Source organism: Peromyscus eremicus, chromosome 7, assembly GCF_949786415.1.
Source record: "Peromyscus eremicus chromosome 7, PerEre_H2_v1, whole genome shotgun sequence".
Taxonomy (NCBI): domain Eukaryota; kingdom Metazoa; phylum Chordata; class Mammalia; order Rodentia; family Cricetidae; genus Peromyscus; species Peromyscus eremicus.
In genome coordinates, this window is record NC_081422.1 from 27,727,820 (window position 1) to 28,016,177 (window position 288,358).

General features: G+C 41.4%; 2 protein-coding genes across 4 annotated transcripts; one reads left to right on the forward strand and one right to left on the reverse strand.

Moving 5' to 3' along the window:
• Nucleotides 1–73,557: 73,557 nt before the first annotated feature.
• Arhgap32 (Rho GTPase activating protein 32) lies at nucleotides 73,558–226,478 on the forward strand. Of its 3 annotated transcripts, XM_059267578.1 has the most exons (23): nucleotides 73,558–73,690; nucleotides 85,786–85,894; nucleotides 105,683–105,774; nucleotides 106,263–106,304; nucleotides 106,639–106,723; nucleotides 126,386–126,472; nucleotides 138,860–138,997; nucleotides 143,706–143,798; nucleotides 145,045–145,167; nucleotides 148,334–148,411; nucleotides 165,918–165,999; nucleotides 199,509–199,658; nucleotides 208,194–208,296; nucleotides 208,992–209,136; nucleotides 209,577–209,659; nucleotides 210,379–210,486; nucleotides 210,763–210,908; nucleotides 211,641–211,836; nucleotides 213,356–213,501; nucleotides 215,647–215,718; nucleotides 216,795–217,673; nucleotides 218,349–219,337; nucleotides 220,623–226,478. In XM_059267578.1, the coding sequence occupies exons 1-23, from the start codon at nucleotides 73,575–73,577 to the stop codon at nucleotides 222,870–222,872; spliced, it is 6,312 nt and encodes a 2,103-aa protein (XP_059123561.1). In that variant the 5' UTR covers nucleotides 73,558–73,574; the 3' UTR covers nucleotides 222,873–226,478. The 3 variants fall into 3 exon arrangements, with proteins under 3 accessions (XP_059123561.1, XP_059123560.1, XP_059123559.1); XM_059267577.1 differs by lacking the exons at nucleotides 73,558–73,690; nucleotides 85,786–85,894; nucleotides 105,683–105,774; ... (3 more) ...; nucleotides 138,860–138,997; nucleotides 143,706–143,798 and having other exon boundaries at nucleotides 145,053–145,167; nucleotides 220,620–226,478; XM_059267576.1 differs by lacking the exons at nucleotides 73,558–73,690; nucleotides 85,786–85,894; nucleotides 105,683–105,774; ... (6 more) ...; nucleotides 148,334–148,411; nucleotides 165,918–165,999 and adding an exon at nucleotides 183,727–184,038 and having other exon boundaries at nucleotides 220,620–226,478.
• Nucleotides 226,479–276,641: 50,163 nt separating this feature from the next.
• Kcnj5 (potassium inwardly rectifying channel subfamily J member 5) lies at nucleotides 276,642–284,079 on the reverse strand. The gene is made up of 2 exons (XM_059266738.1): nucleotides 283,143–284,079; nucleotides 276,642–278,680 (listed from the first exon to the last, which is right to left on the reverse strand). The coding sequence occupies exons 1-2, from the start codon at nucleotides 284,077–284,079 to the stop codon at nucleotides 278,358–278,360; spliced, it is 1,260 nt and encodes a 419-aa protein (XP_059122721.1). The 3' UTR covers nucleotides 276,642–278,357.
• Nucleotides 284,080–288,358: the final 4,279 nt, after the last annotated feature.

Consider the following 288,358-nt stretch of genomic DNA (forward strand, 5'->3'; position numbering starts at 1 on the left):
CCATTTTCATTCAAACCACCACACCCCTTAAGTGCTCGATTCATCTTAGTTTATGTCTCTTTCTGGGTTTCTGGTGCATACCTCTGAGGACAGACAGCATGGATAGAACAAGACTGTCTTCCTTTGCTTTACTTCTTCCTCTCCCTTCATGTCTTCCCTGTCTCAGTAAATGGCATTATCATCCATGTACTATGAAGACCAAAAACCTCTGGGGTCACCTTTGACCTTTTCTCTTTATCTCACATTAAGGCTCACGAAGCTCAACTGTCACAGTACAGTCTGGTCCTGACTCCATCTTAATTTCTTTCACTCTTTACAATATAGGCTAAGCTACTTTCTCTGCTGAAAACCTGCTCACAGTTTCTCTGCCTCTGCTCTGGGCTCTGTCCTTCTCCTTACATTCCTCACACAGGGGCCAAAGTAATAGTAAATGTTAGTCTGATCTTAACATTCTCCTATTGAGTAGTTCCAGTACACTATGGCAAATCATAAAACTTTAACATAGAAGCAAAACCTTTAGCGTGACCTGTGTCAGTGGTTATCTATCCAGGAATCCATAGGAGACATTAAGTAGTGTTTAGGGATAGATTGGGAATTGTGACTGGCATCTAGCGTATTGAGATCTGGATCTGCTAAGCATCCTATAGTATACAAAACAGTTTCAACAGTAATCTCTAGTCTAGCATGTCTGTGCACATCCTCTGATCCGCAACTTCTTCCTCAATTGTCTCTTGGTCATTATATTGAAGTCACAGTGGTTTTCCTCCTTCTTTTAAAAAGACTTTATTTAATTTGTCAATCCATCAATCAGTCTATTTAGTGAAGCTGGGCATAGGATCTAAGGATTATATTTGCCAGGCAAGCACTCTACCCCTGAGCCATGTAGACAGATTTTTAGGTTCATAGCAAAGCAGAGTAAATGGTTACAAATGTCCCATACAAATTTTCCGATTCCCCCATCTCCCAGTCCTATTATTAAAAGCTCCAGTGGGGTACATTTATTACAATTGGTGAACTTATACCAACACATCATCCAAAAGTCCAGGGGTTATTGGTATACAAATAGTAATGAATGATGTATTCACCATTGTACCATACAGAATAGTATCATGACTGTAAAAGTCCTCTGTGTCTGCATGTTTATCTGCATATTTATCTTTCCCTAATAGCTGCATGTCTTTTTACTGTTCTCATAGTTTTGACTTTTTCACAATGTCAAATAGTTAAAATCATGTACTGTGTAACCTCACCCCCTTTTCTTTCAGTGGGAGAGTATTTGTATGTGTGCTCACATGGTTATATCTGTTGTATGCTCATGTGTATGTGCATGGGTGTGTGTACCTGTGCACATGTGTAGATGGCAGAGGAGAGTATTGGGTATCTTCTATTATTTTCCACCTTATTCCTTTGAGACAGGGTCTCACTGAATCTGGAGCTGAGTTGGCAGCCAAGAAACTTCAACAATACTCAATACTCCTGTCTATGCCTCCCAGAGCACTGAGGTTGTTGGCCTGTGTGTGGCCGTCCGTGCCCAACATCCATCCATCCACCCACCCACCCACCCACTTACCCACCCACACACTCACCCATCCATCCATCCATCTATCTATCTATTGAAAAATGTGCAAAAAAAAAAAAAAAAAAAAAAAAAAGCCGGGCGGTGGTGGCGCACGCCTTTAATCCCAGCACTCTGGAGGAAGAGGCAGGCGGATCTCTGTGAGTTCGAGGCCAGCCTGGGCTACCAAGTGAGTCCCAGGAAAGGCGCAAAGCTACACAGAGAAACCTTGTCTCGAAAAACCAAAAAAAAAAAAAAAAAAAAAAAAAAAAAAAATGTGGAGCCTGGGATACAAACTCAGATCCTTACACTTGTGTAGTAAATGCTCTTAACCATTGAGCCATCTCTCCAGCTCTAAGGTAGCCTTTTCTTTCTTTCTTTTTTAAAAAATTTATTTTATGTGCGTTGGTGTTTTGTCTGCATGTAAGTCTGTGTGAGGGTGTTGCATCCTGGAGTTACAGACAAATGTGAGCTGCCATGTGAGTGCTGGAAATTGAACCTGGGTCCTCTGAAAGAGCAGCCAGTACACTTAACCACAGAGCCATCTCTCCAGCCTAATGTAGCCTTTTCATATTGGTTTCTTTTACTTAGTAATGTATTTAAGGTTCTTACATGTATTTTTGTGGCTTGATAACTCATTTCTTTTTAGCAATGAATAATACTCTATTGTTTGGATGCACCACAATTCATTTATGCATTCCTTTGCTAAAGGATAATTTGGTTGTTTCCAAGATTTAGCAATTGTGAATAAAGCTGCTATAAACACTCATGTGCAGGTTTTATGTAGATCTATTTTCAACTCTTTTTGAGCAGTGCCACAGAGCACAGTTGTTAAGATCGTCTGGTAAGAGGTTTAGTTCATGTTTAGTTCTGTAAGACACTGTCTAACTCCCTTCACAAGTGGCCATACTAGTTTACATTTCCACTAGCAGTGAATGAGGATCCTTATTATATACCTGTGTCATCATTTGGTGGTGTCACCCTCATTGAATTTTGCTGTTATAATAGGTGGATGATACTCATTTTTCCTACCCCAGTAAAGTAAACACACATACTTTCTTTGGTATGCTTGCTTGCTGTTCCCTTTGATTAAAATGTGCTGTTTTTAAGAGCTAGGGTCATGGGCCCCTAGGTTCAATCTATAGAACAAAAACCAAACCAAACCAAACCAAAACAAAACAAAAAACAACAACAAAACCCCCACCAGATCTATGTATGTCTGCCTTTTTTTCCATCAGAGAGGCCATTGTAATATATAGCAACCACCTCCATTTCATATTCTTCCATCTCATCTCATTTTATCTTTTTCATATTATTTTTATTTGATTATGGATTTAGTTTATAATCATATTCTCCATAAGCTCAAAGAGCAAGGGCTTGTTTTCTGTTGAGGGAGAGTAGAATTTAAAACAGGCTTTCACTTTGTAGTCCAGGCTAGCCTTACATAGCCCAGGCTAATCTTGTGATCCTCCAGTGTCCTCCTCTAAAGTGCAGGGAGATGACAGGTACGAACCATTGTGCCTGGTTTAGGGTTTCCTCAGATCAGTGTGTGTGTGTGTGTGTGTGTGTGTGTGTGTGTGTGCGCACATGGAGGTCAGAGGTCCAGGATTAGTGTCTTTTCTACCACTCCCCACCATATTTTTTGAGACAGGGTTTTTCACTGAACTTGGAGCTCAGATAGGCACACACTGTCATGTTTAGCTTTTTTATTGTGTGTTGAGGCTCCAATCTTAGGTCCTTGAGTCTGCATAGCAGATACTTTATTTGCTAAGCAATTTTTCCAGTCCACCAGACCAGATTTTTTTATTTTTATTTGTAAAAAAGAATTTATTTTTATTTATGTGTGTGTTGTCTGCATGTATGTGTATCCACCACTTTCATGCCTGGTGCATGCAGAGGTCAGAAGAGGGCAGGAGATCCCCTGGAACTGTAGTTAAGAATGCTTGTGAGCCACCATGTGGGTTCTGGGAATCCAATCTGGGTCCTCTGGAAGAGCAACAAGTGTTCTTAACTGGTGAGCCATCCCCCCAGTCTCCCTCCCCCACAGTTTTTTAAAAAAGTTAAAACCAAACCAACCAAACCAACCCTCATTCTATTACGTTAGAGCACAGCTCCCTGCATTTCCACTATTACACAGGTCTGTAGTTTTCATGGGATAGCTCTTTAGCTGCCCTGTGGAAGATGGCTGTTCTAGTCTGTCGTCTTAGTAGTCTTTCCCTTTACAGGCTAAATGTATTTTTTCTTCAGTCATTCCTCATATAACAATGTTTTTAGACGTGTTTCTAAGTCCATACCTAACATTTCGGGGGAAGTCGTCTTGCTGAATGTCTAAAATCCGAAGTAATAAATCAAGCTAACAGAGAGTGGAGCCCCATTGCCTGCCTTAGAGTGACTTGGATCAGGGTTAGAGATTCAGATTGCCAAGTTCCGCTTGAGAGCATGATGAAGTGCAGGGAACTCACCTCTGAGCTGACATGCCTCTTCTCTGGCCTTCTGGGCCAGGACATGGGTACAGTGTGAGCACTGCAGCCCAGACTCACGTAGCAGCACTTTTGTCAGCCCTTGGTCTAGGGCCGCACATATTGGTGCCCCGAGAACCAGCTCATGAAGAGGCCTGGGCAAACATGGGCTGTAGGAGTGGAGTTCTGAGGTCTTAATCAAGGGGAAGGCATGTAGGTTGCATATGGACACATTCTGTAGGTCCTAAGAACTGCTGGCCCCATAGCAGTGTAGCCAGAGGAAGGGCTGGTACATTTTTGCTGTTGTTTTTTCAAGACAGGATTTCTCTGTGTAGCCCTGACTGTTCTGGAACTCACTCTGTAGACCAGGCTGGCCTTGAACTCAGAGATCTGCGTGCCTCTCCCTCCCAAGTGCTGGCATTAAGGGGTATGCTACCACTCTCAGCATGGTACAGGGCATTTTAAAGCCTGGGGTCCAGGACAGGAGTCCCAGTCGATTAAGTCCAAGGTGGTGCTGATCTGTCCTACTCAGACTGTGGACTTCATCTTGTTTGCAAGAGTCATTTACTAGGGACTGCCCCCAGATGGACCTGGTGCTTTACTTAAGGGTGTTCTAACGGTGGGCCAAGCAATGTGCTGAGTGTACACAGATGGGTCAGAAATGATGACTCCCCAGTCTTCAGTGAGGACTGGCAGGGGCAGACTAGCAAGAACTAGGTTGATCATATTTGGACTCCAGTGGCATGACCTATTTACCCCAGGGTGCCTGCACCAGTACTGTCGTTTCTGTTATGTTTCATAAGGTGTTAAAAGCTAGGAAACCTCCCTTCGGGCTGATATGTGACTGTACAAGTCTCATAGTACCAGGTATCTTATGTACAACCTTAAAGGCATTCTAAATGAATCTTTTTTTTGTGTGTGTGTGTGACACTTGACAATGTTAGAGCTGTCAAAGTGGTTTTTTTCTCCCTTCTTCTCCTTATTAATGAGGAAATAAATCCAGGTTAAGTACTTGTCTAGCAACACATTCTCACTCAAGTAGGCCAGCTGAAACTAGAACTCCATTCCTTCGACTCTTTTTTTGGTATATTCTCTCTACTAACCCAAATTGTGTTCCTTACACTATTTCCCCCCACAAATCACCTCCAGATTTAGGGCATTCTGCCAGTTCTTTTCCTCTTGCTTCTCCTCCTCCTCCTCCTCCTTTTTTTTTCCTTTTTTCTTTTTTCTTTTTTTTTTAGAACATTGCTATCCTAATTTTCATTATATAGTCTCTTTATTTTTGACTCGAATATAAAGCATATTTAATATACAATAAATGATTGTTTAATGAGATTTGACAGTTGATCTAACATCTTGAAACTTGATTCTATATGTTAGCTCTATATTGATTGCTCTCCTCCTTAGGTTGGTTTTATATATCGTTATTACAATCATATTTGCCTGAAATAGTCATTTTTTAAAAACTTTTTATTGATTCTTTGTGGATTTCACATTATGCATCCTGATCCCGTTCATCTCCCTGTCCCTTCGTATCTACCCTCTGCCCCTGCAACCCGTTCCCCCCACCCAATACAGTAAAATAAAATTTCAAAGAAAAATCTTGTTGTGGAAGCTGTAGTGTGACAGACACAGTGACTCACACAGAATATCCTTTAGTCCCTGCATCTTTACTTGGAAGTGTTCATTGCAATGAGTCATTGGTCTGGTTCAAGACCTCTGGCTTCTGCTATACTCTTGATACTAGGCCCTTACTGGGACTCCTCTTGGATATACTGTTGTTATCCTGTGTCATGGAGACCTGCAGCTTTGGGTCTGCAGGACGGGCCCCTTCACATGCTCCAGCTAATCATAGATGGGGTGAATGTTGGCGTGGGCCACTCGGACCCTGGTTCTGGGTCCAAGTGGTAGCTGGGTTGGTCAGCCCTCCAGATCTCCTGCATCCTCAACATCAGAGTGAGCTCTCCAGCACTGCCCTGGTTAACTCACCCAGTGCAGTAGGCAGCAAGGGGCAGGGCCAGTTCTCCAGCTCTCACACCCTTGGGGCCAGCTCACCCACACCCACACCACCAGGGTCAGCTCTATTGTGTTGCCCAGGTGAGATTCAGGGCCTGCTCTCTCGAGTGCTGCAGCTGGTGAGGGACACATCCAGCTCTCCCACTCTCATGACCCCAGGGCTAGCTGGCCTGCTGCAGGTGGCGAGGGGCAAGAGGTGGGGGGCATCTCTCCTTGGTCATTATAAAGTATTTGTAAGAGATTAAAATATATTAAGGTGGAAAAACATGCAATATATTTTCATAAAACTAGTTAGAAAGTGCTGACCCTGAAAGGTGAATTTATTTTTCCTTTTTACTGAGTGTATACTTTAATTAATCCTTACAGATGTCCTTTTATTCAGACCTTACAACAATCTTGGTGGCAGTGTCATTTAAAGAAACATGGTAATTTATTTTGGCTTGTTCTGCTAGGGAGAGGGTAGATTCAGAATATAGGTCTGGGGCCAGCCGCTTGAAGTGTCAGTTTTCCTCAGCACTACTTTGCAAACTATGTGATTTGTAAATACTGAATTTGGCCTGGGAAAGCAATGTTTTCCAGATCTGTTATATTTGGAGTAATTAGTTCTCTAATATGCTCACGAGCAGAAGAACCTCCCTGCTTACCTGTCAGAACTATCTGGAAGGAAATGTCAGTCGTGCCAAGGTTCAGAAACTCTGCTGAGAGTTTTGAGCAGCCAGCACGTCTCTGCCTCTGCCCACCTCCCCTTTCATTGCTTGGACAAGGTGATAGGCAGTGGGATGTTAGTAGCTTCAGCCTTCTTAGGGTGCTAGGGTTAAAACCAAGAGTCTTCCATGTATGTTAGGCAGGTACTCTACCACTGAACTACATCTTTAGTAGTGAAAGACCAGAGACAGTGTTAAAGCTTTGTAAGCAGTGAATGTTAGGCCTTTTGTGTGTTTTAATGCTGACTTTTTTATAATTTTAGTAGGAGAAGTTGACTTGAAGTGTGTAGCTGAGCTGGTCTTTGTAGATTGACTTGGTAATCTTCTATGAGAAGAGATTTAACTGGAGCACAGGCAGCTTACCCAAAAAACCTCCTTCCCCCGCCAGCATCTATTAACTGCCAGTAGCTCCTCATTAGGGATGGGGCCCACGAGCCCCTTCCACACCCATGTTAGAATGTGGATTGGCTGGATCTTGTGTCTTGTGATTGCAAAGTAACCACAGCTGCTGTGAGTTCATGAGCACAGTAGCTGTGCGTGTGCACAGCACAACGTTACATAACACTCTTTCCCATCCTTTGCCCCTCTTCAGCGATGTTCCTAGAGCCTTGGAGAGCGGGCGAGGGGACGGTGATATAGATGGGTTTAGGACTGAGCACTCAAGTGTCACTTAGCACTTTGACTAGTTAAGAGTCTCTGCGATAGCTGCCGCCCTATGAGAAGAAAAGCTTCTCTGACCAAGACTGAGAACAGCAGGAATCTATGAATGTATGAACGTAAATATTTAGGAGACAATTGACTACATGTCCATTTAGCAAAACAACCGTAATAGTTCCCTTTAGGTCTTACAACCTCCCCAGCTTCTGACCAGGTTTACAGTAACAGGCATGATTTCCCTCCTATGGAGCCAGCCTCGAATCCAATTAGAAATTGATTGGCTATCTCCATAACAACCATGCCACTACTTTCCTAGTGGGGGTCATGCCTGGCAGGTTGGTATCGTGGCACACAGGGTCCACAGCTGGGTACAACCGTTGATGATCTCCCCCCGCCCCAGTCCTGCATAACAGCTTCTAGCACATGAGAGCTAGCTAGCAAGAACCTTACAGATCATTTCCAGCTGGATTTCTCTGTATCTTGGAACTCAAGTGTGTAGTGGTTTCACAATAGGCTTTTACCATCTGGTTTAGTGAATAACCCAGAGCAGAGGCAACAGCCTATGTTATTTTCGGGTTTCTAGGGGCTTCCCTGACCAGCAGCTCATAAGGAGGTACCCTGCAGCTGATAGTGGTTCAACATTGAATTTTTTAAAGAATTATTTTATGTGTATGGGTGTTTTGCCTGTATGTTTGTCTGTATACCATGAGCATGCCTGGTCCCTGCAGAGGGGGCATTGGATCCCTTGGAACTGGAGTTACACTTGAGAGCTACCATGTGGGTGCTGGGAATGTAATCAAGGTCCTCGAAAGAACAGCTGTTGAGCCATCTTTCTAGCCCCCTAGTTCAAATTTTGTTTTTGTTTTGTTTTCGAGACAGGGTTTCTATACATACCGCCCTGACTGTCCTGGAACACTCTCTGTAGACCATGCTGCCTTCAAACTCAGACATCTGCCTGCCTCTGCCTTCTGAGCTGGGATTAAAGGCATGGACCACCACTGCCCAGCAATATTTTTAATAGGAGTTTTCTCTTTTAGACTGTTTCTGAGTTGAAGGCATGACCAGAGCGTCCCATTTGTTTTCAGTACTTTCTCCAGGCTTAATATTGATCAGATAACCACATCTACCTCCTTAAACTTGAGTTTTATTATTATTATTATTATTATTATTATTATTATTATTATTATTTTGAAACAGTGTTTCTCCATGTAGTTTTGGTGCCTGTCCTAGATCTCGCTCTGTAGTCCAGGCTGGCCTGGAACTCACAGAGATCCGCCTGACTCTGCCTCCCGAGTGCTGGGTTTAAAGGTGTACGCCACCACCACCCAGCATTATTGATAATTATTATTGAGAGACTAGGAACCCTTCCAGGGCCCTCTTAGGTGTTACTTGGTTTATTCCTCACAAGGACTCTGTGAAGTAGTTCCCTACCATGTGTTTTTGTGTTAGATGTCCACAGTCTAACATTTCCTGTCCAGCATGTTGAGGTGCACTGTGGTAGTGTTGTGTGTCTTCACAGTATAGCACAATTTAGCTGAGGTGTTTCCTCCCTTTTTCCTTGACTTTACTTACAGACATGGGAACTAGGAGATGCCTGTGTAACTGTGAAAAAGACTTCTGTAGCATATTAATTGCCTGCTAAATAATCCAGAATATTTAAGATTGTATTATTAATATTCTGGAAGTCATTTAGTGAGACATTTAAATTGAAAAATCGCCTTGATTAAGAGAACCAGTTCTTACTTCAGCTGTTTGCTCTGAGGAGGAAGCAATTTTCACGTATTTATTTGCTCAACGGTATTTCCTGAAAATTATCTGATAACTTTTTCCTAGTTGCTGAGCCTGGGAGAGAGTTGGAGGGGAAAGAAAACTCTTCTTTTTTTATTGGCTTTCTTCTTTCAGCGTTTCTGTGTAAGCAAATGAGGACCAGGCTTCTTCTGTGGAGAAGCAGTGTCTTGTAACTGGAGCTTTGCTTTTGCAGGGCTGCCTCCTCAGAGATGGGAAGGGAAGTCTGAACTGGAGCAGAATTTCAGGAAATCCTTCTTATTACTTTTAGCTGCTTCAGTGACACAAAAGCATTAGGATGTTCCTGTTGCTCTGGGACTGTGGACTTTAGTAGAAGCAGAAAACACCCTGAGAGGTGGCTTTATGAAGGGACGGTAGTTGCAAATACTTCTTGGTTACTGATTGTCCTGTCTCCCCTCCCAGGGGGTCTTGTAGCCTTAGATGTCTTGGAAATCTCTCTGTACACCAGGCTGGTTGGGCTTGAACTCAGATATCTGCCTGCCTCTGCCTCCTGAGTGTTGAGATTAAAGAAGTGTGCCAACATGGCTGGCTCTTGGTTACTAAATTTTATGCCGTAAAATCTTGGATAACTTTCCCTTTTTACTTTTAGTTTTTTTTTTTTTTTAAAAACCTAAAAACTTTTCCAGACAGGATTTCTCTGTGTAGTTCTGGCTGTCCTGGATCTCACTCTGTAGACCAGGCTGGCCTCGAACTCACAGAGATACACCTGGCTCTGCCTCCCGAGCGCTGGGATTAAAAGCGTGCTACCCGGCTAAAAAACTCCTGAAAAAATATTGAACATGATTCAATTTCAGCAGTATTTCTGTGGCCTTTGCTGTTGTGACCTTTGTGTCCTCCTTCTGGAGCTTCCCGCTGTCCTTCTCTTCACCTTACTCTCATTAAAATACAAAATACAGAAGAGTGGGCTCATTTTCTCAGCGGACTGCAGTGTTTCCCTCATTGCCAATGTCTCAGTAAGTTTTGAATACTATTTTCATCCTTGGAGCCTGTGTGCTGTGCTTAGGAGCTGGGGAGAGTTTTCTGTGGCTGAGCGGTCCTAACTTGGTGCTTGCAAAGCCTTTTCCCCCTTCAGTGCCATGGTTCAGTCCTGTGGTGTTCCTGCAGAAGTTTGCAGTGTGGCTGCTAAAAAAAAAAAGGTGCTTCAAAGATGCTCAGGTAACCTTTTCTTTGATTAATCACTGCCTAATTTTTGGGAGTAATTTTTAGATTAATTATCCAGCTATAATAAAGTAAAGTAGATTTTGGAGTTCCTATTAGCATGTGAAAGTAATAGGAATTTACTTTAAAAAAAGCAGTGCTTAAAAATATGCAGCTTAGTCATTTAAGCATTTCTTATTAAAATATATAAAGAAAGCCAACATTACTTTTATCCTAAATAATATACTTATCAGTTATAAAAGTTGATTTTCTTGACTTTTATTTATTGCAAAATAAACTTACTAACTTTAAGATTTCCCCTCTCTCTCCCTCTCCCTCCCTCCCTCCTTCCTTCCTTTCCTCCTCTTCTTCCTGCTCCTCCTCCCTTTTTTTTTTTTTTTTTGAATTTTTTTCTGTCAGAGTCTCACTGTATCGCTCTGGCTATCCTGGAACTCACTATGTATACCAGGCTGGCTTCGAACTCACAGAGATCCGCCTGCCTCTGCCTCTGCCTCACTAGTGCTGGGATTAAAGGCATGGTCTACTTTAATTTAAGATTGAAACTTGAACTTTAAAATTTCTTATGTAGCTACATTCATTACTACATTTTAAGAAATAACTTTTAAGATTTATATATCATAGTATAAAGGTCTATAACACATTTCTTTACTTTTTGTCATGTATAATTTAAATGAAGATAAAATGGATAGGAAAAACTCACAGAAATGAAGCTAATAAAAGCTGTCAAAACAATGCTATATGAAGCATGATAATTATCAGAAGAAATCATAAAGCCGTTTGTGCCAATGATTGTATTTGACTGGAATTATTATTACTTTATACCCAGGTAAATAAAAGACTTCCTATCACAGCAGAGCTTGATAACTGAGAGTTGAAGTGTCCACGCGTACACAGGTTTCAGATGTAGCTCCGGCTGCAGTTGCTGTAACCCATTTCACTGAAGGGATGGGGACAACAGTTGGTTTGTAACGACCGCAGAACCGAGTACAAAGAAGCCAGTGACCTCTGGACTTCTGTGGCAGTGCATGTGAAGGAGGAATTGTTTGAGGCTGAGAAAAACTGCCAGTAGACTTGGGATATTCTCCCTTCTTGTTTGCTGCAGAATTGTTGAATGATCCTACTCCAGAAAAACAGAAAAGCCAAGAAAATCTCATTGGAAGAAATTACTGCTGGTCTCAGAAAAATCTTGGGTCTGGACAGCAAAATATAATCAAAAATTCATATTGCCCCCAAAAAAAAAAATTCATATTGCAAAGTGATAGTCATTAAAAACAGCATCTCTCCCTGCAAAACTGGCAACATTAATAGTGCTGTTTTACATACTCAAAAGAGTGGTGCATGCCTGTGGCTTCTTCCTCAGCAGCTCTTGGTATGCTCCTGTTTCAAGCTCTCTCCCAGCTTCAGCGGTTGAGAAGTCCTGAATCTGGGTCACACTAATTCCTTGGCTTGCTGTTACATTGTTTAGACGTTGGGCATTATTCTGAGAGTAAAACCTATGAATATTTTTCAGATGAGCGAGTTGTTCACAGTGGTTGCAGTACTTAGTTTGTTCTCCTTTTTTCCTTCCAAGGTGGTTAATAAAAATCTAGTAACATTTCTCTATGCAAGGATAGTGTAAATGCAGTAATATGTCTTTTGTGGATATTATATCAAAAAATGTCTGCAAGTGATGGGGCAACTCAGCCTCTGGTATACTGCTCTTGGTTGTATTAGTTATGTGCTAGTATATACTATATGTACTAGTGATAAAGTTTAGGCCATTATTACAAGCCTTTGTTTAAAATCTGTTGTCCTTGGAAACAATTTAGGGAAGATTTCTGTTTTGATTCATGCCATCTTGTAGCTGCCTTTCCCATGATTAGTGAAAAGAGATGTTTGTATTTGAAATTAATGTCCTCATTTATCATTAGATGTTATATCTTCTTTGATGTGGTTCCTCTCCTATTAATGATGCATCTGTGCATGTATTTTTATATATTTTTTTACGTAATTTTCTTCCTTTTTTCTTTATTTTATGTCTGAGTGCTCTATCTGTATGTACGCCTTTATGCCAGAAGAGGGCATCAGACTCTAGTAGAGATGGTTGTGAGTCACCATGTAGTTGCTGGGAATTGAACTCAGGACCTCTGGAAGAGCAGCCAGTGCTCTTAACCGCTGAGCCATCTCTCCAGCCCCTAGGTAGTTTTCTTTATAACCAGTAGTGAGTATCAGACCTTAATGTACTGATTAGGATATGGTTCAGACATCTGGGATCATATTGCATAACTGGAATCATGTGATTGAGTCTGTGACATCATTGGCAGCTTTGTCTTAGATAAGGAGTTAAGAGGGGTAAGGAGGGAAAAATTAGTATGGTGGTTATGGGAAGAGAGGGATCAATGTTTCAATAATGTTTTGAAATATACTGTTACATACTTCTTTTTTTGGGGGGTTTTGGGTTTTTTTTTTGGTTTTTTTTGAGACAGGGGTTCTCTGTGTAATAGTCCTGGCTTTCCTGGAACTCACTTTATAGACCAGGCTGGCCTTGAGCTCACAAAGATCTGCCTGCCTCTGCCTCCCAAGTGTTGGGATTAAAGGCCTGTGCCGTCATCGCCTGATCTGTTATTTGTTTCTGTCAATCAAAAGTTTAACATAAAATTTAAACTAGTTGATAGAGAGTTTTATTCATTACATTCATGAAAAATCATTTGGCAACTTAGCCTCAAATATTGATTTATTAGCTATTCTTATGAAATGTAACAATTTATTATAAAAAAAAATCTTAAGACTTTTTATGCCTGTTTTAAAGACCGAAGATAAGATGATATTCAGGAGTCAGTTATCTCAGACCCCTTCCTCAGGAGTTAGATATGAGTGATGGGAACTATGGAGGAAAGAGTGGGAATAGGGGGCTGATTAGGATAACAAGTGTGTAAGATACACAGTCCTGCTGACAGCAGCCTTTCAAACTCATTCTAAAGGTGATGGATGAGAGATTGGATTTAGGGGTAGGATCTTCAGACATCACATTTTTTTTTTTTTTTTTTTTTAAAATCTGGTGAAAGGGACCATTCTTAAATGGCTCTAGATTTAAAAAAAAAAAAAAAAGCTAAACTCAAAAGATTTGGGTTAATTTGTGTATCTTTACTTCAGTATTATTTTTGATTTATTTAAATTAGAAGTAGTCCTATGATATTCTTAAGTCTGGGTTTTGATGTTGTAAAGGGATGTTTCTTGTTCTGACCGCCTGGTCCCAAATAACCAACACAGAGACTTAATATTACTTATAAATGCTTGGTCAATGGCTCAGGCTTGTTACTAGCTAACTCTTACACTTAACCCACATTTCTAGTTATGTTTTGCCACGTGGCTCATGACTTGTTACCTCATTTTTTACATGTCCTGCTTGCCAGGCAGCTGGCTGGCTGGCTGGCTGGTTGGGTGGCATCTTCCCCCGCCCCCCACTCTCTTGACTCTGCCCTCCTTCTTCCCATCATTCTCAGTTTGGCTTTCCCACCTGACTTCTTGTCCAGCTACTGGCCTGTCAGTTTTTTATTAACCAATGAGAGTAATACATATTTATAGTGTAGAAAAGGATTGTTTCACAGCGTGATATGATAACTGTTTAAAAGACAACAAGTAAACTGTAGTACAGAATAGAAAATACATTTGACAGAATGCCAAAAAAAATGAATAATATTGCATGAGTTGAACATTCTACTCTCCCCTATTCATTGGGGATGAATCTGTGGTTTGGCAAATTCTGTACATTGAGCTACATCCCAGCCTTTGAATATTCCCTGGGATCTGGGTGTGATTCAGTAGTAGAATGCTTGCTCAGCATGTGCAAAGCCCTGGATTTGAAAGAAAATGAACATAAAGTATATCAAATTACAATTGTAGACAAAAATACTGATTTTTGAGTTGTCCATTTAATTAAAATGGATGGATTATGCAAGGGGAAGTAAAGAAGAGTACTGAAGACTGTGGGAAACACTGGCTGGTTGTAGAGTTATTTGCACATGCTACGCTTGTTTGTGTTCTTATATCTACATATCAGCAGACAGTGCCACAGTATAGCAGGTCCTCTGAAGTACAGTTCAGCATTCATTGATTCAGTCAACTGTGGGGGTCAGAGTTTTCAACGAAAACCATTGCATCTGAGCTGAACAAGTTTGAACTTTTTCTTGTCAGTATTCCCTAAACAATACAGTCTGATAACTATTCACATAGTTTATTTTATTTTATTTTTTGAGTCAGGGTCTCTTTATGTAGCCCTGGCTGTTCTGGAACTCTCTATGTAGACCAGGCTAGCCTTGAACTCACAGAGATCTACCTGCCTCTGCTTCCCAAGTGCTGGGATTAAAGGTGTGTGCAGCTATGCCTAGCAGCTAATTGCGTATTATTATTTATATTGTTTTGGGACATCTAAAATAGAAGATTTAAGTATATAGAGAGTTGAGCAAAATATTCCCATTTTACATAAGGATTTGTGCACACATGTATTTTGGAATTTATGAGAGTCCTCAAACCAATCACTTGTGTCTACTGAGAGGCAGCTATATTGGATTTTACAAAAATGGACAATGATAAATTAATGTGAGTAACATAAATTTTGGGTCAGAAAAGCTCAGACTGAAAACTTAGTGTTTATATTGAAATATATTGTCACAAATTAATATTCTCTTCAGTATTAAGAATTTCTGTTTTTTTTCTTTTTAGATTTATTTTATTTGTATGAGTGTTTTGCCTCTATCTATGGGTGTGCATTACTGGGGCCTGAAGAAGTCAGAAGAGGTTATCAGGTCTTCTAGAACTATACTTATAGATGGTTTTGAACTACCATATGGGTGCTGGGAACCAAACTTGGCTCCTCTACAAGAGAAACAAGTGCTCTCAGTTGCTGAGCCATCTCTCCAGCTCCCCCCCCCCCCAAATTATTTATTTTGTGTACTATTTTTGCCACAATGTGTGTCTCTGTGTCATGTATGTGCCTGATGCCCTTGGAGATCAGAAGAGGGCATTGGAATTCCTGGAACTGGAGTTATAGATGACTGAAACACCACATGGATGCTGGGAATTGCACCCTGGTCCTCTGGAAGAGCAGCTAGTGTTCTTAACCGCTGAGTTGTTTCTCCAGTGCTTAGTTACATTATTTTGTGGTCCACCTTTGTCTTATTGCATTAAGAAATACTGTAGAAAATGTATTCAACTCTTTGGTAAGTATTTGGTTAAAAGATCTGAAATCTGACATTTTGGACACTGGTCTGTCTGCCTTAGCCCTTCAGTTATGGGGCTGGTGCTGTTACAGTTTACTCTTGTTGGAAGTAGTACCAAAAAAAAAAAAAAGGCTTTGGAAAAAAAAGTTGCCAGAATTATTTCACAGAAAACTTGTAGGGCTGTGAGTCAGGACTTGTCAGTTGTTAGAGAAATATGCTCAGTTGGCAAACACGTTAAGCTCACATCTCAGCAGTGGCAGTCATCCCTGGGTGCCTTTCTTACCCCACGCCTCCTCCCGTTGTCACCCTATGTATTCGTGAGCTTTGTTTCCAGTTGGGATAGCCACGTGGCAGTCCTTGGTCAGTGAGATGGAGGTGGGAATTGTGAATGAAGCCACATTTTTTTTTTTTCTGGGAAAGGCCCACTCCCACCCCCCTCTTTTTGAGACAGGGTTTCTTTTCCCTTTAGTCCAAGCTAGCCTGTAAACATTACAGTCATCTTGCTGCTGCCCCGCTGTACTGGGATTACAGATATGTACTGCCACACTTGGTGGGAATGACCCTACCCCGGCCCCCCTCCCCCAAGCCCATTTCTTGTTCCTTCTGCCTAGATATCACATATGATGCCAAGCTATAACAGTATTCTGCAAACACCAGGGAAAGGCCAAGCAATTTAGCCTTTCTACAGGCTAAGAATGAATGTGTGTATATGGTTATTTTTCATGGTGTAGGAGCTGAACTTGGGGTTGAATGTATACATGACAGCTCTATGCTATTGAGGCCCGTCCCTTTTTGACATAGTATTCTTGAACTGCAAGGCCAAGTGTCAGCAAGTGCCTCCCTCCGAACGTGCATTTCGTGGGAATAATAAACCTTTACAATTATAAAAAGATTTTTAAATTAGTGTGTGGATGTTGGTATGGGTACATTTGTGCACACTCACACACACGTTGTGTCTGTATGTGTGCACTTGTGCCACTGTGCTTGTGTGGAGGCCAGAGAACAACTTGATGTCACCAGTTCTCATTTTACCTTCACGTGGGTTCAGGAGATAAAATTCTCCAGGCTAGGGAGGTAAGCTCCTTTATCTTCTGTAAGAAGTAGATTGTTCTGATCCATTCTCAGTATGATGTACGCTTAGAGTTCATCCAAGTTACAGGTAAGTGGGAGGCTCTAGGGTGGTCTCTCCCCTAGCTGGTGACTGTAACTGCTTGTCTCAAAACTCTGAAAGTTGGAAAGTTATAGGCAGTCTGCTGTGTGACTGAGCTCACCATCAGAAAAGGGGGCATGCCAAGCCCGTATTACTCTTCAGGTAAGGCTTTGTGTTCTAAACCAATGAAATGAGGAACTTAAGAAGGGGTCTATGCTAGATTGTGAATTTCTATAAAAGTCCTGGCCTATGAGAAAAAGAGAGCAGGAATTTCTTGTAGTCAGAGACTTAAAACCACTGTCTTGTACCAATGAACACATCGGCCATTTTTTGCCTTTTCTCTATCCTGGTGTCCATTTCTGCAGAATGGTGTATTAAAAATGTTTTGTTTTCATTATGTTGAGCTGATTATTACACAGAGAGGATCAGTTTTATTTCCCACACCTCTGAGCCATCTTGCCTGCCTGGCCCTAAGGGAAGAGTACCCTTTACCTTGTGAAGCCATTGTAATTTGGACTTCCTCTTACATGTTTCTGCTCGTTGTCTCTAACAGAGAAATTAGTTTCTGTGCCCCTGGTGACATATTTCAGGAGATTTGGAGACTTCTGATTTTAATTTGCAAGGGATTTTTATTCTGGAATTTTTGGAATTGCTTCTTTTAGACTTGATTGACTGAGCTGGATATTTAGCCAGATGGATGCTGGCTACTTGTTGGAGAGTTGAGAAATGCAAGGGACATTCAAAAATAGTCTGTGGTATTTCCCACTATCATTTCATCTTTAAGTCTCTGGCTTCATCTGCTTACATAACCTATAGAAACTACAGCACTCCCTTCAAACTGGATAGAATTTCGGTAACTACAGCACAATTAGGGTCAGTCTGGACTGGTAGATAGGAGCTTGTGATCTAGATCCTCTTTTATGCCCATGTTCACTGTTCATTTTCCTAAGTGTTAGTGGATTCTAAGTCCATCCATGATAAATGCATAGCTCCATGGCTGCAGCCTGAGCATGTATGTGCATTAGCATCTGATGAGGATCACAGTAAACACCCCTGCTGTCTTGGTAGGTTTCAGGTTTCAATTTTAAACAGTAGGGATTTGTTCTTGTCTGTATCAGAACTGTAGACTGGAGTTGTACAGAGCATACATTTGTGTGTGTGTGTCTGCCTCCTTTGGTTCAGCATCCATATTATTATGTGTAATTATACACTATCCTCACTGCTGTATAGCATTCCATTATGTAAATATACCCTAACTGTTGGTGGGCACTTTGGTTGTTTCCTGCTTTAATTATTGTGAATACTGCTGTTAAGAATATTCTAGTACACATGTGTTGGTAATCGTATGGTTGGTTAATATATGTAAGCATTGCCTTGTGTATGCTTGAGAATAGAATAGCAAGATGAGAGGGTGTCAGCAACACACGGGTTCTCAATTCTTATTCTGTTCTTACTAGCACTTGTTTTGAAGCTAGTCATTCTGTTTTGTGAAGTGCCTCCTGTTCTTTTTTTTTTTTTTTTTGAGACAGGGTTTCTCTGTGTAGCTTTGGAGCCTTTCCTGGAACTCATGCTGTAGCCCAGGCTGGCCTCGAACTCACAGAGATCTGCCTGCCTCTGCCTCCCGAGTGCTGGGATTAAAGGTGTGTGCCACAACCACCCGGCTGCCTGTTCATGTATTTTGCTTACCCTTCTGTTGGGTTGTCTTTTCTCATTGTTGGTTTTTTTTTTTTTTTAATACAGCAGGTTATAATTCTTGTCAGATATTTATATTGTAAATTATCTTTTCTTACTCTGGGTTACAGGCATACATTACCACGTCTGGTTTATGTAGTACCACAGATAGAACCCAGGGCTTCCTGCATGCTAGGCAACCTCTCCACTAAATGAGCTATATCCTCAGCCTATTTTAAGTATTCTTTGCAGAGTAGGTCCAATGTATGTGTAGTCTGATGGCCACGTTTTCCTTCCTAGTGACTGCTTCTTGCATACTTCCTTACTGTCTGGCTACTCCGCTGTCACACAAATGACCTGCCCGTTCTCTCCCAGAGGACTGCTTCACCTTTGCATTTCACCTGCATCCTTCTGTAACCTCTTTCATTGTAGGATGTGAGGTGTTACAGGGCATTTTTTCCACATGGATGCTTAGCTGAGTCATCACCATTTATTAGAAAGATGATTTGTTTTTGTTGTAAATCAGGTAACCACATATTTGTGGGATGCTTGTCAACTCTGTTTTATTGTGATCTATCTATTGGCCAGATTTTTCTCCATTTGCAAAAACCACACTGTTCAATTATTATAGCTTTATGGCAGCTTTCCTCACTCTTACTATCCAGTTCTCTAGTTTTGTTCTTTTTAAAAATGGTCTCAACTAATCTTGGGAATTGCTGCCTGGCCAGGTAGAGGTATATTTATTTTACTTGCCTTTAAATTGCACTATATATGTATATATCCCTCAGCCAGCTATTTGGCATACTGGCATTAATCTACTTAGCCTAGAAGAACCTAGTCAGCATATCTAACCTTTTAATGGATTTACAAGTTTTTTGAGTGAAGTGGAAATATTTTGTGGTTCATAGATTATACACACATTTAAAAATCAGTGCTCACTTTTGGCATCAATCACTGTAGTATTCAGTAATCATTCTTAGTTCAAATGTGTATATTTAATTGCACTGATACTTGATTTTCTCATTTGTAAGTAATCAGCTGTTTTATATAACATTATGACCAGCTCTGTAGATGTGGTGTTTGGGAGTTAGTTTGTTTCAGAAACATGAAATGGGAATAGTGACTGAGTCCATCTGCAAGTGTGAGTCATCTTAACATGACATTTAAAGGCAACAATCTTTGTTAGTAACAGTCTGGTTTTGCCAATCTGAAGACGTTTCTTTTCAATAACCTGCCTTCTTTTCCCTTCCATTTCATGTTAATTCATCTGGCAGAAATTGCAAGGTTTTAAAGTAGAATAACCAATTATACTTTACTTACAAAATTGATCATTTGTAGCTTTTGTTATTTTATTTTAAAATAAAAGATAATTTCATAAAGTTTTTAAATAGAAAAGCTTGCAAATAACCAGACCTAAAATATATACATCTCAGTAAACTTTTCTACATTATGAAGCTGTGGAGTTTCATATTGGATTTTGCATTTTTCACTGTCCAATACATTTTATTCACCATCAAGAATAAAAAATCCATGACAGAATTAGAAGTAGAAAAACCAATTTGTGTTTGTCTTAGTTAGGGTTGCTCTTGCTGTGTTGAAATACATGACCAAAAGTAACTTGGGGAGGAAATGGTTTACTTGGCTTGGATCCTGAGTTACAGTTCACTAAGGGAAGCCAAAGCATAAACTCAAATTGGTGGGAACCTGGAAGCAGGAGCTGATGCAGAGGCCTTGGAGGAGTACTGTTTACTGGTTTGCTCCCCATGACTTACTCAGCCTGCTTTCTTATAGAACCTAGGACCACCAGCCCAGAGGTGACACCACCCACAATGGACTGGGCCTCTTTTGTTAATAACTAATTAAGAAAATGCCCTATAGTCTTGCCTACAGCCTGACCTCATTTTTTCAATTGACATTTTTTCAGTTGAGGTTCTCTTCTCGCAAATGATTCTAGCCTGTGTCAAGTTGACATAAAACTAGCCAGCACATGTCATATCCTCTTTCATAACTCATGTCTATTATGTGCATTCAGCCCTTTTCCATCCTCTAATATTTCTTGTTTTCTTTGGCGAATGGTGAATACCTCCTATAGGTAGGAGGAAGACATGTAGATCCCTGGGTAAAGGGAGTGTGTGCTCTACAGTTCTGTGAAATGAGACAGTCTTGGGAAATTGACATATATGGCTGCTATAAAATAGGTGAACCAATAAATAGAGATCTGTATGCATAGGAGCTACATGAGTGATTTTCGTTCCTCCCCATTTGGTTACCGAATGCAGAGTTCTAAAAGCAAAGTGCATGCTTGGTTCAGAAATTGGAATTAATCTTGAACAGATACAATGTAACATAATTGTGTTCTACGTCAGTTAGATGAAAACTCAGAGTTGCTGTGATACTTGGCAGTCTATTTACACAACTGTAGGGTGGGCAGGGTTTCTTTTGTATTCACAGATCAGGTATATGTTTTGCCTAAAGAGTTCAATGACATCATTTGCTGTGTAGGTATTTACTGAGTACATGCTAATTTTCAAACACTGTGTAAACACTAGAATAGAAAAGTGAGTAAAATGGATATGATTCAGATAGACCTTTCCAGTTATAGTTGGGCACAGGAGGATCATCGCATGTCTTGTATTTGGTGACTTTGCTTGCTGGTAACAATATAATTTGTTATTTGTCTTTGTGTAAGGGAAACACATTCTGGGACCCACAGTGCATGCTTGAGACATTGAACTATATCTATACTGTTTTTTTTCTCTGAGCTTACATACCTATAATAAGGTTTAATTTATAAGTATTTAGTGAGACATTAATAACAATAATAGACAGAACAATTAATATACTATATAAAAGCTACAAGAAAATGGATCTCTTCCCCTCTCAATGCAACTTGTTGTACTGTATTCTCCCTTTTTGTGGTGATATGAGAGAATACAGTATGCTATGTGCTCATAAGCCTCTTAGTCATCATATGGTTACCAGATCAACTATCACAGGTTACTGTGTAAGTAATTCTTACGTAGTAGCCTGTCATTACAGCACAGCTCCTGCATCATTCTCATCACTTCATCTCGTCATATCTCCTTAAATCATGGACCAAAACAAACCCTTCCTCCTTCTGTCAGGGGATTTGTCATAGCATGTGAAAGGAAGTAATACAATTCTGTTTGTATTCTTGTATATCGTTATTGTAGGAGGGGGAATGGATACTTACTTGGCAGTCCAGTCCTCCAGAGCACACCTGGGCTTATTTTATTTATATAGTTCTATGTTTACATCTTATAAACCACTGTCAATTTGTCAACTTCTCTCCATTTCTATTGCCTCTGCTTTATTTTTAATTAAAATAAAAAATTAGATGCGTGGTGGTGGTGCACACCTTTAATCCCAGCACTCAGGAGGTAGAGGCAGGCAGATATCTGAGTTCCAGGCCAGCCTGGTCTGCAGAGTGAGTTGCAGGACAGCCAGGACTACACAGAGAAATACTCAAACAAAAATGCCTATGGGTGTTTTACCTGCATGTATGTCTGTGCACTACGGGTGTATTTGGTTCCTATGGAGGTCAGAAAAGGGCGTTGGATTCCTTGGAACTGGATTTAGAGACTGTCATGAACCACCGTGGGTGCTGAGGTTGAACCTGGTCCTCTGAAGATCAGCAAGTTCTCTTAACCACTGAGCCGTTCTCTAGCTCCACTGCCTTAGTCCTGGAGGGTAGGTAGTCTCTCTCCTCTAGTGATTGTAGCAGCTTCTTGCTGTTCTTTGCTCAAACCTCAACTGTAGTGTATTCTAATTCCTGTGTTTTGTTTGGAATCACCCAGGAGATCCTCTTTGCCTTAGTTTTCTCAGAAGATGGGAGTTCAGATATACTTCATGCTGCCAGCTTCCTGCTTTGAAGCCAGATAATTTTACTCAGGCGCATGTGTAGGAATTCTGGGAGCTCCCTAAGTGATATTCCTTGGTTGTGTTTACAGCTTGGCTAGAAAGGGGCTGGAAAGTGCTGGCTGGGGAGAGGGATTAGCATTTTGGAAGGCTTTCATGTTTTTAACCACAACTGGAGTTCTTTTAGGCTTAATGATTATTTACCTCAGTATACGCTCAAAAATCAGTCATACTGCTTTGTGATAATATATAGTTTTGTTTCAGTGTATTGAAACAATGATTGTATGCAAATACAGTTGAACCTGTTCTTATACAGTTGGATTTCAGATACTGGTTCTGCACTTTGTCGCTGATAGTTTTGTAAGCTGTTGGCTTGTTCCTCTGACATCCCTGCATTGGCTGGCTTACTTTATGTGTTTAGTTAGTTAGCGGACAGAGTTGATGTCTTTCCTTCTCTCCTTTCTGCCTCTTCCCTACTCCTTCTCTTCCTTTTGCTGTGTTTCAGGCTTGCTCTGAACTGCTGTGCTCAGGTGACCTTGCCAGACTCTGAGTGACTAACACTATGACTAGTGTTGTACTGGGGAGAAATTCCTAATTTCTAATGGTGATCAGTAGTTTTCTCAATGTGGTTGGTACCCCATGTCAAGGAAAGAAGTTGACAGTTAAATTATTGAGTGAAAACAGTATGTTTACTACTATGGGGGCTCTTGTGATATAGGTGTAGTTAGAAAAGACACTGTCTGCCTAACTCTTCTTACTGTAGTAGCCAGATACCTGACAGAAACAACTCAAGGGAGGAGATTTACTTTGGGTTCAGCCCGTTGTGGTGGGAAGGTTTGGCAGAGTAGCTCACAACGTGGAAGACAGCAAGAAGCAGACAGAACACGGGACTGGCCAGAGCAAGGTAGAGTCACAGGGTTGTCTCCACTGACCACTTTCCTCTCACTAGGCCCTAATCTTCACTGTCTCTCAATAATGTCTGTCACATTAGGAAGCCATTGATGGCTTGACCCATTACCAGAGCCTTTAGAATCTAGTCACTTCCCCAAAGCCCATCAGCTGGCAATCAAGTGTTCACCAGAGGAACTCATGGAAGACATTTTGTGTTTGAACCACAAGACTTTTGCAACTAGTTAAGAGGCAGCTAGCTAACTATTGTTGCCTCCTAAGACAGTTAAAAACAACAACAACAACAACAGCAACCCCCCCAAAACAACAACAACAAAAGCCTTGCTTGGAAACCCTGCCTGATTTGAGCTAGTGATCCTCCTAAACCACCTTTTTGAGACTAGGTCTCAGTGGACTGTTTTGGTATTTTTCTGTTTCTATATTTCAAGGTGATAAAACATACTGTGGATATAAAGTAAACATTAGTTTAGAATTGATGTTTCCTTTTGTTTGATGGTGATAACACAGATTTGAGACCCTTCATGGAGGTTCATTTTAGTAATGACACTTTGCTGTTGTTTTTGACCTTCACTATTTTCTGTCTTATTTCTTTGCTAATGCTTTGATATAAATATAATCCAACTTTTATTGATGCCTTTTTGTATGATCATTAGGCAGATTTCAGTTAAAGTTGTCATTTAAAAGTAGTTTCACTTGGGCTGGAGAGATGGCTCAGAGGTTAAGAGCACTGCTTGTTCTTCCAAAGGTCCTGAGTTCAATTCCCAGCAACCACATGGTGGCTCACAACCATCTGTAATGAGATCTGGTGCCCTCTTCTGGCTTGCAGGGATATGTGCAGACAGAACACTGTAGACATAATAAATAAATAAATCTTTAAAAAAAAAAGTAGTTTCACTTAAATATTATTTATAAGCACATTAGATGTTATTTTCTGTGTTTTCATTAAAATATTTTTGTATTATTTGTGTAGGCTGCTGTGATGGCTAATCTTGATTTCCACTTGACACCTGGGAAGAGGGAACCTCAGTTGAAGAATTGATTCCATGGATTGATTGGTATATCTGTGGAGAATTTGTTTGATTGCTAATTGATGTGGTGAGCTCAGCCCATTTGCCTGTGCTGTGATCCTAGACCACGGGCCCCAGCCACATCAGAAAGGTAGCTGACTTGTGAGCCTGGGAGGAAGCCAGCCACCATCTTTTCTATATGGTTTCTGCTTTGAGTTGCTTGCCCTGTCTCTTTCAATAAAGCATTATGACCTAGAAGTGAAATAAACCCTTTCTCCTTCATGTTGTTTTTGGTCACGGTGCTTGTCACAGCAACAGAAAGCAAACAAGGACAGTGCTGCCTTTCTGCTGTTGTTGATCTGTGTGTCAGTACACAGAGACCAGAGAAGTGTCCTGTTCTGTCACTGTCCACCTTATTCCCTTGAGAGAGGATCTCTTACTGACCCTGGAGCTATGCTTGTGGCCAGTGAGCTCCAGTGATCCTCCTTTTTCTATGCTTCACAGTTCTGGGGTTACAGATACAGGTATACATGGCCTCATGTGGCCGCAGCTGCTCCCCCCCCCCCCCAACAAACAAACGTACATACATAGTTGGTGCTTGGGGTTTAAACTCAGGTCCTCATGCTTGCTGGGTCCTTCTCCTCATGTTTAAGTACTTCACGTGCTGAGCCTTCTTCTGTAGCCCTTCCTGTGCTTTTTACATTCAGATGTACATGTCCTTCTTAGTAAAACCATCCAAAGAGTTTGTGATGTCGTTGGTGGAAATGAGTCACTTAGCGGAGTTGTAGAGTTGTACTCTGAAGACCAGGTTGTTGGAGCACATTTCACTGGGCGACAGATTGCTGAGAAAAGTAGTCTACACCTTGGCCAACTTTGTTATCTTATCACCATCATCTTTGGAGTTACTTAGTGCTGCTTCCTCAAGATAGGATCACTTTACTTTGTTGTCTTCTGTTTTAGAATTACTTTAACCAATACATAAGAAATCACAACTCACTAATTTAAATTATTGGATATTCTCTGATCTAAGCAAAGTTCAAAGTTGAGTTTTTGCATTCATTATAATATTTTAACATCTACTACTTTGTATAAGTAATTCTACGTTACTTATATATTTATATATATTTTTTAAAAAGCAAAAATAAGCTGGATGTGCTGGTGCTAGCCTTAATCCCAGCACTTGGGAGGCAGAGCAGTGGCAGGCAGATCTCTGTGAGTTCTAGGCCAACCTATTCATGTAGTGAGTTCAGGACAGCCAGAGCTATATAGTTAGACCCTGTCTCAAAAAACAAAACAAATCAACCAAACAAAGACAAAAATAATGCAGTAGTAAAATTTATACCTGTAGTTGGTTGTTTTTTACTTTTTGGTTCTTTGCTCTTTTGGGGGTCTGCCACCCAGCTCCCAAATAAATCACACACAGAGGCTTATTCATTCTTATGAATGCCGGGCCATATCTTGGCTTATTTCTAGCCGGCTTTTCTTAACTTAAATTATCCCATCTACCTTTGCCTCTGGGCTTTTATCTTTAACCTATATACCTTTCTTTACTTTTTACTCCGTGGCTTGCTGTGTAGCTGGGTGGCTGGCCCCTCGAGTCCTCCTCTTTCTCTTATTCCTAGATCTTTTCTTCACAGATTTCTCCTTCTGTTTATTCTGTCTGCTTGCCAGCCCCACCTATCATTTATCCTGCCTTGCTATTGGCCCTTCAGCTCTTTATTAGACCAATTAGGTGTTTTAGACAGGCACAATAACACAACTTCACAGAGTTAAACAAATGCAATATAAAAGAATGCAACACATCTTTGCATCATTAAAACAAATGTTTCACAGTATAAACATGTAACACATCTTAAAATAATATTCTACAACATATACCTGCTTGTTAAAAAGAATGTTTTTTTTTAGAAATATGTATCAAGAACTATGAAATGTTACTTTTGACCTAGTAGTTAGATTTTTAAGATCTTTTTCTCTTATTATCGTTTTGTGTGTCTGCCCGATATGTGTATGTATATGTGCCATGACACATATGTATAGGCCAGAGGACATATGTAGAGTCAGTTCTTTCCACCTTTGTGTGGGGTCTGGAGATTGAACTTGTATCCTCAGACTTGCAGGATAGGCATCTTTGCTTGCTGCACCATTTCCCCAGCACCCTAGGATCCCATCTTAACAGTGTTATATGAAAGACACAGAAAGATTTAACCAAAATACTCAAGGTAGTCTTGGATTCAGTGGGGAATATTTGGCAAATCAAAATTTCTGACAGAAATAATTATAGCTTATTCATATTAACAAATTTTATATGGTCATTATAAAGTTAATTCATAAAGATTAATAACAAGGAAATCTGATGCTTAAAACTGAAACATGAAGAACTCCACAAAAAGATGAATTTTCTAAGTAATCAGCAGTTGATAACAAAGTCATGGAGCTGGATTTGCAGCTTGGGTGAAGAGAACTTACCTAGTACACACAAGGCTCTGGGGTCATTCCAGTTCTGCACTGCCATCCAAAACCAAAACAGAAGTCACACTTGCAAGTACAGACCTGTAATGATTAAAATGAAAAAGAATAATATATACATGTACCCAAATTATATGCACATACACGTGTTCACACACATATACCAACACACATGTACACAAATGAAAAAAAATTAACTCTAAGAGAAAGCAACATTAAGTGAATATAAAACATTAAGTGAATTGTATTTATAGTCAGAATTAGGGATGTACGTGTATAGAAAAAGTAACTGTCACACTGTTAATACCAGTGAGTTTAGAGAGGAAGGGAAAGTATACTTTTAAGTTTTAATTAAATTTTGAACAGGTGCATTTATAAATCATTTATAATTAAAGATAAAGAATAGAACTAGTAGCACTTGGGAAGGGATGCAGGAGGGTCTGAGTTTAGCTATCCTTGACTACATAAGCCTGGGCTACATAATCCTTTGTGTCTTAGAAAGTGGGGAGAGCTAGGAGATGGCTCAGCCAGTAAGGATGCTTTCCATGCAAGCCTGGCCTGGAACCCATGGAAGGACGGAAGGAGAGAACCAACTTCATGAAGCTGTTCTCTGATCCCTCTACATGTGTGCTGTGGCATAGCCATCCCAGTCATGCATACTCAGAGTAAAAAGAAAAAGGGGAAGATGATAGAAGTGGGGATATAGAAGAGCAGGTCAAAGAACAGGCCTGGGAGACCTCGGTGCAAGGTGAGTGTTCCTGTAGTCTTAGCTACTTGGGATGCTTAGGGAGATCAGAAGCTTGACGCCAGTGTGGGCAATTTAGGGAGACCCTGATATCCCTAAGAGAAAGGTTTGGTATGCATTCCTTGCCTAGCATGTTAAGTGTTCAGCACTGTGTTTAAAAAGGTAAAGAATAAAACTATTCCCAGCAACTTGAGATTCCATTTTCTAAAGATAAATCCTGAGATATAAGCAGTGGTTATACCTAGAAGTCAGAAGAATGGGCAGTTGTAGTTTTTTTTTTGTACATTTCATGTGATTTTTGACAATGAAGAAACATTAATTTTGTAACCTGAAATGTTAGTAAGATATATGCTGGGACTGGATAGCAGGTTCTCACCCATGCAAGCGTGTGCTTTACTGCTGACTGCTACACTCCATCCTGGGTAAGGTAAGGGCACTTTCTGGAGTTAAAGATGGCTTCATTCAGACTCTGGCTGAGACTGTCATGAGCTGCATGATTCTAGAGAGATGGCTTTGCTTTTCTTCCAGGGTTTTCTTTGATGGCTAAGTAAGATGTGACATAGGTAACTAGTTAACTTTCTTCCTTCTCACCTCTGTATTTAATGCTATAATAGTTAATATAACTCGCTCTGTAGACCAGGCTGGCCTCGACCTCACAGAGATCCGCCTGACTCTGCCTCCTGAGTGCTGGGATTAAAGGCGTGTGCCACTGGCACCCGGCACCACAGAGCTTTTAAGATTTATTTATTAATTATTTTATGTGTATGGACGTTTGCCTACATGAATGTCTGAACACCACATGTTTGCCCACTGCCTGTGGAGGCCAGAATAGGGTGTAATCCCTTAGAACTGGAGTTACTGGTGTGGATGCTGGGAACAAAACCTTATCCACTGTAAGAGTTAGTAAGAGCTCCCACCTGCTGAGCCATCTCTCCAACCTCCAAACATCAGGAATATTTTAACAGAAACTCAAAGGTAGTAAAAACCTGGCCAGCTGAGGTATAAATCAGTTTCAGAAATACATCTGCTATAGAATAGGAATGAGGATGTTCATCAGAGCAAAGCAAAATGGTTTGTGGAAAGAGGAGGAGGTATCAGAATATGTTATTAGTAACAATGTGCCTATTCTAAACTACATTCTCTCCTGGCTCAATGTGATGAATTTTTGTGTGCTGTGATTTTGGTAAAGTGCTGTCTTTACTCATCAAGCCTGCTAGTACTAAGACAAAAGTATTCAGGGTTTGAAGCTAGTAATCTTGTAGTAGTCACTCAACATCTAAACTGAGATGCCTTTGTTAATTCCAGAGGTTGTATTTCTGTGGCATAATTAGAGAAAATAGCAGCATAAAGTTCTCCAGCACTGAGTGATCCCATCATCTTACTGTGTCTAGTTGAAGTGCAATCGCGATAGAGAAGTTTATCTTCTTCCGCCGCTTTGCAGAGTTGTTGCCACAGGTTTAATGAAGAACACTGACACCAAACAGCCTGTTAAGTGCAAAGCAGGGATCTAGCTCTGGCTGTCTTGGATTTCAAAGTGCTGGTGTTGCTGCCTCTAGGTGTTTTCATAAAAGAGTTTTAAAATAAAGGGCCCAGAGTCTTAGTGGGTATCAGATGTTTCTTCTATTCCATTTGCTTCCTTATTTAGTCATGTTTCTTGAATGAGTATATTGGCTCCCGTTTATTGCTATCTTTTTTGGTAGTCATTCTCTTGAGTTGTAGCCCTCCAAGAATGCACATATTGAAAATGGTTTGGATAGGTTTTCATGTGGTAGAGAATGTGGCTACGTTGGGAGGCGACTTCCTGGTGACTGAGTCAGCAGCCGTGTTCCAGCTCATCGTTGCAGTTGTGATTCTGCAGCAGCAACTCTGCTTTTTAGTATCAGTTATGGGTGGAGATGGTGATTTTAACACCAGTTCAGTGCCTTTCAAAACTGTAAGCTATCTTGAGATCGACCCTTCTGAGTTCATTTCTGTTCTCATATATGTGTTTATCTTCATGTGGTGATTTTTCCCTCTCTTCAAGCCTTAAAAAAAGTCTGTCTGTATACTGTCTTTTTGGTGACACTTACCTTTGTAGCCTGCTGTAGGTTTTCTTTGTCTCAGCATTGCCTTTTAGGATGGCACAAAAGCTACACGTGCAATAGAAACCGGGTTTTTTACAATTATTTATTTATTTATGAGATGGGACTCAGGCTGGCTTGACCTGGCAGTTCTCCTGCCTTAGTCTGTGAGTACAGGGATTACAGGAAAGCAGTATAAACTTGACTTTGAATTTGGATCTTTCCCCAAGCTAGGTATCCCCATGGAACTGTCTCCCGTCAGTCATTCCATCTGAGTGGGCTCCCCAGAGTGCTGTGGTGCCAGTGCTGTGGAGGTTTGGGGGGGTGTTTTCAGTACCTGCTGTCTGTGCAGTGCCCATCCGGGTGTGTGCTTGATATACTCAATACTTGAATATGAGTTTGCCCAACTGTAAGCTACTGTATGTGCTCTGAGAATGTTTATAGTAGACAAGCATAAGCCATAATCTTCTGTGTATTAAGTGTGTTAGGAGCATTTTTGATTGATGATATTTTCTATTTATTGTGGGTTTATCAGAATATAATCCTATCCTAAGTCAAAACTGTTGTGTTGTTGCTGGACTCATAGCTTATCTACAAAATTAGTGATATTTTTGAAGACTTCTAGAGTGGTTCTGTTTTGAATGCATCCTTACATCTAATAAAAACTTATCCTTCCTATCTAATTAAGTGCATTACTGTCATCCTTGCACAACATCATTTGTTATAAGAACTAATTTAAGTGGCATTGTATTTGCTAAATAACCAAGTCAAAGAGGAAGTGGACTCTAAGCTCCAGGAAGGCCGAGATCATGTCTGTTTTATTCAGTAGATACTTTTTTTTTTCTTTTTTTTTTGTGCAGTATCTGGTATACAGTATGCTCACATTGAAGCCGAGTTGTAGCTAGAGTTTTCCTGCCTGGCCCACAGTCAGGACAAATCTCTCTCACCTGCCAGTCCCACAGCCGCTCAGACCCAACCAAGTAAACACAGAGACTTATATTGGTTACAAACTGTATGGCCGTGGCAGGCTTCTTGCCAACTGTTCTAACAACTTAAATTAATCCATTTCCATTAATCTATACCTTGCCACATGGCTCGTGGCTTACCGGGATCTTCCCATGCGGCTTGTCATGGTGGCGGCTGGCAGTGTCTCTCTGACTCAGCCTTCCACTTCCCAGCTTTATTCTCCTCCTTGTCCCGCCTACACTTCCTGCCTAGCCAATGGCCAATCAGTGTTTTATTTATTGACTAATTAGCAACACATTTGCCATACAGAACTCCCACAGCACCGAGTACTCAGGAATATAGCCACGCACAATTATAGTAGGAAAAACCAGGTTTCATTTAATGAGAGCCTGAGTCCCTGACAGTACTGATAGGAGTAGTGCTAGGTGTTTGTGGAGGTTGGATACAAGGAAGGAGAGGGAAGATTCAACTAGATCTTGGAAAGTATCTAAGAAGCTAATAATAACTGTATTTTCAAATACCTACTCTATGCATGTTATAAGCATGTATTTAACCTGTTAACAAGTACCAACAATACCACCAAAAAAATAAGTAATTGTAATGACAGTGTTCTTGTTACAAAGTCTTGCTTAGAAAGGTATCAGTAGTCGGTCAGATGTTAGAATGGCTTTCACTATGATTTTGGTGAAAAGTAAGTTTAAAATACTCAGAAATACTGTAGTCAAATTAATGAGAGCCAAGTCATGAATTAAAACACTGGGGGTTTCATCCCTTGGACGTCATTGTTGTGAAACTGCTGTGTGGTAGATATTATGAGATGATAAGTGATCATATAATGCAGGTCTAACCTAACTAGATAGACCACAACAGGTAAGCCTTCAGATCTTACTTTTCATGGACTCCTGAGGCTTGATCACTGGTCCCTAAGTGTCCTAAGACACTGAAGATGAAGACTGTGATGGAAGGATGAAAGTCCATTGATCCAGGTTCCTTTTAGGACCTTTAGAGTTTGGGATGTTATTACCTTTAGTCCACTCCACCCAGTTTTGCTATTAGGGGGTTTTGTTTTTCTTCAGAAAATATGTTGATTAGAATACAAAGGTTATAAATTTGTATTATATTAAAAATGACTTTCTAGGAGTTGGGGATTTAGCTCAGTGGTAGAGCGCTGGCAGACCCTGGGTTTGGTCCTCAGCTGTGGGAAAAAAAAAAAAAAGACTTCTAAAAGATGGATAGAAAATCGCTTTTTTTTTCCTGTTTGTCTTCTCTCTCTCTTTTTTTTTCTTTCTTGAGGCAAGGTCTCATGTTATCTAGTGTGGTCTCAAAGTGGCTATGTTGCCAAGGATTACCTTGAACTTCTGATTCTCCATCTCCACCACACCTAATGTATGCCATGCTAGGGATCCAACCTAGGTTTCTGTGCATACTAGGCCAGCACTCTACCAGCTGAGCCACGTCTCCCAGGTCCCTCCTCCAGTGTTTGTAGTTTATAAACTACAGTCTTTTTCTTCTACAATTCTTTTTCTACAATCTTCATTAAATTTGTAAGGGAAATAAACTGATTTTTAGAGAGATAAACTTCTTTGAAGGCAGGTGAATAGAATCTGGTATGCTTTTCGAAAGGAAATATTGCCAGAATAGTTGTGTCTTCTCCTTTGATGTATACATGTTACTTATGATGTCCCTTTAAAATTCTGAAAAAAAGTCTTATAGGCTACTTTGAAGTCATAAAGCAGGAAGTATGAATATTTGAAAAGATAAACTTGTGAATGAACTTAATCAGTTTAAATTCTTATGACTGTTGGCAGCTTGCCTTGAATGATGAATTTAACTGGATCTGCACATCATTTCTATGTTTTAATGGTCAAACGCTTGGTATTTAACCAAGGTACATTTATATGGGAGTGCAGTATTTTTCTACTCAGTTCCGAGAATCATGGGATAGTTTTTTCTTAATTGGTCTCTTTAATCATTTAACATTCACTGTTAATCATTTGCTAGATGCAAAGCCCCTTGGGCCTGTAGGAGAATCATGAATAAGACTCAGCCCTCCAGCTGTGGTAAACAAGATCCTACTGGGTGAAAACGGGGTGCTCCATGTAGGAGATGCTGCCTTTGAGCTGGAAGTGGCTTCAGTTTACCTTTAGCCCTCACAGAACACCGAAGTTTGGATGTACTTCTCTTACAGGACTCACTTTGGGGGCTTTGTTCAAGGTAGAGATAAGATAGAGAGGAGGCCAATAGGCAGGAAGATAAGTGTCTTAAAGTCAAATACAGTAGTAAGATAGATTCCTTGAAACACTGGTTTGAATGCTTATAGAGCATTTGTAATGCCTGCAGATGGTTGGGTGAGAAATTGTGTGAGCAGGTTACACGTCAAAAGTGTAATCTCAATATCAGTCGTTTCTAGTGATCTAAGGGAGAACGTGAGTTTGGTGAGCTGTGAATACCAGGTTTTGACTTAATGAGAGGCATAGTGTCAGAAGTTAATGAATATCTGAGTGTAGATTGTGTTGATTTCCTTTTATCTGTACCTATTACAAAAATAACTTCCAATAAATTCATTAGGTCTATTGTTTTTTACAACATTATAATAATATCCAAACAGGCCATGAGGTGATGAGTTGAGCAGTTTAGGGTCAGGAATGAAGCCTGTTCTTCTTGGTCTGGTTGACCCAGGAGAGTGCTAAGTAATGGCACTTTAGCTCTGGGCAGGAAAACCTTTCCTCGTGCACTTTGTTGCTGAGTTCTTTAAGACTCCTTCTAGACAACACAAAAATAAGTATGAAGAACTATCAAAGCGTCTGTACTATTGGAATGTCACAATTTTTAGAAGAGAATGAAATAGCCTAAGGAACTAACAGTATCTACAAAGATGCTACTTATAGAATCATTTACAAATGGGCTATTGTCAACCTTGACTAATTACCTCTCTGCTCTAGTTTTCTTATTTATAAAATGGAGGTTTTATAGATTGATCATCTCTACTCTAAAATGTTCCAAAACCTGAAACTTTCTGAGTGTTACAATAATGTTCCAAGTGGAAAATTCCGCACCTGACGTCATGTGATGGGCTGTAATCAAAATGCAGGTTCATCAAGAGTATTGTATAAAATTACCTTTATGATATGTGTAAAAATATTTATGAAACATGAATACATTTTTAAAAATTAAGACTTGTATCCTATTCCTAAGAAACACTTTATCATGCATTTGAAAATATAAGTAAGAATAAAATGTGAAATCTGAGATGTTTTTGGTAATTTCAAATAAATATTTAATTGGCTGTACCTTCTTCATACAGCTGCTCTGAGGAACAAATGGAATATTATATATATGGTGCCTAGGATAGTGCCTGGAATATGTAAAGTGTTCAGATTTGGCTGTTACTGCAGGCATATTTCATTATTTTTGGTGCATATAACCCTTTTCTAGATATTTAATTCTGATCTTGTACTAGACACTCTATTAGGGACAATAAGAGATAAGTTAAGATGTACAGATGCTGTTGTCCCCTGTAGCCAGTACCGACAGCCATCGTCAGCCCCTCCTTTTCTTTTTCTTTTAAGATTTAGTTTTAAATTTTCAATTATGTGAATGTGTACGTCTGTATGTGTCTGTGCACACATGTGTGGGTGTTCATGGAGGCCTTGGATCCCCTGGAATAGGAGTTACAGGAGGTTGTGACCCACTTGACATGGGTACTAGGAACTGAAGTCCATCCTCTGCAAAAGTAGTATGCACTGAGCTGTCCCTCTAGCTCCTCCACCATGTTCTTTGGCATTACAATTATAGTGAGCTCTGTTTTCCAAGCTGTTTGCAGACAGAATTCAAAAAGATAGCAGAAAACATCTGTTCTGAGCCCCAGAGAGAAAAGACTTGGTTGTAAGGGTTCCTCCGGTCTCAGAGTTATTCCAGGGTTCATGTGTTGACTTCACATGCCGTAGTGGCTCTGGTGGCACGTTTGTCCATAGTGAAAGGCTTGATGGTTGAAAACACAACTTATTTAATCCAGTATTTAATGATTGATTGTGGTCGTTATCTGCAGCAAGTGTGCTGTCACTTGACTAGGTATCTTACACTTCTCTGCTCCAGCTGTGATGAGATCTGTGCGGACATGGGCAGTTAATAGAGCTAGTAGGTGAGACAATGGAATTAAGTATTTATAAGAATGAAAGGACACTGTCTTAATTTGGATTTCTATTTCTATTTCTATGATTTAAAAAAGAACACAATCAAAAGCAACTTGGAGAGGAAAGAGTTTATTTCACTTACACTTCATGTCACAGTTTATCATCAAGGAAGTCTTGGAAGGAACTCAAGGCAGAAACCTGGAGGCAGGAGCTGATGCAGAGACTACCAAGGAATACTGCTGCTGTCTCACTCCTTGTGTCTTGTTCAGTTTGTTTTCTTATACACCCCAGGACCACTTGCCCAAGGGTAGCATCACCCCTAATGTTCTGGGCCTTTCCACATCGGCCATTAATCAAGAAAATAATAGGCTTGCCTACAGGTCAGACTTATAGAGGCGTTTTCTCAGTTGAGGTTCCCTCATTGCAGATGATTCTAGATTGTGTCAAGTTGACAAAAACTAGCCAGCACAGACAGTTAGCCAGCACATTGCTTTACAGTGAACTGCGGGAATTTTGCACATCATCATTGGGATTTGTTCAAGCTTAAATGCAAATATTGGAACTTTCTGATAGTTTGCTTTTTCAGCAGCACACTGATGAAGGCTCTTGCAACAGAAAAACTGTTAACAGGGAGGACTGTACGGAGACACCATTGTTTGTTTAGAGGAAGAGGTGATGAGAATTGACCAAAAGGGAGCTGGAGATATAGCAGTAGTAGAACATGTGCCTAGCTTGCAGGATATCCTGACAGGGTTCTTCAACTCTACAAGCAAACGGAAACACAAAACAACTCATAAAAACAACCACAATCCCCAAAGAACTAATAGTACTTATCTGTGTGTGTTATTTGTGTGAAAATGATTTATTGTTTTGTTTATAGCTAGGGATATAAATATGGTTAATCTTGAGTGTCGTCTGTAAAGGCATTGAGACTGAGCCTTTGTAAGTAGAATCATTTTCTCATTTATATATATAAATATAAATAAATAAATATCTGTATTTTACACCTGGAAAAACACTAGCTGATGATAGGTTGGAAAGTTGCAAATGTCCACTGAGGTATTCCTTTTTTTTTCTCTTTTTAATTCTTTAACCTTTGTTTTTCTTCTATATGTATGTCCATGCACCATTTACATATAGTGACCACAGAGGCCAGAGAAGGTGTCAGATCCCCTGGGACTGGAGTTACAGTCTGGAGGACAGTCTTGAGCTGCCGTGCGGGTGCTGGGAATCACATCTGGGTGGGTCCTCTGCAAGAGCAGCCAGTGCTTTTTCACTGCTGAACCGTTTCTCCAGCTCCACTGAGACATTCCTAGTGCCAAATGTGGTTATGTGGATCTAAATTTCTTTGAAAGTCCTTATTCATCATCAAAATCTCCATAAAGTTGATACTGTATATGCCTTATTATATTAAATATTGTGGAGTTATAGCAAGTGATTAAAATTGACCTTCCAGGGAGACATTCCATTTTGTGTTCCTTTGCATACTTACCAAGTTCCTCCGTTTGACTAGTAGTATCCATATGGCCAGTTTTGTTGTTTGGTTTTTTTTTTTTTTTTTTTTTTTTTTTTTTTGTGGTTTTCCGAGATAGGGTTTCTCTGTGTAGCTTTGCGCCTTTCCTGGGACTCACTTGGTAGCCCAGGCTGGCCTTGAACTCACAGAGATCCGCCTGCCTCTGCCTCCCGAGTGCTGGGATTAAAGGCGTGTGCCACCACCGCCCGGCTTCGTTTTGGTTTTGAAGACAGGGTTTCTCTATGTAGCCCTGGCTGTCCTAGAACTCGCTCTATAGACCAGGCTGGCCTTGAACTCACAGAGATTCACCTATGTCTGCCTCATGAGTGCTAGGATTAAAGGTGTGTACCACCATAGTCCGGCAAGATGGTCAGTTTTTAATTGAAATATCATACTTTGAAATGGAACCACAAACATCATTTCAGTTAAAAATTATTTGTCTCTCTGTGTGTGAATGTGGTTGGCAGTGGTGATGGTTGTTCTCTCTCTCTCTCTCTCTCTCTCTCTCTCTCTCTCTCTCTCTCTGTGTGTGTGTGTGTGTGTGTGTGTGTGTGTGTGTGTGTGTGTGTGTGTACATGCATATGCCATGATGTGTGGAGGTTAGGGGCCAGCTTTCAGGAGTTGGTTCTTACCTCCAGCTTGTGGAAACATGACCTCTCGTTTCTGCTGTATTGGTTACTCTACGCTAGCTGTATTGTGTACTCTACAATAGCTGGATGGCAGGCTTCTAGCTGATTCTTGCTTCCATCTCATTGTAGGAGTGCTGGCATTACAGATGCACGCCACCACACTCAAGTCTTTTACACGAGCTTTGGAGTTTGGTGTTAGGCTGTCAGGCTTGGGTGGCAAGCACCTTTATTCCCTGTCATCTTCCCTACACCCCATTTTATTTTGAACACGTTATTGTAGTATGTGGTTAGATGTACACAGGAAATTATAGATGATCTGAGAGGTAAATACTATCTGATGGTTATCTAACACTGAGGGAAAACCCCTTACAGTTTCTTATCAACGAGCAAGGAAAAGCCAGTAACTCAGTGCTGGAAGGCATAGGCAGGTGGAATTCCATGAGTTTAAGGCCAGCCTGGTCTATATGACAAATTCCAGGACAGCCAGGACTACCCGGCAAGATATGGTCTCCCAACCAACCAAACAAACAAAAAAGGAAGGCCAACTTTTTTCCAGTTAAAAAAGTATGAGCTGTCTTACTTGTGATTTAAGAGGTGGAAATGGAATGTTACAGGTTGGTTGTACAGTTTTGATGAGAGTGAAATAAATAAAATTTTTATATTGGTAAGAAATGTATCATCCAAGATATGACGAATCATTACTCATTTGATAAACTCTAATTTACAGTTCTTAAAAAGCCCAGATGCAATCTGTTGGATGATTAGCGTACATTTCTTCTGTGCTGACAGAGTTTTTTTCCATCCAGGTTTTAAGTGGATAAAATGAAGATGATAAGAATAACTACTCTTAATAGTTACTTTTTGGGAAAAAAATACCACATTGAGTCATTAACACAAGCCAGGCGGAGGTAGTGTACACCTTTAATCCCAACACTGGGGAGGCAGAAGCAGGGCTACAGAATGAGTTCTAGGACAGCCAGGGCTACACAGAGAAACCCTGTCTTGAAAAACAAACAAAAAACAAAAATAAAAACAAAACAAATCAAAAGTCATTAACACTCTTCAGAATGCATGATTTTCATTATAATCCTTTATTCTTTTAAAATTATTTGTGAATAGTAATAAGCATATAGTCCAGAATTCATGAGGAATTGCAGTGTTTCTAGTATCCACCCCATATATCCTCTGGAGTTACTTGTCAGCATTTGCAAGTGTATCTCTAGTTATTATACATGCTTCTTTTAAATAGGAGCAGTAGAATATTTTATAGACTTTGGAAGAGAAATGTGCTTTGAATTTTTAATTTTTGTTCTGTGCCTTGAAATTTTTTTATGATCCATAATTCACTCTCAGAATGTAAAAGTGCTTCTGTCATCTTTCTCTAGGATTGCTTGAGAGTCTGTTGAATGGAGATGTCCCACCCAGGCTGTCTCTGTTCCCCACCTCCCCCCATTTCTCTCCTGGCAATGCTTGAGTAGGTTGTTGCAGTACAGTCTTGACTCTGTATGATACTTTAGTGTTGAAAATACATTGTCTCTTTCGCTCAGAATGACCTGTAGAGCTATTGAAAGGAATGAAGGCAAGTATTGGGAGCTAAATGAAGAAGGTATTCTTTGGTCTTTCCTAGTAGTTAGAGATAAGAGGGATGGCAAGTGGCTGGAGTGGGGATGCTTTCCTTAGGGCGGCTGTTCAAGTCCTCAGGTAGAGAGGGGCACTCAAACTCACCTGGCAGGAAAGGTGGCTGGGTTGAAAAACTGGAGCAGGAGTGCAGAGGTCCTTCAGGCGTGATCAAGGGTTGCCGCATGACTGGAGAGCCTTTCAGACTGCAGGCCTGTGGTCCAGGCAAAAGAGAGAAAGGTAGGTCGATGGAGCACCATACTGCCACGGGGAGATTTAAATAGGTGGATTCAGAAAGAAACTCTTCATGACTGGAGGGAGAGTCTAAGCTGAAGCTGTTGCTGCTCAGATGGAGGGTGCTGGAAGTTGGGGCTGTAGGAATAGCTGTGGAGAGGAGACACATTGAGAATGCATTGTAGGTAGAGCTTCAGGATGTACTGATGAGATAGTTGGGGATTTGAGGAAGAGGTGAGAGTTTCATTTTCGAAACATGGCTCTGTAAATGTAAAAAGCAGACCTTGATTTATGACCAATTTGTGCAGTAATTTCAGAAGTGTTGGCCAATGGTCACTTGCCTATGTGAGGTAGTGTTCTGCAGTGCTGTGCCAAATATGAGAGCTGGCCCTGGGTTACATGTTGTAAACTCTCCACTACTGAACCTTAATTTATGCCCAGAAACCCTGGTTCTCCCACTGTCTTTTTTTTTTTTTTTTTTAAAAAAAAACAACGTAAGTTTTATTTTATGTGTATGAGCATTTTGTCTGTGGATCATGTGCATGCAGTACCTGTGGAGGCCAGAAGAGGGCGTCATTCCTCTGGAACTGGGGTTACAGCTGCCTGTGAGCTTCCCTGGGGTTCTGGGTTCTTAGTAAGATCAGTCAGTGCCCTAAGCTCTGAGCCACCTCTCCAACCCCAGTTTGTCTACTTGTTGTCTGTCCCTGGCTCCCAGCTGGGAACATCTGCCCTTGTCTCACAAACTGGTTTTTGTTCTTTGTTTTGCCTTCTCTTTCCTCTGCCGCTCTCAGGGATGCACAGGTGCTGCTGCCTCAGCAGGGCCAGGGCCAGGCCAGAGATCCTGAACTGGACACCAACTAAGATGGACCCTGGAGAGAAGTAAACCCCGAGTTATTCTTTGTCAGCCACTCGGAAGCCATGGCATATTCACGTGTATGTACACACACACACACACACTCATGCTGTGGTATGTGTGCACATATGCACACAGTACATAAATAAATACATAAATAAATAAATAAGTAAATGTTATGAAAATTTTAATGCAATGACTGCATTTTACCAGATTAGTTTTCATAGATCACATCATGCTATACTAACTCCCCCAAGTCTGATTTCCTTTGCCCAAACTCTGCTTCAGTACCACCATCAGTTCCCATGTGTCCTTGTTGTATCATACCCAGGACAGAATGTGCTTTTCTCTTAGGGAAGAGCTGCTCCATTGTGCTGTCTCTCACTCATGTATTGTGAAACTATGCATGTTATCCTGTTATTTTGGCTGCTCCTAAAGTCCATCAGATAACAGCCAAAAAAAAAAAAAAAAAAAAATGATACAAACTTGCTTTTGCTTCCAGAGATTAAAGTTTCAGAATAGATGACTCATAGCATCTAAGGGTGGGCCCTCAGGTGGTACTTCAGTGAATGTGGGAGGAAATTCTAGGGCAGGTGATGTCCATGACAGATGCTGTGTTAAGTACCTACTTGAATTGCTGCAGGAAATGTTTGAGAAAGTGAGACAACAAATGTTTAGAAGGTGGGTTGTTTTCATATTGTTTGTCTTGCAGGACAGAGGTCTGAAATCAAGATGTCAGGTGTGCCACACTCCCTCCAAAGAGTAGAGGGCTTTTTGAGTCTACCAGCACCTGCTGGTTACAGATGTTTGTTGGCTTGTGTATGTGACTCTAATTGTTGGCTTTAAGTTCTCATGGCCTTTGTCTGTGACTTCTCCAATATTTTTTATAAAGGACACTTGTCTTTGGATTTAGAGTCTGCTGAATCCAAGATAATTTCATTTTAAGATTCTTACATTTATAAAAGATCCTTTTTTTCCAAATATAAAAGATTCACTGGGACTGGGAATTCAGACTTGGGCATGATTTAGAGGCTGGCATTTAGCTCATTAAACTGATCAAAACTTGTGAAGTCCTCATTGGAAAAACAAGGAAATGGTAGAATGGGAGTTCAAAGACAGGGACAGTTATGTACTACATGTGCTTGGTTTCTAAAACCCAGTTATCCTGGCAGGGACTCTGCTGTGGCATGTCTCTCTGTATGCTGTGAATAGGTATTGCTCTGATTGGCTGATAAATAAAGCTGCATTGGCCTATGGCAAGGCAGCTTAGAGGCAGGTGGGAAATCCAAGCAGATATATGGAGAGAAGAAAGGAGAGGAGAGAGAGACGCCAGCCACTGCTGAAAGAGCAGCAAGATGCCAGCAGAGTGGTACTGCCACGGCCACTTGGCAGTACTTAGATTAATAGAAATGGGCCGAGTTAAGTTGTAAGAGTTAGCTAGCAAGAATCCTGCCACTGGCCATACAATTGGTAATTGATATTAAGTCTCTGAATGATTATTTTATAAGTGGCTGAGGGACCACAGTTCCTGGTGGGACAGGAGGAACATGGGACCTCAGGCCGGGTGGGACCTGAGATAGCTTACGGCTACAGTACTCCTTTTGATAGAGTTCATATTCCGAATAGTTTTCCTCAGCCCAAATTGGAGGTCTTAGAAAACACTCTTAATACTTTTGTTAAAAATCAGTTGCCTATAGGTATATAGGTCATGTTTTGTATTCTGCACATCAATACATGAAGCTATAATTCAACATATTTTTGTAGTTTTTTTTATTTTTTTTTAAACTCTTTGGAGGCCCACCACCCAGCTCCCAAATAAATACACAGAGACTTATTCTTATTGAATGCCCAGACTTAAGCTTGGCTTGTTTCTAGCTAGCCTTTCTAACTTAAATTAATCCATTTCTTTGGTGTTTTGCCTCTGGGCTTTTTACTTTTCTCTGTCTATATATCTTTCTTCCTTTCTTACTCTGTGGCTGGTTGTGTGGCTGGGTGCCTGGCCCCTGGCATCCTCTTCTCCTCTTTTTCTTGCTTCTAGCTCTTCTCTTTCCTTTCAAGCCTAGGTTTCTCCTCCTATTTATACTCTCTGCCTGGCAGTCCTGCCTGTCCCTCTCCTGCCTACCTATTGGCTGTTCAGCTCTTTATTAAACCAATCAGATGTTTTAGACAGGCAAAGTAACACAGCTTTATAGAGTTAAACAAATGCAACATAAAAAATGCAACACATCTTTACATCATCAAACAAATATTCCACAGCACAAACAAGTGCAACACATCTTTGCATCATTAAACTAATATTCCACAGCATAAACAAGTGCAATACAACGTATTTTCATGGTTTGAATATTCTGTACTCACTTGGCATCCCATTTTAAAGACATGTAGGTGGTTTCACTTTTGCTGTAGACTGTTGTTTGGAGGCCTCTTGCGTATGTTTCCTTGTGCATGTATGCTTGCCTTCTCTGAGACATCCTAAAATTGAATTGCTGAGTTGAAGGGTGTGTGTGTACAATCACTGTTAGTAAATTTTAGACAGTTATTCTTTTTTTTTTTTTTTTTTTTTTTTTTTTTGGTTTTTCGAGACAGGGTTTCTCTGTGTAGCTTTGCGCCTTTCCTGGAACTTGCTTTGGAGACCAGGATGGCCTCGAACTCACAGAGATCCACCTGCCTCTGCCTCCCGAGTGCTGGGATCAAAGGCGTGTGCCACCACCGCCCGGCCAGTTATTCTTAATAATCTAGTTGTATCAATTTGTAGTCAAACTAGTACATATTAGAAAGTTTGTCATGTATACTTATTCCTGGTTGGTTATACCAGGAATCTTCTTATTATAAAAAATTTCAAATATATACAAAAGAAAAGACAATACAATGAACTCCACTTTGCCTGTTCCCTACTTTCACTATATAACCAATTTTATTTTAACCAAAGCTAGACCACAGTGCTGGGTGTGGTGGCAAGCACATGTGATTCCAGCTGCCATACTGTTGGTGTCTCATACATTTTTTTTCTGAGAGTAACTTTCTTTTCTTTTGGTTTGGAGTGCGGGGGATTGAACCTGCAGAGTTGTGTCACGTTAGGCAAGTCTTTGTGTCGGGCCACAGAAAGGCACTCCACCAGCTCTCCACAGTGTGACTTTTAATGAAGGCTCAACTTTTATCATTTATAACAATTGCTTTCCTTGAAATGACAAATTCGATTCATTTAATTTTAAGAAACTACTAAATATTGTTTGAGTGATCGTAATTTGTTTTGGTTTCTCAAGTGAAAGTGGTATTCCATGAAAATGGAGCTAGTTCATCTTCTGCCTTAGTCAGAGCTGTTCTTTGAGACAACCCTCTGCTGTATACTCAGGTGTAAAGTGCTTTGTACATACTCTCATTCATCCCACAGAGACATACATATATCTAACGGGAGAATAAGGCAGATACTTTTTCAGCTGCCTTTAGAGTAGTAGCGGAAAGTACATTCTTTGTTGTGGGAAACTGTAGGTACGTGCTCCTGGAGAAGATAGTGGAGCAGCACTCTGGGTTGGTACCTGCCTTTGTTAATTTCCACCTGTTTGCATTTGTATTATGAGTACAGATGGCAACACAGTGACCAAGGCAGCAACTTAGTAGGAAAGTAGAAGACTGCTGAGAATGTCTGAGACCTCAACTCCAGTAACGGATGTGCTGTGTCTGTACTGGCATGTCTCTGCTCAGTTCCTCGGCCATTATAGCAGGTTTACAGTTGTAGCCCATTGTGACTGACTAATGAGAGTCAAGCGCTTTTTTTTTTTTTTTTTTTAAATAATGAATGGTCTTACTAACATTTGGATAGCCTCTTTGAAAATGACATCACTGTTGGAAATGTTGGAAATGTTCAGCTCCATCCTGGGACCCTTGTCATTCGTGTGGGTTAGATGGCTGAAGAGTAGTTTTGTGGCACATAGTGTACTACTTCTGTAGCTGTTTTATGTTTTATTTACAGTTGATAGTTTTTGAGTTGGTGGAGATAGAAAACATATTGGAGAAATGTGAGTTGTTCACCTTGATCAGGACCCAGACTAACCCAAGTTTAAAATGTGTAGTTATATACACGTGGTTTACTAGTAACACCGTACACGAGAATTTGACTATGCAGAGGTGTCCAAGTGCTTTCCATTTACTTTTAACTACTTGCTTGTTGGTGTATTTAACATAAGTACATTTTAGTAGTGCGGTTTTATCTGTAGTCAGAAAACAATTGTAAGTCACACAATTAATAGTTATAAAGAATCAGTCAAGGTTCTGAGGACAAAACAATAGCAACATCACAATGGGAAGTATTTGAAGAAGAGCCAGTAATGTCCTATGCGAGCATGAAAATTACTGTTTTTTTTTTTTTTTTTTTTTTTTAAAGATTTATTTATTTATGTATACAGTGTTCTATCTGCATGCATGCCTGCACGCCAGAAGAGGGCACCAGATCACATTATAGATGGTTGTGAGCCACCATGTGGTTGCTGGGAATTGAACTCAGGACCTCTGGAAGAACAGGCAGTGCTCTTAACCTCTGAGCCATCTCTCCAGCCCCTACTGTTATTTTTTTAATACTGGATTGTGTGCTATATTTTAGGCTCATTTTCAGTAGATTTTTATATTTTGTGACTCAATTGAACTGATTTGAAAAATGGTATTTGATAAAGATCCCAATGAAATCCTTTAGCTCAAAGTTATTTTAACCTTATTTTTATTTATTTATTTATTAAATCTTTTTTATTTTATAATTTAATTTAATTTTACATATCAGCCACGGATTTCCTTGTTCTCCCCACTTCCGACCCCCAACCTTGTTTTTAACATGTTTTACCATCAGAAAGCACACACTATGAATTGTTCCCCTATTATATACTTTTTGAGAAGTAATGCTGTGGAAAGATCTATTTAAATTTACAGACAAAATGTGTACAATGAACTGTTAATTGCTGTCATGCCATATTTTAACAAAAACGCCTTGCAAGGTATTTTGTAACAAAAAGGAAGTAAATCAAGTAAATTTATTCATACAGTTTTATACATTGTATGGTTTTGCTTGTTATTAGAAGCCACAATGAGAGAGAGTAGGAGAGAGTTAAAGGTTCCTGTCTCATTCAGACGTAGCTGCAACTGCTCTTTTAGTAGTAACATTTGAATCATTTCCTCAGATTATATAGGCTGTTAATTTGGGAAAATTAACTTATTTTTGTATGTTTTATAAATTAACTTGGATTGGATATGCAATATCATGTTAAATTTTCTTAGCTCTGTTGAAATAATTTGTTTACTAAAGTACTACTTATGTCCCCATTCTTTCACAGCAGCTAGCTATATAGTTCATTTAGCATCTTAAAAGCATTTTTGTTGGGGCTGGAAAGGTGGCTCAGCAGTTAAGAGCACTGACTGCTCTCCCAAAGGACCCAAGTTCAATTCCTAGCACCCACAGGCTGCTAACAACTGTCTGTAATTCAAGATCTGACACTCTCACACAGACTTAACCTGCAGGCAGAACACTAATGCATGTAAAATAAAATAAAAACAACAACAATATTCAACAAAGAAACAAACAAATACAAAACCAGACCATGAAAGTAGCATGGCGGCCATAGGGAAGAGGGAACGGGAGGGCAATGGGGGATGAAGTGAGAAAAATATGTACATGTATGAAATTGACAAAGAATAAGAGATATTTTTGGCCGGGCGGTGGTGGTGCACGCCTTTAATCCCAGCACTCGGGAGGCAGAGCCAGGCGGATCTCTGTGAGTTCGAGGCCAGCCTGGACTACCAAGTAAGTTCCAGGATAGGCGCAAAGCTACACAGAGAAACCCTGTCTCGAAAAACCAAAAAAAATTAAAAAAAAAAAAAGAGGTATTTTTGATGTTTGGTATGTGGCTAGATTACCGAAGGGCATCTGTTAATATTCACAGTGTCTATCCTAGCAAAGCAGATACAGATCAAATCTTCAAGTAACCTAAATTTTAAAGAGTTGACAATTTTAGAGAGTTCAGATACACAGTTTATTTTCTGGTGTCCGAGTATGCCGTCTTCAGCCTCCCTGCCTTGCTGCCTTTATGTACTACTAGTTCTCTACAAACTCCAACCTTAGCACGATAGCAGAACTGTTTTCTGTTGGTAGTGGGGTACTTTACAATACTGCAAATGTAAACATTGTATTCATTAGTTTATTGGTATTTTGAAGTAGTTGAGTCAACTATACATTATATGGAAACTTTCCTTTCAAGGTTTAATAATTAAATTACTGTAAGCATGATTTAGGAGAATAATTTAAAAGTAACATTTTATATATATCTGTTTTCTAGTCATTTACGTATGATTAATGCTTTAATTATACATAGTTTGCATTTTATTTATAGCAAGGGTTTCCTCAGGTTTCCAGATACTGTAAGTACACCCTTTAAATAAGTATGTAAAGTTAGTAAGGTACTGAAACCTGAAGTTGTGGGTAATGCAAATAAGATTTAAGCTAGAAAAACCCGGTATGAATAAATAACAAAATTTAGCAAAACCAAATTTATTAGTGTGATTGTAGTCTTTAAAAATATGCTTTAGAGGGGCCAGGTGATGGTGGTGCATGCCTTTAATCCCAGCACTCAGGAGGCAGAGGCAGGCAGATCTCTGTGAATTCAAGGCTAGCCTGGTCTACAGAGTGAGTTCCAGGACAGCCAAGGTTCCACAGAGAAACCCTGTCTTGAGACACACACTGTCTTGAGACCAGGGAAATGGCTTAGGAAAGTGCTTGTAGACAAGCTCTGAGACTTGAATTCAGACCTCCAGCACCCATGTAAAAAGCTGGTAGGGTGGCATATAGTTGTTATTACTGGGGAAGCAGATACAAGAGGATCCCTGAGGGCTCACTGGCCAGCCAGTATAGCCTAATCATTGAGCTCTAGGTTTGATAAGGGAACCTGTCTAAAAAATATGATAGAGATGGCAGCCATTGAGGAAGAGTGGTCTGGTTTCCCCCACCCCCAATCTCTCTCTTTTATGTACCGCTTTCACATAGGAAAAAAATAGTTTAGATTTTCATGAATCCTGAAACTAGTCTAGACAATGAAGCTTCATATAAAGAATATGGTATTAAATGTAAACTTCTCTGTTTCCTGGTTCTTTGTCCTAAGGTAAATGATCTCTCTTTACTTTTGTGTGAACGGGCATGGCCAAATGTTCCTGTATGGGTAGCAGTGGCAATTAAGTAAATTACATGTCTTGTTTAATAGTTTAAAGCCAGTATTAAAGACTTGTCAATAGTGTTAATCTTTTTGTTGTGTGGCTTTCTTCTTCTTTTCTTTTTTTTTTTTTTTTGGTTTTTCGAGACAGGGTTTCTCTATGTAGCTTTGCGCCTTTCCTGGGACTCACTTGGTAGTCCAGGCTGGCCTCGAACTCACAGAGATCCACCTGGCTCTGCCTCCCGAGTGCTGGGATTAAAGGCGTGCGCCACCACCGCCCGGCTCTTCTTCTTTTCTTAAAGATAAGGCCACACTATGAATCCTAGATTGCAAGCCTCCTTCCTTCATCAGTGCTGGGATTACAATTATGTGCCACTACACCTGGCACTGTTAAAAGCACACACACACACACACACACACACACAGAGAGAGAGAGAGAGAGAGAGAGAGAGAGAGAGAGAGAGAGAGAGAGAGAGAGAGAGATAAGTTTGTGTGTGTTTGTGTTTGAGATAGCATCCTGGTTTTTTAATTTTTTTTATTTAATTTTTTTAAAATTTTACATATCAACTACTTTTCCCCCTCCCTCCCTTTCTCCCATTTCTCTCTCCCACATCCCACCCCCTATTCACTTCTCATAGAGGGTAAAGCCTCCTTTGGCTAGTCAACACAGGCTGGCATGCCAAGTTGGGGCAGGATTAAGCCCCTCCCCCTGCATCAAGGCTGAGTAGGGCATTGCATCATAGGGAATGGGCTCTAAGAAGCCAGTTCCTGTACCCGGGATAGGTCCTGGTCCCATTGCCAGGGGCTCCACAAACATCAAGCTATACAACTGCCAACCCCGTTCAGAGGTCCTAGTTCGTTCCCATGCAGGCTCCCCATCTGTCAGTCCAGAGTCTGTGAGCTCCCACTAGCTTGGGTCAGCTGTCTCTTTTTCCCATCTTGATCTCAGCATCCTGTTTTATACCCAGATGACTTGGAGCTCACTGTGTGTAACTTTGTCTTTTAAAGTTTTACTATGTTCTGTGTTGAGATAGTCATTCCAGCTGTCTTTTTTGTGCTAGAATGTCTTTTCTGTCTTTCACTTAGAACTTGTTTGTATCTTTATATAGTCATGTGTTGCTTAATGGTTGGAACGGGTTCAGAGAAATGTTTTGTTAGACACTAGGTCACTATATAATGTCCTGTGGGACCACTGTGATAAATATGATTTGTTCTTGACAGAGTAACCTTACACAGTACTTGACTATATTTAAAATATCTCTTGTAAATGACATGTATGTTGCCAATGGAATGCTAATTGGAAAATTTAATCCATGTATGTTGAATGTAATTACTGATAAGATAGGATGTATACTTGCCATTTGTGTTCTGTGTTTCATATCTTTTTTATATCTTTATTTCTCCATCTAGTTATCTTTCCTACATTTAGTCTTAGCCTAAAGGCCCAGGTACAAATTTCTGCTCAATATTTTCTGGTATATACCATTTAAAATTTTCTTTTCTCATTAAAAAAATCTTAGTGCTTGAGAATTTTATAAATTCATATAATATATTTTTGTCCATATCCATCTCTTACTCCATCCCTTCCAATTCCTCCCATGCCCCACCCCCACGTTGCCCCCCCAGCTCCATGTGTTCTTTTTAAACCCTCTGAGCCTATACAGCGCTGCCAGTACATTCATGGATGTAGTGCCACCCCCTGGAGCGTGGGCAGCCATCTGGGGCGTGGCCATCAGGAGGCCACATCCTTGAAGAAAACTGACTCCCCCAGCAGCCATCCACTGCCAACAACTCCTCAGCTGGGGACTCTGGGGGACCCTCCCCATCCATGTCAGGACTTTGGATTGATCTTGTGCAGGTCTTGTGAATGCAGCTATAGCCACTGTGGTGTGTGTGTGTGTGTGTGTGTGTGTGTGTGTGTGTGTGTGTGCAACAGCCCTAGCACGTCTTGACAAACACCGTTTATTTTTATTTATTTAATTTTTAGTTATTTTGTGGCTACCCTAGTGTCTTTGTTAGTGCTTCTATTTCTTTCTTTCTTTTTTTTTAAGTGCTTCTATTTCTATGATAAAACATCTTAATCAAAATTAGCTTGGGGAGGAAAGGGTTTATTTCATCTCACAGGTTGTAGTCCATTATCCAGAGAAGTCCGGGCAGAAACCTGGAGGCAGGAACTGACTGATATAGAGGCCATGCAGGAATTCGGCTTACTGGCTTGCACAGCCTGGTTTCTCATACCATCCAGGACCATGGGCCCAGGGTAGTACCACTCACTGAGTGGGGCCTTCCCACATCAATCATTAATTAAGAAAAAGCCTTGCAGGCTTGCTTATAGGCCAGTATGGTGGGGACATTTTCTCAGTTTAGAGTCTTTCTTTCCAAATGACTCTAGCCTGTGTCAAGTTGACAGAAAAACTAGCCAGCACACCTAGGGAGTATAATTGTTAATGAATGGATTAATACTAACTTAATTTCAACGACATGCAAAGTCTTTGTTCCTATGTGGCATCTTTTCTATCTCTTTCTCTGTATTATTATTTAATACAAATTATTTAATACAAAGTACTCTTTATATAATATGTGCTGTTAAGACAGTTTCAAAATTATTGCTTTATTCAGTTGATTTTTAAATGAGAAGAAACAAAAGAAAAAACAGATGTAAACAATTTGTTTGTGCTCTCTTATCTGTTTCCGTAGTTACTTTACTGGTATGCATTCTGTTTATAATTTAATGTCCTTTCATTCAGTCTAAAGGGCTTAGTGGTTCTCATGGTGTAGGTTGCGAACTACAAATTCTGTCATCTAGTTTTTGGTAATTTTCAGCTGTTAATCTTATGTCAAGGGTTCTTTGTATATGGTAAGTTGCTCCTTTTACAGTTAAAATGTTGTGAAACATAAGGTGTATTTGTACTTTAAGTTGGAGGAAGTTTCCTATGTCTTGTAGTGCAGCAGGGCATATCACTTGGAATTAAATAATCAAAAGTTAACATCTGGCCTTTTCTCTTAGTAATAGCCTGCTCCTGGGAAGATTGTTTCATCTGTCTCACTTGCATGCTGAAGAAAAGATTAAGATATCAACTTTCATGTAGTTACTTGTTGGTAGAACTTGACCAAGTGTAGACAAATTTCTAAATGGTCTTATTAAATAAAAAACATGGAGCCAAATATAGGGGTGAAAGCCTTAGAGAGATTAGGGAAATAGGGAGAGCCACCAGCCAACCTTACCTCACCAACTCTGCAGCTTCCAAATGCGAGTTACTTCCTGTCTATCCATGCCTTTATATGCCTTGCTTTTCTGCCCTCTCATTGGCTCTTAGCCCAGCTACCGCACTTCCTTGTCACTGTCTGTCTGTACAGACCTCCAGGTCTCTATGGTTAGTACTAGGATTAAAGACGCATGTCACCACGCTTAGCTCTGTTTCCTAGTATGGCCTTGAACACACAGAGATCCTGCCTGCTAAGTAATTGGATTAAGGGCGTGCGCTGCCTGACTTTGTTTACTTAAAATGGCTGGCCTTTTCCCCTTGATCTCCAGGCAAGCTTTATTTATCAAAGCACAAATAAAATATCACCACAACCAAGTAAATTGTCCAGTTATATAAAGTGCCATTTGAGGATTCTACTACTCTTGTTTTACTTTACATGTCATATTTTCTTTTGATAGTAGCAAGGGAGAATATGCTGGTGATTAACTGAAGTCCATAAGAAAGACTTCAACTACTTAAAGTAATTGGTTGGTGCTAAGGGTAGCTGTGTGCTCCACACAGGATCCTTTCCTTACCCCCTGCCACTCAATAAACCCTAGAAGTAGCCATCATTGTCAGTATTCCAGAAGTCATTGGATCTGCATTGCCCATCAATAGGATTCTTTCATACTGAGCTCAGCATACAGAGGTCAGTGATGCTATGGAGATAAGGAAAGGAATAGGAGACATCAGTGTCTGCCTCACAGTAGGAAACATGTCTAGAAGAAACAGGAAGAGTCATGATCCCTCTGTGCACTCACAGTTGGCATCAGCTGTAGGCTGAGACACTCCTGTATGTACGCCCCTTGTTCTTAGCCTTCCAGAGTCACCACTGCAGGATGAGTGTTGGAGAACCATGCACGTGAACACAGAAGCAACAATTTCAAAGCCATTGGTTTAAATAGGGTTTTAGGAGGGGGCAAATCCCTTCTTCATGTAGAGTTCTCATTCACTGTCTGACCACCTCTCCCCTTGGAAAGTGTCTCATTGTAGCTCAAGCTGGCCTCCTGACTCAGCCTCCTGAGCCCAGGGAATAGAGGAACACACCACCAAGCTCAGCTTCTTATGTCTGATATTCAAGTTTGGGATTCATTTTTGACACTGAAGGTCATGCTGTTCTTAGTTAAAAGTTTCTGTGATGGTTCTATTAGAAAAAATTCAGTCTCTGAAATAAGAATTCGTGGTTTTACACAGCTTTTTTCCCCTTGATGTGTGTGTGTGTGTGTGTGTGTGTGTGTGTGTGTACACACAGTGTGAACTTTCACTTTTCTTTATATCATGTTAAAGAAATTATGCAGTTTCTAGATCTTATACTTTTTATTTTTGTTTGTTGTATGCCTTCTCTCCATGATAATCAGGATGCATAGAATCTTCTGACTGCCTGGTCTTGTCCCCATGGTCTCATGTTAAGCACCAGCTAGGGCATGTAGCTGCCCTCTACTTGCCTTTGGAGAACCCAATTTATGTGATGAGTCTCAGTGTCTAAGAACCACCCTGGGTGATTCTCCTGTGTTCTTCAGCCTCGAGAACCATCACAGTAGCAGCTCAGTTTTACTTGTGAGGTAATTACCTTCGCAGATTCTCCACAGAGCCAGGCTTAGACTTCAACCTGTAAAGTCACCATTCAGCTGGAAGTTGTCAGCCTGCAGATTTCCGAGTCAAGAGCCCTGCTATTTCAGTGGTCCTGTGGGAGCAGGGAAGTCTGGCATTAAGCCAGACTGGAGTCTAGAATCTGGGGAACTCTTGTTGAGAAAAATCTGACTAAGGCAGGTAAAATTTAAATCAGTCTCCCCTAGTTTCCTAGTTACCGATTGGCGCTTTTTTTTTTTAATCTATGTTATTGATCATTTTCAAAACAGAGTTGCTGGAGAAACAGATACAATTTTGCCATTTCTATTGAAAGCAAAGTGGTTGGGTAGGAAAGATTGGGGGTGGGTATAATTATAGTTCTCTTAGAATTCAGTTTTTATTTGGTATCTGTAGTAGGCTTATTTGGGGCCAGAGAGTAACTTTACATCTTCTTAATTGGTGCTTTTACCATATACCTACTTCTGTCTTCTTGTGCTTGCCTTTGAAAACGACACACTCTGTCTGAGCTCTCTGACCTTACTCTGACCTTTACTCGGATGGCTCATGAGGTGAAATTCTCTGACCTTAAAAGGTATTGGGAGGAAATTTTGGACTTCCCTGTTCAGAAAGCCATGCCATTTTCAGCAGTAAACCCATGCTAAAAGTGAGGGCTCTGTTTTGTCCAGAAGTGAAAGTGACCCATTGGTTTTTGTTGTACTGTTTTGAGACTAATGTACCCTGCCTTCTCTTTTGCTCACCAAGCTTATTCATGTGTTTTATTGTCCATATCAATCATGCTCCTCTCAACTCCTGATCCCATGCCACACACAGTCCCTTTCTTTTGCCTTAAAACTCAATCCCAGTGTTATCTGTTTTGCTTTGTCTATTCTGTGTTCTCCTGGGCAGAGCAGATGGTGAGTAAACATTCTAGAGGGTTAGCTTAAGCTGCATTATCTCAGGTAATAATACTCGAGTTTTCAAGGTTCATACAATTCCAGAGCTGTTCCAAATACAGGAAGAACATATTCATTGTTACATGATCTGGTCTGGCAAGTCCAGTTTTCTTAGGCAGCTTATGCAAATACTTTATCTGTGGAACCTTCCCTTTCCTAGTATCTAATTCCTTGGGATTGTTTTCCCATGAGCTTGAGGGTGAATAGATTTGACTGAACACAGGATTGTCAGGATTTATTTTTTCTTTGGCAGAGAGTTATCGAGATAGCCTAAAAGACTAAGTTATGCAGAATGAAGGTGAACATTGTATGTGTTAATGGTTAATACAAATGTTAATAATTTTTGGGTTTTAGGTTTTTATTTGTACACAGATTCTGTTTATATCATTCTTCACTTCAGGAGTCTGAATATTAATTATTATGTGGTCAAAAGGAGAGCTGTGGCTTGATTTGTTAAAGCTTGAGGCTAGGAGTCTTACTGCTTATTTTCACAAACCATATGCTAATGCTATTAAATCATTAAAAATTGGAAAAATTTTGAAAGTTGCTGGAGAAATGATTATTTCTAGGCCAGAAGAGTGTTGCCAGCAAGCCTGAGAGCTGGTCTGAGAATATGGTTTCTGCTGGTGCATGACTAATTTTCTGCTTTGCTGTGCTTTGTATGAAGCATAGATGGCAGGAGAGTTCTGAGGGACAGCCAAAACGTAGGCGCAAACTCTTCTCTTTGATAGTTGTGTGGAGAGGTGTCTGGAGGTAGTACAGAAGTGTGCCTTAGCCTTACCTCAGTCCAAACAAGAGCCCTTGGGAAGGATATGCTCAGCAAATCCTGTAGGAACATCATGGAAAAGGATTCGAAAGTAATTTTTCTGTGTACATTCCGGTGCACACATAGCTGAAGCTTGTATCTATTTCTGGTGAGATAAAGTATAGCTTTCAAAATGAAGCTTTTTCTCTTTTAAAAATAATCCTCCAGCTAGAAGAGGAAAAGAAAAAATTTAAATTCAGCCATAAAGTTCTTGAGAGAGAAATCTGAGTTAGAGTGCAATTGCATGTTCATCCCCCACCCCCAAGCTCTGTGTGTGTGTGTGTGTGTGTGTGTGTGTGTGTGTGTGTTTGTGTGTGAGTGAGTGAGGAAATGTGCTTTTCCAGTGTCACCCACCCAGCAGTTAGTTGATGGGGTTAAGAGGTTGTCTCTCTTTGTTCCTGTTCTGAACAGCCACATGAAGTTAAGAGCTTCTTGAGGAGTTGACCAAGGCCTGGGGTCTGCATGAAACTCTTCCTTTCTGATTGCTTCTCACTGCAGATGGTTTTCACCAGCATTCCCTACTAACCATTAGACATGCATATGTAAAAATCAGCTTTCTGCAGACCCTAGCTTGCAGTACTCACCCTGTGTTAGCTCCTAGGCTGACTATAGAACCCTGACCCTGTCGTACATTGTCTGGCTTCCTAGGCATCCCATAAAAAATCCAGGTGGCAGTTTGCATAACCCTTGTAACTATTATGCATGACTGTAAAACCAGTACCGTGTGGGTAATCCCATGTTAGTTCCAGTGGCAGCTGAGCTACCCTGGGACCATAGTAATGGCAGCCTTTGAGTGCCCAAGTGGATGAGCACCATGAAAGCAACATTGAGGAGACAACCCCGTTAGTGGCCCCGTGTCAGCAGGGTGGCCTGAACAGTTACTTGTTCATACTCTCAAGACTTCAAATGTGGTCTGGCCAATTCCTAGTTTTTCTAAAGGCATCTTTTGAATGGGTGAAGAGATAACTGTTTTTTTGTTAATTAAAAATTTTCATTTATTTTACATTCTGATTGCAGTTTCCCCTCCCTCCTCTCCTCCTGATCCGTCCTCCCCACCTCCCCTCTACCCTCCCCCACATCCACTCCTCCTCAGTCCCCATTCAGAAAGGAGCAGGCTCCCATGGACTTGAGATAACAGTTTTTAAAAAGTTTATTTTTATAAATGTGATTGGGTGTTATGCCTGCATGGATGTTTGTGCACTACAAGCATGCAGTGCCCGTGGAAGTCACAAGAGGGCACTGGATACCCTGGAACTGGAGATAAAGATGGTGGTCAGCTGCCATGAGGATGCTGGACATGAACCCTGGTCCTCTGAAAGAGTACCAAGTCTTGTTAGGGCTGAGCCATCTCTCCAGCCCTGTTCACTATTTTAAGTGTTACTTATCTCTTAAGAAATAGTGGCTGCTTCAGCCTGGCTTCACACAGGCTTATCTGATCAAACTGCAGGTGTTTCTGCTGTGCTGTTTCTTCTTCCTAATTATTCCTGTAATTCTGTTCCAAAAGTGCCAGCAATATCTTTGCCATGGCCTGAATATTGTGCTACCTTGAACTTTCCTCCACTAAATTAATTATCCCATCACCTTTAAAGTCATTCAGAGCCTCAAAATATGTTATAGGCAAACTTTTTGTCAGACTATAACATGAATGTCTCTAGTCTAATTCTCACTCGAGTTGGACTTTGGGAAATAGACTCCCTTTCTGGAGTAAGTAGACGTGTGTGTTACATTTCCCCAGGAAAAGCCTGTCATGCAACAATACTATATGCATGTATGAATATCACATAAAGTATTTGAAAAGTAGACAGTCGTTTTTGAGGAACAATTTATTAAGCACGTACTATGTTGTGACTACAATGTCAGATCTATTAGGCGTGTTGTCACTCTTAACTCTTATGTTCTTCTTCTCAGGTTGGTGCTGGTATTCCAGTTCTCCACAAGGAATGGAGGCTTAAGTTAAAATTCCTGCCCAAGAACCCAGAGTGATAAGCAAGGCTCAGATTGGCCTCTAGTCTAACTACTTCCGCTCCTTTGTAAAGCTGACTTAAGTGACATGCACACGTCCACCCCTCCCCACACCCACCCCTTGATTGGAGAGTTGTAACAACCTGTAATTAAAAATACTGAAAACTATTTTGAATTATGAGTATGTTTATGTATATGGACATGTGCACAAATGGTGTCCGTAGGGACTGTTGAAATATTCTGGAGCTGGAATTACAGTTAGTTGTGAGCTGCCCAGCATGAATGCTGGAAACCAAACTCGAGTCCTCTGCAAGAGTCCTAAGTGCTCTAACTGCATAGCCATCGGTTCTACCTCCTAGAGTACCTGTGTGTATCTGTCTGTCTATCATCTATCTTTTTTATAGATGGGTTCTTACTCTGGATCAGACTGGCTCCCAGCTTGTGGTGCTCCTCCTGCTTTTCCCTCCCAAGTACTGGTATCGCAACCCTTATATATTAGTTAAAAGTTTTTAAATATCAGAAATGCAGAATGGTGTTGGATTGGCCATCTCTTTTTTTTTTTTTTTTTTTTTTTTGGTTTTTCGAGACAGGGTTTCTCTGTGTAGCTTTGCGCCTCTCCTGGATCTCACTTGGTAGCCCAGGCTGGCCTCGAACTCACAGAGATCCGCCTGGCTCTGCCTCCCGAGTGCTAGGATTAAAGGCGTGCGCCACCACCGCCCGGCGGATTGGCCATCTCTTGTGAGCATGTATTTCTAAGAAAGGTGAGAAGACATGTCAGAAGCACTTTTTATGTGGTTCATGATATATAAGTTCCAAAGCTTATGTGTACATAGTTGTAAAAGAAGGTCGTTCTAGAAAGTACTTAGAGAAGGGAGATACATTTTATACCACACTTATAAAATTCATCAGTACTCAGCTGGGTTTAGAATAGCTTTATATTTACCAAAAACTTTCAGAGAGTCAGGAGAATTCCCACTTTCCCTACATCTACTGTGACCTCATGATAATTAATGTGGATATCTCAGAGAGAATATGAGGAGAATTGGAGAGGGAAATAGGGGTAGATATGATTGTATTTCATTGCACACGTGTATGATATTCTCAAAAATATTTTTTTTCAAAGATTGCTTTTGTAAAGTGAAAGAAACATCATTCCTAAGTGAAGAGTACCAAACTATTTAGCCATTTCTCCCACTGTATTTCAGTACTGTTCAGTTCAAGGACGAAAGGGCTGCTCACCCAGTTCCAAGAGACTTGAATGAATGGCCAAAATAAATACTAGGTGAAGCTTTCAGTTAGTTGTCAAGTATGAAAGAAAATCCTATCAATGCAAGAGCAGAAATCACCCGGGAAGCTTCTTTCTCACTGCAGAGCTCCGGTTATCACAAAGAAGTTGTTTTCTTTTGACTTTTTTTTTTTTTTTTTTTTTAATTCTTGGGTCTTTGAGAGCAAATTGTAATTTAAGCTGTGTCAATGTCCTCAGTGCTTTTAGCACTCATGGGTCTTAACTCACCTAAGTTACACCTCTCCACTAACCTTTCCTGAGTCTACCACAGCTAGAGTCTGCAGTACAACTGGAACGTTGGCAATTGGAGTTAGTTAAGCAGCTTATTAAAAAAAAATGCTATTTGGTTCTTCATGGTTTAACATGAGACACACACACACACACACACACACACACACACACACACACACGTTTGTGATGTATGTATGTATGTGTGTTTGTGATCCAGAAAGCAGTAATACTCTAATTGGGGAACAAAAATGTACTTAATTTACATATAAAGAAACAAATCTTATTTGTATTATAAAATTAATTTTTATCTCACTTTATATTTTGACCTGGATTTCATATAGTTATCCACAAAACGTCTCAGATTTTATTCCACAAAATTTATAGTTCATTAAACTGAACTTCAAATGAAATATAATTGTAGGATCTATATTTTGTGTGTGTGTGTAACGAAATATTTCTAGTCCTTTGGTCACTTTACTTGAAATGACAATGATATCAATGACAGGGTAATCAAGAAATGTCCTCAAACTGAAAATGGGTAAAAATCATTGCTTCTTTGGCTAAATCAGAAATATTCTACAGGGACTTTTTTAAACTGGCGCCAAGTCTGTGGTTTACCGGCTATAGGTACATCCAGCCTCCTGTTTGTGAAGGCAGATGATGACAGGTGGTCATGTGCTGAAGCTGCCTGCACCCGACCGCAGACGTGTCCACAGTTAACAGGGCGGGACTAGAGAGTGACTGGACAGCAGTGTGAGGGGCACACCTCAGCCCGCCCTGCAGGACATGTTAAAAACGGTGCCCTCCCTGCCAGAGAGTCAAACATACACCAACCCAGCACAAATCCTCTGATCCACAGTGGTGTCCTGCCTGTCAGATCTGCTAGTACAGTGGTGGCACAGAGCTTGTGGGAGTAACCAACCAGTGTCTGATTTGACTAAGGCCCACTCCCATTCTCGACACTGCTTGGCCTGAGGACCTAAGGAAAACCAAATATTACTGTTCTAAAAATTAAAAAAAGTAGCAATAAAATGACTCCATAGATCAGCCATCATCAGAGGAGCTTCCTCCTGTAGTAGATGGGAACAGATATGGAGACCCACAGCCAGACAATATGTAGAGAATGAAGAGACCTTGGACACTCGGTCCTAAATGGGATATCTCCACCAAATCCCTCCCCTCAGGGCCCAGGGAACCCTGTCTGTGGAAGAGGAGGTGGAAATAGTGGAAGAGCCAGAGAGGATGGAGGACACTGAGAAAACAAGGCCCTGTAAATCAACAGGATCGATGCACATAGGAACTCACAGAGACGGTGGCAGCATATACAGTGCTTGTACGGGTCTACATCAGATGGGCTCCTAGAGCTGAAAGGAGAAGTGGACACAGCCCCCACCCCTAACCCAGAAGCTAACTCCAATTGATAGCCACTTGCAAGTGAAAAATTAGTTTTCACTAAGGGAATTTTACTGGGGAAACAAGACACTCTTAAGGGTAGGCCCCATGCCTAGCAGTAGATGGCCAACAGGAAGTGAGCTCAACACATCATTGGAGGTTTCTTGTCTTATAATGTCATGTCAGGGTTTGTTTTTTTAATCATACACACACACACACACACACACACACACACACACACACACACACACACACACGTTTCTCCTTTTACCCTATAGGTCTTTTATGTGTCTTATGGCTTCCAGTTTAATGTTTTCATGAGATTCCTGAGTGCAAATAAGTGGGTCTCTGTGTGTATAGCTGTCTGTTGTGCTTTTTCTTGGGCTCTTTTCCTTCTGTTTGTTTTGTTCTATTTCCATGTATTAGTTTTTATTTTATTATGTCCCTTAGAATCCTGCTTGCTTTCTATTGAGAGACAGAAAGGTGATGGGTCTGGGTGGGAGAGAGATGGGGAGGAACTGGGAGGCAGGTGTAGAGGATGAGGAATTCATTATCAGGATATGTTATGTGAGAACAAAAGCTATTTTCAATAAAAGGAAAAAATATTCCCTTAAAAAAGAAAGCAGTGTACCTAAGCTCAACTGAATTAAATAAATCATATGTTACTAAAATATAAATATTAGGCTATAATTCTGAAAGTGCTTTGTGTAATTGAATCAAAATTTCATGTTGTAGGAAACATTTTTAATGTGCATCATTTTCATAATGTTACATAAATGATTGGGTTAATTTATGAGGTAGAAAAGTGTGACGGTGGAAGAGATCATGCTTGGCTCCCAAGTGATATGGAGGATGGTGTAGTGGGTAAGTGAGTGATCTCCGCGGTCACTCTGGTTCTCCCTGTGAGTCCTTGGACAGGCGAGCTTCTTTCTGCCCATTTTTTCTGTGTAGTTGAAGATGGTCTAGAGTATTTAGAGCAGTACTTTTAAAAGCATTGCCAGATACTTTGGTCTGGGAAAATAACTTGAAGTTTTCTCAGTGGAAGAGACATTTTAAGTATTTCTTTCCAGATGACTTAAGAGATGCATGAATACCCCTTGTGAATTTATGTCACCTTGGCCATGCATCCGGTTTTTGAGATGTAGTCCAGGGTTAGTATAATTTCCCTTATTGGGTCACTAGACCTTTGGGGAATAAGAATTAAAATGAAGTATATGATTATGGACCACAGATTGTAAGATAGAAAGCAGAAATGCATGAACTTGAGTTAGTTTTTTAGCTGACTTCAGACTAGATGATCTTTATGCAAATATCTGAATCTCAGTTCCAGTATGTGTTAATTATTGTGAATGGTCTTTGGGTTTCTCTGGTCTTTTGTTCTTTAAAGCAGGAAAGAGTTACTGCATGGTTCTTTACTATCACAGACATCTGCACGAGATAGTCCATTAGGCAAATGCCTTCCTTCCTTTCTTTTCTTTCTCGTTTTCAAATTTGACATGAAATTTCACTCGAACTTCTGGTTCAAGTGAGCCCCCAGCCTCACCTTCTTCAGTGCCTGGCACTTCAGTGTGCCACTGTGCCAGCTTTGCTGTTTCCAGTTCAGAGAGGGGAGCCTAGCAGAGATGTCAGAACAGTGTGAGGATTACTCCACAGACTGATGGATAGTTTAAGTTCCACGATGTTGACTATCCTGTCACCTAGGTTTCATCTTAAGAATGCTTTGTAGAATGTTGATATCCTTACTTATGTTCCCAGATATTCTGGTTAATGATTTGTGTTTGTTTCACATGTGACTTTGCAAAGTTATAAGTGGTACTGTTTTCTGAAATTACTGTGTTTGATAAACTATATAGTCGTCTTACACCAAATTGATTTTGTGCTCTTAAGTTTTATGATTTTAAAATTTGCCCTTAGAGAAGAAAAAAATCTTAATTTTCCTTTGCTATCACTTACATTATTTGTGTGTGTGTGTGTGTGTGTGTGTGTGTGTGTGTGTGTGTGTGGTACAATGTGTGTTTCTGTGACAATGTGCACGTCACATGTTGTGGAGGCCAGAGGTTGGTGCTGAATGTCTTCCTCAGTTACTTTCACTTAGTTTTTGAGACAGGCTTTCTCCTTGAATCTAGGATCACAGGTTTGGCTCGAGCAGCTTTGTATCTTTGCCTCCTCAGTGCTTGGATTACAGATGCACACTGCTGTGCCCGGCTTTTTGCATGGTTTCTAGGGATCTGAAATCAGATAGACACACTTGCACACACATCAGGCATTTTACTGACTTAGCCATCTTCTCATCTTCCTGCCACTTTTTAAAAGAATTATCCCACCCCCTGCATAGTCTTATTACATGTCCCAGGCTGGCACGAAACTCCTGTCTTCCTGCTGTAGCTTCCAGAGTACCGGAATTACAGGTGTGTGCTAGTATTTTCAGTACTTTTCATAGCTTCATTTTGTGTTTTGTGGGATAATAAAACCAGTGTTGCAGTTTTGAAAAACCTGTGATTTTTATGAATTTATTTAGTTTTAAACTTATTTTTTTTGTGTATGGGTGTTTTGCTTGAATATATCATGTCTGTGAACCACATGGCTGGTGCCCACAGAGGCCAGAAGAAGATGTCAGATCCCGTAAGACTGGAGTTATAGATGGTTTTGTGCTGCCATGGGGTGTTGGGAATTGAATCATGGTCCTCTAATCTATGAATCATCCCTTTAGCTCCCAAATCTGTGGTTTTGACCAGTGGATAGTTTTTGTTTGTAGCTTTCTGAACCACTTCTGACCTAAGAACTTAGGCTTTATGCACATATATGTAACAAGGGTCCCTGCTAGATAACTAGACAGATACTGCCTGTTCTGTGAGCATGCATAGTTTTTTCTTCTCCATTTGCTTCTCCATTTTCTTCTCCATTTTCTTCTCCATTTGTGTGTGTGTGTGTGTGTGTGTGTGTGTGTGTGTGTGTGCACACGTGCACCTACGCTCTCACATTGCCACTCAGCAGCTCTCTTCCCGAGTCTCTACCTTAATGCTACTGATTTCAACAAAATTAAGTTAGAATTAAAATAATTTTCATCTGAAGGTTTGAATTCTCAATAGACTTGATACTCTCAAAACAAACAAACTTGTTTTTAAGTGGCTTTGAATCATAGTTACTGAGGAGAGTATGCCTGTTTTTGTATTTAGACCATGAATTTCTCTGCTAATACAGTGGGATTGTTAGGAAACATGGTAACTTGTTCAACTTAGGTAACAGTGCTGTGACTGTACTGTCTTTTTTTTTTTTTTGGTTTTTCGAGACAGAGTTTCTCTGTGTAGCTTTGCGCCTTTCCTGGAACTCACTTGGTAGCCCAGGCTGGCCTTGAACTCACAGAGATCCGCCTGGCTCTGCCTCCCGAGAGCTGGGATTAATGGCGTGTGCCACCACCGCCTGGCAATGACTGTACTTTCTTAATGAGTATTATTTCTTGAAATGTGTTGTTACACCTGTTTTATTATTACCTTCTTTAATATTAAGTGGGATAATGAATTCAATTTTGAATACCTTTTGTTCTTTTGAAACTTTGGTTCTCTAAATTTCATGTTTTAGATGCAAATTTCCCACCCTTCTCTTGGCTTCATTTCCTTTTGTCATCTGTCAATTTCGTCTGAAGTGTGAGTGCTTTGAAAATAGTAAGCTCCTGTATGAATTTAAGCTAATATTTTATCAGTCATCCTAACACTGAGAATTTAAATTTGGAAGCGCCAGAGTAGATAGGAGTGATGGCAGGCTGTGTAAGTGAGAGAACCAGCACTCTGGGGAGATGCCCTTTCTCCTGTTCATCGAAGAACTCTGGTTTGCTTGTGATGGCTGCAGAATTTATTGCTGTGTTAACTTCTTTATCACAGTATCGGTTTTCTTGCTGGAGAGTGTAATCCAGGTGGGCCTGCATGGGATGGGAAGATCATGGGTATTTCTGTCTTACTGCCTTAAATTTCCGACACTATGAGTCCTTATTTTCTCAGATAATTCAGACCACATGTTATGGTAAACTCTCATTGGTTTCTTGATTCCCAGTAGCCATCTAATCTCTAAATTTAGCACACTAAATTTCTTCATATAACAGGTCAGTTCATCCTAGCTGCTAAATGTTTTTCTAAGAATGATTAAGAATTTTCAAAGAATTAGCCTAAGAGTGATTCCAAGTTTCTATCCTATACTGTAAGGGTATTCTATAGTTTGCATTGATTCTCTGTTGTTCTTAAACAGTGGGAACTAAACAGACAATGGTACCAAACATGGATTTTTTCGTATGTGTACAAGTATTGTCATTGTCTTTAGCCGACTGTGTGGGAGGACAGACATGTTGTAGGTAGCAGTAAAAATAAAAGCCCTTTTAGGTTATCAACCACATGGCATTTGAGACATTTTAGTGTCATACGCCTTGAAGAACTGCTCATTATACTTGGTAAAGCAGTGTGAGAACAGGTTATCTATGGACCTTTGGTCACACTATGTGTGTGCATGTGAAGAGTGTGTGCACCATGTGTGTGTGTTATCCACCTGTGTGTCTTGTTCATTTGAGTAATATTTATTTTTAGAAGACTAGTAGATATCTAGAAGACATTAAGATAGTATTCTTTGTAGAGAATTTATGATTTCATGCCACACAAGAGGCCCAGATGTTCAGTTCTCATCACTTTGTCTCCCTAAAAGGGTGAATGAAACAAAATATAGGAATAGAGAAATGGAGGAGGTGGGGAAGCTTCATTGAAAAGGGACTTAAGAGACCTGCTGACCGTCATAATGTGGGTGGACTGTTTCTGATTTAAACAGATGAACTGATAAAAGTGGAAAAATGGTTAATGACAGTTGGAAGCTATTTACTGATTGGTATTTCAAGGAAGGGATTATCACTTCTCTAAACAAAAATGTTATTTAAAAAGGTTTTAGAGTTCAGGCATTAGCATCCGAGTTCAATTTTGAGTACCCACTTAAAAAAACAAACAAACAAACAAACAAACAAACAAAATCTAGCGAGGTCGCATGAGTTTATGACCCAGCTCTACTGAGGCAGCAGCAGGTATGTCTGTCTCTAGGATGCGCTGCCAGAGAGAACCCATCTCAAATAGCAAGGCACACCGGGTGGTGGTGGTGCATGCCTTTAATCCCAGCACTCGGGAGGCAGAGCCAGGCGGATCTCTGTGAGTTCGAGGCCAGCCTGGGCTACAGAGTGAGATCCAGGACAGGCACCAAAACTACACAGAGAAACCCTGTCTCGGGGTGGGGGTGGGGGAACCAAGGCAGTTCACACCTGAAGAATGACATCTGAGATTAATCTGCCCTCCACACATATGTGCACACACATACATACAGTTCTTTTTCTTTTAAAGACATGTTGAGTTATATAAGGATTAAATGATATCTAGGATTTGCTTATATACTACCCATTGAGACCACTGAGGTAGGAAAGTCTGGAAGTGGAGATTCCCAGTTAAGTTATACTTTGTGTGTGTGTGTGTGTGTGTGTGTGTGTGTGTGTGTGTGTGTGTGTGCTTGAGAGAGAGAGAGAGAGAGAGAGAGAGAGAGAGAGAGAGAGAGAGAGAGAGAGAGGGAGAGAGAGAGAGACGGAGAGAGAGAGAGAGAGAGAGAGAGAGAGAGAGGAGAGAGAAACTGAGACTGAGATTTAATAGGAGTCAGTTTCTCTCCTACTATGTGAGTCCTGGGGATTGAACTCTGTGTCAGGCCTGGCAGCAAGCACCTTTACACACTGAGCCATCTTACTGGCCCTTAGGTATTTCTTACTGTTATTATTGTGTGTATATGTGCCTGTGCATGGTACAGTACACATGCCATGGTATGCATGTGGAGGTTAGGAAAACTTTGTGGAGCTGATTCTCTTCCTCTGCCTTTACGTGGGTCTGGGATTGAACTCAGGTTTGCACAGGTAGTGCCCTTATCCACGGAGCCATCTTGCTGGCCCACAGTCAGTTATTAAGGCTGGACAATAGATATAGCTGTTGGCTTGTCATTCTCTTACACTTGGTTGATACTCTGACAATTTCCATAATAAAAGGATAAAATATTTAGACTGAATGATGTCTGAGTACATACTAAGGATTAAAGAGTGTAGTAATTGCTCTGAAGGATAACATCAGATTAGGGTGCAGCATGTAAAAACAAAGTGGTAAGTTAGTTTAGGGAGAATTTTGATTCTTGTTCTAAAGGGATTACCATTAGATTGACTGGCAGCAGTGAAGTGCTCGTGTTCAGTAACATTATTTCATTTAGTAACGACTGGTGTGGCCGTCAGGCCGTGCTGAGGAAAAGCTGAAGAATGTTTCCTTCAAGTGAAAAGGTAAAAGAGCATGACCTAAGGAGAGGAGAAACAGTGAGCTGATATCACCAAATTCAATCTAAGTATTTTACTTTTTGTGGAAATTTTCAAAGTACTGAAAAGTATAAAAGAATGACAAAGTGAGGCCCATCTCAGCTTTAATAATTTTATGTGTACAAAAGTCCTGTGTGACTTGGCTGCAGTTTCCAGTATTCACTGGTGTCTTGGGATGTGCTCCTGGGAATATGGGGGAGTGCTATACTTCCTCTGTAGCCCTTGCTGGGAATGTGGTGATGGCAGATGAGCTTCCTGTGTAATGGTTTAATTGCTGACTTTCAAGTGTTACCTATTTTTGCATCCGGGACAAAATAACTGACAGATGCCCCTTAAGGGAGGAGAAATTTTATTCTAGCTCATGGTTTCAGCCCGGCACAGGGAGGGTGGGGTGGCAGAGTAGCACACTTCATGGTGACAGGAATGCATTGCATGGCAGACCAGAAACCAAAGGAAGAACCCTGAGGCCAGGCACAGTGATTAAAAGTGACTGACTTCTGACAACCAGGCCCCACGTCCTAAAGGTTCTACACCCTCCCCAAAGTGACAGCAGCAAGGAGCCATTCCAGATTGCACCCACAACACTTCGCAATTATGAAAGAGACTCAAATACTAAGAAAACAGCCTAGTAACTTAGTTGGGACTCATTTCCACTCGTTTATTAGATCACTTACTCTCTTGTAAAATAATGGTAGACATTTCAGTTTTCAAAATCAGAGATTTACAGGTTGAATATGTAGAGATTTCCAGATTGAAATGCTTTCTTAGTTTTAAAACAATCATAAGCATGAAAAGATTTTGTGGTTTCAGTGATGATAATGGCTGTTACTTATTGAGGTTCTTGCCTGTACTACGTCATGCAGTGGTTTTATTACACACATTGCTTTGTACCCATATATTAAATGTACCTGGTTATTTTTTCCATGTTGAGATTACCAAACTGCAACTAAATTTAACTCAACAAAATCACATCATTTGTAAATTTCATGGTTAAATATTGGGGTCAGGTGTATTTGGATTAGCCCCCTGATTATGTATATAGAGTTTTGAAACTGAACTTTTTTTTTTTTTTTTTTTTTTTTGAGACAAGATTTCTTTGTGTAGCCTTGGCTGCTCATAGAGATCCACATGCCTCTACCTCCCGAGGTGCTGTGATTAAAGGCATGCACCACCACCGCCTGGCTCTGAACATATTTTTTTAAGCATATATTTCCACAATGGGATGTGTCAATGTTAAGGTGGCCATTTTAAAGAAAAGGAGTTTAACTAACATGCAGTTAAAGTTAGATATTGCATTTAATGGTACAAAGTATGTACCATTGATTCTTATGTTTTCTAGTCAGGTGGACCTTTTTCTGTTTTGTTTAAAGTATCCAGAGAAGGTAATTTTAATTCTTTAATTTTGATATTGTGAAGTGAATTTGCTGTGCTATTCTTAACCTGGTTTGTTCTGTACATATACAACTTTGGATTGAAGCACATATCAGTGTCTATGGGCCGTGAACCATGACTAATCTACAGTAAGGAAGAGAACTGTTGTTCTTTGAGAGTTAATTATTTTAGAGCAAGGAACACCTACAAAGATTCAGAGGTGAGTATGGTGATACATATCTTTAATTCCAGCCACTTGGGAGACAGAGGCAGGAGTTTAAGGTCAGCATGGTCTTCATACAGAGTTTCGGGTCAGCCAGGGCCACATAGTCAGACTCTATCTCAATAACTTCCCCCTGTATCAAAGAAAATTAAAGATAGATAATGTTACATTTAGAATGTATGCTTAGCCAATATAAAAAGGCAGGTGATGTTTGTACATTTTGTATTACGCTTTGTACATTGGAAGAAAACCTTCAGTCATTGGAAATAGAAGAATTCTTGTGTAAGTTTTCCTTGTGTTAACAGTTATATGATACATGAATATTACTTACCCCACATATTATCCCCATTTAGAATTGAAAGTTTTCTGAGGTGTGAGGTTAATATCTTTATATTTGTAAAGCATTCTGTGGCTTGATGCTCATTTAGGAGACCTGTATTGATTGTGTACCATGCATTATACTCAACAGTTTTTTATAAACAACAGTCCTGTTTTTGTGTTGAGACAAAAGGAAGGTTGAAATGAGAGAGTTCAGGGTCCTGCTGTTGCTGCCTTGCTGTCTGAGATTCTCAGTGTGCTCAACCTAGTTATCTACCAGTTTCTGCTGTGTTTAGCTGCAAAGTGTGTATATGAGGGGGAAGATGTGGAATATGGTCAGTGGTACCACCCTTCACACACTCCCTGAAAGATAAAATACCAAAACCAAGCTATGAAACTAGGGAGGTTCAGGCTAATAGGCTGAAAGTGGACAAAGGTGGAAACTGCAGATTATTTTTATTTAATGACATAAATGATGTCATTAATAACATAAATGACATTAAATGACCATATGGTGGATAGGTATTGGAGATTGCACCAATGGCCTCATGCATGCTGACCCTGCGTTCACAGCTCTTCTTTAATTTTTAGATAGGCTCCCACTAAACTGGTTGGCCATGAATTTCTTCTGTTGCCCAGGCAAGCCTTGAACTTTAGATTCTCCTGCCTTAGCCTCCCCCATTGCTTCCCCCCTCCCTCCTGCTCTCCTTTCCCTCTCTTCCTCTTCCTTTCTTCCTCCCTCCCTCCCTGAATCTCTTTATGTAGCCCAGGCTGGCCTGGAATTTGATCTCTTACTGCCTTAGACTCATGAATACATGAAAAGCATTTTCAGTGGGAATTTGTGATCTACATAGCCCTGGCCAAGGAAGTATGCTAAGCTTTAGTGTCTTTACTTGCAATACAGCAATAGTGTTGCTTTTTTTTTTAACCACATTTTTTGGGGGAATATTTTAACTATTGACAATTTTATATATGTTTATAATGTATTTTGGTCATTTGCACACTCCCCATTACCTTCTCGCCTTCCCCTTCCACTCCTGCTGTACCCCTTCTTCTCAACAAATCCCATTCTGTCTTCATTTTTTTTTTTTTTTTTTTTTTTTTTAGTTTATGCTTTTCCCCTAATGAGTTTAATTAGAGGTTCTTGAATGAAGCATGGCCAACTTTCAAGTAGCTAGATCACTGAAGAAAATGTCTCTCCTTCCTCTAATGACCATTAACTTCCAGTAACTACTCCAGGAGGTATGAGACCTCATGAGTCCCTCCCCTCCATGGTTGGATCAGCACGGGCCCTATCTTGGACTCACAGCCACTGTGAGTTCACAAATGTAACAGTCATGCCATGTTCTGAAGACTGTTTGATAGCGCTCCTCCACATCTTCCGGCTCTTACATTTTTTTTAATCCCCTTTCTTTGATGTTCCCTGAGCCTTGGAGGGGTGACATAGATGCTGTTTAAGATTGGGCACTCAATAGTCACTTATTCTTAGAAGCTTGACTAGTTATGATTCTCTGTTTCAACTGACTCCTATTGTGAGGAGAAGCTTCTCTGGCCAAGGCTGAGAGCAATACTGATCTATATGTATAAACATAAATATCCTAAAGCAGTTCAATACCATGTCCATTTAGCAATATGACAGCAGAGGTTTCTGTAGCTTCCACAGCCATGGACTTTTGACACACACACAGTACCAGACACAACTTCCCTCCTGTGGAGTAGGCCTCAGATTCAGGCAGGGAAGGCTGGTGACTCCCGTGACAGCCACACCACTGTTGCAGCAGTAGTGGTGGTGTTGTGATAGTGCTGTTGCCAGGCAGCTTGGTAGTGCTGGAGCTGCATGGTTTCTGCCTCTTCAACTGGTTGTTAAGAGTTATGCAGAGGGCTTAACTCTGCTGTAGGCTTACTGCTTGCTGCTGTTAGGACTTTACCACTACTCTTTGAAAAATAAGTCACTTCAAAGCCACATTTCTAAGCCAAGTGTGGTTGTACATGCCTGTAATCACAAGGCAGGACGATTGCCATGAATTTGAGGTCAGTATGGGTTTCATTCTGAGTACTAGGCCAGCCTGGGCTACATAGAAAGACCCCTTTTTAAATATCATTCCAACCATTCTGTTTAAGAAGTCCTAACTTAGGAATTTTTTCACAGTTCTTTATTATGAATGTATGCATGCACATATGACAAGGCTTGTGTGGAGGTCACAGGACACGTGTAAAAGTTGGTTCTCTGTTCCTACCATGTAAGTTTGGTGGAATTTAATTCAGGTCTTCAGGTTTGTGGCAAGTGCTTATAACCTCTGAGTCATTTAGGAGGCCCCCACTGGGCTTGATTCTCAAGCTAACTGCCAACAACTCTTGTGAATTAGTGCAGGACTTGCTGCCTACCAAAGCTAATTGAGAGTAAAGCTTGCTTGTTCAGGGTTTAAACAAGTCAACAAAAGAGCTGATAATACAGCAGAGTGGTAGATCATGTATGCATGAGGACTTAGATTCACCTCCCGGGACGGGACTACAGAACAGCAAACAAAACCAGTGAGGAGAACATGGCATCAGAGGTGTGGTCTTCAGGAGGATGGAGTTACTGCCTGCTAGTCTCAGTTATCCACTTGTTTTCCTCCCCATTCCTCTGGTAGGTATTTCTTTTGTTCTACTAGATCTTTATTGACTGCCAAAACAGGAACAGAGGATGGAAACATGAGTTGATGTTGAAGTTGGAAAAAAAATCTGATACTAGGTCAAAACGGTTGAATGTCCTAGGAAGTCTACCTGGCGCCTGTGGGATAAAGGCTGTCCCTGAAGCGGGCTTTCTGAGGATGGGATTCTTAAATTGTAGGCCGTTTCCAGAGTGGTTTTATAGAGGACAACTGCTTATGTGTAAAACTTGTGCACAGTTTACTTGATCATGTTTAAAGGATGTGCAGAAGCAAGGAAGGCCAGCTGTGGCACTGAACAAGCAAAAGAAGGATTAAAGAAAAAGGGACTGGGGGAGTGGCAATTGTTTAGAAATAGAGAGGACCGAGATTCTATATGAAATAACTCTATAAAAACACAATTTCCTCTTGAGGGACATCAAAGATTAATTTTTTGCAAGGGAAACATAATATATAATATAACATAGCACAATATAGTGAAAACCTGATCCTCTTTTATTTTTCTTGAAGGCAGGGCTGCTCTGTTGATGCCCTTCAGTGGGAGTTCTGAGCATCTGCACGGGTGTCTTTCTCTGAGGCTGAGTGCTGGCACCTGTATATGCTGTGCTACACTTGGCCTCTGTTTTCTTTGCCTTCATAGTGTTTCTGTTCATTTGTCCCTATCATGAGCATTAGGCTGCTTTGTCTTCTCACCTATGTAGCATTCCATTCTGTGGTTTTTCAGTGAAATGTTCTCTTTAGCTATGTAAAGTGTACTACAGCGGGCGTTCCTGTTTATCTCTGAATTTTACCTGTAACATTACTGGGCTGAGGAGGTTCCTATTTCGTATTTTGGGAGATTTTGCCAAGTCTTCCTGCATAGAGGTTGTACCTGTTTAAACTCCCACCTGCATGCATATTGATTTTCCCATATCATCTTTCAGTTTATTAAGATCTTTACATTTTTTTGAAATTAGAATATAATTACATCATTTTCTCCTCCTTTTCTTTCCTCCAGTCCATACTATGTACTCCATTGCTCTTTGAAATTCATGACCTTTTTTCTTTAACTGTTATGTATATACTATACACATGTTCCTAAATATGTAAATGCAACCTGCTCAGTCTATATAATATTACTTGTATATAGATGATTCCAGGGCTGATCACATGGTATTAGATAATCAATTTGGGGGCTTTTTCGAGGGAAGACAAGTTCTTCCACTCCCAGCATTGTTAGTTGTTCTGTAGTTCTTTGTCGAGGGTTGAGTCCCAGTGAGATAGCTCCCTTCCATGTTAGGATGTCTCAGTGTCATCCTTGTTTAGGTCTCATATAGGCAGCCATGTTGATGAAACTTCGGGGTCTAGCTTCTCTGACATTTTTAGAAGACACAATCTCACAGCAGACTTCTCGTTCCTCTTGCTCTTACTGCCTTTCGCCCCTCCCCTTCCATTATGATCTCTGAGCCTTAGGTGCAGGAGTTGTGTTGTAGACGTGTCCTATCCATTAGGCCTGAGCACTGTATGGTCCCTTGTTCTATGTTTTAATTGGTTGTGGTTTTCTGTATTGGTCTGTGTTGTAGACTTTTTTTTTTCTTTTGGTGATGGGTGAGACCTATATTTACCTGTGAGGATAAGGATAAATATTTAGAAGGTAGTTAGGAGTTATTCTGGTTTGGTGAAGTTCTGGTTGTATGTTCCCCTCCAAGATCCATGACTTCACTAGCCCCAGGTAGTTTAGTTAGGTTTCCAGTACCAAGCATGATTTCTCTCTTGTGGAGTAGGTCTTAAGTCCAATTAGAGAGCTGTCTCTTACTGCTAAGGTATGTGTGCCACACTATTGCATCCTTAGGGATAGTGTATGTTGCTGGTCATTGTGGTTTATAGACGTCATAGCTCAGTAGGCTTAATGGTTGTTTCTCTCCTTTGGAAGCTTTCATGATACCTTCTGGTATTAAATCTAGTCATCAGGGAGAATTTCAAGTTCAGCTCTAATCCTCCAGGTCCTGTGTCCAAAACAGATGGTGTCTTCAGCAATAGGGACTTACCTTCCACTTAGAGAGGCAACCAAGGGTGGCATCATAAGCTTACAGTGTTTGGGAGTCTCCTGGATTCCCCTGACCCAATTGAAAAGGGGCAGGGGTTCCTCATGCCTGGTGTTGGGAATTTGTTAGTTAATGCCCTGCCTGCCCAGGCTACGTTTCACTGTAGAACCATGGGTGTCCTGGAACTCATACTGATGCCTGCCTCTGCCTTGGTTTGAATGGTGCACACGACCATACCTGGCTATTAAAAACATTTAAAATCCTTGCTTATGTTCAAAAATTTTAAAAAAGATCTCTTTGTGGGCCCTCCTCCCTTGTTCCTGTGTTACATTAAGTACTGTTTCATGTGTAATAGGTTTTATTGTGAGTTTTGCTGGTTATTATGCTTTTTACTAATTTATCTTCTGGGCTGTTGGATCTTAGAGATTTGCATCAACTGATTAGATATTTAAAAAATTAACCAGATGTGATATGCTTCATTCCTTTCTCGTTTTACATTGTGACAGTTCATATTTGGTGTTATTGTTATAGAAGACGTAAACACTTTCCTGTGTGTGTGTGTGTGTGTGTGTGTGCTCATGCATGTGCACATTTGTGTGCGGATATGGCCATTTGTATGTGCATGTGTGGAGGCCAGAATTTGATAGTATGATGTCCAGCTCTGTCACTCCCCACCTAATTTTCTGAGATGGAATCTTCTCACTGAACTTGTTTGAAGTTTGGGCTAAACTGAGAATGTTTATCTTTTCTGCTCCTAGTGCTAGGTCACAGACATGTGCAGCCATATTCAGCTTTAAAATATTTAAAGAAATTGAAAACAATTTGTTTATGTGCGTGGTGTTTTGCCTGCATGTATGTTGGTATAACGTGTGTAACTTGGTGCCTGAGGAGGCCAGAAGAGGGCAGAAGAGATGGTTGTGGGTATCCATGTGGGTGCTGGGAATGGAACGTGGGTCTTCTGTAAGAGCAATCAGTACTTTCAACTGCTCAGTCATCTCTTCAGCCCCCATAGATGGCTTTGTATGTGGCTTCTAGGAAACTTAATCTTAGGTCTTCATATTTATGTAGAAGGCATTTTATCCACTAAATCATGGCAAGCTGGATATAAACATTTTTATATAATAAGATTGATCTGTGTCTTATGATTTTTATGGCTTTATAAAAATATAGTGAGAACTCTATAAAATTATACTCAGGACACTTTTACTGTAAGATGGTTGGTTGAAAGGAGTTTTCCCATAATGTTCTGTAATTTACTTTTTAGGTTTAAATATCTGTTTGGGGGCCATTTATTTCAATGTACAGAACAAGGAAGAAATTTAATTCACATCCTCAGAATCTTTGTTAGATGATAAGAAATTGTTGCAGTGATAACCATTTTTGAAGAGATTCTAGACATCTGAATTTACTAGGATTTGTCTTAGATAGAAACTTGAATATTTTGCAAGATGTTTTTATGTAAAATGTTAGGGAATTTTTTCAAATCCCTGTCAGAAACAATTCATTTTCTAAACCTGTTTCCAAGTTTGCCAACAATTTATAGTTTCTAGCAGGAGACTAAACCTCCATCAGTTGTCAAAGCTGCAGCATTAAAATCAGTGAGTATTCTAGAAGTTGCAGGGAGGGAAAGGTGTTGTCTAAGCTAAGTCACCCAGAAGTTCATTTTCCGAACTTTGAAGTGAGAAAGCTCAAGGGTGGTTTTGTCCTTTTCTTTTTTGGAATCTATTTGGACCTGGTATAAAAGTCAGGGCTCCATGTTTGCCACAAGAGACAAGTACCCCCCACTACAGGATGCGGCTGTGGTTGGTAACAGCATGACTGTTTTCTAAGAAGCCTTTGGGTTTACAATGTTACTGATCCTATACTTGGACTTACTTCCTGGTAAGCCGTTTTACTGCCAGCACGGACCTTTCCAGTGTAAATGTGTAAACATACCTTCATTTCATATAATAATTGTTAGTGCCTTTCAACTTTTGACACCTCTTTTTTTTTTTCTTAGATGGGCCCTGGACAGGCTGATTTTTTTTTCCATGTCACTCTGGTCACTTGAGCAAATGTACACCTGGCAGTTATCGCTGAGAGGAAGGAAAGATGGGTAACATTAGAAGGCAGGAAGCTGGGCAGGTCCCTAGACATTGCATGTCTTCTGTATTAATCGTGACCCTCCCTAACTGTGAGGTGTGTAACTGTGCCTTGCATGTGTCTAGCACAGGACAGTGTGTAGTTACCCTTTCTAGTTTTCTGTTTGTCATTTAAAGGGCTGAGATACAAACAGAAGCCTGCTTGTTGAAAATACCTATTACCTGGAAATGAGATAAGAAAAATAGTTATTAAAAGTGGATAATTACTGAAAGATCACTCTGATTTGGACTCTGGTTTTTATTATGTAGGTCATAGAGCCTAAGGCGGTGGGAGGGTCTAAGGTATGACAGGTGCACAGTCATATACAGTGAGTGTGCTGCCTGGGATTTCCTGTCTGTACTCCCAGCTGCAATGAAACCAGCATCATCACTTAGCAGTGCAACAGCTCACATCTTGAGTGAGCATCAGTAGAGCTAACCCACCTGAACACTGGTGCTCCACATCCCATGCCTTGAGGATCTCGAGACGAGATGGAGACAGAAAGTGAGAGTAGCTCTTTGGGGGACGACAGTGTGTTCTGGCTGGATTCTGAAGTGATAACCCAGCTGACTGATGATGAAGATGAAGAAAGGGACGAGAATTTCAGGTAATTAAAGAGTTTTCCTCTTCTCAATCCTTTGGCCATCTGTTCTCTTCTTCTCTTCTGTCTGCTCTGTTTCAATCCTTTTTTCTCTCTGGGGTAGGTTTGGGGTGGAAGAGGGCAGCTTTTCAGTTGGCTGTAGCATTTTTCATTCCACAACTTGCCCTGAGCTTGTAAAATGTATTTTCAATTACTTGTTCCAACACCAGGAAGAGAAGGTGTTAGACAGGTTTTTGTAGTAGCATTTCAGGAATTTCAAGTCGAGACTCATAATGAACTCTACCCCTTTCTGTGTCTGATTTGTATCTTAATAGATTTGATCTGAATTTGCATCTAATGGATATTTCACCGTTTCCCTGGGACGTGTTCTGAAGTGGTGTGTGTGTGTGTGTGTGTGTGTGTGCATGCGTGCAGCTGCCTGCATTTATGAATATATATGAAACCTTTTGATTAAATTCACATCAGTTATTTTGTGACTTTGATCCTCAGTTTTTACCCACTTACCTACTCCCTTGTCTTTCTGGGCTTTGGAATTTCTGGTAGAAACTCAATACTTGGAAGTTTTTGTAGGATGCCTTCTGGTTGAGAGATCTGTGGCCTCTGTTAAAGAGGTTTTGCCAGCTGGAAGAAACTGCCAGTATTTAATTCCAGTGCATTGTTACAGAAGTTAGGAAGCCCTTTTTGTTTCATCCAGGGTGAGGGACTTAACACATTTATAGACATTAAAAAAAATCATTTGATGCAATTTGAAGTGTGAACTACATACACCCACTACTACCCACATGGGCAATTAGATATCTCTGAAATTTTACCCATGAGTCTTTAGGTGGGTGAACATATCTGTTCATCAGATACTGTATTTTTGTTTAAGACTCAAAACAAGTAGTTGTCCTCTCTTTCTCTTTTTGTGTGCTTCCCTCTCAAGTTAAAGGATTTTTTTTTTTTAAAAAATAGAACTTATTTTTAAGTCTTAGTTAAGGAAAGGAGTGATTGAATATTAGGAGCTCTTAATAGATCACATTGAATTTTTTACTCACGGGTTAAAACAAATAAGTATATTTAAAAATGTTGAGATTATGAAAATGAGCTTTTATTATCATATATTCTTTTTTGTTTCGTTTTTTTGTCCCATAATTTCATTTAGTCTTACAGATTTGCATAAGCCTCATCTCTCTCAAGCTGTGCTGATGTTACACATATCCACTGGTTTTTATTATGGTCTATATATCTCCTCCCAGTATATGCTTGGTTTGGTTTGTATTAAAACTGCCCTGATTAAAATTGTGTTAGTTACTTTGGGGTGTTTGTCAAAGGAAGAAACAACTTGTGCCTGACTCTGTTGATATTTTATAGTATGTTAAGTACTGTAACCCTAGATTTATTTGTTAAGCAGTGGGGACCCCCCTCAGATTTCCATTTGACATTTAAAAGTAAATCTGTGAGGCTGATCCCTTATCTTGGGGAGTACTGACAAGATAGTCATTCTGAGAAACTGAGCTACTTGTAGGTATTGTTTTTAGGAAACCATGAAACCATAGGGAGTTTGTCCTTGTTTATAGTTGTATATCCTATCTGAATAGCACTGTAAATCTTCCAAACCAAATATGCCTTTGGGATTTTATTTACAAATTCCAGAAAGAGATGTGGGTAAGGCCCCATTTCACACAGTGTTTCTCACCCTATTCATCAGTAAGGCATGAGGAAACAAGGCAGTGCAGGCTTTCACAACATCCACAGCATGTTCCTGCTGAAACGCCGAGCTGAAAAATGTATGTGGGTGTGGAAGGTGAAGGGTTGGAGGAGATGAGCGGCTGCTATAACTCAGGAGAACCGAGTCATAGAATCTGCGCTCTAGGAGAGTTGTTTTAAGACCAGTTTTATAATTAAGTGTACACCAGAGTTCTAACTTGTTTCTTTAAAACCTGTGCTAATTCACCTAAATCCAAACCATTGTCTTGCTTACATCCCCATCTCTGTCTCTCCGTCTCTGTCTCTTTCTGCCTGTGTCCTAAATGAGATGAGGGCAAAAGGTTGTATGTTATTAGTTTCTTATGAATAGCATCTAAGTTAGCTTTTAAATATACTCTAAAAGAATGACACCATGTCACTAGAGGTGTCCTGGATGAGAGAGCTAATGTTGTTACCAGGTATCTGGAATGTGGGTTCCTGGAGGCTCCAGCCACTGTCTGTTTTAGTCTGTCTTATTGTAGAATGAGAGACAAGCAAATGTTTGTCTGTTAGCTTCTGCAGTAGCCTATATCTGTGGACTTGTTAGCAGGAAATGGAACTTTTTCTGGTAGTACTGTAGGATTTGTTCACTCTGCATTGGGAGGTCAGAGGACCACAGACTCAGATCTCTGCTCCTCTGACTTCTCATTCGTACTGTGGAGTTAATATTGTGTGCTCTATCTACCTTGTCCCCTTGGGCAGCACATCTTAGACTATTTAGAGCTCCTTAGCCCCCTTTTAGAATAGAATAGTCGTCAGTGATCATTAAAAGGAGCTTCCTGTGAGTGGGAAGGGAATTACAACCTAGAAAAGGAAGGTCATAAAGGCTGAATCTTGTCAGGGAAGAGAAACTTTATTTAGGAGTTGTTACATGAAGTATATTTGGCAAAATATGGTAATACAGTATGTCTATTAACTCTATAGCAAGTCTATAAAATGGGTCTTTTATAAACAATTTTTTTCCAGATGGGGATTTATGTCTTAGATCTACTTTGCCCACATTACCATGATACAGGAACGAGTTGGGCCCAAGTGTAATGACTGGAAGACTTTCACTGTAGGAAAGGTTTGTGATCTCTCTGATCTATTCTGTTACTCTCTACTTAAGCAGTAACTTCTCAGAGGCACCACAGTTCTGCAATTCCTTTGAAGTGTGTCTTTGCATCAGTGATGTGTAGCTATGCAGCTAACACTAGAGTGGAGTTGTGAACCCACTATTTTGAGCCCCTCAATCACCTTTACTTGTATCTACATTCGGACTGTTGATTTTAAGTGAGAAGAGAAACGTCTTACTCCACTTAGCAGAATAATGTGGTGAACACACCTTACTAGGCGGGCCAGGGGAGGGTGCTCTCTATTGGTCTTAAGCATTCTGGAACTTGTATCTCATGTGCTTGACTGGCTTGTGGATGCTTTATCCCATCTCTACCTTGCTTGGAATGATGCTGCACTGTTCAGTAGGACTGGATAATGGTGCTTCATTTCTTCTATGTGCTTATTTTTCTTTTACATTAGAGTGATTCATTTTAATGGCTAGAAGATACTTCACAATTCCCCATTTTTATTATTCTTGACTTTCTTTGACTTCTGAAGTTCTAGATTTCGAGATTACCAACCAGTTTTTATGAACTGGGAAGGATGGAGAGAAAATACGAACACTTAACCATTAGTATAATTACAGCTCTACACAGATGTCCATTGTATAACACATAACTTTTCATAGGCATCTCATTTTAATATTTCATCCAAAATGCCAAAATTTGTAAATTTTTCCAGAAAGAGTTATTATGTTGCTTTGGAGTTCAGTTTTATCCTCAGAATATTCGTTTAATATTAAATACAGCTTTTACTGAGCATATTCTTGTCAGTGTTAGAATAGTAGCCATGAGAGTCTGGTGTTAAGTATTCCTAATCTCAGAAAATTGTATGCAGTGGTGGAGCTCAGCCATTATTATTCTGTTTTCATGATTTGTGAAATAAATTTGTCCTAACCTCAAGGCATGCTAGTGCAAGACTTTCTTGGTATTTGAGTAATTCAGCCCTTTGGGTTGGTGCCCAAGGTGAACCTTTCATAAGAAAGGCTATGCTTGTCTGCATAAGGTTTTTAATGTTCAGAAAGGTCTTAGAGCATAAAAACTGTTTAAATAGTTTATAAATTCTTGACTTATTAAGTTTATGTAAAATTAAAAACATGGGCTAGGATGTGGGTCAGTGTTAGAATGCTTGCCTAGTATGCCTAGGTTTATTCCCAGAATACACACTACACACACTACACACACACACACACACACACACACACACACACACACACACACACACACACACGGTAGGGGGAGGGTAAAGAAAAGCTAAGATTTTCCCTAACCATTGCATTCTCTGAACTCAAAGTTTCTCAGTTAATTACACTTTCACACTTATAAATTAAAGCTCTGACATACTTAAACTTTTACTCATAAATGTAACACAGTCAACCTTTAAAAAAAAGTAGAGCACACCTGTTACCACCGCACTCAAGGGGACCTCTGTGAGTTTAGGGGCTGGTCTCCATAGCGAGGTCCGCTCTAGCTGTGGCACCGTAGACTGTGCTTCAAAAGAAAACGGCCTGAACAGGAACAGATGACCCTTCCTGGACATTTTGGAAGTTCTGCTGCTTGTTTGCTTTCCTTGACAGTCATTCATTTCTTTTCTGTGTTCTCATTCAGTTATAATTATTTGAAATAAAATAATTTCTTCTACCCAAGTGTTCTGTTTTCCCTGTCTTGGCTCTCTTTTCTTCTCTTTTCCCTACTTGGTAAGGAAAAGGAAAGCTCCGTAGGCGACTTTTGCCCTCTGTCCTTTCGGTCTCATCCCTACCTTAGGTGAGACTTTGGTTTACCCATCAGAACGATCCCACTTCACTTGCTATTAGTCTTTTTGAATTGGTCAGTCTGGCCTGCTGATGTCAGCTGTACCTTTTGTCCAGGATTCATTTCTCTTTGTTGAACTTACTGAGATGTCACAAACTGGGGAGAGACATTTGTTTCTTCATATATGTGTGAACTCTGTGGTCCTGAGTTGTAAAGAAAAGTCATAGGGTGAGAAGCCTAGAGACACACACACACACATCCACAGAGAGATTTAGAGATGCTAGAGAGGGCTCCCCCAAGCCAGTGGGGCACATAATACTTTTCAGTAGCGGGTGATACTGGACTGGAAACTTTTGTTACTAAGACTGTAATGACTATTAAAATAAAATATCAGACATTTTCAGTTGGAAGTGAACAAGCTGACATCAACTAGCTTTAGGAAATCTGGATGTCATTTTCAACAATGTAGCTAACCCCATTAGTGTTAGAAGTTTTGTTTTTACATTTTCTTAAGAATTTTTGGTATTTTAGATTTATTTAAGCTTATATTAATCTATGTAAACTAACCACAACAGAGATCCTGCATATTTTAAAACACGATGCATTTTTAGTTTATGTGTATAGGTGTTTTGCCTGGAAGTATGTCTGAACTATATGTATGCAGTGCCTGTGGAGGTCAGATATCCTGGAACTTGAGTTACAGATTGTTATCTGCCACGTGGGTGCCGGGAACTGAACCTGAATCATCTGGAAGGAATAGCATGTGCTCTAACTGTTGAGCCACCTCCCCAGCCCCAAGCTCCTGTATTTAGAGCCTTTGCAGTCATAGTTCTTCATGTCTTCTGAAGGCAGGATAGTAATATATCATATTCTAGGGTGTCAGGCTGTAGCTCTTTGTAGTTGTAGGTGTGCAGAATATACAGAAGCCTCATAGCTGCAGATTTACTACTGAATGACTTCAGCCGCAGTTGAAGGAGCAGAGATGATCAGATGTGCTGGGAAGACTGTCCCTCAGAGCCGTCTTTATCAGGGGAAGTGAAGCATATTCTTGTCCATATAGACAAAAATTTACTACAAATACAGTTACCCATTGTCTCTGACAGAGAGCACTTGTCCTGTCCCTTATATTCTCTTATCTACAAAACATCAGAAAATGCTGAGACCCTAAGACAGGCTTTTGATTGGTCCCTGTTAGCACCAGTAGGGAATAACTTGCCGGTTCAACTGTAGCAGAACCAGGGCCAGACTTGATAAAGGACAATAAATGAACAAATGATTGGGAAAATGAAAAGAGAAAGAAAAAACGCTGCTGCCGCTTTGAATTGACTCACAGGACCAAGAAGCAGTATCTGGCTGGAGTGTCTCTGAGGTGCTAGTCTAGACACTGTAATGTGGTACTCATCTTCAGAAGGGAGGGAGTCTGCCTGGACTACTGCCGTGTGTGCATCTTCAGAAGTTAGAAGCAGGAATCAGGTACAAATAAAGTGTGTGTTAAAGATGTGAAGAGTTTTTCTCAGGAGAAGCAGCAAGGCAGTTCGGCTGACAACCTTTCTGTTTGAGAGATTTTTTTCATGTTCTACTATATACGGGTTCAAGACTGAAGATATTTTACAGAAACAAAAAAAATAGCTTTAGGTTCTTTAGATTTCATAGTTGAAAATTCTTAGCAGGGGGATGTTCAGTAAGAGGTGGGGCTGCATTCAAATGTGGAGAGCAAAATTTGTTCATAATTTAAATGCAGAGAACAGGAGTCAGTGTAATAAATAGATATCAAGTTTTTATGAAGCCTATTCATTATTAAGAGATACAGTATATGTAAACACAGTTATATCTAGTAAATTAATGTTTACTGTCTTTCAGTGAGCCTTTATTTTATACTTTTATTCTGATATAACATTCATATTGTGAAGTCTGCAGCTTGGTCACCACACACATACGCGTGCACACACACACACACACACACACACACGCACACACGTGCATACACATACACTTTTAAACACAACCCAGTCAAGATAACTTTGCTAGTATTTCACAATTTTCTTGTCCCTCTTTTATTCTTACTTGGTTCACTGTAGATGAATTCTGTTGTTTCTTGAACTTCAGCTGAATACAGTTATGTATCATGTGATGGATGGTGGCTTCTGTTGCTGAACAGTTGTGAAATTTATTCATTTGGTGCAAGTGGCAGTGTAAATTCTCACTTTGTAGTAGCCTGTTTTATGAAATATAGTAAAACATATGTGTGTTGGTTACATTTTGAGCATAAGTAATTGTAAACAGCTGGGTGGTAATGGTGCAGCATGCGGGAGGCAGAGCCAGGCGGATCTTTGTGAGTTTGAGGCCAGCCTGGTCTACAGAGCGAGATCCAGGACAGGCACCAAAACTATACAGAGAAACCTTGTCTTGGAAAAAGCAAAAACAAAAACAAAAAAATTATAAACATGTAGTGCTGTGTATAAATATACTTGATTTTTACATACTGACCATATAACCAGGAATCTTGCTAAATTATTTTATAATTCTAAATTATAGAGACTTTCATATTATTAGTCAGACAGTTACAATATTTTATTTCTTTTTCCAATTTTATGTTGTTTTCTTTTTATAACTTGGAAAACAAAAGCAGCAACAACTGAGTAGGGCCTCAAATAATGTTACCAGAGACATCTTCTGTTTTTCCTAATTCGCCTTTAAGAATTATGTTAGCTGTGTTCTTTAAAATAGCTCCCTTTGAAATTTATGATAGGCACCAAATGTTAACTGTTAGAACCATATATGATTCTCGCCTTTTGTAGTACAGTCAGTTTTAGAGGTAGATCTTAGATTTGAAGCCAGTTTAATTTGGGAAGGACACACACACTCGCACTCACACACACTCACACTCACACACACACTCACACTCACACACACACACTCACACACACACACACACACACACACACTCACACACACTCACACTCACACACACACACACACCTCTCTGATTACCCCCCCCCCCCCCCCCCACATACACACACACTAGTTCGTTTTGGAGCGGTTTATGGTGTCACACTTCATTTTCTTTCCTAGTGATGTCTTGTCAGCTTTTGTGTAGTTGGATCGGCTTTGAGACTTGGTTGGCTCATTGAATGGGTTGAGAGGTGTTTCTTTTTATAATCTGGAGGAATGTATGTATACAAGGGTGTTGTTATTTATTCCTGCAGTGCTTGAAATAATGCACCAATGAATACACATGAGCCCAGAGTTTGCTTACAGATTTAGCTACCTATACAGCTATAAGACTATAATTTTTTGGTTTCTTTTTTTAGTATTGGTGAATTATATGCTTCAGGGAATTGAAATTTTCATTTAAATTAGACTCTAACTGCATTGAAATAAAATTGTTTACAGTGTCCTCAGAATCCTTGTATTACCCATTTGTATTCCAGTTATGGTTGGCTCCCTTTCATTATTCAGTGTGTTCTCTCATTTTTTCACCCCCTCATCTGTCTTCTTTTCTAGGTTCCTAGGTATTCAGGAAGAGTCAGCCTTTTGCTCACTTTTCTTTTTGTATATGTGATTTATTCTCATCTCTTTTTTCTGATGTATCAGTTCATACTTGCTTTGTAGGTGAGGGTGACCTTGTGCTTCTGATCCTTCTGAAAGTATCTGGCAATGCTGCGTAAGGGAGGAAGGGCTTGGTTTGGCTCCTGGTTGAAGGGCACGTAGTCACTGGAGGCAGAGAAGTCAGGGCAGCAGGAGCTCCAGTGGCTGTCACATTGGGTGTGCAGCCAGGAAGCAGAGTGCTGAGGGCCTGCGCTCTGCTCATCTTCTCCTTTTTAGCAAGTACAAGACCTCAGTCCACAGAATGATACTGCCCATTTGTGAGATGTGTCTTCACAACTCAATTAACCCAGTTTAGAAACTCCCTCATAGAAATGCCCAGAGGTTTTTTTCTGTTTTTAAACGTATATAATATAATATATGTGTGTATAATCTGTGTGCGTATGCACATGCATGCGTACACACCTACACACACACACACATCTTATAAAGCATTGCTACTACTACTGGCCTTTTGAGTATCTCACTGTGTGGTCCTGGCTGGCCTCAAAGTCACCTTGTATCTCAGAGTGGCCTTGACTTCCAGTTCTGGGATTACAGTTGTGCATACCTCACCCATCAGGCTGTCAAATCTTTTCTTTTTTCCAGTGTTTCTGTAGTTCCCAAATCTGTACCCTTATTTTCCTTTTGGTAAATTTAGTTTTGTTCTGAAATGGCTTATCTTACCTGCTTTTTTCGATACTTTGAAAGATAGAAGATTCTAGTAACAGTGTTTTTTCCCTTATTACAATGATTCATGCTTTTGCTTTCTCTTTTTTCTTGTTATTTTTGCTTCTTTGAAGTCAATTTGTCCTTTGTACTGACTTTGAGTTTCTTGTAGGATTTATATTTAGTGGTTTGGTTATGATACACCTAGTTTGCTTTTAAAAATTCTGCTTGAAGGTTGGAGAGATGGCCCAGCACCTAAGAGCACTGGTTGCTCTTCCAGAGGACTCTGGTTCAAGACCCAGCATCCATATGGCAGCTCACAACAGTCTATAACACCAAATCCCAGGGGATTTAATGCCTTTTGTGGCTTCCACAGGCACTGCATGCACATGGTATGCACTCATGCATACAGGCAAAACACTCCCACACATAAAATAAAAATAAATAAAAATCCCAAAATAAGATTTGTCAGAATTCCTTGGTAGCTTGATGGTTTTTATTAGTTTTAAAAGTTTTTCAGACATTATTTTTAAAATGCTGGTTTTGTTCCTTTCTCGTCATTTACTCTTTTAAATCATCAATTTAGAAATGTGAGAGTTTATATTATTTGGCATTTTTCCAGACAGAGTTTCTCTGTGTAACTTAGCTGCCCTTGGCTATCTTGGAACTCACAGAGATCCGCCTGCATTTGCCGCCCTAGTGCTGGGATTAAAGTCATGTGACACCACCCCCCAGCTTATTTGACATTCATTTTGTGTGTGTTATGTTTTCTTCTCCTTTTTTTTTGTACTTTAAGGTTGATGATTGTTTTCTAGTTAACTGTTTAGTCAGGGTCATTGTTAAACACATCTAGTGAATTTCTTTTTTAAAAATTTTAGCCAGGCGGTGGTGGTGCACGCCTTTAATCCCAGCACTCGGGAGGCAGAGCCAGGTGGATTTCTGTGAGTTCGAGGCCAGCCTGGGCTACCAAGTGAGTTCCAGGACAGGCGCAAAGCTACACAGAGAAACCCTGTCTCGAAAAACAAAACAAAACAAAACAAAACAAAAAACAAACAAAAAAAAATTTTAAACAATATTCTAGATATCAGCCCTCTGTCAGATGTGGGGTTGGTGAAGGCCTTTTCCCGTTCTGTAGGCTGTCGCTTTGCCTTGTTGACCGTATCCTTTGCTCTACAAAACCTTCTCAGTTTCAAGAGGTCCCATTGATTAATTGTTTCTCTCAGTGTCTGTGCTGCTGGTGTTATATTTAGGAAGTGGTCTCCGGTGCCAATGCATTCAAGACTACTTCCTACTTTCTCTTCTGTCAGGTTCAGAGTAACTGGATTTATGTTGAGGTCTTTGATCCATTTGGACTTAAGTTTTGTGCACGGTGACAGGAGACTGGACCTGCCTCGACTGAATCTACCAGGCTGAGCTGAATCCCCAGGGGAATCCTTGCCCTGGAAGAGATGGGAATGGGGGGGTGGATTGGGGGGAGGGGGGGACGGGAGGAGGGAGGACAGGGGAATCCGTGGCTGGTATGTAAAATTAAATTAAATTATAAAATTAAAAAAAAAAATTTAAACAACTTTTTTGGTTTCCGTTTTACATTTGTTTTCTTATTGCTCTCACACACATGCTCTCCATGGTAATGTGTGGAGGTCAGAGAACAATGTTCAAGAGTTGGTTCTCTCCTTCCACCGTGATTCTGGGGATTGAAATCAGGTATTGGGCATGGCAGCAAGCACCTTTACCTACTGAACCATCTCTGCAGCCCACATCTAATGAATATGTAATTACAAACATATTTCTTAGTCTTAGAGTGAGCATTAGTGTCTCAGTACTCTAGTCCCCTGTTGAAATCTTCACTTTTATCTATTTTTCTTTCATTTCATTGAGCATATGAGTAATAAATATTTTAAGCAACTTAATAAAAAATTAAGCAAATGCTTCTTACCAGCTAGAGTATCTGTCTTTCTCTTGCTCGGCCCCAGGCAAGTAGCTGCCTGTGATCTAGTTCATCTTGGAAAAACCCATGCTTCTCATTTCTCTAGAGTTTACCCTAGTTGCCTGCCCTGAGTCTTTTTATCTGATGCATTCTAGGAAAGTTTTAACTTTGTAGATTATCTGCCTTAGCAAGCTCTTATTTTAATTACATTTATTGATTTATTATCTCTGTGTATGTACATATGTGCGTGGGCACACATGCATGGAGGTTATGTCCTTCCACCATGTGAGTCTGGGAACTAGAACTAAATCATTGGGCTTGATGGTAAGTGCTCTTACCCAGGAAGTCATCTTAATGGTCCTTTATCTGCCATTTCCTGTTGGGCAGAACTGATGCTGCTTACAGATTCCTTTATCTGGAGCAGACTCTACAGGTGGAGTATACTGCCGCTTTCTTTTCGATAATTTAAAAATCTAAATTAGATGAGAGTTTACCTTGACTTTTTCTTTCTTTTGTTTTTCAGTTTGCCTCCTAATTTTTTTATTGGATAGCATGTGATATAGAAGGGGAATTTTGAATAAATCTTGTTTTTGTTATGTTTTACTTTTTTCTAAACTGAGTTAGTATTTTCCCTTGCACTTTGACCCTGTGGGGCTTGGTTATAACCGTAGTGTTACTTCTTGTTCTCTTGGGCTCAGTTCTAAGACATGGCTTTCTTCAAGTCTCAGTCGAGAGAGTAGAGCACCTAGCAGTGCCATCTTGTCCCTTGGCTCTTCAGCTTTCCGCTGGTTTCCTTTCTTTGAGTTTGAATGGCTTTGTTGGCATCTTTGAGTACATAGCCGTTAATTTAGTGATTTGAGGGGACTTTCCACGGGGACTTGTGGGTTAGTGGTCTTGTGTGTGTGAACATGGTATTACCTAGAGTCTGAGCAGCAGCTCCGGTCCTCGTGCATGTGCAGTAAGCAGTTAACCAACCCCACTGCAGCTTCCCAGCCCCGTTACGAAGGTGTGCGAATGCTTAGCATAGTTCTATAGACACTGTTTCAGAGTCAGTGATTGCTGTAACAGATCATTTCCAAGGTTCACGTTATACTGAATAGATGTAAGCAGGCCTTGTATAATCATTACTGTAGTTATTTTCTGGAGTAGGAAGCAGGTGTTTGGTGTATCAGGGTAGATCGCTGGAAGCCAGTGTAGAAATTAAGAATCACCACTAGCCACTCAAGTTCTTTGAGTTAATCTTAAAATCGGAAGATACTTTTTCTGTCTTTTGGATTGTGTCCATTGAAACAGTTTTTGTTGAAATGCAAATTGGTAACAAAAGTCTCTCATGTTTCTCTCTCTAGGAAGATGAAGTCCTCAATACAGTCTGAAGAGGATGATTTTGTTCCAGAGCTACATAGAAATGTTCACCCCCGAGAGAGGCCAGATTGGGAAGAAACACTTAGTGCGATGGTAAATCAGTTTCATACATATGTGTATAGTATATGTAAGTAAAGGTGCCTGAAGGATTACTCACAGGAAACAGTACAGTATGTTTCGTTGCTTTGTATGTTTATTGAGTAGATATTTCTAGGTACTGTTTTAGATGCTGTAGGTAGAGAGGTAGAATACAATGTGAAATAACCATTGCTGGCTATATGAGAAGGCTACAGATGGCCTTTGTGAGAAGGTGAGAGATGAGCAGACACTGAAGAATGTAAAGGAGCAATAATATGTTTATCTGGGAACACATTAGGTAATGGAAGAACAAGTTAAATAAAGGCTATGTCATAGAATTAAAAGGAAAGCCGGAAGAAACACAGATAATGTGGCTCAAATTAAATGGTCTGGTGGAAGAATATGGGACAAGTCAGAAGTGTTTTGGGGGTGGAGAATAGATCATGTGCTGTCATGTGATCTATTGACAAGGGCTTGGACTTTGTATGCTGAGTAAGGTTGGAAACCACAGAAGGCCTTATGGCTGAGGAGTGACAGGAACTGTCTTGACTTTTAAAGGGAGTCCAGATTGCTAGTAAGTATTAAGAGGCAAAAGAGGAAGTCAGGAGACCAGTGCGGGGGTGCTCCAGTAAGCCAGGACACCAGTGAGGGAGTGCTCCAGTAAGCTAGGAGACTCATACGTGTGTGTGTGTGTGTGTGTGTGTGTGTGTGTGTGTGTGTGTGTGTGTGACTACAATAAGCTGGAAGTGGTGATGTTCTGACCCAGGATAGTATGAAATACAGTGAGAACTCGTTAGAGTCTAGATATAGTTTTATAGATTAAAAGGAATGATTTTTACTGATGACTGAGCAAAGAGTGTGAGCTAGAGATGTCAAGGATGACTTCATGCTTTTGAACTCATTAACCTAAAAAATAGAGTTTACTGAGTTGCTGGAAAACCAGTTTTATTTGAGAAATAAGTACAAAAATCATCACTGTAATTTTCCTAAAAGCTTATTTCAGCTACTCATTTTATTTATATTAAAAAAATTTGTACTTTGGGTTTATCAGTAAAAGTAATGTAATTTTTATGAGCTATAATAACTGTTTTCAATTGTAGTTCAAAGTTAATATTCCCTGTCATAAAAATGTAGTGTAAACGTTCATCTATCAATGTTGCTCTATGAGATTCACAAATTTCAGTTTGTAAAAGGTCTCGTCATTCAGATAGGTTTGCAGGTACTGATTTCAGGTTGCAAGCATAGTCGTCTTTTTAACTGGGGATTGGAAACCTAGGGCTTTGTGCATGCCAGGCAAATGCTCTACCATCGAAATGTATCCTGAGCTCCAAGCATATGATCTTAATTGACCAAATATTGCTACTTGCATTTATAGAGTTAACAGATTTTCTTATTTATATTTGCCTTTTAGTACCTCATTGTGTTTCATATTAACTACTTCTCATTGAGACATAGTTGGAAGCACCTCACTACACAGTTAAATGACATTGATAATATGGAACTCACTTTGCACATGCGTTGTGGTCTGAGCAACACAGCCCTGAGCCTGGAGTTTGAATTTGAAAATTGTTTTATTGCAAATTTGCACAGGAGAGAAAAATCTCCCTTCTTAAGATTGATAGCTTGGGAAGTATACACAGTAGCATGTGGCTCCATGTGGCTCTAGGACTATCAGCCATTCAAATGACTTTATAAACTATGTTTTGCTTTGTAATTTTAGGTTAAGTTGCTTTCAAAATACCAATTCTGTCACAAAACTAAGTTACCAAAGCATTTTAATGTTCAGTAATAGAAGCTGAAATATGTCCAACCATGCCTTTTTCTGCTAGGTACATATTTCTGTCCAAATCAGTTGTAATCTAATCCTAGTAAATTCTACTCTGGGTTGTACTAAATCAATGCTTATTTAAATTATTTGGGAGCATTCTGTCCTGTAGATGTGCCATGCATATTTCTTATGGGGGCCAAGGCTTCTTCTCCTCCAGTCTCAGTAGAATCTGAGCCTTATTGGTTACACTTAGCCACTCATCAAGCGCAGAGAAACATTATTTGTTTAGTTTTTTTTTTTTTTTTTTCAGACGAACTACTGATATTGTCTCAACTCTTTGAACAACTCTTTTCCCTAAACGGAATTAAGCCAGTTTGTATTTTCTGGGTGGATGTCTTGGGCTGCTACAGTCAATCATAATTGAGTTGTCTCCATCAATAATCAGCTTTCCTTGTTCAGCTAACAGATACGCTATTTAGAAAAGCTACTTAAGTTATAATTTTGTAATTTTGTGAAGAAAATCTAGATGGTGATATATCTATTCTACAGGGTGTTTTGTTTTTGATTTTTCAGAGACTTGTCCTCCTGTAAGTTGAAAATGTAGAATGCATAGCTTAATAATATTGATTTGTTTTTAGTTCACCATGTAATATTTTGCTGTCTAATTTGATTAAAAATAATTGTCCCTATTCTGTTCCTTTACTTTGTGACACTCAAAATTCACGTGTCTTAGTTTTACAATTTTATTTATTTATTATTATTACTCTCTCTCTCTGTCTGTACACACTTGCAATTGTGCCATATAATATATATATATTACACATGCCAAAGATGTGTGTGGAAGTCAGAATCTAACTGTGGAAGCTGGTTCTTTCCTTCTACCTTTGTATGGGTTACAGGGATCAAACTAAGGCTGTCAGGTAGGTTTTCAATGTTGGCAGCAAGTGCCTTTACCTGCTGAGCTGTTTTGCCAGTCCCTATTACGAGATTTTTATGTGACTTTTTTGTTTCTTCTGTAATTAGACTGCATGACTTTTTGAGCATGAACTTTGTAGATGACAATGCCATATTGTAATGTCAGAAGGCTGGACCAGCCTGTCAGATGAGGGCTTTCCCAAGCCTTCTGGAGATAAGTTATTCTTTCATTCTCAGTGTGCTGCGTATTCCTATACTGTAGTAGTGATCTCAGTGTGACTGTAATCACTTGTGGACATATCTGTCCTTTTACTATGCTTTTGAGGATGGGTAGGATCATATTTGTTTTAAAAGAGGATATAATCATGACTTTTCCAAAAAAATACAGGTTGAACACATCAAGATATATTTAGCTCAGTTATGGAATCCTTTAAGGGTTATATTAGTTAGAGGAACAGAACTGCTAGAACAGATACATAATAAAAAGGGATTTCTTTATTAGCAGGGCATACACAGTTCTGTCGAGGTAGTGCAGTGTGCTGTCTTCACATTGGAGAGGCTGAGAACTAATGGTTTTTCAGTTCACAAGGCTGAGTGCTGTACTTGCCAGTCCCAGTGTGGCCTGGAAGGTTTGGGAGATTTCTAGAGAGTCACTGGTCTCCTGTCCAAGCTGGAAATTCAGATGTCGGTAAAGAATGGCAGTAGTAGTAGCAGTGAGGGGAGAGATGAACTCCTGAACTGGTTAGATAAACTTGACAGTGAGACTTGAATGCTAGTATGCAAAAAGCAAAAGTTTGTCTCTTGGACCCCCTTACATCTGGGCCACCATTGGAGGGTTCCACCCACATTTGGAGTGGGTTTTCCACATCAGTTAATCTAATCAAGAAAACACCTCACAGGTATGCCCAGAGGTTTGCCTTTCAGTTATTAACTATCAGATGTTAAACTGCTCCAGAAATCCAAAACATCTTCATCCACAGATCCATGACTCTAAAACACATGCAACTGGATGCAAGTTATTCCATCCCAGTGGATACGATTTGTATCTCTTTTGACCTGAGACTATTTGAAGTGTTCTCAGTTTCCTGTAAATTAACTTCCATCTTTACCAAGTTTAAAATAGTTAAAAAAAAAAATCCAGTACCATTACTAATTCAAATAATTTCTGGAAGGCACCAGCATTCCTTTGAAAAGGTATTTAGCCGGGCAGTGGTGGTGCACGCCTTTAATCCCAGCACTCGGGAGGCAGAGACAGGTGGATCTCTGTGAGTTTAAGGCTAGCCTGGTCTACAGAGTAAGATCCAGGACAGGCACCAAAACTATGCAGAGAAACCCTGTCTCGAAAAACCAAAAAAAAAAAAAAAGAAAGAAAGAAAGAAAGGAAAAGATATATAGTAATTTGTTTGTTTGTCCATTATTGTCTTTAATAATTCTTCCTTAAAGTTTTATAACTTCCAATAAGTCCACATTTAATTTGTGAATAGAAAGGCAGCATTATTTTTTGTAGTGCTTCTTTCTCTCTGTATTGTGTAATGCAATATGCACACAAATTACTGAATTCTATCTGTAGAATGCTAATTTATCTAAGTACACATGGGAATTCTTTTTTTTTTAGACAGGGCTTCTTTGTCTCGCCCAGGCTGTCCAAGAACTTGATCTGTAGACCAGCCTGGTCTTGACCTCAGAGATCTGCTGCCTCTGCCTCGAATGTGCTGGGATTAACGGTGCACACCACCACACCCATCTTTAAATTACTTTTATTTATTTATTTATTTTTTGAAATTACTTTTTATATCACATGTATCAGCTCTTTGTTATAATCTTATTTTGTACTCTTAATTTTGTCATGTTCCTTGAGGGGTATAATCTTTCCATTAAAAACATCACATTCAATAAATCAAATTCCTTAATTACAAAAGTGTACAGGGAATGTGGGGAGTGTAGTTTAGTTGGTCGAGCATGTATCAAGCCCCAAGCTTGATTACCAAGACCACATAAAACCAGGTGTAGAGATTCACACTTGTAGTCCCAGAATTCTCAAGGTGGAGTCAAAAGGATCAGAAGTTCAAGGTCCTTTCAGCTGTGTAGCAAGTTAGAGGCCAGCCTGAAGTACACAAGACCCAGTGTCAAAAAAGACAACGGGGACTGGAGAGCTGGCTCAGTGGTTAAGAGCACTTGTTCTTCCAGAGGATCTGAGTTGGGTCCCAGCACCCACATAGTGGTTCAAAACCATCTGTAACTGCAGTTCCGGGGGATCTTAAACCTCCTTGAACCTCAGAGGGCACCAGGGATGTACATCATGCATAGGAATACTAAAGGCAAGACACTCCTACACCCAAGAATAAAGAAATCTAAAAAATGTAAAACAAAAAAGAAAAACAAAGTATAGGTATGAAGTTTGAGCCAGTATTTTACTAACCTTTCTCTAGAAATTTATGTTAATTTTACATATTGACTAAAAATGAAATTTGCACTGTTTTCTCTCAATAACTACTCAAATGAAATATCGGTTTTAGAAAAATTTATTAAGAGAAACTTTTCTAAATTTCCCCCTAAAAACAGCTCTACTTAATTAGTTTTTGAATTAATGAAAAAAATTAATGGGCTTAAATGTTGATTTGTATGGTACAATGAAAAAGTTACCTTTTCATTGACATTTAATGAGATCCAGAAATTTATGAACTGTTAAATTTAAAGGATTTTATATAGAGACAATTTTAAAATCAAAGTAATAATAGTAACCCCCTAAATTAGTGCTCTGCCTCCTATACGATTAGCTGCTCTCCACAGATTGATAACAAAAATCATTGTTTTAAAGATTCCAATCCGAGGCTGGGGTGGTAACTCTCCTGGTGAAAAGTACTTGCCACACAATCATGAGGATCTGTGTTTGGATTCATGCATCCACATAAAAATCTGGGTGCAATCAAGCTTGTTTGTAATCCCAGTTGATGAGGCCTGTGCAGCTGGGTCCTGGAGACCTGACTGGGAGCACAGGAAAGCAGGCCGTCTGGATTCAGAGAGCTGTATGCTTTAGGTGGATGTGCACCAGTAGACCTGATACTCAGCATTGTATCATAGCGTGGTAACCAGTGAGTGGTTGGGTCAGCTAATCTTGGTAGGGGCTCTGCAGGGGAGCATGCAGTGGAAGACGCTGCAGTGGGAGCTGAAGGTCAGTCTTTCCTGTACAGTTGTCCTCTGACCAGAGGAAGGCCTTTCTTGGAGTCTGACGCATAGGCGTTCTTGACCTGGGCATGCTCATATCAACAGTATACATTTACCCAGATCTTCATCTGCTCTCCATACCCAGCACATGGGAGGCAGAAAAAGGAGGAACCCTGTGGTTTGGTGGATGGGTGAGCTCTGGGTGCAGTGAGAGATTTTGTCTCAAACAAGATAAGGTGGAGAGCAGCTGAGGAAGACCTCTGATGTTATTTATCCTCTGGCCTCTACACGTGCATACAGGTGTACCTGCACACGTGTGCACATCACATACATGCAACCCTTCTCACAAAATGAAAGCCCTAATCGAGACACAGTGCCTGGGGTCTCAGCGAGGAGACTGAGTTGGGAAGTTTGCTTGAGTCTAGGATTTGGGGATCAGCCTAAGGATTTGGGGATCAGCCTAGGCAACATAGTAAGACCCTACCCTCACTTATTAAAACAGGACAAAACCAGTGAACTAATCAAAAAGAAAGATAATAAAGAAATATAGAACTTTTATAAATTACTAAAAAATTAACGTTGAGTTTTTTTTTTTTTTTTTAGTAATTGCATATTAGAGTCTTTTAAACACTAACATAAAACAGTTGTATGTGTGTGGTTGAGTTTTGTGGATTTTTTGGCTAGTTTTGGACTGAAACCACCCTGACCATCACACTTGTGATCCTCCATTCATTCTGGTGCTGTCATGTTAGGATTGTTATTCATTTTATGTTCAATATTAGAAATACCCAAACCAAACACCATGCGACATGTGTATCTGTGTAAGCATTTGTATCTTAAAAACATCGATGCCCTTGGGAATTGAATGCTGCTGAGATTTAATAGTGCAGCTTGCGGCATGCCAAACAGCAGCGTGAGTTGATGGGCGTGCTGTTTTAATGGTTTGTGTTGGGAACATTTTTTTCACTTCATTTTACTTTTCAGTCATTAAAATTAGGATGTGGTTAGCACTTGGCTAAAAGCACGTCAGTTCATGTTGAAGCAAATAAAATTATTGATAACAAAATAAATGGCCAGTCTATAAATACCTCTGTTAACAGCTATAGCACACTGAAAACAAGATAAAATTTCATTTTTTCTAGAATATCACAGTTTTAAAATTGAGAACAGTCAGTGTTTAGTATCGCCAACCCTGCATGTGTGAGCTGCTTCCCCTCCATCACTTAAAGACACACAGCACACACTCCCACAGGCTTACTCAGCTATTCATAAAGGTTCCACCTTCAAGCCTGCTTCCTTCCCACTGTAAATGTTGGCATCCACAACCCCGTGCTTTTCCTTATGCTTGTGTTACCTCCTAGTTCTTCACTGTCATTACAGTGCACCTGACCTTTTTGTCCCTGTCTCTGACCCCTGAGAACATTCATTCCTTGTGGAGGCTCACGAAGGTTTCCGAGTGAGATCTGAGCTTGTTTTGCCCAGCAGAGCTGCATTAGAGGATTGCTTGACCACGTGCATGGTTTCTAGGTGATGGGAAGGGTCTACACTTGGCTGAGCTAGGGGAAGGTCTTTTGCTCCATCCCTTGGCATTCCTATAAATAGCCCTTTAGAAGAGAAAGAAGAGGCCAGTGGATAAGGATCCAGGCCCTCCCGAGGCTATCCTGTGTTTCTATCTGATTCTCTCCCCTCTATCCTTCTATCTAAATCTCTTATCCCTCACTCCTTAAGAGTACCCTGGGATAAAATGGGAGCCAGTCTCCCAGCTGGCCTCCCACAATTCCTCCACTTAAAATCTTTTGAACATCATGAACAACAGATTTTTCATATATATCATCTTTGGGACTCCTTGCAAAAACCTTCCCTTTTCCAGTTTTATGGTTTATGTTGACAAATTGACTTTATTTTATCATCCATGTCCAAAACCTTGTATTGTTATGGATCGGATAATTTAAAGTCCTTCCCCTACTTGATTCACTTTGACTCCTACACAGTTTCAAGTGTGCTGAGCTGTAGCTCACATTTTGGACTAAAACAATCTATACCATCACACATGTTCCTCCATCATTTTGTTGCCATTACTCTAGGATTATGATATTTATTTTATGTTTAGTATTAGAAATACCAAAAGTGAGTTCTAGAAGACAAATACATATGCTGCCTGTGTGCCCCTGCCCCTGTGTGTGTGTGTGTGTGTGTGTGTGTGTGTGTGTGTGTGTGTGTGTGTGTGTTTTGGTTTTTCCAGACAGGGTTTCTTTGTGTAGCCCTAGCTGTCTTGGAACCAGCTCTGTAGACCAGGCTGGCCTTGAACTCATGGAGATCTGCCTACCTCTGCTTCCCCAGTGCTCCAATTAAAGATATGCGCCACCACTGCTTGGCTTCCCCTGTTTCTTAGTCTGCTCTAATTTTCTCTATTATTACTTACAAATACTGAAAATTTATGTGATTATTTTCTTTCCCATTGCAATGTCAGCTGTGTGAGTAGAGCCTTCAGTTGTGGCTAGTTACTGCTTTCTTTCCTGTGCCAGGCATAGTAAGTTTTCTAAATATTTGTCCAGTAAATGGAATAATCATTATTTATACACACGAAATGGCCCTTTCCTTTAAAACACCGAACTTTCTTTCTCCTTGATCTCACTTTTGAACATTGTGCAGGTTAGTTTTTGTCAGCGCGACACAATAAACTAGAGTCTGTCTGTGGGAAGTCCCTCGGGAAGAGGAAACCTCAGTTGATGAGCTGTCTTGAGCTGATGGCCTGTGGGTGTATCTGTGGGACATTTTCTTAATTGCTCATTGACATGTGAGGACCCAGCTCACTGTGGCTGGTGCTGTCCCCAGGCAGGTGTGCCTGGGCTGTATCAGAAAGGACAAGCCTGAGGAAACAAGCCAGCAAGCCACGTTCATCCAGGTTCCTGCTTTTGAGTTTCTGTTTGGGCTTCTTTCGGTGATAAACTGTAACCTGTAAGAAGAAATAAACCCTCTCCTTCCCAAGTTGGTTTTACCACAGTGACACACAGCAAAACAGAACAGCCATTAATATAATTTTCTTCTTCACTGTTTTCTGTTTTTTCCTCTCTTTCCTTTTTAAACAAAAGTGAGACTTACTGGTACTTTTTTCAGGCTATCCCAAGCAGCTCTTTGTACTTGGGCTCTTTTCCATTGTATGGTTTCCCTTTACTAGGAGAGCAGACTTGGATAGAAGAGCGGGATGATGCCTTTAGAGTAATTTTGATGAAGAGGTGATTTCAGCGTGTGTGTGTGTGTGTGTGTGTGTGTGTGTGTGTGTGTGTGTAATGTAGAATATTTAATTTGTTGTGGAATTGATGACTATTATTTTTTAGTAGCATTGAAGAAAAATAATTTACCTTAACAGAGTATCTTGGGCTGGGAAGATGCCTTAGTGGGTAAATTGCTTACAGCTCAAACATGAGGTAAGATACGCAGGGTTCATTCACTTTAATGCCTGATGTGATGCCTGTAACTCCTGCACTAACAACACTAACGTGGGCTAAAGACAGGCAGAACAGGTGGAACTTGGAGTCTTGATGCCTGTCTGTTAAGCAGAAGCAGTGTTCTCCAGGTTCACTGAGAGACCCTGTCTCAAAAAAAAAAAAAAAAAAGTGGAGAGCAATTTCAGATGTCACCTCAGCTTAACCTTTGGCCCCCACATATATGCACACACAGGTGAGAGCATTATAATCCCCCCACATACTTGTGTGCACACATCTCTACCCAGATAAAAGTACCTGTAAAGGTGATAGTATATTGTTCTTACATTTTCCTACAACATTTTATAAAATGCATGATAAAATTATATGTATTATTGGGACCAAGTATAAACTGAAGAGGCAGAATTATTTTAAACAACTAGGGCAGTAGAGTGATGTAAAAAGAGATGGAGAAGATGAAGCTCAGTTATAGAAAAGCATAAGTTTGCTAATATGTAAATGTGCTAATTTAGGTTGATTAACCAGCTGTTGCCTAGCAGAGGAGTTGTGATAATTATCCTAATGGTGCTTGCTAATAATTTTTCCAAATTGTTTTAAACGTTGCCTTTGAATAATTTCCCCTGCTGTTAATTGGTTCTCTGAGATGTTTCTAGGAGAAGTGAACCTGAAGGCAGCTCTTAAGGCAAAGCAGCTTGTCTCACCAACGTTGCTGGGTATTGTGGTCACTGTTTTGCTCTGATCTTCTCATCCTTTTGTTTTTAGTCAGAAATAGATAATTGAACTGAAGCAGCAAATGTTTTACTCACTGCTGTTTGTGTGGCTTAGAAATCATTCAGGGACTTAAATCTGCTTGCAGCCTTCTTTGATTCCTGTTTCTGGTTTTCAGTACTTGTCTGTTTATGATGCTAGGTAACTTAATTGGCTGGTGTGTTGCTGGGCCCAGTCTGTGGTGTCCAGACATTAAAAAATTAAAATACCTGTTACCATTATTTATCTCACAGATTCCCAGCTCTTCCCTCCCTCTCTCCCTTCCTCCTTCCTCCCTTCCTGTCTGAGCAGGGTCTTCTGGCAGCCTCACTATCCTGGAACTCACTGTGTACACCAGTCTGACCTCAAACTCAGAGATCCTCCTGCCTCTCCTTCCTAAATGCTGAGATTAAAGGTGTGTAATACTGTCCGGCTAGATTTTCTTGTTAATGAACTTGTTAGTTCTTGATAGTAAATATACTAGTTGTTATCAGATGTGAGACAGTTCAGTAATGCTAAACAGACTTTTAAGAGAGAACTAGAGGCAACATTCAGAGACTTAGTGTGTCTTTTATATAATTGTGACTGGGTTTTTTTGAGACTTTCACATGAACTCATGGACTCAGACTTAAAGTCTGTTTCTTTCCTTTAGACTATATGGGGATAATTTTCCTGGAGGATGTAAAATTATGAAGTCTCTTAAATAAGTGAAGAAAATTGTTATTGTTGGGTGGTTTTTTTTTTTTTTTTTTTTTTTTGGTTTTTCGAGACAGGGTTTCTCTGTGTAGCTTTGTGTCTTTCCTGGAACTCACTTGGTAGCCCAGGCTGGCCTCGAAGTGTTTGTTTTTTAAAATATGTATATTTTGTGTCCAAGTTGTTCTGAAAATATACAGAAAGGTTCCAAATTAATCTTTTTGTGACATATTTATCCTTTAAAGGTGCATCATTTTAATGATGGTGTCACTTATACTCTAGGTTTAATATGTTTATTCTTCTAAGGTATTGGAATGATTATTAGATTTTTTTCCCTTATTATGTCTTGTTCCTTTGTCAGAAATGGGACAATATTTTCAAAGGCATCTTTAAACACATGTCATTTCAGAGATACCTTACATAGGTTCCTGTTGTCTTTTCTTGATAGCATAAATTTTATATTAAAAATCTCATTCACCTAGTTGATTGTATAGATACATGTAATACTTTATGGGATTTTTGGGGAGGGATTTTTTTTCTTTTTGGGACAGTGAATTAGTTACTTTGTTGCTGTGATAACCAAAAGCATCTTATAGAAGAACGAGTTGGTTTTCTCTATGGTTCTGGAGAGTGAGTCCATAATGACAAGGAAGGCATGGTGGCAGGCAGCTACAACAGGAAGCTGGCTGATCACATTTTATCACATCTGGGGGGTCTGTGGGGAGTCCAGCTCTGACCTGCTCCCACCTTTTGAAGGGTTCTTAGGTAGAGGAGAGAGGAATGGGGAAATACCAGATAGAAAGAGAGACCTGGCCCATGAGAAGAAGGATAGAAACACAGGATAGCTTTGGGAGGGCCCTGGATCAATACCCAGTCGCCTAGTCCTTTATTCAAAAGGGCTTTTTATAACATGCCAAGGGGAAAGGCAGAAGACCGCCCCCCCTTGCAAGATCAAAGCACACCGTGCAGCCAAGTGTAGACCCTTCCAAACACCTGGTAAACACTCTCGTGACCAAATCATCCATTAGGCAGCCCTGCTGGGTAAAGCAAGCTCAGATTCTCTGACCCTGAGTTATTTGGGCTTCCATACACATTCAAGTCGGAAACTGAGAGTGAAATGGAGGTGGGACAAGCCTGCCCTAAGTGACCTATTTCCTCTAGCAGTGCCCTGCCCCCAAAAGGTTCTACAGCCTCCCTACACTGATCCACCAATCTGAGGCCACATGTTTAAATGCCTGAGTGTATGGGGTTATTACTCATTCAAATCACTACTGGCTCTCTATCTTATGATCCTTGTGGCTCAGCTTCCTAAATCCTGGGAACACAGTAAGGCATGTGCCCCTGTCTTAGTTAGGATTACTATTGCTGTGATGAAACATCATGACCAAAGCAACTTGGAGAGGAGAGGATTTATTTCACTCACAGTTCCATGTAACAGTTCATCACCAAAGGAAGTCAGGACAGGAACTCAAGCAGGGCAGGAACTAAATCCAGGAGCTGATGTAGAGGCCATGGAGGGGTGCTGCTTACTGTTTGCTCATCCTGGCTTGCTCAATCTCTTTTCTTATGGAACCCAGGACCACCAGCCCAGGGATGGCACCACCCACAGTGGGCTGAGCCCTCCCCATTCCTCACTAATTAGATACGGCTTGCCTGCAGCCCAATCTTATGGGGAGGCATTTTCTCCATCAGGGTTCCTTATCTTCGATGACTGCAGCTTGTTCAGGTTGACACAGAATTAGCCAGCGTAGTCCCTGTGGCTGGTTAGATGGGCGCAGCTCTGTCACAGAGACAACTCTTAGGATTTTGTTTACTGTTTTCAGCAGTTCAAGATGTAAAGGATTTCCCCCTTTATCACTCTATTTTAGGCAGAATTTTTTAAAAATCATTATCTAGAAATAATAATATTTATGACATTAGTTTAAAAGTGGCTGTGCTTTCCTTCAAGTGCTAAATACAAGAAATAAAGCTGATGCAAAACACTGAATCTTAAGAGAGTAAAAGTGGAACATGGCAACATGTGACCAGATTTTTAAACTTATTTTCAGATAGTTTTATCACAAGCTTAGGGGCTGAAAATAGTAGGCATTCATTATTTCTCATTCTGGATGTTGGGCAGGTGGAATGTTTTCTGCTTTGGGTCTCATAACACAGAAAGCAGTACCCACTGCACTGAGCTCTCTTCTGGAGATGCTGTGGAGCAGTCAGCTTCCTGCCTCATCCAGGTGGTGGGCAGAAGGTAGTTCCTTGTGGTCCTAGGTCTGAGGTCCATGTTTCCTTCCTGGCTGTCAGAGATGATCCTATCTCTGCTCTTTTAAGTGACCCAAATTACTTTTACACGGCCCTTTCAGCCTTCAAAGCTAGCAGTAGTCTTCTTTGACTTTCTTTTCTGTTACCAACTTGAGAAAATCTGCTTTGGGATTGCTGTCCCAGATACAGCTGGTGTTTTAAGACTGACTGACCTGAGCTTTTAATTTCAGCTGCAGAGTCACTTCACTGAAGGACCCAGATACATGAAGTAATGAGAAGTAGGTAGAGGGCTTGTTTTAGAATTTACCTACAGCAGTGTTAGGTGTTTTCTGTGCCTTTTATACATCATAATGTATTTGCCATATGTGTTAATATTAGTTAATGAAAACAGAGATAGTGCAAAAATTTTAAATCTGTCAATATTCATGAAACCAGTGGCTTAGGGTAATTTATGTAGTCTGTATATTGCTATTGTTAACACAAAAACAGTACTTGGGGGCCAGACAGATGGCTCAGCAGTGCTCTTCTAGAGGACCCAAGTTTGACTCCCAGCACCAGATAGTGGCTCACAACTGTCTATAATTCCAGTTTCTGGGGATCCTAGGCCTCTGGCCTTTTAGGGTGCTGTATTCACCTGCACATACCCCCACATAGGCACAGACATACATATACATAATTAAAGATAGTAAGAGTAAATCTCTAGTCATAAAAAAGAATTAAAAAGTATTAAACATATTTAATGATTATATAATATCCCATAAAGTAGAATATAGTTCTTTAGTTAATAGAGTCCTAAATTTATTTCATATTTTTTACTTTAGTGAATAACTTTATGATGAGTTTTTTTTTCTTTTTCTTCTTAAAATAGAACATTTCTGACTAAAGGGTATGTAGACCCCAAATTACTTGCCAATTTAATTAAAATACTGTGACTAACACTGCAAATTGCTGTTATTTCTTGGCCTCAGTTTCTTTGTGGCAGTGGGGCAGCTGGGTCAGATTTCTTTCAGTTCTGTGATATGTGAAGCACATTGCACGTACTACGTGTTTCTCCTTTGTCTTTGTTCAAAAGTTTGGAGGGACCAAGAGGGTTAGACATGATTAAAAAAAAGAAAAGCATTGTGTTCATGTATAAAATTCTCAAAGAATAAAAATTTTAAAGTCTGTAATCCTTGTTAGTGTTCTGATACATGTCAGCATGGAGTTTCCTGCATTTTGAAGAAGATTCACACCCAGAGGTATGCAGAAGACTCGAGGTTGTACTTGGGCAGTAACTGTAGAAGTAGCTGGCTTTCATGTCTGTTTCAGAGTGTAGTACATTGCATTACTGCTGAATGATGTTGCAGCTAACCATGCAACATTTCCAACCACTTTATTTGCCTATGTGGCCACCAAAATTGGTTATTTGAACTACTCTTCTGTCATCTGCACCAGTGTGTTGATGGTAGAGTAATTTTAGGGGGGCTAGGGAGCAGTAAAAACAGACAGGACAAAACATGTCTTCCTGTTTTTTCATGTTTTCCAAATCAAAATATGTTTCAGTAGGATGGGTCAGTTGTTCCTTATTGTTTTATCGGCTCAGACTGTATAGCAGCAAATGCTTGCCTTGTTGTAGATATGTATTTCTAAAGACTACTGGCTTTTTACTGGAAGGAAATCCCTTTGGCTTATATTAAGCTTTGGGTAGACTTTGGCCTCAGTTCTTGTTACATGAGTTCTTGTCAAACAAAGCAGCTCCCCACCCCATGCTTACACAGTAGAACTTTGAACATGAATTTAGGGCTTTAAATTTGATTCTCAGTTTGTCTTTGCAGCTCATTGAAATTGTTCACCTTTAGCATTTAGTGCCACTTTCCCTTTCAGTTGTCTTCTGTCTGTACGTTTGATAAACATGGCATATGTTTTTATATATCTTTCGTAAATGTGTCAGAAAGGAGTGAAGGCCTTGTGACAACAACCGCCTCCTTCCTGTTACACATTTTCATGCAGTAATTGACACTTACTTTACATTCAGTATTTAGCAGTGCTTAGTTCAGCTGTGTTCACATAGAACTCATTTCAACCCCTCATCAACAGGTCCTTCACGAGGACTTTGGTTCTAGGACTCTAGACAGCCTGGCCGTGACCGAGGTTCTTTGTGCCTTCACATTTGTCAGCCCGACATCAGAGCTGTGCGTAAACATATGCACACCACTGTCGTATCCGCAGCAGGAAGAACTACAGATTTCCACTCAGATTCCTGTTTTATATTTCTGTTTCTTACACTGAAGACCTTAGTTCTTTAGTGACTTTAGTCGTTGCTTGTTTGCTCTACTCTTCCATTTCTATTTCAAAATTTAATTTTATTTATTGTTACTGTGTGTATGCTTGTGTGTGATGCATATGTATGTGCCATGGCATGCATATGGAGGTCCCAGGACAACTTTCAGGAGCTGGTTCTCTCCTTCCACCTGGATTTTAGGGAGGGAACTCAGGGGGTCAGGCTTGTGCTGTCAGGACTTTGACCTGCTGAGCCATCTCACTGGCCCATCTTCTATTTTTTTTTTTTTAAAGATTTATTTATTTATTATGTATACAGTATACATGCATGCTTGCAGGCCAGAAGAGGGCACCAGATCTCATTACGGATGGTTGTGAGCCACCATGTGGTTGCTGGGAATTGAACTCAGGACCTCTGGAAGAACAGCCAGTGCTCTTAATCTCTGAGCCATCTCTCCAGCCCCCCATCTTCTATCTTTAATAGTTTCAAAATAAGAATGTCAGTTTTATAGAAAACAATTTGTTTCACTTGTAGGAAATATCCTTGTAGGGATATATTGTTTTGCTTTATTGCTACTTGAAGTAATCCCTCTCTGGGCTTAGCCACTCACATATAATTAGGATCATTTGTTTTATTTCATTCTCTATTTTTAGAGAGTGCTGCTTTTTCCCATTTTAATTTATTTTTACTGATATTTAAGTCATTTATGTGGCCTCAAAATCTCAAAATAGGGACAATCTGTCTTTTTTCCTTTTTCTGTCTTCCCCATTGGTAAACATTCAAATTATCTTTTGCTTACTCTTCTATTTTTTAAGCAAAACACACATGCATATTCATATTTACTGTTTTTAAGGTAGCCTGGTGAAGACTATTTCACAGCAGTAAGGCGGAATCTTCCTGATTGCTTTAGAGTCATGATTATTCCCTTGCATGGACAGTTTTACTCCTGCCAATGTAAGATGAAAATGGAAAAAGGAAGTCAGCTCTGCCTTGGTAAGATGTGAGAGGGCAGAGATGAGTGTCTTTGGTCTACAAACCTCAGCCATAATCACTGCCAGACACACTCATCATGAGAACATGTTGAGTTTTATCTGATCAGTCGTGTATATCAAGTCTATACTCTAATGTTTTCCCTATTCATTTTAATTATAATTGAGAACAAAAGACAATGCATAGATTTAAAAATATTATATCACTCTTGTACTTCTGAAGCAAAGTCAATTTAGTTATATATTTTTATTAATAAATTGAATTTGTTTTGCTGTTTTGTGACTGGCCTACAATTTTTCTATTATGCTGTTGTCTGCCCTTTCACCATTTAGTTTTTATTTACCTTTTAATGAAAGCCTAATTTACATATGTAGAGGCAACAAGTTTTGTTTTGTTTTATTTGTTTTGTTTTTTGAGACAGAGTTTCTTTGTGTAGGCTTGGCAGTTCTAGAACTAGCTCTTTAGGTCAGGATAGTCTGGAACTCCCAGAAATCCACCTGCTTCTGCTTAAAGGTGTGCACCTTCCCCCCTGCCCTCCCCTCCCCCACAAATTGTATGTGTATGTATTGATGAAATACTTATTTTTTTCATGTATGAACAAGATCAAGATTTGAACATAGACTGTTATATAAAATTCAGAAACCTCTTGGATGCTCTCAGTCAACTTTTTCTAACAGTTGTATCTGTTCCTCTTGTACATGAAATCCTGCAACATGGATGTGCTTTTTGTACCTGCATTCCTTTGTGTATATGATAGAATCCCACACCATCCTTTCTGTTTCTGTGCTGCTTGTTTGCATCTAGCATGCTTCACATCCTTATTGCTGTCAAATCTTGTCTTTAGTGCTGTCCTCATTGAATCCATGTCTCAGCCTTTTGTTACATTGTTTTAAGCTGGCCTTTTAAAGTTTGTCCTACATCGTGAATACAAGTTGTTAGGTCTATAGTTCAACACCCCCCCCCCCCCAAATGGCAGTCCTGATGACATTGTCCTAAACAGAAGGACTTTGGCCAGGTAAACAGAAGGGTTGCTACGGGGTAAACAGAGGCTTTCCTGGGTCTCAGCACCAAATGTAAGCAAGAGCTCAGTGACCTCACTTAACCAGACCATTGCATGGGTAGGAAGAAAGGGTTATTGGGCATTAAATTGCTGAGGCTATCTCTCAGGGGGCAGAGAGAAGAGCAAAATGGTAGAACAGCAGGAAGATTTTGTATGACAGTTAGCATGGCAGGTCTTTGAGCTGATACAGGCTGTTCAGATTGAACAGGAACTAGATGCAGCTGGCTCAAGGTAGTTGACCTTTGGAGCAGATTAAGGGAGGCTCCAAGTAAACAGAAACCTGCCCTTATTTTTTATTTTTAAAAAAATGTAGGCCCCCAGCGACACACTTCCTTCAACAAGGCCATACCTCCTAATCCTTCTAATCCTATCAAAGAGTTCTACTCCCTGGTGACTAAGCATAAAAATATATGAACCTCTGGGGGCCATTCTTACCCAAACCACCATTGGCCATTCATCATATTTCTAAGAATACAGTAAAAAATCTATTTCCCAATTGCCGTTTGGACCTACTCAGCCATTTTATAAGTCTCTTGTACTATTGGCATTGGTATTTAGAAAGCTATTTTATGATCCTAGGTGTATCTTTCCAGTTGTCAACATTCATCAGTTATTCCAATGGTAAAATATCAAAATAAAGGCATTTAAAAAAGGAAAATGGGGGAATCACGTACTAGACAAGTTGGCAAACTTTTTCCTTTTCTTGGAGGGGGTGGTGTTGGTTTTTCGAAACAGAGTTTCTCTGTGTAACAGCCCTGACTGTCCTGGATTTCACTCCATAGACCAGGCTGACCTCGAACTCACAGAGATCTGCCTGCCTCTGCCTCCCAAGTGCTGGGATTAAAGGCGTGGGCCACTACTGCCCGCTCAGCAAACTTTCTTAAAGGGTCATCTGGTGTATAATTTTAGACCCGTGGCCACAGTGTCTACCCCACTCTGACCAAACATGGCCACATTCCAGTAGAGGTTACTGCAAAAGCAAGTGAGCTGCAAGTCGAGTTCTGCAACACTTGACCGACAGCCTGGTGCCCAGTGAAACCATTCCTCACCCAGCTTTTGTGAGACGTTCTCCAAATGATTGCATCATCCTTCTAGAAGGTTTAGGGGTTTTGTTTGTTTGTTTGTTTTGTTAGCTTAGACACATTGGCTTTGCATTCTGCATTTTTACTTCGCTGAGTATATTCATTGATTCCATGGTTTTCATATTCTATCTATAATAGACTAGAGGAGAAAGTGGCAAAGAAAGATACTTCACAGTGACCAGAAACATCAAAAGGTGGATTCAGGAGGTAACGGCACTGTAGACAGCAATGGCGGGAGAATGATCCCAGACAGTACATTTTTCACTTGTGCTGAAACCTGAGATAAAAGCAGTATAACATCACACCTGATGCGTGAGCTGTATTTCCTCACACACATGCACTCTCTCTCACACACAATTAAAAAATACACAAAGAATACAGTACAGATTCTTTCTTGCTTGGAAGACCTTGAAAAGAATCAAGGAACATCTAAGAAGACTGACCATGAAATAGCAGGTCTTAATAATAGTTAACATTGCTAAGGAGAAAAAAAAATTGAAAAATTAGTTCTGCTTATGGTAATGTATGAAGAATCCATTCTTATAAGTTTACTCAGTTGCCTCATGTAGTTCAAACATTTTTAACATAATCCAAACTATATTGACTAGTGTTTTCATAAGAATAAAAGTAATCTAGTTAAGGTTGTGATTCTTGAGCTAGGAAGCTGAGGCAGGAGGATTGTGAGTCTGAGTCCAGCCTGGGCTGCCTGAATTGTGAAAGATATATCTCCTCTCAGCACACCTTGAGAGTATCTTATACTGTTGAACCAGGTGGCATGCTCTGTTTCTCTGTTCGCAGTATTACCTTGTATTAAGCATTAATGTTCTGATCTAGGCTATAAGAATGAATTTACATGTGATGGATACTTGGGCTTTAATTTTACTGTTTTCAGACTATTAGGAACCTCTTGATCCTAGTTGTTTTTAATTAGACCACTGAATTTCAAATCCTCTCTGTAACCTGTGGTGTATTGAGGGATACAGTGGCAGTATCACATACCACCTTCAGAGTTTGAAGTGAGAAATGTCTGCTGTTCCATTGCTCATAATACCATTTTTAACTTTTGTTGGTATTTGTAATGTAACCAGGATTATTTAATTCCAATAACCCCTAGGAGAGATTTTAGTTTGTACTGAGAATCTTAATAACAGATTATAAAATTTTATGACAAAACATAAAAATTCTTATTTTTATATCCCCTTATGTGGTAAACTCAGGTATTTAAATTTAATATTTTTGTTACCTTATTTTGAATAGCTAAAAGTCAAGTAAGTTTACAATTTAAAGGAAAATTATTAAATCAAAACATGTTCCTTTAAATATAGGTTCAGTAGAAACAGTAAAAATTTATCTGTAGCCTATTTTTATAAAAGAAGTCTCACTATTAACAGAATCACCATAGCTTTCCTTTGTCTTTATTTTCTAAGGCAAGAGGAGCAGATGTCCCTGAGATCCCTGGAGATCTTACTCTTAAAGCATGTGGCAGTACAGCGAGTATGAAGGTTAAGCATGTGAAGAAGTAAGTATGGCCAGGAGTGGGCTCCAAGCGAGTTCTTTATTTCTTGGAAATGTTTTATTTAGGTCTTCCTGTGCATGTAACAGTTTATACTGTTAAGCCCTACATTGTAATTCAACAATGAACTGAATAGGTCTTTATACAGCCCACTTTCTTAAAAATACACTTTATTTTCCATCCTTCTACATTGTTGCCTATTAAGTTTCATTTGTCTAACAGGAACATCTAGACCTGCCTCTGTACCTCTAATGCATAATCTCATTTATTAAGGAAAATCAGCTTTATTGGTTGAATTATGGAATCCTAGGCTTGCCTTTAAGAAGCCTGAAAGAGATACCTAGAGTTGAAAGTTACATGGAATACCTGAGTTTTCCCACACAGTTTTAATAGGAAATTCAGCTTCTCCCTTGGTAAAGGAGGGCTAAACAGGGAAATAAGTTTCAAGTGTAAGTCTAGGGAAGATAAGGATAAAATGTTCATTCTGTACCCAGGTCCAGCACTCCCGGACTGATGGGCTGTGACAACATCCACAGGTAAAGTCTGGTGTGCTTTGTGTTATGAATCCTGCTTCTCTATAAAGCAGGCAGTTTATGGTTAGTTTGCCAAAGGTCTGGCTTTTCTATGACCATCGACTTGGGGCAAGGTTAAGAGACTCAATGTCTCGTTTTTTATTCCTATCTACACACTCAATGCAGTATTAATCTGGTTCCATGTGTTTCTGAAAAGGTTGTGTGAATGTTTGTGGCTCACATGCATGTGCTTATTAAGTGCTTATTTTTGCTTGCATGAGCTCTGAAATCCATGGTATTTATACTAGTTTTGAGTAGTCAAGTATCTTTGTTTCATATTTACTTTCGTGTATTTTAGGTTACCCTTCACCAAGGGACACTTTCCAAAGATGGCTGAATGTGCCCATTTTCACTATGAGAACGTGGAATTTGGCAGTATACAGGTATGATTGAAACATTTCCTGCATTCTGAATTGAGATAAGTGATAGTTGATATTTTATTATTTGTGATATTTTGATACTTACTGGTTGATGTAAAATCTTTTATTCTTTTCTACTGATCAGTACTTGATGCCAAGATGACACATATTTTTAATCACCATACTAACATGTATCAGTTAGAGAATTCTCCCCTACCCTCACCCAATGTTATGAGTCATGTTCGTATATCCATGAGTTTGTAAAGTAGCTTTGCCTTCTGGAATTATGTAGCCTTGCTAATAACACTACCTTGTTTGAATCACTAACTTTGAGTTTTGAAATCTGGAAGATTGCAGTGCTCCCACTTAATTCTTTGTCAAGTGTCTTGGTTATTATTGGCCTCAGCATTCTCACTTGGCATCAATGAAATACTTTGCTCTTGTGACAAGTCACCAGCAGCTTAATGTGAAAAATGGAAACTTTAAAGGGGGCAGATTATGATTATTTTAAAAAGCTGTGTTTTCCCAGGGCAACAAAAGCTGTCCTTCATTTGTTTTTAATGATAGTCAATTAGAAAAAGAGCTTGATTTCTACACACTACATAGAGAAGTTTTCCACCTGCCAATCTAGCTTTGCCTTGTCCAGAAGGAAGTCTTCCAGGCATGATTGATATGTGCCACAGTTAGCTACTTTTCCTAATTGTTTCTTAAAGCCTATTTAGATGGGTTTGATCTATAGGATTAATGAAAGCTCAGGATATTCTATTTCAAATAATTGACAGTTTGAAATGCAACAGAGATTTCTAACATTTGACTGTTTGACTATTGACTGTAAGACACCAAAGTGTATTTTGTTTGCTTAATATACTTGTGTCTTTGAGATTTCAGCTATAATAATGTCTTAGTTACTTTTCTGTTGCTGTGAAGAGACCATAATGAAGACAACTCATAAAAGACATCATTTAATTTGGAGCTTATAGTTCCAAAGGGTAGTTGAGTCCATGCTCGTCCTGGTGGGGAGCATGGCAGCAGGCAGGCAAGCATGGCACTGGAGCAGGAGCCAAGAGCTTACATGTTGAGTCAATAACCAGGAAAGGGGCGGGGGGTGGAGGGAGGGGGAGAGAGAGAGAGAGAGAGAGAGAGAGAGAGAGAGACAGAGACAGAGAGAGACAGAGAGACAGAGACAGTATGAGCTTTTGAAACTTAAAAGCACACCCTCAATGACACACTTCCTCCAATAAGGCCACACCCCGAATCCTTCCCAAACAGTTCTACCAACTGCAGAACAAGCATTCAAACATATGAGCTTATGGGGACCATTCTCATTATAACCACAATGATAATTTTTACTACAGAAGAGCTGTTCAAGAATCCACTACTAAATATATTTTTCATTTTGTGACTATTTGATTTGTTTGCATACCCTTACAATGAGGCAAATTATTTCTTGGTAAACTTACTTTGTTTGTAGGTTTTATTTTGTTTTTGTCTTTACAAGGTTGAGAGCCCTCTTTTGCAAGTAATAAACATTGTGAAGACATCTCATATACATCAGGAAGAGAAATAGTAGTCTAGAGATTATAGCCAAATTGAGAAGAGTGTTAAATTGTTGGCATTACATAACAGGCCAGAAGTCTTTTAGGACTTTGATTTAAAATAAAAACAAAGCTATTATTGGTAAGCATGATAGAATGGAATTACAGGCTTTAGTTAGCATAATTAGGGTACCTAGTAGTACCCTTCTACTAGGAAGTTAGGAACTTCGTGATCTTGAGCAAGCAGGTACACTTCTTTGTGTTTCATTTCCTTTATTGCTGAGGTATATAAGATATTATAGTACTAAACTTTCCATGTTTTGTTTTATGATTAAAGGCTGAATATTGTGTATATGGAAGAGATGTGGATTAGGGATAGCACTCAGCTGGATTTGACTTTTCTGAAAGAGTGTTAGAGGCTTCAAATCTCTAGGAGGACTATGTCACAGACGGACATTTCAGCAAGCCTTCCTGCTGCTGAACAGAGACAGTCTTCATTTGAGAAGAGCTGTACTACTTTCACTTGCTTGTTCCACTGGCTCTTAAGCTTCTGCTCCCTCCCTAGAGGGTACAACACCAACTCACTGTGTCCCCTCCACATCTAAAGCTCATGAGTGAGTTTTCTGGACTACCTTGTAGTTTCAGGTGTGTGAGAATGGGGGCAATTTTTAGAAAACCAGCTCCATTCACCTTATGAGTTAATTCCAGAATCTTCTATTATCTGTTGTCCATACTCCATTTGGATGAATTCCTCTCGAGAAATCCATTTCTTGTCAGTGTTGTCTGGCTTTGTTTTCTGTCTTTGGAGCTGGGTCTCTCCAGCTTCCCTTCAGGTTCTGCTTCTGATGTGGTTGAGCCTAAGTCATGTTTAGAAGTGAAACATCAGTTTCCATGAGCTGAGTTGTAGTTGTATAGTAAAAGAAGTATAGTAGCCATCTGGCTTAACTACCTGTTGGTGATTTTTGACTTGCTTTTTGTGTTCTAGCTTGTATATGGGTTTATTATCTGGTTGAATACCATTTATAGGAAAACTAAACATAATAATACCGCTCTTCAAACGATTCTGTTTCATACAAACAGTTAAAAGTAAAGTTTGTCTCAGTTAATACTCTTTATCACTTTATAAGTGTATTGCTTTTTACAGTAGATAAACCTTAGTACATTTGATCCTAAACATATTTTGGGAAAACGAATCTCCTATATGTAACTCAATTTCAGTATGTGATTGAAAATACGTTCTGAGGAGCAAACAAGAAACCTTGCTCAAATGTGCCTAGAAGAAGCCACCAGTCTTGTTTGGCAGCTCTGTTATATGTCAGTAGGCTAGTCACACTGTCAATGGCTGACTCAGGCGTTACCTTCTAATACAGCCCAACTCTGGAACACCTCTTCAGTCATTTACCTTCTTGGTTTAAACTTTGATCTTAGGAATTTCTCTTGGACTTACAGATTTCTTTACGTTTATATTTCTCCTCAGCTCTTAAAATCTTATAATTGTAATTAGCTGTCATTCTCTAGGATGATAGAAGACGTCCATATTTATTGGCCATTTCTGCTGTCGTGGGGCCTTCCCCTAAGTGTGGTTTGTTTACCCAGTGAGGCCCTGTTACAGAAAACTAATTTTGACTTTGCAAACAGTCGACAGTTGGAAATGGCTTCTGGATTAGGCATGAAGACTCGTGTCCACTTCCCCTCTCAGTGCTGGGATCCCATCTGGCGTGGCCGTGCACAGTCTGTGCCGTAGTCTCATTGAGTTCTGATGTGTGTCAGCCCTGGTGTGTTTGGAAGGCACTGTTTCTTGTGTCTCCATCTCCACTGGCTCTTACACTCTTTCTTTCTCTTCTTCCCCAGTATTCCCTGAACTCTGAGGGGAGGGGTTGATGAAGACATCCCATTTAGGGCTGAGTGTTCCAAGCTTTCTCACTCTCTGATCTCTTTATCAGTTTTCATCTACTGCAGGAGAACTTCTCTGACGATGGCCGAGTCAAACACTGATCTATTGGTATAGCAGAATATCGTTAGGAGTCATTTTATTTCTATGTTCTTTAGCAGAACAATGGTATTTGGTTTTCCTCTAGGTCCATGGCTTATCTAGTCTCAGGTTCTTGGCCACCCAAGCAAAGTCAGGCATAGGTTCCCATTTCATGGAATGGTCCTTAAAACCGGTCAGATTGTGGTTGGTCACTCCCACAATTTTTTTGTGCCACCTTTGCATCAAAATAACATATAGGTGGGTCACCATTGTTTTGCCATAGATCCATAGCAAAAGGACAAAGCCACCATAGACTAAAAACTTAGGAAACGGTGAGCCAAAGTCTGGTCTTCTAAGTCACATTCCTCAGGTGTTTCATCACAATGGTGAAAAGTTGACTTGTACACATTTAAGATGGATGATAAAAAGTACAAATGCAAGTTAAAATTCCTTCTGTTCTCTATTCCTGTTAATTAGTATGTATCTATTTGAATCTTTAAAATATTTACAGAATATGTGGTAAAGTTTATAGATACAGCCCTCTTAACAGCTAGCCATCTAGCTGTATCATTTTATAAATAGATGTGGGTTCTGCTATATAATCTGCCTTGAAACATGCTTTTTTATGTGAAAGTATGGATCTTGGAGCTAATTTTATTATTCTCAAAAGTTTGGAATTCCCTCTTTTCACAGCTCTGTGTGTAATATTTACTTTGTATTATTGTGATAAAATACAATGACCAAGGCAACTTACAGAAGAGGGTGTTTGCTTGGGCTTGTGGTTCCAGAAGGATAAGGATCTGTTACTGCAGACATAGTAGCAGAGCAGCTGAGAGCCCACATCTGGAACTACAGAGGCTAGGCAGGCAGAATGAATTGAGATGGGCAGAATCTGTATCCTTTAAGACCACAGCTCCTAAACTTATCCAAACATCTCCACCAATAAGTGATCAAGTAGTCACATATTTGAGCCTATGAGGGCCATTCTCATACAACTCTAACATGCTACTTTATCTTATTTTTAAAAAGCATTTACTTCTTTTTGTTTTATGTGTATGAGTGTTTTGTCTACATGTATGTATATGCACTATGTGTATGCCTTGTGCCCATAAAGATGAGAGGTGTTGGATTCCCCAGAACTGGCGTTAAAGATGTTGTGAGCCAACACATGGGTGCTGGTAATTTAACAGTCCCTCTGCAAGAGCAGCAGGTGTTCTTAACTGCCACCCAATCTCTCAGCCTACTTTTTAAAAATTTACGTAATTTATTTAATTAGCTTCCTGTTAATAAATATTCTGTGTTTTATTGATCTGACTGTGTCCACTAAATGAAATCCTATGAAAGGATTCACTAGGTCATGGAGTATGTACATTTAAAATATTAACATTTATTGTTAAATTGTTATTTTTTTTCTTTTTTAAGTGTAGTAATCTCCATAATCCACAGGAGTGAATCCCAAGCCCTCTAGTGGATGACTACAATAGCATGTATTTCTGAATGTACTGTTTCTTCTTATGAAAAAGTTTAATTTAAAAATGAAGTGTAGTTAGAAGTCAGCAACAGTAAAATGTCAACAGTAGCTAATAATAAAATAGAGTAATTGCAGCAACATATTTAATAAAATTGCTAGTATCTTCATTTGTATTTTAGAGCCATTAGTACATAAAATAAAGGTATTTCAATATGAGCCCTGCAATACCATGACAATTAATCTGATAACTGAGATGATTACTGAACACCAAGTGGCTATATCCTAGATAGTATGAGTATGCTATGTGATGGATGCCTCATGTCCAGTATGGCTGGGACAGCATGGGGTTTATCACTCTAGTCAAAATTACATGCAGCTGAAAGCTCCAGTTGCTGATGTCTGTTATTTTCCATTCAATATCTTTGGACTTTGGAAGGCATGGGTGCCTGAAACTGCAGAAAGCTAAACCACAAGCAAGAGGGGGTGCAGGTGTGGCAGGTGTGTGTGCGTGTGTTACTCTATGCCATTTTGTTCTGAGGGCAGTGAGAGTGTGTTTTCCTCAACATTTATGACAGTGGCAGGCAAGGTTAATCTTTCTATATTTTGTTCCTAAAACAGGTTAACTCAAGGCAGTGCATTAATGAATGATGTGTTACCTACTCACAGCTCACTTTTCTTTCTCTTTCCGTGCACTGTATCTTAGAATACTTTGATTATTCTTTTTTCTTCTTTTTGTTATCATTCTTGTTGATTTCTTTGTCTTAACTGTGTTCTAGCACAAGACTAGACAAACCAACAAATTATAGTCAGGAAATAGATACATGTGTACCTCCATTTTCCCCCCTGAGACAGGGTTTCTCTGTGTAGCTTTGGAGCCTGTCCTGGAACTCACTCTGTAGCCCAGGCTGGCCTCGAACTCACAGAGATCTGCCTGTCTCTGCCTCCCAATTGCTGGGATTAAAGGCGTGCACCACCACTGCTCAGTGTATACCTACATTTTTAATGTCTAGTAAAGATTAACATTTTTGGATTCATGGAGGAAGACGGATTGATGGGCTGTCCAGTATGTGTGGTCAATAGATCATCCACTTGGGAAATATTAAGCTTGGTTAGTATCTTCCAAGGCTCTTCTAAATTGTGTTCTGTTGTCCCAGTTTAGAGAGGTGGACGTTTGAGTGATGAAAGGACACCTACCAGGGCTTACACTGGTAATAAAGCCAGTATCTGAAGCCAGGCTGTCTGTAAGGTACCCTAAGAGCACTCCCTTGCTTATTACTTACTTTGTAAATGATTCTCAATCCCATAATATATAATTTATATTATGTGCTAAGTTGGCAGCACATAAGCATTATGTTGCAGAAATGGGGTGAACTCCTGTGTTGTCTCTTGTTTGGCAGTGTGACCTTAGGTAGATTATCTAAGCGTCCTGGAAGACCTCTGTTCAGCTAGTTGGGCTACCATGCGGAGAAGTGATGCTGGTGAGATGGAGTAGGTGAGCCATGTGTTGTATTCTCATTGTACTTTGCTTTCCTGGCCACAGATCAGATTGTCACTTAGTCTTGGTTTTGCTTTATCTTCATAAGGGGATTCCTTGATACACTAGAAATACTGGTTGATGGCAAATGTTTTCTTTCGGCTGAGAAACCATGTGAACTGTGGGCTCTAATATAGACATCCGAGATGGCAAGAGGTGAAGGGAAAGGGACACAACAGCACAGGGCAGGAAGGTTGTGCCAGGTTGTTACTTTAGCCCCCTTCCATTCAGTGTGAATAGCTGTGTTTAAAAATTAGTAGAAATACAGAGTTTCTCCTGTTCTAGAAATTGATTGTACAGATATCCTTACATTCTTGGAACATCTTCTGTTTTACATCTGTTTAAAAACAAATTTCTTTTATCACTTTACTAATATTTCATAAATTAGTCTCTCTGCCTAAATGTGGGAGGATTTTTTTATTTGTCCTTTTAAATAAGTACTCCAGAATAGTTTGCATTAATTGGAGCTGTCTGCTGTTTGAAGGTTTCTTGAGTTTTCCTGTTAAAACCTTTGTGCCTGGTTCCCAGTAAAGGGTTTAATTTTTAATTATAATTTCAAGTTAACATTTAAGATCGGTCTAATTTGTTTTTGACTTTTTAAAAGGTTAGTTTTTATGTTTTATATTAAGAAAAGTATCTTTTGCCTTTCAGATTTGTAGGCTATAAACTATGTAAAATATTCTAAAAATTAAGTCTGACCAGAAAGCCAGGTTTTAGTTTTCTTGCTCAAACTGTCTTATGTCATTTTTCAAATTATTGGTTTTTAATTACTTTTTCTATTTAATTTTTTCTTTTTTATTGGAAAGTTTATTTTTTGTTTTCCTGGATGACAGTTGAGGCAAGCATACTTGCTAGTACTTATCTATCAAGAACTGTTTGTCTAAACTACTCTTTCCTCTATATTTTCCATTAATATTACGCAACTGATGTCTTTTCTTGAGAGAGAACATTGCTATAGGAATTGTTAATAGTTCATTTTACATCCAACCAGTCAGTGCTTGGATGCATTGTTGGGTATTTAACCCAGGGTTTCACTCATGCTCAACTTGTGTTCCACCTGGTAGGCAATGTTTCTGTAAACTGATTTTCAGTAAGTACATTACATTTTTTTTTTTTTGTATTTTCCTTTGAATAGTACTTTGGTGGCCACAAACTATGGTTGTTGATGCACCGATGTATTATATTTTAAGGATATGAAAACAAAAGATAATTGCTGTTTTAGTTAGACAACCTGGTGGTCTGCCACTCCTGAGAGATCACCATACTGGTCCTAAAATTTGTGCTTAGCATAGTATAGTATACTACAGCTCAGAACTCCTGGGCTACAGGTGTGTACCATGCTGCTCCCAGCAACTTTTATTTTTCCAAATTGTAGTGTCTCATGAACAAAAATAATGATTTATTCAGATTTCACAAGATATTTTTTTTTTTTTTTAGTAAGGGGAAAAAGTCTCCTGCAACATTTGTAGAAACAGGGAATTGTACTTTTATCAATCTGAAGCCCTACTCTCTTCCTCTGTGCTGTGTCATACCGCCATCTAGTGTTAGGATGGCAGGTGGACACGTTGTTAGAGGAGTCTGTTATCTGAAGTAAGTTCTTTAACATCTCTGGCCTTCAGCTTTCTAATTTGTTAAAGAAAAATAAAAAATATCTATCCCATTTATGTCACAGAATACTGTGAGAATTAAGATGAGAGTTAAAATAATAAACTAGATTATCTAGTATTCTTTGAAGTATTTTAGACAGAAATTCTGAATTTTATTTATTTTGTGTGTGCATGCTTGTGTGCTCCCATGCATATGCCTTGGCACATGTGGGGCAGCCTGTGGGAGTTGGTTCCTCTCTTGACCATGTGGGTCCCGGAGATTGAATCCAGGTCATCAGAGGTGGTAGCAAGTGCCTTGACCTGCTGAGCCGTCTCCGTGGCCAGTAATTCTGTTTTGTAATGTGTTTTCTGAGAGAGTCTTACTGTGGAGTCCAGGCTGGTCTTCACATGATTTTCCACTAGAGGCATGTGTCGCTGCCATACCTGTCTAGAAAGGCAGAAGTGCAGTGCAGTCAAATAGTCATCTGAACATTGAGGAATGTCACACTTGCTTTGACGACGAGGATGACGATGTCAGTCAGGACTGAGGTAGTAGGAATGACTTTCCAATATGCTTTCTCTAGAGAGGCTTCCCACCCTTAATTTAAGTTTTCCTCAAACCAAAGAAGTGGAAAATGCAGCTCCAGTCTTATGCATATTCTGTAGCAATATTCCATCTGAGAGAAAATCATTGTTATTTGAGAAGATAATTGAAATAAAAGTTTAGACTGAGTTATCAGTGCTGCTGTTACCCAAGACCTGGATTTTTAACTGTATGAGTTTATCCTATTGGTGGAAGTCCTTGGCTTATGGAAAATATATATTTTAGAGTCATGATTGTGCATGAAGCTTGCTTATAAAATTAAATATGCTTGAAATCTGGTATGTTGATTCTGAAACTGAAAGGTGCAAGACAAGTTTGTACCAGTGTCTCTCAACCTATGGGTCTCAACCCAGACCTTTCACAGGGGTCATCTGAGACCATCAGGAAACCCACATATTTACAGTATGATTCATAACAGTAGCAAAAATTGCAGCTATGAAGCAGCAACAAAAGCAATTTTATGATTGGGGTCACCACAACATGAGGAACTGTATTACAGGGACTCAGCATTAGGAAGACTGAGAACCAGCACTCTATGATGTCTATGTGTGTAAGTGGTGGCACAGGGGAGGTTAGAGGACAACTTCTAGAAGTCAGTTCTGTGCGTCACAGTGATCGAACTCATGTCTTCAGGCTTGGCAGCAGGTGTCTTTACCCATTGACCCATCCTGCCGGCCCAAGAACCACGACCCTATAAGCTACCATGTTGGTTTGCCACAGTTACTGACCCAAGCCTTGTCCCTACGCACAACAGTAGCACAGAGACAGGCTGTTTCTGATCATAACATGACTCATGTTGCTGTGATGGGTGCAGTGATATGATGGGAAACAAAACCTTGTGTTTGGGGTTTCGGAGCCCAAAAGAGATACTCACAGTTATGAAACTTGGAGTTTAGTTTACCATACTTATGCTTTTACCCAGCATTCCCCTTTGCCATGGAGAGAAGAAGACCTTGCCCTGGAATTTGTGCACCCTCTTTTGGGAAAAGAAACAAAGAGCTCCATTCACAAACATCCTGAAATGTGAAGATAGGGCTTAGGGTGAGAGGCAAGGCTCTGTCTCAGGACAGTTTGACTGTTCAGTTTTCCCCTTAACCCAGTGCTAGTGATCTTCACTCAGAAAGCCCCGATGATGCAAAAATGTGCAAGTAGTCATGAAGCATTGCTTCCCAACAAGTGTGTGCTCTGATGTGAGTCACGGTCAGATGGGGCATGATCCTGCTGTGGTCCTTGAGGGGTTTTGTTCATTTTACATCTGTATAGTAACCATCATACTGAGCTGAGTGTGATTGTAGTGTTTAGACACGAATAAATCAGTTGCTTCATCCGTACTCATCTGAGGAGACAGCGCTCTGCTGACTCTTACGTAGTAGTACACTAAAATGCATGTCTATCTCTAGTTTTTCTGTAATGAATTTGAAGGCTAACTATGTTACTGATACTTGACCCATTGACCAAAAGCTTATCTGCTTGTTAATGAAATATGATCTCATAGGTGTTTTTCTACCAGTTCTCTAAAGTAGGTAGTTGAATTAGTATTTTTAGAGTTGAGTATTAGGGGATGAAGTATTATGTGGGTGGATCATTTAATATTTCACAGCAGAACTTGTTCTCACATCTCTATCTCCTGTAGGCTTCTGACATGAAAGGAAGCTTGTTTACAGTCTATAGATACAGCACAGTGAATTTGCCACCATTATCCAACTGTAAAAGATGAATGAAAGAAGAACTCTCTGTGCTCTTTGCCATCTGTTGATTAAGCTTTCAAGAATGACTGTGCTGTGGGTGGAGTGTTGTGTTTTACTCAGCTTTCTGCTATTGCCTTTCATGCTCCCTGTGAGAAATGACTTTTCTGAACACTTGAAGCTTGCTGAGTGGAATTGTATTTTTAAAAATTCTAACAACGCTAATGATGGTTGGTTTCCATGGTGATAAACAACTAAAGCCAATACAGGAAACATCACTCCAAAGATAGATTTGGAATGAATTTAGAAATATGAGCTCTGAAAGTTGTGCTAGCTATTTCTAATAAAGGACTGATATACTGTTGATTTGAAGGGAGTGAAAATTATTTAAATTACTGAGTTTTGTCAAATTTCTGTGGGTAAATTTAGCTTATTGTTTCATAGTTTGGTTTAGGTATTGCATAAAACTAATGCATTGTTCAGACCTGGGTGTAGGATGTCTTAAAACTCATAGTTCGTTTCCAGATAGCTTTCTTGGATACTTTGTATCATCACCTAGAGAGTACCTCTGACAAAAAAAAGTCTTTGGGAAAGCAAACAATATTAACAGTAAGCGTTTAAGAAGAAAAAGTATAAGCCGGGCGGTGGTGGCGCACGCCTTTAATCCCAGCACTCGGGAGGCAGAGGCAGGCGGATCTCTGTGAGTTCGAGGCCAGCCTGGGCTACCAAGTGAGTTCCAGGAAAGGCGCAAAGCTACACAGAGAAACCCTGTCTTGAAAAACCAAAGGAAAAAAAAAAAAAAGAAAAAGTATAAATGTGTAGGTATTCCGATGTCTACGAGGTGATTTCCTCAAGTAGTCAAAAATGGATAGACTGTACCTTTATTGGAGACTGGAAGGAATTTGGATATTGAAAGACAGAACTAGAGGACATCCAGAGAGGAAATCTGAAAAGATAAAGTACCTGCTAGGGAAGGTGAAACACACATTTAGAAGATACTTTTGCTAAAAATCATTAGCTCCTTACTTGGGCCTACAAAGTTGAAGGGCATAGAGATAAGTAATTCTCCTAAACCTGCAGCCACTTTGGGTTCCAGTCACTTATCTGTGGACATAAGGCTAAGTCTTTAGAATGCAGCTAGGAGTTGGACTGGTCTAGTAAAGTGGAAGTTGCAGGTCCTCCCCCAGGATCCATGACCTCACTAGTACCTGGAGGTTGGCTTGGTTTCCAGTACCAGGAATGATTTTCCTCCTGTTGAGTTGGTTTTTAATCCAATTAGAAAACGTGTGGGTTTCTGTCAGGATATGAGTGCACTGTTGTAACTTTAGGAGTATCTTGCCCTGCTGGTTATTTTTGTGGTTCATAGGCATCACAGCTGTGTAGGGCTGTTCATTGCTTTCTTCCCTCGCCCCGTACACAGCACCTGTTCGTTAGTTTTCGTTTTTTACCGTTTGGTCCTACCTGCAGCTATTTTTCATAAATGTAATTTCTTCTCCTTTCTTCCTAGCTCTTGCTGGGATGGATGATTTATTTCTTAGTCTCTTTTTCCTACTTTTTTTTTAACTTTAAAAAATTATACTCTTTTTTTTCTGGTTTGGAAAATACCTTTTTAAGAATTTAACTTGAGTACCTAATTTAAAGTAAGAAATGTGCTAGTGTCTGGCCTGCTTCTGTCTTACAGCCCCACTGTTTAGGGTTTTAACTGATACTCCTTCCCATCTTCCATAGTCTGTGCTGTCCAGGGGAGCCAGTCCACTCTTTGGTCTACCGTAGGTAGTCATTATTGTTTCTATACAGTTAAAATGGCTTAGCAAGTACAAACTCTGTGGCTTAATGCCTTCCTCGGTGTTTCTGCTTTCTGACATACTTTATTCTCTCAGCAAGGCTTTATTGATGGAAGTTTGGGTTTTGATCATCAGAAAACAATTCTTTTGACTCATGTTTTTGCATGGTAGTTGAGATATGAATAAAATCTTGGTAAATTTATTTTAGAGCTTGAAGATATTCTTAATCTGCTCCATCTGTCACTGTTCAGAAGTTAGATGTTCTGTATTTTCTTAGATGTTTGTGTTTCTAGTATTCTTATCTCCTTCCTGCAATTCTAGGTTTTTGTATGGAAATATTTCACTTTAGAACAAAGAATTTATTTTAGCTTTTCTTGTTGAACTGGTCTGTTAGAAACAGATCCCCCAGGTTTTGTAATTTGTGAGTGTATTGATATTACTTACATTTCTGAAGGTTACGTTTGTGGATTTTCATTCATCACTTTAAATTTTTTTTTTTAACTTTTTGGGATTATATGTAATCACATCATTTTCCCCTTCCCTTTCCTCCTTCCAAACCCTCCCATATCACCCTCTACCCCATACACACCTTCAGATTCATGAATACACATTTTATTCAGCAGAACATGAAGTGCTCTAAAATAGACCACATCCTGGGACATACACAAAAATTTTTTCTTCACTTTTTAAAAGATCTTTTTCTTTGGCTTTTTCTCTCACTTGTTTTGGGTGAAAATTCAGCTGTTATTCTTTTTTATCCATTTAAAAATACATATTGATTAAAAGATTCTTTTTCTCTTTATCTTGATAATTATACACATGCATATGATATGCCTTGAATGGGTTTATTTATCATATTTGGGACTTATTAAGTTCCTTGTATTTGAGGTTTATGCCTTTTATGAATTTTGGAAGGTTTTTATCAAACATTTCTACCCCCTTCTTAGACTCTCTCAGCATCCACTTTATAGTGATCTCTCTGAAATACTCGGGGATCTAAACTATACTGATCCTTACCTTCGTTTTTTTTCCTCTTGGGATTTTGTTTATAAACTCCATATTGTCTTGCTTTCAAGTTCACAGTGACTAGTTTGCTATCAATATCTGACAATAATTTTTCATTTCCTTGGAGGTTTTTAAAGTTTCAGTCATTTGGAATTCCCATGTGTTCTACTACTATCTTCAAAAACTTGTTTAAGATTGTCCTTCAGGTTCACCTTGTACCTGTATATCAGAAATTTCATACTTCTTAAGGCTGGATCATACTATGTTCTGCTTATCCATTCACCTGCCGATCTATGCTTATATGGCTTCTGGTTTCTATTTGTTTTGTTGTTTTTGTTTGGCTGTTCTTTGAGAGCTTGCCTTCATTTGGGGAAGTAAATACACAGAATGGAGTTGCTGAGTCATGTCCTAATTATATTTCCATTTGAAGATCACCATACTGCCTTCACAGGGGCCAATTCATTTTATATTCCTACTTTTGCACAAGAGTTCCAATTTTCCTTTGTCTAAATTATCATTTCCTTTGTTTTGTTTCGGATAATTGCCATCTTAGTAGATGTGAAATGGTATCTCATTTGTAATTTAGATTTTCAGGTGTTATAATTGTAGTTTAGATTTCTCTAATGATTAGTAGTGTTGAATATCATTTGATGTGCTTATTGACCATTTGTGTATTTTATTTAGGGAACTGTTTCTTTAGATCTTTTATGCTCATTGTGAATGAGTTTATTTTTGTTATTGCCAATGATAAGTTATAGAACTTATCTACATACTGTTGATATTGATAGATATGATGGATTACATACACATAGTTTGTATTGTTTTGATCCATTTTTTAATTTATTTTATTTTATTTTTTAAAATTAATTAATTTATTTATTATGTATGCAGAAGTGGGTGCCAGATTTCATTACAGATGGTTGTGAGCCACCATGTGGTTGCTGGGACTTGAACTCAGGACCTGTGGAAGAGCAGTCAGTGCTTTTAACCTCTGAGCCATCTCTCCAGCCCCGATCCATTTTTTTAAAAAGAGATTTAGAGTGAGTGTGTGTGTGTGTGTGTGTGTGTGTGTCTTTTTCTGGGTATGTGCATCTGAGTACAGGTACCTAGAGAGGCAAGAGGTTTTGTATTCTCTGGAGCTAGAGTTACAGGAGGTTGTGAACTGTCTGACATGGGTTCTTGGAACTGAACTCCAGTCCACTAGAAGAGAAGCAGTGTTCTTAATGACTGAGCCATCTCTCCAGTTCCAAAAGCATATTGTAGGAAAGGAAAAGACAACCAACATTTTGTTTTGTTTTGAGGCAAGGTCTCATCATATATCCCTAGTTGGTCTGGAACTTTGTGTGTTGACCAATCTGGCTTCAAACTCAGACTGCTGGGGTTAAAGGTACTACCATGCTTGGCTTGATGAAAATTTTAATAATTCTTATGACATAAAAATTTGTGTTACATATTTTGTTTCTTATATCATTGTGTATCATTCCCAAGAAATGATTCCCAAATCAAATTTTGTGAAACATTTTTGCTCTACACTTTCTTCAAAAATTTTTATACATTTTAGATTTTATTTCAGACCTTTGATTAATTTGAGTTAACTTTTGTACATAGTAGTTAGGTAATGATCTAGCCTCACTCTTTTGCATATGGGTATCCTGTTTTCCCAGCACCATTTGTTGAGAACACTGTCCTTTCTCGATTGAATGGTCTTGGTGCCCTTGTCAAAATCATTTAATCACATATATCAGAAGTTGTTTCTGGGCTTACTATCCTAGTTCACTGTTCTATAATGCTTTCCTGTATGCCAGTAATACACTGCTCTGATTATTGCAGATTTCTAGTAAGTGTTGAACTCATGAATGGTGAGTTGCTCTGATTTTAAAGATTACTTTGATCAAACACTGTCATTGGAGATTGATAGGGATTGCGTTGACTCTGTATATTGTTTTGAGGAGGTAGTATTGAGAGAGAGCTTTATAATATTAAATTGTCTAATATATAAACATAAAATATTCCCTCTATATCTTTCTTGTTTCATTAGTGTTTTATATTTATATCAGTATCAGTAGCGCCAAAATTTCCTATAACAGCTTCATTTTTGTTGTCACAAAACTAAAAGTATAATTTTTTGCCACATATCTTAATAATTCTTTTAAATGCATTAGCCTCTTAAATTATGTAGGAGGCAAAATGTAGAATTATTAACCAAGGTTAAAAGATCACTAGCTTTCATTATGACATTTTTTGTTATTGCTTTTGTTTTGTTTTGTTTACTTTTCTGGTCCTGGTGTGGAATTCTGAGCTTCACATGTGCCCAATGTGCACTTTTTTACTGAGCTGTATTTTCAACCCAGTAATTAGGTTTTTTAAATTTTTGTTTACACTGATTTTTTAAAGGATGAATTTCTTAAATATGTACACAAGTGGAACTATAACCAGTTATTACAGTTGTACTGGCTTATGTAATTGCACATGCTTTTACTTTGTTATTCTTACTTTTCCATGTTTTTGTGTTAGTATGTGCTATTCTTTTATTTTACTCTGTATGACAGCCTTGAACATTACCTGTAGGACAAATCTAGAAAGAGAATACACCTCAGCTTTTCTGTATCTACAAACATTATAATTTGGGGTGTTCTTTTTAAATTACTGGGATCATCATCTGTGTGCACCATTATACTTTATTCCCATTTGTTTCCCTCTCCCAGTCTCCTTCCTCATCCCTCCTCCGCTACAGCTGGTTCCCTTCTTCCTGCAGTTGTTGTCTATGTTTACTTTACTGTTACTTGTATGCCATTACACTTTCTGTTTCTCATCTCCATCTATACCTCGGCCTTCCCTCACACAGTCCCTGCTTTCCTGACCAACATACATAGCGCGCGCACGCACGCGCGCACACACACACACACACACACACACACACGGATAAGTTTAAATTAAGTTGTGTGTATGAGCTAAAACAGAATATTTGCTTTTCTGCGATTGGCTTATTTCACTTAACACAATAATTTCAAGTTTCTAATTTCATGTAAATGTCATGATTTTAGTTTTTATTTGTCTATTTTTTAATGGCTGCATAAATTCTACTGTGTACATGTGCCACATTTTCTTCATTTGTCAATCAGCATCAAGGCTGGTTTCATTTTCTTGCTATTGTAAATAGTAAAGCTATAAATAAGGATGTACAAGTTTTTGTTGTATTTTGATTTAGAGTTCTTCAGACCGATACACAAGAGTAGTATAACTAGATCATGTGGCAGTTTGCTCTATTTTAAGTTTTTAAGGAGCCTCCATACTGATTTCTGTAGTGTTCCATTCTAAATTGACTTTTCTACAGGGTGAGAAGAACTCCATGAGGGGGGAAAAAAGATGACATGTTGGATCAGCTTCTTCAGAACTGGAGACAATTATATACATGTATGGATAAAGAGTCTGTCAGTGTGTGTTGTGTCTTATACCCCCTGGAACTGTCCTCGAGTGGCCATTTGGATGCACTGACCTCTGACACCCAAAGGTTCTGATAAGGAGTTCACTTAAGGACTCCTTGTCTGTAGCCCAGTGGAGTTTCTGGATGCTTGAAGATTCTTTATCTTATGAAAGTTTGACTCATGTGTGGCATGTGGGTCTCTAAGTTCATATTATTGAGGTTCATTGTCATCTTGATATTCATGTCATTCATCAAATCTGAGAAGTTTTTGATATTTGTTTCCTGAAATTCTTTTTTCCTGAATTTCTTTTTTGTTTTCCTTTTTTTTTTTTTGTTTGACTCCCATACACACAGATTCATACATTTGTTGGTTTCCTGTGCTCCACTAGGGTTGGTACTTTTCTTCAGTCCTTTAATCTTGTTCTTTCCTATTCTTCTGATTCAGTCATTTTCATAATTCTGTTTTCCAGTTCATTGACTCTTTTTCTGCCTGCTCTGATCTGCCTTTGGCTCCTTCGAATAAAATTTCCATTTCAGTTATACTTTTTAGCTATGTAATTTGATTTTGCTTTCTCTTTAGTTCAGAACAGCTCCTATTAATGTTTTATTTCATTTATAGAGTGTTTTCTTGACTTCCTTCACATCTTGCTCTGATTCTCTGAGCGTCATTAAGGCATATCTGCCATGAGTTCTTTTTCAAGGGCAGTTTTGCTGATAATTTACTTCCCTTGCTCCTTCCTTTCATGTTTTTCATATATTAGTGTGTTATCAAAAGGAACACAGCTGATAGAAGGAATGTACATATTAAAGGGGCATTTATTGGATTGGCTTATAGGATGTGATCTGGGTGGTCCAATAGTGTCTTTCTCACACTTGGAGAAGCCAAGAACCTAGTAGTTGTTCATCCCATGAGGGTCGATGCCTCAGCTGTCTCAATCTGGTGCTAAAGGCTTGGAAGATTCCGGGAGAGTTGCTGGTCTTCAGTCTGCATTGGCATTCCAAAGAAGTCAGTTCTGTTATTGGAGAAGGAGTGCTGTAGCATTAGTGAGGATGAATTTGTCAGCAAGAGTGGGGGCAAGCAGGCAAAAGGCAAAGCTACCTTTCTCATATCCTTTTATCTGGGTTGCCACCAGAAGGTGCTGCTCACATTTAGTGTGTGTCTTCCTGCTTCAGACAGTCTGGTCAAGAAAGTCCCTCACAGGGTGCCCAGCAGCTTGATTTTTAGTTGATTCCATATGCAGTTAAATTGACAACTAAGATTCACCACCACAGGTAGAGAGCTTGTTCTTTGCAGCAGTTTTAATTAGTTTCTTTAAATATTCGATGGTATAATCTACACAGAGGTTACTTTTAGAGAAATGTGAATATTGGTGAGATACGGTCTCTGTTCTTTACTGCCCAGCTTCAGTCCTCTGAGTGTAGCATGCATACCCTCATTGTCTGCCTTCACAGCTCTTTGCTCATCCCTTCTGCTTCCAGAGCTTTCCTGCTTTTTGCAACTCACTAAGCTCCTTCATTCCCACCTTCCCAAGCCCTGGGGACTAGCTGCATTATACTCTGTAACAGACTGGGCTGTCTTCCTTGGCCCTTTTCAGCTTCTCGGTGGGTGCCATGTCAGTCTTAGCTGTTGAGTGTTATGATCTCCTCAGAGGGATGTTTCTCAGCCCTGTTTGTCTTTCAACACTGTGCACGTAGGCCATAGAGATCCTTGCTTGAAGAGGCTCCCTACTTTGCATAGTCCCTCCTCATTCTCCTAAGTCTTTAATGTGTTGATTCCATGTCGTTGGTTCATACTTGTGGGAAGCAGTTGATGGTTAGACATCAGTCATTTCTGCTGCTCTGCCTTGTAATTACAGTTTGTCACTTGAGTCTGTAGTCTCCCAGGGTTTGGCTGACTTCTCTGTCTAGGGAAGAGTCTTGATGCTCTGGAACCTCTACCAGGCATCCAGGCCCATGTTTGTCTCCTGCCTTAACAAAAGTCTTGTCTCTTTCAGGAAATTATTTAGGCTTCTTTTCATTCTTAAGTCTTTAATTTTTTAAAACTGAAATTGTGCCGTGAAACTTGGTTATTCATGTTACCTTGTGAACTTCTTAATATCTGAAGATTTTTAATAAATAACTTCCTGTGACACTGTTCACATAGAGAATGTATTTTCATAAGCAGAGCATTTTTTTACAGCATTAACTACAATGACATGTGGCATTTGTGGAGGATTTCTTTAGTGCCATATGACTTGAGAATAGGTATTATATCTTTCACTAAGTAGAGAGATTAGTGTTACACAGTCACTTATTGTTACTTTTGAACACAGGGTCCTACTTTAGGGAATAGTTGTAATTTCACTTCCAAATTGGAGTCAGGTATGCCACATGAAGCAAATAGAGTACAGCAAAAATAACAAAACAGGCAGCATGATGGGTAGTGATACTTAGCCTAGATGTTGGCATAAGCAAGAGTGATAAGATCTGTAGCACACAGCTTTGGATATATACCTCATTGAAGGACAATTTGTTCTCAGCTGTTGCCCATGCTCACGTGTGGGCCTAATATTGCTGATTTTCTGTTTTTTTTTTTCAATAGAAGCCATAAATCTGTTTTTCATATGAGACCTTATAGCTTCTGTATGCTGCCAGCTTATTGATATAAAAATAAAATAAAAGCCAATGTTCAGACCCAGATGGTAAGTCTGAAATTAAACATGGCTATAGGCTAAACCATTCTCTGGGCAGCCAGTTTGCTTTCCCTACGATAGCTTGGGCTATTTTTAAACTTGTCATGGCATCTCTCAGTTTACAGTTGAATGCTTTTGTGCATAATAAATAAATAAAGGGAACGAAGACCTGATTATGTAACAGTAAATTGCTTATGCTTTTGTGCAGTTGTGCTAGTTAGATAAAAGGCACAAAGGGAGTTCATGAAAATATATTTTTTGAAATTCTGAATTCTTAATTCACCTGCTAAGCTATAGACTTCTATCAGGCACATCCTACATAAACTTGATGTGAGGGTCCAGGTATTATTGTCTGCTTAGTGTATTCTCATTTGTGAATCATGACTTTCTTGTTCCTTTTCTTCTGTGACACAGCTTTCACTATCAGAAGAGCAGAATGAAGTAATGAAAAATGGCTGTGAATCTAAAGAGCTGGTCTACCTCGTGCAGATTGCCTGTCAGGTAATTCTGGAGATGCATCCTCTACGTAGAGTTAATTGTCCAGAGTGATTATTAAATTGCTTACTACAATGTATTCCTCACATTGCCTAAAGGCTTATAATCTACAGAAAGAAATGAGATTAATTGAAATGTGATTGGGCTGTGAGTAACTATTGCAAGAAAACAAATTGGTATCTTTTTAAAAAGAAAAAGTGTCATCATATAATGCACCATTGAGGTTACAGTTGTGTGCCTTCTTAGTAATTTGTAGAAGTTTCTGGCACTTTGGAGTATTGAGTAACAGTGAATGTTAACCCTGTACTTGTTAGTTTTTTGTGTCAGCATTTCTAAACACCAGAGTTAAGCTATGAGTTCAACAGAATCAGTTTTAATATGCAATTTTAAGTAAAAGTATTTATTACAAAAGCAATGAAATGTATTGACTAAAAAAGTGAGTTGTTGATCATTTTGTCGTGAGAGAAGAGGCCATTTGTCTCGGCCTCAGGTTCTTCTAGCAGTGGTTCAGTCTGGGGGTCTCATATCAGATAGTCTGCATATCAGATATTTACAGTTTGTAACAGTAGAAAAGTTACAGTCATAAAGTAGCAGCGAAATCATTTTATAGTTGGAGGTCTCCACAACATGAGAAACTGTTTAAAGGGTCACACCATTAGGAAGGTTGCAAACTGCACAATGGTGTAACAAAATGTATTCATAGTTTTGTAGCTTGCTGCTTCTTGACTGTTCATATTAGAACATGAGGGTATTCATCATAGCTGGCTCATAATGAGATTTAAAATATGCCATTTGAAATCAGAAATTTCTTTATCTAGTAAACATTGAGCATAAGCATATTTTAGATTCACTTATTCTATACTCACAGAGCCTTTTGCCTGTTAATGAATTGGTTATTGGAAAGCAAATGTTGGGAGGAAGACTATTCTGCACGTAATTTTTAGTTTTGAGAAGAAAGTAAGAGACAGAATTTCTATATTTTTAAAAACATAGTAATCATGTTCATGAAGTTAAAAGTTAATAAGTCTGAAAAATTCTGTGGTTTATATTATATGAGGAATATGTACATTCTTAGTTTTGGTTTTAAACAAAAATTTTTAAAATTAAATACTTTTATCTTTAGATGTTAAAACATAGTATTGGAAATAGAATTCAGCTTCTATATAATCAAGATGTGTTTTGTTGCATGTCACCACAACTTCTTGGAGAAACAACAAAGTTCTAAGTTCCATGTAACATTTCATAAAATGCTTTTGTTTAGAGAGCTACTTTCTTATTTCAAGGCTTTGGTAACAAACAAGACATGAACATTTGCATTTGATCTTTTAGGGAATAGAAGCAAATAGCGCTTAGTGATACATAAACTAAAGGGTTTGGAACCTCCCATCTTTCCTTAGAGTGGATAAACGACAGAAGAGTAGCCTGTACATTTGAGACTGGGTCCAAGATGTCATTTGCTCAAGTCTTGTTCATGACTATATACTTTTAAAATTTACTACACACAAACACACACACTTACGCACACATGCATGCACACATATACCCCTCTTTAATCTTGGTGATTTGGGTGAGCCAAAACCAGGACTTTTATTTTTGGTGGTGAGACAGAATGTGAATAACTAGCATCAGGTGATTGATGAGACCTGATAAAAGAGAAGAAAGGAAAAAACAAAATCAGAAAAGTCTCAAATAGGCCCTTGCTGATTTGAGGGTTGGCCATATTAAGAAAAATGGTAAGTTGATTTTTAAATGCAAATATTAAATACTGTTCTAATAAACCAGTACTACTAATATATGAATAGAAATCTTGCGTTCTTTATCCATAAAACATGGTTAGTATGTCTGGAATCAAGTTTTTAGTTCCCCTGCAGCCTAACACATCTTAGCATCTCTTCTTATCAACCACACTTTAAATGCATAATTGTTGCATGATTGCACTTCTATGTATTGCTGACCTAGATGTTAGATAGTTTCCTCATTGTAAATGTCCTATCAAACTGCGTAAAACATTTTGGATCAGTTGTTAATAGTATTTATTATACCAGACTGGTAATTTTTTACATGATAATGATGCTATTCGTCTCTTCTGTGCCTCGCTGTATGTAATTACTGAAGCATCCCATGGCTTAGTTCAGTAGTCTCACCACATATGCCAGCTGTAAGCTATTTTAAATGAGAATTTAAAAAATAATTGACAGCCTCACTACTGAACCCTTTAATTTTGCAAACAAGGAAACTGAGGTTCACAGTAGTAAAGTAGCTGTCCTAAGCTATATGGAGTCCTAGCAGCCGGAGCTGCACAGAATTCAGCTCTCTGACTGCCATTTCACCTCTACTTCCTTGAAATGTTCAGTCAAGAATAGACTGGCAAGATGAGATCATCATTTAACACTGCAATGGTTAGTTTTAATTGTCAACTTGACACAGTCTAGACTCATGGGGCGAGAGAGTCTCAATGAGGGATTGTCTAGATCAGCTTGCCCTGTGGGCGTGTGTGTTGGGAATTGATTAGGTAAATTGATGTAGGAAAGACCCAGGCCACCGTGGGGGTAGCACTGTTTGTTCCTTTGGTTCCTGGACTGTGTCAAAGTGGAAAAGGTAGGCATCATTCATTTGTTCTCTCACTACTCTTTACTGTGGATATGGCATAGCCCGCTGTTGTAAGTGCTTGCTACCTTGATGTCCCTGCAGAAGACTGTAACCTGGGATTGTGAGCTAAAAAAGCTGTTTCTGTCCTAAATTGCTTTTTGTTAAGAGTATTTTACCACAGTGACAGGAAACAGACTCACACTGATGTATTCTGTTTCAAGAACATTCATGCATTTTATACCTCTGCTAACTTCTACATTTTAACAACATGTACTTAAAGTTCTTAAAATAAGTAATTTTATATGTGTATGAGTGTTTTGCCTGCATGTATATATGTGAATCACAGGTATGTCTGGTGACCTTGGAGGTCAGAAGAGGGCGTTGGATCCCCTGTAACTGGCTGCTTGCTCATATGGATGCTGGAATCTGAACCCAGGTCCTTTGAAAGAGTAGCCAGTTAGTCACAGAGCCATCTCTCCAGCCCCAAGTTCTTTTTATTTATCTAAAATTCTTGATTTGTCATCTTACATTCTCTCTTGTTTTATTAGCTTAGAAGGTAGCAAATTAAATGGACAAGTCTTTTTCTTTTCTGTAGGTTGTGACACTAATTTTTTTGGGTATCGTCTTTGAACCCTTGAAATGTATCTTTGTCTGCTCTTTACAGTTTTTATTTCTTTTAAACTTATGAGTCTAGCAATGTAAACTGTGTCTTCTATACAGAATGAACCAAAATCCATTGGCATTTCTTGATGGATTATGTGCCTATAGTTATATCACATATATTATGTCATTTCATTCATACAGCTCTGTGAGATAGATGGTATGGTTTCTGTCTTGTAAGTAATGCAACCAAGACTTGGGGACAATAGTATCCTCCACAATTTAATAAAATCAAAGAGGTACCAAGATTTGAACCCAAGTGTAGTTTGGTTGGTTGTTTTGTTTTGGCAACTTCTTTATCATTTTCTGGTGTGGTTTGTACTATAAACATATCCCAAATGTTAATAAATTTCAGAATTTAATTTCAGCATTTAAATGATTGGCTGTCTAGTTTCTTGGAACAGCATTAGATGGCAGGTGGTTTGTAACCCTTTCTTTTTTTTTTTTAAAAAAAAAGATTGAAACATTTTGCCCTGCTGAGAAGCCCCTTAAGCAGGAAGATAAACAACTCAAAATAGCTACAGGAAAGCCCTAAAACTGACCAGATTCACTAGGCCCATCCCTGTCAGAGTAAATAATAAAAGTCAGAGCCCATCTCAGATGATAAAGAGTTAAGCTGGGGGATGGCACAAAAACCTCTCAAAAGAACAAAAGCTGAAAAGAAGACACTGAGACCCAACGGACTGTGTAGAAGAGGTTTAGACTACTGAGACATCTGGAAAGGACACCCTCCAACCTGTTAATCTGCCTGTAGGCTGTGCAATGTGCTTCAGGTTCCCAACTTTGTGAGCTGTCACCCATGCTGGAGTGGGCCGTAATCATGTAGCTGGTAATGCAGACAGAGTCAAAATGACTCTGAGTCATTTCTTCTCCTTTAAGTAATCTCTCACCCATATTCCAGTTCACCAACCTGGACTTTGGTGGTATATGTATATATCTGTCATGGGAGCTTGATTTGGGGTGAATAGATATGTATTGTGTCTCCTCAGAAAAAGTTTTGTCACACAACAAACAGCAGGCATATTTTCTCCACCCCTTTCTTATCTATATGCAAACACACACACACACACACACACACACACACACACACACACACACAGGTTAAATTCTAGAGCCTTCAAGGGAGATAGTGTTAGGGTCCTGGAGAAGTCCCACAAAAGACCACCACCTACGTATGCAATCAACAAGAGCGTTTTTTTATTCTAGTATGGAATAAAACACAAAGGCAAGATGGCAAAGACCCCTCCTCCCCCAGGGAAATGAGAGCTCCTTTTAAGTCTAACTAAGGGGAGTGTCGAAGGAAGTTAGCTCATCTCAGATATGATTGGCTTATGCGAGTGGCAATCATGTTAGTAACTTCTAATTGGCTAGGGTTACTTGGGGGTTTATCAGGGGTACAGTTTTCCGTATTTGAGCAGGCCTGGACAAGTCCCCGACTTTGTCCTTATTTGGTTATTACTTTGAGCTGTTGATTGTGGCTCAGGCCTGGTATGTCGCAGGTCTCCTTGTCTTTGCTGTCAGGGGTGTTGGAGATTGATTGTCCTTTGTTTGTGGCTCTTCCTCAGAAACTGCTTGCTTGGTTCCAAAAAGCAGGGACTGAGGCCTAGTTCTTAACTAAGTTATTAGGGCAGGCTGTCATGATATTTGCCTGGCCCTCTCAATAGCCCAGGCCAACTGGGTGCAAGAGCGTAGTTTTCTTGATACAAAAATATTAACATGGTCTATCATGGACCCAAAGCAAGTACAACAGACAACAGATATCAGTCAAACAAATCTAATGATCTGATAAGGTGTATGTCTGCTGAGAATTAACCATGGGAAAAGTACTTCCAGATGCCTTGAAGACCAGGCCATTGATCCTCTGAGTGCTCATCTCCTCTTATTAACATCATCTAAAGTTCTCAGATCTTCCGTTCTACTCTCTTCATTCTGTTCTGTCCTTTGGGAATAGATGCATCAGCTACCTTGGAAGAAGAAACACTGTCTTCTTTGTATCTTGTTTATTGCTCTGGGTGGGACATCTGAAAATGATGCTTCTTTTTTTTCCTTTGCATATTTCTTGCATTTTTTAAGAAAAAAAAGTTATTTTAAAATTTGTGAAAATGAATAAGAACCCCAGGGAATTAAACGGAAATTATTATACAGAAGAAAACTTTACTGTCTTCCATGTCAGAAATTGAATAAGTTTTAGAAGGTCGAAATTCAATAAACTCAGACATCAACTATAGATACTTCCACTACATGGAATGAAGCATTTGTAAGTATAATGTCAGTGGCATTTAATGTTAAAAGCTTTTGTTTTTTGGCTGTTACATTCTTTAGCAAATCAGCACCATTTTTTAAAAATAAATTTGTTTATTTATTTCACATCTTGGCTGCAGTTTCCCTCCCTCCTCTCCTCCCAGCCTCTCCCCCCTCTGCCCCCCCATTCACTCCCCCTCCATTTCTGTTCAGTAAAGGGCAGGCCTCCCATGAGTGTCAACAGAACATGGCATATCTGTAGCTAGAGTTTTCCTGCCTGGCCCACAGTCAGGACAAATCTCTCTCACCTGCCAGTCCCACAGCCACTCAAACCCAACCAAGTAAACACAGAGACTTATGTTGGTTACAAACTGTATGGCCGTGGCAGGCTAACTTGCTAACTGTTCTTATAGCTTAAATTAATCCATTTCTATAAATCTATACCTTGCCACGTGGCTCGTGGCTTACCGGCATCTTCACATGCTGTTTGTCATGGTGGCGGCTGGCAGTGTCTCTCTGACTCAGCCTTCCACTTCCCAGCTTTATTCTCCTCCTTGTCCCGCCTACACTTCCTGCCTAGCCAATGACCAATCAGTGTTTTATTTATTGACTAATCAGCAACACATTTGCCATACAGAACATCCCACAGCACATATCAAGTTGCAGTAAGACTAAGCACCTCCCCATGTGTTAAGGCTGGGCAAGGTGACCCACTATGAGGAGTAGGGTCCCAAAAGCCAGTAAAAGAGTTGGAGACTGCCCCTGTTACCTCTCTCAGGCGTCCCACAAGAGGACCAAGCTACACAGCTGTAACATATGTGCAGAGTGCCTAGGTCAGTCCCATGCAGGCTCCCTAGTTGTCAGTTTAGTTTCTGTGAGCCCCTATGAGCCCAGCTAAGTTGATTCTGTGAGTTTTCTTGTAGTGTCCCAGACACCTACAATCCCTCTGGCTGCTACAATCCTTTCTCCCCGTCTCCTGCAGGATTCCCTGAACTCTGCCTACTGTTTGGCTGTGGATCTGCATCAGTTTCCATCAGTTGCTAGATGAAGCCTCTCTGGTGACAATTAGGTTAGGCACCAATCTGGTCATAGAGATAGCCAGTTCTGGCTATATATCTGGTATTGCTAGGAGTCTTAGCAGGGGTCATCCTTGTAGATTCCTGGGAGATTCCTTGTGCCAAATTTTTACCTGACCCTGAAGTGCCCCCTTTTTCCAGTAGTCTCTTCAGTACTATCACCCTCTGACCCCCCCAACCTGATAGCTAGCCCATGTTTCCATCCCCACTCGCCTGCCCTCAGTCCACTCATAAAATCTCTTCTATTTCCCCTTTTCAGGGAGATCCAGGCATCCCACCACCCCCTATGAATCCTTCTTGTTATTTAGTCTCTGGGCCTGTGGATTGTAGCATAGTCATCCTTTATTTTACTGCTAATATTTACTTATGAGGGAGTACCTGCAGTGTTTGTCTTTCTGGGTCTGGGTTACCTCACTCAGGATGATTTTTTTCTAGTTCCATCTATTTGCCTTCAAATTCCCTGGTGTCCTTGTTTTTAACAGCTGAGTATTACTCCATTGTTAATGTAACACATTTTCTGTATCAGTTCCTCAGATGAGGGACATCTACGTTGTTTCTAGGTTCTGGTGATTACAAATAAAGCTGCTATGAACATAGTTGAGCAAGTGTCCTTGTGGTATGATTGAGCATCCTTTGGGTCTATGCCCAAGAGTAGTATAGCTGGGTCTTGTGGTGTATTGATTCCCACTTTTCTGATAAACTGCCACACTGACTTCCAAAGTGGCTGTATCTATCACCCTGCACAAAACTCAAGTCCAAGTGGATCAAAGACCTCAACATAAATCCAGATACACTGAACCTGATAGAAGAGAAAGTGGGAAATAATCTCTGATGCATTGGCACTGGAGATAACTTCCTGAACAGAACACCAACAGCATAGGCACTAAGACTGACCATAAATGGGACCTCATGAAATCGAAAAGTTTCTGTAAGGCAAAGGACACCATCAAGGACAAAACAGCAGCCTACAGAATGGGGAAAGATCTTCACCAACCTCCTATCCAACAGAGGGCTGATTTCTAAAATATATAAAGAATTCAAGAAACTAGATATCAACAAACCAAATAATCTAATTAAAAAATGGGATACAGATCCAAACAGAATTCTCAACAGAAGAATCTCAAATGGCCGAGAAACACTTAAGATGTCAACATCCTTAGCCACCAGGGACATGCAAATAAAAATAACCCTGAGATTCATTCTATCTTACATTTGTCAGAATGGCTAGGATCAAAAACGCGAGGGACAGGTCATGCTGGAGAGGATTCAGAGCAAGGGGAACACTCCAACATTGCTGGTGGGAGTGCACATTTGTACAGCCACTTCTGAAGTCAGTGTGGCAGTCTCTCAGTATCAGCTTTTAAAGTGACAAATTTAATCATATTTATCCTAACATGTCAGCTGAAAATCTCTTTTTGATCTCTTCTAAATTATAGTTTCCTTGGTAGAAGGATAATTGTTTAATAAAATAAGCCATATTTTATTCTAATGATACTAATAATCCTTTTTTAAACTTACTTTGATTTATGTGTGTGTGCTGACATGAATTTGTATGTGTAACATGCACACAGGTGCACACAGAGGCCAGAGGGTGTGGGATCTCCTGAAACTGGATTACGAGCAGTTCACAACTGTAATGTGGGTGCCGGGAACCAACTCCAGTCATGTGGAGGGGCAGTAAGCACTCTCAACTGCGGAGCCATCTCTCCAGCCCCAGACATTAATAATCCTTATTGAAAGACCCTGACTACACTTTCACTGTAACTAACATTTTTTCTGACTTATTAGTTTATCTTTTCTGAAGATAAAATATAAACATTACAGTAATCTCGGTCTTTTTTTGTCATGGTAATGGAGCAGACAGCTGGTTTCAAGGGAATGCCTCCCTGTCTCAAAATATCTCCTGTACTCTGGTGTTCTCATGCTTGACATTCCACTGCAGAAATGCATTCCTTGTATTAAATAACTCCTCTCAACTCAGTCCACTTAGCAAACACTGTTACTACCACAGTCGATAAAGTATTAACATAGAGAGCATCTGGGTGTGAGCAAACCACACAGGCAGATTGCAGGGCTTCTTATTTAAACTTGGTACAGTTTAGATGAGATGGAGGTGTTATCATTCTGTTGCATAGATGAGTGAGCTGTTGCTCACAGGTGCTGAGAATTGTATCAGGTTCTGCATTCGAGCATAGTCCAGCCTAAGATTAGGTTGTGTTTCTTTCTTTTTACTGAATTTCATAATTGATAGCAACTCATTTTTCAGATTAACTTTTCTCAAACAAAAGAATTTCAAAAACATGGGCAATGACTGTTCTCAGAAAGGATAGCAAATATTTCCTTGTTTTCTCAGACTTGTTAAGAATTTCTAATTTTTTTACATCATTGAATAGTAGTGATTACTTGCCATTGATAAGATAAAAATTAGTAGAAAACTAAAATTGTTAAAAGTATAATGAAGGATTTTGCATTGTTCCTTTACAATATTATTAAACTAAAGTATTCCAATTATTATTTTATTTATACTTCTCAGAAAGTGTTTTATTTATACTTCTCGGATTACAAATATAAGAAACAAAGGCTTAAAGTTCTTGTTTCATGTCTGCTCATCATATAAGATCTTTAGTTTAAGAATTTTTGCCCAGTAAACTTGAACACATTCAGGTGATTTTCAAATTATGTGTTACATACTGTTCTGGTGTCCTAAGCAATTTCTCACATGCTTATTTATTCCTTTTTTAAAAATTTATTTCTTATCTGTATCTTTTTGGTGAGGCATTTATTAGTTCTTTTTTATGCTTTTTAAATTAGGTTTTTTTTTTCTGTTTTTAGGAATTCTCTGTGTATTTTGGATAAGAAGCTCTTGTCTAGTTTTGCAAGTAAGCTAAGGTTGGCCTTGAGGGCTGATTTAGGAAGTGTCCTCTCTCCTTTTGTTTCCTAGAACAGTGTCTAGATATGAGGTATAATTTCTGCCTTAGGTATTTGGTAAAATTTATTGGTGAATTCATTAGTGCTTGTTGCTGTTTTTGAAATATATTAAATATTGATTCACTAGCGTACATATCTATACACTTAGTCAAATTGTGTATTTCTTTGTGTGTGGGTTTGACAGGCTCGGTCGGAGTTGCTCATATTTTCCTTTGCTGTCTGTCATCTCTAGCTCCATCTCTACTTTATTTCTTGTGTTAGTAGTTTGTTTCCTTTCTCCCCATCCACCTCTCCTCTTCAGTTAAACTGACTAGAAGCTCATTTAACTTTATTGATGTTTTCAAAGAATTGGCTTTGTTTTACTAACCTCTGGTTTTCAGTTGTAGACATGTATTCTTAACGGCCTGAAAGCAAACAGTATATGGTCTCTATCCTTTTAAACAGTATTGTGTATTTAATGGACTGAGAGTAAACATGTGGTCTCTGTCCCTTTAAACTTACTTTAGTGTGTTGTATACCCCAGAATGTGGCATTAAGTGTTTGGTGAATCTGAGAAACACATGTGATCTGCCTGTTAGTCATCTACATGGTCAATTATATTCTGGTGATTGAGTTAGCTGCTTCTTAGAGCTGTCCACCTGGAATGCAGATACAGTTAAACTTTCTAACTGCAATAGTAGATCAGTCTGTTTGCTCCTTGCATTTTCTCCTTTTAATTTTATTTATTTTATGTGTGTGTGTGTGTGTGAGAGAGAGAGAGAGAGAGTTTTACCTGTTGTGTATGTATCAAAGAGAGCATCTGATCCTCTGGAATTAGAAATAAGAAATAAGACAGTTGGGACCTGTTATGTGGGTGGGTCCCAGGTCCTCTGGAAGAGGAGCCAGTGCTCTTACCTGCTGAGTCATCTCCCCAAAGTATGTTTTAGAAATCTTTTTTTTTTGTTTTTGTTTTTGTTGTTTTTGTTTTTCGAGACAGGGTTTCTCTGTGTAATGGCTCTACCTGGCTGTCCTGGAACTCTTTTGTAGACCAGGCTGGCCTCAAACTCACAGAGATCCACCTGCCTCTGCCTCCCAAGTGCTGGGAGTAAAGGTGTGCGCCACCATGCCCTGCTTTAGAATTCTTTTTAAAGATATAGTTTAGATATCTGTGTAGGAAAAACATCCCAAGGGGACCAGACTAGCCATATTTTTATAATTCCATTCTTAGTTTGTTTTCCACTTTTAGTGCTTATCACTTTAAAAAAAATCTTTATTTTTTGTGTATGAATGTTTTGTGTGCACGTATATCTGTTTGTCACCTGTGTGCCTGATATACCTGTGGAGGACAGAAGAAGGCATTGTAGCCCCTGGAACTAGAATTCCAGGTGGTTGTGAGCCACCATGTGGGTGCTGGGAATCGAACCTTGGCCCTCCTCAAGAGCCAGTGTTCTTAACCACTGAGTCATCTCTCCAGCCCCCTTCTGTGTATCTACAACTTTACCTTGTTTACCAGTACCTCCTGATTTCTTTCTGCACACCCATCTTCAGCCTCTGATAACTGCCATTCAGCCATCTATAGCATCCTTGTTACAAATGCCTTTCTTTTAAGGCTGAATACTACTTCACTGTGTGTGTGTGTGTGTGTGTGTGTGTGTGTGTGTGTGTGTAATATGTAATGGACTGTGTAGTGGGATATATAATAGAATAATACTCTTTATCCATATGCAGCATTTAGGTTGTTTTCTTGATTTGATCTTTAAAGGAGTATAGGTATTTCTTTGATATATGATGTCAGTTACTTAAGGTATATGCCCAGTATTGGGATAGGATAATTTTTTTTAAGTTGAGGAACTTCCATACTGTTTTCATAGCAGCTGGACTAATTTATATTCCTACCAGTAGCACACACAGATTTCCTTTCCTCATGTCTTCTCCACTGTTTGTCTCCTTTATCCCGCTTAGTGTGATAAGCATTCTAACCTGAGTGAGGGGATGCCTTTTTGTAGATTTGTTTTGCATTTCACTCACAGTTAATGATACTGATAATTTTTTCATGTACCCATTGGTTCTTTGTATAACTTCTTTTGAGAATTGTTTATTTAGGGCTACTGCCCATTTTTAATCAGATTATTATTACTCTGTAATTAAGTTGAATTCTTTGTATCTTCTGAATTTAATGCCTTGTCAGAAGTGTAGTTTAGTAGTTTTGATTTTGATTTTATTTTCTAGGATTAATGTTGGTGATAATATAGCAGGATTTCTAGTTTTCAAGTCCTTTTGTTTTTGATATCCAACATAATGGCGACATACATTCTGATTGGGTGCTTCAAACTACTAGGCATTAATGAGAACTACTAGGCTAGGCTGAGAAGGGAGGGGGAAGCAGGGGTTACAGGGGAGGTGTGGTCAGATTACCCTTCCACATTTGGGAGAGGGTACTGACCAGCCCATATGCACATCCACATTGACTCTCCCAAATGCTCCTCTCTGCTTTTCTTTCTCTTGTTCTTTAAGGAGCCCCTGCTTCCTTTACCGCACTAACTAACCAATAAATGAATTTTATTTTTCTTTGATTTTGGGAAATCTCCTGTTGCCTTAAGTTATTCATTGGTTCTTTCTGTAGATTGAGAGTCACATGCTGTCTTACCCCAGCAGTTAGTTCAGTGAGTAGCAGAAGACTCTGGAAATAGTAGGGAGAGGACTAATGGAGGGCTCGATCTTATTTGTATAAGTGTTGACCTTTCATTATAATGTGATTCACTGGAGTGTTTGGAGCAGAACTTATCATCATTAAGTCAATAGAAACTTCTTATTAGGAAACACACAATTTCATGAATAAGATACCATTAGAGAATAAAGGCCTACTCTTTAACATTTTGAAGAAGAATGAATTTATTGGAATTTTGTTCTTTACCCATAGGGCAAAAGTTGGATTGTTAAAAGAAGTTATGAAGATTTTCGAGTACTTGATAAACATCTTCATCTCTGCATTTATGACCGTCGATTCTCCCAGCTCTCGGAGCTTCCCCGATCTGACATGCTGAAGGACAGTCCTGAGGTAACCCATGTAGAACCCTACAGAAATACTAATACCTAGGGATTAGCCGAAGTTTCTGTCAGCGTAGAATACAAGGGCACCTCGGATCATTCCTGGGATTGCTTACTTCAGAAGAGAGACTTATGAGGATGTTCAGAAATAAGCAAGTCTCAGCAAATATTTTAGGAGGGTGGGAAAACCTCCTGATGATGTTGATAGCCAGTATGTATTAGCAGACCGTTCTTCCAGTGAGCGTGGAAATACGAAAGCCAAAGGTGTGAAAGAGTTCACTAGCTAGTAAGAGGCACACTGGAGTGGTGCTGCTGGGTCGTCATGGCAGGTTGCGTCTGTCTGTGCACTCATTTTCACTTCAGCAACATTTCTAAAAACATGAAACAATTGTAACCATTGTATAAAGAAGAAATTCTTTATCACGCCAATAATAAAAAGTACAATTGGAATAAAAATTGTGAGTAATATTTGAAAGTAAGTGAGGTACATTTAATGGGAAAACAAAATACAGTCACAACCCTTATATAGGATGATTGTAGAATAGGATGAGTAGGAATCTTACCCACAAACACAGAGTAAACAGAGTAGCCAAGGACATTGCAGAAGGCCTTTGCAAGTAAGACTATCACTTCTGGGGGAGAATACATCCATGAAAATTGAGAGCATACTATTGTAAAATAAAATAATCAAACCTTCGAAGTAAAATATCATGTACATCAATAATAGCAGATCTAAGTAACTGGACTACATACATAAAGGAGACAGCTACAGAGAATTAATGAGCTGGGGTACCACATCGTAAGTATATAGCCCCTGGAAGGGTCAGGAAGTTAAGTTGTGAGAAGACATTTGGAATTGTAGAGAATAGATAAAGAGTAGTCCTTAATCATAGGAGATATAGGAGGAGAGGGGATGTAAGGTAACAATTAAAAATTAATCTAAAAATCTTAGAGCTAAAGAAAGCAATGTTTTCCATTCTAGGAGGCTCCATTAAATGTTACTGAGTGAGTGAAAAGCCTCATATATGTCTTAATTATTGTTCTGTTGCTGTGACAAAATACCCTAAGAAAAGCAACCTGAGGAAGAAAGGATTTGCTTCGGCTTCCCCTTTCAAAGAGATACAGTTTGTCATGTCAAGGAAGACATGGCAGCTGGCAGGGAAGTCATGGAGCCAGGAGCAGGAGGCTGGCTGGTCACATTCCATTCAGACGGTGAACAGGAAGTAGATGTGGGTTATAAAGCCTCAAGGCTTGCCCCAGTGACCCATTTCATCCAGCAGACTCCACCTCCTGAAGGTTCTACAATCTTCCAGACAGCACCACCATCTGGGAAGCCAGTTTTGAAACACACTAGAATATGGGAGACAGTTTACATTCAAGCAGCAACATTCTGCCATTGGCCCTGTTTCACAACCATCTCTCAATGCAAAATGCATTTGGTCCTACTTCGAAAGTCCCCATAGTCTTTGACAGTACCAACACTTCAAATGCCCATTTTTCCCCTCTGAGACTTAAGTGTGATGCCCTGCAAAATCAAAAATTGAATTGACATAATTCTAACATATAGTGGCAGAGTAAACATTCCTATTCCAGTGGGGACGAATGGGATAGAGCAAAGAAAGACCATAGTGAGACTAAATTCCATCAGGGAAAATACCAAATCCTGTAGCTCAGTATCTAGCATCTGAGACTGGTATGGGGGTTAGTTACAAAGGACTTAGGCAGCCCCACCCGTCCAGCTCTGCTGCCTACAGCAGGTGTAGCCTTTCTCTAGGACTGGCTCTACTTCATGAATGCAGCTTTCTTCAGTGGACATCACATGATTTGGCCTCTCAGCAAGTTTCACTTGCATAGCTTCACACAGTGGCCTTTGGATGCCTCCCTGCAGGGGATCTGACCTTTCCACTTGTTGTTTGGCTTCATGGCTCTCAGGAACTGTGGAGCCAGACTTTGAATTCCTCAGTCTTACATTTTCCATGCCTGCAAAACTAGTACCACATAGATGACTCTTGACAAGTTCTGCTGCCTCCTCAGGTGGAACTTGGCCCTCTTGGGGTAGTTTTGTTTTTGACAGCATTATCTAAACTTTTAAAAAATTCTTTGAGAATTTCATACATGGATGCAGTGGAATAAATACATGCCTTTATTTCCCTTCCACTTTCCCCACACCCTCCACACCATTTTTGATGACCCACCAAGTCTAGTTCGTGGTGTACATGAGTTTGTGCCATCCATTGCAACATTGGAAACTTACAGTGGCCACACTCTCCATGCAGAATGATTCCCTCCCCTTCACCTCAATCTGTCAATTGCAATTGCTCCTCAGTAAGGAGTTGGAGCCTCGCCGTTGTCTCCCCCATCTATGCTGGAATTTTAGTAGTTTGATCTTGTGTAGGTCTTGTGCAAGTAACACAGCTAGTGTGATGAGTGCAGTAACCATGCCCTGTCTAGAAGACACTGTTTCCATGGCACTTCTCCTTTCTTGTAGCATTTAAACTCTGTTTCTTCTTCTGTACTGTTCTCTGAGCCTTCAAGGACATGGGGGAGGGGTGCTTGATAAAGATATCTCCCTAAGTGCTGAACAATCTGCTGCTTCTGAACACTTGACCACTGTCTACATGACTGCTGCCAGGCTGGGGAGCAGCTTCTCTAGCTAGTGTTAAGAGCACTGCTCCCCATCTATGGGTATTCATATAAATATTTAGAAGGCAGTTTGACAGACATCATGACCATTTGGCAAAATAACAATAACACGTAATATCTTAGGGTCTGTGGCTTTCTAAGCCATGTGTGGGCTTTTGACACAGGGGTTTTGTACCAGACGTGAAATTTCCTCCTGTGAAGAAGACATCAAATCCAATCAGAAAGTGCTTATCTATCCCTTAGCAGTTGAATCACTGTTGAACTAGTAGGTACCTCTTACCTGGCGTGTAGGTATTATAGCATCCAAAGCCCAGCTCAGAGTAAGAGCACTAATGTCTTCTCTCTGTTAATCTCACACCTCAATCCAAGCCTACACAGTACTTTCCAGCATTATGAAAGTTAGCCGCCAAGGAGAGGGGGAGGTTCCTGGTGGGTTTGAGGTTTGTTTATGCATGTTGGACCCAGTTTAACGGGAGTCTGTGTGCGGACTGTGGGGAAGCACTTCCTGGGCAGTTGCTTTCCACAGGTAGGAAACTCCTTTGGCATCTTCAGCTTAGGCTCTTTGCTTTGAAAGAAATCTGCATTTTCACGTTTGTAACTTTGGTGAGTGGGGTCCTGCCTTTCAGGATACTTTCCTCCTGTACGGAATAGGAGGTTTCTGTTTAATGGCGCTAATTCCTTTATCAGTTACAGGTCTTTGTCATTTACATTCCCCTTGTTTACAGCTTTAAGCTTGCTTTCGGAGCCTTCCTCAGGAAACCATATTATTTAATTTCTCTGTGTTCTGCCTCTTATTCTCTGACGTTGAAGATCTGAATGAGATCAGGGAGCAATAATCACAACATAGCCTCCAATGTCTGCCTTCATAGTTCCTCGGCCCATCCAAGTATGCCATTGCTTTTGAACTCAACCTCCAGTTCTTGAGACACAGGCAGAATGCACCTGTACTTTGCCAGAATATAACCCACATGACCTCTAGTCTAGTTCTCAAAGACTCCTCTCTGAAACCTCCTGGGCTGGGCCTGCACAGTGTACCTTTTTTTTTTCTTTTTTCTTTTTGTGCATTCTGAACTTTTGAACTCTTACCACAATGGCTGGTTCAGTTCTGTTTGCAGCATTTTAGGTCTTCCTACCCCAAATTTCCAAACTCTTCCACCACATTCCTCTTAGAAACTAGTTCCAAAGTACTAAAATCAAGACGGTCAGATTTAGCATGGCAAGAACTCCACTTTTGGTATGAATTTCTGTCTCTATTCTTTTTTTGTTACTGTGACAAGATATCCTGACCAAAACAACAACACACACACATATCAAGAACAAAACAAAACAACCAACCCAGAAACTTTATCTTATTTCCAGAGAGCTTCAGTCCACTGTGGTGGACATATAAGGTTGGGGTGGGGGGAAGGCAGGGGCAGGGGCAAGAGCTTAGCTGTTCCCGTGGCCTCTACCAGGAAGTGGAGGGTGAACAGGCTAGAAAGACTTGGGTTCTCTGTCATGGGTCTGCCTCGGGCTGTCATGTCCCAGAACAGTGAGCTGTACTGTGGTGTAGGATCACATGAATGTATGCATGGGAGATTACAGCCGTGGGAAGTAAAGAGAAACATGGGAAAAGTTAGACAGACAAGCCACAGATGTGTATTTTAATAAATACCTTTTGTGTTTTCAGTATAAAAATAGTAAAAGACAGTCATAAGATTAGAACCTGTGCAGTGTGGCCCTTGATAAGATGGTAAAAGCTGAAAATCCTACAATAGACAGTGGCTGAATTATTCTGTAAAAAATGCCATCGTTTCAGTGATAGTCTTCTGTAACTTAGTGAAGAATTCTCTATAGCTATTATTTTTTAGGTGTTTGAGATAGGGTCTCACTGTGCAGCCCTGGCTAACCTCATAGAAATCCCCCTGCCTCTGTTTCCTGGGTGCTGGGATTAAAGGTGTGCGCCCCCGTGCCCACCCAATGTAATATTAAAAGCCTAAAGCTCTGTGGTTTTTTTTTTTCTTCTGAAAATAACCAATTTGCAAAAAGCGGAGAGTTGCTCTTTCCTCTGAGTTACAGTGAGTCTTTCTTTTTAGTCGGTTACTCAGATGCTTATGGCTTACCTGTCACGCCTCTCAACTATTGCTGGCAACAAGATCAACTGTGGGCCTGCCCTTACCTGGATGGAGGTATCTGTCTAATCATCTCTGATGAAAGTTTATTCTAAAATGATTTACTTAAGAAAGTTATTAGTAACATGATAATTGATGAGTTTCACAAATAAAGAAATTAAGTATGTTCTCATCTTCCAGGAGAACTGATATCTGATAATTTTAATTTTAATGTGTATGCATGTCTGCATGTGTGCTGTTTGTGTGCCTGGTGCCCCAAATGGCCAGAAGAGGGCTTCAGATGCCCTCCAACTGAAGTTACAAATGGTACGAACCACCATATGGGTGCTGGGAGTTCATCTTTACAAGAACAGCCAGTGCTCTTAAATGCTGAGCCATCTCTCTGGCATGATATCTGATATTCTAATATTAAATCTTTCTGTTTAATTAAAAATAATTTTAATATATTTTATAAATCTATTTATAAAAGATTTAATACAGATTTTAGATAAAATTTAATAACTTTTGTAGATCTGCTTATAAAAGACCTATCTTGTTATATAGCATTATGTTAATATATACAATTAGTAAGCTATTTGTTTTTCATTTGTTATTGAAAATATATTTATTTATGAACAAGCAGCCTTTTAGAGGTCCCAACTTAAGAGTGTCTTAACATATTTACTGTTAATTTGTATATGTAGAGTTGTATATATTCTCTCCTCCGAATAAAAATTGAGATACTACAAGGAAAGAGGGATGTGGAACCCTGAGCCAGACCTGCTTACACCTAAACCATAACTTTGCCTTTATTGATTGAGTGATATTGGAAAAATAATTTATTTTTTCTTAACTTACATAACTTTCTCCAGTTTTTCATTTTTACCTTTAAGTGAAGGTACTGATAGTATATTTGGGGATTATGAGAATTAAGTAAAATCCTACACATTAAATGCACAGCACAGTTACTGCCATATATTAGCTACCTAATAAGCGATAGGGTTTTCAAGATGTTTGTTACATTTGTGGGGTGGTGCATACACGTGGCGCAGAGCCTGTGTGGAAATCAGAAGACAGCTTGCAGAAGTTGCTTCTCTCCTCCCATTTTGTGAGTTCAAAGGGCTCAGACTTAATCTGCTCAGCCCAGGCTTATTGGCAAGTGTGTTGACCTGCTGAGCTGTCTTGCTGGCCCTCATTTATGTTTTTGTTTTTTTCTTTTTTTAAAGACTTTGGGGGCTTATTGTCTTTTTAAATTAAATCTTCATGTATGGTTAGACAAGTCCTATGTCTTTAAACATTCCATGGTGCTTGATTTTTCTTGTAGATTGACAATAAGGGAAACCATCTTCTAGTTCATGAGGAGTCGTCCATCAACACTCCTGCTGTTGGTGCTGCCCATGTTATCAAGCGGTACACTGCTCGGGCCCCTGATGAACTGACCTTAGAGGTAAATGATTAGAATGTGGTAATTGTTCTCTGGTACTTGCTGCCTTTATAGCCTGTCTCTGGCTGTTTTAAGAATTCACTTAATTAAAAACAATAATAAAGACATGAGATTTTTTTGTAGTCTCTTATCTTTCAGCCTGGAAAGCTATCTAATTTTGTGTAAAAGACTGTATTCATCCTTCAGCTTTTAGTGTCAGTGTCTCCTTTCTACCAGGAAGTCATCCTTGGTCTTACTGCTTGGGAAGTCATCCTCCAAGGCAGGGTTGGATGCCATTCAGAACGGCTCTCATCACTCTGACCTGCAGTCATGCTTGCCTTGTTCATCTCGGCAAACATAGTATCCAGTATTTATTGGGAATCGGAGTTATCAAAGGAGAGGCTAAAAGTAAAATGAGTGTTTCTTGCTGTCATATATAAAAGGAGGGAGGGGGTTTAAGTTTTTCCCTGAAAATATGCATTGGCTGATAAGAGACAAAATAAATGCTAGTAGTTTTTTAATTTACCAATGAGCCAGTAACATCTTTTTTTTTCTTCCGGTTTTTTGAGACAGGGTTTCTCTGTGTACTTTTGGTGCCTGACCTGGTTCTTGCTCTGTAGACCAGGCTAGCCTCGAACTCAGAGATCCGCCTGCCTCTGCCTCCCAAGTACTGGGATTAAAGGCGTGCACCACCACTGCCTGGCCATGTTACATCCTTTTATTGCAGCTCTGTTCACAGTAACCAAGTTATGTCATTAGCCTAGTTGTCCATTAGCAGATGAATGGAGAAAGAAAATATATATGTGCACAATTAAATTTTATTAAGCTATGAAGGAGAACAATATTATGTCATTTTCAGGTTAATGGAGGGAACTGGAAATTATCATTTAAATGAAATAAGCTAGACTTAGAAAGACAAATATCACGTTTTCTTTCATATATGGACTATAGAATTAAATCTGTCTGCCTATCGTCTATCAAATACGAAAGTGGGGGTTGTCTATTTGGGAAGAAGGAAACTAGCATGGGATAGTGTGAGAGGGGGTAACAGAAGATGAATGTGATCAGAGGGCATGGTATACCTGTAGGGAAATAATGAAGCCCATTATTTGGACATCAGACATGTGCTAATAAACATTGAAAAAAGAAGTAGAACATCTAAATCAAATTGTTTACCACAAGAACAGAAAGTTTGATCATGCTGAGGTCTGAAACCTGTCTCTCTGGTTTTCATTTTTATTCTCTGCATTTGTGATAGTTCTTAGTGTATAATAAATAATCAGTTAATGTGTGTTGACTGAGCAAATAAAAGAAAGAACAGTGCAAAAATTTTACAGTATAGAGTAAGAACTGTTCTCATACTAAACTGTTAGGCTTTGCATATCAAAAATGCAAGGATTGAAAGATGCCATGACTGTTCACAAACAGACTTTGAACACTGATTATTTGTGCCCTGAAGAATTAGTGTGAACGTAAAAGGACAGGTTCCTGGACACTAACTGTGGTAGTAACAGTCTCGCAGACTTAGCCCTGTCATCATGGCTGTCAACATTTTTCTTTTCTTAATTTTACCTTGGAATTAATCTGTACTGAAAAATTATATTTTGTCATAAAATAAATTTGTTAATAATTAATTTTAATGCCGAGCATTATGACACATGCCCTTGGTCCCAGCACTCGAGAGGCATAAAGGCAGCTGAGTTTGAGACTAGCCTGTCTATGTAGTGAATTCCAGGACAGCCAGGGCTACTTAGTGAGACCTTCTTTTGATAAATGAATAAATAGAAATTAATTTGAATGTTTCATTACCAAGTATTATATCATTAAACATTTAAAAAACAGGAAAATTAACCATAGTTTCACCATTTCAATACTTACTATGTATTTTCTTTTTAAGTGTAATACTTTTTAAGGGTTTATATTTATTTCATAGATTCTCACATATGTATGCAGAGAATTGTGATCATATGCATCCCCATTTCTTCCCTTCACCTCCTCCTCAGTTCCCCCAGCACTTCCTCCTTTCTAGTCTCATGTTCTCTTCTTTCCGAGTAACCTGTTAACTCCAATTAGTGCTGCCCATATGTGCCTTTTTGATGAAAGAATATAGCTTCTATTAAATAGACAATTGAAAAGTTTTTTGCTTATGATTTGTTCATTTGTATAAACTTACACATTGCCTTTGACAATGAAGAAGTTTGATTCTTTAGTGGAGTATTAGTATCATCTACTGACATGGAGTTAGAGAGCTTTACATTTACTAAGAACTCATCTCAAGCTTCTTTCTATGTGATTAAATAAGATACGTCAGGTACTCAGTGTTGTGCTTGTATTACATGGTAATCAGTATTAATAGATACTCTTATTCCAAATATGTGTATTTAATGCTGTCTTTTAGACATGACTTTGATCACTGATAGTAACAGCATGAACAAAGTTCTAAAGCTCCTTAACTGATGTCTCCATAAAATGAAAGTCAGAAATAAATTGATATACATACCCCAAGCATCCTGGCTTTGCTATTTAGTACTAGTGGATATGTGGTTTGCTTCTGGGATCACATGACTGGCTGCTTCCAGCAGCATCACAAAAGAGCAACCAACAAAGTTAATACTGAATTCCTGTCGTGTGCACCTTGGTATAGCAAAACCATCCTAAGTTGGCAGCTGTATTCTAGCAGTAGTGATGGTGCTATAGTAATGCCACACTTTAAAAATGTATCATACTTGGGCTGAAGAGATACCAGTTAAGAACTCTTGTTATTGCAAGGACCCAGGTTTGGTTTCTAGAACCCCAACTGTCCATAATTCTAGATCAGATCAAAGAATCTGATGCCCTCTTTTGATCAGGTACCAGACACACACACAGGGTTCACATATATGCATACAAACAAAACACTATGCAGAAAAATAAATCTTTAAAAAAAATATGATGCCAAAATCTTGTTTTTTGAAAGTACTGCTTGTCTGTCAGCTGGATCAGTTTTGTGCTATTTAACTTTCGGTAGAATACTCCTCAGTAAAAGGTAAGGCTGTTAAAATTATTTTTAAAAGTCCATATGTTTTCCCAGAATTTATTAAAGCATAAAATAGTATTTTGCTCTTTTATACAATTCATATCTTAATTATAGATATAGCAATTGGTTTAAAATTGATCAAAAATATTTTACTTAAAATTTTAATTTTCGTAGGTGGGAGACATCGTTTCTGTTATTGACATGCCTCCCAAAGTATTAAGTACATGGTGGAGAGGCAAGCATGGATTTCAGGTAAGCAACAAAAACATTGGATGTGAGAAAGCTCAAAGAACACTTTCTGTATGTTCCATTCATGTAGCTCTTTACAAGATGTTCCAGGAGACGTGATTAGAGATGTTGTTCAAAGATGTGGGTGATGATGTGTTAGCCTCGAGTCCTGTGTCTAGTTGTGCTGTGCTGGCTTTCCTGTCCTCTCCTCCCCTCCCCTTCCATCCCTGAACTGGCTAGAGCCAGAGTGCAGGCAGTCTCAGGCCTGAAGACTACTTCCCAGGTGGCCAGAGACAGGAGTCTGCTGTGTTTCTAATTGGTTTTAAATAACGATGCACATGTTTTCTGTTAGAATTTTCTCTGTTTGATCCATTTTTTTCCTATAAGAATGAGTCATTACAGTGTGCTGATGGCAGAACAGTACAACTGGAAGATGTCTCACTTATCTTTTCCACATATGCTTCAACACTTTGAGATTTGACAGTGGCATCTTTAGCAGTCCATATCTTTAACCAGTTGGCCACTTCATCACAATGGCTTCTTTTAAATAACCTTATACTAATATTTATATGATTTTATATTATCTGTTAAAACTACACAGAGTAGCCTCTGAAAATGTCTTAAAATTATATTCTTAATCTGTACCCATGATGGGGGTTTTTTTGGGGGGAGGGAGGAGTTGTTGCTGGTAGTTGTGGCTTCCCTATAACACTGTTACAAAAACACTATATAAAGTATATAACAGAGTTAGAAATTTATGAACTGTTATGTAACTATTTTAAGCTTTGCCTATTTAAGAATTCTGATTAACTTTTTATGAAATGTGCATATTTAAAAGATAGTAATACAATTAAAACAGTGCAGTATGGTAGTTAATTGTAAGTTCTGGTGCCAATCTACTTGACTTTTGTCCTGCTCTATCTTGGCCATATTTTTTTGATGGAGATCACAGGACTTTATTTTACTCATAAGTCTATCCCAGAGGTCAGTTGTGTGAAGACAGAAATGTTAATTGCTTGCATCAGGCTTAATGTATATGCTATTTTGCTCAATAAGTACTAGTACTAATGTTAAAACTTAAATGTTTTTATTTGAAATTTTTAGTTTTATCATTTTCTTTAGAGTACAGACAGCAATTTAATTTCCTAAGATCAGAACATTATCATTGTCATGTGGCTTTACACCTTCTTTCTGTAATTGGACTCTTCTTTCTTCTAATTTATTCAGAATTCTGAGAAGAAATGCTTTTGATGAAACGTAAACCTGAGTAGGAGACTAGGGTATTGTTTTTTATTAAGGGGTCCATCCTTGGCCCAGTGAGATGGCTTATGAGGTAAAAGCATTTACTGACAAGCTTAACAGGCTGAGTCCAGTCTCTGGGGTCTACATAGTGAGGGAGAGAACCAACTCCCTAAAGTTGACCTGTCTTCCACCCATGTTCCCTGGCTTGCATGTGTGTACTTGTGTGAGTGTGGTGCAACTAAATAAATGCTAAAAAAGAAGAGAGCAGAACCAAATTGGCTTTAAAGTGAGTAGTGGTTTGGTCTTGGCATTACTGACAGCTTTCTTCTGTGTAGCCTTAGAGGTATGTTACTTTTTCCCTTTGGACTTAAGTTTCTTACTGAAATTAGAAGTTCTGCTTAAATTTTCATATTCTTTTTCAACATGTTAATTCTATTACTATAATAATAGTAACGGTTTCCCCTCATTTATATAGGAAATACTTGTTGAGTAGTGCAGGCATAGATTTATTCTCCTAATTTTTAAATTAAGACCTACACAGATTAGTTTGTCAGACTTTTTTCTTTTCAAAGTCAGCATACGGGACTGACTAGATGGCTCAGTAGTTAAGAGCATATACTGCTTGTATAGAGGGCCCAAGTTCAGTTCCTATTACCCACATCTGGTGGCTTTCAACCACCCATAACTCCAGCTCTGGTGGATCTGGTGCTCTTTTCTAGATTCTGTGGGACCTGTATTCACACATTCAAATATAGTCCCCCTTATATACACATTTTTTAAAAAAGTCCCCCTTATATACAATATTTTATAAAAATATACAAAATTAGTGTATGTTAACTAGTTTAAAACTAGTTTGTTACCAGAATATATTATATAACATAAAATTCCTTATTTGTTTTGAGGCAGGGTCTCTCTACTTAGGGAATTGGCCCTGGCTGTCCTGGCACTTACTCTATAGACCAGGCTGGCCTCAAACTCATAGAGATTCGCCTGATTCTGTCTCCCAAGTCCTGGGATTAAATGTGTGCTACCATACTGGGCAAAAATAAATTTTTTTTGATGCAGGGAGATTTGCATTCAACAGTAAATTCCTGTTTATATGGATTTTTCATTTTCCTTGGCCTCAGGAAAGCAGCTGAGTCTGTAGATGACATTGAAATCTCCTCTAAGAACAGCAGTTGATGAGATACCTATAAAACAAAAAGCAAATCTTCAAATGTCACTGTCAGAACTTTTTAAAGGGAGCCCAGTATTTTAAGAGCAGGCTCCACTCAGCTCATTATCCCTTGCACCTACACCAGTCATTTGGAAGAGTGCATATGGCCAGTTGCATGGAGAAGTGTGAGTGGGAAAATGTGTTGGACATCTTTGAGGGAGGTGTTACTTAGCATTTCTTAGGCAGTGTTTTTTTTTTTTAATTAAAAAATTCTTCAGGTAATTATTTCCTCCCACTCTTATAGAGAGAAGATAGTTTTTGTGAGGTTCAATAGTTCAATAGAGAGCTTGGGTGCTGAATCAGTGAAGGATGGTTGCAGTTTATATATCCCATTGCCTGAAGGGCACCAAGTATAGTTTCTAGGTTTACTCTCCACTTGTATGAGCTTTGTGCTTCAGTTTTTATGCTCTAGAAAGAAACATCTTTCCTTTTCAGCCAGCGAAGCTTGCAGTCAATGTCGGCCGGCAGCATCCTGGAGCATACCCATGGACTGGTTGGTGCATTGCTGACATTGTGTGCTGGCTTTATGTAAAGATGAATGCATTGTATGCTGGGAAAATTTCTCTCTGCCAAGCTCGTTCTCCCTGCTCTTGTTAGATATTTTTGAATTCTGAGTTGTGGGGGCCTCAGCAGAGCTAGCAACTTCTCCAGGCTACTTGTGGGCCTTTTTTTATATAGTTAAATGTACTGTAGCAAAACCTACCTCAATTTTGTAATCTCTAAAAGCCTTTAACAGTTGATGGCTCTTATAGGAAGGCATTCTTTCTAAGAGCATTTTTATGTGACCCTTTTTAGAAAGATAATATTCAGAATGTCAGTATATCAGAGAAATTTAAATTTCTCTAATGTAAATTATGTTGAAGGTCCTTTTATTTCATATATTGTGGTATATATAGGTGATACAAATTCAGAAGTTAAACACTGGAGTGTGTGTGTGTGTGTGTGTGTGTGTGTGTGTGTTTGTGTTTGTGTTCTGTTATTGGGCATGACTATTTCTAAGGTTCATTCGTTGCTTTATTTGTGTATTATATATTATGCTTGTTTTCTAGGGCTTTCACAACAAAATGCTATAGACTGCTTGGCTTAAATGGCAGAAATTTATTTTCAGAAGGTCTAGAAGTTAGAAGTCCATGACTAAACAGTTGTTAGAGTTTATTTCCTCTGAGGCTTGTCTGAGGGCCCTTTTGTATACATCTTTGACTTCTATAAGTTCTTAGGCCAAAGGCAGCCAGAACTTTGGTATTGGCCATGCCTGATAAGAGATTGAGGTCCTTGTGAAGAATTCCCTGGAGAGACAGTTGGGTAGGTATCCTGACTTACTCCTGGAGTCAGGTGCATCTGAGAAGGGCCTGTGTCAGGCTCACAGGTTAGCATCAGGCCCTCGGTACTGTGTCAGAAGTCCTTGTGGCATTAGGCACTCTGCTCCAAGCACAGAGGACAAACAGGATTAGTACCCTCTTCTGTGTTTCTCAGCTAGAATCTGTGGAGATCTTGCAGGGATTCCTGAAGCAGTGAAGTCTTCAGTAGGGCTCAGGTGACCTGTAGAAGTCTTTGTCAGAGGGACTGGGCAGACTGGCAGTGCATGAACACTACATCATGCCATAGAGGAGCCATATGCAGTGACAGTCTGCTTGATAGAGGTGCATAGGAAGTGAAGGGCTTGGCTTGGCTTAGGGTGGCTGTGACTCAGGTCTTTATAGGAATCTGGGTGACCATGTGTAGATGACGCAGGAGAAGGGAAGAGAGGAATGAAGACATAGGCTGCTGCTTCCCATTTTGCAGACAGTCTGCTAGGATGCCATCCTCTGAACACTGCGGTGGGCCTCTGAAATGTCCATGTGTGCAGCTCTGCTTGGCTGATGAGCTTTGCCTTTTTGTCAAGGTCCCACTTGTGTCTTGGCTCTTTCTGACCACATGGCATGACATGACTGATCCCTATATGGAGATCTTCCCTTGTGATTACTGTGAAGTAGCTGTACAGTTGCTGTGTGATGAAATTGTTTTATTATCATTTCTAAAAACAAATAGACTTAATTTTTAGTAAAGTTTTGGACTTCAGGCTAAAGTGAGCAAGTAGTTCCCAGAGTTTCACAGAATCATTTACCCTATAATCTTTCCATTACTTATGTCGTGGTTTATAGTGCATTGACTGTGTGGCAGGCACAGACCTTTGCCACCCCTCAGCTGTTGGCAGAGTTCATCTGCAGTACACAATACACGTTCTTTCTAGAAAATGGTTTGAGGTGATGTACAGGTTGGACACAGATAAGAAAAGTGTAGTCTCAGTTCCTGTCCCACAGCTTCTGAAGACCAGTTTTTGGCTTGGTTTATAACTAATGAACCAATATTGATATACCATTTTAGCTGTAGCCTAGTCTTTAAATTAGGCTGTAGAGTGTTGTGTATATCCTGTGGGTTTTGACAGCAAATGTATTGGATATGCCATCGTTTATGTTTCCATTCACCCACTGAAGGACACCTTGCTGCTCCTGTGTTCTGGCAAAGATGAGTAAAGCTGCTGTTATGTCCACTTGTATGTTTTGTGTAGATTTTATGCTTCTAAGTCCTTTGGATAAATACCAAGGTGTGCGGTTATGGGATCACATAGTAAGAATACATTCAGCTTTTAAAGAAAAGTTCTAAGTGTCTTCCAGAGTGGCTGTCCCACTTCACATTTCCACCAGCTGTACGGGTTCTTGCTGCTAAGCTTCCTTGTTCCTGTGTGACAGCAGTCAGGGTTTGAGGGCTTATCCATCACACCAGGGTTGAATGATATTGCGTGGCTGTCTTAACATTTGAGGTCGCACTGCTCTTCTGCTGCCAGTTGCCCTTTCTACACCACCTTGGCCTCTGATGCTTCAGCCTTAGTGTGTGTAAGAACCATGAGACAAACATCTTAAAACACTGAATCTGCCTCAGTAGTTGTGGGGTGGGACGCCAGACCACCTCTGGCGTGTTTTGTCTCTGTGCCTACTAGGTGAGCTCAGATAGTCAGCTGGTAGTTGGTTAAGACCAGCAATTTGCTGCATTATGTTCAACACATTATCTTAGCCCAGACCATAATTTAGCTGCGGGAACAGAAGGGTAAGTTCATCCATGTGTTTAAATTATACCAAGACTCTCTTTTCTTTAAACTTCTGGGAGTAGGAAGTGTGAAATTATATTAACTACAATGTGTAGGTTTTGTCTCCTAAGGAATATATTGAATCTTTTATCTTTGTTGTTTAAGGTTTTCATCATATTACATACTTCAGGTGGAAAAGAAGCCTTCACTGTTCTGAAATAACTGGCATCACTCTCAGATATGTGTAACTAGGTGTAGACCACTTGGGATTGTGGAGTAAGACCTTAGCACGTTTTTTCCTTAGGTAAAAGGCATTATTGTAGTGGTAACATCTTTGATCATTATTTGTTTAAGTGCAGTGTTCTCAGAGGGTTTTTGTCTTGGAAATGTCTCCACTTGCATCAGAATGGCCCAAGACATGTGTTAAAACTGGGTGTTGGTATCAGCATTTCAGGGCATGGAGCAGGAGGTTGAGTTTTATAGCAAGTTCCACAGATGATTTTCATGGCACATGTGAAGCCCACTGATTCAGCCTCCTCTTGTTAACCCTGTGCACAAATAGAGGGAATCAATACAGTTCAACAGTTCTTCTGTCTTCCCAACTCACAGGGAATCTTCCTTACATACATTGGCAATGTGGTTAATCTAGAAGAGAAATCTCATTTGGAAGTGACAGCGATTTGTATACTTGTGTTCTTTTAGTTCTCCACAGGATGGTCATGGATCACCTGTTTAGTTTTTCAGTTATTCCAGAACACTATGTGAGTGTTTGTGTGCACAAAAATTAAAGCAATTCTTAAATACCAATACTGTCTTTACCCAGGAGTTCAATGTGCTTCTTTGTAACCGATTGTCATAAAAAAATGTAGGTACTTGGAAATCTTGCCCCTCTAAAAAAGCTACACCTTTTTATAACTCAAAATAAAATAGAGCAAAATGTTTTTTTCTAAATAAGTAATGAGAAATCATATTAATATACAATGAATTTCGTCTAGAACGTCACATATTTTCAAGAGCAGAAGGAATATATGATATAATAGAAGTCATTTCATAAGTGCCTTTGTAAGCTATTCTAAGTGCTTTTCATTAACCTTTAATTCTCACAACTTTAGGTAAGAGTCCTTTTATTGCATTTGCATGTAGAAAAAAACCCTAAAACAGTCTACTGTCCAGTGCAGAACCCACATAGAAACAGGCGTTCTAGGTAAAGAACAGATCACAGTAGCAATTAATGAACAGTAGTAACCTCTGTTTGTCTGCTTGCAAGAATCCTAGATTTCTGTAGTAGATGACAGTGGGCCATCTGATTCTAAACTGGTCATTTAAGAGGTAGAAGGCTGGAGACGGGGCTGGAGATGGGGTTAGGAGCTTCGGCTGTTCTTCCAGAGGACCCGGGTTCAATTCCCAGCACTCACACGGCAGCTCACAACTGTCTGTAGCTCCAGTTCCAGGGGATCTGATACCCTCACACAGACATGCATACAGGCAAAACACCACTGCATATAAAATAAAATTAAAGAAGTCTGGAGACAAGAGTAGGGAGATGGCTTGGAGATCAAAGTGCTTCATATATAAGCAAGAGTACCAGAGTTCAGATTCCCAGAAGACAGTAAGTGTTGGCGGGGTATGGAGGCTAACTTGTAATTCTAGTCTTAGAAGGTAGAAGTGGGTTCTCCAGGGAAAGATGGCTAGTAAGACATACTATATGGGCTCTGGTTTTGATTGAGAGACCTTGCCTCAAGAAGAATAAGGTGGAAAAGCTATTAAGATCCCCAATATTGGGGGCTGGATAGATGGCAGAGTGGTTAACAGCACTGACTGCTCTTCCTGAGGACCCAGGTTCAGTTCCCAGCACCCACCTGCAGCTCACACTGTAATTCCAGTTCCAGGGGACCCGACACCCGTGGCAAAACACCAATGCACATTAAAAAATCAATCCCCAATATCAACCTTGTTTCCAAATGCATGTGTATACCTGTATTTGTGTACATGTGCACCCTCACATATGTGTGTACCCACACACATGGAAACAGGCACACACATGCAGGCACAGCACACACATACAGAGAGAAAAAAGTCTAGACACAGAAATTTAGATAAATTGTTTTATTTTATAGAAACAGTAAATACAAAATAGAGTCATGACCAGAATACTACAGATACAGAACTGAGTTCTGACTTTGCACCACCCCTCCTTAGATCATAGAAATGTGTAAATTTTATGTATTTTCATTCATTGCTGATGTTTAAATTTTTCAGGTTGGTGCCGTTGTTGTCACTGATGCCCAGCAATGAATTTGCTATTGCATAGCTTTTTATTACTTTATGCCATCAGAATATATCCTACCAAGTGATGGCTGACACTTCCGATTTCACTGAAGCCATTGATAAGACAGTTATGGGCAGTAGTTATTAAGCTCTTCAAACTCTACGTTCTCCCCCTCTTTGAACTGTCTTCTAAGACTTTCTTATGACTCTGAAATAAAAGCTACAAATGATACCTCTACCTACATGTGTATTTAATTTCAAAAACAGCTGAGACTTTTACACACACCAGACCTAAAAAGCAAAATAATTTCTGTCTTTTAAAATATACAACATTTAGATATAACTACTTAGGATAAGTGCATGAGAACTCTCCTACTTTAAGGGGAGTCTACAGACTGAACAGCATTTATTAAGCTTCACAAGGCCCATTGATAATAGCATCAAAAATATGTAATCATAAAGCTATCTCTGAAAAGAAATGTGAAAATTATGCATACTGTATACTACAGAACCTTGCTGGTTGAAATGAAAGACAACCCAAGTGTGTTTGCAGGCTGTGTTCTTAAGTTATTCTTCCTTCCGAAATTAATTCTAGGTAAAAATCTCCACAAATCTCTTTTGTAGAAATTGATGAGAGGATTAAACAATTTACATGGAAATGCAGGGGATTTAGGATAGAAAAACCAGGCCTGATTTGTAAAACAACCAATATAGAGAGCTAGCACAAAGTGAAGGTCTGCTATAGAACTTCTGGATCAAGAGCTTGTGGTATTGATGCAAATCAAAACAGCTTAGTGGAACAGAATAGAGTCTAGAAATAGACCCACACATACATGGACGAGTGATTCCAACAACCATCAGAAGTCAGTTCAGTGAAGGAACGTTTTATTTTTGCCTCCAAGATAAACTTTAGTTCATATGTTGCATCAAGTGTGAAAATTGACTCAAAATGGATCACATACCCAAAAGTAAAGGATAAATTATAAAACTCCTCAAATGAAGATAAGAGAAAATGTCTGTGGCTTTGGATTAGGCAAAGATTTCTTAAATGTAACATCAGATGAACAATTCATAAAATAAATTTAATTTTATCAAATTGTAAAAAGGACCATAAAAAAGAATAGAAAGGTAAGCAAAGACTAGGAGCAAGCATTTGCAGTAATTATATCTGATAAAGAACTTGTATACAGGACATATGAATGAATTCCAAAATTCACTAAGAAGTGGAACTTGGTTTCAAAGATGGGCAAGGGTTACAACATATGCATAACCAAAAGGATTTTAATGGCAAACATATAGAGATTTCCAATACCAATAATCATTAGTGCAGGCTAAAACAGTGAGGCATAGCCACATAACTTAAGTGGCAAGGCTGAAGAATTAGAAATTTTGTACAGTGCTGGTTAGAATGTAGGGTTCTGTGCCAGTTTGGCTTATAGTTTGATGGATTTTTAGGTGAATTATATACCTATTTATATCTTATTCATTCCTTTGTTAATGAATTACCCAAGACGAAAGAATATTTATGCAGAAGCTTGAACATGGGTGGTTATAGCAGCTTTATATATAATAGTCAAAAACTATAAATGATTATCTGTGAACTACAGATTCATGAATAGGCATATGGTAGCATCCATACAATGACCTGTTACTTAGGAATAAAAAGGAATTAATCATTTATACATGTAGCTACACAAATGATCTTCAAAATAATGCTGTGTGGAAGAAGACAGATAATGCAACTTTAGTCCATAGGGCTTCATTCATATGCAGTCCTAGGAAATTCAAAGTAATGTGCAGCGGTATATAGGTGATCAGGGGCTGCCTGGCAGCAGGGGAAGAGGGTGAGATGTAAGGAAGGAAGAGTTACAAAGGAACCTTGGAGTTGGTGAATGTGTTTATTAGCTGTGTTGACTGTGGTCTCAGAACTTATTAAAATATACTTTTAATCATGTGCAGTTCATTGTTTACCAATTGAACTCAAGAAAGGTAAAAGAAAAATTATGCTCAGCCCACTTGAAAATTTGTCCTCTACATCCATTTGCTCTTCTTCATTTTATATATCGTAAGCTTTTTATTACCTTTTTATTACTCTATTCTTACAGATTTCCAGTGAAATTCTGCTTCTTATATCACATATCCCTTCTACTTTGAAAGACACATTGCTACTATATTTCTTCCTAAAACAGACCTTTTGTCCCTCTGGTGTTCAGAATTTGCTGGTTTTATATTCTGCAGAATGAACTTCAAATTCCTTGCTTGCTATGACAAAATGACTACTCATGACTGACCACACATTCTCATTCATTCCCTGTTTCTGTCTTTTATTCCAGTGCTCTCTCTTTTTAAAAGATTTAATTTTTTGTTATGTGTATGAATATTTTGCCTGCATATATGTAAGTGAATTGTGTGTGTGCCTGGTTCTGGTAGAAGCCAGAAGAGAAATATTGGAACCTATAGAATGCAGTTGCAGGCATTTGTGAGCTGCCCTGTGAGTGCTGGGAACGCCAGTGCTCTTAACTGCTCTAGTTTATAAACTTACTCATTGACCATATTTATCCATTAACCCACCCATTCCAACTTAAACATGGTACTCTTTCCTGTAGCTGGAGAGCTTTTCTCTCCGTGTCCCACCAAGTCCCACCAGTCCTGGAGCCCACTTATAAAATAAACACACAGACGCTTGCATTATTTAAACTGCTTGGCCATTAGCTCAGGCCTATCATTGTCTAGCTCTTACTCTTATATTTAGTCCATTTCTATTAATCTATACTTTGCCACATGGTTCGTGGCTTACTGGTACTTTACATCTTCCTTGTCCTGGCGGCGGCTCCAGGTAGTCTCTTCCTCACTCAGCCTTCCACTTCCCAGAATTCTCTCTTCCTTGTCCCGCCTATACTTCCTGCCTGGCCACTGGCCAATCATTGTTTTATTTATTGACCAATCAGAGCAACAGATTTGACATACAGACCATCCCACAGCACTTTCCTGCTCTTGTGTCTTTTCTAAGTGATAAAGGAAAGAATAGGTTTAAGGCAATTGTAATTTATTTTGTCTTATTTGGCTTTTCCTTGAATTAACTCAGAAAAGAAACAGAATCTCCTCAGGTGTTTGCCTTACAAGAGACACCTCTGCCCCATACTCTTTATTGTGAGTGATGCCATTCCATTGTCCTTTCATTTCCCGTCACCCACTTCTTGTATTTACTGTCCCTATCCAATCTAGATTCTAGGCTCAGCATTACATTGAAGGTGTGAAAAATATTTTCCTTCCAGCCCTCACAAATGTGTAGTTGGACCAGACTCTTACAACAAAAGGCAAATTAACATGAAAGAACTGAATTTTATTAACATGTAGTGCGTGCAGCATGAGAGCCTCAGGGAACAGTAACTGCAAGCAGTGGCCTGGAGTCTCGGTTGCCTTCAGCAGGGGAACAGTTGATTTTGGAGAAATGACAGTGTAAGGGAAAGCAATCCCCGTTTTCCAGAGGTGGAGAGCTAGTGAGGTGAGTGTAGGAGAGATGAACTGGAGGAGGCAGCTTGGCTCCAAGCGCCCCCTGGTGCCAATGCAGGGTTGTACAGAGGATGGATGAGGTTGCTCATCCTCTAGGGTGGAGGGAGAACGCAGACCTTTTACTAATGTAATAGATTTCTGTCCTGCCTCAGGCCAGGCCTTCTTAAACTGTTTCCCCTCATAACTACTCCCACTGGAGAACCAGTGAACAGCCTTGGGTATACAGGTATTAAAAATAGAAATACAAATCAAACACTTAATAAATCATAAAGAAATCTATTTAAAAAAATTTTTCGTATACATATTGTTTTATTACTTATTGACGTTATGCTTGTTTAGCTTTAAATACAAATTAAACCTTGACTACATATTTTATAATGTGGGATGTAGAACATCATCAGTATTTTTCATATTGATCACTGTTTTGATTTTGTAATCATCAATGCTAAGATTAACACTTTGCATAAATATTCACTATAACATATTAGAAGTATGTTTAGGGACAATTCAGAAATCGTTGGAAATTCTCTCCTAATTTCTGGACAAATTTTATTTCATGATTTTTATTAAGCAAGATGCAAACAGCAGGTTGTTTGTTTTTGAGACAGGGTCTCTCTTCAGAGCCCTGGCTGTTCTGGACTCACTATATAGACCAGGCTGTCCTCTAACACAGAGATCTATCTGCCTGCCTCTGTGTTCTGGGATTAAAAGTGTGTGCTACCACACTGCCAATCAACAGTTTTTACAATCAAGCATTCTAATCACATGTGGTCCAAAGATGCTCTAATTCAATAGTTACTGAAGAATTATGGCAAGAAAATATTGAAAGTCTTTGTTTTAAACCATTACTGTTTCTGTAAGAGCAGAAAATTTGCATATACAGTAAAGTCACTGTAACTCCTAACATCCAGGAGTCTCACATCTAAGCCAAGGTCATTTCAGGCAGTGTTCATGGGCACTGCATGGTATGGTGACATGTGCAATACAAGTGTGAGTGTTGTGTGCTCAGAGCCTGTGCAGTACAAGTGTGAGTGGTGTGTGCTCAGAGCCCACACCAAAGCTACACAAACAGCTTGGGTACATTTGTGTTTGATTTTTAATTACTTTTGGTGATTTTGTGTACAGAAATGTTCTACTATTGCCAAATTTTTATGATCCCCACTTACGCAACCTTTGTTTTAAGAAGCTGAGCGTTAGGCAATCAGAGGGAAGACGGAGCTGCCCTGTATTTCAGTTGTCTTCAGCTCAATGTTCTTTGTATTCTGAGGAGGTAGACTCTAGTTTTCTTCGACAGTCATCTATCATAAGTGTACTCCTAAACCCTGCATCTGTGACAGCACGTGTGGCCTCTGGCTGAATGCAGAAACAAGTATACTCGTCTTCTTAGTCGTCATAGCTAAGCCTCATCATTATCAGACTGCTGTCCTCTTGACATCTCTCTTGACTGACTTGGCACAGCACTTTGCAAGTTCTGGCTTTGTATTTTTTTTTTCTGTTGCCTTGACCACGGAGTGCTCTACCATTTGACCTCTACATTTTGGGGAGACTTGTCTTCTCATTCTCTTTGCTCTGGGTTTTAAATAGCATGTTTCTGTCAACTCCCAGATTGACATCCCAATCTCTGACCTTATCTCTGAATCTCAAACTCATCTGTCAGGGTGTAAAGCTTTTTTTTTTTTTTTTTCTGATGGACATTAGGGAGTGGGCATTTCAGAAGACAGTGCAGTGTGCTTTTGTGGGAGATGAAGAGTGTAGGGAGAGAGAGACTCAGGTAGAAATGTGTAAAGAACCCATGCAGGAACTGCTCACAAGCAGTCAGTGCAAACAGAAACAAGACTAAGGAAGTGAGGACTGCCATTCCAGCTTTCAGATCCTTGGTTGTAAGAGCCTTGGCCTGTTCTGTTCTGTTTTGTTTTGTTTGTCTCTTTCTCTTTATTTTTGAAAAGTACTGTTTTCTACTTCTAACAGCTCACTGGGAACAGAAAGTTAGCTCTAGTTTTAAAATCTTAGACTAATTGACAGCATAACCTACTTGATATTAGACTTACTGACATCATGCTCATGTATGAGATGGTGTTGGAAAGGGCCTGGAGGTCAGACTGGGATGGTCTAAAACAGAGTAGATTCGCCGAGAATGGTTGTGGAAAGGGGAAAATAATTTGCATTTCTATGAGGTTGTACTGGTTTGAATATCCTCAGTTATGTGGTTTTCTTCAGAAATAGGATGTGCAGATATAGAAAAGGTTTAGTTTACTTCGGGGTGTTGCTAAATTTGTTTGGTACAAGACTAATATGCAAGGAAGCTGAGGGCATTGGTTTAAATGTTCACATGGTCAACAAGGTGTCCATCCTGGATAGGAAAAAAGTTGAAAGAGACATAGTTACCCAAGTGGGGGACAATAGGCATGAAAAGGTTAGAAGTCCTCGAATTTCAGCATCAGTTGTGGAATATAAACACTAAAGATTTAGGGGGGCAGGAAGTTTTGATCAGTAAATGAAGTAGTGCAGTTTTCGCTTTCTGAGGCTAAATAACTTCCATAGAAAAATCTGTGGTGAGACTGAGCAGCAGATCTTTGCTAAGCTTAGCTTTGCTAATCTGATAACTCCTGAGTTTCCCTAGCCATAAATTAAACTGAAAAAATTTGTGAAAGTCATGATCTGCATGCTGCTCTCATGTTGAAATTCCTTTTTAGCTTTTGGCTGACTGCTTCAGAGACAGTATTAGGAGAAGGCCTCCTTGTTGCACAGGGATTCTTTTCTATTCCTACTTGTACCAAAGCTCCAGGCTATTTATATCTCACTTCTTTTTTACCTAACATTTTCTTTAATTTGCATCAAAATATTTTTAGTATGCTCATTGTTGAAGCTAAACCGGACTCTAATTAACTTACATGTTCTCAAGATAGGCCACAGCCCAGCCCATCACAGCTCTCTGTGTTTTTATGAGTCTGAGGCTGAGCTAAGACTTGCCAACCTGCTGGAATAGATTCTAAAGCTACCAGTGGTGCACAGGTGCAGGCCCCCATAGATAGCTACAGATTAGGGGTGAACTGGAGTCACTTGTAACTCTCTGAGTTAGTGTAGTTACTAGGTGGAACCATTGCTACAAATTGAAGTATGGAAGTTTACAATATATGAATTGTACTAAAATACAGTGTTTTGTGACTGGTCTATTATATTCCACTATTCCTGATCTTGACATTCTATTCTTCTCATGGGTTTGTATGATACAAATATTATATCACCAAGTGCTACTCTGCATCACTTTTCAATCTTGTGCCCCACTGGCACTTTAGAACCAACTATGGTGGGGTGCTTATGCCACAAACACTAGTGAATGCCATAAATCAAAAGCCATTTTCTTCATTGGGGTCTGTTAATAAACACCAGCACATTCCCAGGTTTAATACCTTCTCTGACATCTCACTTCATTGAAGATACTTAGAGGGAAACTACTGAAGTAATGTTCCTCACCCCTTCTGTGAGCCCCTCCTTACTCTGTCCCAGCCTTTCCTCAAAATCAGTCTTTTCTCTCTTCCAATGTCTTCTTTGTTGTCTCTCTGCCATCTTCTCCCAAAGCTGAATCTCATTTGACCCTGGATGATTGATAGGCCTGCTTCTCTTATTCCCAACACTGATGCAAAAGGAATAAGATAAAAAACTAGATGTCACAGAAGTAGGTCCTATTGCCAGAGCTCTAGACACATGCACTACTTACACTTGGAGTGGTTTAGAATTCTTCGTATGTGTTGGAGTAGTTAACATTCGTCTGATAAGTATCAGTGTTCATTAACTATTTCAGGTTAGTTACATCAGTGAATAATACTTTCAACAGAATACAATTTCATTTGTTTATAATGGATCATTTATAATAGGAACATAGAATCTGCTTGCCTTCTACAAATATATACAATTGTCTGTCAAGATCCCTTCACCATTAGGAATGCTTTTGACTTTAAGGAAAAGAATTCATGAGAAAAGGTAGATGATGTCTGCATTTGAGTCAACAGCTTAATGATGGTAGGCAAAGGCCTCTGAGATTCTCTAGGACTTTCATTGTGGTCAGGTGATGGCTGAGATGCCTATAACCACAAGGAGAGACAGGAGAATAGCATGACATTGCATCCCCATATACCTAAATAGTACATTGAGACAATCTTAAAAGATAAAAATAGAATATGTGATGACATAGACCCCTGAAAGAAACTCATCAAGCTTTGAGCAGTTTTTGTAGGGAAGTGATGGGGAACTTGTTATTTGCTGAGTTTCAGATAACACCTGAGTTCAAGAACTAGGCTAGGGATGGATGGATATATATCCACCTGCCTCTGCCTCCCGAGTGCTGGGATTAAAGGTGTACACTACCACCGCCTGCAAGGCTAGGTATTTTTACTTAAACTCTCGAAGTGTGAGTGGTGAGATTGCTCATTCACAAGTTGGAAAACTAAGCTGTTTACTCAGTGCCCAGAACCTAGAATGTGGGTGAGCTGCTTTTCCCATCTGGTCTTAATGGCAAATTTCAGGTGTTTATAAATTGAACTGAATTAAGCTGTTATGGGAGGAATAACATTTGAGAGTAACTTCGCTTACGTACACACATAGAAGAGATGGTATAATGTCCTATTCATCTGGTGGAGGAGCGAGAGCCTTGAAGTCTTCAGTAGCCAGCATACTGGGATAATAACATAGCATTTGACAAGTGATTACTACATACAATCGAGTTAAACTAATCTGTTTAATCCCCATATACACCCTTATGAGATAAGTATTATTATTATTGTGTTTGGAGAGGGTAACTGAATTACAGAGAGACCAAGTTGCTTATCTAACCTAGCAAGTAGCAAATTCAGGATTGGCCTAGTCCTCTTGCTTTTGAGGCTGCCCTGTTAGCCAGTGTGCCATATATCCTCTTGCAGAATACATAATTTTTTTTAAAAAAATGAAGATTTTTCAAGTTGATTTTTACTCAGTCCAACCAATCTTGAAAAGATTTTACTTGCTTGGAGAAATAGGAAGTTAAATATGTATGTTAAAATAATTTTACTACTAAAACATTTTTAGTGCATCATTTTGTAAGACATGGCTTTAATAATCCCTAATTCAAAATTTTTAGACAAAACCCATACTCTATTAACAACTCCTTTTCAACTTACTATGTGATTATGTCTTCATAATTTTAAGAAGTATCATAGAGTATTGATCCAGAAATTGAAATAAGAATGTAGCAGATGAGTCTGTGAAAGTAACCCCACACAGATGGAAACTATACAGCTCAGAACATCGTGAGTCATACTCTTGGAAGACAGTCCCATTCTTCCCCAGTCTGTCAACAAAGGGAGATGCAGGGTGATGGAGTTTTCATGTTTCGTCTTTTAACATCTGCTGCATGGTCTCCTATTTATATCCCTATCTGAGGAAACATCTATAAATATTGGTAAAGATTTTTCTTTATACATTTTCTCTAGGGTGTTTATCTCTGTAGTCATTTTCTTGGTCACACCATACCTCTGAGTGCCTGGAACTCAGTATTTTTCAGTTACACCTTGTTGGGATTTCACCTAAGGCCCTGCAGGCAGCTCGGATGTAAGGGCAGTATGGTGTGCTCTGCAAAGCCACCGTCTGTTGCACCGGACGGAAGGGCCTTTCTCTTCTTCCTGCTCCCCCTGTCCTGCACTGTGATTCCTTAGCAGCAGTGGGTACTGTCATTTTAAGTGAATCATTATTTCAGGATCCTATCTTCATTGTGTTATTTTTAAATGAAACCTGCAGGAGAGTGAAGAAGATAGAGAACTATTTGAATGATGGCTTGGTGTTAGTCTTTTTTTTTTTTTTTTAAATCAACCTAACTGTTGACTGTAGAGGTATCAATACAACTAGGTTAAGATTTCAGCAAAGTAAATTATTAACTAGTTAAAATTTTACCTATTCGATGTTTGGCTTGTAGTCTGATTAGATACTTTGGCTGGTATGAAAGAATTTTAGGAAATTTAAAACTCTAACAAAGCAGACCTAGATATTTGGACAGAAAGCCACATGTAGTTTCATATGTTCATAGCAACAGACTGTTTTATTATTTGCTTGTGTAACTGTCATCTGGTATTCAGAGACCTGGACTATTAGAATCATTCGGGAGGGGCTGTGGAGACCATTACAGGAACTGAGTTGGCAGTGTTCACACACTGGTCTATTTGCTGGTTTGGAATCCTCTCTTTGTTGCTTTTCTTTAGGTGGGACTCTTCCCTGGTCATTGTGTCGAGTTAATTAACCAGAAAGTTCCCCAGTCAGTGACCAACTCAGTGCCAAAACCAGGTGAGTGCACCTTCTCCATTGTGTGATTGTGGCCAGCTGGTTGCAGATAACATACGGTGTATTTCAAGAAAGTGTTTTGCTTGCTTTGCTGTTCTTTGCATTTATTGATACAATACATGTTTTATGTGGTTTTGATTTTTAAATGCCTTCTTTTTTGTAGAGCATGTCACAAAGAATTATGTGCATTCCCATTTTTTGGCCATTTTAATGAACTGTGGGTTGTGTAAGCGTTGTCATTATTTGCTCTTCTAATTACATAGTAGGAGACTAGATACTGATGGATAAGGTGAGTACAAGTTAGAGAAGTGACATTGGAAGCCACCTGTGGTGGCTTTTGTTTATGTGGGAGGTAGAGGCAGGAGTTCAAGACTAGACTCAACTATGTTGTGAATTTGAGTTCAGTCTAATTATATGAGACCCCTTTTCAAACCATACACACACACACACACACACACACAGTGGAGGAAAGAAACAGACAGAATGACAGACTTACCTAATCTAGGTGGTATGATTAGTTGAAAGTTAAAAGTTGCAAAGAACATGTATTTTATCTGTACGTATGGGCATAAAAAACTGTTTTAAACAGCATTTCTATTTTTTTCTAGTATATAAATATGTGTAATAGCTTATAAGGAAGCAAAGCAATATTACAGAGGATTTAAGTAATAAAGAAAATGGGGGATTTTTAAATTTATTCAAGTGGTTTCATCCGGACAAGATTCTGCTGAAATCCTAGTGCAAGGATGCTTGTTTGATAAGCATTTTATTTTTATTTTTTTAAGAAATAGTCTTATTGTGTAGGGCAGTTTGGCTGTAATCTTCCTGACTCTGCCTCCTGAGGATTAGAGGTGTAAACTACATGCCTTGACATAAAGTTTTAAAAAGAAAAATAAGAACAATATAGTGAAATTTACTTTTTCTGGTTATCTTACATTTCTTCTGCTCTTTCCCTCTATCCTAATGAGAGAAGAAGAAATTTCTGGGCCCCCAAATTCATTGGAACTGTTTTTCCTCAAGTACTCTTGGATTTAGAACCCATACTTGAGAAGCAGGAAAAGCAAAGGTTATTCTTTTCTGTTAAGTGTTCTCCCACGTCTTCTCAGCATGCATCAGGCAATGTTTGTGTCGAGCATGCGAGAAAAGCTCAATGGAACAGCCTTCCAGTGTCTCACTTCACAGGTTAGGGGGCATTGTTTCATGCGAGAAAAGCTCAATGGAACAGCCTTCCAGTGTCTCACTTCACAGGTTAGGGGGCATTGTTTCAGTTTCTCTCATAGGCATTTATTTTAGAGAGACTAACTATATTTCTCAGTAAAGAAAATTGTTCAGAATAGTGTTGTCTGGAATTTTACTTAAGCCAGGATTCTCTTGTCATTTTCAAGCAATTTTGTCCTATTTGGGGTGTTTGATTGATAAATGTTTATTAGTAACTTTGGTGATTATAGGTTTCTTTTACAGTATGGCATTAGTTATGTAAAAGACTTTTTTTTTTTTTTTTTGGGTTTTTCAAGACAGGGTTTCTCTGTGCAGCTTTGAGCCTTTCCTGGATCTCGCTCGGTAGACCAGGCTGGCCTCGAACTTACAAAGATCCGCCTGCCTCTGCCTCCCAAGTGCTGGGATTAAAGGCGTGCGCCACCACCACCCGGCTGTAAAAGACATTTTTAAATATAATTTACATACCATGAAGTTCACTCTTTTAAAATACATAATTCAGGACTGGCAAAATGGCTCAGCAAGTAAAGATGCTTGTCACTCAAGCCCTACAACCTGAATTTATCCCTAGAACTCACATGAAAATGGAAGGAGCAAAACTGACTCCCAAAGATGTCCTGTGGCCTCCATACTCATACTCTGGTACACACACCTAGACAGACAGGACACACATATGCACAAACAAAACTTTTATATGTATAAAATAAAATATATAATTCATAGTCTTCAGTGCCCTTACACTTGTAAAGCCGATATAGAACGTTTTTATTACCCCCAAAAAAATCCTGAGTGAGTTAGCAGGCATTGGGAACTCTCTTCTGCCTCACTCCTCTGACCCAGTGTACTCTTTCTATTTGGACATTTTATCTTTTGTAGCTGGTTTCCTTCACTGTGCATAATGTTTTCAAGGCTTCCTGTGCTCTAATGTAGCTATAACTTAATGATATTTGCCTATTCATGTGGAGTAGTTTGTATTTCTGGCTGTTCTAAACAATCACATGCAAGTTTTTGACATGTTTTCATCTTTCTGGTACATAGGGGTTTTTTAATTAATGTAAAAATAATGGGCTTCCTAATGACACATATACACTACTATATGTTGCTCATATTTGCCCACAGCTACCTTTACCTGTTCCTACTCTCCCTTCTCAATGGTCCCCCCCTAAAAAAATAGATGTCTGCTTTCCTGATATCTAGATTGTGCATCTGAAAGAGACCAGACAATATTTTGTCCTTTTAGATTTCACATGACAAAATGCATGTGTAGATTGGGTTTTCTTCTTGCCTGTTACCCTCTCTTGTTCTTCCCTATCTTCAGGTATTTTCCTCCCTCACTCATAGTTACTGCCCCACTCCATATCACAGTGTACATACGTCAATCTGGATTGGACTTGTGAGAGGAGATACGATAGTTGTCTTTCTGAGCTTCCTTTTTTTTGCTTTACACAATGACTCCAGTTTCATCCATTTTCCTGTAATGTATGTGATGGCTCATCTCAGTTGTCAACTTGACACACCTGGGAGCAGTCTCCTTTACGGCTGATGTGTGTATGTACCACATAAAAAACAAAACAACTCATCTGTTGATGGACATCTAGCCTGGTCCCATATTCTGGCTGTTGTGAATACTACAACAGTAAGGATGAATGTGCAAGTGTTTGTGATTTGCTGACATAACTTCCTCTGGGCATGTGTCCAAGGGTGGTGTGTTAATTATTTTTCTCATTGTCTTGTCAAAATGCCTGACGAAAGCAACTTAAGAATGAGGGCCTTGTGTTGACATATGATTGGAAGGAACACAATAGGGAAAGCCTGGCAATAGGAATATGAGACAGTTGGCCACATTATGTCCTCAGTGTCTTAGTTTGGGTTCCTACTGCTGTGATGAAACACCATGACCAAAGCAACTTGGGGAAGAAAGAGTGACTGGGCTTACACTTCTGCATCATTGTCATCATTGAAGGAAGTCAGGACAGGCACTCAAGCAGGGCTTGAACCTGGAGACAGGCACTGATGCAGAGGCCATGGAGGGATGCTGCTTACTGGGTTGTTCCTCGTGACTTGCTCACCTTGCTTGCTTATAGAACCCAGGGCCACCACTCTGGGGATGGTACCACCCTCAATGGCCTGAGCTCTCTCTTTCATCAGTCACTAATTAAGGAAATGACCTCCTTGTTTACATTTTGTTTACAGCCCATCTTCTGGAGATATTTATTTAATTGAGGTTTCCTCCTCTTAGGTGACTTTAGCTTATGTCAAGTTGACATAGAACTAGTCAGCACAGTCAGGAAGTAGAGAGAGGAATACTGCCGGCTCCTTCCTCCTTTCCCCTTTTTATTCAGTCTGGGAATCTAGTCTATGAGACAGTACCATCCACATTCAGAGTAAGTTTTTCTCTGTTAACTCTCTCTAGAAACATCCCCACAAATATGCCCTTAAGCATATTTCTGTATTTGAATCAACTAGATGATTATATATTTATTGGCCATTTGTATTTTTAAGAACTGTCTGTTCACTTAACTTGCCAGTTTATTGGTTGATTGATTTGTGGGAAAATCTTTATAGACTCTAGATATTAACGTCTTCTGAGATGTTCAGTTGACCAAGATTTTATCCCATTCTGTATACCATCTCTTCACGCTGCTAATTGCTTTCTGTGCAGAGGTTTTTTTAGTTTCATGCACCTGCAGTTTGTCAGTTCTCGAAGTTATTTCCTGAACTATTAGAGGCTTTTTCAGAAAGTCCTTTCATACGTCTATATCTTGAAGTGGTTTTGTATGTTCTCCTCTAGCAGTTTCAGAATTTCAAATCTTATATTAAGTTTCAGGACATGTATTAAGTTTTGGTAAATTTTGAACTAATTTTTGTACAGTATGAGAGAGGGGGATCTGGTTTCATTCTTCTACATGTGGTTATCTACTTTCCCCAAATGATTTCTTGAATCCTATGCATGCTTCTGGCACCTTTGAAAAACATTAAGTAGCTGAAGTTACATGGTTTATTTCTAGACATTCCATTCTATTCTGAACTCTTGAAGGGGGTACACAGAGATAGACAGAGAGGGCAGGGGCAGAGAGAGGAAGAGAGAGAGAGAGACACTCAGTAGCATGTTATGTTGTTTGGGCGCTGTAGTATAATTTCAGATTAGTTCTTTTGATACTATTAACATTGCTTTTCCTGCTTAGGATCACTGTTGCTCTTCAGGGATCTTATGCTTCCATATAAATTATAGGGCTCTTTTTTTTCAGTTCTGTGAAAAATGTTGTTGGAATATTACTGGGAATTACATTAACTGTGTAGATAACTTTTGGTAATATAGCCATTTTCACCATGTTAATTCTTCCAATCAACATTCATGGGAAGTTTTTCCATCTTCTAGTGTTCTTTTTTTTTTTTTCATTTTTTTCTTTTATTTTTTAAAGTTCGTCATGAAGATCATTCGCCTCTTTGCTTAGGTTTATTCTTAAGTAGTTATTTTATTTTTTAAGCTATGTTAAATTCTCCACCCCACCCCACCCCCCCGGTCCCTCTTTCTCCTCATGTTCCTTGTTGGTGTGTAGAAAGGCTACTGATTTTTCTGTGTTGAATACATATCTTTCTACCTGGTTAAAAGTGTTTAATAGAGCGAAGAGTCTTCTGGAGGTTTCTTTAGGGTCTCCTAAGTTGTCTGCAAATAGGAAAAACTGACTCTTTTCCTTATATATATATATTTTATATGCTTTTGGTACATTTCTCATGTTCTTCTGTTCTAGTTAAGACTTTAGGTACTCTACTGAATTAAGAGTGACTGGATACCTTTGTCTTGTTCCTGGTTGTAGAGGCCATGCTGTCAGTTACCCTCTTACTGTGACATTGGCTGTAGGTTTGTCATATGTAGTCTTTGCTATGTTAAGGTATCTTCCTTCTATTCTTTACTTTTTCCAAGAATTTTCATTATTTCGTGAACTTTATCAAAGGCATTTTTTTTTTTGTTGCATCTAATGAGATTATCCAGATTTTTGTCCTTAAGTCTATTTATATATTGGGGGTTTTGTTTGTTTGTTAAATCATCTGCACTAGGTAGTTTTTTGTTTTGTTTTGTTTTTTTGTCAGCATGATACAAGCTAGAGTCATCTGAGAAGAAGGAACCTTAATTGAGAAAAATGTCTTTCTATCACATTGGCCTGTGGGTAATTAATTAATATTGATGTGGGAGGATCCAGCCACCTGTGGGCAGGTGGTCCTTGGTTATATAAACCAGGAAGCTTAGTGATCTGTGGAGAGTGTGGTGGTTTGAAAGAAAATGCTCCCCAAAGGAAGTGGCACTGTTAGGAGATGTGGCTTTGTTGGAGGAAGGGTGTTACTGTAGAGGCAGGCGTTGAGGTCTCATCTATGCTCAAGCCATGTGCAATGAGGCAGTTCACTTCCTGTTGCCTGCTAGATGTAGAACTCTCAGTTCCTCTCCAGCATCATGTCTGCCTGCATGCTGCCATGTCCTGCCATGAAGATAATAGACTAAACCTCTAAAACTGTAAGCTACCTCATTAAATGTTTTCCTGTATAAGAGTTGCCGTGGTTGTGGTGTCTCTTTACAGCAATAGAAACCCTAACAAAGACAGAGAGCAAGCCAATAAGCAGCATTCCTTCATTACCTCTGCTTCAGTTCCTTCCTTGAGGTTTCTGCCTTGAATCCCTGCCCTGACTTTTCCTTAGTGATGGATCATGACCTGGGAGTTATAAGTTAAAAAAAAAAACCCTTTCCTCCCCAGGTTGCTTTTGATCTTGTGTTTTATCACAGAAATAGAAAGCAAGTTAGGATACTACCCTTGCATCATGAAGCAAAACTAACATGGTCATGATGTTTGATCTTGATGCTCTCTGTATTTGTTTAAGTGTTTCAATGAGTTTTTATGTGTATATTTATTGTGGGAATTGGTCTGTTAATTTTCGCTGTTGTGTCTTTATCTAGTTTTAATATCAAGGTAAAACTCAGATTCATAAAAGGGTTTGGCAGTGTTCCTTCTTTTTTTATTTATGGAACAATTTGAGAAGGACTAATGTTAACTCTTCTTTCGAAGTCTGGTAGAAGTCAGTGGTGAATCTTTTCAGTCCCTCGATTAAGGGGGAGGGACTCTTTACCACTACTTCATTCAATATCATTGCTTGTTGTGGATCTTCGTACGTTGTTCATGTCTCTTAATTTTGCTTGGTCATATGTGTCATGAAGAATTTTTTCATTTATATTTTCTAGTTATTTCAGAATATGTTTTCAAATTATTTTCTAATGATTGGAATTTCATTGGAATTTATTGTACCTTTTTTTATGTCTTATAGGAGTCTTCTGTCTCTTCCTTTTGTTTAGATTGGATAAGGGTTCATCAGTTTTTGTTTTTTGTTTTCAAAGTGACAGCTCTTTAGTTCAGTTTCTGTTTATTTTGTTCTCTTAGTCTCCATTTCATTAATTTTTCCCTGAAGTTCTCTCTGCAAGTTTTGGATTTTGCTTGGTCTTGATTTTCCTATGACTTTAAAGAGCATCATTAAGTTATTTATTTGAGCTCTATGAGCTATAAACTTTGATTTTTCAAACTGTCTTTGCTGCATCTCAGAGATCCATTTTCATTTAGCAATATTTTTATTTCTTCCTTGATTTCTTTAGTGTCCATCTAGTCATTCAAGAATATGTTGTTCAGTATCCCAAGTCCTTATGTGGCTTGTGAATACACACACACACACACACTATATATATATATATATATATATATATATATATATATATATATATATATATAATGTTAATTTTAGTTGTATTCCACTATAATCAGATAAGATAAAGAGAAATCTCAACTCATTTATATTTGCTAATATTGGTCTCATGGCCTAAAATGTGGTCTGCTTTAGAGACTGTTACCTGAACCTCTGAGAAGAATGTATATTCTGTAATTTTTGAACAGAATGTTCTGTGTTATGTCTGTTTAATGTTTGGTGCAGTTTAACTCTGAATTGTATTTGTTGATTTTCACTCTGGTTAATCTAATTACTCGTAAGAGTTGGGTATTGAAATCTCCTATTGTTTTGTCTTAGAGCATCTCTGTCCTACTATACCTATCAGTATTTGTTGATGATATTGGGAGCACCGACATTTAGTACACATGGTAACAGCTGTTATCTTTGTGTTCCCTTTGTCAGTATCTAATGGCCTTTTAATATCTTCTGCTACTTTGGGGTTTTAATGTACTTCACATATCAGATTACCTCTGTTGCCTTGATCTCTGCTGTGATTAGCTCGATACCCATGCTTGCATCCTTTCACTTGCAGTCTGTGGTATCTTTGCCATTGGGTTTCTTGGAGACAATTCACAGTTGGATCTTTTAAAAATCCCATAGCTAGCGACTGTCTTTCAAATAGAGAGTTAAGACCGTTTATGGTTAGAGCTATTGCTGAGTCCTGTAATTTTTGGCTACTTTTTCTGTTTGGCTGGATTGTCATTTCTTTTTAATTATTTACTACAGGGTTGGCTTGTTGGTCATAAATTCTTTAGTTTATGCTTCTCTTGAGATGTCCATATTTCTCAGCCAATTTAGAAGCATAACTTTGCTAGATACAGCCGTGTTTAGTGACTGTTGACTCCGGAGGCTCAGGTCCTAGTACCACTGGGAGAGGAGGAGAGGGATATTGTAACAGCAGCAGGATACCAAACAAGATAAGGAAGTATATGGAAGGCAATTGGCGAGTGTGGCAGCAAGGTGATTGAGCAATAGAAGGTTCTTTTTGTTTTGCTTTTTTTGTTGTTGGTGTTTTTGGGTTTTTTTGTTTTTTTGTTTTTTTTTTTTTTGAGACAGGGTTTCTCTTTGTAGCTTTGGAGCCTGTCCTGGAACTTGCTCTGCAGACCAGACTGGCCTTGAACTCACAGAGATCCGCCTCCCTCTGCCTCCCAAGTGCTGGGATTAAAGTCGTGCGCCGCCACCACCATCCATCGCAACTGAAGGTTCTTGCCGCCAAGACTGAGGATGGGAGGAAAGAACTGACTCATGGGTTGTTCTCTGATCTCCATGCTACAGGCTGCACTTACGATTGCACATGTGTACACACACACAGGTAAATGTTAATACATACATACAAAGAGGCAGGGAGATGGCTCAGTTGGTAAAGTACTGCTGGCTTCATAAGCATAAGGACCTTAAGTGAAAGAGTGTGCATGCTTGCCATCCCAAATCAGGAGGCACAGACAGACAGGACAGTCCCCGGGCTCCCTGCCTGTCGGTTTAGTGAAATCCAGGAGGTGCAGGTTCAGTGGCAGACCTTCTCTCAAAAAATAAGGCACTCTATCTATATTGACCTCTGGCTGCCTGCGCACTCTAGTACAGAAAATGCCCACGGTAATATCGAGTGTGCTATGAAGATTTCATTACTGCACAAGTGGTTGTGCAGTAATGAAAATAGGTATAAACAGAATTCAGTAAATGTAAAAAGAGGTAGAAAAATAATGTAAAGACAAAATATTACTAAAACTATAGAAACAAAAAAGGAAATGCATGAGACCAAAGATGAGGGACAAAGGATGAACGTTTTTAAAAAGATGCGTTGTTGGAGCAACTGCTTGGTCTTCAGGGGAGAAGTTGATATTGGAAGGGTTTACATTTCCTACACTCAATGCTGGTGCTGCGCCTGTGTTACATGTCACTTCATAGTAGTTTCCCTTTCTGTAGCAGGGTCCACATGTAGCTTTGCAGCTGACAGGTCAAAATCTCCCACTTTTTTGGCCCAGATTCCTCAGGTTGCACATGCCGGGGTGGGGAATATAGTAAAGGGCTGTCTCCAGAGTGTGTTGTGAGTGCAGGAAGCAAACATTGTACAGTCTGGCCTGTCCGTGTACTTTCAGATCTGTTAAGCATCAAGTACCCGTTTGAAGCAGTGTTGCTGTAGATGTCACTTAGTCTCCTGGGCTTGTTCTAAGAGTAGGCCTGCCAACCATCACCAGCGCTGCCTAGCTTTCCTTTGGGCATAGTTGTTGATTTCCTCCATAACACAGAGGGCCATGTGGTGGGAGCCATGTGCTGCTTGCTTCTTTTTGATGAGTTGTCTTTCTTTTTTTCTGCACCTCTGAGCTGTCTTAGCTCTCCCTATGTGATTGCCAGTGTTTTCCAATCTTTTCTCTTTTTGGAATATTAAAAACAAAGAGTCTATTTTTAATTCGTGTATGTGTGTGTGTGTGTGTGTGTGTGTGTGCGCGCGCGCACGCGCGCATAAACACAGATAACCCCAGAGTGTGTCAGATCCCCCAGATCTGGAGTTACAGACCATTGTGAGCCCCTTGATGAGGATTCTAAGAACCAACATGGATCCTCTGCAAGACAAGCATGTACTCTCAATCTCTGTGCTGTCTCTCCAGTTCCTAGAATCTATTCTTTGTTATTTTGATTGATGCGTCTCATTTTTTACATCACCCAGAGGCTTCCAGTTGTCCTCTTACTCAGAAACCTCAGTTCTAATAGCATTTTAATGGTTTCTGTGGGATTTCCTATATTAAAAATAGTGTGTACAAGTACTAGTTCTGTTCCAGTTTGGATGCTGCTTTTATTTATTAATTTTCTTGATGGTTTTCTTTGGTGAGACTCACCAGCACAAAATTGAATAGAAGTCAAAAGCACATACACCCTTTTTATGCACAATCTAGGGGAATGCATTCAGTCTCTGGTCATTGAGGGAGATGTTTTCTGTGTGCAGTTTCATAGGTGTTCATTACCAGACTAAGGAACTTTCCCTCTAGTTCTGGTTTGTTGAATGTTGTAAAAATAGTGTCAGAGTTTTTTGAAAGCCAATTTGCTAAGGTCTTTGTGGATTTTCATGAGCATAACAAAAAATACTGTAATTTTTTCAGATTGTTTTATCTGTCTTCCTGTTGGAAGCTAAAATTTTTCTAGTCATTACATCGAAATGTTAGTAGCTTCAATCAGAGGTGTCCTATAACCTCAGTTTTTAAAACCTAGTTTAACTTTGGTATCGCAATTATTTGTATTAATTACATATTTTGTCATGTTTTTCAAGGAAAAGTAATGGTTCTTATAATAATAAACCCTGAAGCCTTTACCACTGAGAAAGTTAATCACTTATAGAAAGGTTTATATTTGCAGAATTGCAAGTCACTGGTAATTTCAATCATTAGTAGGAAAACAAGTATGCCTTCAACAGCTAATGGTTGACCTTCTGAAAACAACTCGGAGTTGGCTTAAGGAAAAGTGCATTCCTAATACAGATTGAAAGAGATGATGCAAATTCAATCAGCCCTGGGCTTGTTTCACACTTTAAAACTGTCTTTGCCTACAGTATAAACAACTTGAATGTTCTATTTATTTTTAACATTGCCATCTGTCACTGGTAGATGCCAAATCGGAAAGATGCAGCTATAGTTTGAGTCTGAAAACTTAGAGCTTCCTATACTATTATACAACAAGGGCAATAGGAAATTTTTTCCTTTTAAAGCTTTTTTTTTTTTTTTAGTGTTCTTAATGTGTTCAATAATTTGTGTAGATGAAAATGAAGCTGAGTTTTTGTGTCCTGACCAAGACAGCAAATACTCATAGTGCATAAGGGGGAAAAAAATAAAAAGAGAGAACAAAAAGGAAAGAATAGCAGTGGATAATAGGGTATAGTTTGATAGAAGAAGCTGCAGTTGTGCTACAAGGGAAGAAATACATTGTCTTTGGGTTTGTGTTGCTGGGTGTTCATGGAGGAACTACTGGTGTCTTTTTCCCGTTTGGAAATGTGCTCAGCTGTTGTCTCCTCTCTTCCTACCCACATTACTTACATCCCATGACACTGTCTCACCAGTCTTGGACTCTCTTCTGTTGCCTGTGTTCTCTCATTTCTTTCTGTGGATAGTTTCTATGGACTGTCTTCAACTTCGGTGATTCTGCCTTCTGCTCTGCAGTTTTCTCTTAAGCTTATGTAATAAATTCTTAAATTTTCATGTCATCATTTCATTACTAGGATCAACACCTGATCTTTTAAAAATAATTTCCTTGATGACAGTCTACATCTGTCACATTATCTCACCTTATCTGTGAGAGAGGGAGTAGGAGGAAGGGGAGAGGAAGAGGAGTCAGAGAACCAGTGAAAAAGCAGGTGAAAAAAAGCCAAGTTTGCTTTTTTTGTATTCCTTCAGACTATCTTTTAATAACTCCTGCTTCCCAATGTTAAAAACAATCTCTGGACCAAAAGATCCCAAGCAGCCTTATCTTCCATTCCACATAAATATACATATATATCACACAAACATTTCAACCACCCAGCACACAATATGAAATAGTCCTCTAAGGAACATAAATATTACTATATGAGAATGTGAAACTAGCCAGGTGGTGGTGGCGCACACCTTTAATCCCAGTACTAAGGAGGCAGAGGCAGGATGATCTCTTGAGTTTGAAGCCAGCCTGGTCTACAGAGCCAGTTCCAGGACAGCCAGAGATACACAGAGAAACAAACAGAATGTGAAATTAAACTGTACTTTTGAGGTATGAACTTCTAAACCCAAAAGACTAGGGACTTAGATAAATCTCTCTGACCATTATTAAAATAGCTGGACAGAAATTTTTTTAAAAGCCAGTTTTAATACTGTGGCCATTTAGCACATTTAGTGGAGTGATAGTATTGGGTTCTCTCCTAGAGCCACGTAGCCACGTGTTCCTAATAAGTTACCACTATGCCCATAGATATGAGCATCTGCTAGCCTTCCTCAGAGAAGCTTCTCCTTGGAGTACATGGCAGTTAACACAGACCCAACTGACCAATGTGCAGAGAACAAAAGATTGTAGAGTGTCCAGCCCCAGATCATACATGTCATTTCTCATGCTAAGACCCAGGGATCTGCAGAAGAGGGGGCTGAAAGATTGTAAGAGCCAGAGGTGGTAGATGACTTCAAGGAACAGTGTTTTCCAGACACAACAGCACACGTGAAATGTAACATTTGTGACAACATGCACAAGACCTGTGCAAGTTTCAGCCAGACAAAATCCCATCCTAGAGAACAGGAAGGTAGATGGGTAGTTCCTCTACTAGCTGAGAAGATATTAGCATTTGATGGCTGTTGTAAGAGGGAGAATCGTTTTTTGTTGTTTTAAAATCTGGTACAACAGAGCAGGCCCCAATCCCAAAACCAGCTGGGCCACACAAACTGGATCAGCTGGGCAAAGAAGTAATTATTATTTTTTTCCCCCAAAGGAATCTCACAGTGAGGTGTGAACGGATGGGCGGGTTGAGAGGAGGGTGAAAAGGGGAGGATGCATCCTGTGTGGGGATCTGATTTTCTGAACTCTACAGGCATCAGAAATACAAGTGGTACACAAACATACAAAGGGAAAACACCTGTATACATATAACAAATCAATCTTTAAATATATATGAAATTCTCCAATAATTAATAATTTTTTAGAAAATGTAAAAAGGAAATATAAAAATATCAATTTGAAGCAATAGAGAGTTAAAACAATAAACAGTCAGAGTTAAGCTAAAGTAGAAAGAGATCTGTCTGTCTGCACGTCTATCTGTCATCTATCTGTTGGTTTTTCTCTGTGCTGGAGCTTAAGGCAGGTCTCAGGTATGCTAGGCAAGCCCCTGCTCTCAGCTCCAAGTTCCTGTTCATCAGTTCATGTGATTTAATCTCCCAGTCAGAAACAAGATCTATGTAATTGATAAAATTTTTTGGTTTAAAACTTTTCCCAGTACATCCCAAATTACTTTTATTGCATGTATTTAATGTGACTGTGTGTGTACACACATGCGTGTTCATGTCATGATACATATGTGGGGGTCAGAGGACAGCTTGCATGAGTTAGTTCTCTCTTTCTATCACATGAGTCCCAGGGATGGAACTCAGATCTTCTGGCCTATCAGCAAGAGCAGTTACCTGGTGAATCATCTCTCAGGCCCTAATTATAGTATTTATAGCACGACGGTGGGAGAAGGAGCCTCTTCAGATGGTCACATAAATAGGCTTGCATGATGTATTTTTGTTCTCTGGTTGGAAATAGCCAGTTTTGTTTCCCTCTGGTAGCAGATACAGAAATAATTGAGCTTTCACTTTGGGGAAGAATTTTATAGGTAAAACATGAGATCTTTTGAGTTATTTAACAAGTAATTTAATCTGACACCTTATCAGCCTGAATTAGTAGCATAGTTTTGAAATTAAGAATAAAACCTAAAATTCTTCATAGTTTTTTGCTTGTTTCTTTGTTGTCTGGAGTAATGCTATGGGTGGAGTCTGGGGCCTTGGCTGCATGCTGGTCAAGGGCCGTGTCCCAGAGCAGCATGCCCAGCCTGCAGTGTTGAATTTGTTTGTTTTTAATTGTTAGTTCTTTAAGAGTTTCATAAACACATTTTTATTATACCCACCCTTCTCCCTCCTACAGTGTTCTTTTAAGGCAAAACTTCCTTGTAATGGTCTTCTGAGAAAGTGGTCTTCTAATGTCTTGCTTTCTTTCTCATTTTATTTGTGAAGTTGCTGATTCCGTCACTTTATTTCCTTTATCTCACTCACTCCTCCCTTCTTCTCTCCTTCTCTCCTTCCCTCTTTCCCTCCCTCCCGTTCTTTGTTCTTTGATTTTCCAACTTCTTTATTGCCATGTTCCCTTCAATGTCACTTCGATTGAAATGACCACATTTTTCCTTATCCTATTTGGAATGTTGTCTTAAATATTCTTCTGCTGAACATAAACGTACATGAGGCTGGTGCTTTAAGCATCGGGTTTGGGCTCAGTGGTCAAAAGCAGTTGCCGTTCTTCCAGAAGGCTCGGGTTCAATTCCTAGTAACCACATGTTTTTTTCCCAATCCCATGTAACTCCTGTTCCAGGGGATCTGATGCTTTCTTCTGGCCTTTGTGGGCACCAGCCATACAAAGAGTATGTATGCATACATATAGGCAAAATACTCATAACAGGAATAAAATTAAAATGATAATCAATTTTAAAAAGAAGAATTAGGTGATAAAATCAGTATCTTTGATGGAGGAGTCAGGGGAGAGTTAGAATGCCTGAGTCAGTTTTCTCTCTGAATACATTGTAAAGATTGTTAAGATAATATTTTCTTATGCTTCATCAGGAAGAGAACCCTAGATAAGAACTTGTGATGGCTTTTCCCTTTCCTTCACCTTTCTCCCATTTTATGCAATTTTGCATCCTTTGTGCCTGATGCATACTTGAAAACAGTTTTTGACTTCTAATTATGAACAAGAGCTGTTTCCATTAGAGGCATCAAAAATGTTTCCTAACGCCTCACATCCCCTTAAAACTGTGTTAGGAATAGGCCCCTAGCCACACTTGTCTATCTGAATTAATCTTTGCCATTTTAAGAAATCATTTCAAGTATTAGTTTCATTCAGATTTTTTTTATTATCTTGTGTGGTGAGAGATCTGACCCTGGTCCTCATTCCAGCTAGGCCAAGTGCCTTGCCATTGAGAAACAATAACACCTCAGTCCCCTGATCAGTAAGTAATTGGGTGCATAATACATGCTATAGCTGAAATAGAATACAACAGATGGAATTTCAATCTTGGGGGAATTGAGAGGGAGCCATGAGAGGGGGCGGTGGTGAATAAATCAGTGAACTACATGGTATAGTAGGTAAGTTCTGTGGAGAAAAATACAGCTGAGTGGGGTTCAGAGGCTGAGCATCTGGTTCATGTGGGGTTGAGGTTTCAGGAGAGTAGTGTTCAGGGAAGGGACTGTTAGAGCAAAGACTTGAAGGGAATATTAAGACACAAAGCTGTGTAGATCCTAACCCGTAAACATGCCATCAGAAAGGCCAAGGGAGAGAGGATGGAGGGTTTAGGTCAGAAGGGGAGAGGATGCCATCACATGCTCTGGGCCCAGGTGCTGCTGTGGGGTTTTCACTGTTACTTAGGAAAGTAAAGAAGATTATAAGCAGAACAGTTGTGTGATCTAATGTACTTTGCTAAAAGGATAATTTTGGCGGCTGACTTAGGGGTAAAAGAAAAGAGACTCACAGTGGCTATTGAGGTGACCAGGCAGGAGGTGGATGGTAGCTTTGGCCGGTATGTGGAACATGGGAGTGTTAAAAAGTGTTTTGATTCAAAGAATTTGCAGACACACTGTGAAAGTTTTGAATTATTCCAGTAATTTTTATACTAGAAAGTTAAGAATATAGCCAGTTGTCTCCCCAGTGAATTCTCTTGTGCCTCCTACACACACCAAGGCACATCCTATTCCATTTGTCACAGATAGATAGTTCTAAACATTTTTGTTAGATATGAGGGGGAAAGGATAAGTGAGTTCCCCTCTGCCATAGTGATCAATAGTTGACACAATGCAGTGCGTTTTTCAGTTAGAGGGACTTCAGATTTCTCATTTTGAAATAATGTCTTAGAAGAAGTTGCTGAAATAGCACAGAGAGGTCCCTGTACTTGTCACTCCTCCTCCGAGTTGCCACATCTTACATAACAAGCTATGTAGTGCATAATCAAAAGCAGGAAACTGACATTATCCCAGTACAGTTAACCAGTGTAGACTTCACACCCAGATCTGCCAGTTTTTTGCATACACTTCTTGTCTATTTACACTGGGCACAGATAACAGTCTTTGTTTTTGTTGGTTTTTTTATTTTGTTTTTTCGAGACAGGGTTTCTCTGTGTAGTTTTGGCGCCTGTCCTGGATCTCGCTCTGTAGACCAGGCTGGCCTCGTACTCACTGAGATCCACCTGCCTCTGCCTCCCGAGTGCTGGGATTAAAAGGCTTTTCTACATAATATGTTTTTCTTCTTTTCCCTCCTTTATTCTTTGTGTTTGTATGGAGGGCGTGTATGTGTCTAGACTTTTGTGTGTGTGTGTGTGTGTGTGTGTGTGTGTGTGTGTGTGTGTGCACACCCTTGCATGCATGTGGAGGGCAGAGGTTGAAGTGGAATGTCTTTCTCAATCACTCTTATTTTTTGAGACAGAGTTTCTCACTGAACTTGGAGCTAACCAGTTCAGCAAGACTGTTTGGCCAGTGAGCACCAGGTATCTGCCTGTCTCTTCCTCCCTGGTGTCGGTGTCGGGCTTATAGACATCCTCCACCACACTGGGCCTTCTGTCTGGGTGCTGGGGATCTGAGTATTCATGCCTGTGTGAAGACACTCTACCAGCTGAGTCCCAGCAGCCACCTTTGTCCTTTTCCCCTTCTTTCTCTCCTCTTACCCTTGCCCTCCTCTGCTTGGGTTTCCATTGAGCAAAGAAAGGATGAGGGGCAGGGGGAGGTGTGTTTAATTTGAAATTGAAGAAGAATGGGTTTGCCTTCCCTGTCATGAATACATTTTAGGAGCCTTACATCCTGTTCAACAAAACCCTCAAGTCCACAGCTGTTCCACTACTGGAAAATTAACTTGCTTTGTTCCTGCCACACTTGGGATTCTCTGTGTCCTTTTGTATTTTCAAATCAAATTAATGCATTGCTTTCCTTACTGTGGCTTGCCATTTAGCAACAATTTTGTATTCAGAGCTATGTTCAGAAAAGGAGGAGAGAGTAAGTGTAACTGACAGTCTCGCATGGTGAGTGTAAATCCTCTGTGAGCATTGTCTCTGCTGCCTCATAGCTATGCAGCCTTGGCGTGTTGCTCAGCCTCTCTACCTATCTGTAAGATCAGACAACAGTATCTGTCAGCTTTATTCAGTTAGGATGAAGACGTTAGTAAGTTCTTAGAATTGTGTCTGGTACAATATAATGATTTTGTTGAAGAAAACAATATCTGATGGTGAACTCTACACTGGAATTAGTAAAACCTCAATTGGAACAGAAAGATATGTCAGTGTTTTCCCATTTAGTGAAAAAAAAAAATCCAACTCAGTGGTGATAATGTAGGGTAAGTGAAGATTCTTTTCAGTGTGTAGTGTTTATGTAGCTAGCTAACGATCGTGTTTTAATAGTCACAAGCTGGGGCTGGTTGAATGCTCCTCTGGTAGAGGTTGCTGAGGACTGCCTCATTTGCTGGTGAATGTTTCTGGTAGAGGACAGGAAGTACTTGGACAGGTGACGTGAGCCTCACCCCTGTGCAATGAAAGTTCCTTTGGGAAGCTCTGGATTTTCCGTTCTGAGCAAACTTTTTTCCCTGATGAATGCATAACTGTCGTTCTCAGAATTTTTCATACAGAGCCTATGTAAATGGATGCGTTTTAGAACTTGTCAGTAGCATACAGTCACAACTTAGTATCAGCAAAGATACGGAAAGATTTGTTCCCTTAGCCTGTTGCAGTGGGTTTTATGACTCAGCCTTTCGCTAGCAATCCTGCCTACTGGATTACTTACTTTTCTTGCTCTTCTTTGGCCTGACATGCCTCCTTTTGTCAGATACACTGCCCCCACCCACTTAGCAAATACAAGTAACCAAATAGTAAGGAACTGGCAAGGCATGAAGGGCACAGTTAAATGGCAGTTTCCTAGGGCTGCTCTCTGAACAGGAAGTGCTCACCTGTGGGAGGCTGATGGGTGGAGCCTGCTGGTGAAGCCTGTTCTGCAAGTGTGAGCTTAAGTTGGGGCGTTCCTGTTGTGTGGCCAAGCTGCACCGCCTGAGAGTGGAGGATTAAACTCCTGATGCAGAGCTCTCACAGAGGCTGGCTCAAACAGGCCTGAAATCTGGGCCAAGTGCTTCTGAGAGGGGGACCTGGAAACAACTGGCACCTCCAAGTGTGGTGGAGACCTGACCAGGAGTGCTCACGTGCTGGATAAGATCTGAGCTGGTGTGATTATGCTGTATTCTTAAGCTGCTGCACTGAATGCACAGCTCCCACTCCTGCTGACTCTACTGCTAAATACAGTCACGGAGTAGTTCTAAATACTGATCCTAAAACTTGCACCACAGCAAGAGGTAAGGAGATTTCAATCCGTCATTCAATATTTCATTCAAACTTCTTTTGCACTAATTCCTTGGAGCTATTTTTAGATCATATTTGAGCACATGTTACCTTGGTTCTTAAGTGAGTTGTGATTCAGTATTTATCTGGAAATGGAATAATAACATTAATATTTGTCTTGTTTGTAGAGCTGTGATGACTTCTTAAAGTAAAATTTTACCTGCACGGGTATTATTTTCCCAGAGAGTTCTAGTAAACATTTATTTTTCTGCTGTTTCTGGTCAGCTTAGTTGGTAATGCCTTCTAGATTAATGAGTTAATGTAATAGAGGTTTTCATTATTAGATGAGTGTGTGTGTGTGTGTGTGTGTGTGTGTGTGTGTGTGTGTAAGTAAATGTTTCTTGTGGGCTAATACTATTTCAGTGCTTGATCGATGGAAAATGAGCAGCGCTGATTTCCTGAAACTTGAGCAGGCTCTGGAAAGGCTGCTTTGGTTAGCATAAGGCATTCAGCCCCTTCTGTCCCTTCCCTGCCAGCAGTCTGCCCCTTCCAGCACTGCCCTCCAGAAGGACAGCTGTCTCCCTCCTGGAGGACTGTGCATTCCCAGAGAACGCATGGCTAGGTTGTGCTCATGTGCTGCTTGGTAATGAAGCGTTTTCATTACACTATTTCACAAGCATGATACGGAGATAAGTATTTTTTCTAAATCACAAAGCAGTCCAGTTATTTTTTCTTTTCAAAATTGACCTACTGTTGCTTGAATTGTAACCAGTATTGTAATTTTCAAAATATTAGGTGCAGAGTTTCAGAATTTAGAGTTCTTTCTCACAGTCAACTTTGCATCTGTCGCTCAGTCAAAAGATCTGAAAGCACAACTTTATCTCCTTCTAAGTACTGGATAATATTGTTTTGTATTTAGTAGAAGAGAGCAGAAATCTAAAATTAGGTAGAAAATTGCAGGAGGGAAAAGTAGAAACCATCCTGAATTTGTCTGTACCCTCCCTTTAGCTCAGGTCTCCCATAGTTATGTGGCCAAATTGGACTAAACAAGGTCTGAAAAGCTGAGGCAGATTCTTGGTCAGTCATGGACCAAGGGAAGATTACTGAAGTTTTCAGAAAAAGGGAAAGAGAAATTGTAATGGGAAAATGACACAGAGCCTTTGGCATCTGTCATTTCTTGTGAGCCAAGTGGTGGCTGTTAGGATTGTCCTTGCATTGTATCATAAAGGAAGTAAGATTTCAATAGGTAATTTGCTAAAACCTCGGAATTTTGAAGTAAGGATGGGCTGGATCCTAATCCCTGGGTCTGACTTGAAAGAGCAGCTTTGGCCTTATATAAGTTCCAGACTTTCAAAATGTCTATACTTTTAGTACCCATCCCTTTCACTTTTTCCTCTAAAGCCTCCACAACTCCCCCAGACCACCTATGAGAATACTAATGCTCCACACCAACCGGCATAGCTTAATAGACTTCACAGTGCAGTAAAATAGGAAGATACTTATGTTTGAATCGAATCAAAGAAGAAAAAATAGTATCCAGGAAAGAGAATTTTCATGCCATTGAATTTAAGCTTCCAAAATTTTTGTTTCCTAGAAGTTCATATAGTATTACCTTTGATATACCTGAATTCCTAAAATTATACTTTAATTTTTATGAGAATGTACATGTTAATACATTTCTTCCTGAAATCATACTTGCCAAATAGTAGTAAGTCATCTTGTAAAAATAAGAACCCAAATATTATTAAACCTCTTAGCAGGTTTAAAAAAACCTGTGTATTATATCTCATTCTGATATTAAAATACATTCAGCATCAAGAAATTTACATCCACCTCATGTTTCCTCCTACTTGCTTTTGGTAAAATGCAAATCTTCCTTTTGTTCCACTTTTAGAAATGAAATTAGTCATAGTCTTTTATATAACTGGGTTGGTAAAGTCACCAAGTTATTAGAAAAAAAAGAACACACTTTGCTTTTGCAAAGAGTTGAGGAACAAAACCACTCATATATATTTTAGTTTGTTATTGAAATTTAAAAATAAAACACAAGTGTCTCTGAGCTGAAAAAACATACAGCTTATTTATGTCAACCTAAAGTCACATTAATCTAGATTTGTGCCTCTGACATTTCTAGTAAGAGTCATAGCTTCCTGGAAAAAATCAAACAAGCAGAGGAGATACTGAGAGCCTTATCTCATGTCATGACATTTGCCCAAGGAACATGGTTGTTAAAAGCTCCATGCTGTAACTCTGTGTGTTTTGTATCCTCTGGGAAGCACAGCAGCCTGATGCCGCTTTAGTGTCAGGTATCCATGTGTTTTAGACACACCATGCGAGTCATTGTGGTAGGTGTGGGGAAGCTGGTTGCCGCTTTAGTGTCAGGTATCCATGTGTTTTAGACACACCATGCGAGTCATTGTGGTAGGTGTGGGGAAGCTGGTTGCCTGTTTCTGCTTAGCTTTTTCCATGTCAGCTGTTCTTCTTTCTTCTGTCTCCGAAAGATTCTCTTTTCAAATTTACTGCAGACCTGTTTTCCAGAGCCTTTAATGCCATTGATTTGCTTTCAGGTCAGCATTGGCTTTGAAATGGCTCCTCATCTCCCTCATCAGCCAAAGAGAGCCTGTTATATAACTGTCAGTAGAGTTCTCTCTCTCTCTCTCTCTTTTTTTCTACAGAGAGTTATTACTGCCAGTGTGCCATTTTAAATCCCCTGCAGGACTGGACAGGCATTCCTAGGATACCTGGTTCCCTCCCTTTGAGGCTGGAATGTCAGACATCACTGTGAGAGCCAGCTGTGCAGGCTCTGGGTATTTTCTCTCTGGCCGCCTCTTGCAGCTGTCACCTGCGTCAGTTACAGAATTAGTTTGTTCTTACTTTCACGGTTATTAATGATACAGATCGAGCAGGAGTGACTCTGTACTTTTTCTTCCACAATAACATCAAGAGCATTTTAAAAGCTGAAGCTCAGCTTACCTAAAGAACTTTTGAATATATGTCTGGAGAATCGAGGTGAGAGGTCTGAGACTGGACAGCTGTTATAATCCTGATTTCAAAAACAGAAGCTAATTACAGAAGACACTGGGATTTTGGCTTTTGAGCATCATTCTGCAGAAGCCCAGAATTTTGTACGTAAAATTATTGTATTTTTTCTTTTGCTACAGTAACTTCCTTCTTGAAACATAGGCCCAAAGTTAATCTTTATAATGTATATGGAATTGGCTAACAAAAATCATAATATAAATGTCATTCTACAGTTGTCTAAGAACTTGGAAGCAAATAAACCAAAATAATCAATAGAATTTCATATAGCATAACCATAGGCATAATTTTATGCCTAAGTCCTAGAAAAGAATGTTATATAATTTAGTTATATAAAGACTCTTCCCTCTAATTTTAAACATCCATGGAACAAAATAATTAAAAAAGAACTAAACTTAATATATTAGACATTAAACAATAACCTTAACAGTGACTTTTTAAAATTAAGTTCTTAGGCTACCCTTTACCCAGATGACTTAGGAAGCCCTCCCCCTTTAAAACGGAGCTTTCCAATTAAATTTTAGAAAACACTCCTGGTAAATTATTTAAAATATATTTTACATAGACTTGAGGTTTTCTATGCTGTTTGATGGTTTTCCCAAAGAATTTTATGTTTGGGGGTATTTTTACTGAAATTGAGATTTTACTGCCTAGTGAAACATTTTATTATACCATTAAACTAAGGTCTTACTTATACTGACAGATTTCCTTGTTTGTAATATAACAAAAATCGTCGTCGTCAAAACTGTATCTTCATTCTCTTGGCCCAGTACTTCTTCACTAGCCTAGCCAACAAAGGGCTCACCTTCATCAGACCATGGGTCAAACATACCTGATCTGAAATGCTTAGAAGTCAAAACAGTTTGCATCAAAATGATGTCATGGGTGAAAAATTCTACACCAGACGTCATGTGACAAATTGTAGTCAAAATGTAAACACACTGTAACATTACATAAAGTCACCCATAGACCACTGTATATAAGGCACATGTAGAATATACATGAATTTTATATTTAGACTCGGTCCCTTCTCTTTTTCTATACATATATGGAGAGATATATATTCAGGTAAATAGATAGGTAGATGTGTCTAAATCTGAAAATATCTAAAATCTAAAGCATTTCTGCTACCAAGCATTCTAGATAAGTGTTACTCAACCTGTATTTCTCTTAGTATTAAAAAGCTATAAAAGCTTTAAATTCTTAGGTCATTGGCTCAAGTATGTGTTTTAAAATATTCAAATAGAATGACTAACTTTTTTGTTGTTTTGTTTTTTTAACTGCACACAAACTATGTAGGTAAAGAATAGTACCAGATAAACTGAAGAGGCTTGAAATATAGATGCTAGGTTATCTTGATAATATATTGCTGGATACGTAAAAAGAAGAAAGGCAGGAATACCAGTGTGCCCGTAACCCTTAACATAGCATGTAATGGGGAGGCAATCATTTTATTTAATATTTCTGTTTGAACATAAACTTCTAAGAGTGTAATAGTGTTTAGATATGTGTAACTCATTTAGAGTGCAATGTTAATACAAACTGAAATTAAATTCATTAATATCTCTAAGGTCCTGGCACATAATAAGCATTCAGTGAACGTTAGTTATCCTGAAATTATTTTATAACTGGTTAAGGATTTCTTTTCCTTTGTATTATTTTTGTAGGACCCGAACAGAGCTGTGCAAAGTATCAGAGAAAGGATAGCTGTCTCACTAAATAGACCAGAGCATTTATAGAGATAAGAATAGGGTCAGGGGTAGAATATCTTGGGCATGTCCTTATTCCTTAATAAAAGCTTAACTTGGTATTTAATCTGCAAGAAAGTCCTTTACTGTGTTTTGTAGAATGTTCCTGAAATTGACCTTGTAACCCCAGCACATAGGAGCTCAGGCAGGAGGATCTGGAGTTTAAAAGCATGCTGGACTGAAGGGCAAGATCCTACCCCCTAAAACCCTCACAAACTCATATCTAATTTTAGTAAGTGGCTAAATGATGATACAAAGGAGTTGGTTACAACATTATCCATCCTAAGAACTTCATGTGACAACTTTCTAATGGTATAAGAGAAAAATGTTTTCAGAAGTTCTTATTTCAGTTACTAGAAGCTTTTTTTTAGTTCAGTTCCTTTAATATTTGAGTTGCATGTTAGGAAGTGTTCTTTAGAGATTTGTAGAACTATATTCAAGTGACTTACAGCATAATTTTTGAGTCCATTTATTTGCAAGTGGAAGTTTCATTTATATCAATATTTCCTCCCCACGCCCTATTTAAGTGCTAAGCTCACTCAAGCTATTACTTCTTTGTTTTCCAAAGGTCCTTTAAGGTTATACAGCAATACATGCCAAAAATACGGTGATTTTCACATCTCTTGCCTGTATCCCTTTGAACTACTTAAGACTATATCTGAAAATCCTAGCCTGTTCTTTGCTGATAATGCATCAGCAACCTCATGTTTAGAAGTCATTGTCTAGGCTGTCACACTAGAATCCCTCTGTATGTGTCTTTCTGTACTAACAACCAGTCCTCGTGTTTATTTTCACTTCTAATATTTGTTCCAGTTCTGCAGAAGGACATGCCATGGCTTGCAGCTTCCATTGTGAAATTCTGACTCCTCTTCATCAAATCTCTTTACCTGAAAAGGATATGAAAAGTCATACAAGACTTTCAAAGGGGGTTTGAATTTAACTCACCACTTTCAAAATTTTAAAATTAAAAAAAAAAGGACAACTAAAAGATCATCTTAGTAGATACAAAAATCACCTGATAAAGGTCATCACCAGTTTACTTTATACTTTTTATCAATTAGGGACAGGAATCTCTTCACATTTGTGATTTCTACCCAAAAGACGCAAAGTTATTCTTAATGGTGAAATACAAGAAACAATCAGATTAAAGCCAGGAACAATATACACATTTAAAAACATTATTTCTTTTATTTTTTTGAGATTATAATAGTATATCATTTCCCCCTTCCCTTTCCTCCCTCCAAGCCCTACCACATACCGCTCCTTGCACTCTTTCAAGTTCATGGTCTCTTTTTTTCATTTCTCTTCCACAGTACAGTGATCCTTGCCTTGGGTGCAGGAGTCGTACTGGAGATGTATTGGTTGGGTCTGAGCTCCACAGCTCTGTATTTTGATTGTTTGTGGTTTTCTCTAATGGTTGTGATCTGTTGCAAAGTTTCCCTGGTGCGGGGTGAGCGCTAGGCTTATCTGGGAATATAAGGATAAACATTTAGAATGTAGGTAGGGATTGTTCTGGTTCAGTGAAGTGGCGGTTGTAGAGTCTCCTCTAAGATCATGACTTCACTAGCCCTGGTTAGATGGCTGGGTTTCCAGTACCAGGCATGTCTTCAGTCCAATAGAGACTGTTGTTTACAGCCAGGGTGTGTGTGTGTGCCAGTACTGTACCCTGAGGAGTAGCATGCCATGCTGGTTGTTGTTGGGCTTCATTGGTGTCATAGCTGGTGGAACTGTGGGTTGCCTCCCTCCTTTGGAAGCTTGCATGGTACCTTCTGGTCCCATGAAAGCTAGTCTTCATGAGGAAGCATTCAGGTCAGTTCCAGCTCAGAGGCCTCTGGGCCCTGCATTTGAAGTGCATAGTGTCTTCAGCAACAGGACTTATGTTCTGCCTCTGTGGGGCAACCAGGGGCAACAGCTGTAGTACAGAATATTTTGGAGTCTCTTTAACAACCCTGACCAGCAGTTCAAAAGAGGGCTTCCCTTCCCAGGGGTTTGCGTTTTTGTTAGATGTCTTTGGCTTTTGGAGGGAGCATTGTCAACCCAAATGAGAGAATTTCCTTGAAACTATGTATGTATATTTATATACATACTTACAGGCATTTTTTTTTTTTTAGGTAAGTACCTACTAATATGATTCCTAGTGACTTTTTCAGACATCCTTACTATTTACCCTTCTTTCTCTTTCTTATATTTAAGATAAACATTTTTTAAAGATCCAATTAAACTAGACAGAAACAAATAAAAGGACTGGAATGGAAGAATTAAATCTAGATTATTTATATGTCAGTCTAGAAGGGTCTACAGTCACATTATTATAATAACAGAAACTGGAGCTAGAGAATTGGCTTGGCAGGTAAGAGTTCTTACTGCTCTTGCACAGGGCCTGAGTTTGATTCCCTGCACCTGCCTCATCAGCTCAAAGCCACCTACACCTCTAGTTCTAGGGGCATCTGGTTCCCTCTTCTGGCCTCCTCGAGAACTGCATACACACGATATACATAGACACACACACACACATACACATACACACGTACATAAATAAAAAATAAATGAATCAGTAAAAAATAATGGGGGTCAGCATGGTTATTGAATAAAAGTAATAATGTTTGTTAAGTTTTCTGTCCATCAGTGAGTGCTTCAGACTTTTAAATTGTTCAGTTGTACCAAAAACCCACTACATAGTTACTATTTTCAGTGTTTTTATAGAAAAGAATTATAGTTAGCGTATCCCCAGTCACATAGCTAGCAGTTACAGGGCAAATTTGGAACCTTAGGAACCTCACTATTGCAGACTATGTTAATTTTCTACATAGTAGTAATGAGATTGTTAGAGGGTGTAATTTAGGAAAAAGATAGTATGTACAGTAGCATTTCTAAGACTAGTTATAACAGAAAATAGGTAAGACCTTCATAGAAAAAGTAATTGAAGGATGTAAAAGAATCTTCAATAAAGGGAGAAAAACACTGTGTTCATAGCTGAGGAGACTCAATGTTGTAGTTCAACAAGTTTAAATTCCTTCAAAATAATCTATAATTAGATGTGGTTTCGATGACCTTTCCAAAGGTTTTCACCCTGCAGCTTGACAAGTTGATTCTAAATTATAGGACTGAAAATGCAGGGCCGTTTTGAAGAGTTCAGAATAAGTGGAAGGACTCGTCTTCATTAAGTACTAGAAAAAAAACTAAAGTAAGGTACTGATGGGGAGTGGACTTCCACAAATCAGTGTACATCTTTTACAAAAACAATTAATTTTACAGATTAGTAGACAAAGAAGTACTTAGTTAAAGGTGATAGAATAATTGACAGTACATATGAAAGAGAGCTATAAAAACGTAAAGTGCTGAATTTTTATATGGGAAATCATGCAATATGGTTATGACTTGGGGTAAAGAAAAATCCCATAAAGTATAGTGCTATGTCTAAAGACATGCTTTAATTTGTACAATAAAAAGAAAGCTATAAACATGGTAAAGATTTTTATGAGTGACATATTCAACTGACAGATTTTTTTTCAGATTATATAAGAATTAATACCTAGCAGTAAGAGAAATACAATCAAACAAAAAGTAAAAATTATTCTATTAAAGAGGAAAATGAGCAACCAGTAAAACTAAATGTTCACTAAACCAACAATCATGAATACGTTAAAGTCAAGTACAGTATCGTGTTCATGAGGTTGATGAAAGAAATAAAATAGTACATAGGTGTGAAGGATGGGCTCTGATACATTCTGTGGGAGTATGATATTAGTAAATTATCTAGAGACTGTCATTCTAGGGACAACTTCGGTAAAGTTTAAGTAGGAGGCTTTCAGACTTTTATTTTAGGTTTTATTGGTGAACTTCAGTGAGGCCGGACAGCTGAGTTCTCTGGTGTCCAATGATTCTGAGCATGGCTGCCAGAGGAAGCCTCTCACCATGTCACAGAGGCACTTACTAAGTTGTTACTTAGTGCAACATTGACTAAAATAAGAAAAACTCTAGCTGCCAGTAGCACACTGCAAGTAGAAATGGTTGCATATACTTAAACAGGGAAGATTAATACAGTGAAAAATTAATATACTGAACCAAAAGTGCCAAGAATAAATCTCAAACTATATAATGATGTAACGTTTGATGTCATGATTTCATTCCTAAAATTCTAAACCACAACATGCTCATCTGAATTGTTTGTGATGACATACACATGTAGTCTCAGTACAAAGTGCAGGTGAGGATAGAACATACCAAGTCTGAAGGTTTTCTCTGTAGAGAAAATAGGATTTAAGGAGAGTCTACTGCTTCAACAATCTATAGTGCTTTATTCCCTAGTTTAAAATGGGAAAAAAAATGTATGTGGGCAAGTAATAGGGCAAAATGTTAAGCTTAAAAAACCTAGATGATGGATACGTGAAATTGGATACTTTGTTTAACTCAGTGGTTCTCAACCTTCCTAATGCTGCAGCCCTTTAATACAGTTCCTCTTTTTAATACAGTTCTTCATGTTGTGGTGACCCCTCAACCTTAAAATTATTTTCATTGTTACTTCATAACTGTAATTTTGCTGTTATGAGTCGTAATGTAAATATCTGATGTGCACCCCCTGTTTGGTGGAGCAGGAAGAGGAGTTGGAGGGTAGGGGAAGAAGGAGGAATTGTCTCCTCCTTCCACTCCTCCTCCTCCCCATTGGTTCCAGTTCATATTACCCAACTAAAAGAGCTTTAATAGAGTTGTCGTACAATATAGGAACAATACCCAAACTTGACTCCACATGCTAGCAAGTAAAACCCCCAGTTCCAGGAAGGGTTACTTTTCCTTGGGTTGTTAGCCAAAGGGGCCCCATAGATCCCATACTAAGCATTACAAGCTATTGGCAATACTCTTGGCTGCCTTCCAGTACTTGATGATAAGAAAAAATTGCTGAAAACACCACATACTTCAATTACAGAACACCCCCAAGTGGGACACAAATGTCACATTCCTCCCATAAAGTTGAGGATCATGGAAAAGGTGTGGAAAGTTTGTAAGAGCCAAAGTTGGTGGGTAACTTCAAGGAAACGGTGTCTTCTGGACACCATAGGTGGTTGCACATAGGAGCTTACAGCACTGTAACAGAAGACACAAGCTCTTCCCAGCTCAACAGACAAACACCTGCTGCAGAGCACAGGGGGAGCAGGGCGAGTAGGAAATCCGCCCTGGCTGAGGCGCCATTGGCATTTCATAACTGGTGACCCTGGTAGGTTGATCACAGACTAAGGCAGGCCTTAAAATTTACCTTTTATGTTTTCTTTTAAAAAACAGAATTTTGTATTAGCCCATTAAGGCAGCTTAGTAGTGGTCTAGATAAAAACCCTTACTCTGTGTTCCAAGGTGTATATAAATAGTGCTGTATTTAATAAAAGCAAACGAATTTTGAATAAAAATTAAAATCTTTTTATATTTATGTAATGGAAAAATATTTAAAGGACATAGTCAAGACTTAGGATGCTAAGTAGAAAGAGGTTGTTCTACTACAGCATAAATATCGTGTAGTAGTTGCCCATGCTTGTATTCCCATTGTTGAATTTCTGCCAGATGGTTATCTAATCTGTGTTTGAGAACAAAGCATAGGTAGGCTTTCCAGTACAATGTGTAAAATACCACTGAATTTTAAGAATTACATGCTTTATATAGACTTAACAAGTTTATTATATCTTCATTTTTGTAGGGAAATCTCCACATGGTGTTTTTACCCAAAATATTACCTGCTTGACGTTCTGAGTTTGTTATAAATGTTGTAAATGATGAATGTTCAAATAAACTTAATGCTGGGGCCATTTACTAGATACAAACCAGCTTCTTTCACACCCTCAGAAACTGAGCCAAGCCTAGTCTTGTACTAAGTCTAAAAGGTATGTGAGAACCGATTTAGAGAACTCGAGTGAAGTGTGAGAACTCAAGTCTACTTTGAGACTGTTTGGCAGTTGTTGTAATTAAAGACCTCAGTGTCCAACCTCCATATCAGGGTTCACCATGCTCTACAGAAGTGGCTGTCTTTAGTATCTCCCCATAAACTGGTAATTGGTATCATAAAGATTTACGTTGGCAAGACTAAGTCATACTGCCAAAACGTGTAACTACCAGGAAGACCAGTCTGGTAGGTTTGCCTGATTTAAAAAAAGATTGCAGATAGAAAATCTGTCCTGGCTAAATAATGTGGAAGAATTTAGTATTGTGACCCATGTTTCATTTTATTCTGGAATAGGAAATTTGGGTATAGAATGTGATTTGCTTTAGTGGTATCTTTTTATACTTTACTTCTTACACATTATATTATTTGATTGTCTCTAATCTAGCATGTTTTGTGGACCTTGACCCTTCCAGCCTCCCTTCTACAGCATTACTGTTTCTCCATAGGAATGGGTTTGTCAGCACTTAACCATCTACAGCCAAACTTTGCAGTCCTCAGCAGAAGTGTAGAATAGAATTGAGAGTACTTTGTTTTTGCCTCTCAAGGGAGTATACTGGCAACATTGGACAGGGAGGGAGACATTTCTTATGTCCAAAGTGAGTTCCTTTTGACCATATTAGTATGTGAGGAATGGGGAAGAAGGTTTAAGTGAGAAAACTAATCTGAATGAACAATTTGGAATTGTTGCTAGAATACAGTTAATTTGAACATTTTTATTTTGTTTAACTAATTTCTAATCCAGTGTGATTGATCTTTATTACCATGAATATCTATTATTTTAGGCCTCAGGCTGGGATGTAAATAGTCATCCCTCCAGCTCCCACTCCCAGGACTAGATGTCATGTTGTGATATGTAATGGTTCTGGAAAGGTGACAGGAGCAAGGAGGGTGTGCACACAGGCAGCTTCCCTGCACCCTCCAGTACAGATGGGGCTGAGAATTGCTAGTCTCTGCTAGTCTCTGCTGTCTTCAGTTTTCTCACAGCTTTAATCAGTTAGGCCTTGTGTCACTGTTTTAGAAAAAAATAAATGTGCACACTCATCACCCTCCCCAGGGAAGAAAGCCACGTTAGCAAACCAAGAAGCACAGTTAAAACCACCTTACTGCCCTAGAAAGACCAGTTGAACACTGGATATTCTCTGAATGATGGGGTTTATTGTGTTGCGAGTTTAGTTAAAGGATCATAATTGTACATTTATCTCATTATTATCAATTAGTTGTGATTTCTATTGTAATTAATTCCTATTGATAATTCTAGGTATGATGTTTCTAAGTAATACGGAAAAAAAAAAGAATATTTGACCCTTTCTGCTATTGAGGAGTTCATTTGAATACATACAAATATGCATAATAAAAATAAAACTTAGCCGGGCGGTGGTAGAGCACACCTTTAATCCCAGCACTCGGGAGGCAGAGGCAGGCAGATCTCTGTGAGTTCGAGGCCAGCCTGGTTGAGGCCAGAGCGAGATCCAGGACAGGCACCAAAACTACACAGAGAAACCCTGTCTCGAAAAACCAAAAAAACAAAAATGAAAAAAAAAAATCTTAGTGGGCTGGAGAGATGGCTCAGAGGTTAAGAGCACTCTGGCTGCTCCTCTAGAGGACCTGGTTCAATTCCCAGCACCCACATGACAGCTCACAACTGTCCAGATGGATCCAGATCCAGGGGATCCATCGCACCAGGCATGCATGCAGGCATATACCTATACACATACACATAAAATAAATAAATCCTTAAAAAAAGAGATCTACTTTAAAAAATAAATTTTAAAAGATTCTTTATATATTCATGCATATGTGTGTGAATTTGTTAGTGTTTGTGAGAGATACATGCATTCCTCATTGTTTTTGTATGATAAACTTCTATAGCTTACTTTTCAAACTCAATTTATCTTAGAGATTATACTGTATCAGTAGATAGGCTTTAAAAAATTTTTAAAATTGGCTGGGTGTGGCAATGCATGCAGTTAATCCCAGCACTTGGGAGGCAGAGGTAGATGAATCTCTGAGTTCAAGGCTAGCCTGGTTTACAAAGCAAATTTTAGGCCAGCCAGGGCTATACAGTGAGACCTTGTCTCAAAAAGAAAAAGGAAAAATAAATAAATAAAATAAAACCAGCCAAAGGAGCAAAGCAATGCACATCAATAATTGTGTGTGAATGTAAAATGATTTATTCAACCAACTCCTTCTTGGTGCATTTTTGGCTTTCTCATATACATACTGGATGGTTTTTTTTTTTTTTTTTTTTTTAAGTAATCACTTGTTTCCAATTGTGTAAGCTAGTCAGTGTGTTCCCACGGCATAAACCTATATTCTGTTGTGGCCTGTCATTTGTAACCACATTGAATACTTGCCGCCCCACTAGCTCTCACACCTTCTGGCCCTGACACATATTCCTGGAACAGTTCTCCCTGACCATCCTGTCTCCTGGAGTTCCTTTGCTCCCGAGTCATGTTTACTTTGTTCTACCTGTTTCCTTATTAGCCACTAAAAACATCCGCCATTCTCTTGCTCTCTTCACTTAGGGAGTGTCATACAGTTGCTAAGAGCTTGGGTGTTAGCAAATGGACTAGTTTTGAACTCTAATTATTTTTTTTTATTACCCACCCCTGAACTCTAATTATTTAACCCTAGCATGTTGACTTACCATCTTTGTGCCTCAGTGTCCTCATCTAAAATTGGAGATAAAAGTTGACCATATGGCTCATTGTAAAAGCACTTGCTTCAAAAGCCTGTTAACTCAATTTATGTAAAACATTTTTAAAAAGGCAGAGGTTGTGGTACATGTCTGGAATTTGGAATCCAGTGTTCCTATAGACAGAGACTGGAGAATCACTTGGAACCTCATGGACTATCTAGCCTGGAGTGTAAATTATGGCAACAACAGTAAGAAGGACCTGCCTCAACAAGGACAGGACTGACTCCCAAAAGTTGCCCTCCGTGTTCCACATGCTTTGTATATGCGCATAGACACAATTAAATGTAATTTGTACAAACATGTACACACAATAGTAAGTGTAAATTAATAAAATTACTAGCAGCTAGGGGAAATAAATACACACTAGCCTATTATAGTTTGTGTCACAGGCTCTAAAGTTAACCAATATACTGTAAATGTCTGACCACATACTAGGGAAATTAAGAGCATAGCATTAATTTTGCAGCAAAGAACTTCAGATAGAAAAGTTTTTAATTTTTGCAGGTTTAGCACATTTAAGGTAACACCAAAATTATATTGATGATTCTATGTTAAAAAAACAAAAAGGAATTTTTTGAGTCAAGGCTCACTGTGTAGCACTGGCTGGTCTGGAACTCTCTGTATAGACAATGCTGGCCTCAAAGTCATTGATCCACCTGCCTCTGCCTCCTGAGTGCTGGAATTAAAGGTGTGTGCATCATGACTGCCTTGTAACTAAATTTTAAACCTTTGATGACTACACCAGAGTCTCCATTGAACCTGTACAATGTAGAGTGACTATTTGCTCCAGTTTGCCCGGGGCTTTTCCTTGGCGTAGCAAAGGAAGTCTGTCTCAAGAAAGCTTAGTTAGGATACTTGCAGCCTGTGGGAAAGATGCTTCCATCTGCAAATAGTGTTCCCCATGAGAAGAAACAAATGGATGATCAGTGTCTGATCTGGTCTAGAGTGGTCCATCTGCGCCCTGAGTTGCTGTGGAGGTACAGAGCTCCCTCAGTAGTCTTCATCTTTTCTGAAGATAATGATTTGGATTTGCTGAAGAATCTATAGTAGGATGAATGAGACTCCAGCAATCATGTGTACAGAGTAGGGGATTAAGGCCTTGGGAAAGAGGCTTTCATTCAGCCCCTGATCTCTAGCTTATGGTATTTCTTTGCGTGTGTTGTCTTTTAGAGTAGCTCTCCCTGAAGGCTGCATTTCTTAGCTAACACCACTACTCCAGGGACTTGTTTGTTTTCAATGCTTTCACTGTTGTCTTTCTGATGTATTAATCGATGGAAATATTTTCTCCAGATACTAATTTCCTCATTTCTTGCCTCGATCTTCAAAGAAGTTAAGTTGATGTGTTTAGGTAATGTGGTATTTTTATTGCCATTAGGTTGATCGTCGTGTTTTATGTCATCATAGGGTGTTCCTCTTGGGAAAAGAAGAAGTAAGACAGTTTCTTCCTCCAATTGTATCTCATGACTTAAAAAGGCTGTGGAAATTTCTCACCGTTAAGAAAAATATTTTAGTCAGGCTTATTAATGCAGGCCTATCTTAACTAATTGGGAAAGTAAGGCAAGAAGATCTTAAGTACGAGGCCTGCCTGTGCTACAGACCAAGTTCAAAGCTGTCTACACAATACCACCTTACCATCTCAGTGTAAAAAGTGTGAAGGCGGAGTACTTGGTGAGCATGCCTGAGCCTGGGCTCCCTCTCCAATACTGAAAAAGAAAAAAGGACTGACTGGATGGGAACTACCTTTATACTCCTTCGAGCCTTTCTAACTATGAAGATTTCCAAAGCAAGACAGTGGATCCAAACTCAGTTCTTTCTTGCATGTTCTGACATGCTGGCTGGTTTGCCAGGCAGGCTTGATGTAAAGGTCACAGAGTCCAGTCCAGTCCATCAGATAGGACCCCAGGCTAGGGAGAACAAAGTGCATCAACAGTCAGACAGCTGGCTGCAGTTATAAAGTGTGTTTATAACAGGTTATCTGGAAGGTAATGATCAAGTTGGTTTCTTTTCGTGCTAACCGAAATGTCACCCCTGGCCACAGCTAAGATATTCACGGTTTTGTTTTTGTTCTTTTAGTGTCTAAAAAGCACGGCAAGCTCATTACTTTCTTACGAACATTCATGAAGTCTCGCCCAACAAAGCAGAAGCTGAAGCAGCGGGGAATCTTGAAAGAGAGAGTGTTTGGTTGTGACCTAGGGGAGCACCTTCTGAATTCTGGATTTGAAGGTAATATTAAACTTTATGAGCTGACGGCGTTAGTGCCTGACGTGTTTGGATTGGTTTGCTGTCACCAGTCATCTACTGGGCAGATGTAGTGACTGGTGTGTGCCGTGGTTCAGTTCAGCACCTGGCAGCTCCCCTCCATTCTGGGTGGAGGAACTTAGGGAGGGCTTTGCAGAAGTGTTCTTGGTGGGATGATAGCTGGTACAAAGGACACTGTTACACTGTGGGCTTTGTTACGTCCGTCCAGGGAACTTCTTCTGTCAGCCTCCCTGTTCATGTCCTCAAACACTTGTTTCCAGTGACTGGTGTTGTTTTTGAGACTGTAAAGTACTAAAACCAGCCTCCTAGATTTTGTACCTAAAATTTACATTCCTTACTCCTTAAATTCTGGGTGAATCACTTAGTGGTTGGATGAATGGGAAGTAAAGGAATTTGAAGCTTTGTTGGCTGAAATTTTAATTAGAACAGAAATCTTTTTTAGTATCTAGATTATTTGTATTTCATTTAATAAACGTGTAGAATTTTTAAAGATTTGAGACTTTATCTAGATTGTTTGCACAGTGTGTATCTATAGTTATTCTATGAATTATATTTTATACACACATAGACTGTTTTAAAGTCTAAAAGAATGAAATGTATACTTAAAATTATAAAACAACTACAACAATCACGAAGAAAAATATTCAAATTTTTATATATAACTGTGAGAGAAGATGAGAAATACAATACATATAGAATAAAAAGATGTACCTATGTTTATATATAATTGTTTTTCCTTACATTCACTCTGCTTTTATTTAGACTTTATAAACAAATGACAACTATAAACTATAGTTGTGTGCACATAATGCTGTTTTGGAAACTGATAGGATAGATGTGTGTGTGTGTGTGTGTGTGTGTGTGTGTGTGTGTGTGTGTATGACAGCAATCCTGTAAGATTGTAGTATAGCTAAAAATTCCTGTCACCTGGTGAGATTGTAGACTTCCAAAACCTCAGTACAGGCTGGAGTTCGTAGGGCCTGACTTTAGTCTCGAGCACCACTGCCTCCCAACAGAAAGTCCAAGCCAGCACAGCACTGTGTATTTATGTGACATTGGCACTGGTCATTGTATAAAACATAAACTATAAAATTATAATGACATACCTAATTTTTTTGTTATTCAAGTCAGGGTCTTTCTGTGTAGCCCAGGCTGCTTCTGTAGTCTTATGCATAAGGCACTTCTTATGTAGTCCAGGACGGCCGTGAAGATCCCCCTGCCTTTGCTCCTGAATGCTGGGATTATAGATGTGACCTAGCCGACCTGGCTATGTACATAAGTCCTGATAAGGACAATGAATGATAATGTTACTACTTTATGTGGTAACTATACTATTTAAGCACATTTTCATTATAGAAAATGTTTCATTGTGACAGTTTTACACATTATAAATTACACTTGTTATTTTAGAGTATATTCCTTGTATTTAAAAGTTACTGTGGAACAATATGGTGTGCTGTGATAGCAGCAGCCTAACACACATCTTGTATTTACTGTGTCTCTTGACTGGATTATTTCTCTTGTATTTCATTTAACCTCATTTTGCGGCCCCTAAGTGTACAAAAGCCACCGTTAGTGTTGTCAGGAAGAGACCACGGTGTTTCCCCTAGACACAGTGTTCAAAGTGATTAAGAACTATGCAGGTAGAAGGCCAGTCAGTGATGTTATTCCCTCCTGTCAGGACCCCCGTTCTCTCAGAGCTCTGATGGTGAAGAAAGAAGTATTGGTGGCTGTTAAGAGTTCTGCTTTATTAGAGACTCAAAACTGATCCAAGTACTGGAAATAAGTGACTATTGGATGCTCAGTTTTAAGTACGAAATCTGCACACCCTCCTCCAAGGCTCAGGGAGGAGGCATAAAGAATGCAGGAGCCAGAGGATCAGCAGTGTTGTGACACAGTCCCCTCTGGGCATGCCATGGCTATTGCACCCATGGACTCATAACAGCGGTGACTATTTATGCAAGATATTATTAGCACTCTGTCTCGATGGGGAAGGATCCCATAAGGCCCCATCCCTGCCTGGGGAGCTGTAGGCAGTCGGAGTGTCATAGTCTTAGTGGTATATACACTAGTAAGTTACCATTACTCAAATAAAGTACTACCATCCAGTGGGACACACATACACACACACACACACACACACACACACACACACACACACACACGTCTCTGTTCCCTGAGCATATGAAAGTAGTCAAGGAATGGTTGAGAAGAAGGGATTTGGTGAGAGAAGGAAAGTGTAGGGGGAGAGGGATGAGAGAATATAATTTTAACAGAACACTCGAATTATTAGGAACAAGGAGACTAACAAAGTTGACATTCTGGGGCTTGGGAGATGACCAAGAGTTCATTTGCTGACTTGTGCTCAGATGCATGGAGTTCTGGTCAAATTGAAACACTCTTTACTGCCAGAACCTAGCTTGGGCATCACCAAAGCATGTTCTAAATGGCATCTAGAAGATGAGTAAGAGGAGTCCTCCTCCTTCAGAAAATTTGCCAAGGGTAGGAAGGTTGGGAAAATCTGCATGGCTGAGGTGGAGCTGGCAAACGCCTTAACCCTAGGTGTGGATGAGGGCGGTACTCAGTCACAGGGATGTTCTTGAGGAATGGATGGCCGTGGAGGAACTGGAACTGGATCAGGAGTGCGCAGGTGAAGAAGCAGCAAGAGGAAAGGAAGCTGTGGGAGAAAAAGAGCCCCCAAATTCATGATGAGGCTGTGGCAGCAGCTTTCATAGACCTCAGCAAGCTCAGTTTATCCAGTGCCAGAAAGGTGTCTGTGAAGAAGGACCGTGCGCTCCTCCTGTTGGCGGATCTATGGTAGAAGAGAAGTAAACCAAGTTGCCCACTGTGGGTACCTGGAGATGGACAGCTCTCCAGGAGCAGCTGTGGCAGGGCCTCAGAGTGATCCTAGAAAGCATTGTCAGCTCCCAGTAGGACAAGATGGGGAAGTGGAGACTATGGTACTGAAGATCCTGACCCTGAGTTAGACTGGGCTAACATGTTTATGTCTTTATTTCTATAAAAAAAGTTGAAAAAGTGAAATCATTAGAAAAAAATTAGGAGATTAAGGGAGAAAACTATAGTACATTGTGGTTTTAGCTGTGATTACAAAAGAGTCAAAACATAAAAAAATAAACTTGTAAAATAAAAAGTTATAGTAGCTAGGATTAATTTATTAAAGAAAAATATTTGTATGAGTTTAGTGCAGCCTGTACAACCGTTTTCTAGTTAGAGATGCACAGTACTGCCCTGGGCCCAGCACGTATACCGGCACATATATACCGGCTCTTCCAGCACGTATATTAGTCCTGAAGGCCCCGTTCTAAGTGCACGCAACAGGGGTGCTGCATTTTTATTTTCTCTACAATTTCTACTGTACTTTTCTCTACAATCGTTATGTTTGGATATGTTTACAGATACAGATATTTACTCATCAGGCTATGATTAACCACTGTATTCAGAACACTAATGTGCTGTCCAGGTTTGTGCCCTTGAAACGGTGGGCAAGATCATACAACCTGAGTATAAAGTAACAATCATCAGGTGTGTGTGAGTACACACTGATATTGGCACAGTGAAATCTAAGGATGGTTGTCTGAGCATATGTCCTTGTCATTAAACAAATCAAGACTTTAGGGTCTTTACCCTAAACATGTACAACTGTAACACTTTTTTTTTCTGAGAAGCTCTTATCTGAGTAAAACTTTGCTAAGCGACTCATTCTCTGAATTGTATTCACAGTGAGTGATCAGATTTACAGAGATAATCCTGTTACACTTTCTACTTTTCAGCACCTCCCAGTTGGAGCGAATCACAAACCCGACCAGTTTCTCTTGCATGGTGCTATAAGAAATCATGTAAAAACCTGACAAGCCAGTTTTCTGTTTATTCTTTATTTTCTTGTCCCTAGTGCCAGGGTTCACTCGGGATAATTTGACAGAGCTTAAACTCCCATAGTTCTACAAAGTGTGAGTTCACTAAAGATTACAGATATTTACAGGCTCTTTAAAAATCTGCCAGCAGTATTTTCTGTGCAGGTATTCTACTGTTTTTATCCCTTACTTGAACATCCTTAACCCTAGAGTCAGGTTATTTTCTTGTTCTTGTGTCTCTTACCATTGTACATCCTTGCTTGGGTGGGATCATTAATAAGAGCCAGCCTTCACCAGGCTGTTCCAGAATGCCTGAGTTTCCAGATGGTTTCAGTGGAACCATACAAGTTTTGACTTTCCCTCCCTCCCCTCCCCTCCCTACATGGTAAGTGGATCCTTCTTTCCCTCCCTTCATGATTAGTGGAAGACAGCTGTCAACCTAACATTTTGTTTTGACAAATAGAAGTTTTCACTATAGTATTTATAAATTCTCTGATTCTAAAATCTGGTCAGGTGGAATGAAGTTTTTCAGGTATCTAAGATTTTTTTTTCCATGGAGGCTTCTTTTATTTCTTATACATATTTAAAATGGGATGTCCTTAAAAGTTTGAAAGGAAATTGCTAATAAGAATAGTGAGAACTGCGGGCGGTGGTGGTGAACACCTTTAATCCCAGCACTCGGGAGGCAGAGGCAGGCAGATTTCTGTGAGTTCAAGGCTAGCCTGGTCTACAAGTGAGTTCCAGGAAAGGTGCAAAGCTACACAGAGAAACCCTGTCTCGAAAAACCAAAAACAAGAAAAAAGAAAAAAAAAACAAGAATAGTGAGAACTTTGTAGGAAATAGGTGAAATTATGTTTGATATAAAACAGAAGTATTAGGTATTAGGGCTGGATATGTAGCCCAGTTGGTGGAGGGCTTGTCCAGTAGGCGGAGAGCCCTGGGTCTCATCCCTAGTACTTTGTGAGTCAACACGGTGGTGCACACCTGTAGTCCCAGCCGTTGGGAGACAAAGGCAAAAAGTTCAAAGTCATCCTTGGCTGTAAAAGGAATTCTGGGCCAGCCTTGGCTACATCGAGACCCTGGGAAAAGAAGAAAAAAAATACATGAAAGGTATTTTAAATCTAAAGAGAGGAAATTCACCCATCACTGTGTTTGAAATTACTTGTCCTCCTTTAGCAAAGGCCTTATTTTAAACCATTATACATATATGAGGCTCTTATGGCTAGAGCATAGTAGGAGAAAAAACCAGATGAAATCATTCCTGAATTTAGTTCTTCGAGTCAGTGTATTTTCCTAACTCGAAATCACGGTGCTTGTTCTGAGTGCCCCATACTGTTGTGACAGTGTCCCAAAGCCATGTCCCTGAAGATCAGCTGTGGTTTTCATCCTCGTCTGCAAGGCCTGCATGGTGCCCACAGATAAAATAGACTTCATAAGTATTGCTTGGTCAGTGTGAGAGTGAGTGAACAAAGAGAATAGACATGAAACCGACATGTCGAGTAAAGCCAAGGACCAGTTTCTGTTGTAGTCCTTATCCTAATTCTTGCAGCAGTAACTCTACACTTCCTGAATTCTAATTTAGGGATCTCCTTATTCTCTTGTTATAAGATCATGCCAAAAGCTGAAAGGGTTAAGTAAACCAGAATTGTATTTAGAATATTTGTGGATAATTCTTGAAGTGATCCTATTTTAGAGGAATCGCTTTGAAGGTTTCTATAGTTATGTTTCAACTAGGTCATTGTTTTGTGGGAAGTTGGCTGGTTTGTTAGAGGTTAGTTGGGGGGGTAGCTTGTAAAGTTTTTCTACTTATTTGGAAAAATATGAACATATATTAACTTACTATCACACAATATAAGTGTTTAGTGAAAGTTACCTATACTTTTTGGTAGCTTATTTTTATGAAAATAAAATAATGTATGACTGGAAAGAACCTAATAAATAAAGAAATAAAGTCCTCTCCTACAAGGATTTCTTCCAAGGCCAATCCTTAAGTACACAGGTGACCTGGCATGCGTGATAAGGAGCTGTGTGCTTACGTGTGAATGCTTTGGCCAGAGGTCGGTATCGGATGTATTTCTCATTTGTTTTAACCTTATTTTTTGAAACAGTCTCTCACTGGGCCTCACTGATTAGGCTAGACTGGCCAGCTATTAAGTTCCAGGTTCCCCATCTCCTCCCTACTGTTAGGATCACAAATGTGGACCATTGCACCCCAAAGTTATGCAGTTGGGGGTGAAGCTCGGTCCTCATGCTTGTGTAGTAGCACTTTGAGCACCGAGCCACATCCTCAGCCCTGTGGAAAGCTTCTTTAATGGAGAACAAGGAGGCGGGGGGCTCAGTGAGGGAACCACAGGTGTGAGGAGCCAGGACCCACCTAAAAGCCAGATGAGTAACATGAGCATCTGGACCCCAAGTGCTCCCACAGAGATGGCAGGTAGTTACAGGAGTCTCCCTGGAGCTTGTAGATGAGCCAGTCTGGCATACGTAGTAACAAAACAATAAGAATGTATACACACACTCACACACACACTCACACACACACACACACACTCACACACTCACTCACACTAATGCTCTGTTTTCTTTTATAAGGTGTTCATATTCATTATTCCAGTAATCTGTAAATATATTTGCTTTGGAATAGGTGACAAATTTGTAACCCTAAATTTTTCTCCACTTCTAGAAACTGACTGAAGACACTGAGGTTATTGATAAACAATATAGAAAGATGACTTTGCATTTAGCACACCAGATTGATTATTTCTAAGAAACCCATAAAAATCTTCAACAGTTTTTCATGTTTTCTTCTCTGCTACATAAGCATCTCTTTTTTGTTAGTAGAGTTCCTTAGTGTTTTAGAGGCAGAACTACACAGCTGAAAATGAACATAACCCTGTATGAAACCAAAGTCCTCCCCCTGTTAAATAACTGGCTCTGAGAACATGAGCAAGTTAGTCACTTGCTGATTTTGTACCCATGTCAGGATGGTACCTCTGAATGCTGAATGCCCAGTGATGGAGGAAGCTTGTTTTGGTTTTTCACCTTGAGGAGTTTACAGTTATGAAGGGGTAATGGTGTACAATCAAGAGGCACTTGGAAATGATGCTGATCTGACCACATGGGCAGAGTGCTGCAGCTTCCTTGCCTTGTGGGTATTCGGTGAAGCTTAAGAGTGACCACTGAGCCACTGAACAACAGCATAGAGTTCTCTATACGGTGAAACTGGTTAGGGCGAGGATTATCAAACACAGGAAACAAGGTGGAGAGGATAAATTACAAAGGGCCTGATGGACCTGACAGTATACTGCAGTCGTTTGAAGTGTTGATGCTGTGCTTACACTACCTGCGTTAGAATTTCACTTCCATCACAGCCCTCCACGCCTCTGGGAGAGCCTGATGTCTGAAGATGTAGTGCCTTCACTGTAAAGTGTGGTGGTGAGAGCACTTTGCCAATACAGTTCCTTTGAGAATTAAACAAGTATGCATTGTAGGATTGATGAGGTTGCTTATCAGGTCAAGACACTTGCCATAAAGCCTGATAACCCGAGTTTGATCCCTGGGATCCACATGATGGAAAGAGAGAACTAGTTCCCTCAGGTTGTCCTGTGACTTCCGTATACATCTCATGGTGTGTTTGCACATGCACATGTTGGAGAACACACAAAGGAAGGAAGGAAGGAAGGAAGGAGGGAGGGAGAGAGGGAGAGAGAGAATGTTTTGAAGTGTCTACACTGTAAGGACTAGTCCTTGATATACAAAGTGCTCAATGCTATTTGCTGCTGCTTTTTGATTTTTAATCACAAGGGCTTTCAGATTTTAGATGTAAGATATTATAGCTGATAGAATTTGAAAGGTGGATTGCATGACTCTAGCCAGAGGAAAATCAAGGTACCATTACAGTTTAAAAAAAAAAAAAGACACAGTAATGTACAGTAAGTGAAATTCAGTAGCTCAGCCTGTCTTACTGGCACATCCAACCTGCTTCATTTACCACGGGGTGTTTTTCCTTAGTATAGTATTTCTTTACAGAAATGTCCCCTTAATTATTGCTTGTCAAAGATTTTAACGGACACTATTGAATGACCAGTTAAGAAGTATATGTGCGGATTAATTTGCATTACAAAATAAAGAATGCTAATTCTTAGCCATTGTAAAAATTTAAATGGTTATAGAAGTTTATCACATAAGTTTCAAACTTTTGTTCTAGTCCATATGCCTGAAGTAGCTATCCCTTCACACTGACTGAGAGGTAAAAGAAACATAATTAGGAGTGCTACAGTAATTACGTTGTTGGGACAAGTGCTTAACTTGGTAAATCATTTGCTGTGGGTAGCATTTGAGTGAACCACTGTCTGTTTATTTAGTCTGTAGTTGTGAGGGGGTTAAACACTTAATCTAAATGAGTCTGTGGTTGGAGACTGTCTGAACCATGTATAAACAGAGCCAGGCTTGGTGTGGCCAGGTTTAGGTATGAGATTTAATAAACAGATCCTCTTCTTTTTTATAATAGACTAATTAATTTGCTCTTTGGTTTATGAATTTTATATTGCTTATGGAAACTAAGATGATTTGGATGTCCTTTGGTTACACTGAATAACCACAATAATCTGTCTTTAAAATTCTTTAGTGCCCCAGGTTCTTCAAAGCTGCACAGCATTCATCGAGAGATATGGCATCGTGGATGGCATATATCGTCTCTCTGGAGTTGCCTCCAATATCCAGAGACTTCGGTAAAACTCTATGACATTTTCTTTTTTCTTATTTAATTCAGCAAATTAAAATTATTTAAAAAAAAACAGTAACATTGATAACCATAGTTACCAGTAATGTGGTTGAGATAAACTAGGAAAGAATATCCATATTATTCTCATCTAAATAACATTTCATCATCTGTAGTGTCCCAGAAGTGTGCACACTAACCTCCTCAGTACTTCAGTACTATTTTATCTCTTTAAAATGTTGAAAGAAGGCCAGTGAGATGGCTCAGCAGGTCAAGGCACTTGCTGCCAAGCACTGTGACCTGAGTTCCAAGCTGGAGCCTGCATGGTGGAAGGAGAGACTGCATTCCCAAATTGTCTTCTGTACGCATGTGCCTTAGCATGGGTGTCAAAATCCAAATGTAATATATGAACTACAATGATTTGAAGAAAGTAGCAAGTCTCTGAGGTAAAGAGAACCTTTGGGGTAGAGGTTATTTCTCTTTATTATTAAAGTTAATTTCCTTAATTTCCACATGGATAGCTGACAAAAGATACTCTCTTGCTACTGTTGGGAGTCCAAATACTGGTTTGTTACATGTAATAATTGGAAGGAAACATCAGCTTTGAAATAGAGGTGAACGTTTTGGGTACTTGCATTGTGTTCTGTGGTGTGTATTTTCTTTGCTTCATTAAAGTAATCCTGTCTTGTCTCCTGTCTGGGTTAGTCATGAATTTGATTCTGAGCATGTCCCCGACCTGACGAAAGAACCTTACGTCCAAGACATCCATTCTGTGGGCTCCCTCTGTAAGCTGTACTTCCGAGAGCTCCCAAACCCTCTGCTTACCTATCAGCTGTATGAGAAATTCTCTGTGAGTACTGGATGGGGTACATCATCTCAAGGTCTCTGTGTAGTTTTGATGTGTTTTTATTCAAAATGTGTTTTGGTTTAATCTCCTGTGAGAATTAATTTTGTGCTTTTTTTTAAAAAAAAAAAAAAAAGCCCACAAAACAAAAGTCAAAAACCTCTTTGAACAAATAGTAGCAGTCAGGTGAACTGGGTCTTTGAAGTTTTTACAGTGGTGTCCTTTCATTCCTGGCTTTCAGCCACTAACTTAGCACGCGAGCCATTGCGTACCCTCAGACTTTGTAACAGTGGCAACGGAGTGCCAGTGTGTGGGAGCGGTGTGCTTCTTGATGCTGTGTTTTTACCTTGACTTGTAGATCAATCTCAGAGTGAGATCGAAAGTCAGGAACTCTCTCTCATTTGGACAAGCAAAACTAACTGGGTTGTTGGGTTGGTCTGTTACAGGATGCCGTTTCAGCAGCAACAGATGAAGAGCGATTGATAAAAATCCATGATGTCATCCAGCAGCTCCCCCCACCACACTACAGGTAAGTTGTGACCTGGCCGATGGATACTAGCAGCCCGAGAAGTGCATGTTGGGCACAACTGGATCTCTGGCAGCTCATAGATAAATTACTGTTTCTAATAATAGGAACTATAGTTCTGTCTCTTGGCCACTGTCTTACTGGTTTTAGTCTCTTTATAGTTGGGGATGCAGAGATGCTGTAGATGGCCGATAGGTAGTGTACATGGGATATATGTGTGTGTGTGTGTGTGTGTGTGTGTGTGTGTGTGTGTGTGTGTGTGTAGTTTAACTTAATAAGTTGATCATGTTTTATTTCCCAAAGTATTCTGTTTGGTTATGTAATCTCAGTATGCATAGACTTGTTTACATAAATCAGATGAGCAAGGACATTACAGCTGAGGGGCCCCTCACTGTGAACGCACGTCAGCTGCCCAGGTACTGTTCCTGGTGCTCCTGGAACTGCTCAGGCCACCTTTAGTTTGTAATGCCTTGTGTTTATGCTTTTAGATGTTTAGACCCTTGCCTTTTAGTTCTCTGCTAAAAGTAGACTAGCATAACTTCAAAGTATCATTTGGTGTGGAAATTTTGTTTGAATGATGTTTAAACTTAGTAAGTAACCAAAGAAGTGTATGTGCGCGCACACGCTGTTTTCTATTCTGCTGTCAGAAAGTTACAGGCCAGTGATCTCCACACTGCCATATAGTGTCTATTTCAGTTAGCATGTTGTATTTCATTTTCCAGAACACTGGAGTTCCTGATGAGACACTTGTCTCTTCTAGCGGACTATTGTTCCATCACCAATATGCATGCAAAAAACCTTGCCATTGTCTGGGCACCAAACCTGCTGAGGTAATTTATATTTTATTATGAACTTCAGAGAATGCATTTTCTTGAATTAAAAAAAAAAAGAACTTTGTGTCATTGTTATAAAAAAAAATTTAACAAGGAAAGCAAACTATTATTTTTATTACAGTCTCCCTAAAGCAGCCCGTAGGCATTAGCTAAGGGACTGTAATGTAAAAGTATGGTTTCTTCCACTGGTGTCTCTGTAACTTCTGTGCTGAAGAGTTGTGGGTTAGGAGACCTCCCTTCGCAGTGCTGATGGGACTGTTATTGCCCCCACAGATCAAAGCAGATAGAGTCGGCCTGCTTCAGTGGGACAGCAGCTTTCATGGAAGTGAGAATTCAGTCTGTGGTTGTTGAGTTCATCCTCAATCACGTAGATGTGCTCTTCAGCGGCAAAATCAGCGCTGTCATGCAGGAAGGGGCAGGTATGACTCAGATGGCTTTTCCTCATCACAGGGACAAGAGTCTAAATGGAGAACTTTGCAGTTATCCTGTCATCTACTGCTGTGTGACAGTGGTAGACGACAGCTGACTGCAGTCTGTTACTCAACAGATTGACAATTACTAGTGTGTATGTAGGGAATACTATATATCAGACTGTTACAAATTCGTTATGCATCAAAGCTGTCTTGCCTCAGGGCTGGGGAGATGGTTCAGCAGTTAAGAGCACTGGCTCTTTTTCCAGAGTAACCCACACAGTGGCTCATAACCATCTGCAACTCCAGTTCAAGGGGATCCAACACCCCCTTGAGGCTTCCATGGGTACTGCATGCCAAGTAGTACATGGTCACATACAGGCAAAATGCCTATACAGAAAAGATAATTAAAAAGATTTTAAACATTGAAAAAAAAAATCACCCTCCTTATTAGTATATATAAAGGTATGAGATTTAGCAGAAAAATAAAAAAATCCTTCTAAAACTAAAAATGTTGAGTGATCACCTTTACCTGGTACCTTTTAAGAAGAGAAAATAGATGATTATAGAATTTCACTGTGCTCTGGAATGTCACCTTCTGTTTTTTATTAAATATAAAACACTGTGATATTTGTCATTGAGAGACCTTGAAGAGAAGTTGAAACGCTGTCACTCAGTGGACAGTGAAGGTGGACAGAGTGATACACACAAACACTGACATTATTTCTTTTCCTTCCAAAGCCTCTCTGTCGCGGCCCAAGTCCCTGCTGGTCTCTTCTCCGTCTACCAAGCTTCTGACATTGGAGGAAGCCCAGGCAAGAACACAGGCTCAGGTCAATTCTCCCATCGTGACTGAAAATAAGTACATCGAAGTAGGAGAGGGGCCTGCTGCACTTCAAGGGAAGTTTCATACCATAATTGAATTCCCACTTGAAAGGTAAAATACACTAAGTCTTATTTTAAAATATGGATTCATAGCTATAGATAATAGTTTGCTGTAAATTTCCTATTTTATTATTATATTAAAATCTGGGGCAGTTCTAGAAAAACATTTACTTGGATATAAATGATACCAAACCCTTTCTAAGGGCTGATAAAAATTATTCTTGCAAAACTTTATAACATAATGTGATTTTTAAAAAAAAAAAAAGGTTAGTTGTACATAGGATTTGTTAATAAAGTGATGCACATTCACTGTGTGGTGTTGGCTTTTTTTCTCTGAGAAACGTTATTTAGGAACTTAAAAATAAGTTGTGCTGACACAACTTTTTCAGAAAGTAGTGAATGGGCAGGGACTTCCCTGACACTGGTTCCTTATCCAGTTCCAACAGACTCCTGACTAACATCAGAGTCCCTGGTAACTGAGACGTAAGGCCCTCCCGCCCAGCTCAGACGAGCCTGGTCAGGAATGGGGGCAGAGCCCCTGTGCAGTTCTCATGAGTGCAGGAGGGTCTTCCCGAGGAGCTGTGAACTCCACCCAGCACAAAGTTACAAGCTTGCCTGAGGCTTTTGTTTTGTCCTTAGTTTTCAGTTGTGTCCCTCTGAGCTGACCCCTCACTGCTCGCTTCCCTAGGAAAACGCTAATCACAGGGTGTGAATCCCTTGCTAGGTCTGTAGGAAGATAAATAATGTACAGGGCATTTTTTATGTGTCTGCTACCCTTCTGGCTTCTGCTCATGACTGTGAGGATCTTTTTTCCCTAGATGAGGTAACACTAATAAAACCTCAGAATTTGTTCTTTTCATTGTTGTGTGTTCCTCCACCTTCCTTTTCTTTCTGTGAGTAAAAAGCAAGAAGTTGATACATAGTATTACTTTATCGTTCTTGAGTTAATCTTGAGCACCTTGCTTTCATGTTTTAGTCCTGATTTACTCAAAAGTGTCTTTACTGGGTAACAATTCAAAAAGTAAGCATTAGGATGTAGACATCTTTGGGTCTCATGAAATCCTCATTTCCTCACACAATTCCACAGTATTAAGGAAATGAGTTTAACTTCTTAGGTCTTTATTAAATCAGCCTCTTGTGCGGTTGTTTGATTTTAAAGGGCATTCTAACTCTACATAGGTAGTGGGCACACTGCCTGGCATTCCGCATCTGTCAGATTCTTAAACCTCCACCCTTCTGCCCTTGTTCTCTCTACTCATGGCAGCGTTTCTATACTGTTTTCTTTGTGGGGGTTTAATATCACTGTCTTATTTTCACTTTTTTTTCAGATTGTGAGGTACAGGTGACCTTGGTGAAGCTGTTGCTCATGTTACTGTCCACATGTTTAGCCTCCAAGTTATTCAGGACTGCACTGTACAGTGCACCACAGGGAAGGGAGAAGGCTTGTTTACTGTCCCCATTGGGCCTCTCCAGGCACTTGTGTCCTTTCTACCGTGTGTCCATTTCTTGTTCTGTAGGAAAAACAGAGCCTCAGTTATGTTAATACTGACAAACTGTTTTCTGTGTTGCAGAAAGAGGCCTCAGAATAAGATGAAAAAGTCTCCTGTGGGCAGCTGGCGCTCCTTTTTCAATCTGGGGAAGTCATCTTCTGTCTCTAAACGCAAGCTGCAGCGTAATGAGAGCGAGCCCTCGGAGATGAAGGCCATGGCTTTGAAAGGTGAGCACTCTGCCACCCTGTCCTGCTGCAGCAGACCGCCTGGGGGCTCTGGGCACCTGCTGCTGTCCTCGTGGCTGCCTTCTCTGGGTGTTCCTTCCCCATACCATCACGACACACCTCACTATAAAGTGTGCACCATTGTATGGCACAGGTGAATTGTCTTCGGGTCTGATTATCACCAGCTTGTAAGAGAGTATAAATTATGTACAGAAGAACTCAATTTCTTAAGGAAATTGTATAGATTTTACACACACACACACACACACACACACACTAAAAATTAATAGTGCATTTGTGACATTGCTTATTGTAGCATAGCTTATATGCTGCAGGTAATATGCAAATACTGCTGTTATGTTCTTGTTTTGATATTCAATTTTGCAGGTTTAAAATTTATAAACCTTTTCAGCATACTTTTCAGATTTATAACTGTAGGAACCAATGACATTCTCTCTCTCCTAGGTAACTCGCTGATGGGAGTATTGTGTTCCATCAGATAGATCTATTACTATTGAGTAAAATACTCTTTAAAAATAGTTTTAAAAACTTGTGCTCTAATAAGAACACCTTCTTAATCTAGAAAGAATAGTAGCATTTTTCTGCTTAGGTACTGTTAGAAGTAATGTTCAGTTCATTTACATCATTCAGTGTGCAATCATGTATTACCCATATGTTAGATATTTTGATAGCAAACTATGCAGAAAGAAAACTAAGGTAGTGCCCTGCCTTAAGAGTCTAATTAGGAATCTGTACGAAAATGACTTTCAGTGGGCAGGCACAGCTGAAGTAGAACTCTGTTTGGTATCTTTGGCAGGCATTGCCAGTTCTTATGGGGGTGAGCTGGTAGTCAGGAATGCTAACTTTAAAAAATAATTAATGTCACATTATATATGGATGTCTTGCCTGTATTTGTATGTGCACTCCATGTGCCTGGTGCTCAGGGAGACCAGAAGAGGGCGCTGGATTCCCTGGAACTGAAGTTACAGTTGGCCGTGAGCTACCTGCCGTGTGGGTGCTAGGAATCAAACCCAGGTCTGCTGAAGGAAATCAGTGCTCTTAACAACTAAACCAGCTCTCCAGCCCCAAGAAAGAGAACTTTCGGCTTGGGCGATGAGGTGCAGTTCACCTGATCTTTAAGGGCACTAGGAATCCTGTTTCAGGAGGTGAAAGTGGGGTGGGAAGAGTGACAGGCTGAAGAAAAAGGATGCTTTAAGGACTGCAAGAGATGTTGTTGTCAAGAGAAATGAGCAGGGAGAGCGGTCGCAGGGAACTTAAAGCGCGTGCACTTTGGAGTGCTTGCTACCAGCAGGTCAGCAGACATGGGAGGTTAGCAGGGAAGATTAATGCATACAGTTGAAATAACTGAGTTCCCTGAGGCTGCCAGTGTCAAGAATTACAAACTGAGACTGAAGCACAAAAGTGTGTGGAGACTCAGAGTCTGGCAGGTGTCAGCTCGACTGTGGTCACCCCTAAGTTCTCCAGGGAAGAGTCCCTCCTACCTCATCTATCCCCTCAGGGAAGAGTCCCTCCTACCTCATCTATCCCCTCATGGCTCCTGACATCTCTTACCTTTAGGTAGCATCACTCTGACCTCTGCCTACATCTTCGCAGGGCCTTCTTCTCCATTTCTCATTGTCTTGTATTTTCACAAGGGCAACATCATTGAGGATGGGGCCACTGTAAGATGTCATCAGAGGGCTGGAGGAATGCCTCAGTGGTCGAAAGCTCTTCTAAAGGATTAGTTCCTAGCACCAGTATAAGCTGCAAGGGATCCATCACCATCTTCTGACCTCCTACAACACTGGCATACAGGTGCATACACTCACATGACTCACATGAATAAAAATAAAACTTTTAAATACATCACCCAAGGTTATCAAGTTGGTCATCAGGAAACGTACAAGAAAGAAGTGGTTTTTAGTTCACCTCTGTATGCAAGTTCATAGGCTCTGGAAAAGGGTTTGTTTTCACATGGGAAACAGAATAATGTCGCACTTTACGTAATAAGGTGGTAAACTGAATATGACTGTCAAAATGGTTAGTTAATCACACTTGGAAATACAAACTTAAGAAAAACACCAAGCCCTTTAACTGCATAATCCTTAATAATCGCAGGTTTGATACTATTTGGTTTTGATTATTTAGGTGGCAGAGCAGAAGGAACCCTCCGCTCAGCTAAAAGTGAGGAGTCTCTTACTTCTCTCCATGCAGTTGATGGTAAGACTAAAGTGTTCTGTGATGGGTGGCGTAAAAGAACATGTACATAGCAATGTTGTGAACGTATGCTTAGTAAGAAGACTATGAAATACCACTTCCAGTAGTATTGGTATTTATTAAATTTAAATTTAGTTAAAACATCAATATTTTAATATGGTGAGATATTTCGGTATGAATGCTATTTATATCAAATGGCTGAAATGTTTGAAAGCAAACATTTATATTTGTCAATGCTTAAAAGCAATGTCACTAATTCCTTCAGATTTGGTATATGTGAACAGCTTTGAACCTCATTTGGTAATTGATGGTGGGTGATCTCCATTACTCAAGAGTCATTAGCAGTTGGACATGACAACTTAAATGAGTTTGCCTTCAAAGGGGACCAAGATCTCCTGGCAGATATTGGAAGGAGATGTGGTTATAGCCTAAGTTGAAACTCAGAATCAAACTTTATGAAAGCAAGTGTCGTGCTGTGCTGTGCTGCTTGGGTTTGCTTCAGAAGTGAAAAGCCTGTTCTCCTTAGAAATAAAGTAGTATTTTAAGTGTGTGAATGGAGTGCTTTACAAAATCCATGTAAATACTTCTTTATTAGGAAGAAATTTTTTTCTTTAAAAAGAAATTTGGATACCATAAGGATATTTTCCCCATAATAAACAACCTTTCTTTTACTGTTTTATACCCAAAGTGCTATTTTAAGTGATGACTTCTACTTATAAGTCATATATGAAGCCAGTGATAAAATAAGACACAGAGAAAGTGAAAAACTTGCCCAGCATCACGCCAAGAGTCAATGGTGGATCAGTAATGCAATCCAAGAGTCCCTTGCCTTTCTCTTATCCAAGCTATGGATCAGTGCATTCTTTGCTGCTTATTGCACATGTTCCTGTTAATTTGGAAGTTCTCTTACCATAAATGTGACTGATGTCTGTACACCCAGAGACAGTTTGTGGGAAGAAATTAAAAGTTGCATTTTCCTTATCCTGTGCAATGTTACTGCTGTACTGGATAGGTGACTAATCGTGGTGTTGTGTGTCCTGTGACATTCATGCTTTGACATTGTTGTCCATTTTCACTAGGTGATTCCAAGTTGTTCCGACCTAGGAGACCCAGGTCGAGCAGTGATGCGCTCTCTGCCTCTTTCAATGGAGAAGTGTTGGGGAACCGCTGCAATTCCTATGATAACCTGCCCCACGACAATGAGAGTGAAGAGGAAGTGGGGCTGCTCCACATTCCAGCTCTTGTGTCTCCTCATTCTGCCGAGGACGTTGACTTGAGTCCACCAGACATTGGAGTGGCCAGTCTGGATTTTGATCCGATGTCATTTCAATGTAGTCCTCCGAAAGCTGAGTCAGAGTGTCTGGAGAGTGGTGCTTCCTTTCTGGATTCATTAGGGTTTGCCAGGGATAAACCGAGCACCAGTAAGAAGGATGTAGAAGCAGGTGGTAGCCAGTCGCAGACTCCAGGCAGCACTGCCAGTTCTGAACCTGTGTCTCCACTCCAGGAGAAACTGAGTCCGTTCTTCACCCTGGACTTGAGTCCACCTGAGGACAAGTCTTCTAAGCCATCTTCGTTTACGGAAAAGGTCGTTTATGCTTTCTCTCCGAAGATCGGACGGAAGCTTAGCAGATCTCCTTCCATAAACATATCGGAGCCCATTTCAGTGACTCTTCCGGCTCGGGTGTCCGAAGTCATTGGCACCGTCTCCAGCACTGTAGCTCAGAGTGCGTCACCTCCGTCCTGGGACAAAAGTGTGGACGAAAGAGATGTCTTAAGTAGATCCCCCACCCAGATAGGAAAGGTGAAAGGAAGTGAGAGAGAGGCAGAGGAAGGATGTGAACCTGAAGTGCAGCCCCTGGAGCAGGGGGCAGCCGAAGAAGTAGAGTTTCCAGGGAAGGAGGAGCCACCTGTCCCGAGCAGTCAGAGCAAGGCTGTACCTGCTGGACAGAGTCAGACAGGTACCGTGTGTTCTCCTCCATTCCTTCTCTAAGTTAAGAGGGGTCTTCCGTCCTGTGTGCCATCTGTGCCTTGTAGGAGAAAGCCTTCTCCACAGCTAGGCTAGAATCAAAGAGAGTGTTTTTCTGAACGGTGCTGAGGGTTCAGCGCCCTAAACTAAAGCGAGTCAAACAGAACTCCCCAAGGGGCCCATGGTCCTGCTTCAGACTTCACAAAAGACCCCTTACCTCTCTGGACAGTCAGAATTCCTGGATAATTTTTGCACAACTTTGTAGCTCTGGATTCTCTTTTCTCTTCTAATACATATCATATTATAGCCTTACAAGTTAAGCCGCCAGTCTACATCACCAATGTAAAAACTGTTCTCACAGTCTGTAAGCACTGGAAGCTTGTACCCTAAGTGGCCTTGTCTAAGTCAGGGGGGGGCCTGCTTCCCCTTTCCCCCAGGTGTAGCAGTTCAAGAGGAGTTTGCAACCGTTAGTCACTGTATTAGTTCTCTGTGTGTTAGAACACTGTGTGTTCTCGCCAGCATTTGCATGTGGGATAGGAGATCACCGAGTGCCATTTTGAAATATGGAAGGCACCTGTTTTGAGTGATCACATGGGGAGTTGGCTTTCCGTGTAGGGTAACGTAAGCTACCTTTTCATTCTAATTTTTTTTCCCAATTTCCCACTAGGAGCAGTTACCCATGACCCCCCTCAAGATCCCGTTCCTGTCAGTTCAGTCTCTCTTATCCCACCACCTCCGCCTCCGAAAAATGTCGCCCGAATGTTGGCACTAGCGTTAGCTGAGTCCGCACAGCAAGCCTCCTCAACTCAGACACTGAAGAGACCAGGGACCACTTCCCAGGCTGGGTGTCCTAGTTATGGAGACATGGCAGTGGTTACAGCTGAAGAGAAACTGCCTAGTTCTTACTCTAGCGTTACTCTAGGTAAAACCTGTTTCCAAACGGACCGACCGGCAGAGCAGTTCCACCTGCAGCTCAATGGACTCGGAAATTGTGACCAGCCTCTCCCAGACACAGCAGCTATGGGAGACCCCACCCATTCCAACACAGCCGACTCTGGGGAGCAGCTCCACCAAGTAGACTTAATAGGGAATCCGCTCCAACGAAACCAGTTATCTGGGGACCCAGAAAAGGCTAGCAGCACGTCAGCTCCCTTAACAGACTCGGAGAAGTCTGATGATCATGGAAGTTTCCCCGAAGACCAGGCTGGGAAGACCAGCAAGCCCACTGTCTCCTTTGTGGAGCAGGACCATGCTCCACTTCATTTCTCCAGTGGAGGTCAGCCCCCCTCTTCTCTTGGTACCAGTGTGGATAAACCCCATCATTCCTCAGAACTTACAGACAAATTTCCCATGCCTTCTACTCTGCCTAGGGACAAAAGCCACCCTCTTTCTGGGTCCCCTGAAGAGAATACCAGCACAGCCACTGTAGCTTTTATGATGGCAACTCCAGCAAGAGGCGAAACAAGCACCAGCGACACCAGCAGGGTCATGGCTGAACAGCCAACTGCTGCTGACTTTGTGGCCGCCACCCTTCAGCGCGCTCACAGAACTAACCGTCCCCTCCCCCCACCTCCTTCCCAGAGGCCAGCAGAGCAACCACCAGTCTTGGGGCAGGTACAAGAAGCACCAAGTGTAGGATTGAATAATTGCCACAAGGTAAGACAGAGAGGAAGTCAGAAAGCGATAGGTTTTTTCCAAAGGTACGTTGTTTTTCAGTGCGATGTGTTACTTTGGAGTGAGATAGCTTTCAGTCAAGGGCAGGTTCCCATGAGATACCTGCTGGTTGAAGTCAGACAGCTCTGCCTTTACCTGGTTACTGGCTCTGCAGTAAAGACAGAGCAGTTTCTGGTGACCCCAGCTTAACCCTCCTTGTAGCTTTCCCGTCCTGAAGCGTGGAGTTCCTTCCCAGTGAGATCCTGGCTGAGTGAACCAAGGGAGCCCCAGATGTCAGGCCTGAGATGGTGGTTCCTTTTCCACCTCCATCACTGACTGACTGTGACTGAGCGAGTCACGTAACCACCCTGTGGCAGCCCTTCACATCTGTACATTCCAAGTACTGCATTCTCAGTGTGGCTGTAGGAGTCTTCTTCCGGGCTCTCCAGAAGTATAAGGAACGATAATACCTTGGAACTTTTGTGTGTTTTGTTTGTTTGTTTGTTTGTTATTTTCAACCATAACCAGTAACCAGCTGTGTCTGCAGTTAAATACCTGCTTTGGTGAGGGAATGTTAGATACAGAAGGCCAAGGTCTTTTTTTTTTTCCTTTAAAAAACAAAAAACCACAAAAGTACTACAGGTTTTGTGATCACCTTAAACCAAAAGGAGTTAAAATTCTAGTCCTTCCTGGAGGATGTTGTTTGTAGCACCTGCTTCTCAGGGGCATTTGGTGTGTGGACCCACAAACAAGATGGGCAGAAAGAAGAGGCAGTGAACTCTGGCTTGCTGCCACCCCAGACAAGCACTTTACAGCTAGCTCTTCCCTGTACTGGGAGGTTTAAAACTGCTCTCTGAGTGGAACTGACTCACTCTGGAACTCCTTCCAGCCGATAAAAATCAACTGTTTTCCTTTTTAAAAATCTTCTGGTCTTGAGACTGAGCTTAGACCAATAGGCAGGATGTTTATTTTTAAGCCTAGCTCTGTTGTTCCTCTAATCCCGTGTTCGGGTCCACACATTAGATTCCAGTGCAGGCAACCTCTCCTCACATTGAAAGCCTTACATGAGTTAGAAACCACTGCGCATTTCCACACAGGTAGTACCGTACCGTGTAGCCACACAGATGCTCTTCCTAGCCATGGGGTCAGGTCCAGTGTGACTGGAGAGCTTGGGAAAATTCGAGCTGCCACCCAGATAGCCTGGGTTTACACATTAAAAGCATTTGGTTCCGTGGTGGGGGATGGGCATGTTAAACAGCAGACTCTCAACACCACTGTCTTTCAGCAGGTCCAGGGAGTAGCTCCAACTCCAGAGAGGCCACCTGAGCCTCAAACCATGAGTGATCCTGCATCCATCTTTATCTGCGATGGCAGTGCAGCTGCCCAATGTCCCATGGCTGCTTCTGCTCCCCAACCAGGACTGCCCGAGAAGGTGCGGGAAGGCACCAGGGCCCCACTGCTCCACCTGCGTGCTGAGTCTTTTCCTGGCCATTCCTGTGGCTTTGCTGCCCCAATTCCCCCAACAAGGACAGTGGAAAGCAAGATGGCTGCTGCCATGCACGCCACCACTGCAGATGCCAACAGCAGTTCAAATTACCACTCCTTTGTCCCATCATCAGCCTCAATGGATGATGGATTGCCTGTGCCGCTCCCCATCTCACAGCCGAAGCACGCTTCTCAGAAGATAGCCTATTCCTCCTTTGCTAGACCTGATGTCACCACTGAGCCCTTTGGTCCAGAAAACTGTTTGCATTTCAATATGACTCCAAACTGCCAGTTCCGTCCCCAGAGCGTACCTCCACACCACAATAAGGTAGAGCCACACCAGGTGTATGGTGCCCGATCAGAGCCACCAGCCTCCATGGGTCCTCGTTATAACACCTATGTGGCACCTGGAAGAAACATGTCTGGACACCACTCCAAACCGTGCAGCGGAGTTGAATATGTCTCTTCTCTGGGCTCTTCAGTTAGGAATGCTTGTTGCCCTGAAGACATTCTACCTTACCCCACCATCCGGAGGGTACAGTCCCTCCATGCACCCCCACCTTCCATGATCCGCTCTGTTCCCATTTCACGGACAGAAGTTCCCCCAGATGATGAACCAGTCTACTGCCCAAGGCCCGTCTACCAGTATAAGCCATATCAGTCCTCCCAGGCCCGCTCAGATTATCATGTAACTCAGCTTCAGCCTTACTTTGAGAATGGACGGGTCCACTACCGTTACAGTCCATACTCCAGCTCCTCAAGCTCCTATTACAGTCCCGACGGAGCCTTGTGTGATGTTGATGCCTACGGCACAGTCCAGCTGAGGCCCCTCCACCGCCTGTCCAATCGTGATTATGCTTTCTACAATCCAAGGCTACAAGGAAAGAACTTGTACAGTTATGCTGGCTTGCCTCCACGCCCACGGGCCAACATGACTGGCTATTTCTCTGGTAATGACCATAATGTAGTCAACATGCCCCCCACTGCTGATGTAAAGCACACCTACGCCTCATGGGACCTTGAGGACATGGAAAAGTACCGCATGCAGTCCATCCGGAGAGAGAGTCGAGCGCGACAAAAGGTGAAAGGGCCCGTCATGTCACAGTACGACAACATGACGCCAGCTGTGCAAGACGACTTGGGAGGGATCTATGTCATCCATCTGCGCAGTAAATCAGATCCTGGGAAAACTGGACTTCTCTCTGTGGCTGAGGGGAAAGAAAGGCGGCACCCAGCCAAGGCTGCCAGTCCTGAGGGGGATGACCGTTTCTACAGGAAGCATCCAGAGCCTGAATTCGACAGAGCCCACCATCATGGGGGGTATGGCAGCACACAGGTAGAAAAGCCATCCCTCCCACAGAAGCAGAGCAGCCTTAGGAACAGAAAGCTTCACGATATGGGCTGTAGCCTCCCAGAGCACAGGGCGCATCAGGAAGCAAGCCATAGGCAGTTATGTGAATCAAAAAATGGACCGCCTTATCCCCAAGGAGCTGGCCAGTTAGATTATGGGCCCAAAGGGATGCCAGACACTTGTGAGCCAGGCAGCTACCATAACTCCGGAGGAAAATATGTCACATCAGGGCAGGAGTCCCTAAGAATGAACCACAAGGAGGTGAGGCTCTCCAAAGATCTCGACCGGCCTCGAGCCAGGCACCCACCTGCCCCTGAGAAACACTCCAGAGACTGCTACAAGGAAGAGGAACACTTCACTCAGTCTATGGTCCCACCCCCCAAACCAGAGAGGAGTCACAGCCTAAAACTCCATCATACCCAGAACCTGGAGAGGGACCCCAGCGCGATATACCAGTATCCGACACACAGCAAGCGCCAGAGCAATATGACTGTTGTGTCCCAGTATGATAACCTGGAGGATTACCACTCCCTGCCCCAGCACCAGCGAGGAGGCTTTGGAGGCGGAGGCATGGGAGCCTATGTGCCCTCTGGCTTTGCCCATCCACAGAGCAGGACATATGCCACAGCACTGGGTCAGGGGGCCTTCCTGCCCACAGAGTTGTCCTTGCCACACGCTGACACACAGATCCATGCAGAATGAGCCCCGGGAGCAATAGAGTTGAAGCAGCCTCTGCTGGACAGTGGACTGTTCTATTTTTTTCAATAACCAAAAAGATTTAAGGGAAAAAAAATGCTACAAAACCCCTGACCACATGAAAGAAGCATAATAAAAGTAAACAAGTCCCACCTTCCCCCTCCCACTCATTACCGCCTCCTCCATCTATAGGCTGTGTTGTTTGTCTTTAAAGGGATCTGGATGGTTGTAAAGTGCTGTGCCGAAAGCCTAGGCAAGAAGTTCTCACACAGACCCTACTCGCTGTACAGGGCTGATCTGTAAGACTAAGGACTGCCTTTAACTCATTTAATTTAACTTGGACCTTTCTTAGCACTTGCTACCTAGTTCAGAGCAGTTTGCCTCTATTTCCTGGTGGGCTCTGCATTTCCTGTTGTGTTCCCACGCCCCAGTAGGGGGCCATGCAGCCTGCCCAGGTGGATTCTCCACTCTGTTCTGCTTTCATTATCCCTGTCTGTGAAGGAGCCCAGCGTGCTAAATTAGAGAGAAAAATCTCCCTGATCCTTCAGCTATGTCGTTGAGACGGTTAGCAGCCTGGTTATTAAAGAGTAAAGGAATGTAAGCATTTAGCAGCACATCATTGTGAAATAGCAAGTCCACGCTGAACCATATTCTTAGTCTGTTAGTGTGTACGCTCCTGTCACTACAGAAACATGAGGGGCTGCTTTTAAAGTTCAAGTTCAAGGAACTTTCTTTGAAAGAAAATAAAGTTATTATTGTCAGTGAACTCTGTCAGTGTCAGAAAACATCACTAGCGCTTTCAGTGTGCTGCCCACCTGCACATCCCACAAGATTCAGAAAGTTGTAGTGCCGATAAAATAGTCACCCTGCTGGTTCTAAATCCAAAACATTCTCAGTAAGAAAAGACCAGCATGGTTTAGCTGGATAAATACAGTTTCTTAGGGATATAAATGTACATGTTACTCTATTTCTAACCTACAGCCAGGTTCCCTGGGAATTTGTAAAGCCCCTACAAATCACCTCTTAGAAAACTCCATTGTTCGTTGACCCTGAGGACACAGTCCCATCTCAGCAGCTGGCATTCTGGGAGCCACGTGGTTTGGCCCACTTCTGTTGTGTGGTCACAGTCTTATTACATTTGTCATCTACACCAGCATTTCAGAATAGTTCTTTCTAACTCTCTAGACATGGTAAACATGTGAAATCCCTGGGACTTTCTTTTGGAAGTTGCATTCCTTATTGGGCTTGGGACAGGGTACCTCTTTAGCCCAGCTTCCCTCTGTTTCCTAGGCCTATCCCACCCCAGACAGCCAAGACTGGTAAGGCAGTCCCATGTTTAGAATGAGTTAGATTGGCATTTCATTCCATAAGTCATAATAATACTTGAGTTTTGTACATTTGTATCTTTTCATACTCTGTAGGCGACACCACCAGAGATTTCATTCCATTTACTAGATGGTGGCTGCTCCGGCTTTTTAGGATGGGATTATCTTTTATTTAGAGCAAAGGAAGAAATCTTTTAAAATCATGCTGCTGTTACTGCTGTGAAATTGTGAAAGGTTAGATTTGCAGCAGTTTTTGTAATTGAGTCACATAATTGCATTTTAAGACTTTATATTTAGAAGTAAAGTTTTAAGAACATGTTTCTATTTGGAGATAGTCTGTAAGGCGTTCTTTGTTTCCCAGATTGACCAGAGGGATCCAGTGACGTCTGAAGTAGATACCTAGACCTACACACAAAGGTCTGTGGGAACTCAGGCATCTGCATCCAAAGTGCAGACCCAGCAGACATATAGAATGTCCCGAAACCCGATGGGTGCCTCAGCCTGGCACACAGATGTGTTGGCAGACACTGTTTCCTTTTTCAGCCCATGTCATCTTTTTTGTCACAGAGGCAACTTACTGCCTCTTGAAGACCACACCAGCCCTGAATGTCATCCTTAGCAGCACAGATGGAGGGAGAGGCCAGTGTGACAGACAGGTGGTGTCAGTAGCTGCAGGCCTGGCCTGCAGGGGGGAGCTGGAAGGTCCAGACCAACTGAGATGTGTAGATTTGTTTGTCACACACGTTGTTTACTCCTGCAACGAAAGTCGCTTTTATAAATACTAGGGTTAATTCCTTAGAGCAGTTTCTTTATTAATAACATTCTATGGGTTTGGAAATGTCAGGAAAATACTTTAAATATAGAATAATAATTCAGATTCTTGGTATAAGTGTGAAAACAAACTTTAGATAAAGTCTAAAGTTACTTACTGTATGTAGCAACAGCCTTAACTTTGGGTTCCGCTATTTGAACAACTTTGCCCACATGTTTCTCTGACACTGTGGGGCAGAAATTGGATGGCAAATCACTGTGAGCCAGGTTACCTCAGTGTCGTCCGCCTTGTGTGTGACTTCACAAACACAGGAACTGAATGTTATTTTCAAGTGTTGGCGTGGAGCATTCTGGTCAAGGAGGTGGAGCTGCCTTACACATTAAACAGAATCTCATCCCACTGGTACTTTTGCAGCCATGTCTCCAGACTTTATCTTTTTGGCAAAATTCCACAGTTTGGTTAGACTGAAGTAGATGTTCCTAGACATCAGGCTAGGAGCTCAGCTAAAAGCTCCAGGGGCTTCGTGTTCTTACTAATAAATCTAATCTGAGCCTTATTTCTTCCTGAACTCAGTTTCCTTTTAAACATACACTCATGTATTTTAAACGCTCGGTTTGGAGAAGTCCCTGGGACAGTCCCCAGGGCAGGGCCTGCACATTTCTTATAATGGTAAAACATTTTGTAAGAGGGAGGGGTCAGGTTAGAGAAATATTCCAAGACTAATTCTGTGCAGAGGAGGGACCACGAAGGTGAGCAGAGGTAGAGAGCCAGTTGTCAGTTTGGAAGCAGTAGTGAGTGCATGGAGGAGGGTCCTGTAAAGTCCATTTCTCTGCTCCAGTCCTGCTGGTCACCCATTCAGTATGTTGGCGAAGTGTCACCTGAGCAGAGAGTGCGGGAAAGTAATAAAGAAAGCTGAAGTATGTCAGAAAGTCACTTCCAAATGGTTAGAGGCATGTGATTGTCAGTACTGTGTATTATGGAAATGTCAAGAATGATGTATTTTAATGTGTGCAAGATAATGTTGGTGTGCACAGAGGGTCTTTTTCCTTATCTGATTAGTACTGTTAATGTTCAAAGAATTAAAAATGATTGTTTTACAGTTTAGATTCTGAGATAGCAAAACCTGATTTTCAACCATGACCTGCATGAGAGAAGCATCCTAGGAAGTCTTAGATCATACTTTTGAGTTCTTTAATTTATATAGTGTTTTTTATGTTTTAATATTTTTGTGAACTGGTGTAAATTGTTAATGCATATAAGCTTGTGTATTTTTGTAAATAGTTTTGTGATTTACTTCTTGCCCCCTGTGTAAATATTTACAGTCTCATTTCTTCCAAACTTATTTGAAACTGAGTTGTGGGTTTGGGGTTTTGTTTGTTTCCTTGTTTGGCGTGGGTGGGGGGTGGTGGGGAGAAGGGGTTTTTGTACTTGAGATGGAGATATCTTGTGGTTTAAAGCAAATGTCCCACTGAAAGCAGTTCCAATATCAACAGAATTATTTCAGGTTAAAACAGAGTTTTTGCGTATGTGTCTCCTTTCTGACTTACTATCAATTATGATGAAATTGATGGGGTAGTTTATTGGGGTGTTTGTGTCACGCTGCCTGTTAGGTTAGATGGTGTGTCAGTTGAGCTGCAGTGCATTTCTGGCCAAGCTCCTCTTAGCTTAAACACGCATCTCTAGAGCACAGGCCTTCTGTCTGTTTTCAGAGGCTAAGCAGCTAGTGCCCTGGAGCTTCCCTGAGGGATCTGCTGTCTGCTGCTGCCTGGCACCCAGTATGCAGTCCCCAGAAAGGTGAACTGGCTTCTCAGAGTCCTCAGAAGAGGAGTTGGAATGAAAAACACATGCTTTCCCGTTCTCACAGAGCATCTTGGACATCCTGTTTTCAGAGTGAGAAAACCAGAAAATAACCATCCCCTAGGCTCAGCTACTGTGGTAAGCCTGCATATGGCACACCCAGTGGAAGCAGTGTTTCAGCAAAATGCCTTGCTGTAAGTGTGAGTAGTGCAGCCCGCTGGCAGACCAATATTTCTGTGTCAGCAAGACTTGGGGAGAATGGGACCTTATCAGACACAACATACTGCTCTTCCTCCTGTGGCTGTAAGTTACAAATCATTCTTGAGCATAATAGGGCCATGGCCCCCTTTTCCAGCATTTAGGGAGTTTCTTACATGGTCTGAGTGCCCCTGGTATCCACTCATCTTGTATATGCCAGAACTCCAGACTAAGCAGCAAGATTACATCTCCAGCAAACTCTCCAGACCTGAGTAGTGTTTCCATGGAAACAGATCAGATGAGGTGACAGAAAAGCCACTTAAGGGAGTCACATTGAGTGTTTCTAGTCTCTGTCATTCCAGCTATTTCATTACCAGATTTCCTTGCTATTGATGAAAATACAGGACTTACCTTGCCAAATGTGTATTTATTAGGACTTGATGGCAAATAGCATTGTCACTGTTTGACATTTTCGTCACTTAAGTTGCTCTAGAAAGGGCACATTTTACCACAATGCTAATTCCTCAACTACAGTAGAACCTTGGATGTGTGCAGACACTAAGATTAAGACCCTTGCCCATGCTTTCCACTTTGGGAGAACATACTTTTTAAAAAGAATGAGACAATTTTCTTTTTTGAAGCTTCACGTGAGTTTAATTTCATAATGCACTTGGAATACACAAGGTAGATTTCCCAGTCCCTCCCAGGGGAATAGATTTCAGATATGAGAAGGGAATGAGGCTATGGAATGCACATGATAAACCGTGAAGTGTCTGTCCTTTCTTAGGGACTCAGTATTATAGTCATCCCTGCCTTTCTCTTTTGGGATTGCATATCGTCAATGTTTAAGTCAGAGCCTTAATTTTTTATTTTGGATATCTTTATATTTTTCACTGTGTTCTGTGTGTGTAGGTAAGCATGTGTGTGTGTGCATGCCACGGTGCAGGTATGAAAGTCAGATGCCAACTTAGGAGAGTCAATTCTTTGCTTTCATCCTGTGAATTCCAGGAATCAAACTCAAACCATCAGGCTTGGCAACAAACTCTTATGCACTGAGCCATTTGGCCATCCCTATATTAGATATTTTAAAATATTTCCAGAGCATATTTTAAACCACAGACTATGATGCTGGTATACTTCAAAACTAATTATTGCACTGTGATGCAGTGATAACCTTGGGGCACGAGAAGCAAGATGGGATCCGAAGTGTCTTTCAGATGCCTGTATCAGTAAGAGGCTAGGTCATCAGCCTGTGGCACTCACTATCGAAAGGTAGTGGATGAAGTCTGGAAGAGGCGGGGCCAAGAGGGAAGAAGTTTGTTGTATGGAGGACATGTGGTTAGACACACTGCATTTCCCCTGTCAGATTTTCTGCCAGTAGAAAAATCCTAGCTAGAGGCTGGAGGCAGCCTGAGTGAACAGTCAGATCCCTAGAGTTCACTGTTCAGACAGCCTGACTAAATTGTTGAGTTCCAGGTATGGTCTGAAAGGTGAATTGTGATCCAGGAAAACAGCCAACACTGACCTCTAGCTAACACACACACACACACACACACACACACACACACACACCTCTGCATGCACACATGAACACAAAAGTTCTAGTCCACAGAGGACATTTGACAGCCACAGTTACGAGCAAGGGTATTGCGCAGATGTACTGGTTCAGGTGGTTCATTCAACTGTTTTACACACACCAATTTTTGGAAAAGAAATCTTGAAGTAGCTCAGCTAGTAGTCCTCAAAATGCGGAATCCCTAATAAACACCTAGAGAGCTGACTAGCAGGTTAACTGCATAGGTCTGAAGTCAGCCTCAGGAACCTGCCCCTCAGAGGGTTCTGGCGTCAAGGCTGAGTGCTAATGAAGGCAGCTTGGTTCACAGGCTGTTGCTCACTGCAGGAACTTGTGTCTACTTCATGGAACTTTATCACATTCTTGGCTCACGCCTTGGTTTCCCATGGTTTTAGGAATACTGAGTGCTAGAGTTTGGATCGGAAATGTACTCTAAAGGCCCATGTGTACTTGGTTTCCAGCTTGTTGAATTAGTAGTCAGTGGTGGGACCTTTAAAAAGTAGGGGGCGAGGGAGGGGAGGAGGGGAAACTGTAGCCAGTATGTAAATAAATGAAAAAAAATGTTATTTAAATAAAGTCTATAAACAAGATGTGAGGTCTTGTGGAAGGAAGTTCATGAAGAACACAAGGGTGTCCAGATACATGCCTCTTCTTTTGCTACCTGACTCCCAGGGCCTCTGCTGCTACTGATACTCCCTTGCATGTGCTTCTGTGGTGAAGTCTCTCCAGTATGAGGCATTCAGGCTGGCCAGGAAGTGCACGTAGAACAGATTGGCTCTGTAGCCAGTCAGCTGTTTGAAATACTCTGTGTGGAAAGTAGAAAAAGCTCTGGTTAATTGGTGCTGATTTCTTCCAGTAATTTGCTTTTTAAAAACTGTGTGTGTGTGTGTGTGTGTGTGTGTGTGTGTGTGTGTGTGTGTGAATGATGAACAACATGGCAATGTTTTTGTTCAATAGTGGCAGGCACTGTGCTAAGCATTAAATATCTTATAACTCGTTTATTCTTGAGCCACTGTTCTGTAGATGAAACCAACAGCTAGCCCACTGTCACACAGATAGTGAGGGGGTGGGGCTGAGACTCAGACCCTGTACTCAGGGTCACGCTCCAGGTAAAGTGGTTTAGGGTTGGCTGACTGCAGCCTGAGTGCTGCGTACTAATTCTCAGCCACTTATTGAGCTCACTGCTTCTACAGCACTTGCTAAGCTGTGATCTTCTCATCTCTAGATGGGCATAGTAATGGGTAGTGTCTACTAAGGGTGACTGTGAGGATTGGGTTATCTGTGCCTCCTAAAGGGCGTCCTGGGAGAGCAAGCAGTGAATAAATTAGCCAGAGTTTGCCATAACTGAGTGTAATGTCACAGCACAGCTAAAGGGAAGAGAGCTGTCCTGTGCTTACACAATTGCTTGTAAGGCTTTAGTGCATTTCAGTTGTATTCATTTACAACTTACTCTGAGTCAGTCATAAAGAAAGAAACTGAGGTGCTGTGGGAGTGGCTCTGGGTAAAATGCTTGCTGCACAGATGCAAGGACCTGAGTTTGGATCCCTGGCACCCGGGTAAAAGCTGTGCATGCAGCGAGCGCCTGTAATCCCAACAGTGGGAGGACATGGGAAAACACTGGGGCATTGCCTGGTTCACAGTTTAACCAGTTATGAACTCCAGGATCAGTGGGAGACCTTGTCCCAAAAGTAAGGTGGAGAGTAACTAAGGTCAATCCAGTGTTGATTTCTGGCCACCACACACACCCACATAGACAGGTATATGTACACACATGTACACACACAATTAAAAATGAAGAGCCAGGTATGATGGTACCAAGCCTTTAACCCAGATGATAAAGAGGCAGAAACAGGTAAATCTCTATGAGTTCAAGGCCAGGTTGGTCTACATAGTGAACTCCAGGCCAGTCAGACCTATATACTGAGACCCTGTCTCTAAGTAAAATAACTGCTGTTATTTTTGCTTGGTTAATAAACTTTGTAAGGAAAGTGTTCTGGTAATTAAATGTGGAAGGCCTAATTTAGTAGTTAAGATGAGACATCGCAGTGAGTCTTAGAACATATCTGATAGTGAATACCATTGCTTACTACAGAGTCTTATTAGTAAATACCTGAAAGACTTTTTTTTTTTTTTTTTTTTTTAGCTTTCCAGGGAAATCTTTATTTCCTTAGTATTGATGATGTGACTCCTGAACAGTGCCCATGTTCCCATGTTCTGCGTCAGAGCTGAGCTGTGTTCCATGGTCCAATAACCTGTTCACTGAGAGAAACTGTCTCGGGGACCTCAGAACTGTGCCCCTTTGCCAAGGGCACTGCTTTCTTCCGGCATCTTCTTGTTGTACTTCATTTTCGCTCCAGTTGCTCATAGGCTGGCTCACTCTCACCACAGGATGGAAGGACTCTGAATTGCTGGAGAAAAATGCTAGGGAGAAAAAAATAGATGTGCTGTTTAGAAAACATGCTATAAAGAGATGGCTTTGCCATCCTCTCCATTCTAAGTTAATAAAATCTGGTGAATAATAAGGGTCTTTCCCATTACCCTTAAATATAGATACGTTCTTCTAGATTTAACAAGGATTAACACAAAATGTTTGTCCAAAAAACAACATGCAGTGATAGTATTGAGAGCTGCTAATAGCACTAACAGTTGATTGATTGGCTACCATGTACAAGGCTATCCCAATTATTTTGCATCTATTAGTATTAACTCATTGGTCTTTCTGACCCATGAGTTATGTGAGCTAGAGTTCTTCAGCACTGTGAGCTGAGGCTCAGCACAGATGGTGTATAATACACCTGAGTCCATCCCACTGACATTCAATGGGAGCCAAGCCCAGCTGTTGGAGTCCAGAGCCTGCGGGTTTTATACGTTTCACTTCTGATCCCAAGTGTGTTTTCGAAGATCAGAAAGCCCTGATAGAGGGGTAGCTGGATGCCCGAGACTGATGGCAATTACAGGGAACACTGCTGCCCAAGTCTGGATAAGCACTGGAAGCAGAATTCTTAAACCAGGGTTTAAGGGAGCTGGATGCTGGAGAATATGGTGTGAGTCATTAAAATGCAGCTCAGGGCTGGGGAGATAGCTCAGTGGTGAAGTGCTTGCCATGCAAGTGTGAGAACTTAAGTTTGAGTCCTTAGAACCCGTATAGTGCACATCTGGAATCCCAGAGCTTCTATGGTATAGAAGAATACCCAGAAGGCCAGGGGCCAGCTAGCCCGGTATATGCAACTGCAAACAACACAGACCCTGTCGTAAACAAGGTGGAAGTCGAAAATCAGCGCCTGAGATTGTCCTCTGACCGTCACAAGCATGTGGTGTTAGAATTGTGAGCACACAAATGCACGAATGCGTTCCAGAAGCACAGTAAGGTAGTCATTCTTATGCTTGTTCATTGGGAATGTGCTCTAAGAGCTTGCTTCATCACAGGGGAGGCACAAGGTCAGAGCACTGGAAAATGAGCTTGGAGCAGCACATGGCACTGCCACCGCTCATCCCATTCTACTCAACACGTTCTCCCCCTGACCTCTGTAACTGGAAACACAACATCATGCAGAACAATGCTTTGACATCCTGCTGGCAGAGAGCAATGGTTAAAACCCAAGACAGGCTGCAGGAATAATAAGGCTTTGAGCCAAAGACACTGACGGCAGCATAGGTTAGGGATAGTAGTGTATTTGGCCACCGTAGCTCTTGGGGATTTTTTTAAAATTTTTATATTTATTTGTCTCTTGCTAAAAAGCCTTTGCTCTTGCTCAAACCCAGTTTCTGAGGGCTGGAGAGATGGCTCTGCAGTTAAGAATCCTGGCTGCTCTTCCAGTGGACCTGTGTTCAGATCCTAGCACTCGTACAGCAGCTCACAACAAACTTCCCTAACAGGTACAAGGGCATCCAACTGTCGCTGGCTTCCTCGAGCACTTCATACAAATGTGGTACAAGTGTATGTACAGGTGAAACGTCTTTTTAAAAAACATTTTTTTTTAATGTGTGTGGATGTTAGCTGTGTTTCCGACCATAGATTGGATGAAAGGGGAGCCTTTGGAAATGAAGAGGGTGTCTTGCTCCAGCCCTGGAAAAATGGAGGAAAGACCAATCTTTCCTGCAGGTCAGTCTGAGAGCCAAGTCTTACCACCTTCCCACTGACCTGTCACTGCAGTCTCACGGGCCCTTTGCTCTTGCGCAAGCATGTCAAGTTTTCTTTTGCTTAGCCTTTGCCCTGGCTCACCCCTAGAGGCTCAGATTGCTCTTTCACTACATCTTTGTTCAAAGTTCACCACCTTAGAGGTGGCCTCCTCAATCACCCTGTCTAATGTGCTCTCCTACACTCTCAAGCCCCTTACCTGGCTATTGTCTCATTTTATGTACTATCTTATTCATCTGGGATGTGGACTCTTCCGAGGGAGGGATTCTGTCTCATGTTTCTTTTACTATTCCATGCTGATGCCTCTGCAGCTATTGGGAGAATGAATGGGCCCCTTGCAATGCATTAGGAAGAAGATGCTCAGAACCCTTCACACTGGCAGCTGGGACACAGCAGATCATTTTTGATAGAAAGAATGAATCTCATTTTTTTGTTTTGTTTTCAGAATCTCATTTTTTTGTTTTGTTTTCACATGTTATCAGCACATTGGGACTAATGGTGTTGGTGGTTCCAGAAGGGAGGACAAGGCTGAGATTATCTGCAGTCTAACCTCCAGAGTCACCAAACACTGGTAGAGCTACTCATAAAGCCTAATGAAGTTGGGAAGAGAAGTTGCTTGGAGGTGAGAAAGACCTCCCAATACACTCCCTACACATCATCTCTGCATGTAGATACTGAAGATTAAGCTCTTTTCTTCAGGCGTAGCAACTGTGAGAGGAGAAAAACCAAGGCTTAGATACTTTTAGCAAACCTAAAACCCATGCACCAAGAAATAATAACATTTAGGAAAAATAAGAATTAACTAGCTCCTGCCTGATCTACTTTGTGTTGTTTGTTTGTGTTTGTTTGTTTGAGACAAGGTTTCTCTGTGTAGCCCTTGGAACACACTCTGTAGACCAGACTAACCTCGAACTCAGAGATCCACCTGCCTCTGCCTCCCATGGGCCACCACTGTCCAGCCTGGTTGATTTACTTTAACAGAACTCAATGAATTTCAGAAGGAATGCCATTGGTGCTACACAGACCCTTATGACATAAACTTCCTGGGACCCCCAAGACCTCTTGTTCTCTGATACCAAGACCCACAAGGAATTTTTGAAAGCAATTGTCCTGACCAGGTTTCGTAGTTATCTGGCTCCTGCTAGCAAGCCCATTACTTGCTTGCAAGCTCCTCTTAATGCTGCTTAATTTTACTGTAATTATGGTGGGATGTTATTCTCTTCTATCAATATTTATAACTATTAGGAAGCTGAAAGATATATAGCTCTTTGGCTTTTATGACCCTTCTGAAAAGCTAAACAAACGAGGAGTAGCTTCTGTGAGGCCAGGAAAAAGCTTCCAGTGTTGGGCTCAAAATATTTTACTAGACTAACCACAAATGAGTGACCCAGGACAGTCACTGATGCCGTCACTACCATTTAAAGGTTATCTTGGCTCCCTGGGATGATTCCCATTTAATCTTAGAGAATATATAGACTATAGTCCAGAAGTTTTCCTGTCACCCACCCTCACACCTCCTCAATTCTTAGCAACACACCCAGCTCCCCTGTGTCCCCCACCACAGGAAAAAAACAGGAGACCCGAGAAGGTGGGATAAGCATAAGAGCTGTTCACAGTGTGTATACAGCTCGCAGAACAAAAGGATTCTGCCTGCTTGTGAGGGACCCTAAGTGGCAGAAGCAATCAGAAGTGACTATTCAAACTGGGGCTGCTGCTCGGTGGCCCCACGCTTACCAGGAGCCTACATGAGCCACAGAAGTAGCTGCACATCTGGCAAGGGTGTGGTAGGAGAGACTTGGGTAAATGAAGCAATTTTTTTTGTTTTGTTTTGTTTTGAGACAGGGTTTCTCTATGTAGTTTTGGTGCCTGTCCTGGATCTTGCTCTGTAGACCAGGCTGGCCTCGAACTCACAAAGATCTATCTGGCTCTGCCTCCCGAGTGCTGGGATTAAAAGTGTGCGCCACCACCGCCCGGCTGAAGCAAGCTTTTAATGTCTCTCTCACATCTTATGTGGAATCCTACACGTATAGCAGTGTCTCCTCAAGCTTGTTTGGGAGCTAACTGCCTGCTGCATGGTAAATGTACTGTGCCCCTCCTGGAGAATTCTTCCTCCTTAGTTCAGCCCCTGACACACACACTAAATCCAAGCTCTTCAGTCTGGCCCATCTGGTTCATCTCCTCTTTCAAATTCCTGCTACAAGCCATGGGAGGCTGCCCCTTCACAGAGAACTGATACCACCAGAGAGCCTTCATGGATTGCCCAATTTAGGTTGTCCATTTGATCCCATAACCTTCTTAACTCTTAATTCTCTAAATACGGATTCTCAGAAGTTATTTACTGAGTTACTGATTGTGTCTATTTCTTTGTAAGCTGCATGGGAGCTTGACACAAAGTAAAATGCCCTTGGTCACAAACAAGCAGCCTGTTCAAGTGCGCTTACTGCATAGGGAGTAGTACTTTTAGGAGCCCACTAGAGGGTGCTGTAAGCATACTTTTTATTCAGAAGGGGCCTGATTACTGGAGTCCTGTAGCTTATGATTGAACAGGTGAATCAACGGCTGATTTTCTGGGTCCTTATCTTGACTCCACTTTTACAAGAGGAGTTTTTAAAAGCAATGGCCCTGCAGGAAATACTGGGAGATGAGAAGTGATTGCTGATAAGCACTGTTTTGGAACTAGCCCTAAAACTGCAGTGAGGGACCCTGTGAGTTCCAAGGACCCGTCCATGTGTTTAAGTTCCTAAGTGTCCTTTATTGCTACATTTTATAAAATTGCATAAAACATCCAGACGTCAGCTTCTTCAATTTTATATGCTCTTTCAGACAGGGCTCTTAAAGCCTCAGCAACATTTGCAAACCTGGATGCACACCAGAATCCTTGCAGGGATTGTTAAAAGGCTAATGTCTGCACTTGCTCTACTGAACTAGTCTCTTCATGGACCACAGATGCTGCATTACTAATAGGGCCTCCCAGGGAATTCTTTCCCCCCATAACTTAGGAGCCGTTTTCCTGGAGAAAATCTTTCCCCCAAGGCTCCCTTTTACTATCTGCTAGGCCTGGACTTTACAAGCCTAAGTTTTGTACAGCATTACCCAAACTTTGTTTCAAAGAACTTTATTAACCCTGCGAGTGTCCCCAGTCCTCCAGAAGATGGCATGATCATAGATTAAACAAGTTTGCTCATCCTATTGGATCACAGGCTGTTTCCCCAGAATACGTTTCTGGGAAGGCTTTATAGTCACAAAGAACCTAGACTAGATGTCAGGAAACTTTGCTTTTAGCCACACTCCTTATTCATAATCATGTGACTAGTTATACTATTCAACTCCACATTAAACTTGAGGGAGCTGACCCCATGACAAAAAACTCACCCCTTTCTACAGCTTCCATGATTGTTTCTGTAAAGAGGAAAGCTGACCTGCAGCCATGATGCCTCAGAGCCACCCAGGAAGGGACCTGTGAGAAAAGGCTCAGAAAAAGGTAGGATGTTGCCTCAGTCTGTTCCGTTACTGTAATGCAACACCAGAGACTGGGTGCTTTAAGAAGAACGGAAATTTATTTGCTATCTTGGGAAAGTAGGAGTGTGCCATGAGGACTCAGCCCATGTTGGAAAGCAGAAGGGTAGGTGGGTGCGTCCTGAAGAGAAGAAATGAAAGAGAGAGCCTTGCTTTATAACAACCCACCCTGTCAGGAATCCAGTCCCCCGAGGAACTGAGCTATCTCCCAGAGATCTCAGTGATCCCTCAGGAGGGTAGTTTTTCCTGCTCCTCTTGGCAGGTCCTGCCGCCTCCATGTGTACACCGGGCACCAGGCCTCAACTTGAGTTTTGTTAAGGTAATCTGTACTCAAACCATAGACCATTTAAGTGAAAGGTGTGTCCAGTGGATGTGAAAACTGGACTATTAGCTCCATAGAACTAGGCATTTCCAAACAGGGACAGCATCCATGGGCAACACAATTTCCCTGTAACATAGATAATTCGTTTTAAAAGTCAAATCAGACCACAAGTCTCATAGTAAAACAGCAGCACCCATTCATTAACCCGGCGTCTGCTGCCTGGGTGGGCTTTTTTATTCTGGGCACTGTTCCTGGTGTTTACAACCCATTTCTAAACACTGCTGGTTCTGAACTTTCCTATTTAGATATTTGGTGAAGTCTCTGGTAAGTGACATGAGACTGATACAGCGCTGGCACCAAGTCAGGGCCCAGCCATACACAGTCACTGGATTGCCCAGCTTCTGTCCCTCTAACGGATTTCTGGAGCCAATCAATTTATGCAGAGGACAGTTGTGTTTTAGCGCACAGGATCAGATCTCCATCTGCATCAGTTCAGGACTGATTTGCTCTGTTGCTCTGAACCTGTAGAGAGGGGGCACATCACAGTGAGGGTCTGTGATGGGGGGCATCAGCCTCCAGCTGATGGCTGAGCTAAAGCTGGGAAAGTGAGAAACAGGAGTCTCACGGTTTAATTCCCTACAGCCTCCCCAAAGCACCAAACGAGGGGCCCAGCCTGTAACACGTGGACCTTGGGTCCGGGACACTGCAGATCCAAAGTGTCACACACCCCTACACCCCTACACACACACACACACACACACACACACACACACCACGCAGCCCAACATCTGACTTTCCCGTCTCTGTTTTCCTATTCATGGCACTATACAAACCCTTTAATCAGCGTTCCAGGTTTCCTGTGTGCCTATTGCCTCGCCCTCAGCAACACTATGCAACGGTACATTTCCTGTCAGTATTATCTGTTCTCATTTCTTCTTGCTCCTCTCTTCAGCGGCCACTGATGGAGAGCTGGAGAGCCCTGCCTGCCTGTCCGGTGGCTCAGATCCAGCCTGAAGCCCTCCAGGCTTGCTTCACTGAGACCTGTAGTGGCAGGCTGCAAGCTTGGCAGGCTGCAAGCCCTTGCTTCCTTGACATGTTCTCCCCTGTGTCGGGTCACCCCCTCTTTCTAGTGGAAAAGGTGCTGAGGAAGTAAAGCTGCAGCCGTGTGTGTCTGAAGATATTTTTTCCGACTCTTACACTTCTGGAAAGTTTGGCTTCCTTTAGAATTCGAAGTGAAAGCCAGTTTCCCTCAGAGTTCTGATGGCACTGCCTTTGTCTCCCAAGGCAGATGTTAAGTCTGATGCTGTCTGGTTTCCTGATCCTTGTGTAAAACTTCTCTGGGAGGATGCCCGACTCCTTTCTTCATGGAGCTGTGAATGTTGATGCTGCTGCATCATGCTGTGAGTTACTCTGCACTCATCTGCAGGCACCCGGTGGTCCTTCCAGTCTGCAACCATGTCTTTCCAGTCTGGGGGCGGGAACATTCTTCATTTGGTGTTTTCTTCTCAGTGGAAAAGGAACCTCTATCAGCACCTATCATTTGAACTTGGTAACTGTTGGCTTGCTTCTCATCTCTTCTCTCCAATCATTCTCCTTTGACATTTTGATTACTTTCTCTTCATTTTCTCATTAAAAAAAAATCCATGCACCTTGTCTTTTCTTCTTCATATTTCTTTGAATGTTCCTTTCTTTCTTTTTTTTTTTTTTCTAGTTTTATTGAAGGCTGGCTGGCTGGCATGGAGTTAAACAATCCTCCTGCATCCCCTCCTCATGCTGGGATGACAAGTCCCACCTCACCCAGAACTTGTTCCCTTCTTTATGTTTCCACGTCTTTCTGTTTGCCATGGATTCCAGCAGAACTTACTGCTGAGCATAAGACGGTCCCAGTGTTACTAGTTCTGTTTGTTCCTCTCCTTTCGTTTTGTTCCCTCTGTGTGTTTTATTTACTGAGTTTACTTTACAGGTGGGAGCGTTTTGCCCGCATGTATGTCTGTGCATCATGTGGGCACCCGGGGCCCACTGGGATCAGAAGTGGGGCTCAGAGACCATGGAACTGGAGATAGAAGGCTGCTGGGAACCAAACCCAGGCCTTCTGCAGGAACGACAAGCACTTTTAACTACTGAGCCACCTAGCAAGTCCCTTTATCTATGTCTGTTTTCCCCCCTGGTCTTTATGCTAGACCTTTCCTCACACACCTGTCATGGTTGGTCATTTAAATTTGAATAAAATGTTTGTGTGCACACAGAAGCACACATGTGTATGTGGTGATATTTTATTTGTGCTTTAACAAATAAAGCTTGCCTGGGGATCAGAGGAAAAAGCCAGCCACTATATTAAATAAAGAGGTCAGGCAGTGGTAGCACATGCCTTTAATCTTAGCATTCGGGAGGCAGAGATTCATCCGGATCTCTGTGAGTTCAAGGCCACACTGGGAACAGATCCAGGCATGGTGGCACACACCTTTAATCCCAGCACTAGTTAACCATGCAGGTCTGGAGGTCTCTACAGACAAACAGGAAGTGATAGAACTGGGCAGAAAGAGGAAGTGATGTAGCCGGACAGAGAGAGGAAGTAAGATGGCAGAGCACAGAAAGGTATATAGGTGTGAGTATACAAGAAGTAGCTCTCTCTTGGGCTGAGGATTTTCTAGTGGTAAGAACGTGTAGTTGGCTTGTTCTATTCCTCTGATCTCTCAGCTTTCACCCCGATATCTGGCTCGGCGCTCTTTTTTTTTTTTATTAATAAGACCGTTTAGCAGTTTGTGTTGCACATGTGCTGACTGGAAGGCGTGATAAAGGCAAGATTAAGTAGCTAATGAGTGTTGTGGTAGTGAGAACAGTATTCCTCCAAAGACGTGTATACTGTAATCCCCAGAACCTTTTAAGTTCATAGGTTATGGGACAGAGGGAAAGTCAAGTTGCAAGGCACTCCATCTAAAACAGGGAGCTTATCTGTGGCTTCAGTGTCTAGTCATGAGTGTCATTCAAAGTGGAGGAGGGGGCAGAAGAGGAGTGGAAGAAGGGACATGAAGTGGCAGCTGGTCCTAGAGAAATGATGGAGAAGGACTCATCTCACTGGCTTGAAGAACGGAGGAAGGTTGCATGCACTAGGAATGAGGGCAGCACCTGGAAACTGGAAAGGCAAGAAAGTCAGTTGTCTCTTAGACGGCCTGGAACCAACGAGCGTGCTGACAGCTTGATTCTACCCCAGTGGGATTCACTCAGGCTGCGCTTGTGAGGTCGGGACTGCAAGACAAGGGACAAGGGATCCTCCAACCGCTGTGTGTGCTGCAGCAGCCATGGGACAAGTGCACTGGCGGGGTGGGGACCACCAGTGTGAAGGGGAAGAGAGTGCAGAAGGTCACAGGAGCCAGGAAGAGTGCTCGGAGAGACCCGAGATGGGACAGGAACAAATTCTCTGGACTTCGCCTAGAGCCATGGTAGATCTATTCTGCTCTGCCCAGGTGGGTGGCTGGCTGCCTCTCACCAGCAGAGAAGGCAGTTGCCTGGAGAGAAATAAGGAAGACCTGTTCCAATCCTGAGACACCTGACTGCTTCTGCCAATAACTTCCACGGCTGGCCTCAATCTTGCTGTAGCTTACAGGTGAAGAAAGAAACCTTTGGGATCCACATCCTGCAGTTCTCTTGTCTGTTACTTAGTTTGGAATGTGGAGACTGAGTCACAAGACTCTGCTCTGGCCGGGTGGGGCACATGCCTTTAATCCTAGCATGCAGGTGGCAGATTCAGGCAAATCTCTGAGTTCGAGGCCAGCCTGGTCTACAGAGTGAGTTCCAGGACAGCCAGGGCTACACAGAGAAAACCTGTTTTAGAAAGCCAAAAAAAAAAAAAAGACTGCTCTGTTACCAGCAGACTTCCTGCACTCTTTAAGGTTTGGCCTGGGGAACAGAGTGTGGGGCTTTCCCATCATGAATCATGCTTATTGGTGATGCTATGTAAATATGTGCATAACATATTTTATCTTTTAAAACTGTTTTCCACCTAGAAAGCCAAATCACTGTAGGAAAATTTTAAACTTCTTTAAAACATGAGGTAAAAGTTACTGGATGCTCTGAGCTTATTAATCAGTTACAGAAAGAGCATTGATAACAACTGCTGTTCTCTATGTTTGCTTGTAAGAATCCACGGCACCAACTCCACTCCCACCACCAGGCATTAGTCATTTTTTTCAGTTTCACATTGTTTGTTTGTTTTTGTGTGTATATGCACATAAGTGGGGGGGGTGTCATAGCACATGTGCGGAGGTCAGAGGACAACTTACAGGAGACAATTCTCTTCTTCCACCTTGTGGACTCTGAGAATTGTGTTCAAGTTGTCAGGCTTGGCGGCAAATGCCCTTATCCACTGAGCCATCTCACTGGTTCTCATAGTTTTATTTAAAAACAAAAAAACAAAAATCTTTTGTGATATGAAATAGAAGACGTTGGAAAAGTGCCAAGTAAGGTTTGTTCCAAAGTGAAAAGCCAGGTGGCCCCCATTGAGGGGAACAGAAGCGTGGTCAGTACCCAGAAGGCCTGTGGGCCGTCAACAGCCTTTCTCCTACGGTCTGCCTTGAACTTGGAGTTTCGTTTGTCTTTCTTCTTTTCATAAGTGGTTTGTATAATCACGTTGTGGTGGCAGCAGACGCAGATGCACAGCTCCCATGCTGTTCCAGAGCAGCCAGAACCGTTGACTCTCAGACATGTCCACTGGGCACAGCCCTTGGCCGTGCACTGGAAGGAGCGTTAGAAAAAGCCAGTGCGTTGCAAGAGTCAGAGTTTGTTAAACACAGAAAGGCACTCGGGAGAGCGTAGGGCACCCCTGTGGCATGTGCTCCTCAAATAAGGGCTACAGTTAGGTGTCCTGGTGGCGGTATGGTTAGTTTTCATTGTCAACTTGACATAATCTCATATCACCTGGGAAGAGTCATTCAGTGAGGAATGGTCAAGTTTGAGTTGGTTTGTAGACATGTCTGTGAGAGATTTTAAAATCATGTTAGTTGAGGTGAGACGACCTATCCTGGATGTGGATAGTGCAGTTGCCTGGGCTTTGGGTCCTGAGCTGAGTAAGAGCAGAAGAATAAGCTGATTGCAAGGTAATCATGCATGGCTATGTTCTCTCTGCCCTTGCCTGTGGATGTGACTGGCTGCTTCTGGTTCCTGCTGCCTTGATGTCCCCACAATGGTGGACTGTAAGAATTGTTAATAAAGTAAATCCTTCTTGCCCTAGGATGCTCTGGTCATGGTATTTTATCTCCCCAACAGGAAACAAAGCTAAGACCGCAGCAGGCATGTACACCATTCTGATGACTCTCAAGTTACCTCTCAAAAAGTTGCCGTTGTAGGATGGCTCTGGAAGTGCCTTGGATGGGAATATAATCTGAAAAGCGAATACCAAGAGGCTAGGTTTGCACACAGGGGCTGGAACATGTCCTGTTACTATAAATAGGGTTTCTGGTGTGATACCTCAAATGCGGTAAGATAATCACCAAGAAATAAGGCCTTGATAATTAGGCCTTAAGCATGATTCGTTACTATTTTAATGTTCTTATTTGACACATCTCTATTTTTTAAAAGAAATTTCTATATGATAATAACTTCACAAAAATTGTTAATTTTTAAAACATTTATTTATTTTCCTTTATGTATATGAATATTTTACCTGCATGTATGTCTGTGTACCATGTACATGCTGATACCCACAGAGGTCAGAAAAGGACTTTGGGTTCCCTGTAACTGGAATTACACATGGTGGTGAGCTACCCATCATGGATTCTGGAATTGAACCCTTCCAGTCCTCTGCAAGAGCAACCAGTGTTCCTAACCACTGAGCCCTCTCTCCAGCCCAATGGTTGAGATTCTTGGGTTTCAGCCAGGGAGAGGCTTGGCTGTTGGTGTTCTCATCTGGACCAGGACTTCCCCGGCTCTTGGCATCTTCTTCAAAGAACTGAAAAAGTGCACACAACTGCTAAAAGCAGCGAGTTCGGTTTATAGAAATGGTACAGGTTACACTGCAAGAGAGCAGCAGGCTGCTTTAGCTGCAGGGGCCCAGAGCCCTGGTTATTGCCTGGGCCTCCGTTTATTGGGCCCAGGAAGAGGAGTTATGTCAGTCTTTCTTTGCACACATCCTTCCCCATCCATCCCATTTTAATCATATATAGCATTCCCAATTATGAATAGGCATAAGATGGTAAGTAGGAGTTTCCCCCAAAAGTCCACTTAGAGGACACAGTTTACCTTACTCTGCATGCACCCCAAACCAGTCAGGTTGGCTCGGCCCCATGTCTCCTGTTCCTGGATATGTTTGGAGACATGTTTGTATGGAAATGGGGCATTGACATAGGTTGTCAAGGAAGAGTAATTAAGTCTCTTATTTGAAGCAAGATATAAATGCAACTCAACCCAGGTGAGGAGGCTGCAGGTGCATTGCTAGGAAAGGGGTGTGTGTAATCAATGCAGGTGTGGGTCCCAGACTGCAGGTGCATTGCTAGGAAAGGGGTGTGTGTAGTTTAAGCCAAGTAAGTTCCAGATTGCTAATGTATCTCTCGGCTTGCTTATCACAGCTGTGACCGCAGTCCTGAGTGAGGAACTTCTCTCTCTTCCCATGTCCCCAGAGTCTTTCCTATCACATTGCCCTGCCTCCATATGAGAAGAACAGGACCCTTTTATTCATTTAATGCACTGAACTTTCTCCCACTCTGTGGCTGATCATTTCTTCCCTTAATGTTCTTTGCCTATTTGTTTGTTTGTTTCAGAACAAAGCCTTAAATTTAATGTATATTTTACCAGTACTTCTTAATGCCTAGCTGGGAGTAGTGGAACCTCCTGTGTGTATGGTTTGATATTTCCTAGCTGTACTGTAGGCTCCCGGCCATTCTCTCTCTCCACATGTTCTGTCTACTTCATCAGCATTCAGTTTGCTCCTATAGACAGTCTTCTTCTTCTTCTTCTTCTTCTTTTTTTTTTTTTTTTTTTTTTTTTTTTTTTCAGGACAGGGTTTCTCTGAGTAGTTTTGGTGCCTGTCCTGGATCTCACTCTGTAGACCAGGCTGGCCTTGAACTCACAGAGATCTGCCTGGCTCTGCCTCCCGAGTGCTGGGATTCAAGGCGTGCGCCACCGCCACCTGGCCCTATGCACAGTCTTACACAGCCTTTTAGTGATCCCACCAAAGAAAACGGGTTCATCAGCCCACTCTGTCTCACGCCTAAAGTGAGCTTCATATTCAGCCCTAGGTACAGCAAGCCTTGCATACAGCCTCTCAGCTCTTCAGCCAGCTCCTTCAGAACTGATCCTGTCCTCAGAGAGAAATCCGCGCAGCTACTGGAAGGACTTGGCTGGGCCTCTGGCCCCTCTTGGATCTTCCCTAGAAATCTGTCAAGCTTTGGTACCCCGGGCTGGTGAGATGGCACCGTGGGGAAGTGCTGGCTGCACAAGTTCGAGGACCCCCAAGTCCAGCCAGACACGGCAGGGCTCCCCTGCAGTCTCAGGGCTCCGGTGCAGGATGGGAGAATCCCAGAAAGTTGAAGAGCCATTGAGCCTGCTGGACAGTGGCAACAGTAAGCCTTGCCTCACGTAAGGTGGAAGGCAAGGACCCTCACCCAAGGCTGCCTTCTGACCTCCATGTGCACACCACATCACGTCTCCCACACAAATACCCTCATCATATGCACACAAAAGATAAAGAATAAATTCTAAACAGAGATGTTCTTACCTCATTAACAATAGATAACGAAGCCTTTAAGAGACATTTTTTTTTTATTTTATGTGTATTAATGTTTTGCCATGAGAAATTTCAGGTTTGGAGTTACAGACAGTTGTGAGCTGCCATGTGGGTGCTGAGACTTGAACCCGGGTCCTCTGGAAGAGCAGCCAGTGCTCTTAACTACGGAGCCATGTCTCCAGCCCCAAGAGACATCTTAAAACGTGTCCTCAGCTTGGGGGCTATTTTCAATGACTAAGTTGCCCACCGTCAGGAATGCCATCCTGCCAGGATTCTCAACAGAAGAACTCTGGCCACCTTGAGCTCGAGCATTTACCCTTTCCACTCAATGCAAAGCATTATGTAGTAGGCAAGAGCTTGTGTTTGGGAGTGGCTGAGAGCATGCAGGTGCAAGAGAGAGAAGACGCATGGGTGTTTGGGATGCTGGCAGGAGAGTACGAGGTTCTGGGGTGACTTTGGACTGTAGCCACCCTCCAGGTGGCTCTCTCTTTGCTTCAAAGATTTGCTCAGATTTTTTTTAAAGAAGTTTTTATATATATATATATATATATATATATATATATATATATATATATATATACATTAGCAGAAAGAAATGCTGTTAATTCTGTGGGGATTTCAAAAGAAATTATGCCTACATTTCTCTGGAAGTTAGAAAAAATGTATTTAAATATTCTGAAAGAGAGATAAACATCAAGCCCTAAAATATACTTTAGGTTTAGATTCACAAACTCAGACAATTTTGGGAAATAACTGGTAATATTTTTGTGAGCTAAAAGCGGCTCTCTGAGCTCCCCTCCATTATCTGACTCATTCATTAAAAACGCGTCACTGGCCTTTCACTGGTTTCCTGCACAGTAACTCCAAATATTGGGAGCGTGCACTTCCTCACCTCTGAAATGTATAATCTAGTTAAAACCAGAGAGGTAAAAGCCATCTAAAGTGATAAATATGCATAATGCTCTTCAATGACATGTACATATATTACAGGGTCCAAATCACCTGCTATCAAGGGTGAACATTCATGAATCATTCTGTCTTACTGATAGTTTATTTACCATAAGCTCTCATGTTAGTTCAGAGGTGTTAGCTATATTTGACTTCCTCTGAGAAAGTCAGAAGTACCTGTATAATCTAAACTGTTCCACTTATTAATAACCAGTGGGTCCTGTGACATGAGCAGGGTAAAATAAGACATGAGAGCAAGCACAGGAGCCAGCTGGTTGGGACGACTAGATGGGGACCTTGGTAATATTATTTGACCTCCAATCCCTATGTTTACTCTTCTATCAAACAAGGCTATCAATGCCTATTTTATAACATGGTTGTGCGCAGCCGGTGGGCCCATATTGTAATGCACTTAGTGTGAGCTCTGGCACACTGGAAAGTTCCATGTAAACTCCTATTTTTTTTCAAGGCACAGTCACAGTTAAACATTTATTGGGGCAAGTAAAATGCTGCATAAATGGGGAAATACTTGTGAATTATTACCGACAATATACACATAAACAGGGAAAGGGGAAAAATTCATTTATTCTCAGCCGAGAGACATTTACAATAGATATCCTTTCTGGCCTGATTCAAATGTGAAAGAAAGAAGCAGTTTGTCTTTCCAAGTGGCCTTTTGGTTTTCCTCATACTCTCACCTGAAAAGGTCAGCTAGTACCATTTCTTACTGGAGGCAATGTGGCTGGAAGAATTTTACTTTGTCAACATGCAGGGACTTGGGCCCTTGCATAGGGTCAAATTATATCCTTGTCATTTGAACTGGCACTAGCTAATCTCTGCCTAACTCAACCCTCTCCTCACCTCCCTGTCCAAACTAAGGCTTTGAATTTTTTAATTTACTTTTAAAGATTTGTTAATTTTTATTTATTTATATGTATGCATGTTGTGCCTTTGTGAGTTTATGTGCATTATGTGCATTCAAGTGGTGGGGTGGGAAAGGCCAAAAGATTGTCTGCAACTGGAGTTCTAGGTGGTGGTGAACCACATGGTGTTGGCACTAGGAACCAAACCCAGGTCCTCTGGATGAGCAGTGATTGCTCTTAGCTGCTAAGTTAACTGCTGAGCCATCTCTCAAGTTCCCAAAACTTTTATCATCATCATCATCATCATCATCATCATCATCATCATCACCATTATGCATGTATGAGTGCAGACACACTCATGCATGCCTGCATGGCACATGTGTGGAAGTCAGAGGACAACTTTCAGAGGTCAGTTCTGTCCTTCCATTGTCATCAAGTTTGTGTGCAGGAAGCATTTTTACTCCCTGAGCCATTGCGCTGGCCCCAAACTAGGGCTTTTCTCTCTTATTACTTCATATCTCATTGAGATTATTGACTAAATTCATTAAGTAGCTTGGGCTCATACTTCACAGTCATGTTGATCAGGGTGTACTCACCTGAGCATTCTGTCATCTTAAAATGTGGATTCTCTAAAATGGAGACAAAAACATGCACGTAAATGTTCACACATAATTAGCACCATTCAGCGGACAAAGCTCCTTTCCTCCGCCTGCCCCTTTGATGTTGATGTTCCAGAAGATTCTGCTGTCAGTCTTCTTTCTCTGCTCTCATATACTTCCTGGAAAATTCCCACACATTTGGATCCATGTCTAGAACTTACATTAGGCTCCAAACCTGTCAACTTCCCCTCACGCCTCCTGAGTCTGGATAGTCAAAATGGCCAAGTCTGTTCATGCTCTTCCTCCTTCTGAGTGCTCTAATTGTTCCTTATTTACTCAGTCACTCAAACCCCAAATTGTTGGGTTGACTTCCTCATACCCCTATCCCACTAATGACTTAGTTCATAGCCTTGTCATTTCTCAGCTGGAGTCTTTTAATAATCTCTTTTATATCTTTACCATTTAAATCAAATGCACCTAAAGTGGCCAACCATGTCAATGGTGCCAGTGTCCTAACTGAAAGTGTGTGTGCACACCGATCTCCTCAAATGTCAACATGCAGGTTCCTGGGCTCACCAACAGAGACTGACTAATTTGGGATGGAACTCTAGACATTTGAAATACACGAGTCATACTGAGGCAGGTGGTCTGGGGGCTGTATTATAAGAAGTACGTCTACTGGATGGATAATTCAGTGCCCCCAGACAGTTTAGATGATAATTAGTTTCTGGACTTTATCTTCCTCTCCAACTTGGTCACCGTTTACCCTCTCCTTCTATCCCTAAGTTCAGCATTCAAGGTCAGTGGCTAGAATGGCATCAAGCTAATGACTCAGGAATGTTTGCAGTTTGAGTCATCCATTTTTCCTTTGATGGCTAGTTGAAGGAGCACTACTCCTTATGCTATGACAGACAATAGTGTGAAAAGTAACATTTATGGATAGCTGAGATGATGCCAAGTGCTTTTGAGTTTTGTGGTTCAGACAGATGCTGAAATGCTGTGTGGGTTAGCAAAGGACAATGGACAGGAAGCAAGGTACCTCACCTGGGTCAGCAGGTGGAACAGGCAGACATAGCCCCAGGGGCTGGAGATGTGAGACTAGATGAAGATGGCCAATTCGATGAGGCCTCTCTGGGGGGGACATATTACACAGAGTACAGAACCTAGAGAACTGCCCTTTCTAGCAATGTGTGCTTGACCTTTTTCTGCTTTGGAGAACATCACAGGAGTGTTGGGAGAGGCTGCTGTTCCAGCCCCTTACTCCCCTTAGAAGAAGCCTTTTAATTTCCCCAACATTTGTTCCCTGGTCACTGGATAAGCAGTGGCATTGGAACCATCCTGAACAGAGCTCTTTACTCCATGCCATCCAGATTCCTTGCAATACACAGAGAAAGACATATTTAAACAAAAATTATTCTTAGCAGAATGTATATTGTTGACTGGGAGTAAGACCCGGAAATACGAGGTAAGCCTTTCAAAGAATGCAATTGAATTTTTAATTTGTATTATTGTGTATGTAAATGTGTGTATGCATAGTGTGTGTGTGTGTGTGTGTATGTGTGTGCGTGCGTGCGTGCGTGCGTGTGTGTGTGTGTGTGTGTGTGTATGTGTGTGTGTGTGTGTGTGTGTTTGTGTGTGTGTGTGTGTGTGTGTTTGTGTGTGTGTGTGTGTGTGTGTGTGTGCCATACTGTAGGTGGGGGTCATGGGATACTATGGAATCAATGCTCCCCTTCCCCCTTTGCATGAGTTCTGGGGATTGGATGAAGGGCATCAGGATTGGGTGGCAAGAGCCTTTACCTGCTGAGCCATCTTCCTAGCACAAAATGAATTTTTAATAAAACAAATGAGACTGTTACTCAGAGTAGGGTGTCCTAGGAAGTTTAATAAAAGTGCTGGAATTTCTAAGCAGTTACTGGCCATCACATTAGGTCTTCATTTATTAAGAACAGAAGCTGATTTTCTCTCAATTCTGGAGCCAAATAGTTCAAGGAATGTGCTGGTAGGTTCAGTGTGTGATGGGAGTCCAGTCTCTGCTTCCAAGATGGCTCATTGAACCCCATGGGAGAGGAACAATCCATCCATCCATGATTCCTTGTGTGACCTAATCACAAGATCTAAAGAGCACCGTCTCCTGATGCTAGCACATCAGAAACTCTGAGTTCTGGAGCGGACACAGTCAAACTAAAGCATCATTCAAGGCTACTTCTGCTGAGGACTGCATCAGAGATGGGTCCAAAAGTATTTAACTCTCCCTCATCATGGCTGAAGAGAGATGCTTGCCATCTCTCCTTCAACATCAGTTCAGTGTCTTAAATAAGACTGAGACCACTGTGTCATCTAAGTGGGCTCCCCTCCAGGAAGCTATGGGGTTCCATCATAACAAACCAGAGGTGACCACTCTATCTCTTGTTTGGCTTCTAGATGTTTGGAGTAGCCACCCAAGGCACTGTAAACAAGGGTGCAGCAGACAGGGCCAGAACAATGAAGACATCTTGCATAGAGGGAGACCTCTTGCTGCAATTGGGCCTTGGATAACACCTGCTTCAAAACACATATAGTTTGAGGTTCTTTATGAAGTCAGGCAGGACCCCTCCTACATGCATTTTTTAGGAGGAGGATAAAGAGTGTTTCTATCTGAAAACTGACTTTTATGCTAGAGTGTGAGTCGGAAACACCACCCATGGCAGCCAGCAGTAGGCAGAAATAGCCCAGATCTTCAAAGACAAACCTGTCTTTTCATTGCCTGGAGGCATCATGTTTCTGGAAAGTTCACCCAAGTTTTCTGGGCCATAGTCCTTCAAGGTGTAGCATGAGCTACTTAGGGCTGGAAAATGAGTGCCCTGCACTCAGTCGTCAGGCTGAGGAGACCCCCCTCAGCGTCACCCCTCAGCTCAGTCGTTGCATGACTACTGCTGACTTAATGTTCATCAAAAAGTTCAAGGCTGAAGAATCATGTTTCCAGCCCTTGGAAAAGGGAGATGGAAGCATCAGAACTGCTCTGCTTTCCACCCTGTAGATGGCCATTGTGGTAGTTTGAATGAAAATGGCCCCCATAGGCTCATATTGAGTGGCACTAAAGGGGGTGTGGCCTTTTTGGATAGGTGTAGCCTTACTGGAGGAAATGTGTCACTGGGGGTGGGCTTTGAGGTTTCAGATGCTCGAACCAGGCCCAGTGTCACTCTCTCTTCCTGCTGCCTGCGGATCCAGATGTAGAACTCTTGGCTCCTTCTCCAGCACCATGTCTGCCTACTCCCTGCCATGCTTCCAACGACGATGATAATGGACTAAACCTCTGAACTGTAAGTTGGCCCCAATGTTTTTCTTTATAAGAATTGCCATGGCCATGGTGTCTATTCATAGCAATAGAAACCGTAACTAACTAAAACAGTTATGAGCCAAATGGGAACTTGTGCGTTGATCCTGTAAGGAGACAGCCGAGTACACCTCAGCTGTGAGCTGTCTGTACAATTGTTCTGGGACATCTTCTCAAAAAACTTTTTTTTACATTGGTGAACGTGTGTTTGTGTGTGTATGTGTATGCCTGCCACAGTGCACATGTGAAGGTCAGAGGGTGTTATGCCCAGATCGTGGGGACCCCCAAAAGACCACCGCGGAGATCGAATCCCGTATGTAAAAGCAAAGAGCCTTTATTATAATCTTCAAGCTCTGAGCTTGGTCTCTCTGTTTGATGCAGTGGTGAGAGCAGAGAGCCCTGAGCTCAGGCGGAGAAGAGTTTTTATCATAGCCACCTTATCTAATGGTTGGAATGTTTGGGGTGCCAGGTACTTCCCCTTAGGCCCTCCCTGGGTGGGGTCAGCTTATGGCTTTTCCTGGGTCTGAGTGTTGCCTCTCAGTAAGTCTGTCACAGAAGCTGTGTCTGGGCCTCTAAGCCTGTCACAGCAGCTGTGTGATCCAGCTGTTTTGGGGCCCCTCTACAAGGGCAAGTTGCAGAAGTCAGTTCTCTCCCACTGCCTAGGTATTGAACTCAAGTCATCAGGATGGCAACAAGTGCCCTTACCCACTGGCGCATACTGCTGGCCCTGGGACGGTTCTTCGGAGTCTTGCTGGGGCTTGCTGAGGTTCTTTCCCAGAAGCAGGTGGGGAAAGAGGCCTTTGGCCTCCAGCCGGCACCGAGCCCTTGCTCCGTTTGCCTCTGCACAAGCTTACTCTTTGATGGAGGAGAAAGAACTTATGAATGGAGGAAGGACGGTAAGAAATGATACATGAACAGTGTTCAGCCGAGCTGCAGGCACATGCTAGTGTCCACCAAGATGAATGAATTGTCGAATGTCTGAGGGGAGGGCTAAAAATGATGGCCTCCCTGTACTTTTTGGTCTGAGCTGTGATCCTATTAGCTTGAGCCTCCTGCCTGTAATGTACACTCCCTGTGGCTTCTGTCCACTTCCCCGGGGGACAAAGGGAACTCCTAAAGGTTCTTTCCTCTCAGTGCCTCTGTATGGAAAGTGGCTTCCTCATGCCACTCTGTGGGGCATCTCTGTGGGTGACCCAGGTGCTGTGGGGGAGCCTCTGGAAGTATTGCACACGGAGTCTCACTAACCATCCAGAATGAAGTTCTGCAATACTGGTGAGCTGCCACTCTCTCTGGGAAAGGTTGTGGGAATTCTGGAATAAAACCCCTCTCCAGAGAGAACAGGCACAAGGAATTAATTACTAAGCAGTCCCCATGGTGAAAATGTCTACAGGAGCCTGGAGTACAGAGGGCATGGGAGACATGGACCGAGAGCTGTGACATCCAGGACAGCAGAGAAGAAGATGGATGGCAGCACCATGATTCAGAACAAGAAAACCTCTGAGGCAGAAACAGGGAAGATGGGGTGCTGAAGAGGGCCTCCATTATCCTTGGCTCTGTCTGGCCCATCATAGATGTGTTCTTATTTGTGGGTTTGGTGATGGAATTGCTGTTAGCTGTCGCCCTCACCAGTGTTTGTTGGCCTCCATCAAGTTCCCAGAAGAGGGACCCTCACCCCCCACCATTTCCACACTACCTCTTTCCGAAGATGACGCAGAGTGCTAGGGTCCTTCCTATTCCAGAGGGACATTGGAAATTGGGGTGTGCCGATGGCTACCTGGTGACTTTGGAGGATGTGTGCATCCCTGTGAGGGGAAAGCCCAGAGCTCCCAAGGGAGGGGCATGCCTATGTGACATGTCTGTTATTCAGACCCTCCCATCTTTCTTATTCTGCTTCCCAAGCCCCTGGAGATATGATTGATGTCCATGGAAGAATCTGCAGGTGACCAAGAGTCAGGAGGCAAATGAGTTAATGGGATCTGTTTCCCTGTGGGGTCCTGTGTTCCTCTGCAGAGGCTTTAGGTTCTGGGGCTGGGAAAAAGACTTCTTCATTCAAATGTGTGCATACCAGTGTTCTGGTCACCTTTCCCCAGGTTCCAGAGGCTGCACCATCCCCATAGCCTCCCATCAACCCAGGCCACACTTGTGCCAACAGCTCTTTTGTCAAGTCCCCTCATCACCCTGTTGGAAGGCTGTTTCCAGCAGGGACAACAGCTAATAACAAGGTCAGCTTCCTCCAAGATTCTCTGGGATGGGACACATCTTAGGTTGACTCCCTCTTGAGAGTATTGGCTTTATCATTTTGGATGACAGTCTTGTCCCTGTAGTTCCCAGCTGTGAGTCTGGGCACGCCTCATCATTCTCAAAGCCTCCTTAGGGTTTCTACTTGCAAATGAGATGCTGGTGATACCTACATTGCAGTTTCTTATATAGGTTAACAGAGGGACAGGTACTCGATGCTAGCAAAGACTTGGCTCAGTGACCCTGACCTGTGGCTTCTGTTCCCTACACCCCACCTCCACTAACTTTCTTCTGCCACAGGGAGAGGGGGCAGGTTTCCTGTGGGCAGTCTTCCTCATAGCTCGGCCCTGTGAACAATAATTAACCGTTAACACAGTTGGAAGCTGTGTAGTTCACGTTGTATAATTGTGAACAGAGAAGGATTGTTACCTTCCCTAATGTTCTATGGCCAAAGACAATCCTGATCCCAACCTACTGTCCAGCTTCCTTTCCCCAAATTCAGTACCAGTGCCTCTTGTTTGAGTACTTAGAAATCGAACTTCTTTTTAACACTCTTTGTTTAGTGTGTGCTCGCTCCTGTGTGTGTGTGTGTGTGTGTGTGTGTGTGTGTGTGTGTGTTGTGTGTGTGTTGTATATGTGTAGGTCAGAGGTCAACCTTTGTTGCCATTTCTTGGGTGGTGTCCACCTTGTTTATTTGAGACAAGATCCCACAAACATGTCTGGAACTCACTGATTTGGCTAGACTGGCTGGTCAGAGAGTCCCCAGGACCCACCTCTACCCCCCTCCTCCAAGCACTGGGATTACAAGGGAACATCCTGATCCTGATATTTCCCCCTGTGGATTTGAAGATCAAGTTCAGACCTTTGTGTCTGCACGGCGAGCTCTTCACTGAGCGGGCCTCCCAGCGCCTATTTTTGTTTATAAACTTAAGGGATGGTCCTAACAACAAAAGCAAGCGATCTTTCCCCTTTTTCCTTTTCTGCTGACAGTCTCCTGCGAATCCGAGCCTTAGATGGGCTCAAGCTCCAGGAATGGAGTTCATAGGGCGGAGACTGAGAGAACGGCGGAGTTCCTGTGATGCTCCAGGTGGGTTGTGTTCTGCCAGGCCAGAGATTACAAGTTGGGTCCTATTTACAATCAAGACTAGAAGGAGTAGGTGTGCCTGGTGCCAGCTACTCGGGAAAGATTCTCCTCATATCAAGGCTGACAAAGTTCTGAACCTTGATTCCCAAGCTCACCATGATCTGAAGGCATTTGTTTCAAGCACTAGGGACTGGATAGAGCAGCGATCAACAGGCCTGATAAAACAGCTTTGAGGGAATGGGTAATCCTCCTCCTCAGAATTCTGGGTGTCTGGAAGAACAGAAGAATCTTAGCTAGAGAAATAGCCAGGGTTATAGAAGAGAAAGTGTGCTAAGAAGAACTAAGGGGGCAGCTGTGCAGGCATGGAGGGGGAACATGTGGTAGGGGACACGCATGGGCCATGGGTTCACTTGGGGCAGGCAGTTGCCACCTGCTCTGCATCCTGAGGAGACAGCTTTTGTTCAGATGGTCTTCCAGGCAGCAGTCCCTGACTCCCGGAAGTCATTTCCTGAAGCCGATAATGAAGATGACTCACTTGGAACCTTGGTGGCACTCAGGGAGGGTGGAGGAGGGTGAGACACAACATGGGGCTTGTCCATTCCGGAACCAGATGCCAGGCCAGGCCAGAAGGCAGCAGGGAAGCAGGAGCCTGCTTCTGCAAGGCACACACTCCTCCTCTCAACGCTCACACAGCGGGAAGGTGTGCTGGGGTCCAGGACCACTGGGGTGATGGAGCTCTTTGTCTACCATCCTTGGTGCTGGGATCCAGGACCACAGAGTGACTACTGTCCTTGGTGCTGATAACCTTGAGAGGCTGCTGCTCTTCCTGTCCCACTTTGGTTTCCATGGGAACTGGATGGCAACGTGATCACTTTGCTGAGGTGAAATGCCCCAGGATGTCTTGAGTACTATCACCAGAGAGGAGACGGTCTAAAAGATTGCCCTGCAGGGCATTTCCTCAGAGCCCTGCCACTTCCTCTCAAGTTATAGGAGTCCAGATTTTCTGTCCTCACTTGGATTTAGCCTGGGGAGGGGCAGGTGATATAGGCACTCTCTCCTTGTTCCTTGAATCTTCACTATTCACCGGCTGCCTGTTCCTGGTGTGTGATAATTGCTTATTGAGTGAACTCATGGGTGAGGGCTGGGCTCTGATAAAACATAAGTAACCCGATGCTCTCTCAAAACATCCAGTTAGTAGCGTAGATCTCTTTGTGTTCTGGCTTCTCACTGCATTTGCCATTTGATGAAGTGACATCATGGCTCAGCCCTAAACTTCTATAGATGGATTTCATTTTAATTTCTCAAAAAAAATGCAAATGATACATTTGAGAGTAGACACAGCCAGGCTAGATGACTGACAGCCACTGAACTTTCGAGAATGGGCCATGGACTGTTGAGCAGAACACTGGAAAGTGGACAGACTTGGAATAAACAGTTCCTATATTCCTTCTGAGTTCATGGAGAAACCCCAGGCTCTGGGTTCAAATCCTAGCCCTGTTCTTAGGCAGCTTTTGTACCAGGTCTGCATAAATCACAATTCTCATTCATAAAGCAGGATGACAATAGATTTTGTCTCGAGGCTGTGCTGTATGCACTAAATGAGTCGTCATTCACAAAGTGCTGAGGCTGGTACCTGAACAAAGCAAGGCCTACCTGTTCTACTGTCACCGTTCTCATATTTTGTTCATCATGAGGTATATTCTTCCTGTTTTTGCATCTGTGAAACTTCAGGACTTTTTTTCTATCTTGTGTATACACAGAATAATGCTGTGCCCCCGGCAGACTGTGCTGTCGAGCCCCTGGAATCCATCATGTTGTTATCGTTCTCCCCAAAGGCTAGAACTATGGCTGGATAGTAACAGGGACTCCGTGCTGTTAGAAGGAGGTAATTCTTCCTGTTCCAAGTAAGATCCAAAACATGCCGTCTCTGGGCCTGTGACTCCTCAGGCTCCACGCCATGCTGGTCATCAGTGGGCGCTTGGTCATGATCAGAGTGGAAGTACAAGCTAGGGAAAGACCCTGCTGTCAGACAGGCTGTGATCTTGCTTCTTTGGGTGTTAGACTAGGTTGGTGATCAGATTTCCTCATTCTGTATTCACCCAGCCATTTGAATTTTGCCTGAGTATTCATCAGGATTCTCCAGAAGAACAGAACTGATAGAATGTGCATATATAGAAATTACAGAGCTGGCCTAGAAGATTCTGGAAGGTAGCAAGTCCAAACCATTGGAAGTAGGCTGGTGACCCAGCAAGGAGCTGATGACGCAGTTCCAGTCAAAGACAGTCTGCTGGAGAATCCTTCTGACTCAGGAAAAGTCAGAGCTCTGTTCTCTTTAGGTCTTTCCCTGGCTAGATGAGGCTCACCTGCATGAGGGAAGGTGATGTGTTTTACCCAACATTTACTGACTTAGGCAACCACCTCATCTGACAAACGCCTTCACAGACCCCAGGTTCTTTGCATGCCTAAACCCTGACCACAGAGGCAAGCTTTCCCTTGCCAGAAGAGTCCAGAACAGTTCTTGATCACACATCTCAGCTCCTGGTCCCAGACAAGCTGACATAAAACCACCACAGCATCTTAGGGAACATTTCCAAAGGGAAGATGTCACCTTAGCTGAAGACTAGCCTTGCCTGAGGAGACAGACTACTCCCAGCATTTGCTAAAAGGATACTGGCGTCTTCCACTATCCCCTACAACCATTCTGCACCATAAGTAGCAAAAGGAAAAGAAACGGAGGCCAGAGTTCACATGACTAACCAGTAGAGAGCCCTGGGAAAGCAGTCAATGCATGATTCACAGCTGGGCTTACCTGTCCCTAACTCCTCTTTTGAAGGACTATAATTACTGTTGCTGCTCTTGTTTTATCATCATATCTAGCACGCATGCTTAACTGTGATGCAGGCATTGTCCTAAGTGCCTTAGAAACATCAGCTCTCTTGGTTAACTCCACAGCCTCTCTCCCCTGCCCTGTGCCAATGCTGAGACAGATGTGGTAAGTCATTTGAAGGTGTGCAGTTCCTGTCAAGAACCTTGCCTGGGCACAGAGCCCCCCGGGAGGGCTCCAAACAGTGTTGTGCTCTCTCTCCCACCCTCCAACCTTCTTCCCTGACATTTTTACTGAGCAGGTGGTGAATGCTTGCTCTAGGTGGACATGCCCGCTCTGCTGTGCCACTCATACTTCATCTGTTCTCGGTGCCTTCTAATGGTTTCTGAGATTACTGCCCATCTTTGTTGACACAGGTTTGATGAGCAGAGGAGGGAGGACAGGAAGCAGGGATGCTGGCAACAGCCCAAGCTTTCCTCTGCCGTCCTGCACCCTGCTTTGTGCCCAGGTTTCTTAGTTACCCAACGTTCATCCCTCTGTCCCCAGGGTAAGAACTGTGGATCTCATTAGCAGCTGTCTGTCTGTCGTCTGTCTGTCTCTGAGCATGTGCCAGGACCAAGTGCTGGTGGACTTGCACAGAAGGAGTTGCCACAGTGATGATCAGGGCAGTTGGTGGTGGGTGAAGCTTTCAGTGGATGAACCAGGCCATCGTTTGGTAGCAGCGTGCAGTGGAACACACCAACCCGATGTAGTCATCAGTGTTTGAAATGTATGTTTATTTATCTTTTTGTTGTTGTTGTTGTTCTGCTATAAAAACTTCATGAAACTGATGCTACATTAGGACGTGGAATTTGGGATCACCTGAATCTGTCTTCCCAAGCTGTAGGCAATCATATTTGGCTCCAGGACAAACTCTCCAAGATAAATTGATATTTCTTGCATTAACGAGATGTCACCACAGGCTTCAAAGAATGGGACCAAGCAGTGATGGATGGAACTCTCCCAAACTGTGAGCTAACGCAAGCCACTCTTCTTCACAAGGTGATTTACTATGGGTGTTTGTATAGGAACAGAAGGCTCTCACACACACCAACTGTTCAGGCACAAATCCAGGGAGATCATCCTGGTTCTAGCCTCTCTCCTGACTCCTTTCCTGCTCGCCATCAATACCTCTTACCTCTCCCTGGAAGCTGTCTGCTTCCTTCTGTATTTGCTGGTTGTTTCTGTCCACCACCCCCTCCCCCAAGCTATGAGCATCTCCTTCCTAGGCTGACACTTCTGCCCCCTCATTGACTGCCCAATAGTCACATTGTCCTTCCTTATGTCACTCTGCACTGTGACTAAGTGGCCTGTTTCAGGGCTGCAAGTCTTATTTAAAAGCCGACAGGAGCCCTCTCTCTGCAGACCTGCTTCAGCCGCAGAATCTCCAGCATCCCCTGGCAGCCTGGAATGCCTCTGGAGACCAGACCCATCCTGTGGGGCCTCTCTTCTCTTCCTGGTTCATGGCCAAGTCTTTCACTCCAGGAGCACTTTCTCCTCTTGGCCTTGGCACAAGCTGTCTCCTATATCTGAGGCTTTTTTTTTTCTTCCATGCCCCTTTCTCAATTTATCCCTGCTTCTCTTCAGAGCTCACATCCAGTGTCATTTCCTTTCAGAACTGTTCAGGGACTACTCGGCCAGGATTAGCCTACTCTGTCATATATTCCCTCTGCCACACTGTTCAGAGGGGACCTCCAAATGCTAACTCAGAGCTAATTGCAGAATGACTTTTTGGGTGTTGTCCCAGCCCGGAAATAAGAATGTCAACCCTTGTGCTGTCTCCACTGTGCCCGAGGCTCATGTACTCTCTGGGACTCGCTGCTGGCAGCATTGCCCTCAAACCCAGAAACCCGATCCTTGCGGTCTCTCACATGATAATGCTGGGTGGCCGGAAAGACCCTCGGCTCTGCTTGTCAGTCTTTTCCACTTGGCCGAAAGAGGCTCTAGATAGTCCACCCAGAGCAGCTAGTGTCAATCATGAGGGTCTGGGGAAATTCACACTTAGTTTTGAAAATTCACGTGACATTTACATTACAGTCTATGATAGCACCGTCTAAAAAATAAAGATTATATATGTCACCACGAAACTCTAACAGGAAAGTCAGTGCTTACCGCACTGCCCTGCTGGGGGCTGGCACAGGCCATGGACCATGGGGGACTGATCAGTGAGATGAGAAGTAGTATGGCGTAGTGCCACTTGGGGCAGATGCTGTGCATGGCCTAGCTCGGGCTCTTCAGTTGGCACAGTTGCCGTGGGCAGGCATTTCCATTCCTCGCTGGCCTTTTGTTGGTTCAGTTTGGTTTCCAAGTTTGTTTTAGAGAGAGTCTTGATATGTAGTCCAGGTTTCCTTTGCAGCCACAGTCTTCCTGCCTCAGGCTCCTGAGTTTTGGATGAAGGAGATGCACCGCCATTCCAGGAAATTTCCTGCCACTAACAAGTCCTGCCCTGAGCCCCTTCCTCTGTTTGCTTGCCAGCCTAAGGACTTCTTCTTCAGCTGCAGCAAGAGCCCCTTCCGTGTGCAGTCAGCCCGCCTTAAATGTTGCTGGGAATTTGGGGTCGGGGGGACAGCTCAGTCAGTAAAGTGCAGACATGAGGGCTGGACTTCAGATCTCCAGCCACCACGGACAAAGCTGTGCATGGTGACAGGAGCCGCTAGTTCTAGTGCTAGACAGACAGAGATAGGAGGGTGACAGGACCCTCAAGCTGGCTGGGGCCACTGAATCACTGAACTCTGGGCTGACGGAGAGACCCTGTCTTTAAGAAAAAAATGGAGGGTGAATGATAGAAGAAGATAACCAATATCAAACTCTGGCCTCAACATGCATGTGCACATGTGCACACACCTGCACACACACACACACACACACACACCTATACACACACATATACCTGTATACATACATACACACACACACACCTATACACACACATACACCTGTATACATACACACATACACACACACATACACACACACACACACACACACACACACACACACACACACACAATATAATAGGACTCTAAAGCCCTCAGGGCAACTGTGGACCTGTCAACCAGCATGGGGAGCTAATTGGTGACAAAGACCCTCATTGCCTTTGGTTGGCTAAGTCTACCCCTAGTCTAAATGGATGCTTGGTAGGATCCCCAGTGCGTCTGATCTCAGTGATCCACAGTGGCTTGAAATGGAGTATAAATAACGAGGATCCCAGCGATCAGGCAACGCTCTAGCACACAGAAGGTATGGAGGCATGGAGGCATGGCAGTGGCTGTGGAGATGCCAGCTGTGTTCTAGGCAGTGGAGAACCACACACTCAAGCCCACCAACTAGGAACCTAGGGCCTGTCTTAGTTAAGGTTTCTGTTGCTGTGATGAAACACCATGACCAAAATCAATGTTGGGGAAGAAAGGGTTTATTTAATTTTACAGTTTATAGTTCACAATCCAGGGAAGTCAGGGCAGGAACTCGAGGTAGGAACCTAGAGGCTAATGCAGAGGCCATGGAGGAGTGCTGCTCACTGGCTTGCTTCTAGCACCCAGGACCGACCAACCCAGGGGTGGTACCTCCCGCAGTGAGCTGGGCCCTCTCACATCAAGTATCCATCAAGAAAATATCCCTCAGGCTTGCTGACAGGCCAATCAGGTAGGGACATTTTCTCAACTGAGGTTCTCTCTTCCCAAGTAATTCTAGTTTGTGTCAAGTTGACATAAAACCATCCAGCACAGATGTGACTTGAGGCCAGCAGGTCTCTGTGCAGTGTTCAGAGGTCCTTCTCCTGCTGTGCTGAAATGAAGTCAAGATTAGTTTGATCTCTGCTGTCTGAAAGACCAAATGCATAGGCTCGTAAGTTCTTCATGCTAAAGTTAACGAGAGACTAGGAGTTAAACAGACTGCCTGGTAGGCAGACAGACAGGGAGACGGTCCAGGGTCAGATAATAACGGTGGCAAAGTTCCAAGATGGCTGCCGCCTTCCTCACCATCCTGGCTTGAGACAAAAGCCTGGCAGCATAAAACAAAGGCCTTGGAGGCTTTTGTCTCCCACCAGCAGGCCACCTGCTGATGGACGGGCTCAACAAGTTCAAGGCCAGATCAGGACATGTCACACACAGTCGTTAGCCAATCAGTCATCCTCTCTTTCTTCAAACTGACCAACCCTAAGTTAGGGGAGGAAACTTCTCCAGAGACTTAAATAAGCCAACCAACAACAACCAAAAAAACAAAACAAAACAAAAAAAACAAACAAAAAACCCAAAAACCAACAACAACAACCAAACAAAACAAAACAAAACAAAAACCCAAAAACCAACAACAACAACCAAAAAAACCAAACCAAAACAAAAACAAAACAAAACAAAACAAAACAAAACAAAAACCCAAAACTCAGCCTTCAAGAAGAGAATGGGATTTTCAGTTTTGGAGTCCCCGCTCTGCTTTGCGGAGGGTCGTTTTCTCTGGGTGTTTGCTGCATGTGTGTTTCCTCACCCCCAATAAACACCTTTCAACTGTTGATCCTGTCTGCAGCGGCGCTCAAGGCGATTCTGCTGCTGTCTGTTGTACTGTAGTTTTCTGCCTTTGAGTTCTTTAACTGCCAGAGAAAAGGAACCAGATCGAGACCTCTAGGCTGTGTCATAAGGACCTTGATAGGAAAAGCTAGCAACCCAAAGCATGGAATGACTCATCAGCTAGATCCTCCAGGAAGAATAGCACACAGCGACACAGTGGACAAGTGCCGAGGAGAATGCCTGTGAATGAAGTGGTCAGGAGCTAAGCAAACGTGGGTGGATGGAGACTTGCTGGGGTCACTATTGACGTCAGCTGTCTATGGGAGGTGAGGGAGGAGGAGAAAGGGCCAGACAGGCGGATCCTCAGATGGTAGGGAGCTCAGAAACTCAGCGAGACAAGTGGAGATCTCTAGTCCAAGACAGCTCATAGAGGAGCCCACCATGTCCAGTCATGGCTGGTGCTGTCTACCAAGCAAGCAGACTTGGTGTGAAGGTGTCTGCACCTGGAGGCTGGGAGCTAACTTCATTTCTTGGCGATATTGGTGTCACAGAAGAAGAGCTTATCTCTGGTTTGCAGGGGGGTTAAATACATAGCAATAGGTCATCGGGCTCCAGGACACACGCTTCATCACCAACCTGTGCATCCTTGGGGAAGTGATGCTCTGTCAGACGTGCCGAGCAATGGGGCTGGCCACTTGTTGGTGACAGAAATGAAGGTGTACTTGATGTCTCGGCTCTGCCTGGGACAGTGCCAACACTCAAGAATCTTGATTCCCTTTTCCCCCCTAAGACAGTGTCTCCATCTATAGCTCTTGCTGTCCTGGAATTCACTATGTAGGCCAGGCTGGCCTCGAACTCACAGTTATCTGCCTGCCTTTGCCTCCCAAAAGCTGGGATCGGGCCACTACAACCCGATAAGAATCCTGACTCTTGATGGTGATAAGAACACAGGGCCCACATCAGTCCTCCGAGGTTGGGATCTTCAAGACCACGTTGGTCACCTTCATTCAGTGTGTTCTTCAAGTGACTCTCATGTTGCAGGATATTTGATCATACTGTGACACCTGAGACTGTGTTAATAAAATCAACCGTGGATCAGTGGGCGGAGCCAGCAACTAATTGGCGGGAATTAGCCATGGTGAGTACAGAAGAGTCAGGAAGACCAATAGAGAGACACACAGGAAGGAGGAGGGAGGGACTTGGAGTTTCTAGGTTTTTTGGTTTGGGCAGCTGTAGAGATGCTCTCTTGCCGGGTCTCTGGCCAAAACTGAAGGTCGTCTGGCTGCTTCTCCACCTCTCTGAGCTAGCAGGTTTACACCCCTGACTCCTGAGTCTTTATTGGTAAGTAGAACAAAGATTTAGTTTAAAACTAACTACATTTGGCGGCAGCGGCAGACCAGTGCTGACCGGACAGGAAATCCTGCCAGGCTGTGGCCTGAGTGGCAGGGCACTGACTGCCGGCCCCAGAGGGCTACAGACGGTAGTTAAAAGATCAGTAGATTCAGGTGCAGCCGCTAAGCCAATGGAAAAACAACACTCTCATGCATACAGAATATGGTTATAGCTATGTGAGGAGGCTCAGAAGGTCAGCACTAACAGGCTGTTGATGGATTATCTAGTTACAGCCTCCTGTTTTCAGAGGCAAAGCAGCTGAGTGCCTGAGGTGTAAGGGGATCCCTCCAGACTGATTTTTCTCATTACCAGATGTTTGCTTTGAATCTGAAGTGTTCCCAGCAAACTCATGTATCAGAACATTTGATGCCCAGCCAGTGGCACTGTTTCGGGAGGTGGTGGAAATGTTAGGCTGTAGAACTCAGCTGGCAGACATAAGCCACAAGGAGTGAGCCTTGAGGATTATACCTGGTCTCACTTCCAGCCTGTTTTCTGCTTCGTGACCTGCTAAGATGTGAGAAGGAGAAGCTGCTGGCTCCTGCCACTCCAGGTAGCCACTTACCATGCCCACTCCTCTACAGTGGGCCGTACTCCCCGAAGCCATGGGCTGAAGGAAGCCTCTCCCCTTAAGCTCCTTCTGTCTGGCATTTTGTTGTAGTGATGAGGGACATGATTAATACTCTGCCACAAAGGAGCCTTTGCATCAACACAACACGCTTGGGTACTAGTTTTACCTATTAATTCCCCATCATAGGGATAGCAAAGAACCTAAGCCACCGAGACTACTCCCACCAAAGCTGTGTGCTGGAGTAGGTCCCAGATTTAGTGAAAACACAACATACCTAGTTCCATCTGAATTTCAGATATGAAAAATGCAAAAACAAACAAACAAACAAACAAAAAATCTTAGTGTAAGTACCTTCCAAATATTACATGGATATACTCACATTATACAATTAAGTAAACTTAAATTAACTGGGAATCCTATAATTTTACTTGCTAAATGTGAAGTTAATACCCCACCCCCCAACAAAGTGTTTGGCTCAATCCTTGTTGTGCTGGTCTTGATACTGGCCTTGGAAAAAGTCCCGGTCAACTTGGGATAATCTTATAGATACCGTAGACTAGGCAGCTTAAGCAATAATTTATTTCTCATTGTTCTGGAAGGTGGGAGGTTCAAGGTCAAGGTGCCAGTGGATCCTGAGTATGGTTAGGACCAGGTCCTAGTTTGCAGATGGCATTTTTGAAAACATCCTCATAAAGTAGAGGGAATGGAGCTTCTATCTGTCATTCTTAATGAGGATGCTAATCTCAAGGTGAGGACCTCACCTCATGGTGTTGTGAGACACTGTCTCCCAATAACCTTATCTCCAAATACATTAGCACCAGCTGTGAATTGGGGTGTGTGTGTGTGTGTGTGTGTGTGTGTGTGTGTGTGTGTGTGTGCATTTTGTATGTATGTGTGTGAACATTTTGTATGTATGTGTGTGAACATCATCTGTTGTACATCAGAAGGCAGAACCAAATAATGAAACATGTAACTGGAAGGGGAGGAAGAGAGGAAGAGAAAATGAAATATTAGAGGGAAGCAAACACCAGGAAGAAGCCCAGTAGAGAGGCTAAAACAGGGCCCAGAGCCAACAGCCTCTCTTGGTCACTGCTGTCTCTCTGGCATGGCACTGGGCAGGGTGGGGAGGAGAAGGACTGCAGGTGTTGGTGGTGGGGGTCTAGATAGTCAGTCCACAACCTCATATTCACACACAGTCTTGCTTACTCTCTTCCTGGGCAGGGCTGTGCAGGGTTGCTGGTTTTCTGCACGGCGGGTTCCACAACGGAGATCTAACACCAGCTGTTCAGTGTGCATGTCTGCAGGGCTCGTGACAGTCTGGGGCTGAGGTCATCATTTTGTTCAATAACCATGGCAAACGATTTTCTGGGGGCTAGTCTGCTGTAGATTAATTTATTATAGCCTTCTATTGTGGCGCATGTCCACGTGTCTCCCTTATGTCCGAAAAACGTGTTTAGCATGCAAAATAGCCATCTAATTTGTGAGTGAATGGTTCCACTGGCTGCCCATGTGAGGATCCAGCACCCTTTCTTTTCAAACAAAAATGTTTTTATGGGGATCCGAGGACAACCTGTGGGAGTTGCTTCTCTCCTTCTACCATGTAGGGCCCAGTGACTAAACTCAGGTCCCCAGACTGGATGGCAAGTGCCTTTACCCACTGAGCCATCTTGCAAGCCCTCAAGTCCTTTCCAAAGGCCTCTGTTGGTCCTGTTACCATGAACTCTGAAAACCTCCCCTGTGTCTCACAAACTGGAGGGGAAGGTGGGAGGAGGGGAGGCGGGTTGCTACTTACTCTTCCATAAGGATTCTTGTCTGTCCCGAGTGCAAGAGAGCTGATAGCTAGGCTGCTCAGCTTCAACGTCCTGAACACGGTATATGCAAAGCGAGATGGGCTTTAGTCAATGCCTCCCATACTCCCTTGAACAAGGACATGGCATGGCACTGGGCACAGAACTAACCACAACACAGTACATGCTTAGTAACTGACTGCAGAGTGAGTGAATGCTGAAAAGATGGGACAATGGTTTAAATAGGAAATGCCATCCTCCCCGACTTGTTATTAATAGAAGCTTTGTTGGATGGCAGCTGTTGCATATTTTGGAAGGTTCTGGATATTTTAGAAGGAAGGGCCCAGCAGGAAACCACAGGTTACTGGGGGCTTGTCCTTGGGGCATGTGTCTTGTTTTTTAAGCTGAATTTTTTTTTAAAGCTAACTGTCTCAGGGATGGGGAGTCTGAGAAACACAGCCAGGTACAGTGTAAAGAGAAAGAAGCACCATGGCAGAGCCACGGGGCCTCTCTCAGGGGTGCATGGAACAGCTTCCAACAGTGAAAAGATGTCTGACTCTGAACCCAAGATGTTCTCGGACAGCCATTCTGAGATAAATGATGAAGTAAAAGAGGACAAGGAAGGATAGGAAGATGGAGAGCAGACAGGAGAGCATGAACATCATTAAGTTGCCGGACAGTGACAGAGATGGAGAGACACGCTGCCCCTTTGTGTCCATGGTCTCTGAGGTAAAGAGAGCGAAGCTTGTATTTACAGACCATCAAAAGGGACCCTTCCTTCCCAAGAGGCTCTGTGAGTTCTTTGGCATTCCAAGAGGCTGTTCTCACTGGTCCACAGTAGAGAAAGACACTCAGAAGCCAAATCCAGTCCTGAAGGACTGAAAGGGTCTTTCTCCGTCTGAGACAGAGTGAACACATGCGCAGAGGAGACCCTGCCAGGGGAGTAGTATAGGGTGTTGGTGCCTGTGCCTGGGGCTCTATTTATACCTCGTATTGGAAATTGGTGAGCAAGGCAAGGATGATTGCAATCATCTCAAAGGTCAGCGAGGCCAAAGGAGCTACAGAATTGTGAAGTAATGGCTGCTGTGAGTCCCAGGAGAGTGTGACTTGCCATCTCTGTTGCAGGGTTGAGAATTTTGCCATCTGTCAACACCTCTGTGATGCCTGGTTGAATGTTTTACTGTGGAACCTTAAGCACAACTGCCTTAGCTTTCCTAAGTAGGGAAAGGGCGGGGCAGTGTCGGGTTCCGAGGACAGAAAGAATGCTCTCATGAGACAAAGCTTACTCTTTAGCAGATGAAATAAATACAATGGAACTTTTGGGACATCAACTATAACCAAAAGTGCTTCTGAGTAGACTTCTCAATAAGCCCTTCTGGGCATAGTCAATATAAATTAGGAGGATGGGGCAGATCTGGGGTAGTGATGTAGGAATCTAGTTTTATACCAACCCCTATTTTTCCAAGTTTTCTGCCTGTGGTTAGTTTCCTAAATTTTCCTCTGAGATCTCATATTGCAAAGGAGCCAGTCACTCCGTTTGATACACCCTCTGCCCACCAGCACTTTTCCGAGGATTCCGCTGTTTTCTCTCTAGATGAAATGGAAATGCAAATCTGTAAGGAGAATATGGAAATGTACTCTTTTAAGCTAGCGACATGTCAGCTTTACAATAGAAACCAAAGAGGTGACAGGGAGTTTAAAGGGATGCTTCAGAAATGAAAATAAGGCTTTTAAATGGGCAGTGGAAATGGAAAGGAATCGCAGAGCTACCGTGTAAAAAGAGCTAATTAGGAGAAGTCAGAACAGCTCAGATGTGACTCACAGAGAGAAGCAGGGCTATTTGCAGAAGGGAAGAGTGGGTATCGGATTGGAGCCTGGGGCATCGGGGTGGGTTCACTGGGGAGCCATGACCAAGATGTGCCTGGGAAGTGGAGCTGAATGGGAGCTTTGAAAGGTGATGGTCTACTTAGGAGGGCAGAACTACCTGAAGTCATGTGCCCTTGGATGCTTACTCCTGACCATACTTCCAAGGGCTCCCTATTCAGTGTCATTTGGAATCACAGAGGCTTAGCAACAGCAGTTCTCTTGGTGGTGCCTAGAGGTCTTTCCATCTGAACGTCTTGGAGAGTTCTAGAAGGTGATGTATGGCATGCAGAATCCCTCTTCTGTTTACTCCACAGACCCATTTTCTCTCTAGCTGATGTCACCCCTGCAGGAGCTCTCTTAGGGCCATACCTCAGCTGCTTAGGGACATCTAGACCTGTACTCTACTTTCTTCTAGGACAATCTCCTCTGGGAATTCAATTTCAATCCCACTTATACCCTGATGACTCCCAATCCCAGGACTCCCATTTATGTAGATCTGGACAGATGTTTGCAAATGCCTGCTTTAATCTGAAACTGAACTCATACGCTCTCCTACCTCAAATAGATTCTATTCCAGGGCAGCTAAACTAGGTAATCTGGGAGTGCAGGTGCATGGGTGTGTCGCGGTCACTCTCCTCCACCCCACACCTGACAATTCTGCAAATTATTCTTCATACACTTTCTAAAATCCACGTCCATCTTCTCAGCTCCGATGCCCTTAGTTCAGCTCACTGTCACTGTTTGCCATTTCCAATCCATCTCCATGCTTAAGCGGGCTAGTCGCTGGAGAACCGTGATCTCTCAGAGGAGTCCATTGCTCTGAAGGTGACAATCAAAACTGGCTCCTAGTAACCTAGGTGCTGTCTTCCAGCTATTCTCAGCACTTTCTCTTCAGTCCCACTGGGTGCTCCACCCACCCCTCCCTGTGCATTGAACACCTAGGCAAGGGACATCTTTGTTGTAGAATATTATTTGAAGCTGTGTTGCATTTGTTTAATGATGCAAAGACATGTTGCATTCTTTTTGTTTGTTTGTTTGTTTGAGACAAGGTTTCTCTGTGAAGTAGTCCTAGCTGTCCTAGAACTCTCTCTGTAGACCAGGCTGGCCTCGAACTCACAGAGATCCACCTGCCTCTGCCTCCTGAGTGCTGGGTGCACCACCACCACCTGGCATGTATTGCATTCTTTTATGTTGCATTTGTTTAACTCTGTGAAGCTGTGTTACTTTGCCTGCCTAAAACACCTGGTGGTCTAATAAAGAGTTGAACAGCCAATATCAGGGCAGGAAAAAGGATAGGTGGGGTTGGCAGATGGAAAAAATAAATAGAAGGAGAAATCTGGGAGAAGAAGAAAGAGCAAGAGAAATCAAGGAGCGAGAAAAGAAGGGGCCTGCTACCCAGCCACCCAGCCACCCAGCCAGCCATGGAGTAAGAGTGAAAGTAAGATATACAGAAGCAAGAAAAGGAAAAGGCCCAGAGGCAAAAGGTAGATGGGATAATTTAAAGTTAAGAAAAGCTGTCAAGAAACAAGCTAAGCTACTGCCGGGCATTTATAATTAAGAATAAGCCTCCATGTGTGATTTATTTGGGAGCTAGGTGGTAGGCCACTCAAAAGAGCAAAAACAACCAACAACACATCTTTCTCTATGTTCTCCCCTGTACATCATCCCCACCCATCAGCTTTGTTCATCCTTCAGATCTCAGTTCAAATGCTGCTTCTGTGGCTTAGGTAAGACCACTGCTACACACACTTAATATATGTGAGCTGTATAAGTGTGCACTGTTACACACACTTCATATATTCATTGCCATAGGGCTGTATGCATGTTTGTACTGCTACACACACTTCATATATTCATTGCCATAGGGCTGTATGCGTGCATACACTACTACAGACACTTCATATATTCATTGCTGTAGGACTGTATGCATGTGTGTGCATGTGTGCACTTTGACTCATTGGATGGGCCAAAGGAGGGCCTAACACTGATGAGCTCATTGGCTTTACCCTTGACTTTTCTATGGGGCTATCAGGTTTCTTTGGATCCTGGTTAGATCTCCCATCCTGATCACAGAGCTTGATCCACATGTCCTTACTCCCTGGCCTGGGAACAGTAAGAAGGAGTGTTCAGTGAATGATAAACAAATGAAGACTGAACTTCCCAGTTTGTAGAAATCCTATCCCTGGGCTAGGAGCTTCCAGCTGAGAAATGTCTCCTGCTGTTTGCTTTGGGCCATGTGGTCAAGTAGAGGGAGGGAGGCTGGAATCAGGAGCAGCCAGGATGGCCAGAGTCTCCCTCCAGATTTGTAGACAAATGGTCGTGGTTTCTTTTGTTCTTTTTAAACTCGGAACATGGAAACATCCTGGGAACTGTGTCCAAAGATATAAGGTCAGACAGAGAGACACAGAGACCTGTTGATGCCTATGCTTCCCCCAGGAGAAACTCAGAACCCATGCCCGCAGGAGATGGGCTAACTCTCCATAGATGGTGGCTCTGTCTTTGAGAGCACCTTTGACAGGACACCCTGGTCAAAGCTGTTCACCAGGGTCACCATAAGAACCTTGGCATAGCATGCTCTACAAGGACTTGTACGATATTTTGTTTGTGTTCTGACAAATAAAGCTTGCCTGGAGATCAGAGAGTGGAGCTAGCCACTAGTTAACCATAGAGGCCAGGTTGTAGTGGCACACAGCTTTAATCCCAGCACTTGGGAGGAAGAAGTAGGAAGATCAGGAGTTGAGGGCCACCCTAGGCTACAGGAGATTGACTTAGGCTACAGGAGATTGAATCAGTCTAAAAGAGAAATAGAGCCAGGGGGTGGTGGCTCACACCTTTGACCTCAGCACTTGAGATCTCATGCCTTTGATCCCAACCCTTGAGAGGCCCACACCTTTCATCACAGCACAATTGGGAGGTGGAGACAGCATCTCGTGCCTTCCCCCCACACCCCCATTCAGTCTGAGGATTCGTAGAGACAGACAGGATGCCCACCATTTGGTCTGAGGATTCATAGAGATAGGATGCCCACTATTTGGTCTGAGGATTCCTAGAGGTAAGAAGTCTCTCCAGTGGCTGGCTGCTCTGCGTCTCTGACCTTTCAACTTTCACCCTAATATCTGACTCCAGGTTTTGTATTGTTAAGACTAATTAGGATAATGCTTCAATGGCAGACTTGGAGCAGGTAGAGGACTTGTCTGGATGTGGTCTTGCCTTTTGGTGGTGAGTGTAAACATCCTTAATATTGGTTGCCTGGCAAATTGCTGATTGAGTTTAGAGGAAAAAACCCTAAGTGCTAGGTCTTTTTTAAAAATAATTTGTCATGAGTACATTTATGCACTTTATAGACAATTGTCTTTATAAAAAATGTGTTAAATGAAAACAAAACAGTCAATGAAATGCATCAGAGCAGTCAGCATGTAGCCCTCTGTGGGGCTTAGCAGAAGCTCCCAACAGAAAGAAATAGAGTCTTCCTCCATTTTGTTTCTCCAGGTCCTCTCAGGATGCTCGGAACCCAGAGAAGTTCAATGAATGTCTACGGGATGTACAGTAAGTAGATGTTTTGTTAGTCTGGCCTAGATGGACAGCTAGGAAAAGCATCAGAGACAACCTCATTTCACTAGTGAGGAACCAGTCACCAAGCCCCTTCCTACACTGAAAATAGTGTGTGTGTGTGTGTGTGTGTGTGCGAAACTATCTATTCATGGAAATGTGGAGCCCAGAGGTCAGTTTAGGTGTCTTTGTCTATTTCTTTCCACTTTATTTTTTGAAACAGGGTCTTTCACTGAAGCCGAAGCTCACCATCTGGCTACACTAGCTGGCCAGTGACCCCCTGGGGCCCTCCTGACCCTGCCTCCGGTGCTGGGATTGCAAGTAGCTGTCACATGTGCAGCCTTCTGCGTGGGTACCTGGGCTCTGAATCAGGTCCTCATGCTTACACTCAAGCACTTTACCCACTGAATCGTCTCCTCAGCCCCTTGTTCACAGTGGTTTCTGGTTTTGTTCTTGTTCTCTTAAATAAGTACTTTTATTCTGGTAGGGTAATGCCCACCTGAGATCCCAGCCTGCTGGAGATAGGCACCACACATATATATTCCATATCAGAGTAGAATCACATTGGGCCACACTTTGATAAACTCTCCTTGGAGTGACATACAAGCCCTCCCCAGTGAGGCATGGGCTGGGTGTCTCCGCTCTTGGGTCTTCACTCAGTTCTACAGATCCTCCCTGTGTCCTCTCTTGTCTATTATTAAAAGACCAGCCTTAATAATATTCTTCCCAGGGACCCAGAAGAGAAACTCCAAATGGTGAGAATTATTTTTGGGAAATGAATCTAAGTACACCATGCTCTTAGTCCGTCTACTTTATCCCTCTGGGATAAAATCCTATCTACACAGCTTCAGTTCTGTTCTCGTGCCTAGCTCCTTTCTTGCCTGATTTCTCTCTACCTTTATCTGCTCTCCCCTCTAAGTTCTATCTTAATTCTCTCATCTTAATTCTGCCTCATCTAGGTCCTTCTCATCTCATTCTTACCCAGCTAGTACTTCCCTGTCTGGCTCTTCCTCATCTTCCATCTCATCCTCCCATTCTCTCTGGTCAAAATCCTCTTTATACTTCTCAGTTCTTCTCTCTCAAGTTCTCTAGGGTATTCAGTTAAAAACTCAAGCAATAGTGATCCTCTGCCAGAGCAAGGTCACCAGGCTTGAATTCTTATGGAGTCATAAAGACAGGTAAGAATTTTCCTCAGGCAGTGACCATCAGGCTTTCTTTTACAACCTGAAATGGAGTGGTTAAAGGAGGAGGTCAGTTGAGAGCTAATGATCGGCTAGTAAATCAAGAAGGGGATCTGTGTGCTCAGTCTACATACCTAGAAGTGGTTAGGTAAGAAGTTAGGGGTCTATAATGTTAGTAATAGAAAAGGAGGGTCTCAGATTGCACAAGAAATAAAGCTATCCTCCTGACCTAGGGAACAGGTGTCATTTCCACAAGGGTGTTACCTTACTTCAGGAGATAGGTTGGCCTTGGATGCTTGATAGGTATTTTAGATAAATACACTGTTAGTTCTTGGAAGCACACAAGAAAATCATTTTAGGAACTAGCTAATATATACACAAAAGCTAAAATATCACCAAGACTTCTTAAGCCATGGCTTGACCTTTAGACAAGTCCTTGACTTTTCCAAGTAGTAGTTTTTGTGATAGTAGCTGGGTTCTATTACATTTTCCTGTGGATTGTGGCAGTTCTCCACCTCAGGACTTTACATACACTCCACCTCCCTGCCCCTTTGTCCTTCTGCCCCAAATGACTGGAACTGTCTACTTTGTTTGGTCAGCTCATGTGTCCTTTAGTCTAGTCTCAGTAACCAGGGCAAGGCCATCAGAGTCAACCCCGGTCAGCATTCCACTTTGTTCCTGGATTTTATTGGTACCCACCATTCTCTTATTTGTGTGACTTTTATGTTCTGGCAGCAAATTCCATGGAGACAATATCTCATTATCTTTGTTAGGGTTTGAATGTTTATTTCACCCTCAAGTTTGTATGTTGAAACCTAATCCCCAAGGTAATAATATTAGAAAGTAGACTTTAGAAGAGAATTATGAAGGTGGAGCCCTCATGAATGGGATTTTCTTAATAATATGGGAGGCCCATGGGAGAGTAAGCCTGCCCCTTCTGCGGTATGAGAATGCATAGAAGTCGTTCATGAGGAATGGGCCCTTACTAGGTAGCAAATGTGCTCATGCTCATCTTGATGTATCAGCTTGCAGACTGTTAGCAATACATCCCCATTGTTTCTGCATTATCCAGTCTGATGCACTGGTGTTATAGCAGCTAGAGTAGGGCTAAGACATACTTGATCACTACTGAATCCACAATGTCTTTTCCTGCTTCTGGAACATAGTGGGTCTCCAGTAAATATGATGGTATGTGTAGGAAAGCTGAAGTAATGAGAATTCAGAGGCCCTTTGGACATTTTTGTTTTGTTTTGTTTTTGTTTTTTGAGACAGGGTTTCTCTGTGTAGTTTTGCACCTTTCCTGGAACTCACTTGGTAGCCCAAGCTGGCTTTGAACTCACAGAGATCTGCCTGGCTCTGCCTCCCAAGTGCTGGGATTAAAGATGTGTGCCACCACTGCCCACTCTGCTTTCTTGTTTCCCTTCTCTCTCTCTCTCTCTCTCTCTCTCTCTCTCTCTCTCTCTCTCTCTCTCTCTCTCTCTCTCTCCCTCTCTCTCTGCTAGGAATTAGGCCCACATCCTTGCATGATATCTTCCACTGAGATATATCCCAGTCTGGACTTCTGTTTCCTGATGCACGGTTTTTCAGCCTTCACCGTGAGACTGGTGTTGGTGTAGCTAGCAAAGGCCTACCAGGCCCAGAGGGAATGACCAGAATTAATAGATGCTGGGTTGATGCCCAGGTTTTCCTGCTGTGGGGATTCTGGGAGACATACAGACAAGGGCATCCTTATACATAGAGAGGCGGTTAGGGCCCCCACAAGATAGGTTGTCTTCATGGGGAGAATTCTAGCCTGAGAGGAGGGAGGGGAAGACCCTCTCAGTGCAGCCATGACAGCCCTATGGCTCTTCCTACCCTCTTGAGCACAGTCAATTTGATGAACATGCTTCCCTCTTTCCACTTGTCTCCGTGGACCAGACCCAGTGAGCTCTACTCTGTGAGGACAACAGATGGCCCGTGAATTCCTGAATGGCTGCAGCTGCTCACTGCTCCAGGTGGAGAGCACAGCCAGGAGAGCCTGGAAGTTTCTGATCACACAGGGCTGGCTGCAGTCTCTTCCATGAACATACTGATTTCAGAGGTGATTCAGAATGTGACAGCAACATTTAGCAGGTGCACACAGGGGGATGCTAAATGCACAGACAGATGTACCAGCTACTTTCTTTCCACGCAGTCTCACCCTGAATGACCCTGGTCCTCTGTGCTTACACTTTTACCGTTTGAGAAGAATGATGTTCAGTGTGCTGCCTAACACACTGAGTTCTCACCGATTTCTCCCCTGTGGTTTAGAAAGCTTGCCTCCAGCACACGGAAGCCAAGGTTATTTGAATAGCAGCTTTTGAATAAAAGCAAATAGTCCCTTAGAGGGAAAAAAAAACCAAAAACCTCAGCCAACATTTCTATTTCCAAAACTCTTCCCTAGACGTTTGTGTACCACAAACAGGTTGACCCAGCTTGTTGTTGGACTCTACTAGGGTCTAAAGAGGTACCTGTTATGTGTACCTAGGGTGGATTTTCTGGGGGTCTGCTACCAGATTCATGTAGCTAATGCTCCTTCCTCAATTCACAGCCCAGGCTTGAGTGGCAAGCATGTCCGTTAGGGATTTCTTTTCCCATAGCCTTGCTTTAGACATCTGCACAAGATTCATCGTGGTGCCCACAGGCAGGGGTGTCCCCAGTGAGAAGCTGCTGGCCTTCCCGGAGCTTCCTGGCCCATGGCTGGGTCTGTGTTTTCTACCATCATTGATTGGGACAGTCCTTGCACTCCCTGTCACTGGGGGCTCTTCCTGGCTGCTGACGGCTGATGGGAGGAGTCTGTGTCTGTGTGGCTGCTGTCTGCCAGCACATCTGTTGACTTCCTTCCCTCTCATTACCCTGGGGTTGGGTGCTAGGTCAGACAAGGGATGTCCAGTACGTGGTAGCTGCACTGTCCCAGCTCGGCTTCTCATGCCACCTCTCGAGATGAATCAATGTCCTGGCTCACTGTGTTATCTTTACAGCGGAGTCTGAGTGAGGAATATCTAGTTAGCCACCATGTCAGTGTGAGATTTTGACATTGCCAGTTGATGACCAGAACAGGAGCACACCTCCTGTCAACTCCCTTGCCAATGACATGCTCCGTGGAGCTTACGTCTCATTTGAGGGCTTGCTTGCTATTCATGACTCCTATGGCCTCCCTGTCTTTCCCCAGGGTTCCCTGATAACAGTCATTCCTTAGGCCTTGCCTGCAGACTAACAGCCCAGGGACTCCCTAAAGTGGGTGTTTTCAAAATTATTCCAAGGAAGAAGGAACTTTAAAGGCACTCATGACTTAAGGTAGGTTCTGAAAATCTAACATTAAATAAAAGGTGAAAGTGGTCTGTGGACAGATGAGCAGTGTGAATCCCTGGCAGTCTGTCTTTGCTGCCATCTTGAAGTGCGCTTTCCCTGTGGAGACTGAACCCTGTTACTGAGGCAGTGGTCTCGCTAGGCCTGCCCTTCCCACCTCAACACCATCCTAAATGCCAAATACTGATCCTGGCAGGTTTAGATTAACAAAAAAACAAAAGTAAGTTTGCTCCAAGTGGGAATGTACCTGGATTCTGGGAACTTAGGAATGATCTATTTTAAATGAGGAAGAGCTGTCGAAGGCCAGGCCGTCTTGTTGGGTGACCTTTTAGTGGTGTCATGATGTTCTTTTTCATAAGATTGAAATCATACCCCCAGGAGGGCAAATTTGACACAATAGTTTAGGATACTGTTGGAGAACCCAAGCCCGGCGGTTAAGTAGACTCTCGGGAGAACCCATTCTTCCCCACAGAATCTCTTTTTCCAAGGCTTATTAGCTCTCTGGGAATCAAAGAAAGGTGTTTCCTAATTATCCTGCTACAGGATGAAGGGAATGCTGCTCTACAGCACAGCATGGGAGTCTGAGAGCATCACTGTGAGGTCTGGGCCTCTGCCTGTGCCTGCAGCCTGGGCTCTGGTCCCTAAGAGTGTCAGTACAGAATGATAGCCCCACCATGTTTGCCTGAGAGGTGCCATGCCTCTCCTCTGTGGTAACAACGAGCTTCAGATACCTTCACTGCAGTGTTTGGAGAATCAAGTCCAGGGATCTGCGAGGGGCATCTCACCGAGGTCCCACACATGATAAGTGCAAAGATATATCTTAGAAGTCAACATGCAACCCCAGGGTGAACTGTTTCTGCTTCTGTGGCCCTTGCTCCACAGGAGTCACATGGCTGAGGCCAGCTGGAAGGCAGGCCATGGGATAAGAGGTGTGAATGAAGGTTCCCAGTTGCTACAGATAACAAGCAGGCACATGTTTCCCCGACAGCCAGGGGCTCTTCCCCATCAATGCTAACCGCTTCAGCTAGGATCTCAAAGCGGCCAAGCAAAATGAGGCAAGTGGGTTCCTTGATTGTATAGGAGCCGTATTTGAAGCAGAGAGGCCTGGGAACAGGATCTTGTGGTTATGTTGGCAGAACCTAGCAGGTGTCAGATTGGTGGGGAGGAAGAAAACTGGCAAGAACTTGTCTTTGGGAAATTTCTGCCAGCACATGGAGCAAGGGATTTTTTCAGAGAGGAAGGACATGGTAGTTAAGGCAGGAAGTCAGCTTCCTAAACTCAAGGAGCAGAGATCTCTGGGAATTATTGTTGACCTCTTCTTCAGCCCTGCCTCAGTTCTTTTGGGGCCATCAGGTTTGGAATGAGCTCAGAGTCATACAATAAGGACCATGACTAATGTGGTTCATATGTAGGAGTAGTGACCCATGGACATATTGGCCAGCATCAGACTTGGCATTAAATTATAAACCCATGTTTTAAATTTATTAGTCAAGAACTTCCAGAAAATGATTTGAAGAATTTGATGAACTTTAGTGAAATCAACTGTCCGTGGAGATGGAGATGTCCTTGAGATGTGAAGGGCAGTCCCCTCACATTTAGGTCACCATGATAGAAACCTGAATGAGGTTAGTATCTACCTAATTCCAGTACATATCAGCTCTGGCTTGAGGGGATCTTTAGGAGTGTACCCACTCTTTGATACCTTCTACAGCTTCTCATTGGCACAGCAGTGCCCTGACTCCCCCAGACCACTGGTCTCTCCTGGCCAGTTGGGGGGTGTTTCCGAAACACAAATAAGGCAAGTGTGCAACAGGAACCAGCCCACCGCCGACCCCTGAGACAGTCCTTCCCTGCTGCCTCTTATCCTTCCCTGCTCGGCTCACTACGGGTCCTAACCAAGACAGGGTTCCCCTCCAAGGAGAAGAGCTGGTCCTGCCTGTGAAGGCCTGGGGTGTGGAAAGCCAGGCCAAGTGCCTGTCTCTCGTGACAGTTGCTGCATTTCCTGTTACCCCAGACATCCAGGCTTAACATCAGGCTCCCTCCTTAGATTCCTGATTGCAGCTTACCTACTGGGTGCTGCGAACCTGCTGGCTTTCTTTCCTGAGTGGGGCTGGCATCTCATTTCCCATGCCCTGCTAGACCTGCTTCACCATAGAAAGATGCTTGAGACCATAACTGGTACCTTATCACTGTGGGACCCCCCCCCCCCACCATACCACACCACACACACACACACACACACACACACACTCACTCACAGACATGTGCATACAGCACACATACACATCACACATATGCACACATACCACAAATCACATACCACACACATATACACAAACACACATCCCTCACTGCCTAAACCACTTCTCAAGATTTAGTTCAGGTGCCAAGTAAAGGATCCCCTCTTCTATGTGGGGGCCACTAACAAGTGTAACTGTTCATCTCAGGCCACTTTCTCCTCATCAGCCCAGGGACCTGGGAACCCAGTAGAGGGGGAAAAGGCCTGAGGTCCAGAAGCTGTTCCCTTGGCTACCTTAGCTTCTCCCTGTAGATCCCAGGGAAAGTGCTCCAGGACCTGGCAGGAAAGTGCTTCTCTTTTCAAAGGCTGGTTGAGAACTATGGACACTCGGGGTGTGGGGGTGTGGGGGAGCGTGTCAACATCTCTCCAAGACCGGGCTCAGCTTATCTTTCTTACTTAAGATTCTTTGACCTGACCATCAGTCCTCCAGGCTGGAAGAGAGAAGGTCCCAAGGCTGTTGACCTCAAGGCTCTTCTCTGCTCTTTGGCTCTTCTCTTCCTAGCTCTCCTACGGACTTTCTCACCTCCTGTTCTCAGGGCCTACCTTCTAGGTCCTGCCACCATGTTGGAGCTGTTCTGTAGGAGGGAGGTCCAGAGGCCTCTCGGTACCAATGTAAGACTCTGGTCCACTCTTGGCCACCTGTCACTTCGGTTTCATAGTCCACTTTGCTCCTGGGAGCCCCCAAGCAACAACTGAGGCAGACGTTTTCTTGTTTGTTAGTCTTTCTTGCGTTTTGGAGACAGGGCTATATAGCCCAGGCTGGCCTCAGCTTCACAATTCTGCCTCAGCCTGCCAAGTGCTAGGATGCATCAGTCCACCAGGCTCCTATATTAAATGCATCACTCCACCAAATTCCTATATTAAAACATTCCTCGCTTCCTTTCCCAGCTGCCGCCCTGTGTTGGTACCAATTAGTTCATCTGGCTCTCTGAAATTCACGTGTTCAGGACCACTTCACAGGTTCTTTGAAGTTCTTGGACCACAAAGTCCTACCAAAAGCACAACTGCTGGGATTCCTTTTTGAAGTGCAAGGCACGGTATGCCTAGGAGTCCCAGGCAGTTGTGAGGGCAGCATTCATTGTGTATGCTCCTAGGTCCATTGTCAGTGTCCCAGGGTCACGCTAATGAACTCAATTACCCTGTAAGCCGTAGTGTCCACACAACATAGAAGAGGAAAACACACACACACACTAGGAAGTAACAGAGGTGAACAAGGGGCCTTGCAAAGAAGTTATTAGTAAGTGGCTGTGGCCTCAGACTAAAAGGCGTTGTCCCTGACTTGGGTAAACTTTGGCCTGGGAGAAGGCCTCTGTGAACTCATCCCTAGCTGTGGGCCTGAGCGTCCATGGACAGAATTGCGCTCCCTCAATCTACAGGCCTCAGTGGTAAGAATCAGGGGTGATGTCAGTCCCTAGAGGAGACAAAATCTGGGAGGGAAGTGAACAGGTGCCGGTAATCAGAGAGAGGGTAGATGGAACCCTAGAACTCTCTCTCTCTCTGGGAACCCCATCCTGGCTACAGCCTTAGCTAATGCTCCCACTCACTGAGGCCTAGAAAGCACTGCCTATGAAGGCTAGGCAAGGCCACTTGCTCAGAGGCCCCGAAGAGGAGGCATGAGGGCTCAATGCACTGTTCCTCTCCATAGAGCTCCCGTGCTCCTGGGGCCCCACAAAGCTTGCTCAACTAATTGGCCTCTCTGGCCGCCCAGGCTCCTCGGTGTCTGGTAAGAAGAGGCTCTGGGTAGAACGCAGACTTCACATTGAGCCCCTGGTTGCCCGGGACACACTCAGTCCATTGGGTTCATCCCCTTCATCCTGCTCAGCCTCCGCATCTCTCCCAGCCTCAGCACACCCCCCAAGCAAGGGAGGGCTGGGAAGGTACTGCAGGAGCCGCCCATTCCGCTTCATTTCTGCCAGCTCCTTGGCACAGCAGCTGGGTGTGTTGGTCTCATAGGTGTCGTGGAAGGTGTTGTAGTCCACCTCATAAAAGCCTTTTTCCAAGGTGAGGACTGGTGTAAATCGGTGACCCCAGAGCACCTCTGTGTCCATGTAAGAGCTTCGTGCTTGGCAAGTCATGCCTAGGAAAACAGAAACCACATGCATTAAGATGCAACCATTTATTGATCCATCCGTCCATCCATCCATCCATCCATCCATCCACCCACCCACCCACTCACCTCCACATCCATCTATCCATCTAGTCATCTATTCATGTAACTATCCATTCATTATCTGTCTGTCCATCTACTCAGTCACACCCATCTCCAGCCATTAAATCATCTATTCATCTATGGTGCCTTCAATGAGAATGGCCCCCATAAGCTCATATATTTGAATGTTTGGCTTGTTTGGTAGTCTGTTTGGAAAGGATTAGGAGGTGTGGCTTTGTTGGAAGGTTGTGTTTCTGGGGGTTGGAATTGAGGTTTCAAAAGCCTGTATCAGGCACCAGTCTCTTTCTGTCTGTTTGTCTCTCTCTGTCTCTGTCTCTCTCTCTGTCTCTGTCTCTCTGTGTCACTCTGTGTCTCTGTCTCTGTGTCTCTGTCTCTCTCTGTGTCTCTCTGTCTCTGTCTCTCTCTCTCCCCACCCCTGCCTGCTGCCTGTGGATAAGATGTGAGTTCTCAGCTCCAGCTCCAGCACCATGCCTGCCTGCCTGCTGCCGCCGTGCTCCCTGCCATGATGGAAATGGACTAACCCTCTGAAGCTGCAAGCAAGCAATCCAATGAAATGCTTTCTTTTATGAGTTGCCTTGGTCATGGTGTGTCTTCACAGCAAGAGAAAAGTAACTAAGACACCATCCATTCCTCCAATTATCCATCTATCCAACCATCTGTTCATCCAATCATTTTTTTTCAAGCGCCTCTTGAACATCTACTTTGTGCCAAGGATCTGGAAGGTAAAGCTGACTATAAGATGGTCCTTGTTGTGGAGGAGCTCAAACCACAATAGGGAAGAAAAAGACAAATGGCCTGTCGAGATTCTGGAGTACATTTCTAGATGCTAAAGGGGGACACGAAACAGTTGGAGACAAGGACACAGTTCTTGAGAGCAGCATTTAGAAGGCTGAGACTGGGAAGGAGGCAGGACAAGGCTTTGAACAAGGTACGTTCAGAGTGACGAATCAGGGAGCTGCTGACAGACATTCAGAACATCGGGAAATGGTACTGAGTGAGCATACAAACAGAAGCCTGCGCACTCATGAACACATACATGCTGACATACGTGTACATGTATCCATACACAAACATGCACAGGAAGGAGAAGCAAACTAACGCCCAGCCTGGCTTCTGATTGAGGATGCTCCGAAGCCTCTCGTCCGTCTCTGCAGCCCCGCCACGGCTGTGTTATTTTTAGGTGTTGCTTTCTCTCCAGAGAGGGAGGGCAGTTTTGTTTATGGATGAGGAAGCCTCTGTGCTTAGGGTCACAGAAAAGCAAATTTTTGTTTAATCTCTGCTCAAGGAAGTACTAGCTTGTGCTCTCTGGGCACTGAAGGAGAGCTTTCTCCAGCTCCCACTCCAGGCCTTGTCAACAACCAGTCTGGGCTCCCCAAAGCATCCCATACATGGTGGGCTTATATAGCCCACTCTTTGCACTCAGAGTGATGCCTGCCCCAGCCAGTTCAGCCCAGTAGAGGTAGAACACCCGAACTGGATACTGACCAGTTTAGCCCAGGCCCAGTGCCTGCAGGCTCCCAGGGACTCTGAAAAGACCCTAGCACAGGACTCCTGTAAGAGTGCCTGCAGAAGTCCCGTGGGACTCTCCGCCTCGTTCTTCCTGTTCGTCCTCTGGGAAATGGTCCTGGCTATGCTGTAGCCAGGACGCTGGCTGCTTGCACCTGTTACCTTTCAAGGCACAGATCAGCTCTGTGCTGCACTTGTGGCACTCCATGTGGTCCTTTCGTGTTCCCACCAGCACATGAGATTGACTCTCCTCATTTGCAGACAAGTCAAGCAACATGCCCAGACTCACATTGGAAGGGTGTGGAAGAACTATGCTGCTCAACTCAAGCTAGGCCTGAGTTCAGGCCAAGGCTGAGTTCCCTGAGCATAACAATGAAACAATGCATGCCATTTGTGAGTAGGTGGTCTTGTGCTCCCACATGGTTCCACAGACAGAGAACAAAGATTAGCTAGCATAGGTTTTGGGTGAGGAAGCCAAGCAGTTAGGACAGGACAGTTTAGGCCAGGGCTTTCAGGAAAATATGAAAGGAGGAGCCCGCAAATGGGATCAGCACCTACTCCCTCTGCTGGGTGGTCTGTGGGTGCTCCCCTGCTGCACGCTGTGGCAGTGAGAACATCAAGATGAGACTTGTCTCTGCCCGATCCCTCCTCCAGGACCTCAGAGAGGAGCTCCTTCCCCAGAAAGTGATCCTGTGTTCTATCGTGACCCCGTTACCAAGGACACAGTGACCCTAGAGTCCCCATCTACACGAATGTGCTTCCTGCTTCCTGACTGGCCTCAGCCCCAGGGGCTCCTCCAGCTGCCACCATATGCTTCCTGGCTAGGCTCCGGCCCCCAGCAGATGGCCAGGCAGCCTTAGGCATAGTCTCTAGGGCCCACCATCGTCCTGCCTGACTCTGACTTGGAAATGGGAAGGCTTGTGGAGGTGCTGTCTGAGTCTCCCAGCCAGTAGCCAGATTCTCAAGGGCTGATAGGTATATTTGGTCACCCTTAACAAGCCTCTAACATCTTAGGGACCAGTGTGGTGTGCAGAAAAGGCTGGAGACTTGTAAATGAAAGCCCCAAGTATGAACACTTAATGTCTGCCTGGCACTTTTGAGGTTCAGCCTCCATATCTGTAAAGGGGGTGAGAAGCACATAAACACTATTTGTAAGGTTTTGAAGAAGATGTGTTATTCTGAGCATGGGGGAGTTTTGAACAAATTGTCACCAGGGTTAGCCTGCTGCTCAGTCTAATGGTGAATTAAAGAGAAGGAAGGTCAAGGAAGACAGTCACAGCATTTGACCAGTGGCCCCTCCTTCCCAAGAAGCAGGAGGTCCAACCATGAGGCTGGTACCTGTGGTTCTGAACTAGAGCTCAGGTCCTCTTAGACCTTGGACTCACTGAGTCACCTCAGAGAGATCTGCCACAGGAGAAGGAAAGCTAGGGGACAGGTTGCTCCTGAGAGAGGGTGGCTGGGATAGCATCTCTCCCAGATCTGGAGTGTAGGTGCTGTTTAAAAATGGGTTGTGCTGGGATACCCATGAACTTAGGAAAGGCTGCATGCTGGGTACTATCTACCCTGCTTAATCTTTACTGTCAACACAAACCAGAATCACCTGGGAAGAGGGACTCTCAATTGCCTCCATCAGATCAGCCTGTGGGAATGTCTCGGGGGTGTATTTTGATTGATTATTGCCATGGGAGGATCCAGCCCACCATGGGTGACACTATCCCTAGGCAGGTGGGCCTGTGCTGTTTATAAGAAAGCAAGTTAAGCAAGCAAGAGGGAGCAAGCCAGTAAGCAGCCTTCCTTCATGGTTTCTGCTTTAATTTCCTCCCTGCTGGAGGTCCTGTCCTGAGTTCCCTCCATGATGGACCGTGACCTATAAGATGAGTAAACCTTTTCCTTTCCAAGGTGCTTTAAGTCGTATTCTAGGTGATACTCTATTTTCTATCACAGAAACCAAAAACAACACCATCCTCTCCTAATGATGAGGCCCACAACATGTATAGCAGTGGTTCTCAACCTGTAGGTGGTGACCCCTACAGGAGTCACACATCAGATATCCTGCATATCAGATATTTGCATTTTGATTCATAAGAGCAGCAAGCATACATGTGTGAAGCAGCAACAAAATACTTTATGGTTGGGGTCACCACAACATGGGGAACTGCATTAAAGGGTCACAGCGTTGGGAAGGTTGAGGACCACTGGTAGGGCCATGATGTCTCACTCTAAAATACCATCTCTTTTAGTCAGCCCAGGCTTCCCAGTCACCCCATACCTGTCTTAGGACTGGAAGCACTTTGACCTGTTGGTGTAAGGGCTGGCTCTGGGGTCCTGCTGGCTTGGTGGTGCTTGCTCACATCTGTGCTTCTGTTTCTTTTTTCTTTTTTTAAAGATTTATTTATTTATTATGTATACAGTATTCTGCCTGCATGTGTCCCTGCAGGCCAGAAGAGGGCACCAGATCTCATTACAAGTGGTTGTGAGCCACCATGTGGTTGCTGGGAATTGAACTCAGGACCTTTGGAAGAGCAGTCGATGCTCTTAACCACTGAGCCATCTCTCCAGTCCCTGTGCTTCTGTTTCTAAACCCCGAATTCTCCCTGTGGAGGTGTGGAAGGACCCCAGGGCTGTAATATGTTTAAAGTCTAGAATCACGCCTAGGAATTGGAGAGTTCAGCCCGTGTTAGCTATTGTTAGTGCTCTATCTTGGGTAACTGCTCCTTGGGTCATGCTGGGGATGGAACAGGGTGTCTTCACTGCCATTTGGGGATTCTTACACACAAATGCGTACATTCTAGAGCCACAGTGGTCTAAGCTCCAGGGAACAGGAAGAGGATGAGGTAGCTGAGGAGGGAAAACGTCTTCTTACCTGTTGCTTCTACCATTCCTTCTAAGATGACCACAACTTCAAACTCTTCCTGTTCCAGCTGAGCACGCGACATCTCCCAGAAAGGGCTCTTCTCATTGATCTCATGGGAGATGATGAGCGGGGACACCAGGAAGAGACGGTCATCACCGGTGTCAAAGCCCACATTAATGTCCGTCTGGTTCAAGGGGATGAATTCCCCTTCTTTGGTCTGCCGGGATTTGATTAGCTTGGCACGGATGGAGGCCTCCACGATGTGGGAGTTTCGGAGGTCACCTACCCGAAACATGAGGCACAGCTTCTCATCCCGCATGGAGATGACAGCATTGTTGGAAAACATGAGGGTCTCTGCTCTCTTCTTTGGCTGGCTGATCTTCACAAACATGCAACCCACCATGAAGGCATTAACGATAGAGCCCAGAATGGCCTGCACCAGGAGGAGTATGATCCCCTCCGGGCACTTCTCAGTGATGACTCTGAAGCCATAGCCAATGGTTGTTTCTGTCTCAATGGAGAACAGGAAAGCAGACACAAAGCCACTGAGGTTTTCAACACAAGGAATCCACTCTTGGTCACCCACATGGTCCAGATCACCTCGGACATAAGCAATGAGCCACCAGATGAAGCCAAAGAACAGCCATGTGATAGTGTAGACCATGGTGAAGACCAGAAGGTTGAAGCGCCATTTGAGGTCCACCAGGGTGGTGAAGAGGTCACTTAGGTAGCGGTAGGTTTCCTGAACGTTGCCGTGATGCACATTGCACTTCCCGCTCTTTTCCATATAGCGCTGACGTGGCTTTTTGCCTTCTGCCAGCAGGCGAGTGCGGTCTGTGGCGATTGGTGTGTAATCCCGTGCCTGCTTGGGGATCTTCTTGTGGTCCTGGAAAGTGACTCCTATCTCCATGTCTTTGCTCATGGTGTTCCTGGAATTGCCAGCCATAGCTGAGACACAATGGATTAAAACGATAGCATCATTAGTGATGTGCCCTGTTCTGATTAGTACAGACCTGGGACTGGAGGCTGTTCCCTTCGGGGGATTTCTTTGTATCCCTGGTGCCACTGAAGAACATAGTCTATGACCCATGCTCAGGAGTTTGTTGAATGAATAAAACTGGGGGTCAATTACACATGAAGTGTTTAAGATTTGAAGAAACCTGAGAGTAATTTGAAGCATAATAATTGCCACAGTTTATTAAATGCCTGTTATGTTTCATGGATTGTCACTTAGGATTAATGCAATAGCCTATTGGAGTTAGTGACTGCAATCCCCATTATATACTGTGTATAGAATGCACTTCTTTCTTTTAAAAAAGATTTAGTTTTAAAAAATATGTGTGCATGTTTTGCTTGTGTGTGTATGTGCACTGTGTGCATGCCTGGTGGCTATGGAGCCAGAAAAGGCATCGGATCCTCTGGGAATGGAGTTACAGACAGTTGTGAGCTGCCACGTGAGTGGTGGAACTGAACTCAGGCTCTCTGCAAGAGCAGCAAGTGCTCTTAACCGTTGAGTTTCTCCATCCCCGCGTGTGGATGTCTCATATTTTGTTAGGATACAAGGTCCTCACGTGCAGGTTTTGTGTCTATTTGTTCCTTGCTGCATTCCAAACACAAAAACAGCATGGATCGCCTGATACACACTGGTTCAAAAGCACTGCTGCATGAAGAATGGAAAGATTAATAACCAGAAGAGAGTGTGAAGGCTGCTGTCTGGATTCCTCCTCACCTGGCCCCAAGCCTGTGCTGTTCTTTAAAGGCCCCTGCCTCCCTTCTTCGTTTTCCTTGGGGAGCCTTTAGCAGCTGATAGAAAGGGAAAGACAGCATATGTCTGCTCCACTGAGTGGTCACTCCTGCTGTCTGTATGGGGAGTCTGGCCGGCTGTCTGAGCACTTATTAAAATGACAAACCACTGTGTAGATGCACCCTTGAAAAATCTGATCTAGTTAGTCCTGGAGAAATTGAGATGGATGAGATGTTCGTGCCCCGAGGCTTTCAAAAGGACTGCCTTTAGAGGGCATGGCACACTTCAAAGAGACACGTGGACACCTGGAAGATTCCATCTGTTGCCTTCCTGACATTCTGCTCAAGCTCATTTAAAATGCTTTGAGACTCTGATAAAGATAGGAAAGACTGTGAACTCCTCCGACTATTGAGAACAGGTTACTCAGGGGGAGAAGTTGAGCTAAGAAATGTTCCTCCCTTTGCTTGTTTAATCCTATCACAAGTGATTAGGTGGTTATATATAATCTGTCCATTTTTCTTTTGTTGTTGCTAAGGTTTTTGTTTGCTTGTACTTGGTTTTTCAGACAGTCTCCGATTGGTAGGGAAGCTACTGTGTAGCTCAGACTGGCCTCGAACCCTAGTCTTCCTGTTGAGGCTGTGGTGCTGATGTTGCTGGGGTGTGCCACTGTGCTGAGCTCATCTTTCCATTGTTCAGTTGAGGAAATGATGCTTGAGGCAGCATGTGGCCGGTTTGGGTTTGGAATCTGATTTTATCTTGCTGTACCCCAGAGGCTTAACCCTGACGACTTGGTGATGTCCTATGGCTCAAGCTTTGGCTAACAGACTGCTATTTCGAGAATTTTCTTTGAGCTCTGACCCTTGCATATGTCATCATAGGTCATTCTTCATAAACCAACTTTCCTGGGTTTCACAAGAACACCCTTTCCCATGTATAATTCTCCTCGGCTTCCATTTTCTCTGTTGTACTGGCTGAGAAACAAAGTGTCTTGACTACTCTGTGTTATCCGGTCTAGTAAAATTGTTCTCTTGAAGGCTTGAATCTAAGCACACACTGTGGATTGTTCACCTGGGGTTTGGTATGTCTGTCTGTCTTTGGAATCCAGTTGGAGGCAGTCTCTTGTGGGAAGTTCCCTAACACTAGTTTTTGGGACTTTATGGAACTCCTGGGAACCATTCTGATAAGTGGTCATGAAACTGTTAGGTAGCCAGTCAGAAATTAGCAGGCCTGGTAGACATGAGGGCTGGATCCGTTCTTTATAATCAACATCCTGTGAAGCCCGGGACTCTAGTTATGGGTTGGAGGAAAGGGACCTGAGTCAAATCTGGTTCTTCCATGGGACATCCTGAACTGCCTGAGGACATTCATTTATAACTATTTAAAGCTGGTTACAGGTCAGCAGTAAGCATTCCATACATACCAATGCCAACTCCTGTAAGTTTCAGCCAAATTGGCCGTCAATCATCTGGACAGGAAAATACCCCTTGGGGAAGCTGTTGTCCTAGTTAGCTTCAGCTGTCAACCTGACACAATCTAGTGTCACCTGAGGACAGAGTCTCAAGAGATTGCCTACATCAGATTGGCTTGTGGCCATGTCTGTGAGAGATTGTCTTAACTGATGATTGATATGGCAGAGCATAGCCCACTGTGAGCAGCACTATCCCTAGGCAGGTGAGTCTGAGCTGTAGAAGAAAGCTAGATGAACACGAGCCAGAGAGCAAGTGAGAGAGTGAGCTAGCAATCAATTCTTTTGCTTCAGGTTCCTGCCCTGAGTTCCCGTCCTGACTTCCCTCAATGATGGAAGGTGACTTGGGAGTTAGAAACCAAATGAACCCTTTCCCCTCACAGGTTACTCTTGGTCAGGGCTTTTTGTTTGTTTGTTTTTTTGAGACAGGGTTTCTCTGTGTAGCTTTGCGCCTTTCCTGGATCTCGCTCTGTAGACCAGGCTGACCTTGAACTCACAGAGATCCGCCTGCCTCTGCCTCCCGAGTGCTGGGATTAAAGGTGTGTGCCACCACCACCTGGCCTTGGTCAGGGTACTTTATCAAAGCAAAAGAGATGAAGCCAGAGCAGCTGTCTACTTCAGGGCCACTAGAAAGAGTGTGGTCTAGCTGAAATGTAAATCGACACAAGTTCTCTGTGGTCATGGCTCATTCTCACCCCTTGAGGGTGTCCCGTGTTACTCTAATAAACTATGTCTTCTAACTATATTCTCTATGTCTTATCTGAATTCTTTTGACAGAGATCACAAGACTAGAGATGAGTGGGGATAAGATCAAAATACCAGTGACATAGACCACTGAACCACCTTCCCATTCGCCAATCAAGGTAATTTTGGCCATCTTGAGAAATCTTAGGACTCTCGCACCTTTTTCCTTTGCTACCTGGGTGGCTGCAGCAATTTCAAGGTAACCTTTAAAATGTCATATTGAAGAGTCATCCATTTGAAGGGCCATTTGTCTCAGACATCCATTGGCCATTTCCCTCTCTGCACACAGCCACCTGCTCCCTGCTTTCACATGTGGTAGTTACAAAGATAAATGAAATAAAAAGGGAAATGCTTGGACCATCTTTAAAGAGTATGGGATTTTGTTCTGCCCCTTGGGTGAGTCTTTGTACCAAAAACCTGACCAGAGATTCCTAGAGCTGGTGAACTAGTCTGGTAACCCTGAAGCCCCTGCACTCCTGGGGACTCAGTTGTAACCGCCCACACTGGCTTCCAGCTGAGTGTTTTAATGAGCTCTCCCAGCCACATATGCTGAGCAGGGCTAAGGCAGGGCCATGAGAATGAGTCCTGTTTAGGGCACTTGAGAAAGTGTGTTCTGCCCTTGGCTCTGCTGATTTTCTGCACTGTTTCCTTCCTATTTTTAAATACACTTTATGCCTTCTTATAGGAGATGGCCCTGTGATGTCTTAGAAGGAAGATTTCTTTTTTTTTTTTTTAGGACACCTCTACCCAGGTCTGAAAAAGTTGTGCGCTAGGAGAAGGAGAAATAGGCTGCATATTTCTGATTTAAGAGCTATGCACATGCCTAAAATACTCCTTGTATCACCCAGTGTGTGATGACTAAGTTCTGTACTCAGCTTGGTGGGATTAAGAATCCCGTAGGTCATTAATGAGACACAACTTCGGGCTTGTTTGTGGGGTGTCTTCAGAGAGGTAAATCGGAAGAGGGAAGACTCACCCTGAATGTGGGCAGCAGTGCCCATGGCCTGGAGCTCCAGGTTGAGTCATAAAGGAGAAGGAGAAAGCACATGAGCCACGGAAGTCCCGCCCCTTTCCCTGATTCCTGGTCTGCCCAGATGTGAGCTAGCTCTCACTGCCTGTGCTTCCAGCTGCTTGGGCAGCATGCCTTCTCCACTGTGATGGGCTATCCTTTCAAGCCCTGAGCCAAACTAACCTCTCCTCCTTCAAGCTGCTTCCTGTCACGTGTTGGATCTCAGCTACCAGTACGCAGGGTAGGACTTGGGGTTAAGTTCA

What these genes read in the sequence shown, in the direction of transcription:
- Arhgap32 (XM_059267578.1), top strand. Translation starts at nt 73,575, where the DNA reads ATGGAGACAGAAAGTGAGAGTAGCTCTTTGGGGGACGACAGTGTGTTC. An exon ending in TCTGAATTCTGGATTTGAAG is followed by an intron (nt 199,659 to 208,193) that starts GTAATATTAAAC and finishes AAAATTCTTTAG; the next exon opens with TGCCCCAGGTTCTTCAAAGC. An exon ending in AGCTGTATGAGAAATTCTCT is followed by an intron (nt 209,137 to 209,576) that starts GTGAGTACTGGA and finishes GGTCTGTTACAG; the next exon opens with GATGCCGTTTCAGCAGCAAC.
- Kcnj5 (XM_059266738.1), bottom strand. Translation starts at nt 284,079, where the DNA reads ATGGCTGGCAATTCCAGGAACACCATGAGCAAAGACATGGAGATAGGA. An exon ending in AGGAATGGTAGAAGCAACAG is followed by an intron (nt 278,681 to 283,142) that starts GTAAGAAGACGT and finishes CTGTTTTCCTAG; the next exon opens with GCATGACTTGCCAAGCACGA.